This window comes from Rhinopithecus roxellana, chromosome 5, assembly GCF_007565055.1.
Source record: "Rhinopithecus roxellana isolate Shanxi Qingling chromosome 5, ASM756505v1, whole genome shotgun sequence".
Taxonomy (NCBI): domain Eukaryota; kingdom Metazoa; phylum Chordata; class Mammalia; order Primates; family Cercopithecidae; genus Rhinopithecus; species Rhinopithecus roxellana.
Genome location: NC_044553.1, coordinates 148,545,340 through 148,833,697, shown reverse-complemented (window position 1 = coordinate 148,833,697; position 288,358 = coordinate 148,545,340). Strand labels below are relative to the sequence as shown.

Genomic DNA, 288,358 nt, shown 5'->3' with positions numbered 1-288,358 from the left:
AAAAAAGAAATACAAAAAACTAGCTGGGCGAGGTAGCGGGAGCCTGTAGTCCCAGCTACTCGGGAGGCTGAGGCAGGAGAATGGCGTAAACCCGGGAGGCGGAGCTTGCAGTGAGCTGAGATCCGGCCACTGCACTCCCGTCTGGGCCACAGAGTGAGACTCCGTCTCAAAAAAAAAAAAAAAAAAAAAAAGAAAGTGTCATTGTGCCCCTCTTGATTGCTTTTTTCACACCTCATTCCCCACTCATGCTCCAGTGAAATGGCTGTTCGTCATCACCAATGTCTGTCTTAGCTCCTGGTGGACAAGCTACAACTTAAAATCCTATGGTTGGCAGGGTACAGTAGCTCATACCTGTAATGCCAGCACTTTGAGAGGCAGAGGTGGGTGGATCGCTTGAGGTCAGGAGTTTCAGACCAGCCTGGCCAACATGGTGAAACCTCCTCTCTACTTAAAATACAAAAATTAGCTGGGCATGGTGGTGGGTTTCTGTAATCCCAGCTATTTGGGAGACTGAGGGAGGAGTATCACTTAAACCCGGAAAGCAGAGGTGGCAGTGAGCTGAGATCATACCACTGCACTCCAGCCTGGGTGACAGAGCAAGACTCCATCTCAAAAAATAAAATAAAATAAAATCCTATGGTTGACAATCCTGACCAGCCAGTTCACAGTTTGGAGAACTCATAGGTAACACTGATGAGATGACATAAGAGGTAAGGTTTGCTAAATACCTAGCTACAGGGAGTCATTAAGTATATTGTAATTCCATCCATTGAATGAAATATTATGCATCCTTTCAATGCCATTCCTCATTGAAAGGAATGGCAAAAACTACACGAAGGAATGGCAAAAACCACACTTACTTTTGCACCAATCTAATAATCATGTTTATGAGGTTCGTAATAAAACAGAAATGCTTTTGTATAACATAAAGAGAAACAGCAATCACAACTATGATGAAAAAAATTATCCATAATCTAAGATACAGGAAAAATGTAACAGAAAGAAAGACCTGTAATCCCAGCTACTCAGGAGGCTGAAGCAGGAGGATTGCTTGAACCCATGGATTGGAGGCTGCAATGCACTATGATCGTACCATGGCACTCCAGCTTGGGCAACAGACCAAGACTCCATCCATCTCTAAGAAAACAAAACAAAGCCTGGGCAACAAAATGAGACCCCATCTCTACAAAAAATTTAAAAATTATCTGATAGGATGATGTGCGCCTGTGGTCCCAGCTACACAGGAGGCTGAGGCAGGAAGATCCCTTGAACCTAGGAGGCTGAGGCTGCAGCGAGCTGTGATCTCACCATTGCTTTCCAGCCTGGGAGACAGAGGGAGACCTGTCTGAATAATTTAAAAAATAAAATATAAAACAAAACAAACTCCAAAATAATATTTGTCTTTGGGTAATGGAAACGTGGGTGATCATTCCCATCTTTTTTATACTTTTCTGTATTGAAAACTTTTCATGCATCATGCTTAAAATGGGAGGAGAGAATAGTTCCTCTCTGTATTCCTAAATAAATAGGCAAAAGGTGAAAACAAATTTCATATGGATACTTTCCCCTGTAACTGGAAATTTACAGGTGAAAAAATTCACACTTTCACTCTTTTTGGCAATGAGAAGAGGCAATGAAAAGAGGTGCAGATGTTAATACAGGGGGAAGACAGGAACCAGCCAACACCTCTGACCACACTTTAAAAATGGGCACCCACAAGCCGGGAGAATTGCCAGAGAGACAAACGTCAACAAGATTAAGGAAATTTTAAATGGAGACTGGGACCAAACCAGTTCTTAAAATGTCATTTTTCTAGTCAAAGAAAGGCAGCCTGAACAGTGGGGATTTAACTATTTGCCTATTTGTAAATTAGTTTTTAAAAAAGAGGTTTGTGTAGTTTCATTGATCTCTTTCACTGTCAACATAACATAAAACCTATCACTTTCTGGAAGAGCTATAATCGCAACGAAAGCTGAAAATTGTTTCAGAGCATCTTGGGAAGAAGTGCTAGTTTAAGAGTGAGCTACCCAAGAAGATTGATTTAACCTTTTAAAACTCTGGTTAGGGCCAGGTGCAGTGCCGAGGTGGGCAGATCACCTGAGGTCGGGAGTTTGAGACCAGCCTACCTACATGGAGAAACCCCATCTCTACTAAAAATACAAAATTAGCCAGGATTGGTGGCGCATGCCTGTAATCCCAGCTACTTGGGAAGGCTGAGGCAGGAGAATCGCTTGAACCTGGGAGGTGGAGGTTGTGGTGAGCTGAGGTTGTACCATTGCACTCCAGCTTGGGCAACAAGAGCAAAACTGTGTCTCAAAAAAAATAAAATAAATAAATAAATAAATAAATAAATAAATAAATAAATAAATAAAACTCTGGTTAAAGTCACTCTTATCCAAGGCTCTTAAAAATGTACATCAGCCTCCATTTAGGACAGTAAACCCAAGCAGGGTTCTCTTAATGATTATTCTAGACTACGGTATAGTTATTAAGTGTTATTGGTGTCACTCTTCTCTTTTTTTTTTTTTTTTTTTTTTTTTTTGAGACGGAGTCTCGCTCTGTCACCCAAGCTGGAGTGCACTGGCCAGATCTCAGCTCACTGCAAGCTCCGCCTCCCGGGTTCACGCCATTCTCCTGCCTCAGCCTCCCGAGTAGCTGGGACTACAGGTGCCCGCCACCTCGCCCAGCTAGTTTTTTGTATTTTTTAGTAGAGACGGGGTTTCACTGTGTTAGCCAGGATGGTCTCGATCTCCTGACCTTGTGATCCGCCCGCCTTGGCCTCCCAAAGTGCTAGGATTACAGGCTTGAGCCACCGCGCCCGGCCCTCTTCTCTATTTTCTGCATAACTTTACATATTTTAGCAGGTTCTGGAGTGCGTGAATTGTGAGTTAGGCATAAATAGGCTGGTTAACTATGACTGAAGATCTGTTATTTGCGATTGTGTCCACATATTGAGACATTTCCAACCTGAGACCCCCATCACCCCAAAACAAAACAAAATAAATAAAACAGAAAAAAGATCACACCAGTGAAGCGGCTCAGGCTGTTTGATTTCCTTGCTGATATTTCTGATTTCCAAAGGGCACATTTTCTTTCGTTTGACTTCATAGAAACTACCAGAAAATTCCTTAAGACTGATGGAGTTGATAGACCCGTTTCTCCGGTTTTCTTGATCAGTGAGTGAGGATTCTTTCCCTCTTCAGATGAATGGAGTTTGTTTATACATGTTCTGAGTAGACCATTTTAAAAGTGTCATTTGTCATTCAAACTATTAACAATTGGAGTATCCTCAGGTTCTGAGATTGTGACTTTGAGTGTGGAAATGGTATCATTTATTCATTCACTCATTAATTCTGTATCATTTAGGACTCTTGGTAGCAAGTGACAGAATTTGTTTACTGAAATGTGAAATGTATTATAAGGATATTGGGCTGTTTCCTAGAACCCAAGCCTAGGAATGAGGCTGAGCTCCAGGGAGAATTAGAATTTGAGTTCCAAAACCCCGGGCCCGTCCTGTCCAGCTCACTCCTGGTTTTATCTTCTCTCCACAGGCAGTTTACTCTGCATCTCTACTCCTGGACTATTATATCTTGCAGTCTAGACAAAAAGAGATAACTTTTTCCTTTTCAGTTCTAGTTTCAAAATTCATGGAAAAGAACTTTGCTTGGCCTGGCTTGGGTCAGAGCTGGGTTGAGCACCTATCAACTAAGGACATGACCAAGCTGGGTCACACACTTATCCTAACCTGTCAGATGGGGCTGGGACAGCCAGATCACATTGTACTGACAGGACTTCTTGTGGATTCAGAAAGGAGCCCACCAACTAAACAAAACAAACATGTTCACTACCTATTCCTTTTTCTTTTTTTAGTTTTATTTAAAAAATGATAGAAGCCGGGCACTGTGGCTCACGCCTGTAATCCCAGCACTTTGGGAGGTGAGGCGGGCGGATCACTAGGTCAGGAGATCGAGACCATCCTGGCTAACACAGTGAAACCCCATCTCTACTAAAAATACAAAAAATTAGCCAGGTGTGGTGGTGGGCTCCTGTAGTCCCAGCTACTCGGAGGCTGAGGCAGGAGAATGGCGTGAACCCGGGAGGCGGAGCTTGCAGTGAGCCGAGATTGCGCCACTGCACTCCAGCCTGGGCGACAAAACGAGACTCCGTCACACACACACAAAAAAGATAGAGTTTCACTATATTGCCCAGGCTGGTCTCGAACTTCTTGACTCAAGCAATCCACCCGCCTCGGTCTCCCAAAGTGCTAGGATTATAGGCATGAGACAACATGGCTGGCCCCCTATTCCTTTTTCTATAATATCCTCTTCCAAAAGTGAGTGGGAATTACGTATGCAGTATTTTGCCAACAAACAAGTACTGACTACCTACCTATTTTGTATCTAGCTGCCTCTTGCCAATCCTTTTGTTCATATCATGTCTTCCGGAATGACCTAAAGGCTGTTTTCTATAGTTTTTAGCTCTCACTCATACCCATCTCTGTTCCATTCCTTTTTTTTTTCTTTTCTTTTTTTTTGAGACAGGGTCTCGCTTTGTTGTCCAGGCTGGAGTGCAGTGGTGCGATCATGGCTCACTGCAGCCTTGATCTCCTGGGCTCAAGCAATTCTCCTGCTTCAGCCTCCCGAGTAGCTGGGACCACAGGTATGCACCACCATGCCTGGCTAATTTTTAAATAGAAACGGTATCTCACTTTGTTGCCCAGGCTGGTCTCAAACACCTTAGCCTCCCACCGTGGCCTCCCAAAGTGTTGGCATTATAGGCATGAGCCACTGCACCCAGCCTCTTGTTTGTTTTTCTTCTGGACAGACTAGCTGCCTGCTTTACTAAGATCAAAACTCTTATCCAACTCCTCTGCAACTAAAACAAAGCCTCTTTTCACATTTCTCTCCTGCACAGTTTTTGTTTGTTTGTTTGTTTGTTTTTTCCTTTTCCTTTCTGCCAGCTTCAGGGAAAAGATTCACTTACGTCAGGGTCCAGAGGCGATCAAGATCCGTGACAAATACAGGCTAATGAGAATACCCCAGAGAATGAGACAGATGCAAAACAGCAACTTAACAGTCTAGAGTGAGTTATCTCTGCCACAAAGAAGAGAGATACTTAAAAGTGGTTGAGCAGTTCAGTCCCTTCCTTTAGTCAAGGTACGTACAAAGCCAAATCATTACCTGAAAACATCTTTGTTTATTCTGAGAAATCCCTGCCAAATGCACTGGAAATACCCAAAGCCTGTAGATTGAAATAGTAATAATAATAATAATAAAGTGTGTTGTTTTTATTCTTTCTGGGATTGTTTTTCAATGCAGAGAAGACTACTCAAAAGTTTACTTTTAGTTGACTCTAATAATAAAAAGTTTGCATAGGTCTAGAAAATTATGGCAGTGGATCAGCTCAGCCCACTGCCAGTTGATATGACCTATCTGTTAAGAATGATTTTTACATATACAGATGTTGAAAAAATAGGCAAATAACATTTTACGACATGTGAAAATTGTATAAAATTCAAATTTCAGTGTGGTTGTGGCCATATGTCTTTTTTTTTTTTTTTTTTTTTTTTTTTTTTAGGTGGAGTCATGCTCTGTTGCCCAAGCTAGAGTGCAGTGGCACAATCTTGGCTCACTGCAACCTCTGCCTCCCAAGTTCAAGCAATTCTCCTGCCTCAGCCTCCTGAGTAGCTGGGACTACAGGCGCCCGCCACCACTCCAGGCTAATTTTTATACTTTTAGTAGAGATAGGGGTTTCACCATGTTGGCCAGGCTGGTCTCAAACGGACCTCAAGTGATCCACCTGCCTCAGCCTCCTAAAGTGCTGGGATTACAGGTGTGAGCCACTGCACCCAGCCAATACCATATGTTTTATGTGACTCTTTCCAGAAAAAAATTTGCAGACACAGTGTTTAAAAGACTGGCATCCAATGTATTAAAAAACAAATTCAAAACCCTTGTTTGTTCTTAAGCTTTTAAGAACTCGGTCAGTTACACACTTGTGATACCCCCACCATAAACAAGATTCAGAATATTTCCATCAATCCCAAAACATTCTCCGCACCCCTCTGTGGAATATCCCTCTCTTCGCTGCCAGAGCAAGGCAGATACCGATCCACTCTCTTGTCACTACATATTAATTTGTATTTTCTAGGATTTCGTATAAATAGAATCATACAGTAAACACTCTTTGTGTCTGGCTTTTTATACCCATCATACCAATTTTGAGATTCATTCATGTTATATGTATCAGCAGTTTGTTCCTATTGTTATTATTTTTTATAGGCAGGGTCTTACTTTGTAACCTAGGCTGGATTGCAGTGGTACCATTGTGGCTCACTGCAGCCTCGATCTCCTGGCTTAAGCATGTCTTGAGCCTCTTCCACCTCAGCCACTCAACTAGCTGGGTCTACAGGCGAGTAGCTGGGACTATAGACATGCACCATCATGCTCAGCTAATTTTTTTTCTTTTTTTTTCTTTTTTTTGTAGAGGAGTCTCCCAATGTTGCCCTAGCTGGTCTTGAACTCCTGGGCTCAAGGAATCCTCCTGCCTTGGCCTCCCAAAGCGCTGGGATTACAGGCGTGAGCCATGGCACCTGACCCTGTTATACTTTTTTTTAAAAACAAACTTTTAAAATACTAGTTTAAAAAGTCTATATTAGGGAACATTTAAATATACTTAATAAAAAACAGACAAAATAGTGTATGAATCCTCATGTACACATTAATTCAGCTTCAATAATTATCAACCCAGGCCAATCTTGTTTCCTCCATACTGCCACCCATGAACTCCCTCCTAGTATTAATTTGAAGTCTACGTGTTATACCATTTCACTTGTAAGTACTTCAGCATGTACTTCTAAAAGACAGACACCCTTTAAAAAATATATATGCACCACAATGCCATTATCATGCCTTTAAGATTTTAACAATAATTCCTTAATGTTATCAAATATCCAGACAGTGTCCAAATTTTCAACTATTTCATAAATGTCATCATTTTACTTACGTGTTTTGTTTGAATCAGAATCTAGATTAGATCTGTACAATACTATGCAGGGTCAATGTGTCTCTCAAGTCTCTGAACTTATAAGTCCCCTTAGTCTGTTTGTGCTGGTATAACAAAATACCTGAGACTGGGAAATTTATAAATTACAGAAATTTATTTCTCACAGTTCTGGAAGCTGGGAAGTCCAAGATGAAGGTGCAGACAGGTTTGGCATCTGGTGATGGGTGTTCTGAGCTTTTAAGATGACACCTTGTTGCCATGTCCTCACATGGAAGAAGGTGGAAGGGCGAAAAGGGAACAACACTAGCTACCTCCAGCTCTTTTATAAGGTTGCTAATCTCATTTATGAGAGTTCTGTCCTCATGACTTAATCACTTCCTAAAGGTTCTGGTTTTATTAATTAATTAATTAATTTATTTATTTAGAGACCGAGTCTCACTCTGTTGCCCAGGCTGGAGTGCAGTGGCAAGATCTTGGTTCACTGCAACCTCCACCTCCCTGGTTCAAAGGATTCTCCTGCCTCCGCCTCCTGGGTCCCACTTCTTAATACCATCACATTGGTGATTAGGTTTCACCATGAATTTTGGAGGGGACAAATCTTCAAACCATAGCATCCCCCTTTGGCTCCCTTGCATTATTTTTTTCCCTTGTATTTTATTTGTTGAAGAAACCTGGAAGATTGATCAACACAGTTTCCCACTATCAGTGTTTTGTTGATTGTATCCCCTGGTGGTGTTCAACCTGTTCCTCTGTCCTGTTCATCTCCTGAAAAGTTGTTCGATATAAATGAATAAATGTTTTAATTGAAGAGTAATATTCTTGAATGTTCAAGTTTAGCTTACAAATGTTATTTCATTTATAAGTCTAATAAGTTTTAGCAATAATTTTTAAGGGATCTTGAGTAATGTATGTTTCAATTTATAAAGGTAGTTAATTAAACACTGTCCAATATATTATATGCTCTTTGGGGTTGACCTGTGGACCCACCACCTTTTTCTATAGATAAAGTTAATTGGAACACAGCCATGCCCATTCACTTATATAGTTTTTGTCTATGGCTGCTTTCCAATACAATGGCAGAACTGAGTAGTTGTGACAGGTAACTTCTGGTTCAGTAAACCCTAAAATATTTACCACTTGGCCCTTTAAGAGAAAGTTTGCTGACCTCTGCTCAGCATTTATACATTTCATATAAATTTACAAATTTAATACAACTTATTTCCTTTTCAGGTACTTCAGTTATCCAGCAATATGTTAATCTTCTTCAAGTATTAATTATTTTTTGACTATTATAAAAGTTTAACAAAAAGTTAAACATGAAAATGCATGACCGGCTGGGTGCGGTGGCTTACGACTGTAATCCTAGCACTTTGGGATGCCAAGGCAGGCAGATCCCTGAGGTCAGGAGTTCAAGTCCAGCCTGGCCAACATGGTGAAACCCAGTCTCTACTAAAAATACAAAAATTAGCTGGGCGTGGTGGTGGGCACCTGTAATCCCAGCTACTGGGGAGGCTGAGGCACAAGAATCGCTTGAAGCCGGGAGGCAGAGGTTGCAGTGAACCGAGGTTGCACCACTGCACTCCAGCCTGGACAACAGAGTGAAACTCTGTCTCAAAAAAAAAAAAAAAAGAAGAAGAAGAAGAAAAAAGAAAGAAAGTATGTGACCTGATTCTTATATCACAGTAGAAACAGGCCCTCTAGAGAGGGGACATGGATTTCTCTGATGAACAGTCATTATTTATACTCATTCTAAGGCTTCTAACTTCTTGTCCGTAAGCTTTTTTCAGCTAGGGAGGGTGAGCTTTGCTCATGGTGTCTATTCCGTGAGCTCAGCGCTGCCTCGAAATGGAATCTGCAGCCTCCCTCATGCTCCTGCAACAGGTCCCCATTATTCTTATAAAGCTAATCAATTACACTTATAAATATGGCGAACTTTAGATTCTCTTAGATATCCTGAAGCTTAAACCTCATTAAGATTTCAATTTACCACCGGCCATCGTGGCTCACACCTGTAATCCCAGCACTTTGGGATGCTGAGGCAGATGGTTGAGACTGGAGTGAGCCATCATCGCACCACTGCACTTTAGCCTGGGTGAAAGAGGAGACCTTGTCTCAAAAGCAAAACGCACACAAAAAGATTTTAACTTAAAACCAGGAGTCTATATCAGTTACTTGCTTACACTTTCAGTTGTTCTTATGAGAAGGGTCTCCTGAGCAACATTCTCTTATACATTTGTAAGTACACAATATACTAAATACCCAGATTCCTTCATATTACAGAAACATTATTATGGTTTTAATTTCTTAAAACTTCCATATTAATTCTTACTTTTCTGGGGTGGAAAGATAGGAGGCATTGGGATAGACTATTTCCATCCCAGTTACCTGAAGTGATCTGCCGAGAAAGACAAATGCTGCCCTAATTAATTGAGGTAACTTAGAGTCAAAGATTTTGGCAGAACCTGAGATTTAAAGTTGAAGACATACAGGAATTACTGCCCCTATTGTCATACTAAGCTCCTTTTTGTAAGTACTCTGCCAGGGACTTCAAAGCTTTAAGGGTGTCTATTTTGGACTCATAGAACCTAATTCTTATGCAGGTCTGCAGCCTTCATTAGAGTCCATCCATTCCTTGATTAGATGATTACATTTGCATCTCTGGTTTCTAATGTATTTCCTATCTAATAAAGATCTTTAACTCCCTGGGATCCTAATAAATATATCTTCATTTACCTACCTATTTTCTCTTGCAAATACTTCAGTATATATCTCTAATATATAAAAACTTTAAAAAGTCATCTCAGGCTGGGTGCGGTGGCTCAGGCACAGGCACCCAGCACTTTGGGAGGCCGAGGGGGGCAGATCGCTTGAGCCCAGGAGTTCGAGACCAGCCTGGGCAACATGGTGAAACCCTGCCTCTATCTAAAAAAAAAAAAAAAAATTGCCAGACATGGTGGTGTAGCCTGTGGTCCCAGCCACTTGGGAGGCTGAGGTGAGAGGATTGCTTGAATCAAGGAGTCTGAGGCTGTAATGAACAGAGATCACACCACTGCGCTCCAGCCTGGGCGACAGAGGGAGACCTTGTCTCAAAATAAATACATAAAGGTCACCTCAGTGACATCAGTACCTTAGTACATCTAACAGAATTCACAAGAATTACGAATTGCTTGTACTCTGCCTACCTTCTTATTTCTCCATTTATCTTAAAAAGGTCTTTTTACAGTTTGTCCAATTAGAATCATAATGAGGTGAGGCCATAAATACATTGCATTTGCTTGATGTGTCTGTAAGATCTTCGTATCTATTACAATCTCCTGCGCTCTTAAAGCCATTGATACGTGAAGGAAGCACGGTTGTTTTCTATAATTTCCCACATTCTAAATTTGGCTAATTGTTTCTTGGTGGTACAGTCTTCTAAGTTGTTCCTTTATTCACTATATTTCTGGTAGCAGGTGTGATTAGATTTTCGGTGGGGGGAACCAGGGTCAAGAATGTTTCATAGACAGGTATTTTATAACTATCAAAGACCCTTGAACTTGATGGGACTTTCCATTTTTCCTTGTTGTGGGGTATTTAATATGATAACCTGATTGAAGTTTGGATATCTCACATATTTTGAGCCGAACTTACAATCATAATTCACATAATAGCTAACACATATTAAGTGCTTTTCATGGGCCGGACTCAATGCTAGGCCCTTTATAAACATGTTCATTTAATCTTCTCAACATTTTGCAGATAAGGAAACTAATGCTTAGAGCGTTTAAGTTGACCCGGTTAGCAAGGATGGTGTGAATTTAGGGGTCGAATTGGAATCCCAATTTCCTTAGTCCCTTTCCGCCGTGAACAATTCCCTCCCCCGGTTTTCGCAGTTCCGGTTCTCACAGGGTCCCAACCACTAGGAACCCGTCACTTCTCGCCCCGCCCCCCTTGGCCCCGCCCTACCCTGATTTGTCCTGCTTCGCCCTGCCCCGCCGCGTCCCCGTCCCTTGGCCATCCTCCCCTCTGGGCCCCGCCCCTCCCGCTTCGGGGTCAAGCCCCAGAGAGCGCCGCGAAAACCACATTTCCCAGAGTGTACCGCGACGGCCGGGGTCCTCAGACCGGCGCTCGCTCGCCGACGCCATCTCTGTAGAGAGGAACTGCGGTACGGCCTGTGGTCATGGCGCTGTTCCCGGCCTTCGCGGGGATTAGTGAGGCACCCGATAGCGGGAGCTCCAGGAAAGGTAAGCACACAAACGAGCCGAAGAAGGCACTTGGGGGGATTAAGAGGCCGTTTTTCGGGCCCAGATCTAGCCTTTTGCCTTGGATTTTTGTATCCCAGAGTTCTTCGCGGCGCTGCAAAGCCTTCTGGGAAAGGCTCAAGACCTCCTCCGAGGTCTGGGGCCCAAAGGCCTGTTCTGGGCCGAGGTTGTAGAGTTATGGAGGGGTGGAGAGAGACCAGCAGATGCCCTGGAGCTGGGACTTCTCTACGGTGTTGTTAAGTCCTGTTCTTTTTTCGAGCCTCAGTTACTTCATCTTTAAATTGGGAATAGTGATACTCGACATCTCAAGGAAACCCTTGATGCAAATGCAGAATGTTTTTATTATGTATTCCTTCCTTTCCTGTTATACTTATTTGTGAAATGCTTATTAGGTTGATATTACTTAGCAGCCTAGAACTAGGGGATTAGTATTCAAAATCTAATCAGTTTCTCTCTGGACGGGCCCAGCACCCAGTGAAAAGAACTAACTTTTATTCTTGAGGGCCTACTGTATATCAGGTTATGGCTTTACACATTTTACTTAAGTCCCAGACATTTCCAGCAGAGCTGCATTGTTCAGAATTGGGGTACATAGTTCATTTAAGAAGTAATTAATCCTGGCCAGGAGCAGTGGCCCACACCTGTAGGTGGAAGGATAGTTTGAGCCCAGGAGTTCATGACCATCATGGTCAACATAGCGAGATTCCTGTCTCTTAAAAAAAAGCCGGGCATGGTGGTACACACCTGTAGTACCAGCTGCTCAAGAGGCCGAGGTGAGAGGATTGCTTGAGCCCAGAAGTTTGAGGCTGCAGTGAGCCATGATCTTGCCGCTGCGTCCTTGTCTCTTAAAAAAAAAAAAAAAAAAAAAAGTAATTCTAAATTATGTGTCATATGTGACAGAGCCCAATTGAGTCTTACACGTCTGTTACTTCCTCTCATATAGTTCCTACACTTTTTGTAACGTTTCTCCTAAATTTTTTTTTTTTTTTTTGAGACAGGGTTTCACTCTGTTGCCCAGGCTGGAGTGCAGTGGCGCTGTCATAACTCACTGCCGCCTCAGACTCCTGGGCTCAGCTTCCTGCCTCAGCCTCATGAATAGCTGGAACTACAGGTGTGCACCACCAGGCTTGGATAATTTTTTTAAATATTTAGTAGAGACGGAGTCTCACTGTGTTGACCAGGCTGGTCTCGAACTCGTGAGCTCAAGCGATCCTCTGCCTTGGTGCTCCCAAAGTGCTAGGATTACAGGCATGAGCCGCTGCGCTCGTCCTGTTTCTCATAATTGTGAGTAATTTCTTGTGTAAAATTGTAGTCTTCCCTTACTAGACTGTAATCTCTATCAGGTTGTGCAGTGTTTGTCTGTTCATTGGAGCATAGTTAGCCCCAGCAGAGGTCCAAAATATAGTAGGTGTTCAATAAATATTTTCTAGATGTACAGATAGATAGTAGTTACTTAATAATTATGTGTTGCACGAAAGCATGAGTGCACCTAAAAAAAGTGTATAGTACAAGATAGGATGTTATAGGTATCATAGGTTAACTACAGGATTAATTACTTCTTCTTTTTATTTATTTATTTATTTCTTTTTTTGAGACCAAGTCTTGCTCTGTCGCCCAAGCTGGAGTGTAGTTGTACGATCTTGGCTCACTGCAGCCTTCACCTCCCGGGTTCAAGTGATTCTCCTGCCTCAGCCTCCCAAGTAGCTGGGACTACAGGCACTCGCCACCATGCCCGGCTAATTTTTGTGTTTTTAGTAGAGACGGGGTTTCACCGTTTTGGCCAGGCTGGTCTCAAACTCCTGACTTTAAAGTGATTCACCTGCCGCAGCTTCCCAAAGTGCTGGGATTACACTTGTGAGCTACCACACCCAGCCCAGTAATAATTACTTCTAATAGAAGGTTCAAAGAAGGCTTTATGTAGGAACTAATTTTTTTCTTTTACTTTTTTTTTTTTTTTTTGAGGCAGTCTCACTCTGTCACCCAGGCTGGAGTGCAATGGTGCAATTTCAGCTCACTGCAACCTCTGCCTCCCCGCTTCAAGTGATTCGTGTGCCTCAGTCTCCTGAGTAGCTTGGATTACAGGCATGCGCCACCACACCCGGCTAATTTTTTGTATTTTTAGTAGAAATGGGGTTTCATCATGTTGGCCAGGCTGATCTGGAACTCCTGAGCTTTGATGATCTGCCCACCTTGGCCTCCCAAAGTTCTGGGATTATAGGTGTGAGCCAATGTGCCCAGCCTACTTCTCTCTTTTTTTTTTTCTTTCTTAAGTAGAGACAGGGTCTTGCTATGTTGCCCAGGCTGATCTCAGGCTGCTGGGCTCAAGTGATCCTCCTGCCTCAGCCTGCCAAAGTTCTGGGATTACAGGCATGAGCCACTGTGCCTAGCCAGGAGCTAAGTTTTGGATGGATCTTCAGGAGGGTAGGATTTGGACAAATAAAGATGGTGGAAGGGTATACCAGGGCCTTCAAGTCCTGCAGAAGAAAAGCGTGAGAACTGCAAATCATCTAGTTTGTCTGGAGATATAGTGGCATAAAGAGGAACCTTGGGAAATATGGTTGGGCTGGTGGTGATGGAGGGTAGTGATCTTTAATAACAGGTCAAAGCTTTATCCTTTTATTTTGAGAGGGGGAAATCGAAGTTTTGCAGAGGAGTCTTACTCTTAAATAATATTTGTTTGACATCCTCTGGATATCTACGATCAGGAAAATGTGTGTAAAAGTATGTTTTATAAAGTATTGTCTTTTGAAAAAATGTAAACACAACATTATCTCCTGTAATGAAAACAAGCCATAATTCTTTTCTGGTCATTTTCACTTACCAGTCAGTGTTCACATTTCACAAGATGTTTCAAAAATGGGATTTTACAGTTGGATTGTTCAAGTCAATTTCCAAAATAAAGCCAACATTGCATTTTGTGGATGTGGCCTTAGGTCTCTTTCAATGTGGGTCAGTTTTTCCCTTTCCTTCATTCCATGTGATCGATTTTTTGAGGAAACCATGTTATTTGTCCTGTAAACGTTTACCACCAAATCTTCATAGTGTCACTTAACATGCTTCTGTATCCCAGTATTTCCTATAAACTGGTATTTAGCTCTAGTCAATTAATTATTCAGATTTAATCTTTTTGTTGAAAGTACCTCATTGGGGGAGCAGTGCACTTGCTATGGAATCATATCAGAAGGATGCCCTGTCTGATGTTTTCTGTTTTAGTGATGTGAAGATTGACCAGTGGATTCATGTGTTTGCAACCTGTTTCATCCCGTATGAAGCAGCCCGTGAACCTTACAGCTAATGATTTTTGCAGCCATTTATGATTGTTGTTTAGATTCATTATTATTTCATTGAGGTTGCAAAATGGTTATTTTCTAATTGTATCATTCCTCCTGTATTTATTAACATCAGTTATTCTATGAAGAACTATTGGGATACCCTGAACACAGTTTAGTTAGGAAGGAAATATAGGATAAATACTTTTTTCTTTTTTTCTTTTTCTGAGACAGAGTCTAGCTGTCGCCCAGGCTGGAGTGCAGTGGTGAGATCTGGCTCACTGCAACCTCTACCTGTGGTTCAAGTGATTCTCCTGCCTCATCTTCCCAAGTGACTGGGACTACAGGCATGTGCCACCACTCCTGGCTGATTTTTGTATTTTTAGTAGAGACAGAGTTTCACCATGTTGGCCAGGCTGGTCTCAAACTCCTGACCTCAAGCGATCCACCTGCCTTGGCCTCCCAAAGTGCGTGAGCCACCTCGCCTGGCCTAGGATAATTACTTGATTCATTCCTTTCGTTAGTTTCAGAATAATGAGCTGGGGTCCCAGTAACTTCTAGAGGTGACCAGTGAGGTATGAAATCTTTTGTTTTCATTATGAAGTCGTGAAATTTTAACATTTATATTTCAATCCATTGCAGGTAGGCTTTTTTTTTTTTTTTTTTTTTTAAGAGATGAGGTTTCACCCTGTCGCCCAGGTTGGAGTGTAGTGGCGCGATCATAGCTCACTGCAATCTCCAATTCCTGGGCTCAAGCAGTCCTCCTGTCTCAGCCTCCTGAGTAGCTAGGACTACTAGTGTGCACCACCACACTCAGCTGATTTATTTATTTTTTTAGAGATAGGGTCTTGCTACATTGGTCAGGCTGATCTTGAACTCCTGGCCTCAAACAGTGCTCCCGCCACAGCCTCCCAGAATGCTGGGATTACAGGCATGAGCCATCATGCCGGGCCTGACCCAATCATCTTTATTTAATAGCTTTCTTGCTTTCTGTCCAAAGAGATGTCCAGGAACCATCACTTACATTTTCTGTTGTGGCCTGGAGTTGGCCATTTCTCCAGGAAATCCTGGTTTCTTTTAGTGGAAAGTGGTATGGATATATGAAAACCACACACTGGGTTGTTAGGGGTATCATCACCACTGTGTTGTCATTGCTTCTAGACTTTTTCAGTGGATGGAACCAGGAAGAGAAAAATACATCAGGAATTCATATTAGTATTTCCACTCCAAATGTAAGATTATGAAACTTTTACTTCTTTGATTTAATTTTAAAATTTCTTTATATGTTCAAAATAACAGTGTTAATGTGACTAATACTAAAAGTTTCAGATTTTTTTATGAGTGCAATGGCTGGATCTCAGCTCACTGCAACCTCCACCTCCCAGGTTCAAGTGATTCTCCTGCCTCAGCCTCCTGAGTAGCTGGGACTACAGGCGCCCGCCACCTCGCCCGGCTAGTTTTTTTGTAATTTTTGATAGAGACGGGGTTTCACCGTGTTAGCCAGGATGGTCTTGATCTCCTGACCTCGTGATCCGCCCGTCTCGGCCTCCCAAAGTGCTGAGATTACAGGCTTGAGCCACCGCGCCTGGCCGGTTCTTTTTGTTTTAAGGACGTAGCCCACAGTGGATATGCGGTCAATTTACTGAGTTTGAAAATCACTTGAAACAATTCCCTGTGTGATTTTACCACCAGTTTGATATATGGTGATATAAATGTAAATGTTTTCCATTTTTCGGCATTGTTTTTCTTTTTCATTTGATTTTGCTTTATAATGTTATAAAACACTTAGTCTAACATTAAAATTGTAAACCAGGTATATTCAGAGAAGAAAAGCCTTCCCTCTCTGTTTATCCAACCTGTCACTTTCCTTCCCCTGCAGACTAACGTTTTCATTATCCCATGGTATCTTCCCTTTTTTTTTTCTTCCTTTCTATAAGCAACTACATTTCCCCTCTCTTTCTTAAATGCATACTATTCTGCATTTTACCTTGGATCCTGGAGATCGCTCTGCACTCTATAGAGATCTTCCTCATTTCTTTTTACTAGTGCACAGAACTCCATCGTGTGGCTGTCACATGCTTTATTCAACCAGTCCCCTATTAAGGACATTTGGACTCTTTCCAGTCTTTTGCTGTTATAAATAGAAGCAGTGTACTTTTTGCCTTACACTATAAAAATGTTGTAAAAATGTAAAATAGTGTTAGCAAGAAGTGGTTGCAGAGTTTCAATTAAAAAAAAACATTAAACTCCTGGACAGGAAAGACAGCCAATACCAAAATGAGTGAGAGGGGCGCTGTTCTCCTCTTTCTGGCTACCATTAAAAGTTAGGCCAAGGGCCAGGCACGGTGGCTTACACCTGAAATCCCAGCACTTTGGGAGGCCAAGGTGGGCAGATCACTTGAGCTTACGAGTTTGAGACCAGCCTGGGCTCTAATAACAACAACAAAAACTAGCAGGGTGTGGTGGTGTGTTCCTGTGGTCCCAGCTACTCGGGAGGTTGAGGTGGGAGGATTGCTTGAGCCTGGGAATTGGAGGTTGCAGTGAGCTGAGATCTCACCACTGCACTCCAGCCTGGGTGACATAGTGAGAGACTCCATCTTAGAAAAAAAACAAAGAGGCCAGGATTTAAGTAGGTATCACATTCAGTAATGAGCCTGGTGGGGCTATGTTTAGTAAAATTCATTCTTTCAACCAACAGGAATAGGAGCATCCATTGTGTCAAGAGCAGCAGAGAGCGCCCAGTATCTGACCCCTTCAGTTCTGGAGCTTTTCTTCCTACCCTCAAAGATTGTTGACTAGGATTGTGTACCCTAAAACATTGTTGCTTGGGAATCAAATATTTGACAGATTTGGAATGGAAGATGGTGTATTAGTTTATTTAATCTTCATATTATATGAAGCATATTATCCGTATTTGGGGAAGAAACTAAACACATTATCTTTTTCCCCCAAACCTTTTTCTTCTTGTGTCGACACATCAGAAAATGGCACTACCATTCACCCAAACTGAAACTTAGACACACACCCATTCAGTTCTTTAGTCCTTCCAAACAACTCTGAAAGTCCTTAGTTTCTCCATAGTCTCACTACCACTACCTAAGTTTTGCCGTCATTGTCCCCTGGATTACTACAACAGCCTCCTAAAATAGCGTCCCCACCGTTAGTCCTACCATTGCTCCCTGAGCCACTCTCCACACTGTAGCAAGAATTTTAAAATATCTTTATTTAAAAACAACACTATGTGACATTGGCTGGTTTAAATGCCTTACAACTACTAACTTACTGAATTCTCATATCAACTCTGTGAAATTAGTACTCTTCAAATGTACGCACAGAGGGAGCCAGTAAGTAACTTCTGAAGGTCCCATGGTTAGTAAGTCACAGAGTCAGGATTTGAACTCAGGCAATTTAGCTTCAAAGTGTTTGCTCTTTTTTTTTTTTTTTTTTTTTTTTGAGATGGAGTCTCGCTCTGTTGCCCAGGCTGGAGTGTAGTGGCATCTCTGCTCACTGCAATCTCTGCCTCCAGGGCTCGAATGATTCTCCTCCCTCAGCCTCCTGAGTAACTGGGATTATAGGTGTGTGCTACCACACCTGGCTGATTTTTGTATTTCTAGTAGAGACGGGGTTTCACCATGTTGGCCAGGCTAGTCTCGAACTCGTGACCTCAAGTGATCCACCCGCCTCAGCCTCCCAAAATGCTGGGATTGCAGGCACGAGTCACCGCGCCTGGACTAAAATGTGTGCTCTTAAATGCTGTTCTTTGCTGCTGATCTTTCAAACAGTATATCTGATTTTGTCACTCTCATTCAAAACATGACCATCTACCCATTGCTCTTAGGGTAATGCCAAGCTCTCAAACATATTTTTTAAGACCCTACCTCTCCTACTTCATTTTGCCCCCATTTCCCCTCAGTCCCAATGTCCAAGCCACAATCACTTCTCCTATTTCTCAGTGTCTATTTCCCAGACACTTCCTAGGAGCATATTTCCTTCACTCCTCCTCCTTTAGATCTTAGCTGAGATATTTTCTCAGGCAGTTTTCTCTGATTCAGACCTTGTTTGAATTAGGGAGCGTGCTCTCATTATTCCGTCTGTTTTCTCTCTCTCTGCATTTGTCACATTGCATAGAAGTGGCTGCTAGTAGGGTAGCTTCATGAGGGGAGTGCTGGGTTTGTCTTATTCATTGTGCATTGCTAGCACCTAGACCAATACCTGGCTGTCGGTAAAAAATTGCCAAATGAAAAAAAAGAGACTCAGAGAAGTTATTTTGTTCAGAGTTGCACAACCAAGAAACAACCAGTTTGAACATAGGTCCTTCTAACTACAGAACTTGTGTTATAAACCATGCTATAATATTAGAACATTGGGGTTTTGGTCCTTTATATAATACCTTTGGAATTCCTGGGCCTCTTCAAATTGTAGGTTAACTGCCGTGGAAGGGCTGACTTTGCTCGGGTTCTCTGTAATAATCATCTTAAATGCAGTTCTCAGCCATGTTTGCTGGTGCTTTTTGTATAAATAAGTTTGTGCTCCCAGATCCTTTGTTAGGCTTATTCATTTTAAAGGAACAAATCTCTTCCGTAATATATACACTACTTTATTTATACAGTTGGCCCTAGAAATGTGTTTTTGAATTACCGTCTCAGGAGGAGCACTTACCTCTGAGTTCACTCAAACGAACTAGTAATCAGTGCTATTTCGTTATAATAGAAGGGGAATGGATGTAGAACTTGGGTATTTTATCCAATTATAGTTAAAAATCTATTTTAAAGTTCAGATCTTTTCATGGCAATTCCTTCCTCCCTCTATGTGTAATAGAATTAAGGCATTTTTACTAGTGATGGAGAAATAGGGTTATATAATAAATGTTCATAAAAAGTATTTCATCTGAAATTATTCAGTGGTGATTCATTATATTATTTTCTGTTAAATTATGCTGAAAATTTATACATGCTACATTTCTACCAGATACCTGCCTATTTTTGTTAGGCAGTAGTTCTAACGTGATTTTTCTGCCTGATGTTTCCACATTGCTTGGTGTGTATGCATAGTAAAATGTATGGCAGAGTGTTAATTTCCAGGCACATTCCAACTCGTAATTTACTAACCTGCAAGCACAAAAGCCTTGTCAGCCAGTGGGATTCTCTTTCTTAAACTGTAGGCATTTGGTGTGCTGCTGGTCTTCTCTGTAAATGTTACATCTTGCTTAGTATTGGCGAAGTTATCTATGTACACATTTTATATCCATCAAGTATGTAAATTACGTGAGGATGTAACTGTTGACAAGGACTTTGCAACCCGATTAATAAAGCGTCTTTTCATCTCAGATCACTTTCTCCAGAATTCTGTTGAATTAAAATTGAATTTAACAATGCAAGTTTTTATTTGACAGTGAAGATTATAATTATAAGCCCCATGTGAGCAGAACCTTTCTTGTTCCCCACTGTACCCCCAATACCTCGACCTGGGCGTCAAGTTGGTGTTCAGTAACTTATGTCATGATTAAATATACATTTACAGTGAAGAAAGGAAGAATTATACTAGTTGTACTTTATACCTAGATAATGGATTTTTTTTGAAGATTTCAAATTTCTTCAGTTTGTTCATTTGATTAGGTGTTGGGGTATAAACATGCAAAGATGTGGTACATATCCTCTTTCATTTTATTTATTCAACAGATATTTATCGAGTTCAGTTGCTTTGTACCAAGGCACTGTGCTAGGAGTTGGGAATACAGTAGAGAATAGTCATGGCCCTGCCCTCATGGGGCCTATAGTTTGGGAAGTGACAAGTAGGAGGAGGGGAGGGAGCTGGAAACTTGGATATAAGAGTTGTAAGCCAGTGGTGTTTCTTTTTCCTTTTGCCACTTGTATAGTATCACAGTAGTCATTACTAATCTGGTCCCTATAAGGATTTGAGTTGTTGACCCTTGGCTTAGAGTATAGTGGGAAGATAATGAGATTACAATGTGAAGATTGCCATAAGAGCCCCGTGTACTAACTGCAGGGAGACTTTAGGAGAACAAGCCACCTTAGCTGAGGAAGTGAAGAGAAGCTCCCATGGTGTGGGGTGGAGAGAACTGGATGAAGAGTCACAGATTCAGGTTCAGATGCTTGCCCTTGGCCACAACTGGGACTCCAGCTGTTGGTTTATAAGGGAGGGGGTGGTGTCCAGGCTGTGCTCTGAAGAGCCATCTCAGACCCAGCCCCTCCCTCTGAACTCCCAACTAGAGAGCATCCCTGCCTTCTCTGTTCTTCTTGTTGGACTTCTCTGGAAGATTCTCTTTGAAAAGTGAGTTCCTTGGCTAAGAAAAGTTTGAAAGTTCATGGACTAGAGGACTTCCAAAATCTTTCCAAGCCTACCATACAGTGAGTATTACTTCTGATATTCCCTGCATGTCTACTGCTAATATGCTATCAAAAAATAAAATAAAACACAACTTCTTGTCAGGTGAAAATACCTTTTGCTCCACAGAAGGTCATTCGATTGTCATGAACGTCACAGAGGATCCATCATGATTCAGGTTCAAAACCCAAGAGCTTTCTTTTTTTTTTTAATAGAGTTGGAGTCTTCCTTATGTTGCCCAGGCCGGTCTTGAACTCCTGGGCTCAAGTGGTCCTCCCTCCTCAGCTTCCCAAAGTGCTAGTATAATAGATGCACTGGCCAAATTTTCTTCCTTTCTGAATTTTTTTCCCCCACAGTAGTGCCATACAGCAAAGCCTCAATTGCATCCTCAAAAGCATGGCACAGTGATGGCACGCCTGTAGTCCCAGCTTCTTGGGAGGCTGAAGCAGGAGGATCGCTTGAGCGTAGGAGTTTGAGACCAGCTTGGGCAACACAGCAAGACCCCATCTCTCAAATTTAAAAAGCCTTTCTCGTGTCTTCTGAAGGACTTTCTTTGAAGAGTCTCGCACTGTATGTTGTGATGTCTGTATTTCTTTACATTTTGTTCCAGCTGTCATCACTATCTAGAATATTTATGTAGAAATATACTGGAATTGTGTGAGAGTATCTTTTCCTGAATTCTGTTTGTTGCGTCTTTTTCCACATTTCCTTTTTCATGATAGAATCTGATTATTGTGGAAATAATTTTGATCTCAGTGAGCAATAGGAACTAGTTTAATGTATCTTTTGCCAGGAATTAGGCCCAAGTGAAGGGAACCAACCTCAGAAGGGAAAAAACAGTAGAAGGTTGCATGGGCATTTGTTTAGCATTTACTAGGTATGACCTTACTAATTACTTAACCCCTTTGAGTCTTAGTTTTCTCTTCTATAAAATGGTGACCATAATACCTGCCATAGAGCCTTGTTGTGAGGATTAAAAGATGAAAAGGGGCCGGACGCGGTGGCTCAAGCCTGTAATCCCAGCACTTTGGGAGGCCGAGACGGGCGGATCACAAGGTCAGGAGATCGAGACCATCCTGGCTAACACGGTGAAACCCCGTCTCTACTAAAAAATACAAAAAAACTAGCCGGGTGAGGTGGCGGGCGCCTGTAGTCTCAGCTACTTGGGAGGCTGAGGCAGGAGAATGGCGTGAACCCGGGAGGCGGAGCTTGCAGTGAGTTGAGATCCGGCTACTGCACTCCAGCCTGGGTGACAGAGCGAGACTCCATCTCAAAAAAAAAAACACAAAAAAACAAAAAACAAAAAAAGGATTGTAATCCCTATAATCGCCAAGTGTCAAGGGAGGAACCGATGGAAGGTGATTGAATCCTGGAGGCAGTTCGCCCTGTGCTGTTCTTGCAATAGTGAGTTCTCATGAGATCTGATGATTTTATAAGGGGCTCTTCCCCCTTGGTTCTTTACTCTTTTCTCTGCTGCCACCACATCAAGAAGGTCCTTGCTTCCTCTTCGCCTTCCACTATGATTGTGAGTTTCCTGAGGCCTCCCCAGCTATGTGGAACTGCAAGTCAATTAAACCTCTTTCCTTTATGAATTACCCAGTCTTGGGTATTTCTTTATAGCAGTGTGAGAATGGACTAATACAGTTACTGTAAGGAGCTAGTATCCAGAATAAAGAACTTCTTCAGAGAATATCTGTGATTGGCTAATAAACACATGAAAAGATGTTCAGCATCATTAGTCATTAGGGAAATGGAAATCAAAACTACAGCAAGATAACACATCACACCCACTAGGATGACTGTAATAAAAAAGATAATATAACCAAAAAGGATATGGAGAAATTGGAATTCTTGTACATTGTTAGTGAGAATCTAAAATGGTACAGCTACTTTGGAAAACAATCTGGCAGTTGCTCAAAATGTTAAACATGAGTTACCGTGTCATCCAGCAGTTCTGCTCCTAGGTGTCCACTCAAGAGAAATGAAAATGTGTCCATATGAAAACTTGTACAGAAATATTCCGAGTAGTAGTAGTGTTCATAATAGCTAAAAAGAAGAAATAATCCAAGTGTTCATGAACTAACAGGTAAAATGTGGTAAATCCATAAAATGGGATATTATCTGACAATAACAAGGAATGAGGTAGTGATAGACACTACAGCATGGATGAACCTTGAAAACTTTGTGGAAAGTTACAGAAGACCACATATATTATATGAGCTCATTTATATTAAATGTCCAAAATAGGCAAATCTAGAGCGATAGAAAGCAGATTAGTGTTTGGCTAGGCGTGAGGTGGGTGGGGCAGGGAAGCAGGAGGTGGGTGATAGGGATGGATTGCTAATAGGTCTGAGGTTTTGTTTTGGGATGATGAAAATGTTTTAAAGTTCTGGACATGGCTGTACAACTCTGTAAATATACGAGAAATCTGTCAAATTGTACATGAATAATGGCTGAAACTTATGGTATATAAATTATATCTCAATAAAACTGTTCAAAAATGCAGTTTCCCTCTTCTTTTGTATCTTCAACCATTTAATGGGTTCTTCCTCTTCAGGATATGAATATTCTCTGGCCTCCCATCCTAAAACAAAACAGGACAAAATACAAACCCCACTGTGGGCTCCCTTGCTGCTGCCATCCCATGTTTTTTTCTTCCCTTCACAGCTAAGACTCCTAAAAGTTAGAAAGTAAGTAATTTAGAAATAGTTCACTGTAGAAAAGTAAGAAATTATGGATAAGCAGAAAGAAGAAAATCTTTAGACATTTAATATAATCACCTAGAGATAATCACCACAGTATTAACATTTATATAATTTTACATTAAAAGTTGACATCTCGGGTTTTTATTTCCAAAGAAGAATACTATTATAAGGAAAGGTTTGTTAAGTTAGTGTACTAAGGTAGAACATGGAATATTTTAAAAAATAGCTTAATCTTCTGTAATAATATTAAGCATGGTGGGCTTTTATGCATGATTTTGTTTTGTTTTGTTTTGTTTGAGGTAGAGTCTGACTCCGTCATCCATGCTGGAGTGCAGTAGCGCGATACTGGCTCACTGCAACCTCTGCCTCCTGGGTTCAAGCGATCTCCTGCCTGAGCCTCCCCAGTCACTGGGTTTACAGGAGTGAGCTACCACACCCGGCTAATTTTTGTATTTTTACTAGAGACGGTTTTTCACCATGTTGGCCAGGCTGGTGTCAAACTGCCAACCTCAGGTGATCTGCCCTCTCAGCTTCCCAAAGTGCTGGGATTACAGGTGTGAGCCACCACGCCCAGTCAATTTGATTTTTTAACTTTTAGGAATTGTCTGAATCAAATTTGAGGTCATAAAAACCTAATGCTCTGGAAGTATTCATACTCATTAGACAGTGTGGATGGATGGAATGCATAATGCCTTGTTGCCTTTTAGCCCATACTTATTACATGGCTTTTGCTTAAGCTGCAGCTTGATATCATGGAAGGATTTTGGTCTTGAATATTTTCGAGTGTTTTAAAGCCATGCCCTGTGAAATAAAAATTTCATGGATTCTGTTCAGCTTCTATGGACTTTGGACTGACTATTCAAAATTGGCTGACATTGGCTGTGAATTAGGATGTCAGCTGATAAGATGGATAGATCTCCTGCGTTAGAATCATGTTGAACTAATTTCATTGATCTTTTCTCCTTTTGCCTGTGCAGAGTTAGACTGGCTGAGCAACCCAAGCTTTTGTGTTGGATCCCTAACGTCCCTGAGCCAACAGACTGAAGCAGCCCCAGCCCATGTTTCTGAAGGGTCACCGCTGACAAGGTAGTTTTTGTTTGACAGATGTGTTTTCGTTTTTGTCAGTTTACTATCTATAGCTTAGCTGAAATGATGCTCCTTAGAAAAGTCTAATAAAAGAGCTATGCAAAGCTCTTACTTAAAGTAATGAGGTGATCTTTGACTATTTTCCCTTACCCCTTGTGTTAATTTTTTTTTCTTTGCTTTGCAGTGGCAAGTACGTGACACAGTTAGTGCCTGTAATTAGGCCAAGAGGGAAATGGCATCATTGTGATTCTCAAGTAACTTTACTAGCCTCATTAGTAACCTTTAGAATATCATCATTCAGATTTTTTTTTAGTTGCATTTTCAACCCTTTTGTAAAAATAGAGGGAGCTTGTATAATATAAGACTAAAAATGGCATGAAAACATCAGGGAAAGCAAGATGGCACACATCTCTCCTCAACTGTGAAAGAATTTTGTTTTAGATCATTGAACTGAGAAATAAGTTCTCTCACAAATATATACTAGATGATTTCATGAATAGGGTTAATAGGCTTTGAAACCCCATACTCTAAATGTGTAAGAAGCCTCTGGAAATTGAGACTAGTTGATGCGTGAGAGGAAGCTGGTAGATATTTCAGTAATGAGGAAGAAGAGCTCATTGTCATCTCCGAAAACATGGACAACAATTAAATGTTTTGTTTTGTTTTTTTCTATTAACGACATGCTGACATAATATGTGGCACTGAAAATGAACCTTTTATAATGATTTTTTTTTTTGAAATCTGTTTTTATTTTTTTTTTAAATAAAGATGAGGTCTTGCTACGTTGCCCAGGCTTGTCTCAAACTCCCAAGCACCTTCAGCAGTTCTCTTGCCTTGGCATCCCAAAGTGCTAGGATTATAGGAGTGAGTCTCCACACCCAGCCAACCTTTAATAATGTCTTAAAAAATACTATATTTGATAAGTGGTAGATTACTTTCATTTAAAGATGTATAAGTATGGAAGTATAGGTTTAGAAACTATTAAAATTAGAATTTCTTCACCTGTTTTTATTTTAGGTCCAATTCCTGAGTCTTGCTGGTGAGGTGTAATCCAGGAAGTTACTGTATAATATATGGGCAAATAGTAAATCTGTGTGAACATGTATAGAGTTCCCTCGTAACTATTCGTTGACTTATTTACATAGTATTATTTTTCCTATATCTTTTTAGAAAGTAATTCTAATGTTGATTTTCCCAAACAGGAGTCTTCTGAAATCAGAGCCTTCAGATGAAAGTGACACTAACCAAAAGCTCAAACAAATAAGCAGAAAAAAGAAGAAAGAGAAAAAGAAGAAAAGGAAGCATCAGCATCATAAGAAAACAAAGAGGAAGCATGGGCAGTCGAGTAGCAGCAGGTCTGAGACAGACACCGATTCTGAAAAGGACAAACCTTCCAGAGGCATCGTAGGCAGTAAAAGGGAATCTGAGAAACCAAAGTAGGTTGCTGTTCTCAAGCACCTATGATATTTTAAGTCCTGAGTTTTTCTCCCTTCATTGTTGTCACAAATTAGATCCTCGAATAACCATTTAGTCACTCAATCAGAAGAGAGCTCTACCATTATATCAGCTTAAAACAGAGAAGGAAAACAATTAAGGACATGATTTTATTTGAGAAATGTTATTTAGACATAGTGATGATTGTGTGAGTCTGGTTCAGACAACAAGTCCTTGGGATTTTCAGAAGATGGCAGATGTGCCGCGGCGGGTCTGTGAGTCAGTGCACCTCAGAGATGAGGGATCCCCCTCTGAGAGCCGTGGGTCTCCACGCTCACGGTAAGGGAAGCATCTTTCTCTGCCTTCATCTATCTTTCATTCAGTCACTGCTGTCAACTCCTGTGTGTATACGTGATCACACACCCTTTTAAGATTAACATAGCACTTAAATAATTGTTACATTTGTCCTTTTCCTTTTCTCTTTCATATTTGTTTAAGACCACTATGTCGAAGGTGGTGGAAAACAGCTCATGACTATAGTATTTCCATTACTTGGGGGCTTTATTTCTCCCATATGTTACTCTGATTTCTTTTTTTTTTTTTTTTGGTTGGCGGGGGGACAGGGTTTCACTTCTGTTTCCCAGGCTGGAGTGCAGTGACGCGATCTTGGCTCACTGCAACCTCTACCTCCCGGGTTCAAGTGATTCTCTTGCCTCAGCCTCCCGAGTAGCTGGGATTACAGGCATCCGCCACCATGCCTGGCTAATTTTTTGCATTTTTAGTAGAGACAGGATTTCACCATGTTGGTCAGGCTGGTCTTGAACTCCTCACCTGAGGTGATCCACCCACCTCGGCCTCCCAAAGTGCTGGGATTACAGGCATGAGCCACTGAGGCCTACTCTGCTTTCTACCTTGAGCATGTTGTTCAATTCATTCTACAGGATGGACACAGCATAGGTGCTCAATACACCTTTTTCTCTGTGCCTAGTTGAATGTCTTCCTAAGTAGAGGGGTATTTGCCTGTAGTTAGGACAGGTGGTGTATGGTGAAATTACCGAATTATTGCTCATTTAACTTTCTCCTTTTTTTGCTCATATGGTCTAGAAGAGAGAAAACCTAGGTACCTGTCTAGAACATCTCTAAAAAAGAAATAGTGCTGTTGAGATTTTTGCAACTCTTCAGGATTTTTTTTTTCCTTTTTTTAGACAGAGTCTCATTCTGTCACCCAGGCTGGAGTGCAGTGGTGTGATCTTGCCTCACCGCAACCTCTGCCTCCCGGGTTCAAGCGATTCTCGTGCATCACCCTCCCAAGTAGCTGGGACTATGGGCATGCACCACCCCACCCAGCTAATTTTTGTATTTTTCGTAGAGATGGGGTTTTGCCGTGTTGGCCAGGCTGGTCTCGAATTCCTGGCCTCAAGCAGTCCAGCTGCCTCAGCTTCCGAAAGTGCTGGGATTACAGGCATGAGCCACTGCGCCCGGCCTTCAGGAGTTAGTTACTTCCATTGTGTGCTTAGAAGTCCCATTGATGTCAGCGAGGGCTCTGTGTTGGAGCAAGTCTGGAAACTGGCCCTTAATGTTTCCATTCCAAGAGGCAGTCACTGCAGGCTTATGGGATCCCTCTGATAACAGATTAGTGTTGGAGAGCTCTACCTGTAACCCAAGCTTGTTTTGTTTTTTTTTTTTTTTTGAGACAGAGTCTTGCTCTGTCGGCCAGGCTGGAGTGCAGTGGCATGATCTCGACTGACTGCAATCTCCACCTCCCAGGCTCAAGCAGGTCTCCTGCCTCAGCCTCCCAAGTAGCTAGGATTACAGGCATGTGCCACCATGCCTGGCTAGTTTTTGTATTTTTAGTGGAGATGGAGTTTCTCCATGTTGACCAGGCTGGTCCCGAACTCCTGACCTCAGGTAATCCGCCTGCCTCTGCCTCCCAAAGTGCTGGGATTACAGCCATGAGCCACCGCGCCCAGCCCCCAAGCTTGCTCTTTAGTGGAAAAAATAAAGCAGTTGAGCAAAAAGGTTCTGAATTTGACTGAATTTTTGAGGGTAGGAATCAGGCCTGTCTTGCTTACCACTATATTCCCACAGCACTTGGTGCACGGGACCCAATAGAGAGTAAGCACTGAATTCGTTTTTGTTACATGAATGAATGAATATATTGTTGGTGTCCTTACTTTTTACTATGTCTTTAAAGCAAGCTACTTTAATTGTTATGTCTTCCCAAAACTCACCTTTTAGCTACTTGTCCTTTTTTATAGCTGGGGACAATGAGTTTTAAAGGATTTCCCGAAACCATACAGGAACTGTCTTTAGAACTTGAAGGATAGTTAATTTCAGCCTATGCTTAATCATGTCAGGGAATCTTTATAGCCTCTTGATAGTTTTATGATCCAGATAGCATGTTTAAGTTTATTGATATTTTATAGACTATCCTTATTAAGATTGTTCTTGTCCTTCTGTTTTACTGTCTTGTCATTAACTTATGTATTCTCTTCCTCAGAAGGTGACCTGAAAGAATTATTTATTTCCACATAGACAAGGACTACAATATTAGTGAGTTGTGAGAGTCTTTCTGTGATGTCAGGAAAGTGGGTTCATGAGGGTAGCAGATCCTATGAGACTCTGTTTCAGGGTGATGACAAATGATTCCCCAGAGGCCACAGCTACTAACTGACATTGAGTTTCTGGGATGAGCTTTCCCTCACCTTTAGGTGGAGGCAGCCCTTCCTTGCACACAGCCCGGACTACCACATCCTGCTTCCTTAGCTCAGTACCACCAAGGGGAGAGGAAAGGACCTGTTGACTCCTCAGGGGTGGTCTGCAGCTGGCCTCTCCTTTTTTTCTCCCAGTTGGCTTTCCATTTCTTTCTTGAGTGCATCAATCAGTTTGCAGTAGGCTCTCCACCTTTTCATTGCGTCTTACGGCTTTTGTAGACAGAGAGCCCTCTGCAGTTGTTCTGAAGGGAAATGTATTGAAATCTCCATACATTAACCTGAGGCTCATCATTCAACAACTATTTATTGAGTAGCTAGTGTTCCTGAAATGCCATTCCCTTGTATTCCCTGCCAAGAATAACTAAGAAGCCTCCAGCATCTTTATTTGTACCTGGGCAGAGCTGAAAAGCAGAGATGGAGCAACAGTTAATGGCTGTTTTGACTACTTTGGCACCTTCTTGTGTCAGCAGCATTATGAACTGATGTTCTTTAGAGGAAGAAGATGTTAGATGCCAGAAAAACCTTCCCTCCCTCTCACTTAACGCCCCGGGAGTGGTTCCTTTTGTATCTGAGCTGAAAGTCTGCCAGCCTACACATTGGTTCAGAGAGATAGATTAGGGTCTTGTCTTCAGGGGAGCCTCGTGATTCTGCCCTTTATGTACAAGGTCCAGACGTATAAGCAAAACGGCAAACAGAGTCCAGACCGTAAAAATGAGGCTGAGACCAAGCCTAAGTAATGTTGGAGGCTGAACAGTTCGGAGCAATGGCTTTTTTGAGAGGTTTTGAGTTGGAATAAACTATCTAGGCACTTTCAGGTGAGTTAGGTGAAGTTAGGGCAGTGCACTTGAATGTCGGTGCTTGTCACCTTGGGAGGTGTGGGAGTTCCCTCTGCCTAGACCTCTAAGGTGCCTCAGAGCAGGAATACTTTTTAAGAAAAGACTTTGTTTATAAATATATTTGAAATTCAAGGTTACAGTAATCTAAATGAAACATTTTAAGAGAACTCCTGTATACCTGTATTCTTCAGGTTAATTTTTGAGATAGGAAGACTTCTTTTGTTGGTAGAGTGTCATTTAGTGGTGACAGGTTTTGCTTTATTTTTTAAAATTCTTTGCCCAGAGTGAGAGTCCTCTTCCATCTCTGTGGCACATGTACATTTTATGTACTTGGGCGTGTTTGATGCTATGTGGAGTTTGAAGTGTTTAACTCTCATATTGCTAAAAATGCCAACTGTGTCTCTGGAAGATTTTTAAAGTGCTTCTCCCTTCTTCCTTTGTCTCACAGTCAAGGAAATAATGCTTCAGCTGATACTGGACATCGCTTTGTTTGGCTTGAGGACATTCAGGCTGTGACGGGAGAAACCTTCAGAACAGATAAGAAACCAGATCCTGCGAACTGGGAGTACAAGTCTCTCTACCGAGGGGATATAGCAAGGTAGCCACCTTGTTTTGCCCCAATTTTCGCTGTAGGAAAGTAACTTTTTTCTCCTTGGAACTCTCTTGGCACTGTCTGTCTGCCTGTTTCTTTCATCTGTTCTGTTGTGTTTTATTTATTGCATTGTTCAGGCACATGTCTTATCTCATATTCTAAAATGAAAGCTTAATGCTTGAATTCAAGTCAGATTAATCTTATTTATCCTCGGTGCTTGCCATAGTGCCTGGCACAGTAGGCGTTCTATAAGTATTTGTTGAATAAGTGAATCCAAAAGTACCTTGTAATAATAAATTGTGACAGAATGTCTGGTAACCATTTGGTCTAACCTATATGCCATTTTTTAAAGTGGCAAAGCTTTTATTTATCCACCCCCAACTTCTGTCATTTAAAAAATGACATTTAGTGGTAAGGACTTTCTCAAAATGTTTCTAGCATACACCATCAGATAATCATAAAAATCATTAAAAAAATCATAAAAAATAGGTGATACTTGCTTTAGTAATAGAGTTTGAACTTTTCCCCTCTAATCTGGCAATCAAAAATATTTGAGTACTTACTAAACCCTTTAGACCAAACTTGTCCAACCCAAATTTGTAAACTTTCTTAAAACATTATGACCTTTTTTTTTGTGATTTTTTTTTTTTTTAAACTCATCAGCTATTATTAGTGTTAGTATATTTTATGTGTGGCCCAAGACAATTCTTCATCCAATGGGGCCCAGGTAAACCAAAAGATTGGATATGGTATTAGTCCATTTTCGTACTGTTGTGAAGAAATACCCGAGACTGGGTAAATTATAAAGAAAAAGAGTTTTAATGGACTCACAGTTCTACATGGCTGGGGAGACTTCACAATCATGGCAGAAGGTGAAAAAGGAGCAAAGGCACGTCTTACATGGTAGCTGCTCTTTATAAAACCAGGGGAATTGCCCTTTATAAAACCATCAGCTCTCGTGACACTCACTATCACGAGAATGGCACGGGAAAGACCTGCCCCATGATTCAATTACCTCCCACCAGGCCCCTCCCACGATGTGGGGATTATGGGAGTTACAGTTCTAGATGAGATTTGGGTGGGGACACAGTCAAACCGTATCTCATACCCCTGCTTTAGACATTTAGTACTTCATAAGAAACCGTGAGGAACATAAAGAACAGTAACACACAATCTGTTCCCAAACAGTTTACAGATAGTGAGAATTGAAGACAGAGAATCATCAGTTTTAGAATACAAAGACAAGAGGAGATCTTGAAGATTATTATTCTTTATAGACCAATGACTTTGTGAAATAAATTTCCATTTCCATTATTTTGCTGTGTCTCCAAATTTTAATCCTGTTGTCACTTATCCTGACATTATACCTCACCATGTAAGCAATTCCAACTAAAATTTCCTTCCTGATGAGTTGTTTTATTCAGTACATATTTAATCTACCTACTGTCAGTGGAAACTTTATGGTTGAGCATAACCGACTATTATATTTTCAATGTATTCATGTATTTTTGAGTTATCTTAATGCTCCTTGAGGTATTACTTGGTTTTCTGTGCCACCAAAGGCACACCCAGATGTGGTAGATTCCCAAGAAAAGATGGGCAGTTGGGCCAGGCATGGTAGCTCATGCCTGTTATCCCAGCACTTTGGGAGGCTGAGGTGGGTGGATCACTTGAGGTCAGGAGTTCGAGACCAGCCTGGCCAACATGGTGAAACCCCATCTTTACTAAAAATACAAAAATTAGCTGGGCATGTTGTTGCATGCTTGTAATCCCAGCTACTGGGAGGGCTGAGGCAGGACAATCGCTTGAACCTGGGAGATGGAGGTTGCAGTGAGCCGAAATTGTGCTACTGCACTCCAGCCTGGGTGACAGAGTGAGACTCCATCTCAAAAAAAAAAAAAAAAAAAAGATGGGCAGTCAACAAACAAGATTGGACATGAGGTAGTGGCCATGGTGCTGTGTGTGTTGTTTCACTTAAGTCAGCCTGTCTGATCCTCACAGCTGCTTGTGAGGAGGAAGAGGAGAACCCTCTTCATTTTACAAATGAGGAAAAGAAATTGCGGAGAGGTTAAGTAACTGCACAAGATCATGCAGCCAGGCAGCCACAGGGTTGGGATTTGAACCCTCATGTCTCTGACTTCACATTTCAAATGTTCTTTCACTGCCCATGCAGAAAGATGAGACAGGGTGTGTTGGTAGGATGTTTTCTAGATTTGGAAACAGAGGACTCTGGTTCTCATTCTGACTTTGCCATCTACTAGCAATATAGTTCCAGGCAAGTCATCCGACCTGTCTGAGCCTCTGTTCCTTCCTTTGTAAATTGGAAATTGCAACTTCTGCCATGGCTTGTGCTCAAATATCAGAATATTTGATATGGAATTGGAAATTGGTATGCAAACATAAAGGGTTAGTATTTATTAATAGATGAAAAGAGGAGAACGTATTAACAAAGAGTGGCTCTTGAGCTTCTGCTAATGAATGGCACAGACTTAGGAAGTAATTGGAAACAGCCTTATTAATCTAAACCTCAAGGATACCACTGCTAAAGGGCTTAGGGCATTGTGATTTCCTAGCCATTTGGTAAAGTTTACACAAGACACATCTTGCCTGGATTAGTAGCTGGATTAGTAACTGTTGGTGTCCAGCTCTGAGAAGATATTGATACCATGGCCATCTGAGCTGGTCAGAAGACAGTGGGAATACTGTCACTGAGCAATGGGCTTAATGCCTCAAGTGCATAGAAGTCAATACTATGGCACCAGCTTTTGAGAGACGCAGCAGTTTTATTGCAAGGTCAATAGGAGGCATTACTTGAATCTGTCTCCCCCAAATGGGGTCTGTGTTTTAGAGGAAGAGAGTAACTGTGAGGGAGATAGGAAACTGCATCGAGGCGTGATTTGATTGGGTTATAGAGACAGACAGTGTAGGGTTCTTGTCTCTTTTTTTTTTTTTCTATTGAGACGGAGTCTCGCTCTGTCTTGCAGGCTGGAGTGCAGTGACGCGATCTTGACTCACTGCAACCTCCGCCTCCTCTCTGCCTCAGTCTCCTAAGTAACTGGGACTACAGGTGTGTGCTACCATGCCCGACTAATTTTTTTTTTTTTTTCCCGTATGCCACTAAAATTTGCCTGAGTTTATTCAACCTGCATTCATTTTGATTGCCTGGAGCTTTGGGTTTAATTCTTCCATCCCACTTTGTATCTTGCATTTGCTTCACTCTCTCTAGCTTTTATTCTTTCTTTCTCTTTTCCATTGGGCCAGTGCACCTGACCCAACTCACATGCGTGGACTCTGGGAAGGTAAATGCCTGGCTAATTTTTTGTATTTGTGTATTTTTAGTAGAGATGGGCTTTCACCATGTTAGCCAGGATGGTCTCAATCTCCTGACCTCGTGATCTACCCATCTCGGCCTCACTAAGTGCTGAGATTACAGGCATGAGCCACTGTGCCTGGCCTGTGGGTTCTTGGCTCTTAAGTTCATGTGGCAGCAACTCCCCTCACTTCTTAATTTGGTCCGTGCTCCTTGGTTCAGGTACCTTGGTTCCCTATGTGGTTAATTAACATTTTTGTTCCCTGGCTTTGGGGTCACCAATTGGGCACACTTGATTCACCTGCATGAGCTTGTGACTGGCGAGCTGTGGGTCCACTGCAACTGAAAAACAACTCATCGTTCTGTTATTGACAAAGTTGAAGTAGTTTGAACTGGTTCTGCAGTTAACAATTTTGTGTCGGGTACTGAATTTTCACACTTTAGGGGGAACACTGACACACTGAGAGCATTGAAATGAAGGTGAACACTTAAAATTTGACTAGCACTGTCATGTGAGGACTAGGTGGGCATTTGGCCTAGGCAGGGATATGATCATTGTTTTTTTCTTTTTTTCTTTTTTCCCCCCATCCCACCCCCGATCATTGTCTTTTAAGCTTGGTTGGACTGTCCTTTGGAGGCTGGATTGACAATGTTTTGTGTGGCTTGTCAAGTTAGAACCAGTACTAATGAGTGGAAGTTCCAGGAGGTCAGATTTGACTCCATATAGAGTAGCACATTGTCTACGCCTGTGAGCATCCCCCTGTGACTCTGTACAGGAGGATTGTGGTGAGCAGGGGTTAGGTTCTAAAGTTAGTGTATAACTTGAAAATTAGAGTCAAACTATATTTGGAAAATTCCTTAAGACTAATATACTGTCTGATAGTGAAGTTCAGCTCAGGCAGTTTTTTCTCCATTTTTGGAATAGATTGTTATTTCTTTGGCTATATACCAGATAAAATAGTTGGCTTATGTTTAGGAGCCAACTTTGATAAAATAATAGTTTAACCTTATCTAACCCTTACTGTATGGCAGGCATTCTTCTAAGGACTTTACATATATAAAGATTTTTGGCCAAGTGCAGTGACCCATACTTGTAGTGCCAGCACTTTGGAAGGTCAAGACAGGAGGATTGCTTCAGGCCGGGGGTTCAAGACAAGGCTCAACAACATAGTAAGGCTGTGTCTCTACAAAAAATTTAAAAATTAGCTGAGTGTGGTGGCGTATGCCTGTAGTCCAGCTATTCAGGAGGCTGAAGCGGGAGGACTGCTGAAGGAGTTTGAGGCTGCAGTGAGCTATATTGCGTCACTGCACTCCAGCCTGGGCAACAGAGGGAAACCCTACAAATTTTTTTGTAGACCGGTGCAGTGGCTCACTCCTGTAATCCCTGTATTTTTAGTAGAGATGAGGTTTCACCATGTTAGCTGGGATGGTCTCAATCTCCTGACCTCATGATCCGCCTATCTTGACCTCCCAAAGTGCTGAGGTGGGCGGATCGCTTGAGGTCAGGAGTTCAAGACAGCCCGGCTAAATTTTATATTTTTAGTAGAGATGGGGTTTTACCATGTTGGCCTTAATTGATCCACCCACCTCAGCTTCCCAAAGTTCTGGGATTACAGGTGTGAGCTACCATGCCTGGCTGTTAGTTGATTATTTGATAAGGATTTTATAGGAAAAGTGCCTTCATTTGGGGAAACTTTGTGTTAAATTGCAGCCTAGGTCCTGTATAATTATTAAGATCTTATGCTAAGTGATAAATTGGATACAACCTAAATGTCTAACAATTGGGAAATGGTTAAATAAATTATGGCACATTCATACAATGGAACAGTTTGAAGTCAATAAAAATTATATTTTCTAAGATTAATGGTATAGGGAGATGCTTAAAGTAGGAAGGAAGGCCTGAAACTATGTGATATCAACTATTTTTAAAAAGGATGTATGTGCACACATATAAATACATACTGAAACACATAGTGTCTGAAAGTAGATAGTAATATAGGCCAGTAACAGTTTTCCCCTTCCCTTATCATTTCCATCTAATTTGTTATAAAAATACAGCTGTTAGTTTAAAGTCAGGAAACAGTAAACATTTTTCAAGAGATTATACGAATATCTAAAATATTGTATATTTTTTGTGAGACTAATGAGGAATCAATACTATTAAAAGAGGACTAAGGAGAACAAAACTAGCTTTTTAACTTTCTTCCTTAGGGAATAGTAGCCTTGTTTAGAACTACATTAGTGCAATTTTTTTTTTTTTTTTTTTTTTGTTTGAGACCGAGTCTCACTCTGTTGCCCAGGCTGGAGTGCAATGGCTTGATCCCGGCTCACTGCAACCTCCACCTCCTGGGTTCAAGCGATTCGCCTGCCTCAGCCTCCCAAGTAGCTGGGATTATAGTCGTGTGCCACCACGCCCAGCTAATTTTGTATGTTTAGTAGAGATGGGGTTTCATCATGTTAGCCAGACTGATCTCGAACTCCAACTTCTGGTGATCCGCCCACCTCGGCCTCCCAAAGTACCGGGATTACAGACGTGAGCCACCACGCCCGGCCTACATTAGTGCTATTTTATCTCATCACACCTTTGTTAAGGTTCTTTTTGACTCATAAATGGAATGACAAGAGATTATCATGAGATAGTCTAGAAAGTATTGGGAGGGAGGCCAGATAAAAGGTTTGAGAGAGAACGTTTGTGTCTGTGAGAAAATAGTCCCCTGCCATGAAATTTGCTGTGTTTGGTCAGTGAGGAGGGCAAAGGCGCTTAGAGAGGGGACCTGTTGATGGTGGAGAAGCCACAGAGGTGAGGGAGAGACCCCGGCCCTGAACCAAGGTGAAGTGGAGCGGAGTTTCCTGGGAGCTGATAGAAGATAAAGGCAGTTCTCCCCTGCCTTTTTCTCCCCACAGCATTTCCAATTTTATTAGGAAAAAATTTTAATATACAGCAAAAGTTGAAAGATTTTTACAGTGAATGTTCATATAACTGCCCCCCACATCTACCATTAACTTTGTATTGTACTTGCTTTGCCATATCTGTCCATCCATCAGCCCATCCTATTTCTTTGATGCATTTCAAAGTAAACTGCAGATCAATAAACAACCCCCTATATACTTGAGCATGGGTATTATTAACTAGAGGTCAAGAGTCAATATTTATTTAGTTTTATTACTTTAATAAAAAATGTACATGCAATGTAATGCACAAAGCTTCATTCTCTTGAGTTTCGGGAAATGTATACACGCCTGTATAACCCGAACGTTTATTAAAATGTGAAATATTACTATGACCCCCAAAAGTTTCCTCGTGCTCTTTTCTGGTCAGTTTGCACCCCATTCTCCCAGAGGCAATCACTGTTCTCATTTGTTTCCACCATCAATTCATTGTACCTGTTCTAGAATGTCATGTAGGTGGAATTATGCAGTGTGTACTCTTTTGTATCTGGCTGCTTTCACTCAGCGTAATGTTTTTGAGATCATCCGTCCATAAGGCACTTACCAGTAGCTCCTTTTTACTGCTGGTAGTATTCCATTGTATGGCTGTACCTTCGTTTCCTTATCCATCTTCTATTGATGGACACGTGGACTCTTTCAGTGTTTGGCTGTTAGGAATAAAGCTGTCGAGAACATTTGTGCTCACGTCTTTGTGTAGACATATGCTTTCCTTTTTCTTGGGTAAATATGTAGGAATAGAATTGCTGGGTCATAGGTTAGGTCTGTGTTGAGTTTTTTAAGAAACAGCCAGATCTTTTCCCAAAGTGATTATACCAGGTTACATTCCTGCTGACAGCGGATGAGAGTCCTGGTTCCTCCACAGGTTACTCACCAACATTTGGTGTTGTCAGCCTTTTACATATTAATTTAAAACTGTTCTAGTTGGTGTGTGGGGTACCTCATTGTGGTTTTAATTTGCATGTCCTTGTTGACTAATGATGTTGAGTATTTTTTTTTTATATGCTTATTGGTTATTCATGTCTTCTTTTGTGGAATTTCAGTTCAGATCTTTTGCCCATTTTTAAAATTGAATTGTTTGCTAACATACATACAGAAAAATGTACAATTTTCCTTAGCTTTTGCCTGTGGAAATATTCAGTAGTCATGTGTTTGTTAACTCTGGGGACGCCTACACGTTCCATAAAAGCGTTTTAGAACCCAACCTCTTTTCCTCTAGAGTAGAAAATAACTAAATGTAATTTCATTTGACATACTTTGTTTCAGGATTAAAAAAGGAATCTTAGGCCTATATGTTACCTTCGTAAGTAGGGACACAGGAAAATATTGAGAAAACAGGACTGGTCTAGGAGACAGATGATCCAGGTTCCCAGGCCTCAGTGTCCTTATTTAGGAACAGTTAAGAGAGGGGATGATAATTTTTGCCTTGCCTGTCACATATGGCTGTGATGATCAAATGACATAATGTGTGTGACAGTTCTTTACAAGGTTCCAGGAAAATAGAAATTACTAAGATCTAGAAGACAGGCATGATCTGAAATTCATGAGATGTTAGCAAAGAGTTGAAGTGTTATAGGAGGAAGTCAAGCCAGGCAGAAAAAAAGTTAATTGCTAGTCCTTGTGTATCTCCAGATAGAAACAATCTGAAGGTAAGGTGAATTTGGATATATGCAGTGAACCTGCATAACAAGAGTTTAGGTCTAATGCGCCTTCAGTCATTCAGAGGTAGTACACATATTCCCTCAGTGACTTTTTTTCTTTTTCTAATATCAGATACAAGAGGAAAGGAGACTCCTGCCTTGGCATTAACCCTAAGAAGCAGTGCATATCTTGGGAAGGGACTTCCACAGAGAAGAAGCATTCACGCAAGCAGGTTGAACGCTATTTTACGAAGAAGAGTGTGGGATTAATGAACATTGATGGAGCTGCCATCAGCAGTAAAACTGAACCTCCCTCATCTGAGCCCATCTCCTTTATACCAGTGAAGGACTTGGAAGATGCAGCTCCTGTTACAACCTGGTTGAATCCTCTGGGGATTTATGATCAGTCAACCACACAGTGGCTACAAGGACAGGGTCCTCCAGAGCAGGAATCAAAGCAGCCAGACACACAGCCAGACAGCGAGAGTGCGGCTCTCAAGGCCAAGGTGGAGGAGTTTAACAGGAGGGTGCGGGAGAATCCTCGGGATACGCAGCTGTGGATGGCATTCGTTGCTTTTCAGGTATGTGTTGCCATCCCAATTCTCTTACCTTAGAAGGACATTCCTGATTTTGGGCAAACTGATGGACTCTGCAGCAATTTTTGAGCTAATGAGGAAATTTGACACTGTGCATACAAAGATTATTAGAGCCTTTGCCCTGAGCTCGCTCAGAGTCCAGTGAGGAGAATGGACATGTGAAGAATACATGCAACTCTGGGGTAGTAAATGCTGTAATGTGTAACTTGGGAGTGGAGTGAGGGGATGATTTGCATTGAGGGAGGAGAAAGAGCTACCAAGAAGGAGAAGGTAAAGTTCAACGCAATCTTGAAAGAAGAAGGGATGTTCACCAGATAGGGAAGGGCATTCCTGAAGTACAAACAGAAGAGGCAGAGCTCACAGAGTTGTGAAAGAGAGAGGGCTGCTCAGTGTATTACCCAGTTAGAGCTATGCATTCCCTTTCGAAAACTTGTGGGTTTGTCTGAGTCTCTCATTTTGAACCACTCATACAATTACCATATTTTGTGCCACATTTGGCCCTTTTATTGGTAAGATCTGCTCTCAGAAAAGACTTTCAAGGCATTATATGCCAGTCATTGATACAGAAATCAAAGCTTAAAATGGCAGAGAGTGGACAGTTAAGTGAGAAACACAAGATAAGACATACCAGGTGACACAAGCACCTCAGGATCCAAGTGTTCTTTAAAAGAAATTGTGGCGAACCGGTGGTTTAAGAAAGTCCCTAGGGGGTGGTAAGAAAATCACTACGCTTTGTTGAAACTCTTGAGGATCTCCCAGGTCCATTTGCATTTGTCAATTGGTGTTTTTGTTGTTGAGGACGAGGTCATGAAAAGGCCTGGCCTGTATGCCATCGAGGAAGGAGAGCAGGAAAAGCGAAAGAGGTCCCTGAAGCTCATTCTGGAGAAGAAGCTGGCCATTCTGGAGCGGGCCATTGAGAGCAACCAGAGCAGTGTGGATCTGAAACTGGCCAAGCTGAAGCTCTGCACAGAGTTCTGGGAGCCCTCCACTCTGGTCAAAGAGTGGCAGAAACTGATATTTTTGCATCCCAATAATACAGCCCTTTGGCAGAAATACCTTTTATTTTGCCAGAGCCAGTTTAGTACCTTTTCAATATCAAAAATTCACAGTCTTTATGGAAAATGCTTGAGCACTTTGTCTGCTGTTAAGGACGGCAGCATCTTATCTCACCCTGCGTTGCCTGGCACGGAAGAGGCCATGTTTGGTAAGGAGATAACCAGATCCAGTTACGTGGGAGGAGTTAGACTTTCTTTTGGCTTTACTTGAAAATGAAGATCTATTTTTGATTTATTCTAGAAAAAGTCTGAATTGTTTGATAGAACTGATTTTTTAAAAAAAGTATTACAACTCTTTTTGATAACAAATTTGCCCCCAGAGGCCGGGCGCGGTGGCTCAAGCCTGTAATCCCAGCACTTTGGGAGGCCGAGATGGGCGGATCATGAGGTCAGGAGATCGAGACCATCCGGGCTAACACGGTGAAACCCCGTCTCTACTAAAAAATACAAAAAAAAAAACTAGCCGGGCGTGGTGGCGGGCACCTGTAGTCCCAGCTACTCGGGAGGCTGAGGCAGGAGAATGGCGTGGACCCGGGAGGCGGAGCCTGCAGTGAGCCGAGATCCGGCCACCGCACTCCAGCCTGGGCGGCAGAGCGAGACTCCGTCTCAAAAAAAAAAAAAAAAAGACAAATTTGCCCCCAGCTCCCAGGGCAGGTGGGGGCAATAGAGCCAGGAGAGTTAAGATATCACTGGACAAGGTTCTGCTGATTAGCCAAGTAAACAGGCAAATCTCTTAACTGCTTTGGCAGTCGATGGCCTTATCTGTTGAGATGCGTGTACCTGTCTCACCCAATTACAGGGTCCCAGGCAGTAATGTCTGTGAGATGCCCTGACTGGGAACCACTGCATAAAATAGAAGTTTTGGGCATTATTATGCTGTTAACATTTTTGGTCTGTCCTGAAGGAGCCTGGAATATAAATTTTGACAGTATTGAGATGTTGGAGGCTGCATGTTTTGCTGAGCCAGAGCGTATCACTCCTGACCTTGAATCGTGAAGGCTTTGCCCTTCACTGGCTCTGGTGTGTCCTTGGGCAGGTCCTCTTTGAGCCCCAGTTTCTCCATCAGCAACAATACTATAAACCTGCTTTACAGGACTGTGGTGCACAGTAAGCGAGATAATCTGTGGCAAGTCTAGCTCAGTGTCCGGCATTTATTTGATCACAACCCCTGTTACTGAGTATTGATTACTATTGGCATCTAAAGATAGAAATACATTGCTCTCAAAATAATAAGCATTTATCACACTGACACAGAGTCTTGAATTTGTTACTGTTTGTGATCTACTCAAATAGTTTAGTGTTATTTAGTAGCTGGAATTGTACCACAAGTAAGATGAACTGGAATATTCAGACATGGAACTTTAATTTTTTTATAGCCGACTCCGAACATAGGACGAAAGTTGCTGGCGAATAATGCCATCTAGTGATCAATTGAATACAGCTCTTTGCTTCCTGATAAAAATCTGCTACGCCATCCTTTTTCTACAATTTTTCTTGTAATAATGAGCTCTGATTATTTGATAGCATTCAGACCAACCTCTCGATTTATTTCTGTGTACTATATATAGTTTTTAGTGTTAATATTTGTGTTCTGTGGTTTCATACAAAATTTAGAACAAACATACTTGGTTTATAATACTGTGTGAGATGCTTCAAATCAGGATATGTATCATAGCTTTGTAAATTAACGGTGATTGCAGGTAAAAGATGTTCTCAGTGTGTTAATTGCCTGTTTTGAGAAGTACATTCTTTCCCTTTAGTGGTATCAGCCTGGCTTCTTCCCCTTTGCCCTCCTGTTTGCAGCACTCTTTCTTCAGCAGTGCCACTTTCTGCGGCAGGCCGGCCACTCTGAGAAGGCCGTCTCATTGTTCCAGGCCATGGTGGACTTCACCTTCTTCAAACCTGACGGCGTGAAAGATCTGCCTACCAAAGGACAGGTACCCAGCTCTGCTCGCCTCATCTCTTTCTTTCTGGCTCTTCGGAGGGAGGGAGAGGGGGAAGGTGTGGATAATGAGAGGTGGTGTGGATAATGAGAGGTGGTGTGGATAATGAGAGGTGGTGTGGTAGTTTTTAAAATATCATATCCTCCTTTATATCAGTCTGCTGAGGAGGACTTCTTAGAAATAGTCCAGTGATCTGAGGGAAGTTTTGTAATGAAAGTGGTGAGATATGGATAGGTAAAGACACTTCCCCTCCTTCACAACATAAAGGCTGTCTGAGGACCCACCCTCTCATCCTGCCTGCCTTCTTTTTTTCCTTTTCTTTTCCCTCCCTCCTTCCTCTCCCTCCTCTTCTCTCTCCTCCCCTCCCTTCAGTCCTCCCCTCCCCCTCCCCTCCCCCTCCCGTTCCCCTCCTCTCCCCCTCCCCTTCCCCTCCCCTCCCCCTCCCCTCCCCCTCCTCCCCTCCCCCTCCTCCCCCCTCCTCTCCTCCCCCTCCTCTCCTCCCCCTCCTCTCCTCCCCCCTCCTCTCCTCCCCTCCCTCCCTCTCCCCTTCCCGTCCTCTCCCCCTCCTCCCCTTTCCCTTCTCCCCTCTCGTCTCCTCCCCTTCCCCTTCTCCCCCCTCCTCCCCTTCCCCTTCTCCCCTCTCCTCTCCTCCCCCTCCCCTTCCCCTCCTCTCCCCCTCCTCCCATCCTCCCTTCTCCCCTCCTCTCCTCCCCTCCCCCCTCCTCCCCTCTGCTCTCCCCTCCCCTCCCCCCTCCTCCCCTTCCCTCCGTTCCTCCCCTCCTCCCCTCCCCCCTTTCCCCTCTCCACTCCATCGCCTTTCCACCTTTGTTTCAATACTGGTTAACTCCCCCAGTCAGGGAATCAGTTGTCATGCCATTTTAAACTTTGTATTACTGTCTTCCATCCTTATGCATTCTAGTTTGGGTCTTGTGTCACTTCCCCAATGAACCTTCTAATCACCCACAATCTTCGCTAGTGTTGCAAATGAAATTATACAAAGGCACCTTGTCAACAGTGAATCTTATTGGGGAAGGGTTAATCCTTTAGATGACAAGCGAACATTGCCCGTGTTTGAGATAAATGAAGATAAGTGAAGAAATAAAGAATTTTTATAGAGCTACGCATATAAGAAAACATATCTTTTCCCTTTTTGCACTAAAGAAAACTCAGTTTTCTACTCTGTAAAGCTGTCTAGTGGAAGATAAATAGAATACATGAGTTTATGGTGAACATTCAAAAGTGCTTCTTGAGAGACCAAGGTCTCCATCATGTGGGAGTTTCATGAATTGCCAGTAAAGACCGTTTTTATCATGATGCTACCTCTAGAAAAAATGGGATTAAAGAATTACACCAGTTAAATGGCTCTAATCGATCATTAGTAAGCTATGTAACAGAGCGATTTTAAGACATGCTGTGAGATTTTAAGAATAGCCTGTACTACAGAATTCTCAGCTGACTCTAAGGAGGCTTGTAGGTCAGGATCAGAATTTCTCTCACCCCCTCCCCTGCCCCTTTCCTAAGACGCACTGTGATAAGAACAGAGTGAGGGGTGGAGGGTTCTGCCTACGAATGTGACCCATCAAAGATCCACGTGCTTGAGGTTTTAAACACAAACAGCACTTGTAATTCCGAAGTATTTACATGACAACTTTGGAATAAAGTTTCTTACTTAATATTCCATATTGCTTTTATGACTGAGAGACATTGTTACCATAAACACAGTAGCGTGATTTAACACAGGCAGGTCTGATACCATGGGCCTGTGTTTCTGTGGAATAAACAAATAGATTATACTCATTTATCACACTATTTTTTAAAAAAATCCTTTCTTGAGTTAACTTTCTTTCTTCACTTTTACAAGAACCAGACCTCTAAAGAGGGAGCGTCATCTTCCTGGTTCCCCTTCCTGAGGATGACTGACGTGTCAGGACATTTGCCCTGCCCTGACATGACTCTCCTGGACGCCATACTCTTCCAGGCGTGCATGGCACTGCCCAGGGCTCAGGCTGGATAATCCTGTGGCTCCTGGCCCATGCTGTGTCCACTGGAAGCCTGCTTGTCCTCTTCAAAAGGTTTCTTAGGAAAGCTTTCGTTGAGTAGGTTATTGGCTCACTTTTATAGTCCTGTTTCGAGTCAGTAACATGATCACGTTTCTGTTCATTGCTGTGTTCACATTCTGTTCCATGGGGAAAGATTTATTGCCAGGGAGCTGCTTACCACACACTGCAGACCTAATGCCCCAATGAATGAGGGAGGCGCTAAAGGGGCCAGGCTTTAAAATGCAGACCGTTAGGCGGGGTGCAGTGGCTTATGCCTGTAATCCCAGCACTTTGGGAGGCTGAGGTGAGCAGATCACCTGAGGTCGGGAGTTGGAGACTAGCCTGACCAACATGGAGAAACCCTGTCTCTACTAAAAAAATACAAAATTAGCTGGGCATGGTGACTCATGCCTGCAATCTCAGCTACTCGGGAGGCTGAGGTAGGAGAATTGCTTGAGCCCGGGAGGCAGAGGTTGCAGTGAGCCAAGATCACACCACTGCACTCCAGCCTGGGCAACAAGAGTGAAACTTGTCTCAAAAAAAAAAAAAAGGCCGGGCGCGGTGGCTCAAGCCTGTAATCCCAGCACTTTGGGAGGCCGAGACGGGCGGATCACGAGGTCAGGAGATCGAGACCCTCCTGGCTAACACGGTGAAACCCCGTCTCTACTAAAAAAAAATACAGAAAACTAGCCGGGCGAGGTGGTGGGCGCCTGTAGTCCCAGCTACTCGGGAGGCTGAGGCAGGAGAATGGCGTAAACCCGGGGGGCGGAGCTTGCAGTGAGCTGAGATCCGGCCACTGCACTCCAGCCTGGGTGGCAGAGCGAGACTCCGTCTCAAAAAAAAAAAAAAAAAAAAAAAAAAAAAAAAAAAAAAAAAAAATGCAGACGTTTTTACTCCCTGGTTGCCTACCTTGTTCAGATCTGTGCCAACAAGCCTTTACTGAGTCCCTGCTAGGCAGTGAGTATTGTGCCAGGTGTTAGGAATATATAGTTACTTAAGATGTGGTTGTGCTCAAGAGCTCATGATCTTTCTTGTTGGAGCCTTCCTCTCAAAATACCTTGAAAGTGGCATGACTTTAGGAATTAGCTTGGGGGTCCAGTGGCACTAGGTGAACTGGCAGTGCCGCTGTCCCTAGTTAGACTGGCCTGGCAGGATGAGAACTAGGAAACCACTCCCTTCCTACCCAGCTGGAGACCCTTCTTGCTGAACCTCAGCTAGTCTTTTTGTAACCTAATCTTGGGAGTGACCTTCCGTCACTTTTGCCATATTGTGTGTGTTAGAATCACTAGGTCCAGCTCACATGCGAGTGTGAAAACCATGAGGCAGGGGTAGGGTCATGGGGGCTATCTTGGAAGCTGCCTGCCACACTAGATAGTTCTTTTTTCTTTTTTTTTTTTTTTTTTTTTTTTGAGACGGAGTCTCGCTCTGTCGCCCGGGCTGGAGTGCAGTGGCCGGATCTCAGCTCACTGCAAGCTCCGCCTCCTGGATTTACGCCATTCTCCTGCCTCAGCCTCCCGAGTAGCTGGGACTACAGGCGCCCGCCACCTCACCCGGCTAGTTTTTTGTATTTTTTAGTAGAGACGGGGTTTCACCATGTTAGCCAGGATGGTCTCGATCTTCTGACCTCGTGATCCGCCCGTCTCGGCCTCCCAAAGCGCTGGGATTACAGGCTTGAGCCACCGCGCCCGGCCGATAGTTCTTTTTTCTATGTTGGGGTGTGTAGCATGTATCTACTTCAAAGACTGATGGCAAACATGATTTCAAAGATCATAAGCTTCTCTTATGTCCACCAGCACGGATCTCGCCCACTGACTCAGCAGTTTTGTACAAGTGAGGTCTAACATCCATTCTAAAATCTGAACAGGTGGAATTCTTTGAGCCCTTTTGGGATAGTGGAGAGCCCCGGGCTGGGGAGAAAGGAGCCCGAGGCTGGAAGGCATGGATGCACCAGCAGGAACGAGGTGGCTGGGTGGTCATCAACCCAGGTAAGTCACCTCTCAGTGAAGACGTGTACATTTTTTTCTGCTGGAATTTGTTTTTATATCCTCTTGATTATTTGTTTATCTGCTTAAGCTATCAGTAGCTTCAGAACATTGCACAAACATCAAAATGTCAAAAACGTGAAGTAGATGTCATGGGTTCCCCTTAGAAGTTTTAAAGCAGTCGACTTACTCCTTCAGTACATAATGCTTTGAGGATTTGAAAGTTTCTGTAATTTTTCTTTTTCCTTTTATAGGTTGCAACTGAAGAAGGAATCTTGTTAATAACTGCCCCAATCCCCATTCTTTTTTTTTTTTTTTTGAGACAGAGTCTCGCTCTGTCACCCAGGCTGGAGTGCAGTGGCACAATCTTGGCTCACTGCAGCCTTTGCCTCCTGGGTTCAAGCAGTTCTCATGCGTCAGACTCCTGAGTAGCCAGGATTACAGGCTCCTGCCACCACGCCTGGCTAATTTTTGTATTTTTGGTAGAGATAGGATCTCCATGTTGGCCAAGGCTGGTCTCTCTGGTCTCAAACACCTGACCTCCAGTGATCTGCCCACCTCGGCCTCCCAAAGTGCTGAGATTACAGATGTGAGCCACCACACCCAACCCCATTCTTTTTTAGTGTGTATTTCAGACAGTCTTTTTGTTATCCTGTCAATGTACAGACCAACAGATACTTTGAAAAATACCTTTTTAGGACTACTGTAAAGTAATTATTACCTAGCATTTACATAACTGTCATTCTAAATGACCCCAAAATACTTTCCAGATTTATACTGTAACACAGAGCTGCCCAGTATAAATATAATGTGAGCCTCTTGTGTAATTTCAGATTTTCTAGTGACCACATTAAAAGAGTAAAAAGGAACAGATGATGTTAATTTTGATAGTGTATTTTACTTAACCTAGTATATCAAAACATTTCAGCATGTAATCAACATTTTAAAATTATTAACCAGAGATTCAGATGCCAATCACATGCTTTAAAAGGAAAAAAAATTATTAACTAGGTATTTTGCATTCTCTTTTTAGTGCTCTTTGAAATCTGGTGTGCATTTTACACTTTTAGCAAATCTCAGTGCAGACTAGCTACTTTTTTTTTTTTTTTTGAGACAGAGTCTTGGTCTGTCACCCAGGCTGGGGTGTAGTGGGTCGATCTTGGTTCACTGCAACCTCTGCCTCCCGGGTTCAAGGAATTCTTGTGCCTCAGCCTCCCAAGTAGCTGGGATTACAGGCATGCACCATCATGCCCACCTAATTTTGTATTTTTAGTAGAGACAGGGTTTCACTGTGTTGGTCCAGGCTGGTCTTGAACCCCTGACCTCAAGTAATCCACCCATCTCTGCCTCCCAAAGTGCTGAGATTACCGATGTAAGTCACCACACCCAGCCCAGACTAGCTACTTTTCAAGTGCTTGATAACCACATATTAATGGCGATGTATTGGACAGCACAACTCTTAGACATTCAGAAACTGCTTCATTCCCTGAAAGGCAGTTCCAGCATAGAGAGAGATCTGCCAGGCAGACGGTTTCATCGAAAGTTCCATAGGGAAAGAATGATGGACAAGGACTCAGGAGACTGGCTCCCTGCCTAGGCTCAGTGAGCCTCTTTCCACAGGTGTGGCCTTTCTTTATTTATTCATTTGCACCATGAAAACTTTGGATTAGGCATTGTCTTGCATGACAGTTCAGAGCTCTGGGCCAGGGAGCATCTCTATTGCCACCAAGAAGTGAGAGGGGCCCTTCAGGTGTTTTCAGATAACTCTCCTCTGGGCAGTGCTGCCAGGCAGTGATCATGCCTCACTTGGGGCTGTCAGAGTCTCAGCTGTTTAGATTTCCCTGGAGTGTTCTTTTCCAAAAAGAACAGTCATCAGGCTGACCAGTGGTTTTATGTATGAAGAAAAACAGCCTGCATGAAACGGAAGTAGGTATTGCACTCAGCCACTGAGTCTGCAAGACTGCATAAGCAAGGGCCAAAAAATGGAAGTCTGATTAGTAACTCTCCTCTCTGAGTGACTGACTTAGCATAGGTCTGTGTTTTTAGGCTTAGTTTTTTGTTTTTTTGGTTTTGTTTGGTTTTTGTTAGAGAGCGAGCCCATTACAGTGCATAGTATCTGTTACACAGTTTGCTGTGTTCTGCATTTCTGTGACAATAAAGTTTTCATAGCAGTGTCCACAGACTAATTTTACTTCGGTGATAAGTTTCCAGATGTCTAATGGTCACTTAAAATCAGGTGTAAAGTTAGTTTTCTCCAAAAGGGAATGCAAATTAATACCAAAACCTTGACTTTTAGCATCAGGTTAGAGACTTGTGTTGGTATTTACATTCTCTGCAAGCTTCTCACACATTTCCATTGTGGGGAAACTTCTGCTGAATTTATGAATTTCTTTCTAATGAATTTAATGGAAGTCCTCTAAAAAACTAGGAGGGTCAAAAGAAAGGCTGAAAATTTTCTTGATTCCAGCAAACCTAATTGATAACAGTTTTTGTTTTTATTTTATTTTTAACTTCTCTTATTCATCCTGAAAGGTTAGCGTTTAAAGGGTAGTTGATTACATCAGGCAGTTGAGCATTTTTCATAGCGTGTTTCTTCTCTCTTGCTGTCACTCTCTGTTACTATGTAATTGTTACACATGAATGTCTGTCCGAAGCCATGTAATCTTTTGAGTCCTTAATGTAGTAAATTCAGGTATCTAAGTCTGATGTATGACTCACAAAGGTAATATCTCTTATAATTTTTCAGAGTGATTAAAGGATACTTTAAACATAGATCTTTAGAAGAAGGTGATAAATAAATTTAGTTTTCTTCTCTGAGAAACTCAGAAGAGCATTTAGGCAGAATATTGGTGGAATAATAGAATGCTAATATATACATTATGCTAATATATACTATATATAATGCTAATAGATACTATATATATTATACTATATATACACATTATGCATTTACATTTTTAAGAATATTTTATTTTGAAATAGTATAGAGTCACAAGAAGTAGAAAAAATGTACCAAGAGGTTTTGTGCACCCTTCACCCAGTTCCTTCCAGTGGTAGTACCACAGTACAATGTCAGAACCAGGGAATGACATTGGTACAATCTGCAGAGTTTATTCACATTTCACCATTTTACATGCACTCATTTTTGTGTGTGTTTCTATAGTACTAGGCAGTTTCTATCACATGTGTAGCTTTGTGTAATCACTACCACAGTCAAGATACAGAACTGTTTGATCACCACAAGGCTCCCTCGCGCTATCCTTTCTTAGCCACATCTGCCCCTTCCCCTCCCTAACTCCTGGGAACCACTAATCTGTTCTCTCTCTGTTTTCTGTTATCTCATGAAGGTTATATAAATGGAATCATAAGGTATATAACTTATTAACAAAATTGTTTTAGTTGTAAAATATATATGATAAAATTGATCATTTTTAAGTATACAGTTGAGTGACATTAAGTACATTCACACTGCTGTGCAGCCATCACCTCTGTCGACCTCCACAACTTTTTCATCCTCCCCAATTCTGTACCCATTAAAGACAAATTCCTCATTTCTCGCTCCCCTCAGGCCCCAGCAGTCATCATTCTACTTTCTGTCTCTATGAATGTGACTACTTTAGGAACCTGGTAGATGTGGAATCATATAGTAGTTGACCTTCTGTGACTGGCTGATTCCATTTAGCACAGTGTTGTCAGGGTTCATCCATGTCACACCAGGATTTCCTTCCTTTTTAAAGCCGAACACTTCTCCACTGTGTGTATATACCACATTTTGTTTAGCCATTCATTTGTCAGTGAACACTTTGATTGCTTCCACCTCTGGGCCGTTGTGAATAATGCTGCTGTGAACATGGGTGTACAATATCTGTTTGAGTCTCTGCTTTCAGTTCTCCTGAGTAGATACTCAGCAGTGGAATTGCCTCATACGATAATCCTGTGTCTAGTATGCCATGCTGTTTTCCATGCAGCAGACGGCAGCTGCACCATTTTACATTTCCACCAGCAGGGCACCAGGGTTCCGATTTGTCCGCATCCCTGGGAACAGTTGTTTTTTTGTGTAACTTTTTGAGATTGGCTTTTTTAACTTAGCATAATTTCCCTGAGATACATACAAATTGTTGCATATATCAATAGTTTGTTCATGTTTATTGCTGAGTAGTATTCCGTTGTGTAAATAGACCACAGCTTAACTGTTCAACCTACTGAAGGATGTTTGGATTGTTTCCAGGTGTGGGCGATTATGCATAACGCTGTTTCTGAGCATTAGCATATAGGTTTTTGTGTAAACATAGGTTTTCATTTATCTGGGATCAGTGCCCAAGAGTGCAGTTATGCTAAGTGTGTGTTTAGTTTTGTAAGAAACAGCCAAAATGATTTCCTGTGTGGCCGTACCATTTATATACCTTCTTTATTTTTTAACCTTGAACTTTACAGATGACACTGGCTTTCCGCCTCTTCCATTCTGCATGTTCAGAGTTAGGAAACAAAGTGAAATAAATTATTGAAGATCCTGATTTGGCTTTTTTAAAGGCAAGCTCTAGTGAGCATAGGTCATAATTAATTATAAGGTCCCTGGCTAAAAATTCTGATGGCTTAAGAAAATCTAACCTAGTACCATCATTAAATGACATTTAGCATTCTAAAACTATGTTGTCCAATATAGTAACCTCTAGCCACATGTGACTATTTAAAAATAAATAAAATTAAGAATTCAGGCCAGATGTGGTGACTCACACCTGTAATCCCAACACTTTGGGAGGCCAAGGCAGGTGGATCACCTGAGGTCAGGAGTTTGAAACCAGCCTGACCAACATGGTGAAACCCCATCTCTACTAAATACAAAAAATTAGCCAGGCGTGGTGGCACATACCTGTAATCTCAGCTACTCAGGAGGCTGAGGCAGGAGAATTGCTTGAACCTGGGAGGCGGAGGTTGCAGTGATCCGAGATTGCACCACTGCACTCCAGCCTGGGCGACGAGAGCGAGACTCTGTCTAAAAAAAAAGGAATTCAGTTCCTTTACTAGCTACGTCTCACGTGCCCAGTGAGTCACATGTAGCTACCCTGTTAATGCAGATACGTATGGCATTTTCATCATCACAGAGCATTCTGGTAAACAGTACTGTTCTAGAGTCTGTGTCATTTCCATTTTAATCACTATACAATTAAAAATAATTTGATTTTATCACCTTGTCGTCTTTGTTTCCTGAGGACTTGACTGATTACAAGGGAGGTCCTAAATGCCACTGAGTATCCTGGGAGGCTGGCATGGCTCTTACACATCTTGGCATTGCGGGTGTCCAACAGTCCCTGACATAGCAGGCTGATTGAGTGGCGATGGTGGTTTTATTTGCTGATGAGGTGAAGAAGTCTCATTCTTATCTAGATGAGGATGACGATGAACCAGAAGAGGATGACCAGGAAATAAAAGATAAGTCTCTGCCCAAGTGGCAGATCTGGCTTGCTGCTGAGCGTTCCCGAGACCAGAGGCACTGGCAGCCCTGGCGCCCTGATAAGACCAAGAAGCAAACTGAGGAAGACTGTGAGGATCCCGAGAGACAGGCATGTATCCTCCGCCCCAGGCAGGAAGCTGACCAGGGGGCCTCTGCCTGCTTTTCATTCCCATGCGCTTTGGTTATCTGAAAGGAGGCCGCTGGAGCTCTCCTAGCAGTTGGCTAGCTTAGGAGATGCTAACTTCTTCCTGTTCTCATCTGTGAAACTTCCTTTCTGCTGGATATCAGTGTAGAATTTCCTTGCTGCTGGTGATGGGGAAGCATATAGGCTCTTGACCAGAGAGCTCCTGTCCCCTAGTAGGCGGATGGGCCCTTGTGGTCACCCCTCTGGAGATTGTCTTCCAGGTCATTCAGTGAATTTTTCATGTGGAACCCTGTGGGATACATACAGATTATTCAAAAACTCATAATCACCGCCCTAGATTCTTTCCTTGTGTCCACTTTCCCCATCCCACTCTTGGGTCCGTGAAGCTGTAGCAGATATAGACTGAACTCTAGAAGACAAGAGGGACTGGCTGTAGGGTCCTTGTTGGACAGTTGGCATCAGCGTGTCTTGCGGAAGAAACTAGCGTTTATTGAATACCTGTGGCGTGCCAGGCACTTCACCTGTGTTATCTCATTTACTGTTACCATGTGAGTTGCTACATGCTGCCCCGTGTTTAGTGACCAGCAGCTCTGGAGGTTTTAAATTAAAATGAAGAAATGCTATCTTGATACCTGGAATTGATCCAGTTTCACAAGATACCAACTCTGTGTCTTGGAGCTCTGTAACCTTTTCTACAAATGAGGTACCCTGAAGGCAAGGAGTTTATCCCCTTTGTTTACTGCTGTGACGTCAGTGCCTAGAACAGCATTCGTCCTGTGGTGAGCGCTCAGTGAATCCTCTTGGATGCGGAAGGAATATTTGTTTGATGACAGAGTGTCTGCTCTGGGCAGAGGGATCAGCACAGGTGAAGACCCCAGAGTGCCAGGAGCGTTTGAGGAGTGGGGAATGGGGTGGCCAGACTGGAGTGAGGACACAGAGAAGTGGGGATAGAGACAGAAGTGATATCTGGAAGAAGGAGGGGCCGACTTCTAGGGAAGGCTCAACTCACTGGAAGTCTTGGAAAGGGGACTGCCCGTGAGGCCTCTTGCCTCGCTGAAGCTGAGTGTCTGCAGAAGAGTGGAATCTTTGGTGGAGTTCACAGCCACCCTTCTGGAAGTCATTTCTCAAGGCTTGCAGTCCCAGCAGTCTCCTGGAAGCAGATTTCTGGAGCAGACTGCTGCTGCGAGCAGTTTCTTGCCATTTAGCTTTTTCTGTAATCAAAGCCTGGGGGAGAAAAGCTTTCTAATTTATTTTTAACATAAAGAAGCAGCTTTCTGATTAATTGATGGTTTTGATTGAGTCCCACATACTCTAGCTTACTGTGCTTATGTTATGATTTCCTCTTTGCTGAGAGCCACAAACACCAGTCAGATAAGCAGCACCAGGACACAAAGGGTGGCCTCCTTGGTCTTACGTTTTTAAATTATTACATGAACTCAGCTACAGACATTTACAGTTAGTATTAAGCTCTTATAATTGCTTTTAACATGCTCCATTGCTCCCATAGGTTCCTTCTTACCTTGAGTCTGTTTATCTAGTTTTGAGCATATTTTTCATTTCTTGGAGCAATTTTATACGAGGAAACCACAAATAGTAAAGTTCTTATCTTCCATCCTACAATAAAAATTTTTCACCATCATGCATTATCAAAGTACAAAAGCAATTATATATGCGTTCAGAAGGGAGCATGTTTCTAGATTTTCTACAAATCCATCAGGATACTTTGAAAGCTTCTGGCTTAAACCTGTTCATGCCTTCTCTCCTTCCCAGGCTTTCCCATGTGTGGAAATGTTAATGGCACCGCAGGGCTGCCTAACAGTTATTCTCCAGCTTCCAGGTTGCCTTGAGAGGCCTCTGACTTTTGCTGACAGAGAGCTTAGCTCCTGTCTATTTAAAACGGATTTAATTTGAATAATGTTGAACCATTAGTACATGCACATAAAGAGAACTGTGAAAAATGTGCAGGTTTGGTTTTGTGACATGGGTCGCTTTCTTTTGCCTTTGTTGCAGGTGTTGTTTGATGATATTGGGCAGTCTTTGATCAGACTTTCCAGCCACAATCTTCAGTTCCAGCTGGTGGAGGCCTTCCTGCAGTTCTTGGGTGTGCCTTCTGGCCTTACTCCTCCAGCCTCCTGTCTTTATCTGGCTATGGATGAGAACAGCATCTTTGATAATGGACTTTATGATGAAAAGCCCTTGACTTTTTTCAACCCCTCGTTTTCCGGGGCTAGCTGTGTTGGCCGCATGGATCGGTTGGGCTGTCCTCGCTGGACCAGGGGTCAGAACCGAGAGGGTGAGGAGTTCATCCGCAATGTCTTCCACCTTGTCATGCCTTTGTTTTCAGGCAAAGAGAAGTCCCAGCTCTGCTTCTCCTGGTTACAGTATGAGATTGCAAAGGTAATTCCAGACTCATCCTCCTGTGTCTGGGGACTTTTCATTTCATGTCAGTGTTTATAAACAGGATTGTAAGCCTCTGAGTGCTCTCCCTGGAACTATGCCCCAGCACCTCCTCCTCCAGTGACCCTGAAGGCATTTTGTGTGTGTTTGCCCTTCTAGAGGGGCCGCAGCGAAGAGGAGTAAGACAGGAATGAGTCAGGCTACCTCAGTGACTCTCGAGCTGTTTATTGTATTATCTTGCACTACCAGGTCCCCGTCCATATATGAGCAGTGAGTGCTGAGAACAGTTTTAAAGCAGCATCAGAGCACTCAGGGGTTTATTAAAATATATAAGCTTCAGGCGCGATGGCTCACACCTATAATCCCAGCACTCTGGGAGGCCGAGGCGGGCGGATCACCTGAGGTCAGGAGTTCGAGACCATCCTGGCCAACATGGCAAAACCTCGTCTCTACTAAAAGTGCAAAAATTCACTGGGTGTGGTGGTGCATGCCTGTAATCCCAGCTGCTCAGGAGGCTGAGGTAGGAGAATCGCTTGAACCTGGGAGGCAGGGGTTGCTGTGAGCTGAGAGTGAGACTCCATCTCAATAAATAAATAAATAAAAGATAAGCTACTTATAATACTTTCCCTCCTCTTTCTGCTAGAAATGAGTCTGAGTCAGCTGTTCTGTCCTCTGCTGGCCACAGTTAGTATTGGCTCTCTTAGCACCCAAGTTCTGAAGCTTTAACTACAGATTACACACACCAGGTTGTATTGAAATAGTATGTTAAAATGTTGTGGCCACATCTCTTTGGAGAAGAACATTTGTAGGTATCAGCCTTGTTTATAGAGATTTCAGCTGGAACCCTGGATTGTAAATTTGGGCAGTTATGGCCCTGGTAAAAATCCTCATTTCTTTTGTTTTTTTTTGAGACGGAGTCTCGCTCTGTCACCCGGGCTGGAGTGCAGTGGCCGGATCTCAGCTCATTCCAAGCTCCGCCTCCCGTGTTCACGCCATTCTCCTGCCTCAGCCTCCCGAGTAGCTGGGACTACAGGCGCCCACCACCTCGCCCAGCTAGTTTTTTGTATTTTTTAGTAGAGACGGGGTTTCACCATGTTAGCCAGGATGGTCTCGATCTCCTGACCTCGTGATCCGCCCGTCTCGGCCTCCCAAAGTGCTGGGATTACAGGCTTGAGCCACCGCGCCCGGCCAAAATCCTCATTTCTTTTCCAGCTTAGAGAGCCTCAGTGTTTACCAGACCCATGATAAAGGGAAGAAGTACAGACTGTCAGTGCTTTCTACCATTGGCAGCAGAGGACGCCTTAATTACAGAGCACCTGGGGTCATTCTTCTCTTTTTCCCTGTAGGTAATTTGGTGTCTGCACACTAAAAACAAGAAGAGATTAAAGTCACAAGGGAAGAACTGCAAAAAACTAGCCAAGAATCTCCTTAAGGAGCCAGAAAACCGCAACAACTTTTGCCTCTGGAAGCAGTATGCACATCTAGAGTGGTTGCTTGGCAACACGGAGGATGCCAGAAAAGTTTTTGACACAGCACTCGGCATGGCAGGAAGCAGAGAACTGAAAGACGCCGACCTCTGTGAGCTCAGTCTGCTCTATGCTGAGCTGGAGGTGGAGCTGTCGCCGGAAGTGAGAGGGGCTGCCACGGCCCGAGCTGTTCACATATTAACCAAGCTGACTGAGAGCAGCCCCTGTGGGCCCTACACTGGACAGGTGTTGGCTGTTCACATTCTGAAAGCGCGAAAGGCTTACGAGCACGCGCTGCAGGACTGTTTGGGTGACAGCTGTGTCTCCGATCCAGCTCCCACCGATTCCTGTAGCCGCCTAATTAGCTTGGCTAAATGCTTCATGCTCTTCCAGTATTTGACCACAGGGATTGATGCTGCTGTGCGGATATACGAACAGGTATTTGCAAAACTGAACAGTTATGTTTTCCCAGAAGGCTCTGGTGAGGGGGACAGTGCCAGCTCCCAGAGTTGGACCAGTGTTCTCGAAGCCATCACACTGATGCACACGAGCCTGCTGAGATTCCACATGAAAGTGAGTGTTTACCCGCTGGCCCCTCTGCGAGAGGCACTCTCACAGGCTTTAAAGTTGTATCCGGGCAACCAGGTTCTTTGGAGGTCCTATGTACAGATTCAGAATAAGTCCCACAGTGCCAGCAAGACCAGGAGATTTTTTGACACAATCACCAGGTCTGCCAAAGCCTTGGAGCCTTGGTTGTTTGCAATTGAAGCTGAGAAACTGAGGAAGAGACTGGTGGAAACTGTCCAGAGGTAATTCCAGACCGTCCTGTTCGTGTGCCCCGCCAATGTTTATGGAATGCTTGCTGTGTTCCCCCCACCTTGCCGGGTCTCAGGAATACAGGGATGAACACGGCACGGTGCCCGGAACACCTGCTGTGGGGCTGTAGGTGTCGCAGAAAAATGGTGTGAAAGGCGATCGAGACACAAAGTAGCGGCGCCTCTCAGGAGAGGGGTTGGTGGCGGTCGCCTGGGTGTGCTTCTCGGGAGTGTGAATGTTGCTTCTGTGTGCATGGGTGGTGGCCGTCAGACCACGGGAATGCTGAGAAGCCGTCACGGAAGCCTGATGGCTAACAGCACAGGGGCTGGGCGGCAGCTCTGGATTCCAGTGCCAGCTCTTCTCGGCTGGGTGAACTCGAGCAGGCCGCTTCCCCTCTCATAGCTCCCCCTCTGTCAAATGGGCGTGAAGAAGCTACCTCATGGGGTCTCTCTGAGGGGTCAGTGAGGTAAGTGCTTGGCATAAAGTGTAATGACTGGGAGTTTTTGTCAGCATTCCTAGTGACAGCAGTGTCATGTTTAAATACCATCTTCGATACGATATTTTCTTGTTTTTATTTTTTTTTGAGACAGGGTCTCACTCTGTCGCTCAGGCTGGAGTGCAGTGGTGCAGTCTCAGCTCACAGCAGCCTTGACCTCCCGGGCTCAGGTGATCCTCCCACCTCAGCCTCCCCGGTAGCTGGGACTGCAGGCACCACGACGCCTGGCTCCTTTTTTTATTTTTTATTTTTTGTAGAGATGGGGTTTTGCCATGTCGCCCAGGCTGGTCTCCATCTCCTGAGCTTAAGTGATCTTCCCATCTCAGCCTTCCAAAGTGCTGGGATGACAGGAGGGAGGCACGGCATCTGGCCTGATCCAGTATTTTCTCTCTAAAGGTTAAATGTTAATCTGGGGGACACATTAGCTTAGGCATCATTGTTTTCCCAGAATCTTTGCTGTTGCTTCACTCTGACCTAATAAATTAGCCAAAACTATCTGAATAATATTTCACTTGTTTTTTATTCCTTCCATTAGGATTTTGTTCACTCCATGTGAGCCTTGCTTTCTCTACTATAAATCAAAAGGTCTTTTCTTCCTGTAAAGTGGAATTTGCATTCTGCTGATTAAAGGGTAGCTTGCTTTCTTTCTTTTCTTCTTTTTTTTTTTTTTTTTTTCCAGATAGAGTCTCACTCTGTTGCCTGGCTGAAATGCAGTGGCGCGATCTCAGCTCACTGCAACCTCCGCCCCCCGGGTTCAAGCGATTCTCCAGCCTCAGCCTCCTGAGTAGCTGGGACTATAGGCACCTGCTAAATTTTGTATTTTTAGTAGAGATGAGGTTTCACTGTATTGGCCAGGCTGGCCTTGAACTACTGACCTCATGATCTACCCACCTCGGCCTCCCGAAGTGCTGGGATTACAGGCGTGAGCCACCGTGCCTGGCAAAGGGTAGCTTTCTTTAGAAAACAGGGGCGGGGGGGAGGGGTTTGTGTGACTTCAAGACAGATTTGGTGTCGTGTAGAAACCACAGAACTCTTGCCTGTGCCTTCTCCTGGCCTTGGAGAAGCCCCGTGCACAGCGCCCTGTGCCTGAGGGACATCTCTTCCCTGACTCTCTCTGATCCGGTTGTTGCTGACACTTGTCATCACTAAGGCATCTCTTCCTCCTGTGATGTAGGATGAGAGAACTGTGTCAGAGTCACATGAGCCTTTGCCTTGCAGGTTAGACGGTAGAGAGATCCACGCCACAATTCCTGAGACCGGCTTAACACATCGGATCCAAGCCCTGTTTGAAAACGCCATGCGCAGCGACAGTGGCAGCCAGTGCCCCTTGCTGTGGAGGATGTATTTGAACTTTCTGGTAAGAAAATATTGAGGTGTTTTGTGTTCATGCAGAGCTCTACCTCTTCCTTCATAAATGAGAAAGTACGGGTGTCCAGAAGCCCCTGCCTGGGAGAGCTGGGAGGCCATATTTCACTCTCATCTTCTTGGCATTGGTGAATCCCTAAGAAATCCTGATGGGATAATGTCAGATCTTTCAGGACTTGGGAAGAGGTTGCAAGTGGTCCATCTCCTCAAAATATTTGGCAGAACGAAGTTGAAGAGTAGTTACTAGGCTATTCAGTGCAATAGGATTTAATGTGGGTTTCTCTAAGTTGACTTAAGTCGGCAACTTGCAAAATGGTCTAAGAGCTTTCCTTTGAAAGAGACCTATATTATTTTCCATTCTGCTCATAAGAATTTCTAGGTCCTGATTATTTTGTTATTAAAAGAAAAGGTTCAGGCTGGGTGCAATGGTTCAGGCCTGTAGTCCCAGCACTTTCGGAGGCCAAGGCGGGAAAATTGCTTGACCCCAAGAGTTCGAGACCAGCCTAAGCAAGATGGCGATACCACATCTCTACAAACATATATTTTTTCTTTTTTCTTTTTTTTTTTTTGAGACGGAGTCTTGCTCTGTCGCCCGGGCTGGAGTGCAGTGGCCGGATCTCAGCTCACTGCAAGCTCCGCCTCCCGGGTTTACGCCATTCTCCTGCCTCAGCCTCCGGAGTAGCTGGGACTACAGGCGCCTGCCACCTCGCCCGGCTAGTTTTTTTGTATTTTTAGTAGAGACGGGGTTTCACCGTGTTAGCCAGGATGGTCTCGATCTCCTGACCTCGTGATCCGCCCGTCTCGGCCTCCCAAAGTGCTGGGATTACAGGCTTGAGCCACCGCGCCCGGCCTACAAACATATTTAAAAATTAGCTGGGCATTGTGGTGTGAGCCTTTGGTCCCAGCTACACCAGAGGTTGAGGCAAGAGGATTCCTTGAGCCCAGGAGTTTGAAGTAGTAGTGAGTTATGATCACACCACTGCACTCCGGCCTAGGTGACAAAGTGAGACCTTGCCTTTTTAAAAAAAAAAAAAAAAATGCAATCTAGAATGTAATTTTTAAATCAACATTTCCGACTGGGCACGGTGTCTCATGCCTGTCATCTCAGCACTTTGGGAGGCCGAGGTGGGTGGATCACAAGGTCGGGAGATTGAGACCATCCTGCCCAACATGGTGAAACCCCATCTCTACTAAAAGTACAAAAAATTAGCCGGGTGTGGTGGCCGGTGCCTGTAGTCCCAGCTACTTGGGAGGCTGAGGCAGGAGAATCGCTTCAACCCAGGAGGCAGAGGCTGCAAGTGAGCCAAGATTGCACCACTGCACTCCAACCTGGGCCACAGAGCAAGACTCCGTCTCAAAAAAAAAAAAAAAGAAAACTGCAAAAGTTTGTGCATTTCTCTTAACATTTATTCTTCAGACCCAGAAGCTCTGATCTTATGGTTTGACTCGTGTGTGAGCTGGAACTTGCAGGCAGGATGCTGCTGTTGGTAGAGACGGCAGTTTGAGGCAGCAGAGTCAGGAGCCCGGGGTTTTAGTGAAACCTCTACTCCTGTCATCAGGCTGCTCAGCTGAGGGAGCAGGGCAGATGCTCCCTGATATTCCCAGCATGAAGATTCCACCCATCTTTATGTTTAAAATGGTGGAGCTCGCACATTTGCCAGTTTAACTTGCCCAGTCTTTTACAGGTAGAGAGAGGCAGGGTAAGGTGCAAATGTACCATATTTTTACTAAGAATCTGCCATGAGCCTAGTTTGGTTGGATTGTAGACAGAAAGTGCTTGTTGGCTTTGAAAAAAAGATCTGACCCCTTAGGGAATTTCTCTCTTTTTGGAAAGGTAGTATTGGAACTAAGGACCAATTAGAGCAGAGAGTGCCCATAGCAATTCCTGAGGCATCTGGGCAGGCTCCTAGCACTTTGTTAACACAGGGAAAAATTACATTAGGGCCAGCATGCAAGGTGAAGGTAGCAAGTGTCTGAAGAGGCAGGAGAAGAGAGACTTGCAGGCCGGGAGGAAGGCTAAGGCTCCCTGGAGGAGGGCTGTGAGGCTGGTTGTGCGATTGTGCCTTTTTGTGTACATGTGCACATACGTGCATGCTTATACATATGCACATACATACACTCTTGCAACATGCATGCAAGCGTATTTGCTTGTTTGCACTTTTTTCCCTGTAAAAATGTTTGAAGGAGTTCGAGACCAGCCTGACCAAGATGGAGAAACCCCATCTCTACTAAAAATACAAAATTAGCTGGGTGTGGTGGCACATGCCTGTGATCCCAGCTACTCGGGAGGCTGAGGCAGGAGAATCACTCAAACCCGGGAGGCGGAGGTTGTGGTGAACCGAGATCGCGCCACTACACTCCAGCCTGTGCAACAAGAGCGAAACTCCGTCTCAAAAAAAAAAAAAAAAAAGAGTTTGAAGGAATTAAAGCTTATTCTTGGCCATGGAGAATACGGGAGGGAAAGGAATTGGACAAACAGCAGTTAAAATTTTCCACTAATGTTGGAACTGAGCAGGTTAAAACTTCACTTGTAGGAGAGACTTTCAAATGCGCTGTTTTGCATATACATTAACACTCTCCACCAAACTTTTTTCCTTTTTTTTTTTTGAGATAGGGTCTTACTCTATTGCCCAGGCTGCTGGACTGCAGTGGCACTGTCACGACTCACTGCAGCCTCAACCTCCTGGGCTCATGCAATCCTCCCACGTCAGCCTCCTGAGTAGCTGGGACTACAGGCATGCACCACCATGCCTGGCTGTTTTTGTTTATTTTTTTGTAAAGATGGGGTCTCACATGTTGCCCAGGCTAGCCTCGAACTCCTGGGCTCAAGCAGTCCACTCACCTCAGTCTCCCAAAGTGTTCAGATTATGGGCGTGAGCCACTGCGCCTGGCTTGTTTATTGTTTTGTTGTTTTAGCTAAACTTGCAGTTATTTTCAAGATACTTAAAATCCTTTAATTTGGTCATCTACCTACACAATAAAGAAGGAACTATGAGTATATGAGCCAGTTAGCTGATTTCATGGGATTGATGAAAGACGTCTTAAATAAAAAGGGCACCGTGGCATTTCTGAATTGTGAATCATTAGATTTTCTTTTACCCTCTAGTATAACTTCTTCCATCCTGTTGACAGCTGGCAGGAATCGGTATATATTGAAAGGCCATCATTTACAAGATCTGGTGGGAGGGAAAAGAATCCCCCTGAGTTCTATCAGAGATAAACCAATAAACCTCTCAGCAGAGTGGCAGTCTTTTCTGAGGAGCACAAGGAGGGAGCATTATAGAAATGGATCTTTTTTTGTTTGGACAAGGTTGGTTATGTTTTGTTAAATTAGTTACAAAGCTGTATAAGGTAATAGTTGCTCAGATTTGTTTATAAGGAGATAAAAAAAGAGAATCAAAATTTGCAAGAGCCTGAAGACTTTCAGCTTCCTCGTTTTCTTAGAGATGTTGCTTCCCCCACGGGGAGGCAGCACACATCTGCTAAGAAGGTAGACAAATGCCGAAACAAGTGATTACAAGAAACCAGATAGCTTCTCTACACGGACGGCTCAGACACTTGGGATGTTAGTGATGCAGCCGATGGGCAGCTGCCCGCCACTGTCACTCGTCTCCCCCGTGGTCCTACGGGGGAGAATTATTAATGGCCCAGCTCAGGTCTGAGTCGTGAGCATTTTTTGTTTTTTTGAGACAGGGTCTTGCTCTGTCACGCAGGCTGGAATGCAGTGGCGCAATCTCGGCTCACTGCAGCCTCAACCTCCTGAGCTCAAGCAACCCCCACACCTTAGCTGGGACCACAGGTGCGCACCACCGTGCTGGGCTAGTTTTTGTATTTTTGTAGACAGCATTTTGCCATGTTCCCCAGGCTGGTCTTGAACTACTGAGCTCGAGCAGCCCACCTGCCTTAGCCTCCAAAGTGCTGGGATTATAGGCGTGAGCCCCCGTGCCTGGCCAGCATCTTGTTGGCTGAGTTCTTCAGACGGTTTGTATGAGATTCAGTTCTTGGGGCTTCGTGTGAGGGAAAAGGCCTCTGTATGAAGTCTCCATTCCCGCTTCCCTCTGGGAGACTGCCCTTGGCCGAATCACACACTCACTCGGGGACCCATCAGGGCAGTTCTCCTCCATTAGCTGTTTTCTTAGGTTCCCAGCAAAGACCCTGTTGGTTCCCTGAGATGCTCCCAGTCCACCTGAGGAGACATTTACCTGGCCACAATCCCGTGGGGTGGCAGACACAGTACCGTGGGAACTCCAGCAAAGAAGAGGTGCCCCCTCTGTTATGTTTCAGTCCTGACTTAGGAGTTTCATGAGGAGTCTCAGTTGTCAGTTCAGAAGGGAGGAAGGAGGACCAGGAGAGCCAGATAGCGCCCATGAACTCTTCCCTCCCTTGAGACTCTGCACCAGTCAGAAGGCAAAGGTACACACTGGCTGTGTCTCAGAATATGAAATCATGGACGGAAGCCACACACAGTCACAGCAAGCTTTCACTTGGCGTCAAGCCCTTCCATACCTCCATACAGTAAGGGCGTCTCCAGCTGTGTACCTGGATTTGTTGGGTTCCAGGATTAGCTGTGCATGGTTGAGAAAGTACAGTCATAAACTTTTTCTTTTTTCTTTCAAAAACGACAAAAAAAGTCTTAAATTTTGTCAGTATCTTAGGAAAGGACGCTGAAGTATGTTGGCATGGGAAGGAAAGACTCAATGGCTCAATGACTCTTTGGTTATAAATTCAGAGGCCCAGCCTCAGAACTGGAGGCTCCCACCAGGGAGGACACTCAGGAGTCCTCCGAGCCTCACTCACAGTTGGCCCTGTGCGTGGCACTTGCAGAGGCTGGGGAAAGACTGGGCCTTGCCTGAAGCAAGGTTATCACAGTTCTGGTCCCTGTGACTATGGGAGTTAACAGTTGAGAAGGACCAGCCATGGAGTCCTGGCTACTTGGGAGACTGAGGTGGGAGGATTGCTCAAGCCCAGGAGTTCAAGGCCAGCCTGGGCAACATAGACTGTGGGAAAAAAAAAAAAAATGAAAAGGGAATGAGGCCATCCTTGGTAGATGGAGTTCCTGAGATGTAAATTGGAGCCCTGGATGCCACTGGTCAGGTTTCTGGGAGGCCGGTCAGCAGCCCTCACTGGTCCCGGGCTGGATGCTGTGCCCCAGCCGCTTGGCTGGGCAAGGTTGGTGTCCCCTAGAACACTCTTCTAAGGGAGGGGAGCCTGAAGGATGGGGTGGATGGAAACACAGAAACTTCAGCTCCACAAGCCCTGTCTGTGCCCACTCCTGGCTGCACAGCCAGCTCCCTGTGGAGCTGCCCGTGTGGGCTGATTCCTTGGAGGGGCTGGAGAGGGGCTGTTGTCAGCGGAGGTCCCAGGCTGGGTCTCCTTCCACACTGGGCTGGGAAGGAGGCTGTGTGGCTGAGTCGAGATGGAGGGTTTTATATCTAGAGAGAACACGTGCTGAATATCCACACAGGGATGCTGAGATTGCTGATGGAACTTGTACCTTTTGTAAGGTAGTGATCACCGTCCTGGCCGCCTCGTTTCTCTAAAAGATAGTTTTTAGAAAATGGCAAGTATTAAAGCAAGTATCGTTTCTATGTTTTCTAAGATAAGTATCGTAGAAGATTTTCTCTATTTGTATAAGGTCTTCAGCCTCATCGCACCGACACTGCTTGGTTTCAAGCACGGTTACTAACACCCAGACGTGACAGCCCACAGCAGAGGAGGAGATACGAGACTTTAAAAAGTCAGAAGTGTTCAGGATTGACACTCTTGGGCCGTTTGTATGGGAGGAAACAACCCAATACAGCAGTGGCTTCTGAGTGCGCTGCCTGGCACCTGCCCCCATCCCGCGGCCACCGTGACGATGACAGGCTCTCCGCACAGGCAGGCTCATTGAAGCTAAGGGGCTTGTGCCGTCATCCAAGGGCGTTTCTGTAGCCTTAGCCTCTTTGTGTCAACGAATCATGTTTGTATTTTCTCCCCCTCCCCTCAGGTTTCCTTAGGAAATAAAGAAAGAAGCAAAGGTGTATTCTACAAAGCACTTCAGAATTGTCCTTGGGCCAAGGTAAGTGTTAAAGGCCATGGTGTCTTCAGCATCCCAAAGACTTCCCGCCAGGTCTCCGTCCAGCTAGTGTCTTCCTGGCCTGCTCCGCGGCACCGGGGATGCTCAGCTCATGGATGCCATACCCTGCCCCAAGGTACAGCCAGAGCCTTTTCCTGGTGGAGCTGTCCCCTGGGGTTGGAGCTTCATGGAAGTGTTGCTGTGGGTAGCTGGTTTCCCAGCATTTGCTCAGAGTTCAGCCCACATGCCGAAAGAGTTGGGATCATGTCCCAGCCCGGCTGTGAGGGCCCGGTCAGGTGACACTCAGAAGTCAAACTGAGGGTGACGGCCAGCAATTCCTGGACCCCCTTTTGAAAGAGAAGGCCTCGCTTGGCGTTTGCTCGCTTTTGCGAATGTGGTGTCCTTCCTGAACGTGCCCAGTGCTGCCCGAGTTAAGAAAGTCTGAGCCAAGGGGAGCAGGGGCCGTGGGGGGCGACAGGATGGCAGGGTCACCAGGAACCTGGCCCTTGCTTCCTGAGTTCCTCCAGGCTGACAGGAAGTGGAGGCTGAGCGGGGTGGCCTTCCTACCTGCCCCTAGGTGTTATACCTGGACGCCGTGGAGTACTTCCCCGACGAGATGCAGGAGATCCTGGACTTGATGACTGAGAAGGAGCTCCGGGTGCGCCTGCCGCTGGAGGAGCTGGAGCTGCTGCTGGAGGATTAGAGAGCAGCAAGGCCAAGTCGCCCACCCTGCAGAGCTAGGAGGTGTGAGCAGAGAATGTGTGTTAGGAGACCTCAGCTTTTGAGATGTTCTTTCTCGATAGTAATAATGTGGGCTGCCAGCCTCTTCACATCTTGCACACTTTTTGGGAGTGTAAATGACACAAAAGCTATTTACATATTATATATGTGAATATGTGTATATTTGTATACAGCCAGAGTCATGCCAAGGGGTCATTAAACCGATGATGATTGAGGTGTGGCAGCGCCCTTGCTCATTCTCTCCCTGTGCGCAGCCAGCACCAGCCCCTGCATGGTGAATGAGTCCCCTCCGCTGGCGGCGTGGTGGCCCTGCCAGGCCCTCTCTGAGATGAAGGGCTGGTTTTTCAGCACTAGGATGTTTTCCCCAGGCCGGTGAGCAGATTTTACCCTTGTGTTCAGACCCGCAGTTACGGCTTGATGTTCTGGCCTGCACGCAGTGTGTGGAAAGTTCCCTGAGTTTACCCCGGTGATGCCTCCGCCTGGAGCTGGAGGGGCAGCGTGCCCTGGGGCTGCTGAAGAACTCAGGCCTGGCCAACAAGATGTCGAGAGCATCACTGTTGTTTTTTAAAAGCTCGTTTGAGATTGCTGACATGCAGTTCTGAAAGATGACTCAGTGCCTCCCAAGACTAACCGTCAGCTCAGAGGGCTGAGAAGGGGGTTCTGAGCTCGAGTCAAACAGTGGCTCATGCGCTTCCTCAGGAGCGCTCGTTTCCTCAAAGGAGCCACTGATCATATCAGACCACAGTGGTCGGCCCGCCTCGGGTTTGGGACAGTGTTCTTTCCTGGAATGAAGCAGGGGCATTGCCTCTGGCACAGGATTGCTGGGCCTGTGGGAGGCCAGGAGGCACCTCTGTGCTGTGTCCCCAGTAGGAGGAGGCAGCTACTACTTGTAAGGCACACATACTGTTTTGCGTTGGAAAAGTGAAGTTGGGCTTGCTGCAGAGGGAGTGATGGGAGAGTTCACCTTAAATGGTTCTACTGAGGAAGGGCTCCAAAGAGCCGGTGGGTTTTTCGCAGGCAGACAGGGCTCTCCCTGTCCGGCTCACCAGTGTAGGAAGCCAGGGAAGAAATTGCTATGGGAATTCTGTTACTTCACAAGCACTTCATCCCTGCATCCCTACACTTGGCACTGCAGGCCTCAGTGGCCAGCTGCTGAAACAGTAATTTCAGCATTTTGGTCAACAAGCAAACTGGAGAAGCAGCTGGGGTGGGGTTCAGACCGCTACCCTGACACTCTAGGCCCTGGCGTTTGCTTTAGCTGCTTTTGTAGGATTGACATGAGGGAGACTGTCCCTCTAGAGGAAAAGGCTCAGCTATTACCAGTAAGGAAAAGGCAATACTGATGTGCTGGGGGTTTTGTTGTTGTTGTTGTTGTTGTTTTAATTTCAAGCTTCCAGAAAAGGTGCAAGTCCGTTACAAAGAATTTTCTTTCCTGAACCATGTGAGAGGCAGTTACCGATAGTCTGCTTCCCGCTCACGATACAGACACTGAGCAGGAAGTCGGCATGGACACGGTACTCCCAGCGGGTCCTCAGGCCGGTCACGTCCTCTAGGAAAAGGTCCAGTTCAGGAGCAGGAGCTGCATTTGGTTGTCATCTCTTTGGTATTCCGACTGGAAGCTTTTTGACTTCCAAGACGTGGATACTTTTGAAATGTTCTGAATTTGTAGAATATTCCTCAGTTTGTGTTTGCCTGGTGTTTCCTCATCACTGGATTCAGGCTAAGCATCTTTGGCAGGAGTGTGACAGTGGTGGCACGTACTGTCAAAGTGCCCATTACCGATGTGCATTTTGACCACTTGGCGAAGACGGTGTCTTCTGCGCTTCTCCAGTGGGACTTTCCTTTCTAACTGAACGGTGTTTTGTGGGATACTCTCAAACTCTGTAAATACCCCTTCCTCAGCAAACTTTCAGATCATCTAATTCATATGTAGTGGTATGTGTGTGTAGTTCCCTATTTAAAGGGCTGCACTGTATTCCATTAATAGTTAGCTGTTAGGATGCTCAGATTGTCCCAGGTTTGGCCAGTGGAAGCCCCTTCACATAGGCTTCGGTGTCCTTTGGACATGACCCTATCATTCCGTGAGCACTCCCTTGCTTTCCGGCAAAACAGACTTTGGGTTCATCTTGTCCTTTCCCTGCCTAGCCCTGGAATCAGCCCTCACTCCTTTTAATGGAGAATAATACATAGAAGCAAAGGTCTGGGTCTAGGGGTGCTTGCTGCAATTGGGGTGTCACTGTTCCTAGGCGCTCCCAGTGCACAGAGGTCCTTCTCATTTTCTTCTTTCTGTGTCTAACTCCTCAGAGAAACCTGGCTCCCACTGTCCTGTTTACCTACCTGACTGCCTCCATACATAAGCAGCCTCCCTCCCCTGCCACCATTCCGTCCCTGCAGATGCCTTCCTCACCCACTTGGGCTCTTGTACTGCACATCAGGCTGCCCACATTGACTCCCCGTATCGGACCACCCCAGCCCTGCACGTATACCCCACACGGATGCCAGCCTCCCCCTGCCCATGCCGAGTCCCCGTGCTGTGGTGCTTCTCCACACAGACAGCTCCACACCCTGCTTGGGCTGACACCCGCCTTCCCCACGAGCACCCTGTCCTCACCCTGCACTGGGCCACCCCATGTATGAATGTCCTCTGTGGTAGGCAGAGTGGTGCCCCTAAAGATGGCCACACCCTAAGCCCTGGAACCTGTGAATGTTACATGGCAAAAGGAACTTTGCAGATAAAAATTAAGATTGTAAACTTTAAAACAGGGAAATTATCCTGGATTATCTGCGCGGGTCCAATGTAATCACCAGGGTCCATAAGAGTAGAAAAGGCAGGCAGAAAGAAGGGTCAGCTGGAGAGAGGGACTGGGCCTGCTGCTGCAGGCGGAAGATGAAGGGCCGCGAGTCAGGAGGGAGGGTGGCCTTCACAGACTGGCAAAGGCCTCAGCTGGCAGCCAGCAGGGAAATGCTGACCTCGGCCCCACAACTCCAAGAAACAGAATTCTGCCAACAATGCTCAGCAAGGAAATGGATTCTCCCTTAGAGACGCCAGAGAGAACGGTCCTGCCAACAGCATGACTTTAGCCTGGAGACACCATGTTGGACTTCTGACCAACAGAACTGACATTAAATTGTGGTTTTCACTTTTATTTTTTTAAATTTAATTTTAGTTTGAGACGGAGTCTCGCTCTGTCACCCAGGCTGGAGTGCAGCGATGTGATCTTGGCTCACTGCAACCTCTGCCTCCTGGGTTCAAGCGATTCTCCTGCCTCAGCTTCCTGAGTAGCTGGACTACAGGCACCCGTCACCACGCATGGCTAATTTTTGTATTTTTAGTAAAGATGGGGTTTCACCATGTTGGCCAGGCTGGTCTCGAACTACTGACCTTGTGATACGCCTGCCTCAGCTTCCCAAAGTGCTGGGATTACAGGCATGAGCCACCGTGCCTGGCCAAATTGTGCTGTTTACAAAAAACGAATACACCCTCCTCATTCAACATGGGCCCCTACAACCCACACCAGGCCACCTGTCGAGGGAACGCTTACCTTGATCTGCCCCACTTAATAGCTTTAGGCCTGATTTGTTCAGAAAGAGAAATGAAGGAAATAGATGGAGAAAGGGAAGGGGAAGTTCTGACATGTTCTGAACACCTTGAAAGGGATGAGGTTTCTAAGCCCAAGAACAAGGGCTTTCAAGATCTCTCTAGGAATCCTCAGTCTCTTGGGAACACCAGTAGTTATTTTCTGCCCTCAGAGTGCTGAAACACACATGGTCCACAAAACTTCCAAAAAAGGAACACTGTACTTCCTTTAGAAGCAACAGCCACATTAACTCAGCCTTTATTAAACAACGAATATCCCTGGCTCTGTGGTAGTGACCATTTCCCGCCGTAATTACTGTTGAACGCCAGCTCTGGGGGTGTGACGCGGGGAACGCATAGTGAGGTCCACACTCCTTGTGACTGCAGCCTGAGTTCCTGTCCAGAGGCTTCCCTGCAGCTGGGTCCACCCACAGCCTGCTGCTGAGCGGTAGGTGTGTGTGGAGACTGCAGAAACAGGAAGTGTATGTGAAAGAGCACGCTTTATTGGGAAGCAGACTGCTGCAGTGACCAACAGACAGACCACCCAATGGGCACTTACACATAGTACTCCAAAAGACACAGGATGCTTTGCTAATAAAAATCAATGGGAACAGGGATTCTTCTGAGCAACTCCCCCAACCTCATCCCTTTCAGGGATTGAGAAATTTCCCAACCATTTTCCTGATGGCAGCCGTGGTTCACTAGAGATACAGCCCCTCAGGGGTGCCTTCCTGTTTCTTATAAAGAACATTTTCTTTAGATTTTTTGAAGTCTTCATTTGTTACTTTCATTCTACGTTCTCTTAAGGCCATCAGACCAGCTTCTGTACAGATTGCCTGTAAGAAAGAACAGTGTGTTCAAAAGTGAAATATTTATTTTTATTCTAACAAGGAATTCCGAAAAAGCTATTCTGAAGCTGGGCGCGGTGGCTCACATCTGTAATCTCAGCACCAAGGCAGGCGGATCGCCTGAGGTCAGGAGTTCAAGACCAGCCTGGCCAACATGGTGAAACCCCGTTTCTACTAAAAATAGAAAACATTAGCCAGGGAAAGTGGCAGGCACCTATAATCCCAGCTACTCGGGAGGCTGAGGCAGGAGAATTGCTTGAACCAGGGAGGCGGAGGTTGCAGTGAGCCAAGATCATGCCACTGTACTCTAGCCTGGGCAACGAGCGAAACTCCACCTCGAAAAAAAAAAAATCTATTCTGAAATAAAGCATGAGACACCTAGACTAAACACAAATTGCTTATTTGGGAAAGATTTTGATTTTTTAAAAAATGTTTTAAGCATCCTATTTTCTGAAAGGATGTGAAGTGGCTTAAACTGGAAGTTACTGTAACTAAGAAGACTGGCCCAAGGGTCGGGGCTGTGGGTTCTAGTTTTGGCTCCGGTTCTAACAAGCTATGTGGCTTGGCAAGTCAGTAAATTCTTACACCACCACTTTCCTTAAAGAGAATAATATTCCTAGGAAACAAACGAAATTATGCCCTGAAACTTAGAGGCAATTGACAGTATATGTCTATTTCACTTACCTATAGTCATAAGAGAACATGTGTTCTGGTTAGATAGTCTAAGTGGCAGTATCTATACTATGGAATAATACTATAGAGTATAGCATTTATTCCAATCTATTTAATTTCTCAGTAATTACTTGCCCAAAGTAAAAGAAAACAATAACCCATGTTACATGGGTTACTGTTATTGTTTTAGGCCTGATCTGTTTAGAAAGGAAAGAGAAATGAAGGAAACAGATAGAGAGGGACAGCAAATGAACATGTTACATGGGTTATTGTTACTGTTTTTCTTTTGGCCAGTAATTACTGTGGCAAAAACATGATGCGGCAAAAAACACAATCCTGGCACAGAAGTTTGTTTGGTGATGGCCATCAGGTCATTTACCTCAAATGGTTCGGGTGAAAGTTTTGTGTATAGAAAGAGAAGAGGCAAATGGGTAAAATGTTAACTCTTGGTAAATCACTGTGCTATTGTTGCAACTCTTTTGAAGGCTTGAAAATTGTCAAAGTAAGTTTTTATCTTAAAAATAAAATGTTAAGATCTTTCAATTTTTTAAAAAGAAGATAGATTTTACTCACCAACAGAGACACCTAGTTCTCTATGACTAACTAACTGCCAATGATCCGTGGGCTCAGGGCAGGTGCTGACCTGGAAAGGCACTGCTTGTGCTGTCCCTGCCTAACCATGGCACTTATGACTGACGAAAACCCAGCTCTTCCCAGGGAAAGCAAGTTGAACCCATATTCAACACTGCCAGGCCTTGCTGTAAATTCTGATCAGCTGGGAGGAAATGTCCTAACTCATGTACATTTGTCATAAAACCAAGGGTGTAATCTGGTAGAACCTTCCAGAACACAGATTGGGACATGAATGCAGTGGGTGCTTGGTCCCCACTCTGCAGCTCTGGGGAGAGTTCTCCCAGGACATACCCTTCCCTTGACGTGGGACTGAGCAGCTACATTTGACACACCTTGAGAAAGTCACCTGGGTCTGAGGCAGCTTAGTACCAGCAACTCAGCCTTGTGGCTACAGCCTTAGGGCAATTCACTGCATAAAATGATGCATTAAAAATGACTTCAAATAACAAGCACATATACTATTTGGATGTAATCATAAACCAATATGATGATTAAAATACAGACACCCATCTGTCCAGGCCAGCCAGCATCCCAAAAGCACATACAGACTTTTTCCTGATTGACGGCCACATTCCCAGAAATGAGCTGACACGGCTGGGCTCTCACCTTGATGTCAGCACCAGAGAGGTCATCTTTAGCCATGATCAAGTCGTCCAGGGTTACATCATCAGCCAGTGTCATCCTGCTTGTGTGAATCTGAAAGATGCGCTTCTTCGTCTTTTCATCAGGCAGGGGGAACTCAATCTTCCTGTCAATGCGGCCTGCAGGTACGAAAAGTTTTTAAGTCACACCACCATCAAAACCCAGGCTCGCCCATGGCTCAGAGGCCTCACCCCATCTCCTTACATACGAAGTTTCAGTCAGACAGTACTCTGTGGGAAGGATGTCCAAATCTTAAAAAGTAACCATACATTTTTGTCGTTTGTAAATTTCTACATTGGAATTCTCTTCATTTAAAAGAAACTCTGTCTACTTTGGTACCTTCAGAAATAAATGAAAGGAGCAATTCCTGAGTGAAATTGGACAGACCTGTCGTGTTAGAAACATTACAAAAGACAGCAAACAAATCACTGTTTCTTCTGATGCTACCTGAATGTAAAAACAACAAATCCTACCATCACATGAATTATTTCTTCCAGAAAAAGCAGTCAGTTCTTGAGGCAAAAAAGGGAATATTATGGAAAAGAAAAGATCAAGACATAAGACTGGAATTCAAAGGGCCGAGGTGCACAGTACTGTATCATGTTCTGTTTTAACTCTCGCCTCAAGGGGACCTATTTTTGGTAAATTATCCTAAGTTTCACTGCAGTTTTTGCTTTTTTATGTATCATTTGATAGGCCTCCCAAAGCACACTTAAATATATAAACACATTAATCTCCATGGTGAAACAAAAGCAGATTTGACCTGGCCTGATAAGTGCTGGATCCAGAGTTTCTATTCGGTTTGTGGCCATGATAACTTTCACATCTCCCCTAGAATCAAATCCATCCAACTGGTTCAGCAGTTCCAACATTGTTCGCTGAATTTCTCTCTCCCCACCAGAATTGGAGTCATATCTTTGGGGAAAAAAAAAGGGAAGGAATGAAGACCCAACTGATTGCCTGCTCAAGAGGAATTACAGCAAAGACCTCACTTTGACAAAACACCTTAACAAACATTCCTGTTTAACTCACATGGCACTCCCTCAGTTACGCTCAGAAAAAAACAAATTCAGCACTCCTTGCCATGGTCTGAATGTATTTCCCCAAATTTATGTGTTGAAACTTAATCCCTACTGGGTGGTTAAGAGATGAGGCCTTTTGGAGAGGGCTAAAGGCATGAGGCAGAGCCTTATACTGCATGAGTTCCTTATAAAAAAAAAGGCCTTGTACAGCATGTATTCCTTATAAAAATGCTGCAGGGAACTAGCATAGGCGCTTTTTGCTCTTCCGTTTGACTCCTGAACATTTGTCCCCTTTGCAGAACAAGTGCCATCTCAGAAGCAGAGCAGCCCTCACTAGACATCAATGCCAGTGCCTTGATCTTGGGCTTCTCAGCCTCCAGAACTGTGGGAAATACATTTTCTATTCTTTATACAAAATACCAGTCCCAAGGCATTTTGTTACAGCAGCACAAATGGACTAAGACACTCCCCATCAGCTAAGTTACAGATCATATTTTTTCACAGCAGTTTCTGTGCCTGAAACTATCATTTATTTTGTTTCCACTTTTGGTGTCTGATCCCTACAACCTGACTGTGAGCTCCTCCAGGGCAGAGCCTGTTGTGCTCACAGCTGTGTCCCTAGAGTCCAGATGGTCCTGGCTCAGGGTGTGTGCTCAAGACATGGTTATTCACAACTGACCGATCTCCAGGTGTTCACAGCTCCTGGGCAGTTGTGACCTGGCTCCTGGGAGAGCAGAGCCTAAAGCATCCATGGAAGACCACGCACGGCAAGAACTGTGGCCACAGAGAGAGTCCCCCGAGATCGTTCATTCTCAAGAGAAGAACTATGCGGTGTTCCCTCTAAACAAGGCAAAATAAGCATGAGAAAGTCTACCTTTTTGTCCCAATGGCGTCAATTTCATCAATAAACACGATGGACGGTGCATGTTCTTCAGCAACTCGAAACAATTCCCGTACGAGTTTGGGCCCATCACCTAGGTACTTCTGAATGAGTTCAGAGCCAACCACTCTCAAGAAAGTGGCTGAGGTTTGGTTTGCTACAGCTTTGGCTAACAAGGTTTTACCTATTTTAGATGAAAAAAGATTTAAAGAGACACCTCAAGTGCTGTTTTAACTTAAAAACTCGCATCATTACCACCTTAAATGGACACAAAAAACAGGTGGGCCCCCATGCTAAGGCATGTCACCAATTCAGGTGTTGCCACATTCCGTTGTCCTGAGTAGACAAGAGGACATTTAGAAAAATCTACTCACATGTTTGGATTATCCTTAGCTATTTTCCTAAACTTATGATAACGTCAGAAAATACTTTTTACTTGGTTACTTTCCAACCTTGACCCAGTTTCCCCTGAAGAACTGTGAACTATAATTACCCGTATGAAGAATTGCTTTGTACTATTAATGAAATAAATCGCATTTTTTTCTCTGGTTGAGCCTTTCTTGGGCCCCTTCAAAGTTGCATACATTAACCTGACCCACCCAACCCAGGGCTGGAGAGCCAAACTATAGTCCTAGGAAACGATCAGTGCTGGGAAAAAAGGTCTGGGAATCCTAGCTTTGGCCCTAAGGAGACACACACAGTGTTCCTGAGCTCCAGGCATGCAGTGCCCGCTGCTCCAAAAGAGTAGCTACTGGGTGGGCTTGCTGCCAGCTCAGAAAGCTGAGACACGACCAGCTCTCGATGAAGCCCACAATGAGAGCTGCTGTGACATGCCCTTCCAAGGGAGAGGCAGTTCCTCCCACTGATCTCAGGGAAGAGCTCAAACATCATTTCCAATACTGCTCTACTTGCTGATATTTCACTTTCAGGTTAAAAACAAGAGTCAGCCGGCTGGGCGCGGTGGCTCACGCCTGTAATCCCGGCACTTTGGGAGGCTGAGGCGGGAGGATCACCTGAGGCCGGGAGTTCAAGACCAGCCTGATCAACATGGAGAAACCCTGTCTCTACTAAAAAAATTACAATATTAACCGGCACATGCTTGTAATCCTAGCTACTCGGGAGGCTGAGGCAGAAGAATCGCTTGAACCCGGGAGGCGGAGGTTGCGGTGAGCCAAGATCATGCCATTGCACTCCAGCCTGGGCAACAAGAGTGAAACTCCGCCTCAAAAAAAAAAAGAAAGAAAGAAAAGAAAAACAAGAGTCAGCAAAGAGTGCCCAACTTGAGAATTTTTGAATTGGAAGACCTAGGACCCTTTGGTGGTCTGTGAGGACCTGGCAAGAGCTGGGTGGGTGCCTCAGGATACAGAGGCAGTTAGGGGCAGAACTGGCAGCCTCAGGCCGGCACAGGAGGAGTGTGGAGGCGGCTAGCTGGTATGTGACAGGGAAGACTTCCCAGAAATGGGATGGCAGACACAAAGCTCAGCTTTGCAACATGTGGCAATGATGTTCGGCAGAGTAGCAGATGCAAAGGCTGAACTGCTCCCTGAAAGCATCAGTGAGGGAAGGTGAACAGAAAATAAAGAGGACCTTTCCAGTGGATAGGATCTTATAGTGCAGAAGCAGCCAAGTCTAGCCACTGGGCTGCTTCTGTGGTCAGAGGGCTCACTGAACAAGCTGCCTGCTCCTCTGACAGACTTGCCTGTCCAGTCCTGCCTCCCAGCCCTGTACCGCAGCCCCTTTAGTACTAGAGCCCCACAGGGGGCCTGCAGCTGTGGGTCAGGAGGCCTATGTTCCAGCTCCAGCCCTGTTACTAGCTCAACTCCCAGAGGGGCCTTGGGTTAGTCACCGGCCACTCTGAAACATAATTTCCTAAGCTGTAAGTTGAGGGGCTGTAGGAGAGTGATCTCTTCTAGCTCTCGGCCTCTGGGTACAGGCGTCTCCCAGTCTCTCCATTGTGGACATCCCTCAGCATGGATCCTCTTAGGAACACTCAGTTCTCTCAAATGACTGTGCTTAAATGAATCTGATACTATAGAATAGAGCTTTTTTTTTAGGAGACAGTCTCGCTCTGTCACCCAGGCTGGAATGCAGTGGCATGATCTCAGCTCACTGCAGCCTCTGTATCCCAGGTTCAAGCAGTTTTCCTGCCTCAGCCTCCCGAGTAGCTGGACTACAGATGTGCACTACCACACCCAGCCAGTTTTTGTATTTTTAGTAGAGATGGGGTTTCACCACATTGGCCAGGCTGGTCTTGAACTCCTGGCCTCAAGTCATCCACCCACCTTGACCTCCCAAAGTGCTGGGATTACTGGCATGAGCCACTGTGCTCAGAATAGAGCTTTTAAAGTAGCACTTCTCCACTATGGCTCCCAGACTTGGCCATACTCCAGATGAATAGATCAAAATCTTTGGGGATGGGGCCAGGCATCATTTTTTTTTTCATTTTTTTTTTTTTTTGAGACAGGTTTTCACTCTGTTGCCCAGGCTGGAATGCAGTGGTGTGATCATAGCTCACTGTAGCCTCGACCTCCAGGGCTCAAGTGATCCCCCTACCTCAGCCTCTTGGGTAGCTGGGACTACAGGCATGCACCACCACACCCGGCTAATTTTTTATAGAGACGGGGTTTCGCCAAGTAGCTCAGGCTTTTTTTCTCTTTTTTTTTTTTTGCATCAGTATTTTTAAAGCTCTCAAGGTGATTCTAACATGTAGACAAGGTTGAGCAGCCCTGTTTTACACTAAGGAATTGTGGTGTCCTCACTTACTAGTTCAGTAATTATAACTAGCCAATGCTGCTGCTCAAGAGACCAGCTGGGTGCCTGGAAAGTGTCAAAAACAGAGCATACCTGTGCCAGGTGGACCATAGAGAATGACCCCCTTAGGAGGCTTTATACCCATCTCTTCATAATATTCAGGATGGGTGAGAGGAAGCTCCACAGATTCCTATGAAAAGTAGTAAAAATGAAAGGCTTTACTGAAATTATTAGCATATTTACTAATTGGCAACATAAGAATATCTTGCTTTCAACAAAAATAAGTAAAAATCTCAATTCCTCTTCTTAGAGACAATGTGCTTGATTTCTATCAGCGGCAAAGACATACTGAAGACACCTGTTCTACTTGAGTTCCCTGCACCGGTTCCATCTCCCTGTCGCACCCAATTCCCCTTTTACTTTCTAGTAGAAGTCAGCCTGGAGCTCTTCTTGAGCAAGAGAGACTTAAGAAAGCTAAAGTTCACCCTTTTCAATTAAACTACAGATAGGACCGGGAAAGACTTCCTGATGGCTGTTCCCATCTAGGGACATTATGGCTATTTCTCAGCTGCCTCAGAGGTCCTTGGCAGAGATCTGTGATGGCTCGGAAGGACTTCCCTATGAAAGAACATGCAGACAGCCCACAGCCATTCTCAATGACCACATCCCCTGCAGCCCCCAGGGCCACTGAAGGCACTGGGATTATGCTCCAACCCCACCACTGTCTAAATGTGTGCAAGTACACATGCTAGCTCCACAAAGCACTGGAGGCTTCCAGATAAACACAACGGAAGTCAACACAGTCAGAAACATTACATATTCACACAGGCAATGCAGTCAACATTACATATAAAAAGAATGAAGCTGCAGCTGCTGCAGGAACCATCACACAACTGATTGTTATTTCTATCACCTAACTCAGTATTAACAAATACAAAAATACCACAACTGGCAAGCTCTGTCTCAGCTACTGGTTTGATTAATAAACAAGCAAACATATCAAACAATTCCAAAGTATCCTAAATGGGACAGCAGAAACCAAAACTCAAAAAAAAACCCAGAGATGGTTACCAATCATACCTTAATTTCCTGAATTTGGTTGTCCAACCCCCCAATATCCGCATAGGTCTCCTGGGGGGCCTTTTCCACCTTCATCACTGTGACCAGGGGATCCGTGTCATCCATCAGTACCCCTATCACAGCATGCACCTAACAGGAAACATCAAGGTTTAACACAGGAACGTGAGGTTCGCTGGATCTGTTTACAGCAAAGCAATGCCAATCACGACATCCGTCTCCTGCCTCAGGAGTGCTTTGGTGATCTACTTCCATGGGACAGGAAGATGGATCTCAGTGAAAAGAGAAAGCACTTCCATGGGCTTTTGAAAAAGATTATCACCTCACCTTGTGATTGAGCAGGACCGAGCAGCCAGGTTCCAGCAGATCCTTGTCTACAAATGAAAGAATGCTGACGTAGTGTTCTGAGCCCACAGATGTAGACACGATGGCATGATTGTCATCAATGATCTCTTCCAAGGTTCCTACTGACATCGGGGTCCCCCTCAGATCATCCACTTTTGATCTTTCCTCCTATATATGAAAATGCCAAGGAAAACAGACTAGACCTAAAAGTAGATGATCCTGATAGTTCGCTAGATTTGCAAAGCAGCTGATGCTTAGTAAAAGGCAACTAATAATACTTCATGAAAGCCTGGACAGGTTCAACTACTCGAATTTCATTTATTTGTTGACAATTTTAGGTTCTAAATAGAATTCAATTTGTAAAAAAGAAAATGAAGTAACTTTTCAACTCACCTCTTGCTTTTCTTCTAATGGTTTCATTTGTTCCTGATTTCTAATGAATTCTTCCTCCATGAGAAGATAGTCTTTAATTCTCTCTAACTTCAGTAATTTTAACCGGCACTGAGTGTGAGGTGTCACTGAAATTAAAATATCAAGTTTCATTATACGTGGACCCTGAAGTTTGCAAGTAAGGAATTAAGATTTTAAAATAAGCTCATTTTTGTTGGAGATAGCTTCAGAAAAATTCAGTTTAGTAACTCTAAGTAAGCAGGTGCCAAAATGGAAAAGGGAGTTTGGCTGTTATATAATCAAGACTTTCAAAATGGGGATGGGGTTTATGACCAAATAGCCCCAAATGACATACCCTGGCTGAATAGTCTGTATAAAGAAGAAAAAAGCTACTGACCCATCAGATACCTGGGTCTGGTTCATTTTTTCCCATAGGTACTAATAAAAAGTTACATAGGTTTCTCAGTCCAGTATATACACTGCTGCATGCTGGCTGTATACATACTCATCTATTTGTAGAATTTTGAAATATCAGGGATATTAACCCCGTTTATCACATATATGGCAAATATGTTTTCCATGTAGTATTGTTTCTTTTGGCTTTGAAGTCTCAAGCCACAAAGGAATTGTGTCTTTTTTTTTTTTTTTCTGAGACAGAGTCTTGCTCTGTCACCAGGCTGGAGTGCAGCGGTGCCATCTCGGCTCATTGCAACCTCTGCCTCCTGGGTTCAAGTGATTCTCCTGCCTCAGCCTCCTGAGTAGTTGGAATTACAGGCGCCGCCACCACGCCCGGCTCACCTTTGGATTTTTAGTAGAGACGGGGTTTCAACGTGTCAGCCTTGGCCTCTCAAAGTGCTGGGAGTTGTATCATTTTTATAGACAAATAGGCCAACCTTTTCTTTTATGGTTTCTGGGTTTTCCCATTTACTTCAAAAACTTTCTTCTTCCCTAAGGTTAATTTTCATTTATTTATTTTCACACATATACCTGTATTCCATTTGGCAAGAGTCAAGAATCTAATTTCATTTCCTTTGGACAAAAATTTTTGAAATGCCTTTTATATATACTTAAAAAAATTTTTTTTATTATACTTTAAGTTCTAGGGTACATGTATGTGCACAACATGCAGGTTTGTTGCATATGTATACATGTGCCATGTTGGTGTGCTGCACCCATTACCTCGTCATTTACATTAGGTATATCTCCTAATGCTATCCCTCCCCCCTCCCCCCACCCTACAACAGGCCCCGGTGTGTGATGTTCCCCACCCTGTGTCCAAGTGTCCTCATTGTTCAATTCCCACCTATGAGTGAGAACATGCGGTGTTTGGTTTTCTGTCCTTGCGATAGTTTGCTTAGAATGACGGTTTCCATCTTCATCCATGTCCCTATAAAGGATGTGAACTCATCCTTTTTTATGGCTACATAGTATTCCATGGTGTATATGTGCCACATTTTCTTAATCTAGTCTATCATTAATGGACATTTGGGTTGGTTCCAAGTCTTTGCTATTGTGAATAGTGACACAATAAACATATGTGTGCATGTGTCTTTATAGCAGCATGATTTATAATTCTTTGGGTATATACCCAGTAATGGGATGGCTGGGTCAAATGATATTTCTAGTTCTAGATCCTTGAGGAATCGCCACACTGTCTTCCACAATGGTTGAACTAGTTTACAGTCCCACCAACCTGTAAAAGTGTTCCCATTTCTTTCTCCACATCGCCATTCTAACTGGTGTGAGATGGTATCTCATTGTGGTTTTGATTTGCATTTCTCTGATGGAAATGCCTTATCCTATTCCCCACAGACCTGAAGTGGCACCTTCAGTGTGTATTAAATATCCATGTAACATGACTGTTTTTGGACTTCCTACTCTGTTCTGGTAGCCTGTCTTTTTCTGTACCAACACCATACCAATTCGTTATGGGAGACTAATGGCTGGTTTTACTGATTTCCTTCAATTAACTGAACAATGTTTTTTAAAGTAGTTTAAGTATTTCTTCTTAGTTTTTTCTTCTAAGCAGGGAGGAGCATATTTAGATGAGGGTTTGGGGAGGTATTTGAGCTGAAGCCTGAGAGATCATGAGAAGCAAGTAGCCATGACAAGAACTGGGGGAAGAAGAAGATTTTAGGCAGAGGACGAGTGAGGGCAAAGGCCCTGATATGTACAAAAGTCAAAAAAAGTAAGGCAGGAAGTGTGTCCAATGAGCAAGGGGGGTGGCAGGGCTGAGATCGGAGAGGTGGGCTGGGTCAGATTGCTTGGTATGAATTGTATTCTATGTTCGGCAGGAAGCCATTGAAAAATTTTATTGTAACTTCAGGTATTGCATGATCTGAATTTCAACACAGTGGCATTTCATTTCAAATATACATGATTCTGAGTTAGTAAAGTTCAACCTGCGTTTTGTAATTTAAAACTATACTTTTATTTATTTATTTATTTTGAGATGGAGTCTTGCTCTGTCATCCAGGCTAGAGTACAGTGCATAATCTTGGCTCACTGCAATCCACCTCCTAGGTTCAAGTGATTCTCCTCCTGCCTTAGCCTCCCAAGTTAACACTATACTTTTAATCCACTAAAGGAGCCTTTAAAGAAAAACGGTGACATTTCTTAAAGTGAGACACAATCATATAATACTGTATTTTAAAACAAAAGATAACTTGTATGCCAACCTAGAGGAACGTCACACTCAAGAGTTAGGTGAAATTGAATCACAAAGCTAGAGCTTCAATTGCCCTTTACTTCCTGTTTCCCCTTTCAGACTCTAAGCTGCATGCACAGAGATGGTTTCTCCTAAGAACTGGAAAGATGGCAAGGAGGAGCCATGTCATTACCCAGTGGCAGTTTGCTGGCAGCGTCTGGTCCCTTCGTTTTCTTCTTCTTTTTCCCCACTCTAGTTGGTACAGGAGGTTCATATTTCTTCTTCTTGTCCTTGAGTTGTTAGAACAGCAGGAAAAAAAAGTCCCATGAAAATCATATTAAAACACAAATTTATTTCTGTACCACCATCATCTATTTTCAGGTGGTACAATTTTCCTTATCTTTTAGGATGTTATTAAAAACCTGACTTGTTTCACATTCCTGCAATTTTAATAAGTAAATATGATGAGTAAATGTAAGCTGGGTGCAGTGGCTCACGTCTGTAATCCCAAAAATTTGGGAGGCTGAGGCAGGCAGATCACTTGAGGTCAGGAGTTTAAGACCAGCTTGGCCAACGTGGCGAAACCCCATCTCTACTAAAAATACAAAAATGAGCCGGGTGTGGTGGTGGGCACCTGTCATCCCAGCTACTCGGGAGGCTGAGACAGGAGAATTGCTCGAACCTGGGAGGCAGAGGTTGCAGTGAGCCAAGATCGCGCCATTGCACTCCAGCCTGGGTGACAGAGCAAGATTCCATCTCAAATAATAATAATAAATGAAAATAAATGTAATCTTTTAACCATACACGTAAGTGACAATGAGTCGTATTATTCCAATAAGGTATAGAGGGGTAAGAATCAACTTATATGCCAAAAGTTTAGGTAACTTGAGGCAATCTTCATACCTCAGGATATTAGACACCAAAATTATAGGCAATTTACTTCAATACTTCTGTAAGGTCATTGCTTTTACACACTTAAATACCTATTTGATGGTTAGGTCAATAACCTTTTCTAAAGCATGAAAAGCATACTTATTCTATCTGTAGGACAGGCTAGTTTAAAAACTACTGGATCACTCTACTTTTTAAAACTCATGAATCCCCATAGAACTTCTCAGCCGAGACCACATTTTCTACAATTTGCTCGTATCACAGGACAAATCTGGCATATTTACCTTATCATCCTTCTTGCCACCTCCAGGACCATGACCACCACTCTGACTTTGACCCTGCGGGAGAAAAATCAGACACAGATGTAAATTCAGAATATGATCACTTGAAAAGAACGCCTTCATACTGTCCTGTGAGTCTGTAACGTGTCCTGTGAGTCTGTAACATTTCTCCCTCATTTCAACATTTTTGAACACAAGATGTAATACTTGCAGTCAATGTGTGCATTTAGTGTGGCAGAATTTCTTTTTCCCTGAAAAGATATTTGATAGATTACTGGTACACCTCGCAATTGATTGCATCTTAGAATCAAGAACAACTCTATTGAGAAGTAGATACAACCAAAGAGGCTGAGAGTCTTAAGATCACCCCCTCTTGAGGGGAAAATATGGAGCTTCACAGCTTTTGATAGGAAACTACCAGACTGAAGCTATCAAGAATATATTCCATAAAATTAGGCTATGAAAGCTAAGTCATTTTACATGCTTGAAAAATGTTTACCAATCATTTACCCCTTACTTAGATCACACCAAGATCCAGAAGACTTTCCTTCCAATAGCACCTTATCTAATTCCTACCCCTAAAGTCAGGGGGTTTCCGGGCAGGTCTTTCTTCTCAATCTGAAAAGCTCTATCACTTTAAGGTGTTAAGAACTTAGTGTATTAATAAACTCATTGGGATTCTGGATTTTAAAAGGCCCTTCAGTTATAGGACAATGCTTAACACTGAACAATGTCTCAGAAATGGTGGCATTTTAAATATGAAGATGAGTGAACTTCCTGATTAGAAGGGTCCACTCAGCTCCCTCAGATCAGCCCCACGCAGGCACTTCTAAATGAATACACCAACACTTCTTCACCTCTTGGGCATTTTACATGTTTCTCAGTCTCAAATAACAAGTTCACCAATTACTGAACCCCTGCTATATGCCAAGCAGTGTCCTAAACATTCTCCAAGTATTATCCCACTTCTTACAAACACTATCATATTGGTACTATCATTACCCCCCCCCCCCCCCCCATTTGCAGATAAGAAAACTAAGTCCCAGAGAGCTCAAATGACTTGCCTGTTGTCACAAAGCCTGTCAGAGATGGAGCCAGAAATCACACTCAGGTTTGCTGAATGCCAAAACCTAGGTGTTTCTCTACTGTTCTACAAAAAACCGATGGGGTTTGTGTTCCAGTACAGCCACTTACTGTGTTTCCATTTCTTCCTTATCAAAATAAATTACCTCGAGGAAACTGTTGTAATAAATGAGAAAATGCTGGAAAAGTACTTGGCACATGCTTAGAATACTACACAGAAATCCGTAAAAGACCTCTATGAGGCCGGGTGCGGTGGCTCACGCCTGTAATCCCACTTTGGGAGGCCGAGGCGGGCGGATCACAAGGTCAGGAGTTCAGAACCAGCCTGGCCAACATAGTGAAACGCCATCTCTACAAAAATACAAAAATTAGCCGGGTGTAGTGGCGGGCGCCTGTAGTCGCAGCTACTTGGGAGGCTGAGGCAGGAGAATCGCTTGAACCCGGGAGGTGGAGATCGCGCCACTACACTCTAGCCTGGATGACAGACCAAGACTCTGTCTCAAAACAAAACAAAACAAAACAACCTCTATGAGATCTGGCTTTCTTGGTGTTCACGATACAGGTTAAACATTCCCATCTCAGGTTCTTTGCATTTGCTGTATCTTCTGCCTGGACCACATTTCCCTCAGACATCTGCAGGGCTTACTCCCTCAATTTCGGTCCGCGCAAATTTCACCTCCTCAGAGCGACTTTCGCTGACTCTATAAAAAGCAGCCACCCCTCCATGTTTTCCCTTTCTATACAATAACCATACAACAATGACCACCCCACCCCTGACATCATATTTCTGATTATTGTCTGCCTTCTGCTCTAGAATGTACGCACTATGAAGGCAGGGACTTCATCAATCCTGCTCACCCCCTGTATCCTCAGTGTCTGGAACAGAAGCTAGCCAAAAGTTTAACAACAACAACAACAACAACAACAACAACAACAAAACACCAAGTGCTCAGTAAATACTTGTTTAGTGAATTGATGAATAAATGCTAGCTGTTTTTATTATTACTACTGCACCACGGGCCCTTTCCGTTTGAGCTCCGCCTGTCATAATAGTGTCTTTAAGGCCTCCTTCAAACGCCCCCAGCTCCGAAAGGCCTTCCACGACTCCGCTCTCCCCTCCTCAGGTGGAACGTATCCCACCCTCTTCTCCAGCACCCTTCGGCTGCCCGACTCAAAAAGCATTTTTCCCGGTGACTCGAAGAGGCGCCCCCGAAACTCCCAGCGCCGATGAGCAAAGCCCTGGTCGGCGGAGCAGCAAAGCCAGGGACCTGATCCGTTCTGCCGCCCCACAAGCCCACGCAGAAGACCTCTCTGCGCTGAGCCCCGGCCCCAGGACCCCCGGGTAAGGCCCGCTAGTCGGCCCCGGCCCGCGGTGGACCTGAGCGCGGTCTCTGGGAGCCTCCACTCGCCGAGAAGATCAGGCCGGCAGGAGGAGAAGAGGGCAGTCCCAGTTCCTCGGGCAGCCGCCTCTGTCTCTCGCCTCAGGCCGCGGCGACCCCATCGCACCGCGACCACCAGCGGAAAGAAACCCTTAGTCACTCACCATCTTGCCTTTGCCACTTGAGCTGCCGCTGCCGGAAGTTCCTCCACCACGGCGGCCCGCCAGAGGCGGAAGTCGTTAGGGACGCTACGGAAGCCGATAGCAACCAAATTCTGCCCAGACCAAGTTGTGCTCTAAGGGCTTGTGCGGGCGAGCTAGGGCAACGCAGTAATATATAAGCATAACGTGAACTTTATAAATATTTTACTTGAAAGAAATTTTGAATACCCGTTATGAGGCGCTAGTCAACAACTTAAGACAATGACCCCAACTGTCAAAGAGCTAGGACAATCGTGAAAATATAAAATATTTATGCAAAATTTATAACTGATAAGAACTTTATTGTTCTAAAAATTGGAATGCATTTGGAACTGGGAAGTTGACATATACATTTGCACAAATATTTCAGTTATTATTCAGCTTCTGGAATTAACGTGCACATCTGGGAGTATGTGTGTGTGTAATGAGTCATTTAAACCTGTCTTTTCCTGATGACCTGTGAGTTGTGATGATACCAGATGTCTTAAATTCCTCTTCTTGAAGCTGATTGGTAAAGTTCATCATTTGTTACACCCTCCAGGACATCAGAAAAATGGCAAGAATCCCTTCTATTTCTGGAAATTCCATTAACAAATGCTCAAAATGCTGCATCTTTCCGGAGAGATGGATTTTTTTTTCTGCTCCGGATTAATTTAGGGATTTTAGTTGTGAAACACTAAAAATATTTCCCTTATGAACACACAACAGGTACACTTCTTCCTTTTTATCATTACTGGAACGCAGTAATAGTCTTAGCACTATCGACCTCTGTTAACAAATTTGGCACCTAGTATACATGACGCATGAAATCACATGATAGGATGGGGCAAGATGATTATCCCTTCACACATGCTGAAAGCAATGCCAGTGTGGTATGGAAGGTCTAGGCAATCTGTGTATAACCTGGAAAAGTATGGGGTTCCTGAGATGGTGAAACATGCAAAGAAATATAGGCTGACGACTAAAACTGAAGACCTTACTTCTGGAGGACATGTTGATGGAGGAAGTGCCCTCTTAATGCACAGCAACCCTACTTCTCTCTCTCTCTCTCTCTCTCTCTCTCTCTCTCTCTCTCTCTCTCTCTCTCTCTGTGTGTGTGTGTGTGTGTGTGTGTGTGTGTGTGTGTGTGTGTGTGTGTCTTTTAAGAGAGTCTCATTGCCCAGGCTGGAGTGCAGTGGCGTGATCTCAGCTCACTGCAACCTCCGCCTCCTAGGTTCAAGCGATTCTCCTGCCTCAGCCTTCCAAGTAGCTGGGAATACAGGCACCAGCCACCACACCCGGCTAATTTTTTGCATTTTTAGTAGAGATGAGGTTTCACCATGTTGGCCAGGCTGGTTTTGAACTCCTGACCTCAAGTGATTTGCATACCTCGGCCTCCGAAAGTGCTGGGATTACAGGCATGAGCCACTGCGCCTGGCCCCGTTCATCAATTTTGCCTTATGGCTCACTCTCTCAATCCTCCCCACCTGGTTAACAGCCATCACTGCAACTCTCCCTCTTTTCCACTTGCAATTTCCAACCTCCCATCCTGGCGGGGCCAGGGTGGACAGAGGGGGCGGGGCCGAGGTGGACAGAGGGCAGGTGCCAGAGGCAAGTGTGCATCCTGTTCAGCAGCCCTCCTGCAACCTCAAGCACATCAGAACCAGCCCAGATGCTGACAAAATGCAGACTCTGGTGCCATCCCCCAGAGACTGTGATTCTATAGACCCATGGCAGGGCCCAGACACCTACATTTTAACGGATACCTCAAGGGATTCTGAGGCTGGGTGGCTCATACACCACATTTTTAGAGCTGGAACTCCAGAACAGTGGTCTACAAAGCAGGGCAGCCACACCCTGGTGGCCCACGGGCCCATTCGTGTGTTGGGGGAAGCCATCAGAATGACTTTTTATTTAAAAAATAAGAATAATTACTAGGCAAACAGCCAAGGGGTTAACAATGTGGGCCCCACGCCAGGTCTTCTTTCCAGCCTTGTCACCAGTGAGCTGTGTTGTTGTGTCTCAGTTCTGTCGTCTGTGAAATGGGGACCTTTATAGTTCCTCCCTCATGGTGCCATTGTTTAAGGACTAAAGTAAAATGCTGAGAATTGCACCTGGCATAGGACAATTGCTCTAGGTATCAGCTACTCTGATTATTATTATTATTTTGAGACAAGATCTCATGCTGTTACCCATGCTGGAGTGCAGTGACACAATTTTGGCTCAACTCCACCTCCCGGGTTCAAGCAATTCTCCTGCCTCAGCCTCCCAGGTAGCTGGGATTACAGGCACTCATCCCCATGCCTGGCTAATTTTTGTATTTTTAGTAGAGATGGGGTTTCACCATGCTGGCCAGGCTGGTCTCCAATTCCTGACCTCAAGTGATAAACCCACCTCGGCCTCCCAAAGTGCTGGGATGACAGGTGTGAGCCTCCGCACCTGGTCTTATTAGTATTTTTTTTTTTTTAATATACAAATTGCCATTGGCGCCCTCATTCAGGGCATATATTAGATGGTCCCGTACCTCACTCAAAATTTATAATCTCTTGGTAGAGTGGTACAGTAATCTTCAAACACATTTCTTCATGCATTCTCAAAAGTAATTTGCAAAATGTATTTCTTGACACATTTCTAGGTTAGCATCTAAATTTCATATAAGTTTAAATAGCTGCAAATGATCCACTTGCCAGAAAGTTTTAAGTATTGACACTTTAATGTATATACACAAAGGAATCTAACTATCGTGATAGTTTGATATTTCATTCATTTCAAACTTATGTACGCAGGCTTTTTTCTAGCATTGAAAATATTTGCTTTTATCTCTTCCCTTTGAAGTGAACATTTCCATTCCATTTATCATGCATACTTTTATCCTAATGTCATGTATGTTGATGCTGAAAAACATTTTATTGATTGACCTCTCGCACATTTTTGCAAAAGTTTTATAAGTCAGAATTTTTTCATGTATTTTATTTTCTGTGTCTTTTGGGTCCTACATGCTAAAAATGTTTTCTGGATTTTGAGTTATTATCAGTTACCACTAGTACGCACTTGATCAAGATGATATATAGTCTGGTAAGTTAGTGTTCATTTCACCTATCCATGGATGGATATGACAATGTCAGAATGAGGCAGGGTTCAGCATCAATTCTAGTCTTGTTAGTTATTGTTTATAGATGTTTGGGCTGAGAATTCTCATTCACATGAATGGGAAAGGAAATAATTTTGTAATGAAAATGTCACGCAATTCTTTCCAATCCTATATCCTAAACAAAAAAATCACACAGTGATTGATCCACAAAATCTATTACTGGCCGGGCGCGGTGGCTCAAGCCTGTAATCCCAGCACTTTGGGAGGCCGAGACGGGCGGATCACAAGGTCAGGAGATCAAGACCATCCTGGCTAACACGGTGAAACCCCGTCTCTACTAAAAAATACAAAAAAAAAAAAAAAAAACCAGCCGGGCGAGGTGGCGGGCGCCTGTAGTCGCAGCTAATGTAGTCCCAGCTACTCGGGAGGCTGAGGCAGGAGAATGGCGTAAACCCGGGAGGCGGAGCTTGCAGTGAGCTGAGAACCGGCCACTGCACTCCAGCCTGGGCGACAGAGCGAGACTCCGTCTCAAAAAAAAAAAAAAAAAAAAAAATCTATTACTAGTGATAACTTGAAATAAGTCTTTCTTCAATGTGGTTGCAAGGGACTAGAAAACACTGTAGGTGCAAAACAATTCGTTCACCAGTGATTAGGGTCATTCAGTTTCTCAGTTTCTGGGAAATGCACCCAAGAGGCTTTCCCATGACTTATCAAATACTATCCATGAAGACATGTTACTCCTTCACTCAGAGCTTAAACTGATAGCCTGAAAAAGAACTGGAAATTTTTTAATATCATTAATCTTATTATACCCCTGGAAATACTTTTTTTTTTTTTTTTTTTTGAGGCAGGGTCTTGCTGTGTTGCCCAAGCTGGAGTGCAGTGGCACGATCTGGGCTTATTGCAACCTCCACCTCCCAGGTTCAAGCCGTTCTCCTGCCTCAGCCTCCTGAGTAGCTGGGACTACAGGCACTTGCCACCATGCCTGCATAATTTTTGTAATTTTTGTAGAGAGGAGGTTTCACCATCTTGGTCAGTCTGGTCTCAAACTCCTGACCTCAAGTGATCTACCCACCTCGGCCTCCCAAAGTGCTGGGTTTACAGGCGTGAGCCACCGCACCTGGCCTGGAAATACAATATTTTTCATAATATTTTAAGATCATAGGAATTTAAAAGTTAACTGTCTTTAAATATATTTTTGTCAAAGCCATGGAGCAGCAGAGTTTTAGAGCATTCTATTTCTGAAAAATGTCCAATTGACAATTAGTGCTCTACTTCAACCCATTTAGCCAAATCAGATTTATTACTTGGGAGGGAAAAAAAAACCCCTCAACTTTTATTTTTCAGTTACACAAACCTCTTCATATGTAAATCAAGAAATATTATTTTTAGAATGACAGAGATAAATTATAGAATGCAACTCGGAAGACAAATAATCAGAAACAGTTAAGATAAAATTAAAATAATATATTCACTTTATAAAGTTATATAGTAAGAAAAAATTAATATTTGTTTCTCTTAATTTTTAATAATGCAATTATGTAGCTAAAAATATGAGTTATCTGTGAAGCAAGGATTATAATAAAATGTATGGTATTCTTGGGTAAATATGTGTGTGTGAATTTTTTAATTAACACTTGAAGAAACCCCGTCTCTACTAAAAATACAAAATTAGCCACGCGTGGTGGCACATGCTTGTAATCCCAGCTACTCGCAAGGCTGAGGCAGGAGAATCGCTTGAACCCGGGAGGCAGAGGTTGCAGTGAGCTGAGATCACGCCATTGCACTCCAGCTTGGGCAACAAGAGAGAAACTCCATCTCAGAAAAAAAAAGAATCAAGCATAAAAATCAGAATAATTACCTTAATTTTGTAAGACATTATCAGGATCAAACAGTTTCATTTCAGGGAAGAGAAAATAAATATATAGGATTGTTAAAATTTAATTTTTCTGGCAAATACGTTTCAAAAATAGGAAGTAAAAAACAAAAACATTTTTAAAGATGAAGTAAGATGAGAATGTATTCTGACAATCAGAATAAATATTTCATATGACTGGATAAAAATAACTTTTAGCAACCTCATTGAATCATACATGCTAAATCTGAAAGAAATTAAGTTAGGGTTTAATCAATGGGTTTTTGTTTTATCTAAAGCATCCTGAAATACCGAGTAGCCCCAGCAAACCCTGTAGCTGAAAAGACTATTACAAACCAATATTGCTTCTGCTGTTCTAATTTACATTTTGTCCTAAGGGCAAGTGTTGAGATCAGCTGAAGAAAGTGCTCCTGTTTAAATGCATTTTAAAAAGTCATTTTCAGCCTCAATGTCTGTTACCAATGCTTGTTTGCTTTACTCTCCAAGGAGGCTCTGTCAGGACTGATGCATTTCACGTCAATGCATTTTATGCAAGAGATAGGTCATCAAGGTCGATTGCGGTGGCTCACGCCTGTAATCCCAGCACTTTGAGAGGCCAAGACAGGCAGATCACTTGAGTTCAGGGGTTCAAGACCAGCCTGGCTAACACGGTGAAACTCCGTCTCCACTAAAAATACAAAAAAAGAAAAAATTAGCCGGGCGTGGTGGCAGTTACCTGCAGTTCCTGCTGCAGGAGTCAGGCCTAGGGTTGGTCTAAAAAAAAAGTTCCAAATTATATGTATTTTGTGAGCTATCATGATCTGGGTCTTTAATTGTGCCTTCTTCCTTTTGCTGTATTTGGCATAACATTTACAAGAGATATATAATGCTAATACAGTGACAAATACCATAAAGATAGCAAAGATTAGGCATCCAAGAAGGTTATAGGTAGAGTCAGGGGGCAGTACACAACGTAACCAGCCAAAAAACCACTGCATGCATCATCATATTCTTTGGTCAGACTCACAATGTGTTTACCCTCCTTATCAAGGGTCATTTGAACCTTATCATAAATCTTATTTGAGGAGTGTAGGACCAATACTAAATCAGAGTCCAATAAATTTAATCTCTCTTCCGGCCATTTTATCACTACAGGTATAGCATCCTGAGGAGGGTATAAATCAAATGCAAGGAACGCTTGGTCCTCAATGTCTAAATTGTTGTAGCACTTGTGAACAGTGGACAAATCGATTTTTCCCACCACTTTTGTATTGCCCCAGATACTGGTATTGGGGGGGGGGGGGGTGCGCAGAAAGAGGTTTTGTCACAAGAGAAGTCATATAATTCTACAGTGTTGTTTTGTCACCCCTCCCAACAGACACGGCCCTTCCCCATACACGAGATGCTATGTGCCATGGGGGTGGACATTAGAGGCCAAGTCTGGAAAAAATCAGGCTTCCAAGTGGTTTGAGGGTATAGCCATTCTCATTTTCTGTTTTCACAACCTAAAGGGGAGATGGATGCCCTGTGTTACTAACAGCTGAAATAGCCCGGGGGAGTATTTCCCAGAGGGAGTATTCTTGCATTGTTTACAATAGTCCCAGTGTCTGCAAGTTGGGTGACAGAGTACCTTTGAGCCTCATTTAACTTTGGTGCCTGTGCTCTGAGAATACAATGTTTTGTTGTTGTTGTTGTTTGTTTGCTTGCTTTTCTTTCTTTTTTTGAGATGGAGTTTCGCTTAGTTGCCCAGGCTGGAGTGCAATGGTGCGATGTGATCTCAGCTCACCGTAACCTCCGTCTCCCGGGTTCAAGCGATTCTCCTGCCTCAGCTTCCTGAATAGCAGGGATTACAGGCATGCGCCACCACGCCTGGCTAATTTTGTATTTTTAGTGGAGACAGGGTTTCTCCATGTTGGTCAGGCTGGTCTCAAACTCCCGACTTCAGGTGATCCACCCGCCTCAGCCTCCCAAAGTGCTGGGATTACAGGCATGAGCCACTGTGCCCAGCTGAGAATACGATGTTTAAGGTCACGTTTACTGTGCAAAAATCCCCATAAGTTTGGGGGACCAAATATTTTCCACAGGTGACTGGATTGTGCATCAGTACTGAGGATTGTAGGCCATTGCTTCATAGCCACCCCAGATTCCATATGTAATAAAATAGATATGAGCCCCTGTTGGGTAAGAGTACACGCTCGCTCCCATCTTTGGTTTTGGGAGTATGTTTTCATGGTTTTTCTGGTTTCTTTTATCCATTTCATGAGTGCTGTGTTATCTTTTAAAGCAGCTTCCCATCCTTTTCTTTCTTCCTGGAATAGCATTCCTTCTATGTGGTCTATCTTCAATGGGGAATTTTTTTTCTAAAGAATGTCTTCATTTTTTCTAAAGAATGTCTCTTCATTAGCCATGAACTCAGCTTGCCCCTATATGCCTAGCCCAGCTCCAACTCCTCCACTGAGGTCATGCTTTAGTTTTTTGGGTGGCCAGTTTTGGTGTATCCACCAGGAATGCTGTTGCTGTTGTATACTGATGGCATTTGTACAATTTGGATAAATGGAGTCAATCCAGAACCGCTGGGTATCCCATACAATTGTAGGTGAGTGGAGGTGACACCTCAGTACACCCTTGCCTGGGTATTCCATAGGCTTCCCAGAAGCGCCCTGGTGGAATTTGTCCCATCGGGGTCCTCGGTCCACTAATTAACTCCCATAAATAGTTGCTCAAAGGCAGTGTCAGCACCTTTGGTCCTGGATAGGGGCATCCAGCCATAAGCACAGGACTGGTGGTTATTTGGACAGGCCATCCTACGGCAGTTCACACAGGAGGCAGCTAGATTTTTCCCATTGTAAGCAGGCAATTGCCTCAACTGATTATCCCCAATATCTACTGTTATGCAATGTTATACCTGGTTAGACCCCGTCAGTGATGTCCTGAGGCATTGTTAGGTGAGTATTCCTGCAGGGCATCATGTTTGGTTGCAGCCCTATAATGGAGGTACCCTAAGAAGGGGGAACCTCAGGGAATGTTTAGAATGGTGCTGTTCCATATAACAGTCTTCATTTTGTCCCAGTCTATATCATACCAAATGATGTGGGCTCTGCCTGCAGGAAGATTGCTGAGGTTTGCAGGGGACCAGGAGAAAATTTCAGGTTTGAAAAGAGAAGAAGTGTGGGGTAGACAGACAGAGGAGATTGTGGGAATGAGAATGAACAAGTAAAACATTTTTCTGGCTTTAGCAAGGGAATGTATGGCCACACCCATTTAGAAAGTTATACCAAGGAAGATTGCATAGATTCTTAGGACTAAGCTCTGATTTTTTTATCTTGCCCAAACTCCTATCTAAGGGGTCTGAGGAGTCATGCCCCACAAACCATAAATTCTCAGATGGGTTTTATTTGACCCTGTATATTATGACTTACTTTCCAATCTGACTCTGGCATAACAAGGAAGAAAATCAAAATGTTTTGCCCCAAAATTATATTTCCTTGCCATACCTTGAAATTGCCCTGCAAAATCTCTTGTGGGAGAAATCAACAACGTTCTATAGGAATCCCCTTTCACCTTTGTTTTCCTTCCTTCCTTTCCAGATCCAGGAGATAATCAACCAAGAACCAGGCACCACCCCCACTCCTTTTTTTTTTTTGAGATGGAGTCTCGCTCTGTTGCCTAGGCTGGAGTGCAGTGGCACAATCTCGGCTCACTGCAACCTCCACCTCCGGGGTTCAAGCAATTCTCTGCCTCAGCCTCCCAAGTAGCTGAGATTACAGATGCCCGTCATCACGCCCAGCTAATTTTTTTGTATTTTTAGTAGAAACGAGGTTCCACCATCTTGGACAGTCTGTTCTTGAATTCTTGAGATCCACCCGCCTGGGCCTCCCAAAGTGCCAGGATTACATGCGTGAGCCACCACGCCTAGCCTGAGCCACGCACCTTTTTAAGTCTGATAAGAAACATTTCACAACCTGCTGTCTCTGAAGTCTACTATCTGAAAGCTTCCTCTGCACAATAAAACTTGATCTCCACAACCTTAACCTGAACATTCCTTTCCATTAATCCCAGGTCTTTAGATAAACTCAACCAATTGTCAACCAGAAAATGTTAAAATTTACCGATAGCCTGGAAGCCCCCGCTTCGAGTTATCCTGCCTTTCCGAACCAAACCAATGTATTTCTTAAATGAATTTGATTGATGTCTCATGCTTCCCTAAAATATATAAAGCCAAGCTGCACTCCGACCACCTTGGACACATGTTCTCAGGACCTCCTGAGGGCTGTGTCATGGGCCATGCCCATGGGAGTGCAATGGCGCAATCTTAGCTCACTGCAACCTCTGCCTTCCCAGGTTCAAGCGATTCTCCTGCCTCAGGGTCCTGAGTAGCTGGGATTACAAGCATGTGCCACCACACCCGGCTAATTTTGTATTTTTAGTAGAGACAGGGTTTCTCCATGTTGGTCAGGCTGGTCTCGAACTCCCAACCTCAGGTCGTCTGCCCGCCTCGGCCTCCCAAAGTGCTGGGATTACAGGCGTGAGCCACCGTGCCTGGCTGCCAGGTCTGTTTCTCTTGAGGGGTAGATGCTTGTTGACATTGTAAAAGAATGTTAGTGAGGGTGTTTGTAGGATGAAAGGTACATTTCCGTACAGGACAGGCCTTCTTTCCTAGGTCAGCATTCTTTGCTGCAGCATTAGCTAGATTGTTTCCTTTTCTTTCTTCAGTGTTATCCTATGAGTGCCCAGGAATTTGTATGATTGCAAGTTGCTTTGGCATCTGAATTGCTTCTAGTAACTCTGAGACTTGGTGTCCATTTCATATGGGCTGTCCTGATGAGGTCAGAAATCCTCTCTGTTTCCATAGCATGCCAAAATCATAGGCTACTCCGAAAGTGTATCAGCTATCAGTATGTATATTTGCCACTTTTCCTTTAGTTAATTTACAAGCTCTAGTTAATGCTGTTAATTCAGCCATCTGGGCTGAATTGACTCCTTGGAGTTGGGCACTTTCAATTATGTTTGCTATGGAAGTGATGGCATATCCTGCCCTGTAATGCCCCTGGTTTTCCCTTAAACAAGAACCCGCCATGAACCACATTAATTCGGCATATTATCAATGGGAGTTTCCTGTAAAACTTCTCTAGGGGAGAGTAAGATGTTAGTAGATTGCAGTCATGTTCCTCTTCCTCTTCTTGTTCTCCTGGAAGGAGGAGGAGCAGGGTAGTAGGGTTAAGAGTGTTATGGCACTTCGACTGCGTGCGGTGGCTCACGCCTGTAATCCCAGAACTTTGGGAGGCTGAGGCAGGTGGATCACCTGAGGTTAGGAGTTCGAGACCAGCCTGACCAATATGGTGAAGCCCCATCTCTACTAAAAATACAAAAATTAGCCAGGCGTGGTGGCAGGTGCCTGTAATTGCAGCTACTCAGGAGGCTGAGGCAGGAGAATTGCTTGAACTCAGGAGGCGGAGGTTGCAGTGACCCCAGATTGTGCCACTGTACTCCAGCCTGGGCAACAGAGCGAGACTCTGTCTAAAAAAAAAAAAAAAGTGTTACAGAGCTTCAAAGTGATGTTGGGGGCAGAAAGCAGGAGTACCTCATAAGAGACAAGGTGGCTAACAGAATAGTGTTGAGTGTGGTGAGAGCTTAGAAGAGATTTCACCCAGGCACAGTGACTCACGCCTGTAATCCCAGCACTTTTGGGAGGCTGAGGCAAGCGGATGACCTGAGATCGGGAGTTTGAGACCAGCCTGGCCAACATGGTGAAACCTCGTCTCTACTAAAAATATAAAAATTAGCCAGGTGTGGTGGTGCATGCCTGTAATCCCAGCTACTCCAGAGGCTGAAGCAGGAGAATTGCTTGAACCTGGGAGGCGGAGGTTGCAGTGAACCAAGATTATACCATTGCACTCCAACCCTGGGTGACAGAGTGAAACTCTGTCTCAAAATAAAAGAAGAAGACATTTCACAGAGTGAAGGGCATAGATGGTCAGAGGGTACCCTAGGACAAATTCTTCCCTGTTTTGCATAGGGTGGCTGCAGCTGATACAGTCCTCATACAAGGAGGGTGCCCCCTTGCAACTGGATCTAACTGTTGACTGAAATAACGAATGGGTCTGTGATTGTCACCATGTTTTTGAGTTAATACTCCTAGAGCATTCCCGTTTATTTCATGTGCAAAGAGGGAAAACGGAAGGCTGTGAATGGGGTGGTCTAGAGCAAGTGCTTGGGTGAGAGCTTGTTTTAGATCTTCTCGTGTCGGGTTTCCCCCTCTTCCCAGTGGATTGGTTCTGCCTGGGTCTGTTTTAGTTTCTTCTGTAGGGGTTGGGTCATGAAGGAGTGGTTTGGAATCCAACTCCTGCAATAGCCTGTTAACCCTAAGCATCCTCTTAATTGCTTTTCAGTTTGGGGCATGGGAAAGATAATAACAGCAGAGATTCTCTCAGGGTTTATTAATAGCCACCTTGAGGAAATCATATGTCCCAAATATTTAACTTGGAGAAGGCAAAATTGTAATTTATCTTTTGACACTTGGTGTCCCTTAAAAGCAAGCTGTTGTAATAGGTGGACAGTACCTTCTCTGCATTTTGGTAGTGAGGATGAACACAATGATAAATCATTCACATACTGAATTAGAGTAGATTCATTTGAAAATTCAGTGTCATCTAAATCTGCCTTAGTATTCAAGAAAAATAAGTAGGACTTTAAGGAGAGCATTAGAAAAAACACCAAATGCATGTAGGGCTTAAAACCTAGATGACAGGTTGATGGGTGCAGCAGAACACCATGGCGCATGTATACCTACATAACACACCTGCACGTTCTGCACATCTATCCCAGAACTTAAAGTAAAAAAAAAATAAGTAAAAAATAAAAAATAAAAGAGGCTAGATGTGGTGGCTCACGCCTGTAATCCCAGCACTTCAGGAGGCCAAGGCAGGTGGATCACCTGAGCTCAGGAGTTTGAGACCAGCTTGGCCAACACAGCTAAACCCCGTCTCTACTAAAAATACAAAAATTAGCCAGGCGTGGTGGCAGGCACCTGTAATCCCAGCTACTTGGGAGGATGAGGCAGGAGAACCACTTGAACCCGGGAGGCAGAGGTTGCAGTGAGCAGAGATCACGCCACTGTACTCCAGCCTGGGTGACAGAGCAAGACAAAAAAAAATAAATAAATAAATAAATATGTAGGACTTTCAGAGTAGCCCTGGGGTAAGACTATCCATGTGTACTGGCGATTTTCCAAAGTGAAAGCAATATACTGGCTATTTTGCTCTACAGGTATGCTGAAAAATGCACCACCTTATTACAGAGAAGTGGCTGGGAGTGATAGGAATATTGGACAATAAGGTGTGGGAGTTGGGAACAACAGGGTGTCTGGGAATTATTATTTTGTTTATAACTCTTAGGTCTTGAACAAATCTCCAGCATTTCCCATTTGGCTTTTCTTTCTTTCTTTCTTTTTTTGAGACAGAGTCTTGCTCTGTCGGCCAGGCTGCCGTGCAGTGGCATGATCTCAGCTCATTGCAACCTCTGCCTCCCGGGGTCAAGCAATTCTCCTGCCTCAGCCTCCCAAGTAGCTGGGATTACAGGTGCCTGCCACCATGTCCAGCTAATTTTTGTGTTTTCAGTAAAGACAGGGCTTCGTCATATTGGCTAGGCTGGTCTGGAACTCCTGACCTCAGGTGATCCACCCACCTCAGCCTCCCAAAGTGCTGGGATTACAGGTGTGAGCCACCGCGCCTGGCCCCCATTTGGCTTGTTAACTGGGAGGATGGGTGTATGGCAAGGGCTGGTGCAGGCTATTGTGAGTCCTTTGCATAAATAGTCCTGAATGATTGGTTTGATTCCTAGCAAGGCTTCCGGTCTAAGGGGATATCGCCTTACATTTGGCAGGGGTTTGGGTAGATTTATGTTTATCTCTATAGGGACTGCTGAGTTAATTCACCCAGTATCTGTGGAAGAGTTTGCCCATAAGGAGCCTGGAACCTTAGATAAGAAAGGTTCTAATTTTTCCTGTCCAGAATCTTGATTAATTTTCCCAAGCGTAATGTTACTTGTGGGCTTTTCTAAGTCTTCTATGTCTCCCAAGTTGAGTATCATTTCTCCCTCTGTGAAAATGAGATGTGAGCATTATGGGTCTCTAGGAAATCCCATCCCAGCAGGTGTATGGGGGCACTATCTACTAGAAGAAAAACGTGATGCCCCATTAGTTTTCCTGATTGAAATTGAAGGGGATTTGATTTAAAGGCTCCAATAGGAGAGTTTGAAACCCCTACCATTTAGACCTTTTCTTTACTCCAAGGGAAAGGGTTTTTTGTTTTTTTTTTTTTTTTGAGACAGAGTCTCGCTCTGCTGCCCAGGCTGGAGTGCAGTGGCCGGATCTCAGCTCACTGCAAGCTCCGCCTCCTGGATTTAGGCCATTCTCCTGCCTCAGCCTCCCGAGTAGCTGGGACTACAGGCGCCCGCTACGTCGCCCGGCTAGTTTTTTGTATTTCTTAGTAGAGACGGGGTTTCACCGTGTTAGCCAGGATGGTCTCGATCTCCTGACCTCGTGATCCGCCCGTCTCGGCCTCCCAAAGTGCTGGGATTACAGGCTTGAGCCACCGTGCCCGGCCGGGAAAGGGTTTTTAATCAAGGTAGGGTTAAAATCCGACAGCGTAGCACCGGTGTTGACAAGGACTTTGGTATCTTCCCCGTTTATGGGTAGTTCTACTTCTCCTAAAGCATTAGTTAGAAGTAGGGGGAAAGCCGTCTCTATTCCCTTGGAGCATCCCTCTTCTGACTTTTGAATTGTTTGGGTGCCTTCCTCTGGGGTCCTTTGCCCCCTTCGTGCAAGCGCCCATTTAAGTTTTTTGCATTCTTTTTTAAATTGTCCTTCCTTGGCTGGGCACGGTGGCTCACGCCTGTAATCCTAGCACTTTGGGAGGCCGAGGAGGGTGGATTGCCTGAGCTCAGGAGTTTGAGATCAGCCTGGACAACACAGAGAAACCTCGTCTCTATCAAAATACAAAAAATTAGCCAGGTGTGGTGGCGTGCACCTGTAATCCCAGCTACTCGGGAGGCTGAGGCAGGAGAATCGCTTGAACTCAAGAAGTGGAGGTTGCAGTGAGCCCAGACCATGCCATTGCACTCCAGCCTGGGCAACAGAGTGAGACTCTGTCTCAACAACAACAAACAAAAGTCCTTTCTTTTTGCAATAGTGGCAAATTGCTTCCTCTTGGGGTGGCTTAGATCTCTGGGGACCATGGGACCCTTGCAAGCTCCCAACTTGGTTACTAAGTTGTTTTAGTTGTAAACTCATAATTTTAGAGACTGTTTCATTTTCTTTCTTAATGATTGTTTGTGACAATTAGTCATCTAAGGTGACTAGGTGGCTAGTGGTCAAGGAAGCCCAAGCCACATTGTTCTGCTTTATTAGGGTTGCTATCTCCTTATCCAAACCTTGCATAAACCCAGAATTTAGTAAGATGTCACTTCTACCATGTTCAAAATTTTAGGAGGTATTCCTGAAAACTATTCGAGTGTCTTTTCAAACCTGATATAAAAGTCACGCATGGTTTCATTTGGGCATATGTTACATTATTGCAACTTTGCCCAATCTATAACCTTGGGGAATATCCATGGTACAGTTTCACGGAGGTGATTGCAAAGCTTCTCTGCATCTCTCTCTTCCAGTTGCAGATGTCCAATAGACATCTTCCAGATGTCTATTTTATCAACATCTTCTAAAGGCTGTTTCTAATCTGCTACTCTAAACCATTCTGCAGCTTTGTTTTTGGGGACCAGTAACTCCATCAGCTGATACAGGTCAGAGAACCCTGGATCATAAGTCTAAAGCGTTAATTGGAATTCCTTAGCAAATCCAAAGGGATCTACTTCAGATTGGGGAATCCAGATACCAGGGCCTTTAAGTCTGACTTGGTTCAGGGTTTTTATATTATGTTAGGATCCCCTCTGCCAGTGGGTTTTACTCTAAAAGGAACAATTACAGTATTATTTTCTCCAGCTATTTCTGGTCACCCTGTGGCTTGAGGCAAGAGAGTAGGGGAAGGAGGAGGAAAAATGAAATTGCCTAGACAAGGAAGTTCAGAGAGAAGAGGGTCAGGAGGAGCAGAAGGGGAGACCGTTTCTGGAGTCTTCCTGATTTCAGAAGGGACTTCTACTAATTTCTTTAATTCTGAGATAGTTTCAAAAAACTTTTAATTAACTTCCTGGAGTGAGGAAAGCTTATTATTCTCTCTTTTTTATGATTCTAGGTGCCAGCTAAAATACAATTCCCATTGATTTTCTTTGATATTTTAGCCTAATTTTTCTAATCTAGAGTGCAAGAAAATCAATTTAGGGATATCAAAAGTCACCCGTTTTGGAAACTTAGACCTAGGTCATTTTTAGTAAGATCTTCTCATTTACATAAATACTCAGAAGTAAAGAGGCCATGGTTATTAAACCTAAACACAGCTGAGTGCCCATAGGGGGCCACTCTCCTTGCCTTTCCTCTTTTTTTGGAGGGTTTTATTTCTTTCTTTCTTTTTTTTTTTTTTGGAACTTGGCCAGGCCCGGTGGCTCATGCCTTTAATCCCAGCACTTTGGGAGGCTGAGACGGGCAGATCACTTGAAGTCAGGAGTTCCAGGCCAGCCTTGTCAACATGGCAAAACCCTGTCTCTACTAAAAATATAAAAATTAGCGGGGAATGGTGGCATGTGCCTGTAATCTCAGGTACTTGGGAGGCTGAGGAGAATCACTTGAACCCAGAAGGCAGAGGTTGCAGTGAGCTGAGGTCATACCACTGCACTCCAGGCTGGGTGACAGAGTGAGATACTGCCTCAAAAATAAATAAATAACTAACTAACTAAATAAATAAATAAATAAGAACTGACCTGTGGCCTAAGTTTTGTGTGGTGGACTGATACATGCTGCTTGTGGGCAGGACTCCACAGTGTGTCACCACTGAGTCATTTCCACCCTCTTACATGTCTCAGTTTCTCTCTTCAGAGGTCTGTCACCTCTGAGTGGGCTTAAAAGGCTGAGCGATCAGCCCTTACATGTATTTCCTAGATGAGCCTTTTTAAATTAATATTTGTTGGTAGTTTTCTATAGGGCCACTGCAAGTCTTGGGTGGGTCAACCCCCCAGACACTCCCACAAGGCCCCAGTCACCCCGAGGTGGCTTTCAGCTGGGAGGAGCAAAATGTCCTTTGTCTTTGGAGCTGAAGAACTCAGTCTCTCATTTACTTATGAAAAATAACAGTTCAGTTCCATGAGCACAGTACCCACAAGTCAATTGAGATTACTTTTGAGAGAAAAGGCAATGGATAAAGGCTGGCCCTTTTGAATGCACCACTGAACCTAAAATTAAGGTTTTAACCAACTTCTAGGAGAAAAGAGAGAGAGAGAGAGAGAGAGAGAGAAAACCACTCAGGATAAATAAAGGATCAACCAAAATGGGAGGTCCAGGGCTCAGGAGGACTTACCAGTCCCACCAGAGGAGAAGCTCAAACTTAGTGAGGCTTCAGTGAGCTCCTGCTGGTTCCTTAGCTTCAGTTTCAGGCAACTCCTTCAGGGTCCTGAGTCTTCTCAGAGGCCCCATGTTGGGTGCCAGATTATTGTCGATGAAAAGAGTCAAACTGTGTAAAATATTTGAGGAGGTTTATTCTGAGCCAAATATGAGTGACCATGGCTCATGACACAGTCCTCAGGAGATCCTGAGAACATGTGCCCAAGGCAGTCAGAGTAAAGCTTGGTTTTACATATTTTAGGAAGGCATGGGTCATCAATCAAATATATTTAAGAAATACATTGGTTTGGTTCAGAAAGGCAGGACAACTCAAAGCAGGGGCTTCCAGGCTATAGGTAAATTTAAACATTTTCTGGTTGACAATTGGTTGAGTTTATCTGAAGACCTGGGATCAATAGAAAGGAATGTTCAGGTTAACATAAAGGATGTGGAGACCAAATTTGTTGTGCAGAGGAATCTCAGATAGCAGGCTTCAGAGAGAAAGTAGGTTATAAAATGTTTCTTATTAGCCCTAAAAGGGTACCTGGATCTTAGCTGATTATCTCCTAGATCTGGAAAGAAAGGAAGGTAAACAAAGGGGAAAGGGGATTCTCTATAGAATGTGGATTTTTCTCACAAGAGACTTCGCAGGGCAATTTCAAGGTATGGCAAGGAAATATAATTTGGGGGTTAAATATTTTTTTCCTTGTCTCATAATGTTATTCCAAAGTCACACTGGAAAGTAAGTCATGATATATAGGGCCAAATAAAACAGATCTGATAAGAATTTATGGGGTGTAGGGCATGACTCCCTAGACCCCTTAGGTAGGAATTTGGGCAAGATAAAAATCAGAGCTTAGTCCACAGATCAAATTTTAGGAAAGAGAACACAGGGACAGCTGAGGAACATGAAATAGATCCCAAGACCCTAGTGGAGTACATGTCCAAGTGGAAAGACCTCTATGGTGGCATCTGTATATAAATACACATATGGGGATTTGTTTACACAAACAGATAATAAGTACATGCATATGCAAATGAGACTTGGTGCTCAACTTTAAAAAAGACACTGATGAGTGAGTTATCCAAGCATCTTGGAGACCACAGGCAGCCTCCAGGAGCAGCGGCTAAGGCGGTCACCCTTGGCCTCCATACTTTTTTTTTTTTTTTTTTTTTTGAGACGGAGTCTCGCTCTGTCGCCCAGGCTGGAGTGCAGTGGCCGGATCTCAGCTCACTGCAAGCTCCGCCTCCCGGGTTTATGCCATTCTCCTGCCTCAGCCTCCCGAGTAGCTGGGACTACAAGCGCCCGCCACCTCGCCCGGCTAGTTTTTTTTATATTTTTTAGTAGAGACGGGGTTTCACCGGGTTAGCCAGGATGGTCTCGATCTCCTGACCTTGTGATCCGCCCGTCTCGGCCTCCCACAGTGCTGGGATTACAGGCTTGAGCCACCACGCCCGGCCCATACTTTTTTATTTTGTCACCTCTCCTCTCCTCTCTTGGCTCCTTGGACTTCCCCTATATCCTCTCCTGCTTCATTCCTGCCTTTGGTCTTTTTTTTTCCTTCTGAGATAGAGCCTCACTCTGGCCCAGGCTGGAGTGCAGTGCCTCGATCTCTGCTCACTGCAACCTCTGCCTCCCGGGTTCAAGCGATTCTCCTGCCTCAGTCTCCTAAGTAGCTGGGATTACAGGCACCTGCCACCATGCCCAGCTAATTTTCATATTTTTAGTAGAGACGGGATACCACCATGTTGCCCAGGCTGGTCTTGAACTCCTGACCTCAAGTGATTGGCCTGCTTCGGCCTCCCAAATTGCTGGGATTACAGGTGTGAGTCACTGCACCCAGCCTGCCTTTGCTCTTTGTTCATGTTGTTCCCTCATTAGGTGGCGTGGTGGGATAATCACCTCTAAATACTCACCAACGCCTGTTTCTCCAACATCTTCTTTTGCTCTTTGCCATCTCCCCCATTCAGCTGGGCTGTCCTGGACTCATTGCTGCAGGAAGGGATGGGGAGGTTGGCACCAAGCAGAGGACAGGGAGTCTCTGCTCTTGACTTTCTTCTTCTTCTTCTTCTTTTTTCTTTCTTTTTTTTGAGACAGAGTCTTGCTCTGTTGCCCAGGCTGGAGTGTAGTGGCATGATCTCGGTTCACTGCAACCTCTGCCTCCCGAGTTCAAGTGATTCTCCTGCCTCAGCCTCCCAAGTAGCTGAGACTACAGGCACGTGTCACCACACCTGGCTAATTTTTTGCATTTTTAGTAGATATGGGTTTCACCATGTTAGCTAGGATGGTCTCAATCTCCTGACCTCATGATCCACCCACTTCGACGTCCCAAAGTGCTGGAATTACAGGCATGAGCTACCATGCCCGACCTGCTCTTGACTTTCATAAGCTTCAGGGAGACCTCAGGACATAGAAAGCAGATTTGACAGAAACCACCCATAGTAAGCAGGAAGTTTCTCCCTCCCCAGACTGCTGGGGGGTGGAGGTGGGTGGGGAAAGTAGGAAGAGAATCTGGGAACCTTACTTGGTGTTCTTACCTTTAAAAAGAATAACGAGGGGAACAGTCTAGGAGTTTCTCAAAAGGTTAAACATATATTACCATATGAGCCAGAAATTCCACTCCTATGTACATACCTGAGAAAATTGAAAACATATGTCCCCCCAAAACTTGTATATGAAATTTTATAGCAGTATTATTCATAATTGCAAAAGAGTGCAAACAACCCAACTGTTCATCACTTGAGGAATGTGAAACGCAATGTGGTATATCCATACATGGGAATATTATTCAGACACGAAAGGAGTGAGGTATCATGCATACATTACATGAATGAGCCCTGAAAATATTGCGTTACGTGAAAGAAGTCAGTCACAAAACAGCACATACTATTTGCTCCCATTCATATGAAACGTTCAGATTAAGTGAAGTCATAGAGAACAGAAAGTAGGTTGGTGGGCTAGGCATGGTAGCTCATGCCTGTGATCCAAGCACTTTGCGAGGCCAGGGCAGGCAAATCCCTTGAGCCCAAAAGTTTGAGACCAGCCTAGGAAACATGGTGAAATCTTATCTCTACAAAATAAAAAAATTAGCTGTGTGTTCTGGCGTGTGTCTGTGGACACAGCTACTTGGGAGGCTGAGGCGAGAGCAGCACTTGAGCCTGGGAGGTCAAGACTGCAGTGAGCTGTGATTGTACCACTGCACTCCAGCCTGGGCAACAGAGAGAGACTTTGAGGAAGAAAGAAAGAAAAAAGAGAAGAAAGAAAGAAAGAGAGAGAGAAAGAAGGGAGGGAGGGATGAAGGAAGAAAGAAAAGAAAGAAAGAAAGAAAGAAAGAAAAGAAAGAAAGAAAGAAAGAAAAGAAAGAAAGAAAGAAAGAGAGAGAGAGAAAGAAAGAGGAAGGGATGGAGGGAAAGAAGGAAGAAAGAAAGAAAAGAGAAAAGAAAGAAAGATAAAGGAAGAAGAAAGAAAGAAGAAAGAGGAAAGAAAGAAAGAGAGGAAAGAAAGAAAGAAAGAAAAAAGAAGGAAAGAAAGAAGAAAGATTAGTGGTTTTCTGGGGGTAGGAAGGAGGGGACGGAGAGTGAGTGCAAATGGGTAAGGGGCTTTTTTGGGGAGTATTAAAATGCTCTAAAATGTACTCTGGTGATGGCTGCAGACACCTGTGACCACACTAAAAACCGCTGAGTTGTGGGTTTTAAGGGGGGGGGGGCAGGTACTGGAATGAAGTGCAGGCGCCCTGTGGCCGGGTTTCCTGGGTGCCTCCCGGTTGCCACTGGCATGGCATGTCAGCGTGTGAGCCCCGGCACCAGTGTCCTCATCTGTAAAATGAGTATACTAATAGACCCTACTTACATAACTTTGGGTGGCATTCGTAATGTAATTAAAACAGTGCCCGGCAGGCAAGTTTGTAAAAGTTTTTTTTCAACTGAAGCATTTGGGTAACACGACCTGAGGCTTGGTAATCTGCCACCAAAACTAAACTCAGCTTTAGAGCCCAGGCTGCCTGTAACTGTCTTGAGTGCGTCCTGTGAAGAAGGAACGCATTTTTCCGGGTTCTGACAGGTGCATGCAGTTCAGGCATTCACCAGCAGAGGGCGCCAAATACCTCGCAGGGGCCGGTTCCTCCCCGGGTAAGAAGTGCACTGTGGAGCACATGTCTGCCCCTGGAGCCTCCAAACGCCCTGGGCGCTCTAGGACCGGACGCTCCTTGCCCACCCACTCCCGGGGCTGGCCTGCTCTTTCTCACCGTGGCCCTTGAGCTCTTTGGCCGAGAAACCTGGTATTTGGCCTCTATCCTCCTCAAAGCCTGGTCTTCAGGGCTGCTTCTGCAGTCTGCAGGCTCACCCTCCCTCCCTCTGTCCAGGTTGCACCTGGCCACCCGTGCTGGAGAGAGACTGGCACTGCCAGACTGGAGCCAGACCACTCCATGTCTTTGGACCCCAGGCCCCCCGCCCCCAACCCGCCTTGGGCATTTGATACCAAGAGATGGGCTAAAGCCAGACTTCAGATTCCACTTAAACTTGCTGAATGCCTGCTGTCTGCTCTCTTAGACCGGCTCATCCGACCTCACAACGGTGCTTTAAGGTTGGTGTGTCACTCCCATTTTGCAGATGAGAAATTGGGGCTCAGAGACATTAAATGACCTGTCTGGGACCACACAGCTGATGGGCAGTCAGTTCTAACTCAGACATTCTGGCTCCAAGCCTAATGTTGAGCCCCAATTTTAATTCTCATCTCTTTTCTGTCTCAAGGAAATCCAGAGTTTTAGGATTGGAATGTATCTTTTTTTTTTTTTTTTTTTTTTTGAGACAGTTTTGCTCTTGTTGCCCAGGCTGGAGTGCAATCGCGCGATCTTGGCTCACTGCAACCTCCACCTCCCAGGTTCAAGTGATTCTCCTGCCTCAGCCTCCCGAGTAGCTGGGATTACAGGCATGCACCGCCATGCCTGGCTAATTTTGTATTTTTAGTACAGACGGGATTTCTCCATGTTGGTCAGGCTGGTCTTGAACTCGACTTCAGGTGATCTGCCCACCTCGGCCTCCCAAAGTGCTGGGATTATAGGTGTGAGCCACTGTGCCCAGCCAATTGGGATGTATCTTCAACTCCACTTCCCATCCAGGAACTCAATGCCTCAGCCAGCCCTGGGTGGGGAGGTACAACCTTTGCTTGGAGACATTTCTGCCTGGCGTCCTCCTGCTTAACTTTCAGATCTCAGCTTAACCACGGTGGGGACTACTCAGAACCCCAGAATTGATATGAAGATTATTTAAATTTATTACTAAGATTATATGAAGACATTTGAGAGTCAACAGATGCAGAAAGAAGCCCTTTTGGAACTTCCCTTATCTGACTAAAAGCAGCAACTTCTGGGAAACAAAGCTGCCAGAAATTCCTTTCTCATGGGTGGGCCTACTCCCAGGATAGAGACCAAGAGTAAACCTACCAAAAATCCCCACTCTGGGGGAGTTTCATGGGTGTGAAGCAAATGGAAAGACCACTCACTCCTGCATAAACAATCACAGACTTTTCTGTTTCCATTTGTTCTCCTATAAACGGTTTTGTCTTTTCTAAAGAAACCCATTTGTTCTTCCCATAGAAGCTTTTTCTCCCCACTCCCTTTTCCATACTATGTTAGGTATACAGATGCCCCTTGACTTACGATGGGGTTATGTCCCAGTAAGCCCATCTGTATTAGTCAGGGTTCTCTAGAGGGACAGAACTAATAGAATGTGTGTGTGTGTATACATATAAAGACACACACACACACACACACACATAAAGGGGAGTTTATTAAGGAGTATTACACTCACGTGATCACAAGGTCCTACAATAGGCTGTCTGTAAGCTGAGGAGCAAGGAAGCTAGTCAGAGTCCCAAAGCTGAAGAACTTGAAGTCCAATGTTCAAGGGCAGGAAGCATCCAGCACGGGAGAAAGATGTAGGCTGGGAGGCTAAGCCAGTCGGATCTTTTCACATTGTTCTGCCTGCTTTATATCCTGGCCATGTTGGCAGCTGATTAGATGGTGCCCACCCAGATTAAGAGTGGCTCAGCCCTTCCCAGCTCACTGACTCAAATGTTAATCTCCTTTGGCAAAACCCTCACGGACACACCCAATACTTTGCATCCTTGAATCCAATCAAGTTGGCACTCAGTATTAACCATTGCAAGTCCACCCTTTGTCAATTTGAACCCACACACATCCCCTGAGATCATACACAGTCTTCAAATAAAGACAGTAATAAGGTCAGAATTATGCCTAACATAATAGAACTATCCTTCATATGACCAGAAATGCACCAATCCCCAGCCCAAATGCTGTTACATAAAGTTAGCAATGCTTAAATGCTGATATGAAGTCAATAAATCTCACGTCACATGATAAAGGAAAAGGGAGGTTGGGGAAGGTGTCTCATGCCTGTAATCCTAGCACTTGAGAGACTGAGGTCAGGAGGATCTTGGTGGATCACCTGAGGTCGGGAGTTTGAGACAGCTGGGCCAACATGGTGAAACCCTGTCTCCACTAAACATATAAACATTAGCCGAGCATGGTGGCACATGTCTGTAATCCCAGCTACTCAGGGGGCTGAGGCACGAGAATCAGTTGAACTTGGGAGGTGGAGGTTGCAGTGAGCTGAGATCGTGCTACTGCACTCCAGCCCGGGCATCAGAGTGAGACTCAGTCTCAAAAAAAAAAAAAAAAAAAAAAGGAAATAAAATGAAGGTATTTTCTTAGTACAAGTGTATACATGCATAAACATGTTTTTAACACAAAAAGGAGGAAATACTCATGACAACTACAGTCCTCGTTTCTGTAGCTAGTCATGTGGTTATAGCTGGTATTGATGACTGCCTTCTTCTACTACTCATTCTGTATTCCCTTTGCCTTCAGCAAGCACCTCAGCAGGTCACGTTTGTTTGTTTTTGTTTTTTGTTTTTTCCTGGTGGAGTGACCCAAACCTTCATTCTTGAAGGGTCTGGGTCATTTGTAGTCCTGCCTGGATTGGGCTGTTGTAATTTCCCATTGACCTTAATCACAGGGCATAGTAATACTATGAGACACCCTAATGGATCTCCTGTATTCCATGCATACTCTTCCTTACCTCCATTGTGTAACAGTAGACTGATTTCATCTTGATTGTCTAGGTCAATCATCCCAGCCAACACTGTGACTTTCTTCTTAGCCTGTTGACTTAAAAGTAGGAGGAGCCTGAAGTGTCCGTGGCAATCTTAACTTCCAGCTTAATGGAATCGTTGTTGTGTCTCTTGGTGGCACTGTTCCTCCCTCTGGAAGTAAGACCTATAGACAAGCATAACGTAATGTCACTGGATCAGGAAGGAAAAATTTTGCTAGTCGATCACTAGGGGTGATGGGGAGTGGTGCCACTTCCACTTCCACCCCTTGATTCCTGGATGTGTGAATCCTGGCTATGGGAGAAGTAATACCATATATTGGACACAGACTCAGAGCATACATGGCCTTCTGGAGAACTTTGCCCCAGCCCTGCAAAGTATTGTCACCCAGTTGGCATTGTAATTGTGACTTCAAATGGCCATTCTACTGTTCTATCAATCCAGCTGGTTCAGGATGATGGGGAACAGGGTAAGACCAGTGACTTCCATGAGCATGAGCCCACTGCTGCACTTCTTTAGCCATAAAGTGAGTGCTTTGGTCAGAGGCAATTCCGTTGGAATATCATGATGGTTGTGAAGGCATTCCGTGAGTCCACAGATGGTAGCCTTGGAAGAAGCATTGTGTGCAGGATAGACAAACCCGTATGTGGCCATATCTGGAGTAAGCATCTATTCCAGTGAGGATAAACCTCAGCCCTTTCCATGATAGAAGAGGTCCGATATAATCAACCTGCCACCAGGTAGCTGACTGATCATCCCACGGAATGGTGCCATATTGAGGGCTCAGTGTTGCTCTCTGCTGCTGGCAAATTGGGCACTTAGTAGTGGCTGTAGCCAGGTTAGCCTTGGTAAGTGGGAGTCCATGTTGCTGACCCCATGCATAACCTCCATCCCTGCCACAGTAGCCACTTTGTTCACAGGCCCATTGGGTGATGACAGGGGTGGCTGAGGAAAGAGGCTGAGTGGTGTCCACAGAACGGGTCATCCTATCCACTTGATTATTAAAATCTGCCTCTCCTGAGGTCACCCATTGGTGAGCACTCACATGGGATACAAATAGCCTCACAGGTTTTGACCACTCAGAGAGGTCCATCACATACCTCTTCCCCAGATTTCCTTGTCACCAATTTTCCGATCGTGCTTCTTCCAAGTCCCTGACCATCCAGCCAAACCATTGGCTACAGCCCATGAATCAGTATATAATCGCACATCTGGCCATGTCTCCTTCCATGCAGAGTGCACAACCAGTGCACTGCTCGAAGTTCTGCCCACTGGGAAGATTTCCCTTCATTTCACTGCTGTCCTTCAGGGATGTCCTAAGAAAGGAGCTGTAGCACTGCAGCTTTCCGGTGGTGCCTGCATATTAGGCAGAACCATCTGTGAACCAGGCCCTAGTCTTCTCTTCCTCTGTCAGTTGATCATAGGGAAGTCCCATGAGGCCATCGGTGCAGGCTGGGGGAGAGAAGGCAGGTGGCAGGAATGGAGATCATGGGCATTTGAGCCACTTCCTCATGTAACTTAATTGTGCCTTCAGACAGGGCTTGTGCTCAAGCCCAATTACATATATACCACTTCCATTTGATGGTGTTATGCTGCTGTACATGACCCACTTTATGGCTAGATAGGTCAGAAAGCACCTAATTCATGATAGGCAGTTCAGGTCACATGGTGACTTGATGACCCAGAGTCAAACGTTCAGTTTCCAGCAAAGCCCAGTAACAGGCCAAGAGCTGTCTCTGAAAAGGAGAGTAATTATCTGCAGAAGAGGACAGGGCTTTGCTTCAAAGTCCTAGAGGCCTCCACTGATTCACCTAGGGGAGCCTGCCAAAAGCGCCAAACAGCATCTCTCTCTGCCATTGACACCTCAAGCACCATTGCATCTGCTGGGTCATATGGCCCGAGTGGCAGAGCAGCTTTCACAGCATCCTAGGCCTGTTGCAAAGCCTTCTCCTGTTCTGGACCCCACTCAAAACTGGCAGCCTTTCTAGTCACTTGATAAATGGGCCAGAGTAACACACCCAAATGAGGAATATGTTGCCTCCAAAATCCAAATAGGCCCACTAGGCATTGTGCCTCTTTCTTGGTTGTTGGAGGGGCCAAATGCAGCAACTTATCCTTCACCTTAGAAGGAATATCTCGACAGGCCCCACACTACTTGGCCCCTAGAAATTTTGTTGAGGTAGAAAGTCCCTGAATTTTAGTCAGATTTATTTTCCATCCTCTGGCATACAAATGTCTCACCAATAAGTCCAGTGTGTTTGCTACTTCTTGCTCATTGGATCCAAAAAGTGTAATGTCATCAATGACCACTGTGATATCTTGTGGAAATGAGAAACGATCAAGTTCTCTCTGAATAAGATTATGACACAAAGCCAGAGAGCTGATATACCCCTGAGATAGGACAGTAGAGGTATATTGCTGGCCTTGCCAGCTGAAGGCAAATTGTTTCTGTTGGGCCTTATGGACAAGAATGGAGAAAAAAGCATTTGCCAAGTCAATGGCTGCATACAAGGTACCAGGAGATGTGTTAATTTGCTCAAGCAATAAAACCACATCTGGTACAGCAGTACAGCAGCTGCAATTGGAGTCACCACTTGGTTAAGCTTACAATAAATCACTGTCATTCTCCAAGATCCATCTGTCTTCTGCACAGGTCAAACGGGGGCGTTGAAGAGGGATGTGGTAAAAATCACCACCCCTGCATCTTTCAAGTCCTTGATGGTGGCACTAATCTCTGCAGTCCCTCCGAGGATGCAATTTTGTTTTTGATTTACTACTTTTTTTTTTTTTTTTGAGACAGAGTCTCACACTGTCACCCAGGCTGGAGTGCAGTGGCACTATCTCCACTCACTGCAACCTCCACCTCCCGAGTTCAAGTAATTCAACTGCCTCAGCCTCCCGAGTAGCTGGGATTAAAGGCGCCCATCACCACACCTGACTAATTTTTTGTATTTTTAGTAGAGACAGGGTTTCGCTCTGTCGGCCAGGCTGGTCTTGAACGCCTGACCTTGTGAGCTGCCTGCCTCGGCCTCCCAAAGTGCTGGGATTACAGGCGTGAGCCACCGTGCCCAGCCAATTTACTATTTTTTTTAGGTAGAGGCAGCTCTGATGGTTTCCATTTGGCCTTTCCCACCATAATAGCCCTCACCCTCCTAGTCAGGGAGCCAATGTGGGGGTTCTGTCAGCTGCTCAGTATATCGATGCCAATTATGTATTCTGGCACTGGGGAACTGACCATCAGATGAGTCTGGGGACCCACTGGACCCACTGGACCCACTGTAAGTCTGACCTGAGCTAAAACTCTATTAATTACCTGACCTCCATAAGCCCCTACTTTAACTGGAGGACCACAATGACATTTTGGTTCCCCTGGAATCAACGTCAGCTCGGAGTCAGTGTGCGGTAGTCCCTGAAGTGTCTGATCATTCCCCTTTCCCCATTGCACAGTTACCTGGTAAAAGGCTGGAGGTCTCCTTGGGGAAGGATGAAGAAAGATTAACAGCATAAATTGTCAACAATGTAGTGGGGTCCTTCCTCAAGGGGACCCAGCCTCCCCATTCGTTCAAGGGGTTCTGGGTCTGTAAAGTGGCTCAAGTCTGGAAATTGATTGAGGGGCCATGATTCTCTGTTTTTATGATTCAAATTAGTCTTTTGTTCATTTGACCTGGAAGTTTTCTGCTTATATAAATTAAGTAGGAATGCAGTAGGCTTTCTATCAAGTTCACTTCTAGGAACACCATAATTAATTAGCCAGTGCCACATGAGTGAGACTATTCTGGATTGCTGCTTTGTCTCTGCTGTCCATTACGGTAGCTACGCCCACTTTGCTTTTAACAGTTGAGTGCTGCCACTTGGCCCCAGCCACCTCGGCATCCAATTATTCCTATTGCATTTAAATTTTGTAGTTGAGTGCCTGTGATTCCCACTTAGATCTGACATACAGAGAAGAGCAGTTACAGGGATCTTCAAAGATGTAGGTGCTGCCCTCACAAATCTATTTTGCAAAGCATTGGTCAAGGTTATATCTTCTGGACCCTCCCAGTTGAGATGAGTACTCCACCATCCCAATCTCCCTCAGCCTTTGGATCCCTTCCTCTACATCAGACAAAGGGAGATCAGGCATTTCCAGCTCACTCGCAGTGGGCCATCTTTTAATCCATATTTCAGCTAACTAAGCAAATGACCTATTAGAACCTTTTTTTTTTTTTTTTTAACTCCCCAAGCTGCAGCATTAAATGCAGACACCCTACTTAGTGGGCCCAAATCAATAAATTCAGCCTGATTCAACTGTACATTCCTTCCACCATTTTCCCACACCCTTAATATCCATTCCCATGCCTGTCCTCCAGATTTCTGCTTATATAAATCAAAAAACTCAAGCAGTTCTTTTTGAGTTTACACACTTCCTCTTGGGCCACACTCTCAACCTCACCTCTAGGGGCCCAACTGGACTTTAGCCTAATTGTAGGTCTAGAAGCAGACAAGGGTGTTGGAGGTGGCTCCTGAGGAGAATCAATATTATCGTAATCAACCCGGCAACTGCCTCAGGGGAGGCCATCACTGTTGCCTCAGGCAGTACAGGGTTTTTCTCCTCAGACAAAGGTGGAAAGGCTGATGGCAGCATGGCTTGTGGAGGGGATGTTGCCACTACTGGGGATGTGGAAGCTGTTTCTTCTGGTAAAAAAGTTTCATCAGAGTTTATAAACTCAGTGTCCCCAGCTTCATCAGGGTCCTCCCACACATCCCCATTCCAAGTTGCCAGGTCCCATTCTTTTCCAATCAATGCCCTCACTTTAACAATAGACACCTGGCAAGGCTGTGCATGCACCTTTCATTGAAGATCAACCACTCGCATGATAAGAGTGTGTGTGTGTCTGTTTTTCCACAGTTTCAGCTCTTTCTCAAAGAAAAAAAAAACCCACAATATTTTATTATGTAGGCTAACGAATATTTTTTGAAAGTCTACTGTGTGCCAAGCACTGTTCTAAGCATTGAGGAAAAAGCCAGACAAAGTCCCTATCCTCACAAATCTGACCTTCCAGTGGGAAAGAATATATGATAAAGCAATACTTTGGCTGTTGGATATACCATAATTTATACTAAGCTTATGTTTTTTGACATTTATACTGCTTCCACATTTGAGAGCAGAGACTCTGTGTCAGAAAGATCAGAGCTAAAATCCAAACTTTCCCACATACGGTGTGTCTTTAATGAGTTACTCAACCCCCTTATGCCTCAGTTTCCTCATTTTAAACATAGGTATAAAATCAGCATTGATCTAACTGAGGTTTTCTGATGATAAAAATGAGATAATATCTGCAAAACGCTCAGCACATATTATCTGTTATTATTATTGCAGTCCATGTACAGAAAGCTTTGTGCCCACATTTAGTAATTTCTGTAGGAAAAATTCCTAGAAGTAGAATGAGTGAGTCAAAGTTAGCATTTTTTTTTTCTTTTCTTTGAGACAGAGTCTGGCTCTTGTTGCCCAGGCTGGAGTGCAGTGGCACAATCTTGGCTCACTGCAACCTCTGCCTCCCAGGTTCAAGCGATTCTCCTGCCTCAGCCTCCTGAGTAGCTGGGATTGCAGGCACCCACGACCACTCTTGGCTAATTTTTTGTATTTTTAGTAGAAGCGGGGTTTCGCCATGTTGGTCAGGCTAATCTCGAACTCCTGACCTCAAGTGATCCACTCGCCTTGGCCCCGCAAAATGCTGGGATTACAGGCATGAGCCATTGCACCTAGCCCTTTTTTTTTTTTTTTTTTTTTTTTTTTTAAGCATTGATATATTCCAAATTGCCCTTGAGGAAGGCAGGACCAGGCTACCTCCCACCAGGGGAATATGAAGGTGTTGGTGGAAGGCACCTCAGAGATTCTCACAGGACAGTATCTGAGATATTGACGTTTGCCCTTATCCTTCTAGACCACTGCGTTGCATTCAACACCACTAACCTGCTTGAAAAGTCTCCCTGTCTATTGCTTCCCTGGCATACACTCTATCTGGACTTTCCTCTCATCCAACTGGCTGCCCCTCCTCATGCCTGGCTCCCTTCTCTCCAATAACAGCTATTTTGGAGAGTCAGTCGTGGACCTCGCTGGCTACTTTCTCCATCTCCCTTGGAGAGGCTTGTGACTTGAGCCAGCATCTCAGTGAAGACAGCTCCCACTACTTCTTCCACTTTCTCTCCTAGCTTTAGCCATTTCTAAAAATTGGACTTTTAAAATTGAGGTGGTCAATGAAGTATAAAAATAAATAAGTAAAAATAAATTGCACAGCATGACAAATTGTATATGTATACATTCATATGTCTATATCTACATACTGCCACTACCATGCAGACCAAGATATAAAACACTTCCAGTACCCCAGAGGTTTTCTTCATGCTTTTTATTTATTTATTTATTTTTTGGAGATAGGATCCCACTATGTTGCCCAAGCTGATCTTGAACTCCTGGGCTCAAGTGATCCTCCTGGGCTCAAGCAATCTCCCTGCGTCGGCCCCCGAAAATGCTGGAATTCATGCATCGTTTTAGTCTATACATACACTATCCAGAAACAAACACTGATCTGATTTTTAACACCATCACTTAGTCTTACTTGTTCTAGAACTTCATATAAATGACCCAAATGGCACATACATTTTGGTGTTTGGCTTCTTTCATTCAATATACTTTTTGAGATTTATCTATATTGTTGCATGTATGAACAATTCATTCCCTTTTTATTGTTGTTTAGTATTCCTTTGAATAGTTATGCCCCAACACATTCATCTGTCTATCTGTTGATGGACACATGGGCTATTTCTGACCATTGGCTATTACCAATAAGATCTCTATGCACATTCTATACATATATTTTGGTAGATACATGCACTCACGTTTCTTGGGTGGAAGTGCTGGGTCACAGCTTTAAGAGATACTATTTTCCATAGTTGTTGTACAATTTTACATTCTCATTAGTAGTGTACAAAAGTTCCAGTTTCTCCTCATCTTCTCCATCACTTAATATTACCTGTCCTTTTGCTTTTAGCCAATCTGGTGGGAATGTAGTTATAATTTGTGGTTATAATTTGTATTTCCCTGATGATGAATGATGTTGATCATTTTTTCATGGGCTCACTGGCTATTTATATGGGCTCTTCTATGAAGTGCCATATCTGTTTAAGTATTTTGTCTTTAAAAAAGCACCTTTTTAGTGCTATAATATATATACCATAAAATTGACCCATATTAAGTATATAGTTGAATGAGTTTTGGTAAAGTATATACTTATGAAACTACCACTACGATCAAGTTCTAGAACACTTTATAGAGTCTAAAGTTCCCCCATGCCCTTTGCAGTCAATCTCTGACTCCATTTCCCTTTCTTTTCTCTCTGAGAATCAGTTTATCGATAAATTAAACAACATAGCAAGAACTTGTCTCTGTAAAAAAAAATAGCTGGGTGTAATGGCACATGCTTGTAGTCCCAGCTACTTGAGAGGCTGAGGCAGGAGGATTATTTGAGCCCAGGAGTTTATGACTGTGGCGAGCCATGATATATCACTGCACTGAAGCCTGGGCAACAGAGCGAGACCCTGCCTCAAAAAAAATTTCTCCCTATTCCTCCTGTCTTGCTGAAACTTTGTACCATTTGACCAACATATCCCCATTCCCTCCATCCCTAGCTTCTGGTAACAACCATTCTATTCTCTGCTTCTGTGAGTTTGATTGTTTTAGTTTCCTCATATAAGTGAAATCATGTGGAATTTGTCTTTCTGTGCCTGGCCTATTTCACTTAGAATAATGTCCTCCAAGTTCATCCATGTTGCAAATGAAAGAGTTCCCTTCTTCCAGAAGGTTGAATAGTATTCCATTGTGTATATATGCCACATTTTCTTTATCTAATCATCTGTTGGACAATTAGGTGGGTTCCATCTCCCGGCTATTGTGGAAAATGCTGCAATGAACATGGGAGTGAAGCTATCTCTTTGACATACTGATTTCAAATCCTTTGGATATATACCCAGAAGTGGAATTGCTAGATCATATTGTAGTTCTATTTTTAGTTCTTGAGGAACCACCATACAGTTTTCCATAATAGCTGTAGTAATTTACATTCCCACAACAAGTGTACAAGAGTTCCCTTTTCTCTGCATCTTCACCAGCATTTGTTATCTTTCTTTTTTTTGATATTAGCCGTTATCGCAGGTGTGAGGTGATATCTCATTGTGATTTTAATTTACATTTCCCTGATGATTAATAATGTTGAATATTTTTTCAGGTATTTGTTGGCCATATGTATGTCTTCTTTCGAGAAATGTATGTTCAGGTCCTTTGATCATTTTTTAATCTGAGTATCTTTTTCTTTGCTATTGAACTGTTTGAGCTCCTTATGTATTTTGGATATTAACCCTTTATCAGATACATGGTTTGCAAATATTTTCTCCCAGTCTGTAGTTTGTTTCTTCACTCTGTTCATCATTTTCTTTGCTTTGAAGAAGCTTTTTAGTTTGATGCAATCCCATGCTATTTTTGCTTTTGTTGCCCATGCTTTTGGGGTCAAATCCAAAAAGTCACTTCTCAGACCAATGTCACATAGCTTTTCTCCTTTTTATTCTAGCAGTTGTACAGTTTTATGTCTTACATTTAAGTCTTTAACCCTTTTTGACTTGATTTTTTTATATGGTATGAGATAAGAGTCAAATTTTACTCTTCTGCAGAGGATATTCAATTTTCTCAACACTCTTTATTGAAGAAACTATTCATTTCTCATCATGTGTTTTTGGCACCTTTGTTGAAAATAAATTGACCATAAAGGCATAGGTTTATTTCTGTATCCTCTATTCTGTTCCACTGGGTAATGTTTCTCTTCTTATGCCAGTACATGTTGTTTTGATTACTATAGCTTTGTAATATAGTTTGAAATCAGGCAGTGTGATGCTTCCAGATGTGTTGTTTTTGCTCAAGATTGCTGATATGGCTTGGCTCTGTGTCGCCACCCAAATCCCATGTTGAATTGTAATCCCCACATGTTAGAAGAGGGATCTGGTAGGAGGTGATTGGATCATGGGGACAGGTTTTTCCCTTTGCTATTCTTGTGATAGTGAGTGAGTTCTCACAAGATCTGATTGCTTAAAAGTGTGTTGCACTTCCCCCTTTTCTCTCTTTCTACTCCTGCTATGTGAAGATGTGCTTGCTTCCCCTTCTCCCTTCCACTAGGATTGTAAGTTTCCTGAGGCCTCCCCAGCCATTGGAACTGTGAGCCAATTAAACCTCTTTTCTTTATAAATTACACAGTCTTAGGTAGTGCTTTATAGCAATGTGAGAATGGACTAATATAATTGCCTTTTGTGGTCTTTTGTGGTTTCATATGAATTTTAGGATTTTTTTTTTCTATTTCTGTAAAAAATGACATTGGAATTTTGATAGGGATTGCACTGAATCTGCATATCACTTTGGGTAGTATGGACATTTAAAAAATATTAATTCTTTTTTTTTTTTTTTTGAGAAAGAGTCTCACTCTGTTACCTAGGCTGGAGTGCAGTGGTGCAGTCTTGGCTTACTGCAACCTCCACCTCCTGGGTTCAAGCAATTCTCCTGCCTCAGCCTCCCGAGTCACTGGGATTACAGGTGCCTGCCACCAGGCTTGGCTAATTTTTTTTTTCTTTTTTTTTTTTTTTTAGTAGAAACGGGGTTTTGCCATGTTGGCCAGGCTGGTCTCGAACACCTGACCTCAGGTGATCTGCCCACCTTGGCCTTCCAAAGTGCTGGGATTACAGGTGTGAGCCACTGTATCTGGCCTAACAATATTAATTATTCTAATCCATGAACACAGTACATTTTTCCATTTGTTTGTGTCTTCTTCAATTTCTTTCTCCTTTTTTTTTTCTTTTTTTTCTTTTTGTGGAGAACAGGGTCTCACTATATTTCCCAGGCAGATCTCCAACTCCTGGGCTCAAACTATCCTCCCGCCTCTGCCTCCCTAAGAACTGGGATTACAGGCATGAGCCACTGCACTTGGCTCTTCAATTTCTTTCATCAATGTTTTATAGTTTTTAATGCACAGATCTTTTACCTCATTTAAATTTATTCTTAAGTATTTAACATTTTTATAGCTATTGTGACTGGTATTGTTTTCTTGATTTTTTGATAGTTTTTTTATGTATAAAAACTACTAATTTTCGTGTGTTGATATTTGTATGCTACAACTTTACTATATTTCTTTCTTCCTTTTTTTTTTTTTTTGAGACGGAGTCTTGCTCTGTCACCCAGGCTGGGGTGTAGTGGCTGGATCTCAGCTCACTGCAAGCTCCGCCTCCCGGGTTTACACCATTCTCCTGCCTCAGCCTCCCGAGTAGCTGGGACTACAGGCGCCCGCCACCTCGCCTGACTAGTTTTTTGTATTTTTTAGTAGAGATGGGGTTTCATCGTGTTAGCCAGGATGGTCTCGATCTCCTGACCTTGTGATCCGCCCGTCTCGGCCTCCCAAAGTGCTGGGATTACAGGCTTGAGCCACCGCGCCCGGCCTACTATATTTCTTTATTAGTTCTAACAGTTTTTTTTTTTTTTTTTTTTGGTCTGTGGAGTCATTAGGGTTTTCTGTGTATAAATCATGTCAACAGCAAACAGACAATTTTATGTCTCCCTTTCCTATTTGGATGCCTTTTATTTTTTTCTCTTGCCTAAGTGCTCTGGCAAGGACTTCCGGTATACATTGAATAAATGTGATGGAAATAAACATCCTTGTCTTGCCCTTGGTCATAGAGGAAAAGCTTTCAACATTTCACCTTTGAGTATGACGTTAGCTGTGGGTTTGTCTTTTTTTTTTTTTTTTTTTTTTTTTTTTTTTTTTTTTTTGAGATGCAGTTTTGCCCTTGTTGCTCAGGCTGGAGTGCAAAGGCAGGGTCTTGGCTCACTGCAACCTCTGCCTCCCGGGTTCAAGCGATCCTCCTGCCTCAGGATGGATCCTTGAGTAGCTGGGATGACAGGTGCATGTCACCACGCCCGGCTAATTTTTGTATTTTTGGTAGAGACAGGGTTTCTCCCACCGGTCTCAAACTCCTGACCTCAGGCGATCTGCCTGCCTCGGCCTCCCAAAGTGCTGGGATTACAGATGTGAGCCACCGTGCCCGGCCTCATGTATGGTTTTTGTTGTATCGAGGCTTAGTCCTTCTATACCTAAATTGTTGAGAGTTTTTATCATGAAGCGATGTTGAATTTTGCCAAATGCTTTTCCTGCATCTAATGAGATGATTTTATGGCTTTTGCTCCTCATTCTGTTAATGTGATGTATCACATTTATTGATTTGCATCTTGTATTAGGGCATTCTTGCATTGCTATAAAGAATACCTGAGACTGGGTAATTTATAAGAAAAGAGAACTAATTGGCTCATGATTCTGCAGGCTCTACAGGAAGCATAGTGGCATTTGCTTCTGAGGAGGCATTAGGAAACTTCTCATCATGGAGGAAGGCAAAGAGTAAACAGGCACATCACACGGTGAGAATGATAGCAACAGAATGTGGACAAGGAGGGGCGTGTCATATACTTTTAAATGACCAGATCTCATGTGAAGTCAGAGCGAGAGCTCACTTATCACCAAGGGGAAGCCCAAATCATTCATGAGGGATCTGTTCCCACAATCCAGATACCTTCCACCAGGCCCCAACTCCAATATTGAGGATTACTTTTCAACATGAGATTTGGAGAGGGGAAAATATCTAAACTATATCATATATGTTGAACAGTCTTTGCATCCCAGAGATAAATCCCACTTGATCATGGTGAATGATTCTTTTAATGTGCTGTTGAACTTGGTTTGCTAGTATTTTGTGAAGAATTTTGGCATCTTTGGAGTTTTTTTTTTTTTTTTTTTTTTTTTTTTTTTTTTTTAAATGAGACATAGTCTCACTCTGTCACCCAGGCTGGAGTGCAGTGGTGCGATCATGGGTCACTTCAGTCTCCGTGTCCTGGGCCCAAGCAATCCTCCTGCCTCAGCTTCCAAGTAGCTGAGACTATAGGAATGTGCCACCATGCCCAGCTAATTAAAAAAAAAAAAAAAAAAACTGTAGCGGCAGGGTCTCACTATGTTGCCCACACTGGTCTTGAACTCCTGGGCTCAAGCAATTCTCCCAAAGTGCTGGAGTTACAGGCGTGAGCCTGGTTTCTACATCTTGGTTTATTAGATATATAGCCCTAACATTTTCTTTACTTGTAATGCCTTTGTCTGGCTTTGGCATCAGGGTAATGCTGGCCTTGTAAAATGAGTTTGGAAGTATTTCTTCTTTGATATTTTTGGAAGAGTTTGCAAAAGCTTGGTACTGGTTCTTCTTTAAACATTTGAAAGAATTCACTCATGAAGGCACTAGGTCCTGGTCCTGGGTCTTTCTTTGGTAGGAGACTTTTTATTACTGATTCAATCTTTATACTCATTATTGATCTGTTTAGATTTTCTATTTCTTCAGGTCCTTTATTAATTTTCTGTCTGGATTGTTGAAAGTGGGATATTAAAGTCCCTTACTATTATTGTATTGAGATCTATGTCTCCTTTCCGTTTCTCTCCCTTCCTTCCTTCCTTCCTTCCTGCCTTCCTTTCTTCCTCTCTTCCTTCCTTCCCACCCTCCTTTCTTCCTTCCTTCCTCTCTTCCTTCCTTCCCTCCCTCCCTCCTTCCTTCCTTCCTTCCCTCCCTCCCTCCCTCCCTCCCCTCCTCTCCCCCCTCCCTCCCTCCCTCCCTCCCTCCCTCCCTCCCTCCCTTCCTTCCTTCCTTCCTTCCTTCCTTCCTTCCTTCCTTCCTTCCTTCCTTCCTTCCTTCCTTCCTTCTTTTGAGATGGAGTCTTGCTCTGTCACCCAGGCTGGAGTGCAATGGCGCAATCTCAACACACTGCAACTTCCACCTTCTGGGTTCAAGCAATTCTCCTATCTCAGCCTCCCCAGTAGCTGAGATTACAGGCATATACCACCATGCCCAGCTAATTTTTTGGTGTTTTTTTTGTATTTTTTAGTAGAGACAGGGTTTCACCATGTTGGTCAGGCTGATCTCAAACTCCTGACCTCAAATGATCCACCTGCCTTGGCCTCCCAAAATGATAGGATTACAGGTGTGAGCCACTGTGCCTGGCCTCCCTTCAGTTTCTTAAACATTTTCTTTATATATGCATCCCTAAGTCAGGTGCAAATATATTCAAAATTGTTATATCCTTTTGATAACTGACCTTTTGATAAACTGACTGCTTTATCATCACGTGATACCCTTCTTTGCCTCTTTTTTTTTTATAGTTTTGTTGCTTACTTTTTTCTGACATAAACATGGGATATCCCTGCTCTCTTTTGGTTTCCATTTGCATGGAATATCTTTCTTCATCTTTTCACTTTTAATCTGTGTAGCCTTAAAAAGTGAGGTGAGTCTCTTGTAGGCAGCATAGAGTTGGTGCTTTTAAAAAAAATCAGTTTGGCCACTCTATGTCTTTTGACTAGAGAATTTAATCCATTTAATTTCAAAGTAATTCTTGATAAGTAAGAATTTACTACTGCCATTTTGTAATTTGTTTTCTGGTTGTTTTGTAGATAATTTGTTTCTTTCTTCCTATCTTGTCTTCCTTTCTGGTTTGACCATTTTTTGTAGTGGTATGCCTTGAATTCTTTCTATTTATGTTTTGTGCATAAATAGGAAGCTCTTGTCTCTTCTTCATTCAGCATATGCATTAGTTTGCTGGGACTTCTGTAAAAACATACCGCAAACTAAGTGTCTTAAAACAACAGGAATGTATTGTCTCACAATTTCAAAGACTAGAAGTCCAAAATCAAGGATCTGGAAGGGCAATGCTCTCCCTTGAAGGCTCCAGGACAGAATCTGTTCTATGCCTCTCTGTTAGTTTCTGCTGTTGCTGGCACTCCTTGGTGCTCCATGACTTGCAGCTGCACACCTTCAGTCTCTGCCTCCATCATCACATGGTGATCTCCCTGTGTGTCTCTGCCTTCACACAAATCTCTTCTTTAAAGGGCACCAGTCATATTAGCTAGGCAAGGTGGCTGATGCCTGTAATCGCAGCATTTTGGGAGGCTGAGGTGGCTAGATTGGTTAAGCCCAGGAGTTTGAGACCAGCCTGGCCAAAATGGCAAAACCCCGTCTCTACTAAAAATACAAAAATTAGCTGAGCATGGTGGTGCATGCTGATCGCACCACTGCACTCCAGCCTGGGAAACAGAGTGAGACTCTGCCTCAAAAAATAAAAAAATAAAAATAAAAATGAAGGACACCAGTCATATCGGAGTAGGGGCCCACCCACTTCAATATAACCTCATTTTAAATAATGACCTTGTTTCCAAATAAGGCCACATTCTGAGGCACTCGAGGTCAAGATATGTCTTTTGGAGAGGGACACAATTCAACCCCTAACAACAGAATTCCCTAGACATTGACTATTAGCTTTCTTCCTTTCTAATCACATTATAAAGTAATGATTGGCGGGGTGCGGTGGCTCATGCCTGTAAATCCCAGCCCATTGGGAGGCTGGAGTGGGCAGATTGCTTCAGGCTAGGAGTTTGAGACTAGCCTGGCCAACATGGTGAAACCCTATCTCTACTAAAAAGTACAAAAAATTAGCCAGGTGTGGTGACATGTGCCTGTAGTCCCAACTACTTGGGAGGATGAGGCAGGAGAATAGCTTGAACCTGAGAGGCAGAGGTTGCAGTGAGTCAAGATTGTGCCACTGCACTCCAGCCTGGGCAACAGAGCAAGACTCCTTCTCAAAAAAAAAAAAAAAAAAAAAGAAAGAAAGAAAGAAAAGTAATGCCCTATTTGTGTATCTCCTTCTCCTAATAGATTATGAGGTGTAAGGTCTTTTTCATTTCTGAGTTCCCAGTGCCACTCCTGGCATACGGTAGGCACTCAATGAATATATGTGGATAAAGAAATGGCTGAAGCCTCCCCAGACCTGGTAGAGTCATGCCATGTCCACCAAGTTTTGGTAACACCCCTCACGAGCTGCCATTCCCACCTTTACTGCTTCTGTCATGGCACAGGTAAAGTATGAAAGCTTTGACTCTTTTGTGTCTCTCTAACCTCAATCTTTTCTCTCCTTTCTAATCCTATTAGTCTTTTAAAGCAAGGACTGAAATGAAATAGAAGGTGGAAGTAGAGAAAAAAATATGACTGGGACTCAATTTTGAAAAACAGTAATTATGAAACTAACACATAATAAAATTTTAGGGTGTAATGACCTCTCTGCATGAATTCTAAAAGTGAAGAAAGAATAAATCAGATATTGATTATTTGGAGATGGTGTCTTAGAGTAATTACTCTGACAAGTTTATATGAGAGTTTGATACTAAATTTTTCACTCCCTCTTGATTGTCACAACACACACAGAAAAGTCACTTTAGCAAAAAACTTAATACTGGATGGCCTTTCTACATTCTCACAGTACAATCTTTGTCTTTTGGTGTCTCTACTCCCAGACCCTCTGTTAAAGTCCTCATCTTGTTGCATTAACTAATCTGTCTCCACCAGATCCTCACTGGGCCAGACTGTTGCTTGTGATGGGAGCAGTTCCCGACATGACTGTTATGGGTTTCACAAAGTCCTGCATCACTGGAAAGATTCTCAGTTTTACTCTGCATTTGATTTGCATTTGACAACATTTGACAATCAGACATCAGCAAGAGACTTAGGACAGAGATATTGACCCCATGTGTAGGGAGAGGATGTGTGGGGGAAGAATGGCTTAGTGGGACTCGTTTTATAAGGGAGTAGTTTGTTATTAAACTGGCAGTATTGCTTCCTGCAGGCTGAGAATGACAGTTGTTGGTATAATAGACACTCAGGTAACTAAGCCTCTGGTTTTTTGGCTGAGCCTCTCCATGGGTGTTTGTGGTCCCAGCTATAGTCAAGTGCGATAGATCTTCCTAGAGCCTGACTTTAATCAGAGCAGGAGTTCAGAATAAGGCTGTCCCCAGACCATCCTGGTTCATAGCCCAGCTCTTTACCACCTCATTGGGATGACTTTGGGTAAGTCACTTGACCTCTTTGGGTCTTAGTTTCTTTCTCTGTAAAATTAGATTTTAAATGAGATAATTAATAGGGAGCCCACAGTGCAGAGCTGAGCACATAATAAACAGTACACGCATTTTGGAATTCCAGCTGACCCATTCACTCTTTTCTCTATATGCAACTTGACTTCTAGGTACAAGAAACTTCTTACAGTTCCCCAAACACATCGTGTATATTCACTCATTTTTAAGAGGAGATGGAAGGAGACATTCACAGCTGTTTCAGAAATTGGGTCAAAACCCGTTTTTCCATGTGCCAAGATAGGTGCCAGATATGCTCTGCACCTGCAGGGCTTAGTCCTATCAACTCCCACCAGCTGCCATAACAACCTCTGTAACAGATGACTAGACGTTGTAGAGAGGAGAGTACATATGGAGGTAGGTAGTGCTTGGATTTTCCCTTCTCCTTCCCAAGCTAAGTGAGTGAGGCTCAAGGAGAATCACTTTTGAGGTGGGGATTCCTGTAAGAAAGGGGGACTGGCATCTGGTTCCCTGGCTACAGGTTTGCTAAGTTTCAGACATGTGTGAGCACCGGGTTGCACATTTGGTGGAACTCGACACATATGAGTGGAGTTGGGGTACCCACAGTGATATGGTTTGGCTATGTCCCCACCCAAGTCTCACCTTGAATTGTAATAATCTCCATGTGTCAAGAGTGGGGGCAGGTGGAGATAATTGAATCTTGGAGGCTGTTTCCCTCATACTGTTGTTCTTGTGGTAGTGAATAAGTCTCAAGAGATCTGACGGTTTTATAAATGGGAGTTCCCCTGCCCAAATTATCTTGCCTGCCACCATGTAAGATGTGCCTTTGCTCCTCCTTTGCCTTCCACCATGATTATGAGCTCTCTCCAGCCATGTGGAACTGTAAGTCCATTAAACCTCTTTCCTTTAGAAGCTACTCAGTCTTAGGCATGTCTTTATTAGCAGTATGAGAACAGACTAATACAGTAAATTGGTACTAGGTAGTGGGAATGCTGCAGTAAAGATACCCAAAAATGTGGAAGTGACTCTGGAGCTAGGTAACAGGCTGAGATTGGAACAGTTTGGAGGGCTCAGATGGGGACAGAAAGATGTGAGGAAGTTTGGAACTTCCTAGAGACTTCTTGAATGACTTTGGCCAAAATGCCAATAAGGTCCAGGCTGAGGTGGTCTCAGATGGAGATTAGGAACTTGTTGGAAACTGGAGTAAAGGTCACTCTTGCTATGCAAAAAGACTAGTGACATTTTGCCCCTGCCCTAGAGATCTGTTAAACTTTGAACTTGAGAGAGATGACTTAGGATATCTGGCAGAAAAAATTTCTAAGCAACAAAGCATTCAAGAGGTGACATAGGATAAAAGTTTGAAAAATTTGCAGCCTGATGATGTGATAGAAAAGAAAAACCCATTTTCTGGGGAGAAATTCAAATCAGCCTCATAAATTTGCATAAGTAACAAGGAACCAAACGCTAATTGACAAGACAATGGGGGAAATGTCTTCAGGGCATGTCACAGACCTTCATGGCAGCCCCTTCCATCACATGCCTGGAGGTCTCGGAGGGAAAAATGTTTTCCTGGGCTGAATCCAGGGCCTCCCTGCTGTGTGCAACTTTGGGACTTGGTGCCCTGCATCCCTGCTGCTCCAGCTGTGGCTAAAAGGGGCCAAGGTACAGCTCAGGCTGTGGCTTCAGAGAGCACAAGTCCCAAGTCTTGGCAGTTTCCATGTGATGTTGGTCCTGCAGGTGCACAGAAGACAAAAATTGAGGTTTGAGAACCTCCGCCTAGATTTCAGAGGATGTATGGAAGTGCCTGGATGGCCAGGCAAAAGTTTGCTGCAGGGATGGGGCCCTCACAGAGAACCTCTGCTACTGCAGTGTGGAAGGGAATTATGGGGTCAGAGTCCCCACACAGAGTTCCCACTGGGGCACTGCCTACTGGAGCTGTGAGAAGAGGGCCACCATCTTCCGGATCCTAGAACTGTAGATCCACTGACAGTTTGCACTATGAGCCTGGAAAAACCATAAACACTTAATGCCAGCCCATGAAAGGAGCCAGGAGGGGGCTGTACCCTGCCAAGCCACAGGGGTGGAGCTGCCCAAGACTATGGGGATCCACCTCTTGCATCAGTGTGACCTGAATGTGAGACATGGAGTCAACAGAGATCATTTTGGAGCTTAAAGTTGGACTGCCCGGCTGGATTTCGGACTTGCATGGGGCCTGTAGTCCCTTCATTTTGGCCAATTTTTCCCATTTGGAGTGAGTGTATTTACCCAATGCCTGTACCCCCATTGTATCTAGGAAGTAACTAACTTGCTTTTGATTTTACAGACTCATAAGTGGAAGGGACTTGCCTTGTCTCAGATGAAACTTTGGAACATGGACTTTTGGGTTAATGCTGAAATGAGTTAAGACTTTGGGGGACCATTGGGAATACATGATTGGTTTTGAAATGTGAGGATATGAGATTTGGGAGGGGCCAGGGGCAGAATGATATGGTTTGGCTCTGTGTCCCCAACTAAATCTCACCTTGAATTGTAATAATCCCCATGTATCAAGGGCAGGGGCAGGTGGAGATAATTGAATCATGGGTGTGGTTTCCCCCATACTGTTCTCATGGTAGTGAACAAGTCTCAGGAGATCTGGTGGTTTTATAAATGGGAGTTCCCCTGTACAAGCTCTCTTGCCTGCTGCCATGTAAGACATGCCTTTGCCCCTCCTTCACCTTCTGTCATGATTGTGAGGCCTCCCCAGCCATGTGGAACTGTGAGTCCTTTAGACTTCTTTCCTGTATAAATTACCCAGTCTCAGGTGTGTCTTTATTACAGCATGAGAATGGACAGTACCCACAGGGACAGAGACTGATGTCTGTCCCTCACTGGCAGAGAGATGACGATGAAGTCAGCTTGCTGTGGCTGCTGAAAAGACAGGGCAGCCACAGGGCAGCCGGCACATCTGTGACTCCTCCTGGGACAAGTGAATGCCACAGAAATTAGCTGACTCCAACCTTTGATGGATCCCGACCAAGACGCTGTCTGCCGGTGTGAGGGAAACCCAGCAGGGAGACGATCTGTATCCCCAGGCAGGAACTGAGGATCATGAGAAGTCATCTGGATAATGCAAGGCCAAACTCAGGGGGCCGGGCTTGTAAAGGTCCTCACAGGGAGCCTCTATAGAACCCCAATGTGCTTCAAGAAAGAGCTAGCATTTTTACCAGGTGGGGGCAGCCAGGAGAGCTTGGCAAATACCTCTGCTGTGACTCTGTTCTCAGAGTCAGGTATCACTCCCTTGGGAGCATTTGTCAGCATGAGGGGATGTTTGTGTTTTCTGCTGTCCCGGTGATTGGGAGGTTGCTCTTGGTATTTAGTGAGCAGGGGTGCTGGACATCTCGTGATGTATGCAACAGTTCAGGACAATGAAGAATGGCCCTTCCAAAATGTAATGCAGGCTAGGTGTGCTTGCTTATACCTGTAATCCCAGCACTTTGGGAGTCCAAGATGGGCAGACTGCTAGAGCCCAGGAGTTCAAGACCAGCCTCGGCAATGTGGTGAAACTCCATCTCTACAAAATATACAAAAAATTAGCTGGGGGTAGTGGTGCATGCCTGTAATCCCAGCTACTTGGGAGGTTGAGGTGAGAAGATCACCTGAGCCCAGGAGTTCTGCAGTGAGTTGTAATCATGCCACTATGCTTCGGCCTGGGAAACAGAGCAAGACCCTGTCTCGAAAAACAAACAAACGAACAAACAAGCAAAACAAAATGCAGTGTGGCTCGTTGCAGACAGCTGATTCAATGAAAGACTGCAACTTTTCCTTGGATCCCTCCTCCCCATGCCATGATACTGCGACACCAGAAGCAGCAGAGTAGGAAGAGGAGGGGAATAAGGAAAGGCTCTACCCCTTCCCCACTGTGAGGTCTTGAGCCATGAATTGGGTCTGAGCTGGGGATGGGGGATGCTTTGGACTAGAGTGAACTTCTTAATAGAGTGAGTCTTCCGAAAACGCGACTGTTTTTAATATTAGAAGGGACAGACACGCTGGGATCTGCCTAACGGGTGGAAAGGAGGATTCCTCAAGACATGGGTGAAAGCACAAGTGGGAAAAGATTAAAACAATTTGTGGTTTGAACTCTTCCTGAAAGTTAATAAAATTCAGTTGTTGATACATTTATTCATTCATGTATTCAATATTCATTGAGCACCTATTATGGCCAGGGACTGGACATATTGATGAAGACAAAGCTCTTGTTCTCACAGAACTTATATTCTAGTCAATTTGTGTTTCGTGTCTCTGTGCCTTTGCACAGGCTGTTCCCTCCACCTATAATTCCTGGCTCTGTCCATCTTTCTGCACAGGATGAGAGTCTTTCAGATTTCAGTCAGGCTTCACCTTCCATGGAAGACATCCTTGAGCTCCATGGCAGCATTGGGAATCCCTCCTTCCATTCCCTAGGTAATGGCAACACTGTGTTACTCTAATCATTGGCTCTGTGTCAGTTCCCTTCCTAGCCTGGGGTCACCCTATTATCCCCAGCACCTCAATGAACACATGCATTGAATTATTAAAGAAAACTCTGAAAAGACTATAATGTAAGTTAATTGGAAAAATCTGCCTCCTTTATTCACCACTTTTTTTTTTTTTTTTTTTTTTTTTTTAGCACTTCACACTACAAGACCTTGAACGTGTTGTTGCCCACCTCAAAATCCTGGGCCTCACTTTCCCCATCTGTAGAGTGGGCATATAATCTTACCTCCTCAGGTGTTATGAGGATGAAATGAAATGGGATGAATGGAGGGGAGTCCCAGGGGCTGGGCTGTGGGTGGAAGTGTGTTTTAGCCGCAGCCTTGGGGACACCTTTGCTGAGTGCTTACTAATAGCTTCTGGATCACCCATCACATTAAGAAACTGGGACTCTGATGAGCTTGTAGACATTTTCTAGTGCTTGTTGATTTACAGATTGACTTCTCAGAGGGGACTGTTATTATTATTTGTTATTACCTCTCCAGTTGCTTCTAATTCCCTGTTTTTCAGCCAAATTGGCTGAAATCAATGTTTCTCATGTATGCCCTGGGATTCCCACCTCCCTGCTTTTTCTCATGCTTGTAACTCTGCCAGCAGCCGTTGAATTCCCGTTCAACCTTCTAGATCCACTCAGATGCCACCTGTCAATAAAACATTTTATGATCCTCTCAGCAGATTGCATTCCTGCCTTCTTTTCTGAAGGTCTTTTCATTCATTGACTTAATTAGGGAGGTTATGTTTGCCTTATCCCCTGTCTGAGCCAAGATTTCAGTGGCCATGTCTGTTTTGTGCCTGTTTCCTGAGACCTTAGTCTGATCCAGTGGCTTGTGTATGGGGGAAATGACAGAGAAGAGAACTGAGGCCATGGTGGGAGGGTGGTACAGATGGGTGTTGGGACAAGAGCCAAACAGCCCCATCTGAGCTGACCTCTGAGCTGACCTCTATCTCTACCACAACCTGCCTGGGCCCAGCTCTGCCCAAACGTGCCCACATTATGCCAGCAGACCTCACCCCCGCTTCCAGTGCATACATACATATTCCCACAAGCTTCCTGAACTCCCAGGAGGAATCAGCTAGTGAAGCCCACATGGAGATAAGATTAGGTGCAATTCATTAATAGGAGTTTTGGCTTTCTCTGTTTTGGCAAAGCCTTCTTGACAGAGCAAACTCCCTGGGAAAATGTATCAAGCAACAAGTCCCTGTAGCATTTTAACAGCCAAAAAGCCAGCTGCTGAAAGAATTCCAGCCAGGCAGCTGCCAGCAACAGGCTGATTAATTAATGGAATCCCATTTGCAAAATTAGTGGCAAACATTATTATCCAGGTGTGTCAGCCCTAACCCCCAGCAGAGAGCAGTGGAATAAAAAGCTGGTTTTAAAGGCAAAGAAGAGCCAGGGAGCAGGAGTAGAGGTGGAAAGCTCTCATAGTCAGAGGGCTTGCGTTCTAAGCCTCTAGGTTCCAACTCTGAGTGATCACAGGGCCCCATGCCCACTGGATTTCAGATTGTTGCTGTAAACCAAAAAGTATGTAAGACAGGTCTCAATCATCTTAGAAGTTTATTTTGCCAGGGTTAAGGACATGCCCATGACACAGCCTCAGGAGGTCCTGATGAAACTGCCATTGCAAAATTGTCACTGAGACAGTGAATGAAATTTGACATAGCCAACTCCATCTTGCTTCCAGCCTCCACGCTGTCCTTGCTCATTCCTGGGCGTAGGCTGAACTAACTTTAGGAGGGATTTATCATGGTTTATAGTTTAAAACAAAGACGATGGCAGCCCTTTCCCAAAACAAACTTCCTCATTGCCTGGGGATTAGATTGCCTTTGTAGGACTAGCAAATTAGCCTCAAGATTAGAAATTATGGTTTAAGAGTCATGCAGCTGAAGGCTACAAGATTCTGACATTCCCAAAACTGCTCCTAAGATCAGTACTTGAGATATTTTGCAGACCCTGCACTTGGTGGATCAGCTGGCACCACCGGATCGATTAACTGGCTCATCTCATCTTGTGGTCCCCACTCATGAGCTGACTCAGTGCAAGAGGACAGCTTCAATTCCCTATGATTTTATCTCCTACCTAACCAATCAGCACTCCTGGCTAGTTGACTTACCCCAACCCACCAAGTTATCCTTAAAAACTCTGATCCCAGAATACTTGTGGAGACTGATTTAAGTAACAATAAAACTCCGGTCTCCCACACAGCCAGCTCTGCAAGAATTACTCTTTCTCTGTTGCAATTCCCCTGTATTGAGAAATTGGCTCTGTCTAGGCAGCAGGCAAGGTGAACCCACTGGGTGGTCAAACTGAGAATATGTGCCCAAGGTGGTCAGGCTACAGCTTGATTTTATGTTTTAGGAAGACATAAGTCATCAGTCAATACATGTAAGATTTACATTGATTCTGTCCAGAAAGTGGGGACAACTTGAAGTGGAGATAGGGGTGGCAAGGGCAGTAGGGGGTGCTTCCAGGCCATAGGTGAATTTGAAGATTTCCTGATTGGCAATTGGTTGAAAGAGTTTATCTAAAAACCTGGAATCAATGGAAGAAAGTGTCAGGGATAGGATAAGGGATTGTGAAGACCAAGGTTTTTATTAGGCAGATGACGCCTCCAGGCTGCAGGCTTCAGAGAGACTAAACTGTAAATGTTTCTAGGCCGGGCACGGTGGCTCACGCGTGCAATCCCAGCACTTTGGGAGGCTGAGGCACGGTGGCTCACACCTGCAATCCCAGCACTTTGGGAGGCCGAGACGGGCGGATCACGAGGTCAGGAGATCAAGACCATCCTGGCTAACACAGTGAAACCCCGTCTCTACTAAAAACACACAAAAAAAATTAGCCGGGCATGGTGGCGGGCACCTGTAGTCCCAGCTACTCGGGAGGCTAAGGCAGGAGAATGGCGTGAACCCAGGAGGCGGAGCTTGTAGTGAGCAGAGATCGCGCCACTGCACTCCAGCCTGGGCGACAAAGTGAGACTCCACCTCAAAAAAAAAAAAAAAAGTTTCTTATTAGACTTTAAAAAGTGGCAGAATCTTAGTTAATTCTCTCCTCGATGAGGAAAATTCCTAGAAAGGGAGGGTTTTCCCCACAAGAGACAGCTTTGCAAGGCCATTTCAAAATATGTCAAAGAAATACATTTTGGGGCAAAATGCTTTGATTTCTTCTAAGGCCTGCTATCTGTCATGTTGGTATCTCATTGCTTCCAAGAGTCTGCTTTATCGGCCTTAAGGTCTCTGTTTTAATGTCTTTAAAAGCTGGTCTGCTGTGCCTGAATTCCCAAAGGAGGAGGGTGTAATGAGGCACATCCAACCCCACTTCCCATCAGGATAGTTTAGGGATGCCTTAGCTGAGAGGAGAGGTCCATTCCATTGGTTGAGGGGCTTCAAATATTAATTTTGGTTTACATTGTCATGGAACATTTATTAAGCATCTACTGTATGCATGCCATACTGGCTCAGGAATTAGAAGACTTGGCTCCATCACACAGAGGAGCACAACCAACTTTCCGTCTCTGGATCTGGTTTCTTCAACTATGAAGTGGAGATGATGTTGACAGTGATTATGACAGCTTCTATATGATGAGGACTTTCAGTGTGGCAGACTCTGAACCAAGAGCTGTCCAGCCATTTCTTACCCAATCCTTGTATCAATCCTCTAACATAGAACCTATTAACAGCACCATTTCATAGATGGAAAAGGAAAGAAACAAGTTTTTGAGAGTGTACTGAGTTGGCTAGTGTCCTCCCAAAACCCATGAACCTTAAAACGAGACCTTATTTGAAATTGGGTCATTGTAGACATAATTAGTTAAGTTGGGTGGATTAATACCAACATAGAGTGGACCCTTACTCCAGTATGACTGGTGTTCTTATAAAGAGAGGACTTCTATGTCATAGGTAGTGACTAGCTGGGCCCAGTGGCATGAGTGGTAAAGGAATTTACCAAGAGAGTTGTGGGTGAAGAAAAGCAGATTGATTAGAGACAGTATAAAAATACATTACAAGAAAGCAATGGGGCTGGGTGCGGTGGCTCATGCCTGCAATCCCAGCACTTTGGGGGGCTGAGGCAGGTGGATCACTTGAGGTCAGGAGTTCAAGACCACCCTGGCCAACATGGTGAAACTCCATCTCTGATAAAAATACAAAAATTAGCTAGGTGTGGTGGTGGGCGTCCGTAATCCAAGCTACTCAGGAGGCTGAGGAACGAGAATCACTTGAAACAGGGAGGCAGAGGTTATAGTGAGCTAAGATCATGCCACTGCACTCCAGCCTGGGTTCAGTCTCAAAAAAAAAAACGGGAAAGAAAGAAGAAAGAAAAAGAAAGAGAGAAAGAAAAGGAAGAAAGAAGAAAGAAAGAAAGAGAAAGAAAGAAGAAAGAGAAAGAAAGACACAAAGACAGAAAGAAAGAAAGAAAGAAAGAAAGAAAGAAAAGAAAAGAAAAGAAAAGAAAAGAAAAGAAATAAAAGAAAAGAAAAGAAAAGAAAAGAAAAATCAAGCAAGCAATGGGCAGCACAGCAGAGAAGGGATGGTCCACAAAGAGGCAGGAGAAAGAAAGAAAGGAGAAAGAAAGAAGAAAGAAAGACACAAAGAAAGACAGAAAGACAGAAAGAAAGAAAGAAAGAGAAAGAAAGAAAGAAAGAAAGAAAGAAAGAAAGAAAGAAAGAAAGAAAGAAAGAAAGAAAGAAAGAAAAGAAAAGAAAAGAAAAGACAGACCAAGCAAGCAATGGGCAGCACAGCAGAGAAGGGATGGTCTGCAAAGAGGCAGGGGCTGGAGGGAAGTTTTATGGGGTTGTGCCAGAAGGGCTACCTGCAGAACGAAGTTGTGGTGCCTGCAGTTTATTTGTGATTAGCTGGTCTCTCAGAACAATTTTTCATTGTTCTTCCCCTCTGGGGCCCTCCCCTACCTGGGGGCCCTTCCTCCTTGTTGCTTACTTATCATGAGGTCTCTACATTCTAACCTTCAGAACTGTGGGAGAGAATAAATTTCTGTTGTTTTAAGCCACCAAGTTGGTGGTGATTTGTTGCAGCAGCTTTAGGAAATGAATACAGAAAGGTTAAGTAAGTTGCCCCAGTCCACACAGCTGTAAAGTAGACCCCCTGAGGTTCCTAGGCAGATTCTGATTCCAGAGCCCCAGTGGTGAGCAATTACTCTGTCTTAAATGAGTCCGTTTTGTTCATCAGTGCCTGGAACAAAGCAAGAGCTGATGAAGCGCCAGCTGCTATTGTTGCTGTTGTTATTAATTATATACCATCTTGGGCTCAGTCCCCCCTCTGCATGCTTTGCAGGGTAATATGAGGAACAGTAAGACAGTAAATGCCTTGTAGTCTTTCAAGACCCAGACAACAGTGAATTATATTATCATTAATATTATCATGAGATACAGCGAAGTAAAGAAAAAGTACAGTGAATATTTTTTCACAACACATTGAAGTGTGACTAGTCAAAGCAACACCAGTTCATCCCAGTGAGGGGGAGGTGAGAAGTCAGCAAATCGTTGTCCTCTGGACCCTCCCATATCTCATTTGTATCCCCAAATGCTGCCAGGTACAAAGGAAGAGAGAGAGAGAATGACCACAAATCTCCCCTTTTCCCTGAATCCACACCTTTTGCCATGTTGTCAGAGGCATTTGAATCATAGCAACTCCATCTCGAATAGGGGTTGGATAAAATGAGGCTGAGACCTACTGGCTGCCTTCCCAGGACGTTAGGTGTTCTAAGTCACAGGATGAGATAGGACGTCAGCACAAGATACAGGTCATAAAGACCATGCTGATAAAACAGGTTGCAGTAAATAAGCCAGCTGAAACCCACCAAAGCCAAGAAGGCAACAAGAGTGACCTCCAGCCATCCTCACTGCTCATTATATACTAACCATAATGCATTAGCAGGCTAAAAGACACTCCTGCCAGCACCATGACAGTTTACAAATGCCACAGCAACATCAGGAAGTTACCCTATATGGTCTAAAAATGGGAGGAACCCTCAGTTCCAGCAATTGCACACCTTTTTCCCAGAAAACTCATGAATAATCCACCCCTTGTTTAGCATATAATCAAGAACTATCCATAAAAATGGGCAGCCAGCAGCCCTCAGGGCTGCTCTTCCTATGGAGTAGGTATTCTTTATTCCTTTATTTTCCTAATAAACTTGCTTTTCACATTATGCACTGGCCTTGTCTTTCTTGTGTTGAAAGAACACATTCCTCCATATATCACAGCCTTGAGCCCGACACATCACATCCCCCCATATGCCTCCACTTCCTGGGCCCGACACAAACACATTCCTCCATATTTCACAGCCTTGAGACATACCCCCATATGCCTCCACTTCCTGGGCCCGACACAAACACATTCCTCCATATATCTCAAAGAAAAACAACACCTGGAGAATCTCCGATAAGGTTACAACCGTTTGTAAAAGCGCAGGAACCAATAAGAAAGCTGCTAAAAGTATAACTTAATACGTTAACCAATTGTAATGCTGTAACCAAGAAGAATTCCCTTGTAACCTTACATATCCTGTTTTCATCAGGCTATAAAAAGCGAGCACACGCATTGTTCGGGGCCCTCTTGTATGTTGTGGAACGGAGGGACCAAGTTCGAACTTGCATTAAAGATCCTTGCCGCTTGGCTTTGACTCTGGACTCTGGTGGTCTTCTTTGGGGAATAAACGGTCTGGGCATAACAGTGTGAGATCCTAGAACCCTCTCTTGGGGTCTGGATTGGGACCCGTTTCTGGTAACAATGTGACTTTGTGGCCCCCTCATTTCCATGGGTGGTGTATGTTTTCCTGCCCTTGACTTTGGGTTGGCCATGTGACTGGTGTTGGTTAATGCAGTCAGATGGAAGTGATGTTTAATCATTTATGCTTGATCTTTTGCGTCTCTACCGGCCCTCTTGTGCCTCTGCCATCACCATGAGAAGAATGCTCCAGGCAGCTTGCAGACTCATTAGGAGGATTAGAGACACCTGGCCAAGAGCGGGGCCACGTGAGCTGAGCCAATGCTCATTGTTGTATGCCACTGAGGTTTTGAGACTTTTTTGTTATGCAGGATTACTGTAGCAAAAGCAAACTGATACAGACCCCCAAGGGGTTCCATCCAGGTTTGCAAATGACACTGGTTACTTGAAGCTATGACACACAGTGAGATTCAAATAGCAGTGAAGGTGTTCCCTTAACCCTCCACAGAAACCTGGGGGTTGAGAGGATGGTCACATGAATGACATCTAATGACTGCATAACCTTAGACATAATTAATTAAGTTGGGTGGGTTAATATTAATGTAGGGTGGGCCCTTACTCCAGTGTGACTGGTGTTCTTATAAAGAGAGGACTCGTAGCCTTCAAAACTATGGGAGAGAATACATTTCTATTGCTTTGGACCACCTAGTTTGTCTCAGTTTTTCGTCTGTCTAATGGGAATAAAAAACATTCCCTTTAGGATTACTTTGAGCATTAAGCGAAATAAAATACACAAAAGGGTTTAGCATAGTACTGTTAGTGGTGGTGAATCCATATGGGTCTGCAGCAACCTCAGTTCTTGCCTCCTCAGAAGAAAGAATTTGACTGAGGGGCATAAGGTGGAAGGAGAGACAATGCTTACACATCACTTCATTTACATAGATTCAGTGCACTCAGTGCATAGCAAATGCAAATTTTGCTTTTTGGAACTTCGTAGAATTGTTTTTCGGAATATTTTCTTTTGAGATATGGTCTCATTCTGTCAGCCATGCTGGAGTGCAGTGGTGTGATCACAGCTCGGCTCACTGCAGTCTCAACTTCCTGGGCTTGGGTGATCCTCCCACCTCAGCCTCTCCAGTAGCTGGGACTACATGCATGCACCACCACGCCTGGCTAATTTTTTTTTTTTTTTTTTTTTTGCATATTTTTGTACGGACAGAGTTTTACTGTGTTGCCCAGGCTGGTCTTGAGCTCCTGGACTCAAGTTGGTTGCCTGTCTTGGCCTCCCAAAGTGCTGTGAGCCTGTTTGGATGAACGGAGGCAAGATGGTGCACTTCAGGGTTCTTCATCCCCCAACTTTTCCCGTGCCCGAAAATGCAGCGGACGACCCGGGAAGGTGCAGACCAACTAGGCATGTGCCAGGTGATGTCAATCTGAAGATACCAAGATTTACCTGGTCGCACCTGTGGAACGCCCCGCGACACGCCCGTGCCCCACCTATTGCCCTCCCACTCCTAGAAAAGCCGCTCCGGAGGGACGCCACGCGCGGCCTTCCTCAGTCCTCCACTCCTGTCAGGATGTCAGGACTGCGGGAACTCCGTCCGAGAGCCCCACCGGGGGACTCTGTAGGCCTTCTTTGCTGGAGGCCGACAGACCTCTTCCCCACACCTTAGGTGACCAAAATAAACTTGCAGTTTTGCTCCTACACTTGCCTACTTGCTGGTTCTTTTGTGCCCGCTCTGGTGGTCTTAGAAAAACAAATCAGAGCCATCACGCCAGACCCTGGATATTTTCTTTTTTTTTTTTTTTTTTTTTTTTGAGACGGAGTCTGGCTCTTTCGCCCAGGCTGGAGTGCAGTGGCCGGATCTCAGCTCACTGCAAGCTCCGCCTCCCGGGTTTACGCCATTCTCCTGCCTCAGCCTCCCAAGTAGCTGGGACTACAAGCGCCCGCCACCTCGCCCGGCTAGTTTTTTGTATTTTTTAGTAGAGATGGGGTTTCACCGTGTTAGCCAGGATGGTCTCGATCTCCTGACCTCGTGATCCGCCCGTCTTGGCCTCCCAAAGTGCTGGGATTACAGGCTTGAGCCACCGCGCCTGGCCGACCCTGGATATTTTCAATCAGAGGATGGTTGAATCCATGGATGCAGAATCCACGGATAGGGAGGGCCAACTGTCCTATGTGTCAGGTGCTCTGCTAGATACTGGGCATAGAGCAGTGAACAAGACAACAAGCCCATCTCATTGGAGGTTATATTCTAATAGGGAGAGACAATGAAGGGATGATAAACCAATCAATATAGCATATCAAGATCGGTGGAGGGTCAGATATGATCTGTTCATTCTCAGCCCCATTCCCTCATTCCTCTTCCCAATGATGACAAAAAAGCAATGGTGATGATGAAACAGCAGTAAGAGCTGCCATTTGCTGTTGGCTCACTCTGCACTGGGCATTTTACTTGTACTAACTCATTGTATCATCACAATAGCTCTCCAAGGCTGTGCCGTCATTACCCCATTTTACAGTTGCAGAGAAGTTAATAACTCACCCAGGGCCACACAGCTGATACGTCAAGGACCGCAAGAGATTCAGACCCAGGTTCTCTGGAATCCCACGCTTCCGGCCCACCCTCTCCCCAATTTTGTGTGACTCATGCTTGCAACACACCTTTGTACAAACCCTCAGTTTCCAACACATCTCCTTTTAGTAGCTACTATTTACAAAAAGCCTATCAAGTGCCAGGGATTGTATGTATGTTACTGTCTTTAATCCTCTAAGGAACTCCTAATTGTAGGTATCTTATGGATAAGGACACAATCTCAGAGAGGTGAAATAACTTGTCTCTGGTCACATCAATAGAAAAGAACAAGGCTGGGATTGAAGCGTTGGCCTGCTTGAGTCCAAATGTCATGTTCCTTCATCATCTCACATTGATTCTTCATCTGGCAAATTCCTAGACATCCATCAGGACCCACTGTAAATGCAGCCTCTTAGTGAAATCATCCCTGACTCTTTGAGGCATAACTTTTTCCTCTTCTGTATTCCTGCTGTCCCTTTAGTGTAATATTAGTTTGTGATTATTTGTTTCCTTCTGCATCTTTCTCTCTAGGCACTGAGCCCCCTGAAGCTGGGGATGCCTGGTCGTACTCCACTGATTACAATCTTGCCTCTTTCTCCAGAGATGAGGGCTCTGTGCATTTAATTTCATTTATGATTTCAAACTAACCTGTTAGCCTATTTGTCCATGTATTTATGCTATTTACTATTAATCCAATTAGCATGGAGTGAGGGCAGTTCCAGTGGAGCCAATAGAAAAAGTGTGCTTAAGGTCAAGTCCAACCCTTAGCAACATCGTGGACTCTACCTTCAGCCACTCCTTACCGCTATCAACACTGCCCCCTAGAGGTCGCCCAGGCTGGAATGCAGTGGAGCCATCTCTGCTCACCACAACCTCCCCCTCCTGGGTTCAAGGGAGTCTCCCGCCTCAGCTTCCCGAGTAGCTGGGACAGGCACGTGCCACCACATCCCGCTAATTTTTGTATTTTCAGTAGAGATGGGTTTCATGTTGGCCAGGCTGGTCTCGAACTCCTGATCTTATGTGATCTGTCAGCCTCAGCCTCCCAAAGTGCTGGGATTACAGACGTGAGCCACCATGCCCTGCCATCTCTGGCTGTTTCTTTCCACTGTTATTAGGAGCACTGGCTGACAAACATTTACCCCGAGGGAGCCTGGAAGCCCCAGGTCCTCAGGGACCTGCATTTAATGCAGAAATCACTAAGAGTGAAATTTCAATTACCTGCACTTCAAGCAGAGCTGTGGTATGATTTTTGTGGTCTCTTTTCTCTATAAAACATATTAAAATTATATTTTATGATTGTATTGGTAGAAAGAGAAATATTATCAAGGGCAGGTCATATTCTTGTGTTCTTCTGATTTATTTAATTTTAAATTTTTAAATTTTTGAGACAAGTTCTGGCTCTATCACCCAGGCTGGAATGCAGTGGTGCCACCTCGGCTCACTGAAACCTCTGCCTCCCGGGCTCAAACCATTCTCCCACCTTAGCCTTCTGAGTAGCTGGGACTACAGGTATGCACCACCACATCCAGCTAATTTGTGTATCTTTTGTAGAGATAGGGTTTCACCATGTTGCCCAGGCTGGTCTCAAACTCATGAACTCAAGCGATTTGCCCACCTGGGCCTCCCAAAGTGCTGGAATTACAGGCATGGGCCACTGCATCCAGCCTGCTCTTCTGATTTAAAAAAGGTTAAAGCATTTTTGCAGGCCCCTGCTGGTATTGTGGGCCCAGGGCATAGTGCTAGCTGTGCTTGGTAGACAAGTTGCCCTGATTTGCAGAGTCATGTGTCAGCCCTTGCAACCATCAGGATACTTGGGGTGGAGAGTCAGTCCATGCATGAGGGGTTCCCAGCAGGCTTCCTGTGGAATGCATCTTTTTTTGTTTTGTTTTGTTTGAGACAAGGTCTCGCTCTGTTGCCAAGGCTGGAGTGCAGTGGTATGATCACAGCTCACTGCAGCCTTGACCTCCCGGGCTCAGGTGAGCCTCCCACCTCAGCCTCCTGGGCAGCTGGGACTACAGTTGCCACCATCACACTCGACTAATTTTTGCATTTTTTGTAGAGATGGGATTGTGCCATGTTGCCCAGGCTGGTCTTGAACTCCTGGGCTCAAGTGATTTGCCCACCTTGACCTCCCGAAGTGTTGGGATTCCAGACATGAGACAGCTTGCCCGGCTGGAGTGCATCTTTCTGGTTAGAACGGGTGCATCTTTCTTGGGTCTTTCTTTTCTCATGGGACGTCTCATGAATGTGTGTGTCATCCTTGTGCAGTTCCATTTTCATAGATGGTGAAACTGAAGCTCAGAGAGCAGTGGCCACTTTTCCAAGCCCTCCCAGCAGGAACCAGGAGTCTAATTTGGATCTGCCTGTCCTAGCTGTCCAAAGCCTGTCCTACCCCTGTTCTCGGCCTGAAGGATTTTTTTTCAGGATGACCCGAGCCTTTTGTCCCATGGTATAGTGTGAATATTTGTCCCCTCCAAATCTCCAGCTGAAAGTTGATTCCCAGTGCTGGAGGTGGAGCCTAATGGGAGTGTCTGGGTCATGGGGGTGGGTCCGTCATGAATGTCTTGGTGCAATCCTCATCCTCACAGTAATGAGTGAGATCTCACTCTGTTAGTTCACAGGAGATCTGGGACCTCCTGCCCTCCCCCACCCCTCCCCTTGCTCCTTCTCTCACCACGTGACATGCCTGCTCCCCTTTCTCTTCCATGATGAATGAAAGTTTCCTGAAGCCTCATCAGAAGCAGATGCTGGTGCCATGCTTCTTGTACAGTCTGCAGAACAGTAAAGCCACGTCAACCTTTTTTTCTTATAAGTTACCCAGTCCCCGGTATTCCTTTATAGCAATGCAAAATGGACAAATACACCCAGTGCCTTGGTTGGGGAGGTTTCAAGGCCAGGGTTCTCAGGTGGCCCAGCTGGGAATCCGGTCCAGCCCATGAAGACCCCAGTGACGCCCATCACTCCTTTAATCTAGTGATGGGCCTAGATTAAGGCCCCCTAGATTATGTTTGTCCCTTGGGCTTCTGACCAGCTCAGCAGAAACCGTGCCTCTTCCCTGATGCCAGAGGCCTGAGCTGGCTTCCACGTCCTTTTTGTTCCCAGCACTGGTTAGGGGCAGAAGTTCCATATTCATTTACATGGTCCCTTGCTGCCCTCTCTCACAACACTTCAGGCTGCTGAGGACAGGATTGCTCCTGGGTCTGTTTCACTCACCACTATCCCAGTGCCTGGCAAACAGAGGCACTAAGAATGACAAACGACTGACCAAGGCTGTCTGTTGGCTCCAGACCCCTCTCCTTGCTCCTGCAAGGAGGGACAGCTACGCTGAAGGTGTTGGAATTTGTAACGCAGCAGACCGGAACAGGAGGCGTGGGCCCCAGACTAGGCAGCCCTTAGAGGTGGGGCAGGTCCTCGGAGACAGTGGCATGATCTCTGATACTGGGAGGCTGGCAAAGTGTTTACCCAGAGAGCACAGGGCAGGCCTAGGTGATCGTCCAGGAGCCAGGGGCTTAAGAAAGTGGCAAAGGGTGTTTTGTTAGGTGGACATAATAGAAGCAGGGTGCACCCAGTGGCCCGATAAGTTGGCATCGCCCCACCTGGTATGGCTCCTGTGGTTGGTCCTACTTGCCCTGTGTGTCAGGGCTGCCTGCCATAGGCCAGCAGGAAAACTGGAAGTCGTGGGGACCGAAACTTTCCCTGAGTCTGCCCCTTCCTCCTCTACCCTGAGCCCTAGACTTCGCACTGCCCCCACTCGCCTCCATCCTCTCCTCTTCTGCAGATTAGCTGTGCCACTCCATTAACATCATGCTTCCGTCAGAGTCCAGTCTGCTTTCCTCAGCTCAGCCCATCCATATATCTTGGCTCTGGCTAGCTCCAGGGACCCTTTCTCATTTAGCATTGACGACATAAGCAGCTTCCAGCCTGAACTCTGAGCAAAATTAGATGATGCTTGGGTCGACAGGGGAGGGGACAGTGTTTGAGAATTGGGCACTGGTGGAACAGGCTCCTGCACAGATGCTAAACGGAGGAGAGTTAGGCCAAAGGTTGGAATTTGTAACACAGAGGCTATACGAGGACGAGCAGGCCTCAAAATAGGCAGCCTGTAGGGATGGGGCAAGTGCGTGGAGACGGTGACCAGATCTCTCAACACAACTCAGGCAACTCAGTCAGAAGGACCCAGACTGAAACCTTTGCCAGTGGGGAGAACGGGCCAGACTCAAAAGCAGGGCCCAGATCCAGGCTGATGATGCTGAATGAGGCAGGCCAGCAGCTCCCTCTCAGATCACCTCTGAAGTTCTCTAGAAATGCAGAGTTCCAGGCCCACCTATAGAGCTTCTCATTCAGAGGGACTTCGATGGAGCCCCAGGTTCCGAAGACTTTGCATCGAGAAGCCCCCTAAGCACTGACCTCAAATGCCTCCAATCAAGGACACGAGGTGCCCCACAGCTGGAGCTGGGCATGTAGGAGATTTGGGAAAGCCAGAGGAGAATCTTCCAGAAGGCTCTTGTGGTGGAGAAGGAAAAGGAGAAGGAAAGGAAATGTGATTCAGATGTTCTGTGACCTTTAACTTAGACTTGGAGGCAGGTGTTACTTTTCTCCAGTAACATGACTTTAAAAAAATCATTTTCTTTCCCCAAAAAGAAAGGGAGAGTTAAAATAACTATCTCCATTCTCCTTCTCACCAACCCCCTACCCGTGGTATGGGGTTTGTGTGCCAGCAAATGGTAAGTGATGCCCTTCATGTAACCTGTTATCAGTTGATGGGTTGGCGGTACATTTCTGGGGGAGTGTTTGGTAGACTATCCAATTATGGGTCCTATAGAAATGGGTTCTGAGCTCCAGGATAGAGTGTAATCAGGGAGCTGCTGAGCCTGTCATCATTTCAGTCAGATGTTTTGGCCTTGTAAAAGCTCCCAGAGGAAAACAGAGGGCCTGTAATGCATCCTGCTTCTTGGGTTCTAGAAAATTAACCTGCTGGGATTACACACCCTTTGGGCAGGCTGTAAACCTGAGATGTGGCCAACCACCACAAGATTTCTGCTTCCTCACTCTCTCCAGGTAGTAGATGTCCTCTATGTCCCCAGACTCCTGTGATGGCAGCAAAGGAGCTACTCCTGAAATCCTCCAAGCAATTTCTGCTGACAGCAAGCATGTCAGATAGTCTCAGATGGGCTTGCCTCTCTCAGGGGGTGACTGCAGTCATTGGGATAGGAATGGCCTTGGATGAAGGACACTTTCTTCTTGAATGAAGAAGAGGGCTTCATGGAAAATAAACCCAGAACTGTGTGGAAAGAGGCCTGACCTCCTCCCAAACCCCAGCTTGGCTCACCCCTGACAGAATTGTGTTTGGTTAGTGGCAAAAGATGTGTTTTAAGGCAGTGAAAAAGGTGAGCCAGAAGTTTGGATAATTACAGTCATCAGGTGGATTTTCTTTGCAACGTGCAAGTTCTCTGTATTGGGACTGAATCACAGACAGTGTGCTTAGGAAATGAGTCAATGAACTGTTGGATTCCATTTAAAAAATCCAGATGGAATATGCTGATGGTTAAGGCCCGTGGTGCCCCTGCCTCATTTATCAGGCCTCCTCAGTCTCCTCCAATCCACAACAGTTCATCAGGCTTTACTTCTATTTCCTATCTTGAGATTTTTGAAGAGTATTGATTAGTTACTTCGTAGAACACCCCTCGATTCGGGGTTTGTCAGGTGTTTTCTCGTGATTAGGTTGAAGTTCTTGTGAAGAACTCCGCAGAGATGCTGTGCCTTCTCAATGCGTCAGTCAGGTGGCACCTGATGTTGGTAGGTGCTAATGGCGAGGTTAACTCGGGTCACTTGATTAATTTGGTATCTGCCAGAATTCTCCACTGTAAAGTTACTATTTTTCTCTTTGTAATTACCAAATATTTTGGTGGAGATCCTTTGAGACTGCAAATATCCCTTGTGGCTTAAACTTCTACACCCTTACTTTTAGCATCCATCGGTGGATCTTGCTTGTGGCAATTATTACTTTGGTTTTATCACACACACACACACACACACACACACACACACACAGACCACACGCATCTAGACATATTATATTCAAACTGCAGAAAACAAAAGACAAAATCTTGAAGGCAGCCAGAGAAGAAAGGAACATTACATTTATAGGAACAAGAAAGGAGCTACAGCAGACTTCTCATATGAAACCATACAAGTCAGAAGGCAATGGTGTGACATCGTTAAAGTGCTGATTTTTACAAAATACCTGTCAATACAAAATTCTATATCCATCAAAAACACCTTTCAAAAACAGAGAAGAAACAAAGGTTTCCTCAGACCAACAAAAATGGAGGGAACTCACTGCCAGAAAACCTACTCTACGAGAAATGTTAAAGTTAAGTTCTTTAACGTTTTAAAACAATGGGGGAGAAGGAAAATCTCTTCCACAAAGAAGAATTCCAATTCATACATGTAGAAGAAATCAGGGGAATAGAAAATTACCACTAGAACACCAAAGGATTTCTAAGCTTACTCTAGAACGACTGTCAATCTGAACCCCAGTCAACTCATACATAAAATAATTATTTATCCCTCTTATTCTGGAAAAAGTCAAGGGCAGTTTGAAGATAATTGCCCTGCCTACTTCTAGCCTAGAAATCTACAATGTGGTTATGAAGGTCAAAATATCAGAATTATGAACAGGTAAGGCTTAAAAACCGTAAAAATGCTAGCAAGATACAGGGTATTACTACAGCTTTTCTAAAACATTTGACTATGTCAAATGGTTCAATAGCCTCAGCTGATATTGAAATAAAAAGACTCAGTGGAAGAGAAAAAAATACTTTGGGGTCTGTGATTTGGTATAACTATCATCAGGAGTGGCACCATTTAATAATCAAGAGCCATCTTGAAACCATGTGGCACGGGTTGGGTACCAGGTGCAAGAACAAAACAAAGTCTTTCACTGAGGGATGCAGCATCCCCCCTTTATCCCAGCATGTGGCCCATCAGTGCCCACTGTCTGTGCCTTTCCTGGGGGTTCACAAAGCCTCCTCTGAGGCTCATCTCATGTGACCCTCTCCACAGCTTCGCGAGGTAGCCAGTGTTGTTGCCATTTCCACGTGGTGCACAATGAGGTCGACACACTTGGCCAACCTCTCCCACACTGGAACGATCGGGACTGGTGTTCAAACCCAAGTATGTTGACGCCAACAAGTGTTCTTCACTATGTGGTTGGCCAGACCTCAGAAACTGTGCTTTTTCGGGGGTATTTTGTGATTTGAATATTGTTGCCCCAGATGTGGGATGTGTACCAATGATTTGGGTAGAACATGAGATGATTTTAGGGGCCCTCAGGTGTAGAATTAATTACACAGAGAGAAAGTTACTGCCTTTGCAAGACTCTTTCTGTCCTTTTGGTTACATCACAGGGAAAGTCTCTGCGTGGTGCTAGCGTGTCTTTAACACCTCCTTACACTAAACAATTTGCTTATACCACCTGGGAGGCTGAGGTGGGAGGAGTGCTGGAGCCCAGGAGGCGAAGGTTGCAGTGAGCCAAGATTGCTCCACTGCACTCCAGCCAGGGCAATAGAGCGAGACCCTGTTCCCCTGCCCCCATCCCCCAAAAGTTTATGCCCGTTTTGGATCTTATTTAAAGAAAGTCATGTGTTTTGATATAACATCGCTCTGCAAAAATTGCTTAGTACAGCTGACCCTCTAGGAAGATGAGCCTTGGGTATACTGATGTTCCTTGGCCTCCCAGCACACCATCAGAGTCCCCAGGAACCTGTGTTGGAGATGCAACCACTTGCTTTACTCCAACCCATGTACTAGAAATATGGAGATCAAGGAATCCCATAGGTGCTCCTCTTCCCATCCCCACAGCACCTGGTACAGTACAGAGCCCATGAGAAGCTGTGTTTGGGGTCACAGGTTCCTAACAAGCATTTTGCAGTAGCTCCAGGATGCCTTCCCTTTAAGAGTGATATAGAGAATACTTTAAGATCTCTGACTTTGGAGCTGTGCAGCACTAAGTTCAAAGCCCACTGTTGCTGCTTGTTGAACTTCTATCAGGTACTTCTGGTATTGTAAAGAAAGCATCTGGGTTTGCGAGCTGGAAGGAAAGGCAACTGAGCCTGAAGAGGGACCTGTTGAGGAAGGGGGCAAGGTTGTGTGGAGTAGGGGCCAAGAGCCTGGACTGCACCATCAGGAGCCCTAGGTTCCTTCCCCAGCTGTACACTATCCACCCCTAAGGCCTCAGACAAGGGACAACCCCTGTGCCTGTTTCTTGGTGTCAAAAACCAGGAGGCTGGATGAGATGGTTTCTAAGGGGGTGCCACCAGCTCTGATGTTCTCTGCTCTACATTTCAGTTTCATGAGGCATAGGTTTTCAGCTTTGTCTTCTTTATGGTGGCTGTCTTTCTTTCATTTCTTGAGACAGAGTCTTGCTCTGTTGCCCAGACTAGAATGCAATGGCATGATCTTGGCTCACTGCAGCCTCCACCTTCCAGATTCGAGTGATTCTCTTGCCTCAGCCTCCCAAGTAGCTGGGATTGCAGGTGTGCGCCACCATACCTGGCTAATTTCTGTATTTTTAGTAGAGACGGGGTTTCACCATGTTGGCCAGGCTGGTCTCGAACTCCTGACCTCAGGTGATCCACCTGCCTCGGCCTCCCAAAGTACTGGGATTAAAGGTGTGAGCCACCGCGCCCGGCCTTTCCTCATCATTTCTGAAAGCGCTGTGTGTACACCACTCCTACCTTAGAAAAACAACAGCAATCATTTTTGAACGCTGCTGTCATCACCCCAAATGCATTCTCCTGTGTATATGAAGGTCGACAGCCTTTGTTCCTAGTGTGGATGATGGAGGTTATAAAACTAGACTCGTTACAGTCTCAGAAGGCACAAAGGAAATGCATCAAACCAAAAAAAGCCAGATTTCATTATCTGGCCTAGAATGATTCTCCAGTCAAGACACCAAAATGATGCTCACATCCGTGAAGGTCAATTTCCCATTTCCTTTTTCAGTGATTCCAATAAATGCCTGTTTAATTAGGTGCTTGTCCTCCACTGACCACAATGAGCACTCATGGAATCTTAGTTAATGAAATGAGGATTTATTACATTTTCCATTTTAATAAATAGTCATCTTTGCATTGGGCCCCCAAGCCCTGGTAAAAATGAAATGGTCTATATGACCATTCAAAGGGAAAATGTTAAGCTATGTTCTTTAGTTACAAAAGTGAGTCTCTCCCCCTCCCACGCCCCTACACCACCATCTTGCTGCAGTTTAAAGGCCCAAAGCTGAATTTAATTTTCTTATTACATTGAGGTCTCACAGATGCCACAGCCAGACATTAAGGCCTTAAAAATAAAAAGAAAGGGACAACAAAAAACAGAAACAAGTATAAAGAGTACAACAGGCCGGGCGCGGTGGCTCAAGCCTGTTAATCCCAGCACTTTGGGAGGCCGAGGCTGGCGGCTCACGAGGTCAGGAGATCGAGACCATCCTGGCTAACACGGTGAAACACTCTCTACTAAAAATACAAAAAACTGGCCGGATGTGGTGGCGGGCACCTGTAGTCCCAGCTACTCGGGAGGCTGAGGCAGGAGAATGGCGTGAACCTGGGAGGTGGAGCTTGCAGTGAGCTGAGATCCGGCCACTGCACTCCAGCCTGGGCGACAGAGCGAGACTCTGTCTCAAAAAAAAAAAAAAAAGTACAGCCGACATTTTCCCTATGCAGACATCACTGGCAGGTCTGCTCTGAAGGAAGCCTGGCAAAAAGAAAGCCCAGACACATCCCCAAACATTCTCCCCCCTTTTACAAATTCATTCATTCAGAGTTCTAGGGAAAGATGAGTTGTCACAATTTTTGTTCCCAAATAAGGAACAGAGAGCGCCTCAGGAAATCAAGGCTTAAGTAAAATCTATCTCCCCAGGCAGCTAAAGCTCTGAAACAAGATTAAAGGAACAAGGCAATGTCTAATGCTGCTTTTGTGATTTATTTTGAAAAGACTGAATTTAGACTTAAAGAATAAGGATCAGGAGACAAGCACTGAGGCTTCAGGCCCCCCATCCCTGGAAGGTGGCTGTTGGTTAGAACCCAGATCAGATTTCTAAAGATGGACTTGCAGAAGCTCCCAGGAACAGCTCCCAGAAGGAACAGAGCCAAGGCGTGGGGCTGAGCTCGTCCCCTGGGCGGCAGTCATCCTCCATTCTACTCTGGCCTCTGCCCAGCATCCACTCCTGGCTTCTATCTGTCCCCGCTGGTCTCTGCTAACCTGTTGTTCATGATTGCAAAGGCGCCCACGCCCCCTGAGAATTCATTGTCCCGGGCCAGCGTGCTGGTCTGGTGGGGGCAGCCATTGGCCATCTCAGACAGTTGCTTCTGCAGGATGGCCAGTGAGGCCTTGTTGGCTGCCAGCAAGTCCTTCATGGAGATCATCTCTCCCGAGAGCCGGCGCCCATCTGTGTCACTGTCTGCTACCCCGTCTGTCTCTATGGAGATGTTGCAGCGGTTCCGGATGCTGCCTGGCATCACCACATTCCTGCGTGATCGCAAGAGTCCTCTCTGGCATTGCGGGCAGCACCCGCTGTCCATTTTCCTCAGGATCCAGTTCAAGGACTGTTTGATGAGGATAGAGATGACATTGAACAAGGAGTAGATGCAGCAGACACCCATGAGGATGAAGACGAAGTTGGCAAAGCGATAGAGGCTTTGGCTCTCATAGTGGGCATTCTGGCTGCTGACCAGGTCCCCAAAGCCGATGGTGCTGAAAGCCACGAAACAGAAGTAGAGTGAGTCAAAGTAGCTCCAGCCTTCAATGGGGGTGTACATGGCCGAGGCGCAGCAGGAGATGAGGACGGAGGCCATGCATAGGATCAGCATGACGTAGTACACGGAGGGCTTCCAGCCGGCCAGGCTGTCCACCTCGCACTGCCCCGCATCCTTCAGGCTCTCCTGGGGCAGGGCCCCTCGTCTCCGGAGCTGCCGCTGGTGGCACGACTTCATGATGTAGGCAATGACGGTGATCAGGCGCTCCAGGAAGAGGTTAAAGAACAAGATGGTGCTGGAACACCCAACAAGGCCGTAAAAGATAAGAAAGATTTTTCCACCTACTGTTGCCGGAGTTGTCATCCCAAACCCTGTAGGAGAGAAAAATGAGAGAAGAGTAAGAGAAATCTTTGCTGTGAATGGGGTTTGGGTCTTGGCTTTGATGGCTGGCAAAGGACTTAAAGAGAGAGTTTCATAAAATTACTCAGCCCTAGTCTTTTAGGATGAGCAAGAGAATTCTCACCTGCTTTTGAACATACTAAGTGTTGTTCAGAGCTAGGCTGCTGAAAGCTGGTGTGGTGCTATTGTGCAAATCAGGAGAATAGCACCTCATCCTCGTGGTGGACACAGCTAGCAAAAAATGGCTTGGTGATGAGAATGTGGGCTGGATTTCAGCCTCCCTTCCCTTCTCTGCTAGATGTCCTTGTACAGTCCACAACCTGAACAACCATGTTTAGAGAGAGAAGCAAAGGCTCATACAAAGAAAAGGCTTATACAGACTCATCAGAATTCATTTATTCTACAAACACTTATTGACCTGGGGATAGAACTGTGGAAAAGACAGGTCTGGTCCCTGCCCTCATGGAGCCCTAGTCCAGTAAGATGATTGTGATATTGTATGGTAAGTGTGGTGCTAGACGGAGTACAGCGTTCTATGGGAGCTCCTAAGAGGGGAACCCATCTAAGAAGTGGGTTTTAGGAAAGATGAAGCAGGGAGACCTGAAAGCTAAAGAGGAGTTAGGCAGGCAAGAAGGGTGTATGTGTGTGGTGGTGGGATGGGGAAGTGGGGATGTTTCAGGCAGAGAAACAGCAGCCTCCCAAAACACTGGGATTATGGGCGTTTCTAGCATACATAGAAATGAGAAATTTGCTCAAGATCTACCCATCTTTTAAACCAAATTCTTCAAACACACACTTCATGCTTTTGGCATGACAACGGAAGTACTGGATGTTATACTTTTATAATCTATAAAATGTCTGTTTTGCCTTTGCCTCTAACTGTTCACAATTTCCACCCTCCTGACCTTTTACCTGTGCACACAGGCATACTGCTAAGAATGCATATTGTAGAACAATGAATGTTACTAAGAAAAACAGAAATAGAAAAGAAAGCGGTGATCCACTCAGGATTTCTCATGAAGGGGCAATGAGGGTCAGCCCACTCTCATCAGAAGAATGAGGGTTCCTTCCAAGCAAATGATTCAGTGAACATGAGAAGGCTGATGGTTGTGGGGGTTGGCATCAGAGTTACTCTGACTACAAACACCATTAAAAAATAAAAAGAATACTGAGCATGCCTCCCTGAGTCAGTTTCTTATTAAAATCAAACCATCAAACCTCTCTCTCTCTCTCTTTTTTTAAAGAGATTGGATCTTGCTCTGTCCCACAGGCTGGAGTGCTGTGGTGTGATCACACCTCAATGCAGCCTCAAACTACCAGGTTCAGGTGATCCTCCCGTCTCAGCCTCCCAAGTAGCTGGGACTGCAGCTGTGCACACCATGCCTGGCTAATTTTTAAATTTTTATAGAGAGGGGGGTCTTGTCTTATTTCCAGGACTGGCCTTGAACTCCTGGTCTTAAGTGATCCACCCTCCTCAGCCTCCCAAAGCACTGGGATTACGGCCATAAGCCACCATATCCAGTCCAGTTTTTCCTTATTTTCAAGTTCAAATTTCTGACTTGGGTCCCATCATTTGGATCACAAGAGCTCTCTCATGATCCTCCCTCCTGATAATACCCTACTTGTCACCAAGCTGATACAGTTCCTTGTTGCTACAGCTCAGTCAATGGCTGCCTCCCAGTGCATCCTGGAAGTATTCAGACCAGACCTTGAAATGTGTGTGCTTTTGGGGTTATGACCTGCTGGTCTGCTCAAGTCAAGCCAAGGGGCCACTTTATGTATTACCATTTAGAACTAAATACAATTTTCCTTTCTCAGCACACAAGGATCCGCATTTGGGTAAGAAATTAACAGCATGTAACCAGGAAACTAGAGGAAGATACCGAGTGTAGCTTTTGAGCTAGATGGGATGGAATGGAATTGCCAGGATGATTTGGGAAGGGAGGATGGACGGACAGGGAATAGTTCCATTGAGAATTACTTAGGGCCCTTCATGGTAGAGAGAAAATCAGACCATCATCTCTTCTCTGGGAACTCTTCAAAATCAAAGTCCCTCAGCAATTCTTGGCAGTGGAGGTTCAATGTAGACCCCAAAGCTGCAAGACCAGAGAGTACTGCTGCTATAGTTACTAAACACAGGGATCTGAATGCAGTAAACATGCAGAAAAAGGGGGAAACATTTATCTGGGGCCATTTATTCTAGAAACTTCATGGATGAAGTCCATGAAAATAGGGAAGGTTCAGAAACACGAAGAGAGGTGTGTGGGCTGGGGGAGGGTCCTTTCAGACAATTAGAAGAGAACATTCTCAGGTAGTCCTCGCCTGTTTTAGAGGTGATTTAGTCATTCTACTCTCAGAAAGCTGAGCAACAGGAGTTGCTATGGATTTGCTTCCAGCCACAGTGATAGCAATAATTTACGGAGCACCTGTTAAGTTCAAGGCCCTGCATTACATGTCTGGGCCTCTGCCATGGTTTGAGTGTTTATGTGTCCCCCAAATTCATATGATGAGATCCATCACCCATAAGGTGGTGGTATTAGGAGGTGGAGTCTTTGGGAGAGGTGAGTATGTCGTAAGTGTGGTGCTCTCATGAATGGGATTAGTGCTCTTATAAAGAGGTGATTCATTCATTCCTTCCTCCATCGGGGGACACAAGAAGGTGCTACGTATGAGGAAGCAGGGCTCTCGCAAGATACTCAACCTGCTTATGCCTTGATCTTGGACTTTCCAGTCTCCAGAATCATGAAAAATAAACCTCTATTGTTGATAAACCTCCCATTCTTTGGTATTTTGTTACAGCAGCCCATGTGGACTAAGACAGCCAAAGAAGATGACACAGACAAAGTCCTTGATCCCAGCATCCAAGGCTGAGACAAAGTAACTACTGTGCCCACCGTGGGCTGGGCATGGTGGCTCACGCCTGTAATCCCAGCACTTTGGGAGGCCGAGGTGGGCGGATCATGAGGTCAGGAGATCGAGACCATCCTGGCCGACGTAGCGAAACCCTGTCTCTACTAAAAATACAAAAATTAGCTGGGCGTGGTGGCACGTGCCTGTAGTCCCAGCTACTCAGGAGGCTGTGGCAGGAGAATCGCTTGAACCTGGGAAGTGGAGGTTGCAGTGAGCCGAGATTGTGCCACTGCGCTCCAGCCTGGTGACTGAGTGAGACCCTGTCTGAAAAAATTAAAAAAAAAAAAAAAAAAATTAAGCTGCTCTGAGTCAAGGGCCAACACAGAAGCACCATGCAGTTATCTGGGCTTCAGGGTCCCACATGCAGCCTCGCTTTGGGATGAGTGACATAGGCAGAGACAGTGAAGTGCTGATGCCAGCAGACACACTTGATGAGCTGATTTTTCCAGTGAATGAGGTTTCTAGTGACATGTTCCAGAGATTTAACATTTCTAGATTCTCTTATTTATTTGGTTTTAACATACTCAATTTTGTTAAAGGAGGGATAATCATGACTTTTGGTTATTTACTGTTTGATAGATGACTGCCATCTCTCCAATCAGCAAAAGTAACAGAAAACTGTACAAAAGGTGGTATTGACGGAAGCAAAGGGAGACAGCTTCCTCATGTCTGCAGTTGGAGATGTGAGAAGTGGTTTTACTACTCTCAGTGCTAAAAAGTGTGGAATTAAGCTAATAACGTAGGCTTTTCCATAGAAAGCCTCCCCTTTTTTGAGCCCCATAATGCTGAGAGTTGAAGATGGCTCAGATGGTGAATAATAACCCTCAGGGTCCTTTTCTGGTAGAGGAAAAGGGCTCAGGGATTATTATCAAAGGCCTTCCCTCTGCCAGGCTGTGTGCTTGTCAGCAACTCCTCACACCCACACTGGTGAGCTGGGCATTATTAGTCTACTAGTTGCATTTGACAAATGAGAAAACAACTACAGAAGCTGAGTGGTTTGCCTAAAGTCATAAAACCAGAATCAGAACCTAGATCAGCTTGTCTCCCAGGCCTGTGCTTTTCTCCACCTGACTAGGCTGAGTGTAGCTCACTGTCATCACTGTCAAGGGTACAAGCCACGAGCAGAATGGAGGAAAGGAAATTAGCCAAGTGTCCATAGTTCAATGCTTTATACAGACACCCAGACTGCAGTGGCTGCCAAACCTGGTACCAAAATCAGGGGGCGTTTGGCTGGCATCAGAAGCTAAAACCTTAAAATTTTTATGTACTAAAACATATAAAACATATATTTCTGAATGTATATATGTCTCTTCCAACAAATGATATAATTACATCAGTTTAAAAACCTGTTATGCCCCATGCATTTCAGTCTCCCCATATTTTGTAGGCATACAAATGAAACTGACAGTCACAGGTGGTACTTTTCAATACCTAATATATTCCCTGTGCTTCGAGCCTGAAGTCATCTGATTGGTGTTCAGCCCCTGAGTCTGGGAGCAGATGAGCGGGTAGAGAAACAATGGCTCATGAGGTTGGCTTGGAGGCCAATGAAACTCACAGCTGATTTGGTCTAGTTCCCTTAAATCATTTCAGACCTCTGTTAATGTGCTTGTAATTTCTAGGGCAGATTCTGGGACCGATCCCAGGCTCTCTGCTGTCCTTGGGGCTAGGAATAAAGCTGCCAGGACTGCCAAGGTCCCAGTCAACCCCCACAGAACACTTCACTGAGCCCATGAAGAGCGGGCCCATAGTCTCCCAGCCTTTTATGTATATGCTGTCAACTACATATTTTTTTTTCAAAAATCAATTAAGGTAAAAAAAAAAAAGTAAAAGCTTTTTATTATGATATTTTTCAAACAGGCACAAAAGTAGAGCAAAAAGTGTAATAAACTCCTATTTTCCAAATTATCAACATTCTGTCAAAACCATGCTTCTCCCATCCCACCCCACCCCATCCCCTTTATTTGCTGGTGTATTGTAAAGTTAATCCCAGATAACATACCATTTCTTTGATGAACAAAGACACATCTTTAACTGCCAAGGGCTTTATTTTTCCAACATAACCACTGTGCCATTACCACACCTAATAATATTAATACTAATTCCTTAATATCAAATAATACCCAGTCCATATTCACATTTCTCAAAATTATCTTTTTACGGATGATTTGTATGAATCAGCATCCAACAGGCTGCACCCACATTTAGCATAGCTCTTCAGCCTCTTTCATTCATTAACAATCTCCCCTCTCATTTGGTATGCCCTTGATTTCTTGTGTCCTGTAGACTTTAATCAGATTTTTTTTTTTCTGGAAATACTTGAGGGTAGAAAAAAGCATTTTGTATTTCAAGAGTGTTCTTATATGCAGAGGCAACTCTCAAATGCTACACAAGGACGTAAAAATTGGTATAAACTGTCTGGAAAGCAATTTGGGAATATGTGTCAGACATTTTTTTTCTGTTTTTATTTATATATTTTTTATTTTTCATTTTTATGGGTACAGAGTAGGCGTATCATGAGATATTCTGAGACAGTCATATAATGCATAATAATCACATCAGGGTATCCTTTTTATTCTGCTTTGTTTTTGTTTTGCTTTTAGGAATATATCTCCCAAATTACGACTAATGTGACCAATTATGCACATGGATGTTCACCATGTCTTTACTTTTAATAATGAAAATCCTCAGCAACCTAAATATCAGATAATGGGGAAATGACTAAATAAACTAGCCATTAAAATTGTATATCTAACCAGTTCTCAATGACTGGTGAAAATGTTAAGTGGAAAAAAGCAGAGCAACTTTGTGTGTCTGCAGCATGAGTCACGCCTGACATATGGGGCATCCTCATTAAATATTTGTTGGATGAAGGAATAAACTTTGTAAAATATATTTATGTAGCTATATACTGCAGCAATTAAAATGCTTTTGGCTGCCAGGAACAGCAAATCATAAATAAAGGTGGCTTAAATATACAGGGGCTAGCTCCTAGAACATGAAATTGAGAGAGAGGGCAGCTCCAGGGATGGTTAATACAGTGGCTTTAGAATATGATGCATGAATCAAGACTGACTTCTTCCCAGCTCTGGTCCCACCACCATGTCAGCTGGCTCCCTTCACACCAACAGCTACAGGAACCGCTCCCTCACACACCAGTGTCCAGAGTCAGAAAAATGGTTTCCTACTTTGTGTATCCTTTCCAGAAATCCTCAAGCAAAATTGCCATTATATACCACTGACCAGACCAAGTTACAAGCCCACTCAGAAAACCAATTATCTATAAGACGAAGGATTCCTCTGCTCAGGATTCATCAGATTCCCTTGGGGGAAGAGACAGACCCCAGAAGTGACAAGGTCTGCCACGGACATACATGGAAAAAGGGAAAGAAAAGAGAAAAATACACAAAATTATCAATCAGGTTATTTCAAGGTGATGACAACACAAGTGATTTAATTATTTTCTAATGTTTTATCTTTCATTACTTTTTTTAAAAACTAGCCAAGTGCAGTAGTGAGAATGGGGGAAGGAGTAGAACAAAAAGTGCTATCTGTAACTGTGAACAATCAATTGAAATAACTCACTACCTTCAGACCAGCCTCTTTCATTACTGCTTTTTGCTTTTTTTTTTTTTTTTTTTTTTGAGACAGGATCTCACTCTGCTACTCAGGCTGGAGTGCAGTTGTGTGATCTCAGCTCATGGCAACCTCCGCCTCCCAGGTTCAGGAGATTCTCCTGCCTCAGCCTCCCAAGTAGCTGGGATTACAGGTGTGCATCACCACGCCCAGTTAATTTATATATATATATGTGTGTGTATATATATACGTGTGTGTGTATATATATATATTTTGAGACGGAGTCTCACTCTGTCACCCAGGCTGGAGTGCAGTGGCATGATCTCGGCTCACTGCAACCTCCGCCTCCTGGGTTCAAGTGATTCTCCTGCCTCATCCTCCCAAGTAGCTGCGACTACAGGCACACGCCACTATGCCTGGCTAATTTTTGTATCGTTAGTAGAGATGGGGTTTCGCCATGTTGGCCAGGATGGTCTTGATCTCTTGACCTCGTGATCCACCTGCCTCGGCCTCCCAAAGTGCTGGGATTACAGGTGTGAGCCACTGAGCCAGGCCTCTTTCATTATTTTTAAACTGAGAAAAATCTGTTTCTCAGCAGGTTTTCTCAAGTTGCAGTCAAACACCTGTGCAGACACCTGCAGCGTACCTCTTGATTCATTCTTCTCAATACTCCGAGGAACCAAAGCTTGACTTGCATATACTTTCCCACAACCTTTTTGATGCTAACAGTTTAAACCTTCTCATGTGGGATAAAACTACAAAAGAATTGGAAGACCATTTTTTCGGTAAAAAGCCCCTCCAATTTCAACTGGGATGAAGAAAGGAGGCAAGAACAGACTCCTGTGGATTATTCTTAAGGGTGAGGTGGGGGATGGGAAGTGGTTCAATGATGGAAGATGTAGAGGATCAACAGGAAGCCCTGAGTTCTCACTGGGCCCATTGTATTTAGGTGGATTAAGGAACCACAACTCTCAAAGCTGGACAGACTTCATGACCTTCTAGTTCAAGCTTTTCAAGTTACTGCTGGGGAAACTGAGGCATCCATAAGCCAGACAATCTTCATAAGTTGTGGAGGCTTGGCTGAATTCAGATTCCATGTCTGCAGTGCAGATGTCTCTCCTCTCCTCTTCTCGCTCGTGGTACATAGTTTCCAAAGATTATTTCAAACAAATTGCTCCCATCCTTGTAAGCACTTGTGGTTCTTCCCATTAAGAGAGGAAGCTTATTTCCTCTCTCCTTGAATCTTGCATGGCCCTGAGACTTGCTCTGGCCAGCAGAATATGGTGGGAGTGATGCTGTGCTAGTTCCAGGCTTACGCTGTCAGAAGCTTAGGAACTTTAGCTTCCTCTCTCTGGATCCCCTAGATACCACGTAAGAAGGGTGACCGCTCAGCTGGAGAGACAAGCCCAGCCATTCCTAGATGAAGTGCCAGGCACTAAGTAAAGCCCAGCCAAGGCCACAGCTGGATGCAGTCACAAGAGTCAGCAGTTGACACTGAGTTGAGCCAAAGAACTGCCAGCTGAGCCCAGGAAATTCACAGAATTGTGAGATACATCCATGGTTGGTCAAACCACTCATTTGAGGAGGTTTGCCACATAGCGATGGATAATGAAATATCTTCTGTCTAGGACTTTCAGTGTTTTCAACAGGCACCTCTTTCCCTCTATCTTCCTCCTCTTCTTCAGCTCCCTGCTCCATTCTCCATGGAAAATTAGGTGTGAGGGACTTCAAGGAGCTTCAAGAGGAGGCCTGCAAGGGATGTGGAATTTAATGGAGGTTCAACTTGTAAATCAAGCAAGCTGTTGAACCTGTTTGATTTTAAGGACCAGCCTCCAATTGAAGGCAGGGGTAGGAGGAAGAGAGCATTCTATTGTTGATAAATATTTGGCTGCTTCCCAAATTGGGCTATAAGAATAGTGTTTCCACAAACTTTTTTGTACATGTCTTTTTGAGATGAAGTAGAGACCCCTCTTAGGAGCCTGCTGGCCCACTCCCAAATCCACAAGCATGGACATAAAAGAAAATCTTGAGTTCCTTTAGGGGAAATTCCAGTTACCTAGGTACCCCTGAGAAGGAAATGAGCAACTTGATGACCAAGAAGGTAGTAGTAGCTTAAAACAATAGCTAAGGAAGCTAAAGTCACAAGATTTTTGGTTCCCTATAGAAACTAAAGATAACATCTTAATATATGTCTCCAAGTTGTTTTTCAGAAACCTGGATCCCCACCAAATGGATCCACTGGCATGTACATCTCAGATAAGGGGGAATTGAGGACTGAACTCTGAATGCTATTCTTTGTTCTAAAGTTCTTCCTGAGCATCCTGGAGGAGGTCATGATCATTAGCCAGAGCTAACATTCTTTTCTGCTGACCCCACATTTTTATTTTATTTTATTATTTATTTATTTAATTTTTTTGAGACAGGGTCTTGCTCTGTCACCCAGGCTGGAGTGCAATGGCATGATCATGGCTCGCTGTAGCCTCAACCTCTGAGGCAAGAGGTTGCCTCAGCCTCCTACGTAGCTAGGGTGTACAAGACCAAACAAAACCAATTTTTGGATTTGAGGTCTAATGTTGCCCAGACTGGTCTCAAACTTCTGGGCTCAAGCAATCTGCCAGTCTTGGCCTCCCAAACTGTTGGGATTACGGGTGTGAGCCACCATGCCTGGCCTGACACCCAATTTTTAAACAAAGCTTCTTTTCCTTAACTAATTATAAATCGGAAAATCTTTGAATCTACCTGATATGGTTTGGCTCTGTGTCCCCACTCAAATCTCACCTTGTATTATAATCCCCACATGTCAAAGGAGGGACCCAGGGGGAAGCAGTTTCCTCCATGCTGTTCTCATGATAGTGAGGGAGTTCTCATGAGATCTGGTTTTATTTATTTATTTATTTATTTATTTTTGAGATGGAGTCTCGCTCTGTCTCCCAATCTGAAGTACAGTGGTGCGATCTAAGCTCACTGCAAGCTCTGCCTCCCAGGTTCACACCATTCTCCTGCCTCAGCCTCCTGAGTAGCTGGTACTACAGGTGCCCGCCACCACGCCCGGCTAATTTTTTTTGTATTTTTTTTTAGTAGAGACGGGGTTTCACTGTGTTAGCCAGGATGATCTTGATCTCCTGACCTCGTGATCCACCCGCCTCGGCCTCCCAAAGTGCTGGGATTACAGGTGTGAGCCACCACACCAGGCCGAGATCTGATGGTTTTATAAGGGGCTCTTCCCTCTTTGTGCTTTCTCTTGCCTGCTGCCATGTAAGACATGCCTGCTTCCCCTTCTGCCATGATGGTAAGTTTCCTGAGGCCTCCTCAGTCATGCAGAACTGTGAGTCAATTAAACCTCTTTTCTTTATAAATTACCCAATCTCCGGTGTTTCTTTATAGCAGTGTGAAAATGGACTAATACACTACCCATGATCTGTAAGCCCTGCTTCAAGATATCCTGCCCTTTTAGGCCAAACCTATGTATAATCTTCATGTATTGACTCACAATTCTGCTTGTAACTTCCACTTTCCTGAAATTTTCCCTTGCTTGCAAGTCATTGGGAAGTTTGCGTCTTAAACGTGAGCTGCCTGATTCTCCTTGTTTAGTGCCCTGCAAATAAACACGCTCTTTTCTCCCCATTTCAAACCCTGGTGTGGATGTCTGGCCTTACTACACCAGGCAAATGGACCCCAGTTCAGTTCAATAACATTTTGGTGACCATATGTACACATTTCTCTTGGATACATATACTTATGAATGTAATTGATGACTCACATGATATGAATATGTTCAGCGAAGTGGATGTACAAATTTACCCTCCCCTCATCAATGTTTGAGCTTCAGTTCATATTCTTCATATTCTTTTTGAATTTTTAGAGGTGGAGTCTCACTCCATCACCCAGGCTGGAGTGCAGTGGTGCAATCGTAGCTCACTGCAGCCTCAAACTCCTGGACTCAGATGATCCTACTGCCTCAGCCTCCCAAGTAGCTGGGCTACATGCATGAGCCACCATGCCCAGTATATTCTTCATATTCTCGCTGATATTCATTGTAACCATTCTGGTGGATACATAGTGGTTTTCATACGCATTTCCTTCATGTCTAATTAAGTTGAACATCTTTTCATAGGTTTCACAGTCATTTGGATATTCTCTTTAGCACCTGCTCACTTATTTTGGCCATTTCTCTTGTTTATTATTGATTTCTAGGTGACATAGAAACATTGAAGCTCTAGGCCTTGAGTGAGGCTTGGAAGGGGGCAGGTTTGCTGGGTGAATTTACTGCCTCATTCTTGCAAGGGCAGTGGGTTTCACACAATCAGCTTGGCCAGCCTTTTATCTTTCACAAAACTCATTTCTCTGATTGAAAATTATTTCTAGCTTTTTTATCCTAGCCAATTCACTCTGTGGTGCAGATTCTGATGACAATGTTGATCGTGCTTAATATTTGGCTGCTAGTAACCTCTTTAGAATGGATTCCAAAATAGACACTTGCATGCCAACTGCCTCTCAGGTATAAATTGAAGTGAACTTATGCAAAACCACATACGTATAACACTTTATGCTGAAGTGTTTTACGGTAAGTGACCACTCAGATAATATGATAACATCAAAACAATACAATAACATTAGTGTAACACTTTACACTGAAGTGTTTTATGGTTAAGTTACCACTCAGACAATACGATAACACCAGAACATGCTCATGTTAACACTGTATCAGGATTTAAATTTGACAAGCCAGGGTTTGGATCCTATAATTGAAAGCTATAGTTCCTGTAATCCCAGCACTTTGGGAGGCCGAGACGGGCGGATCACGAGGTCAGGAGATCGAGACCATCCTGGCTAACACGGTGAAACCCCGTCTCTACTAAAAAATGCAAAAAACTAGCCGGGCGAGGTGGCGGACGCCTGTAGTCCCAGCTACTCCGGAAGCTGAGGCAGGAGAATGGTGGGAACCCGGGAGGCGGAGCTTGCAGTGAGCTGAGTTCCGGCCACTGCACTCCAGCCTGGGCGACAGAGCAAGACTCCGCCTCAAAAAAAAAAAAAAAAAGCTATAGTTGTGCACCAAAGGCTTACACGCTCTGTAGGAAATTAACAATTTCCGGTCACCTCATACTCGAGGAACCCCTGTACACCTATAAATCTAAGGCAAGGGTACAAGCTGGTGACTCAAAATCCTTTTCCAAGCCCTTCTATAACTCTTTCTTTTTTTTTTTTTTTTTTTTGAGATAGAGTCTGGCTCCGTCACCCAGGATAGAGTGCAGAGGCACTATCTTGGCTCCCTGCAACCTCCACCTCCCAGGTTCAAGCAATTCTCCTGCCTCAACCTCCCATGTAGCTTGGATTACAGGCACCTGCCACCACACCTGGCTAATTTTTGTCTTTTTAGTAGAGATGGGGTTTCACCATATTGACCAGGGTGGTCTGGAACTCCTGACCTCAGGTGATCTGCCCACGTTGGCCTCCCAAAGCAGAGGGATTACACGTGTGAGCCACCACACCCGGCTCCTTCCATAACTTTGTAAAGTCAAACTTTTCCCATCAAGAACACTGCCCACTGAGTTCTGCAAGACAGAGTGATGCCAGTAGACAGAACTTAGTTTTGTCTCTGTGAAATTTCACATTTCTCCGTTTGTGTTCATCATGTGAAAGGAAAATAAATCTTGGGGCTCCCAAATCACTAAACTAAAGGGAAAAGTCAAGCTGGGAACTGCTCAGGGCAAACCTCCCTCCCATTCTATTCAAAGTCAGCCTTCTGCTCACTGAGATAGATGCATATCTGATTGCTTCCCTGTGGAAAGGCTAATCAGAAACTCAAAAGAATATAACCATTTGTCTCTCACCTACCTGTGACCTGGAAACTCCCTCCCCACTTCCATTCTTCCTGCCTTTGCTTAAGTTGTCCCACTTTTCCATACATGTATTAATTGATGTCTCATGTCTCCCTAAAATTTATGAAACCAACCACCCTGGGCACATGCCATCAGGACTTCCTGAGGCTGCGTCACAGGTGCGTGTCCTCGACCTTGGCAAAATAAACTTTCTAAATTAACTTAGACATGTCTCAAATGTTCAGCGTTCACTATCATAATCTGTCTTAAACCAATCAAAAAGAGCAGTCTTTATGAATTATGAAAATCAAGGTAAAGATGTCTCTCCTTTAGCATCATCCCTTCTTCACAAACACCACCGGAAAATCACCAAGAAGGAACAATGGGATGTGAAACTGGCCTTCTCTGGCCTCTATGAGTTTTCCTTCATAGTCTACCCATGTGCCTTGGGGCTCCTGTGTGCAGAATAAATCTGTTGCTTAGCACAGTCTCAGCCCTACAGAGAAGAGCCTCCCCAAGGAGGGGCTGAGCAGGTCTGTGTCCTCTCTCACCTAGCTGGAAATGCGCTGGAGGGATTGGTGACACCATTAGGCAAGTGAACTGGTATTGACCAGGAGATCATGTGAAAGGAAATTAAATTTTGGGACCCCCCAAACGCATTTAGCCAAGGGGAAAAGTCAAGCTGGGAACTGGGTCAGGCAAACCTGCCTCTGCCTTTTGGTTCCTAAACAAGATGGCTACAAGATGAAAAGCTACACGCCTCCCCCATATTTTGCCCACAAGGAAATTCCTAGTGAGCTGTTAAAATTTCACCATGGCAATGCAAATTGATAGTTTATCTTTACAGGTGCAGTCAACCCTGCCCACCAGACACAAATGCATATCTGATTGTTCCCCTACCCCATTGTGTCTCTGTTATCTGACATAAAATGCAGATTCCCTGCATTTTTCCTCTGCCCCATTTGTTTATATCATCTTATATAAAACATGCAGATTCACTGTGCCAGACAAAGGCATGAATGTCTATTTTTCCCTACCCCACTCTTAAAGGAAAATTGTATACTTCTCACTATTGTGCCCTTCCCCTTCGATTTGGAGCCCTCAAAATAATCTTCAGAGAAAGGCATAGACCTGTCTCCCTGGCACGCGTCCTTTACTTTGGCAAATAAATCTCCTAAAATGAGGCTGGATGTGGTGGCTCACACCTGTAATCCCAGCACTTTGGGAGGCTGAGATGGGTGAATCACCTGAGGTCAGGAGTTGGGGACCAGCCTGGCCAACATGGAGAAACCGTGTCTCCACTAAAAATACAAAAATTAGCTGGGTGTGGTGGTGGGCACCTGTAATCCCAGCTACTTGGGAGGCTGAGGCAGGAGAATCACTTGAACCTGGGAGGTGGAGGTTGCAGTGAGCTGGGATTGCACCACTGCACTCCGGCCTGGGCAACAGAGCAAGACTCTGTCTCAAAATAAATAAATAATAAATAATAAAATGGTCGGGGCTCGTAATTTTTTTTTGATTGACAATCATATGGGTAAAACCTTCTCTTAGTTAAATGCTTGGATGATTTACTTCTCAGGGGTACCTAGGTACCTGGAATTTCCCCTGAAGGAACTCAATTATTTTCTTTTATTTCCATGCTTGTGGATTTGGGAGTGGGCCAGCAGGCTCCTAAGAGGGATCCCTGCTTCATCTCAAAAAGACATGTGCAAAAAAGTTTGTGGAAACACTATTCTTATAGCCCAATTTGGGAAGCAGCCAAATATTTATCAACAATAGAATGCTCTCTTCCTCCTACCCCTGCCCTCAGTTGGAGGCTGTTCCTTAAAATCATCTCCATCCCCGGCAGAAAAATAAAGTATAGAATGTTAGAAATTTTAAGAAACCTAACTTTTGGGAGAGCCAGAGTGGTGATGAGAGTGCCTTAAAGAAACTTAAGGTAAGGAGAGACTGGGACAAGTAAGTACCTTGAGATATGTGTGCTAGGAGCTGTGTGGAGTGGGAGGAGGCCCATGGAGAGGTCCAGAGGGCATATGTACTTCACTGGCTACCAAGAGCCCGTCTGCAGATAAAGTTTATGAGTATCCTAAAGAAAATGCTTACAGATAAAGGTTTACCACATGAGGGGCAGGGGTCCCCCATCAATGCTGACTTCCTCTGGGACATCCTCGTTTCTCATGTTGAGAGAGGCATGGAAGGAAAGTGCTGCCGTGACAATCAAATAAGGCAGCATTGAGTATTCCGTAGGTTGCAAACACTGTGTTGAGAGCAAGGCGAGGAGGTAGTAGTGAGATGATAGTTTCTGCCCTCCAGGAGTTTCAAACCTGATCCAGGAAATAAAGTACTAGAAATAACACACAAGAAGGCGACCTGCACAAGGCAGTGTACAAAATCAAGTCAACTCCTTTTCTGAGTCACCTGCAGATGACATCAAAGATATCTGCTCAACCTAAAACTTCTTTAAACTTCATAAAAACTTCTGCCAAGCTTCACAGAGGATGGAAGATCTGATTACATCTTTATTTGCAGTATTTAAAAATCAACTTTTTAGTTTATAAAAGTTAAGTTTTATACTGCAAATAAAAGGTGAATGTACTGGTCAGTTCTCATGCTGCTAATAAACACATACCTGAGACTGGGTAATTTATAAAGGAAAGAAATTTAATAGACTCACAGTTCCACATGGCTGGGGAGGCCTCACAATCATGGTGGAAGGTGAATGAGAAGCAAAGTCACGTCTTACATGGAGGCAGGCAAGAGGTTACAAAGCCATCAGATCTCATGAGACTTATTTACTGCTGTGAGGATAGTATGGGGGAAACTGTTCCCCCCATGATTCAATTATCTCCACCTGGCCCCACCCTTAACACATGGGGATTATTACAATTCAAGATGAGATTTGGGTGGTGACACAGACAAACCATGTCAGTGAATAGGGTAGAAGGAAACTTAGATCATCTGGGACAAAGGTCCTAAACTTTAGTATGCCAGGAAATCCCCTGAGGAGCTTGTTAAAAACTGGGATTTCTAGGCCTTATCACCAGATACTCTGATTCAGGAGGTTGAGTGGGACCAGAAAACCTGCACTTTAAACCAGTGCCTAATAGTGATCTGACGCAATGACCACAGACCCCACTCAGGGAAATACCTATGAGCTAGAGTCACGGCACTGGGGTAGACAGGGTTGGTTTGTGGAAGGCAACAAAAGTCAAGTCTGCCTGGGGAAGAGTCTAAAGAATGGTGTCCCTATTCCCCAACAAAACCCAGTGAAGGATACAATATCTCTGAGGTCCTGGAAGCAAAAGCAACCCTTTTTTTTTTTTTTTTTGAGACAGGTCTCACTCTGTCGCCCAGGCTGGAGTGCAGTGGTGTGATCTTGGCTTACTGCAGCCTCAACCTCCTGGGCACAAGCAATCCTCCCACCTCAGCCTCCTCAGTAGCTGGGACTACAGGCACACACCACCATGCCTGACTAATTTTTGTATCTTTTATTGAGATGGGGTCTTGCCATGTTGTCCAGGCTGGCGTCGACTTCATGGCTTCAAGCAATCTGCCCGCCTCAGACTCCCAAAGTGCTGGGATTACAGGTGTGAGCCACCACACCCAGCTCCTCACTTTTTTTGTATGTTAGTATGTGATGCAGAAAACATTTCAGATGGTACAGTATGTAAAATGAGCTATCTTCAGAGGTTCTGGGTTAACCGTGGAGCCTTGTGGCCGACAGGAAAATAGTTGCTCCCTTCTCTTCCTTTGGATGGAACTGACTTCCAAAGTATTCAAGGACCTTCTACTTCCTACACGTTGATAAAGGAAGTGAACAGAGGCAAGTGCTACTTCCCAGGCAATACACCTTCTGCCATATGAGCCAGGCAGGTGCTAGTCCCAGTTAGTCCCAGTTTATTTTTGTAAAGTGAAGTTTGGGATTATAGGCAGGGGGTGAGGGTAGGAAGAGGAAGCGGGAGATGCAGAAACGTGATAGAGGACTGAGGTGGTCACTTGCGAACCGGCTTTCGGCAGGGGTGTTGGCTAGCTCGGTGGACTGCCTCGGTCAATGAGCAGGCCTGGGTCCCCAGTGTTCTAGGCAGTGTTTTCTAGAGTGGCACCTTAACCATTGGTATCAAAACCATCTGAAGAGCTTGTTTAAATGCAGATTCCTGAGCCTTACCTACAAATCAGCATGTCTGGGATTGAGTCCAGTTTCCCGCATGTAGAACCATGATTACCCTATAGCTGGAGAATCACTGTTCTGGAGTTTTCCATTCAAGACAGGGTTGCTCCATGATTTAATAGACTGGCAATTAAGTAATTCAATAAATGTTATGCTTCCAGGATAACTGTACTCTTTTTTTTTTTTTTTTTTTTGAGACGGAGTCTCGCTCTGTCGCCCAGGCTGGAGTGCAGTGGCGCAATCTCGGCTCACTGCAAGCTCTGCCCCCCGGGTTCATGCCATTCTCCTGCCTCAGCCTCCCGTGTAGCTGGGACTACAGGCGCCTGCCACCACGCCTGGCTAATTTTTTTTTTTTTTTTTTTTGTATTTTTTGTAGAGACGGGGTTTCACCGTGTTAGCCAGGATGGTCTTGATCTCCTGACCTCGTGATCTGCCCGTCTCGGCCTCCTAAAGTGCTGGGATTACAGGCGTGAGCCACCGCGCCCAGCCATCTGTACTCTTTATATCTGTGTTACCTAGCAGTGAGAAAAGCAATGAAAATAGATCACCTTTGGGAAGTTCTTCCTTTGCTCCTGGCCTGTTGGTTCATGACTGCGGTACGAGGGTTAAACCTCTCTAGGTCCCTGGGCACGAAGCTGTTTGACTGTCAGAATTGTGCCATAATGAGGAGGACAGTCATGATGACAGTCTGTGCACACAGAGTGCTTTTCAGAGGCAGGCACTGAGTTTGGTGCTTCCCACAATCTTCATGCCAACCTTGAGAGGTGGGAACCCTTCATCCCCCTTTCACACTTGAGAAATCTGAAGTACACACAGGTTAAGTAAATTGCTCAAAGTCATGTAGCTAGCTAGTTAGGGCCTGGGTCCTAGTGCAGACCCAGTTAATGACCCAACTGTGTCATGCCCACAACTTATTCTGGTTGTCCCTTTGGTAAAATGAGGACAGGGTGTCCCAGATGAGTTCTAAGGACCTTCCAATGTCAATATTCTAGTGATTCTAGTGATTTGGGTGTGTGTGTGCAGGGCACGAATCAGAGCTCATTCTGCTCATGCCATCATCCCAGGATTCTGGGGAGGACTCACCCTGCCTCTGCAGCTCTCCTTCCACAGGCCAGGCAGGTAGACCCACAGTCTACCCAGATAAATAAGAAAATTTCTTTTTTTTTTTTTTTTTTGAGATAGAGTCTTGCTCTGTCGCCCAGACTAGAGTACAGTGGTATGATCTTGGCTCACTGGAACCACCACCTCCAGGGTTGAGGTGATTCTCCTGCCTCAGCCTCCCAGGTAGCTGGGATTATAGGTGCCTGCCACCACATCTGGCTAATTTTTGTATTTTTAGTATGGACGGGATTTCTCCATGTTGGCCAGGTTGGTCTTGAACTCCTGACCTCAGGTGATCTGCCCGGCTCAGCACCCCAAAGTGCTGGGATTATAGGTATGAGCCACTGTGCCCGGCAACCCAAAGAAAATTTGTATCTGTAACTCTTCTCGACAAAAAATATGTTACAGGCTGATGTAAAGCATATTAAAAGTTGCCAGGTAAGCCAAAGCGAACGTATTTCCACTCTGCCTGAGCTATCATTTTGCAGCAGTTACCGCTATCAATACAGATGTTACCAGTTCTTCCCAAAGTTAAGGATATTCTTGGAATTTGATATTTTTAGGCTTATGACTCCTCTCTCATTTCCATAAGAGTAAAGCATCTCTGATAAAAGATTATGAACGTAGCACAGATTAAACTGCTTTCCAGGTAACTTCTGAACTATGGGTATGTTTCTAGACTATTCAGCAACAAGTAATTTATAAGTGAAAAATAAATTATGGCTATTCTAACTGTATAAGCTAAAAGCTAGGGTATGACAAATAGAGATGCTTTAAATCATCTACATTACTACAAATCACAGTAGTTCTTGCACTCAGAAGTAACAAAAATCGGCTGCATGGGAATCAGAGTGCATCAGCTTGTGAAGAGGAATTTAAAACATTTCATTTCCCTGAGAGAGTCACTGCATCTCAGGGGCATTTAGTGCTGCGTTTTCTGCTTTCACAAGCTTTCCCTCCTCATAGTCAGCCAGGATGATGGTTGGAATGAATGCCAGAAGCAGTAAATGCTGCCATTATTTCTGATTTTACCCTCATTTAAGGTGAAAAACAATGTGATTTACTTATCTCAAGGAGGTGTCCCAATTCCAGTGCTTCTTAACTTCTAAAATTGTGAAACTACTCCTTAAAAGCAAGCAGATATAATTATGTTATCTCGAACTAAATTGCCCTCCCTCAGACTAAGCAGAAATGGCTCAATTAAGTAGAATGTTACCAACGCAGGGCATGTAACTGATAAAAGGTGCCTTTGTGCCTTTTCTTCAACGTGAGTGAGAAAATCTGGCTCTGAGACATTTTGAGGAACGATGACTATATCTTTATTTTGGTGGACTTCTGAGCCAAGTATACGTGAATCTGCCTGCCTTTTTGAATTTCTTGCTGCAAAGGACAGGTACGCAAGGCCCCTCTGGAAGGCTGGCAGTCGGTGTAAAAAGCAGAAGATGAGCTATACTTCTTGGCCTAGGGTGGATCCCAGCCCCACCCTGATCAGCACTCTCCCCCTCCCCATGGCAGCCTCTTGGGTCCTGATATGGGTTGGCTATGTCCCCACCCAAATCTCATCTTGAATTCCCATGTGCTTTGGGAGGGACCTGGTGGGAGGTAACTGAATCATGGGAGTGGGTCTTTCCTGTGCTGTTCTTGTGGTAGTGAATACGTCTCACAAGATCTGATGGTTTTAAAAACGGGAGTTTCCCTGCACAAGCTCTCTTGCCTGCCACCATGTAAGACGTGTCTTGCTTCCCCTTCACCTTCCACCATGATTGTGAGGCCTCCCCATCCACGCGGAACAGTAAGTCCATTAAATCCTTTTTCATGTATAAATTACCCATGGGTAAGGGGTATGCGAAATGAACAGTGTGAAATGAATGAATACAGTGTGAAATGAACGAGCAGTGTAAAAACAAACTAATACAGGCCCCTTTGTGGGACCCTCATGCTTCTAGAAATCCCATTTGAAAGTCAAAGACCTACAAAGGATTAGTGGCTCTCTCACCTTTTATGGTTTTACTTAAGTGTCAAGAATAAAGCACGGCCCAGGGATACAAAATGACAGAATCATTAAGCCTTGAAATAAATGTGTTATTTACAGTATGTGTTCCTTCAGTCTGTAGCTCTTTCCTACAAAATCATGAAATTTCCTATAGTACTAGTGAACCACTAGGTATACTGCATTACCTACAATCTCCAAGAAATGTTTGGCAAACACCTCACATTTGCTGTGACAGTAGCTCTAGGGAACCAACCCTGGTAGAAAATTAAGTTTTTCTTCTCTCTTCTCCATTCTCTCCTTCTTTTCTAGTCTCTCTCTTCCCTTCTTCCTTCCTTCCATTTCTTTAAAAGAGTCTTTAATGAGTTACAACTCAAACCACATTCTTTTTAGAGGCGCCTTCTGGGCATAGCTAAATGAATCACTGTTCTGTAAGAAACAGTTCTTTGAGGGGTTTCTTTTGGGGCCTTTCCTTAAAAATGTTAATTTTAGTATTATTAGTGTCAGAAAGAAGTTGCAACTTTCCTTTGGCCAAAGCCAGTATAGATCCATTCTTTAAAAGCATTGTGACATTTGTGGGACACATGGGATGGGTATAGTAAATCAGCTGGTGGAGGAAAAGCTAAAAAATATTGTAATGCAATGGCATTTTAGTTAGTCCTGGGGAAAGGAGGGGCTGATTCATTATGATTTATTTTTCCACAAAGGGAACAGGACTGAAGACAGACACCTCCCATGAACTCCAGGCTGCTACCCCAAATGCCAGGGTCTTTGGTAAGTGACTTTTAAAAGTAGAAATGTGGGCCAAGCACAGCGGCTGATGCCTGTAATCCCAGCACTTTGGGAGGCTGAAGCAAGAGGATCACTTGAGGTCAGCAGTTTGAGACCAGCCTGGCCAACATGGTGAAACCCCATCTCTACCAAAAAAACACAAAAATTAGCTGGGGGTGGTGGCAAATGCCTGTACTCCCAGCTACTTGGGAGGCTGAGGCAGGAGAATGACTTGAACCCAGGAGGCGGAGGCTGCAGTGAGCCAAGATTGCACCACTGCACTCCAGCCTGGGCTACAGAGCGAGACTCCATCTCTAAATAAATAAATAAATAAAGTAGAAACGTGAAGTCAGATGGAACTGCCAACTCAGTTAGCAAGTGTGAAGCACCCAGTGCAAGCCACAGTTCAAGTTCATCCTGCACCTGATGTGCTTTGTGTCAGTCACACCGTTATGCTCAGTGTGGTCTGACTTGGTGGCTCAAGCATGTGGCTAGGAAAGGGTGAAGTCATTTTTATCCTTTGGGCAACAGAAAGAGGAATGAGCAGCTGCAGATGCGGAGAGAAGGCACTGAAGAGAATGATTTAAACCCTGAACCATATCTCAGAGGCTCTCCTGTCTGAGTGTCTTTTCACCACAGGCTTCTGGGAGTTGAGACAAAGGGATTTTCTTCTGATGACATAATTTCTAGTTTTACTGGCAAAAACAGGCTCTACAATGAGTTCACCTAACTTGCGTTTCTCTTCCTTAATAATTGCTTTGTGACTCTACTTTTTTCTCCTACCTGCATCTGGAATGCTCCTTCTCCTTGACAAGCCATTCGTGTTCTTCATTTCCACTTATTCATTCAACAAACATTAATAAAGCATCTACTACATGCCAGATACGGAGTTCATTGTTATCAGTAAATAAGACATTACCTCTCAGCTTCCTTAAACTATATTTCTTCCAGAATTTTCACATTGTTTCTCCAGCAGTTTCTGCTTCATTGCCTACATTTTTCATGTGTTTACTGGCCTTTTGTATTTCTTCTTCTGTGACTTGCCTACTAATGTTTTTAGCCCACTTTCCTATTAGGGTATTTATGGTTTTTCTTATTGGTTGGTAAGAGCTCTTTATATATTTTTAAGAAAGTTAACCCTTTGTCTTCTATATATGTTGCAAATATTTTCCCCAATTTGTGTTGTCTTTTATTTGTGCACAAACGTTTTGTTGCTACGCTAAAGTTTAATTTTTGTTTAGGTAAATCAATTTCTTTTATTGTGGCTCTTGGCTTTTGGGGTCACAGAGAGTAAAGTCCTTCCTTCCTTACCCTAGCAACATGCCAGTATTCACTTATGGCTGTGCTTTTCAAAAACAATATAATATTTAATTCCTTGTTAATTGCAGGCACATAACATTTAAAAAACAGTTTATTTTTCTTATCACTATTTTAAATTGAAATTTCTACTGAGATAATTACAGACTGACAGCAGTTGTAAGAAATAATACAGAAAGATTCTGTTTATACTTTACCCAGTTTTCCCCAATGGCAACATTTTGCAAAACAGCAGCATAATATCACTACCAGGATACTGACATTGATACAATCCAAAGATCTTTCTCCTTTTCCCCTGTTTGACTTGTGCTAGTGTGCTTTAGTTCTCATAAGTAGGCTCTTCAGCACCATCTTTGAATGGTCCATTCTTTCTCCACCCTCCTGAAATGTCACTTACCAGAGACAAAATTCTTCTGTTTCTGGATTTTATATTTTGTTTAATTGATCCATTGTCTATGCTGAGGCTGGTACCAAAAACGTAGACAGTTCTCCTTTTTTTTTTTTTCTGAGACAGGGTCTCACTCTGCTGCCCAGGGTGGAGTGCAGTGGTCACTGCAGCCTTGCCCTCCCAGGCTCAAGTGATTCTCCCCCTTGGCCTCCCAAGTACCTGGGACCACAGGTGCGCACTGCCACGCCTGGCTAAGTTTTTTGATGTTTTGTAGAGACTGGGCCTTCTTACATTGTCCAGGCTGGTCTCGAACTCCCGGGCTCACACGATCCTCCTTCCTGGGCCTCCTGAAGTGTTGAGATTCCAGGTGTGAGCTACCATGTCCAGCCCAGTTCTTTTTTTCTTTTTTTTTTTTTTTGAGACGGAGACTCACTCTGTCACCCAGGCTGGAGTGCAGTGGCCGGATCTCAGCTTACTGCAAGCTCCGCCTCCTGGGTTTACGCCATTCTCCTGGCGCAGCCTCCTGAGTAGCTGGGACTGCAGGTGCCTGCCACCTTGCCCGGCTAGTTTTTTGTATTTTTTAGTAGAGACGGGGTTTCACCGTGTAAGCCAGGATGGTCTCGATCTCCTGACTTCGTGATCCGCCCGTCTCGGCCTCCCAAAGTGCTGGGATTACAGGCTTGAGCCACCGTGCCCGGCCCCAGTTCTCCTTTTCTTAATGCTTGTGAGGGCTCTTCCCTCACCTCTCTTCTCTTCCTCCTCCTTTTCCCTTTTTCTTTTCAAAGATGCCCTTGCTTATTTCATGTTCAATTTTCCTGATGAGCTTTAGAATCATTTGGTTAAATTCCAGAAAAGATATCTGGATTGTGATTGGGGTTGCCTTATATTTAGAGATTCGTTTGTGGAGAAATGACATCCTTACCAAACCGAGTTTTTCCACCAGGAACACAGTGTCTCTCCATTTATAGAAACCTTTAAAAAATGAGCCTTAGTAGAATGTTGTAATTACTTCATATGAAGTCTGCACAAATCTTGTCACACTGATTCCCATTTCATAGCTTTTGTAGATATTGCAGATGGAATCTTTTCTCCCACCATACATATTTTTTGGTTGTTTTCTTATTACTGATTTTTTTTTTTTTTTTTTTGAGACGGAGTCTCACTCAGTCGCCCAGGCTGGAGTGCAGTGGCGCGATCTCAGCTCACTGCAAACTCCGCCTCCCGGGTTCACGCCATTCTCCTGCCTCAGCCTCCTGAGTGGCTGGGACTACAGGGGCCCATCACCACGCCTGGCTAATTGTTTTGTATTTTTAGTAGAGACGGGGTTTCACCGTGTTAGCCAGGATGGTCTCAATCTCCTGACCTCGTGATCCGCCCGCCTCGGCCTCCCAAAGTGCTGGGATTACAGGCGTGAGCCACTGCGCCTGGCCTATTACTGATTTTTATTGTGGTAAAATAGACATAAAATGTGCCATCTTCACCATTTTAAAATGTACAGTTCAGTAGCAGTAAGTACATGCATGATGTGTACAATCACCACCAGCCAGCTCCAGAACTTTTTTATTATCCCAAACAGAGTCTCTGTGCCTATTAACAGTAACTCCCTGTTCCCTCGCCCCACCGCGGCAGCCTCTATTCTACTGTCTGCCTGTAAATTTGCTTATTCTGTGTACCTCATATAAGTGATAAGTGGGCTCATGTAATATTTGTCCTTCTGTGCCTGGCTTTTTCCATTTAGCATGATGTTTTCAAGGCTGATCCACGATACAGCATGGATCAGAATTTCATTCCTTTTTATGGCTGAATAACATTTTACTGTATGAATAGACCATATTTTGTTTATCCATTTATCCATCCATGGACACTTGGATCGTTTCCTCCTTTTGGCTATTGTGAATAATGCTGTTAGGAACATGGGTGTGAAAATATCTGTTTGAGTCTCTGCTTTTAATTCTTTTGGGTACATATTAAAAAAGAACATTTAATATTTTTTCACAACTGAGATAGCAGGGGAAAGGTATTACATTACCTTTTTTTTTTTTTTTCTGAACCAGAGTCTTGCTCTTGTCACTCAGGCTGGAGTGCGATGGCGTGATCTTGGCTCACTGCAACCTCCACCTGCCAGGTTCAAGCGATTCCCCTGTCTCAGCCTCCAGAGTATCTGGGATTACAGGTGCCCACCACCACGCCTGGCTAATTTTTGTATTTTTAGTAAAGACAGGGTTTCACCAGGTTGACCAGGCTGGTCTTGAACTCCTGACCTCAGGTGATCCGCTCACCTCGGCCTCCCAAAGTACTGGGATCACAGGCATGAGTATTACATTTCTAATCAGAAAAAAAATTAACATTTCCATCTACCCAAACACAAAAATTAAAAATCACTCAAAATATATGTATTCATCTTTCAGGGCCCTTGCTAAATGCCCTTCTGTTTCTACAGGCCCTGACCTCACAGGGACAGTCATTCATGAACTCTTAGTTGTGAGCTCAGCACACACCAGATACCCTAAACTATTACATGCAATTGTTCATGAAAACTCGGTTCCCTCTTTGTGCTTTTGAGTCTTCTACATGAGTTTATTTACAAAGGCAAAAGGGAGTTAGGGCAGGTGCAACAGATAGACTCCATTAACTTTGCAGAAGTGGTTTTGAGGCAACAAAAGCAGGTGAATTTCTCTAAAGTGCCAGGTTGTTCTGTCAATGTCTAGGTATTTACTGTAGGCTGGTAACACACTTGAATATATCTCTCTTCCACTTTCCTCACAAGAAAAGTAATTTTTCTTTCTGAATTGTGCATATTCTTATTTTGCTGCAGCCTGAAGTCCTGAATTGAGTTCCTAATCAATACATCTTTGTATTTTCTGTTAAGTTTTAAGCTCCTCAAAAGCAGAGGCTTGTCCTGCAACCCCCTCCATATGCATGCATGTGCATACACACACACACACAACACATGCATACCTACACACACACAATTATTAAGAATACCAAGTCTGGAGTCAGGTTATCTGGGTTCAGATCTCAGCCCTGTCATTCACCCAAGGACACCCATCTGGAAAGGGATACACGGGGAATTTAAACCCAAGCAGTTTGGGGTCATTATTCTAACTTTAAGCAAATTATTTAACCTCTTTTATGTCTCAATTTCTTCATCTGTAAAATAGGATACTAACAGTACCACCCGCCGGGCGCGGTGGCTCAAGCCTGTAATCCCAGCACTTTGGGAGGCCAAGACGGGCGGATCACGAGGTCAGGAGATCGAGACCATCCTGGCTAACACGGTGAAACCCTGTCTCTACTAAAAAAATACAAAAAACTAGCTGGGCGAGGTGGCGGGCGCCTATAGTCCCAGCTACTCGGGAGGCTGAGGCAGGAGAATGGCGTAAACCCGGGAGGCGGAGCTTGCAGTGAGCAGAGATCCGGCCACTGCACTCCAGCCTGGGTGAAAGAGTGAGACTCCGTCACAAAAAAAACAAAAACAAAAACAAAAACAAAAACAAAAACAAAAACAAAAACAAAACAAAACACAGTACCACCCAAGTAGGGACTTTTATGAGAATTAAATAACCTAATATAGATAAAACACTAGATATGTGCCTTAGAGTTCTAAGAGTCAGCCCTTCTAAGGGGAGGCTGTGATTGACATCTACAGTGCCAAGCCCCGTGTTTGCTGAGTAATGCTGTCTGTGAATTGGGTCTTCCATTGTCCACCTGGAGAAATTTCTCATCTAATCACACCTTCGTCCTCCTATAGCTGGAATAGCATTTCCACTTGTATTTGACAAGAACCAGTTATCAAGGACAGACAGACCCAGGCCATGTGCCTGATTGGTTGTGTTTATGGCCCCGAGGGCAGCAGTCTCCTGGAAAGACAGGACAGTCAGGCCCTGAGTCCTGGCTCCATTTCTGATTTCTAATCAGGGTAGAAAGGTCACAGCTATTGTCATGGCTTGCATAGGTCTCTGGAAAAACGTGTGTTGGAAACTTAGTCTCCAAAGCAACAGTACTGGGAGGTGGGGCCGAATGGGAAGTGTTTAGGTCATCAGCGCTCCACTCTCAGTGGGTTAATGCCGATTATAAAAGGGCCTGAGGTTGTGAGTTCGATCTCTTGCTCTCTCTCACCCTCTCTTTGCTCTTCCAACATGGGATAATGCAACAAGAAGGCCTTTGCCTGATGCCGGCCACTCAACCTTGCACTTCCCAGCTCCAGAACCACAAGCCAATCCATTTCTGTTCATTATAAACTTTCCAGTCTAGGCTATTCTGTTATAGCAACACAAACGGACTAAGGCAGTATGATGGTTGAGGGGTTCTGGAGCTCCCAAGTGTGCACTCTTCCAACTAGGGGCCCACAGACTCCCACAAGCCTGGCTAATCAACACTACTGTCAACTTCTAATGAGGCCTTCTTCTTATGGCCTGTCCCAGGCTGTGGCTACGTTGCCTGTTAGGTCTTGCTACATTTGCATGTCTCCCCTAGGAGGACATACGCAACATGAGGACAGAGACCTTGACTCGAGGACAATGTTTGTCAAATATTTGGAAAGAAGGCAGGCAGGCAGGCAGGAGGAGAGGAAGGGAACCTTCTCTCTCTCCTCTACCCCACCTACTCACTTCTCAAACACTGCACTCCAGGAAGCCTTCTTTGACATATATTTTTTCTCTAATTTTTGGGAGCCAAGAAAAAGAAGCATGAAAACAAGGCTGTAAACTATTCAAAAGTAGGGCTGTGCCCATCCTGGTGTTTTCCCCCTTCCCTTCTGACCCCCAGTGCTTGGCCAAGAGATGGCCACAGTGACAGGTCGAGGCCTGGGTCAAGTCATGAATGCTTCCTTTTAGGAACTTTGACTTAGCCTGCATTTTTTTCTCTCTCTTATCAGAGACAGACAATAAGCGAATAATCTTTGTTCTTCCACCTCTTTCCCTGATGGACACCAGCTGGGAGGGCATGGGTGTGGGGAGATTTCCCACAGTCTATCTGTGGTCCCTGGGGCCATGTCTTGTCAGGGCAGATGGAACACCAGGCCAGCCCTGGTATCTTCACCAGCTTCTCACAGGAGGCCCTGGTGCTCTGGGCAACCATGGCTCTGGGTCATTGACAGGTCTGCTCCTGCTGTGGTCGCCTCCCTTCTAATCTGCAATCAGTCTGAAGGTTTGTTCAGTTCAGTCCAGGGCATGGGACCAAGCACCACCAGCAGGAGTTCCCAAGGTCGGGGGCTCATTGCCATTGCCATCTGATCCTTCCAAAAAAAAAAAAGTGCTAGTCGGGCGCAGTGGCTCACGCCTGTAATCCCAGCACTTTGGGAGGCCGAGGCGGATGGATCACTTGAGATCAGGAGTTTGAGACCAGCCTGGCCAACATGGTGAAACCCCATCTCTACTAAAAATACAAAAATTAGCTGGGTGTGGTGGCACATGCCTGTAGTCCCAGCTACTCTGGAGGCTGAGGCAGGAGAATTGCTTGAACTGGGAGGCAGTGAGCCAAGATCACGGCATTGCACTCTAGCCTGAGCAACAGAGCGAGACTCTGTCTAAAAAAAAAAAAAAAGGAAAGAAAAAAGAAAAGCCAAGCCAGGTATGGTGGCCCACACCTGTAATCCCAGCACTTTGGGAGGCCAAAGTAGGAGGATCGCCTGAGTCTAGGAGTTCGAAACCAGCCTGGACAATATAGCAAGACCCTGTCTCTACAAAAAATTTAAAAAATTAGCCGAGTGTGGTGCCACACGCCTGTAGTCTCAGCTACTCGGGAGGCTGAAGTGAGAGGATTCCTTGAGTCCAGGAGATTAAGGCTGCAGTGAGCTATGACCGCGCCGCTGCACTCCAGCCTTGGTGATGGAGTAAGACCCCATCTCTAAAAGACTAAAAACTAAATAAATGCTGACACTTTTTTTTTTGGTTACAATGTGCTTGACTACTAAGACAGGATGACTCTCATGGGATGAAAAGGGCCTACACAAGTACAGTGGATTGTTTATCCAGAATGAGTTTTGGTTCAATTAATATTCTGGTTAACTGAGGATTACAATAGATAGTAGATACAAATGTGCAATTATCGAAGGATGTCAGAATGTGCTCATCACACAAATTCTACCAGATTATATTTAAAACTATCTTTGATGGTCCAGATGGTATTTCAGATTCTTGCAGTACATCAAAATTATCAAAATAAGCATAAATTATTTTGAAATAGCATTGATGGGAGTGTCTGATTATATCAGATTCCTTGCTGCTTGAATTCCAGTACGTGCACTTTCTATGTTTACTTGTACATAGAATAAACTCTGGTTTATCCAGAATCCAAACCTATGCATTTATGCAACATGAGAAAGTATAACCACTGGACTGGACCCCAATACAGCCAACTGGAAAGATACCCTCACATACATTGTCAGGGCTGGAAGGCTCCAGCTTGGAGCAGGAGGAGAGCAGGTAGCCTCCTGCATGTGAGGCAGAAGAGCACAATGTGAAAGAGCAGGGATTCACATCTTGCTTTTGCCACTCATGCACACGGGGACCTTTGATATGGTATTTAACCTCCCCTGTGCCTCATCTGTGAAATGGGATGATCATAATATCCCACAGGAACGGGGGTCAGATTCAGTGAAATGGAGCATATAATACGCCTGCTGCTCCCCCTTGTTTCGGCCCCCGTTTCTTGAGTATTTCAGTCCCTGGCTCACAGTTGTCCTCTTCAACACTATTCCTGTCACAATTCTGTGTGGCTTCAGTATTCACAGAGAATCAATTGCTCCCTTGCAAAACCCTGGCCTGACCTCTCAATTCTCGAAACTTCTCCTTTGGCATACTACATTATTTTTTTCATTTGGTTTCCAAGACGCAAGTCTCCTCTGGTTTTCTTCCTAAGTCACTGTCTTCTTGTTCTCAGTCTCCTTTGCTAGCTCTTCTTCATATTTCTGTCTTTTAAGTATTGGGGCGCCCCATCCCTCAGTCCGGGGGCCTCTTCTCCACTCTCTCTGTTCATTCCCTTGATGATATCATTTGGTGTCATGATTTTAAATACAATCTCTATGCTGACGTCTTTTAGGTTTTTTTTTTTTTTTTTTTTTTTGGATAGACTCTCACTTTGTCGCCTAGGCTGGAGTGCAGTGGCACGAACGTGGCTCGCTGCAGCCTCGACCTCCCGGGGTCAAGAGATCCTCCCACCTCAAGCCCCCCAAGTAGCTGGGACTACAAGTGTGTGCTACCATACGTGGGTAATTTTCATATTTTTTGTAGAGACGGGGTTTCGCCATGTTGCCCAGGCTCGTCTCGAACTCCTGACCTCAAGTGATCTGCCTGCCTCGGCCTCTCAAAGTGCTGAGATTACAGGTGTGAGCCACCACACCTGGCCTGTCTTCCAGATTTTATCTCTAGTTTGAACTCATTCTGCTGAACTCCATACTCGTGTATCCAGCTGACTGTTTTACTTTTCCACTTGGCTATGTAATACTGATTCTCAAATTAACAGGTCCAAAATGGAATTCCTTTCTTTCCCCTCCAATCTGATCCACCCACAGTCTTTCTTTTTTCAAAAAATAGCAACTTTCCCCTTCCAGTTGTTGAGGCCTAAAATAGTCATCTGGTACTCCTCTCTTTCTCTGACACATCCTATCCATCAAGAATCCCGTTTGTTCTACCTACCAAAATATACTCAGAACTCAGCCACTTCTCATCACCTTTCCTGCTACCTCTCAGGTCCAAAATATTCTGTCTTCTCTGAATTCTTGTAGGAGTCTCCTGAATGGTCCCCCTGCAGCTATCCTTCCCTAGCCTGCAGCAACCAGAGCCATCCTTTGGAAACAAGTCAGATCACACACCCCATAGCCCCAAACTCTCCACTGGCCCCCATTCACCTGGTGTGAAAACCAAAGTCTTTCCAAGAGCCCACAAAGCTGACCCAATCTTCCCCTCCCCAGTTCTACCTCTAACTTCTTCTCCAGCCCCTCCACTGTTCACTCAGTCTCTTTGGCTCCATGGCCTCCTTGCTGCTCCTCCTCCATCCCAGGCCCCCTCTGCAACTCTTGCTTCCTCTGCATTTCCCCCAGATAGCTGCAAGCCTTATCCTTTTACCTCTTCACGTGTTTGCTCAAATGCCACCTTCTCAGTGAAGCCTTCCCCAACCACCCTAAAGAAGACTCAGAACTCCCATCCCTCTTTCCTGCTTTATTGTAATTTTTTGTACAGCACATATCACTGGTATGATACACCATATATTTTATATATTTGTTTATTGTCTCTCCTATTAGAATGTATGTTCCACTAGGACAGAGATTTTTGTCTGTCTTGTTCAATGCTGTATCTTCAGAGTCTAGGATGATGCCTGAAACATAGCAAAGGCTCAGCAAATATTATTTTCATTTGTACATACAGTACATCGTTGGATTAACTTCACCTCTTCCTGCACAGCTTTTGCAATCATTCCCACCTAAGTTTTCCAATGCAATATCTCATATGGGAAGGGCTAGCTAATGAAATTAATAAAATTAATAGGATAAGCAAGTGTCCAAGGGAAAATTACAAAATTACCTAGAGAATAACTGATTTACAAATGTCCTTAACCTAGAAACAACCATTTATGTAAACAAATTGATTAGTTTTTTATAAGCCATTCTTATTGATACCTCTGGTAGTTCTGAGTATGTCTGAATGGTCCTGTTTATCTTCTCATGTTATTGTAACCAATCACACAATGGTAGCTGGACAGGCTGACCAGGAAATAGACTGCAGGATGGGCTAGGCTAGTAGAGCACATGCTTAGTAGAGAGCATAGCATTGTGGGTAAGAGAGTAGGCACGGTGGGTAGGAGAGCAGGCATTGTGGGTAGAAGAGCAGGCATTATGGGTGGAAGACCATGGCACTGTAGGTAGAAAAGCAGGCATTACAGGTAGGAGAGCAGGTATTGTGGGTAGGAGAGCAGGCATTATGGGTAGGAGAGCATGGCATTGTGGGTAGAAGAGCAGGCATTATGGGTAGGAGAGCACAGCATTGTGGGTAGTAGAAGTGGTGTTGTGGTAGGAAAGCCCACATTCAGTGTTGATAGAGATTATTCAGGACTATTGGCAAGGGCAGAATATTCTCATGGTTTCAGAGCAAACCAAATAGAACACATGCTGCCTAATTAGGGTCAGGCAGAAGCAAAGAATAAAATCCTGACCGAAGTCAGAGCATAGGGTCAATCAGAGATGCAGACTAGATAAGAGGCTGAGTCCAATTGGAACTAACCACATCGGGGCAAGATCCATGCCAAGACCCACCCACCACCACCTGGTGACCTCAGGACAGAGGCTGGGTGGCCCACTCTAAGCACATTCTTTGGTGGGTAGACGAGGGCTGCCAGGTATCACTTGCTCTTGGGAGAAAGGCTGGGCACACAGGGTATAGAGCTGTGGCTGCCATGCCTGAAGACAGCTCCCTGCCTCTAAGTCAAGACAGATCTAAGCTGATCTTCACAGCTCAGAGGCCTTCAGACTGCAGCCCATGTTTCTTCTCATGATCCCTTTTCAGTACTCCTGATGACATCAGATTGAGGGCTTTCCATAAATGGAAACTTTATCCATACCACAATATTCACTGCATATCCACTGCATGCCAGGTTATGTGCTATGTACTTAGATCATGACAAAAAAGTAAACATAGTTCCTGCCTGCAAGTGCAATTGTGAAAATAGACTCATAAACAAGGATAAGTAAACTATGGTGATGATAATGACAGCAACAGTTAGTATTTATCCAGCACGTACTAGGCTCCAGGCTCTGTGCTATAAACTTTACATGGATCATTTTATTCAGGAGACTGTGAGGTAGGTAGTACCGGTATTAAGTTTCCATTTTACAGAGACTTACAGAGGTAAAAGAAATTGCTCATGGTCACACAGCTAGGAAGAAGGAGAGCCAGTATGAGAACTACAGTCTTTCTGACTCCAAAGAAAGTGCCTTAATCACTAAGCCCTACTTACTCTTGGGGCTTTAGGGAGTACAGTGGGAGGAATACCTAATTCTGACTAGGGTCTGGGGAGGCCTAGTCCTAGGGGAAGGAGAGTCAGGGAGGTCAGAGAAGGCGTCCCCTGGGAGGTGGGGGATGTCTGAGCTGAGGCCAGAAGAATCAGTACATGTGGTGTAGGTAGAGTTGCAGGAGAAACAATGCAGGCTCAGGGAACTTGTAGTGCATAGGAAGAGCATGGTGTGCTCAGGCAAGTGCCAGCGGGGTGGCAATGGGGATGGGCAGAGTTGAGTGTTGGAGGGGCAAAGCTGGGGAAATGTCAAGGCCCAGACCAGGCCCTTACTACAATGCAGTCCAGCATGACCCTGTGCTACAGATCTCCCAGGCCTCAGAAATCCACGCAATGAAACCTCCTTGATTGGGGAGGCTCTATGTCAAGTAAAATAGGTTACTTAAAAAACAATCCTAAAATTCATATGGAACTACTAAAGACTCCAAATAGTCAAAGCAATCTTGAGCAAAAAGAATAAACTGAAGGCATTATACTACTTGATTTCAAAAGAGACTATGAGGCTACTGTATTAGACCATTCTCACGCTGCTAATAACATACCTGAGACTGGGTAATTTATAAAGAAAAAGAGGTTTAATGGACTCACAGTTCCACATGGCTGGAGAGGCCTCACAATCGTGGCGGAAGGCAAAGGAGGAGAAAAGGCATGTCTTTTTTTTTTTTTTTTTGAGATGGAGTTTTGCTCTTATTGCCCAGGCTGCAGTGTAATGGTGCGATCTTGAGTCACCACAACCTCTGCCTCCCAGGTTCAAGCAATTCTCCTGCCTCAGCCTCCGGAGTAGCTGGGATTACAGGCATGCACCACCACGCCCGGCTAATTTTGTGTTTTTAGTAGAGACCGGGTTTCACCATGTTGGTCAGGCTGGTCTGGAACTCCCGACCTCAGGTGATCCACCTGCCTCAGACTCCCAAAGTGCTGGGATTACAGGCGTGAGCCACGATGCTCGGCTGCAAAGGCATGTCTTACATGGTAGCGGGCAAGAGAATGTATGCAGGGGAACTGCCCTTTATAAAACCATCAGATCTCGTGAGACTCATTCACTATCATGAGAACAGCATGGGAAAAACCTGCCCCCATGATTCAGTTACCTCCCATCTGGTCCCTCCCACAACATGTGAGGATTATGGGAGCTACAATTCAAGATGAAATTTGGGTGGGGACACAGCCAAACCATATCAGCTGCTGTAACCAAAACAGCACAGTATTGACATAAAAACAGATATATAGGCCGATGGAATAGAATAGAGAGCCCAGAAATAAATCCACACATTTACAGTCAATTCATCTTTGACAAAAGTGCCAAGAATGCACAATGGGAAAAGGACAGTCTCTTCAGTAAATGATGTCAGGAAAACTGGATATCCATATGCAGAAGAATGAAACTGGACCCTTATACCATAAAAAAATCAACTCAAAATGGGTTCAAGACTTAAACATAAGACTGGAAACTATAAAACTACTAGAAGAAAACACAGAAGAGTTTCTTGACATTGCTTTTGGCAATGATTTTTTGGATATGACCCCAAAAGCAGAGGCGACAAAAAGCAAAAATAGACAAATGGGATTGCATCAAACTAAAAGCTTCTGCACAGCAAAGAAAATAATCAGAGTAAAAAGATGACCTGTAGAATGAGAGAAAATATTTCTATCCCACACATCTGATATGGGGCCAATATCCAAAATATATAAGGAACTCAAACAACCCAATAGCAAGAAAACAGATAATTTAATAATGGGCAAAGGACCTGAACAGACATTTCTCAAAAGAAGACATAGAAATGGCCAAGAGTTACATGAAAAAATGCTCAACATCACTAATCATCAGGGAAATGCAAATTAAAACAACAGTGAGATATTACCTCACACCTGTTAGGATGGCTATTCCTGCCAAAAGGTAAGTGTTGTTGATGATGTGGTAAAAGAGAACCCTTGTACACTGTTGGTGGGAATGTAAAAAAATAGGTTACTTTTGAGGCTCTGTATATTAGGCTATTCTTGCATTGCTAGAAAGAAAGACCTCAGATTGGGTAATTTACAAAGAAAAGAGGTTTAATTGGTTCGTTGTTCCCAGCTGTACAGGAAGTATGGAGGCATTTGCTCGGCTTCTGGGGAGGCCTCAGGAAACTTACAATCAGGAAGGTGAAGGGGAAGCAGGCACATCTTAAAGTGTGAACAGGAGGAAGAAAGGAGGAGGTGCCACACACTTTTTTTTTTTTTCTTTTTGAGACAAGGTCTTGCTCTATCACCCAGGCTGGAGTATAGTGGTGTGATCTTGGCTCACTGCAACCTCTGCCTCCTGGGCTCAAGTGACCCTCCCGCATCAGTCTCCCCAGTAGCTGGGACTACAGGCATGCACCACCACATCTGGCTCATGCCACACACTTTTAAGCAACCAGATCTCATCTCTATCACAAGAATAGCACCAAAGAGGGAAATCTGCTCCCATGATCCAATCACTTCCCACCAGGCCCCACCTCCAACACTGGGAATTATAATTCGACATGAGATTTGGGCAGAGACACAAATTCAAATTGTATCACTCTGCTAACCCCAGGCTTCCTTGAAGAAGTTCCTGTTAGCATGTACACTTGAAACTGGAAACCTGCCTTCCTGTGCATCAGACAGACCTCTGATGTGGCTGGTTCCAAATATGTTTCTGGACTTTGCAGGTTGGAGTGTTTCATTCATGAAGACCTTTGAGAGACAGATTGAGAATCTTACCTTTATTTCATTTGTTATTTTTATTTTTTGTATAGACAGGGTCTCGCTATGTTGCCCAGCCTTGTGTTGAACTCCTGGTCGCAAACAATCCTTCTGCCTTAGCCTCCCAAAATGCTGGGAAGTGTGAACCAGTACACCTGGCCCAGATATTACCTTTAACATGGGAGCATAGTAGTTAAGCACATGGGCTGTATAACCAGACTTCCCAGGTCCAAAACCAGCCATACTTAACTATCATCCCCAAACAAATCGCATCCTTTTCAGCTTCTGTACCTCAGCCTGGGATGCTCTTACACTTTTCCACTCCCTTCTTTGGCTGGGGAATTTCTATAGTGTATTTCAAGTCGGTTTAAACATTACAAGTCCATGAAATCTCCGAAGACTAGGTTATGGGTCCCTCTTGTGAGCGCTTATGTATCTTTATGTGAGCAACATGTACACACCCCTTTGGTAGCCACAGCTCTGTACTGCAATTGCTGGTTCACTTTCCTGTCTCACCTGCTAGATGCTAAATAGTTGGAAGGCTGTGGATTACTTGATCGCTGTTATGTCTCCGGTGCCTAGCACAACGCCTGGACATAGTAAGTGCTCTATTTGCATTTGTGGAATCAAGTTAGAAACCTCAATCATCTTTTGCCCTCTCTCATGTCTTTGAATTCAGTGTGTACTCAAGTTGCTTCATAAAATGACTCCTGAATTCTTCTTTCCATCACCATGACCCTAAGCACTTTGGTTTAAACCTTCTTCACATCTCACCATGCCTGCTGTGATGACCTCATTGCTTGTCCCCAGCCACAGCAACAGGCAAACCCTGTATACAGTTTGGCTGTGTCCCCACCCAAATTTCATCTTGAATTGTAACTCCCATAATCCCCACGTGTCATGGGAGGGACTTGGTGGGAGGTAATTGAATCATGGGGGCAGGTTTTTCCTGTGCTGTTCTTGTGATAGTGAATCTCACGAGATCTGATGGTTTTATAAAGGGCAGTTCCCCTGCACATGTGCCCTCTTGCCTGCTGCCATGTAAGATGTGCCTTTGCACCTCCTTTGCCTTCTACCATGATTGTGAGGCCTCCCAAGCTTTGTGGAACTGTGAGTCCATTAAACTTCTTTTTCTTTTCTTTTTTTTTTTTGAGACAGAGTCTCGCTCTGTTGCCCAGGTTCAAGTGCAGTGGTGCAATCTTGGTTTACCACAACCTCCACCTCCTGGGTTCAAGCGATTCTCCTGCCTCAGCCTCCCGAGTAGCTAGGACTACAGGCATGCACCACCACGCCTGGCTAATCTTTGTATTTTGGGTAGAGATGGGTTTCACCATATTGGTCAGGCTGGTCTTGAATTCCTGACCTCGTAATCCGCCCCACCTCGGCTTCCCAAAGTGCTGGGATTATAGGCGTGAACCACTGCGCCTGGGCAAACCTCTTTTTCTTTATAAATTACCCAGTCTTGGATATTTCGTCATAGCAGTATGAAAATGGACTAATACACAATGCAATATATAAACCTTTCCTGACCTCATTCATTTTTCAGGGAGGCACAACTGGATTTTACCATCACAATAGCACTTTTACAGTGTATTTGTAATTCAGTGCAAAATATTGACCTCCTGTATTTGACTGGGAGCTGCTGGATAGCAAGAACGGTGTGTTGTTATTCATTTGTATCTGTCCAGCATCTTACAAGTTGAGTGATGATTAGCAGAGCAAATATGATTTATTACCTTCTTTCCTAAAGTTCTCTACTAGCACCCTGTTGCTCATAGGATAAAATATGCGTTCCTTAGCAAGGTCCCAAGGGACTGCCAGAATCTGAACTTTCCCCGCCACCTTCTGATCCCTCCCACCGTGCAGCAGAGCTTCCGCTGTTCCAAAGGCACCTTGTCACTCTGCACCTCAAGAGTGCTGCCACTGTACATCGTTTGCCTACCCTGTCCCTCTTCTTCCCATTCAAGGCCTAGTTCAACAGCCACTTTCTCTGTGAAACCTTGCTCAGCTTCTCCTGGCAGAGTTAATGCTCCTTTCTTGTCTGTGGCAGCATTTGTTATCCATATGAAATGAGCTGTTTACAGGTTATTTTCCCCTTCTGGGCCACAATGGGCCGGTAAGGCCTTGAAGGCAGGGAGAGGATCTCATGTATAACACATATAACTTGGGAGGTGCCCTAGAAAGGACTCCTGACTGAATAATTGTGTTTTATAAGATTTATGTTTTATAGGATTAATGGGGTGACGCTAGGGCAAGAATGGGCAGGCACATTATAAAAGAGAATAAAAGCTCCAAAAGGGACCCCTGTAAACCTAAGACTTGTTATTATTATTATTTTTTGAGATGGAGTCGCATCTGTCACCCCAGCTGTAGTGCAGTTGTGCGCTCTCAGCTTACTGCAACCTCTGCCTCCCGGGCTCAAGCAATCCTCATGCCTCAGCCTTCCAAATAGCTGGGACTACAGGCACGCACCACCAAGCCCGGCTAATTTTTTTTTGTATTTTTAGTAGACAGGGTTTCACCAGGCTGGTCTTGGACTGCTGACCTCAGGTGATCCGTCCACCTCAGCCTCTCAAAGTGCTGGGATTGCAGGCCTGAGCCACCATGCCTGGCCCCCGTAAGCATAAGACTTATGGGTGGTAAAAGCAGCATCGCAAACCAGGAGAGAAAGAAAGACCCATTCAGCCAGTGAGTCCAGGAACATTAGATATTTTTAAAAAGAATTAAGTATAATCTAACCTCACAGCATATAATTAATTAAATCACAGGTATATAAAATCACTAAATGTAAGAATACTGACCTCTAAAAATACTAGAGATAATTAGACATAAATATCTCATTGACAGAGATGAGAGATATAAGCCCTAACACAATAGAAGAAATCTCAGATGGGAGATCTAAGCCCCAATACAATAGAAGAAATCTCAAAGGAAAATACTGTAATAACTTTGACTATGCATCAATTTCAAAATATACATTAAAAAAGGCAAGTAACAATGTAAGAAATCTAAGAAAAGATGTCTACCATAATTAAAATGTTAATATATTTCAAATATTAAGTGTACACAAACTGATAAAAACATCACAAACCAGGAGAGAAAGAAAGAAAGAGATCCCATTCCTGCCAAAAAGAAAAAAAAAAATTAGCCAGGTGTGGTAGCATGTCTGTAGTCCTAGCTACTCAGGAGGCTGAGCGGGGATTGCTTGAGCCCAGGAGTTTAGGGTTGTAATGAGCTATGAATGTGCCACTGCATTCCAGCCTGTGTGACAGAGTGAGACCCTGTCTCTAGAGAAAAAATTAGAAAAATATGCCTGAAAATCTCTTAGGACTTCCACATCTGACTATGATAGAATATCAGGAACTAGATCTACCCTCCTTTCTTAAACAACTAAAACAATGTACAAACGTATGAAACAAGAGTTTGCAGACATGGACAGCAGGCAGACATAGAAATGGAAATACACTATTTTAAGGTGCTTGTATGATATGTGAGGTGGCATAATAATACTCGAAGGTAGACTGTGATCGTCTTTAATGGCTATAACCTTATAAACCTTTAATGGCTACTGAATCACCATTAAAATAACACATTGAAGAATTTTAGCTAATAGGCCAACAAAGAAGATAAAATGGAATTATAAAAATACTCAATTATTTAAAAAGGCAGAAAATGAGGAAAAAGAGAACACATAATAGACAGAAAAAGATAAATTAGAAAATGGTATATTTAAACACAATCATACCAATAAACATACTAAATGTAAATCTTTGAACACCAAATTTGAAGGCACTGATTGTCAGATTGGAAAAAAAAATCAAGATTCAACCATATGCTGCCTATGAGACACCCATTTCTAAGTATAAAGACACAAAGGGTTAGATAGAAAAGGAAGAAAAAAGATATTCCAGGATGGGCACGGTAGCTCATGCCTATAATCCTAGCACTTTGGGAGGCTGAGGTGGGTGGATTACCTGGGGTCAGGAGCTCGAGATCAGCCTGGCCAACATGGTGAAACCCTGTATCTACTAAAAATACAAAAATTATCCAGGCATGGTGGTGCACACCTGTAATCCCAGCTACTTGGGAGGCTGAGGCAGGAAAGTCGCTTGAACCCAGGAGGCAGAGGTTGCAGTGAGCCGAGATTGCACCACTGCACTCCAGCCCGGGTGACAGAGCGAGACTCCATCCCCCGCCCCCGCTCCCCAAATAAAGATACTCCACATTAACCCAAACTAAAACCGGAGTGGTAGTCATACAAGAAGAGCATAGGTCAGGGCAAAGAATATTACCAGGGTAAAGAGGACCAATTCTAAGAGGATCTTCTATAATGAATAAAGAGACAAATTCATCAAGAGAACATAAAAATTCTAAATGTTTATGCACCTAATAACAGAGATTCAAAATACTTGAGGCAAAAATTGCTAGAACTGTATGTAGAAATAGACAAATTCGCAATGATAACTGAAAATTAGGGCCGAAGATTTCAACAACCATCTCTCTCTCTCTTTCATATTCGTTTTTGTTTCTGTTTTGTTTTGTTTTGAGACATAGTCTTTCTCTGTTACCCAGGATGAAGTACAGTGGCGTGAACACGGCTCACTGCAGCCTTGGCCTCCTGAGCTCAAGTGATCCTCCCGCCTCGGCAGCTCCTCATCCCCCAGTGTCTGGGACTACGGGTGTGCGCCACCACACTGGCTAATTTTTAAATGTTTTGTAGAGATGGGGTTTCATCATGTTGTCCAGGCTGGTCTTGGATTTTTGGCTCAAGCAATCCTCCTGCTTTCGCCGCTCAAAGTGCTGGGATTACAGGTGTGAGCCACCACACCTGGCCAACCATCTCTCAATAAATGACATAACAAATAGAAAGAAAATCAGTAAGGATCAGTAAGGAATCAATAATACCAATTCTATTCAAACTTAAAGAAAAAAGAAGAAGAAGAAATGCTTTAAAATTCATTCTATGAGTTCAGCATTACTCCAACATAAAGAAAAAAAAAAAAAAGCAAAGTGCTTACCAGTGTCTCTCATGAAGACAGATGCAATAATTCTTACATAATTTCAGCATGTTTGAATCCAACAATGTATAAAAATGATAATACATCATAATTAAGGAGAATGTCTCCCAGGAATATTCTGGGTTTTGTTTTCTTTTAAAATTTTTTGAGACAGGGTCTTGCTCTGTCACCCAGGCTGGGGTACAGTGAAGTGATCTCAGCTCACTATAGCCTCAACTTCCTGGGCTCATGTGATCCTCCTACCTCAGTCTCCCAGGTAGCTGGGACTACAGGCACGCACCACCACACCTGGCTAATTTTTTGTATTTTTTGGCAGAGACAGGGTTTTGCCATATTGCCCAGGCTGGTCTCAAACTCCTGAACTCCAGAGATCTTTCAGCCTCAGCGTCCCAAAGTGCTGGGATTACAGGCATGAGCCACTGCACCCCACCTGTTCCATTGGTTTAATATCTGAAAATCAATGTAATTTACCATATCAATAGACTAAAAACAAACAAACAAACATGTAATCACTCAGTAAATGCAGAACAATCATTGACAAGATCCAACATCCATTCATGCTAACTCTCAGCAAACTAGGAATGGATAGGAACTTCATCAGTGTCATAAAATACAAAAACCCTACCGCTAACATTAACATTATATTTAATGATGACAGACAATGCCTTTCCCCTGTAATCAGTAACAAGCATAGGATATCCACTCTCACCATTTCTATTCAACATTGTGCCTGAGGTTTTAGTGCAATCAGGCAAGAAAAAGAGTTAAAAAGCAGATTGTAAAGAAAGTAAAACAGAGGCCAGGCACGGTGGTTCAAGCCTGTAATCCCAGCATTTTGTGAGGCTGAGGTGGGTGGATCACTTGAAGTCAGGAGTTTGAGACCGGAAGGCCAACATGGAGAAACCCCATCTCTACTAAAAATACAAAAATTAGCCAGGCATGGTGGTGTGCTCCTGTAATCCCAGCTACTCGGGAGGCTTGAACCCAGGAGGCAGAGGTTGCAATGAGCTAAGATTGTCCTACACTCCAGCCCGGTGACAGAGTGAGACTCCATCTCAAAAAAAAAAAAAAAAAAAAAAAAAAGAAAGTAAAACAGTCTTCATTCACAGTAGACACGATTGGCCATGTAAACAATCCAATGGAATCTAGCAGAGAACCAAGACTAATAAATAAGTTTGGCAAAGTTTCAGGACATAAAATATAACAATTCTATTTCTATATACTAGGGATGGACAATAAAAAATGGAACTAAGATATCATATACAATAGAATAAAAAATATAGAATACTTCGGGAAATTTGACAAAAGATGTACAAGACCAGTACACTGAAAACTACAAAACATAACTGAGAGAAACTTAAAAATACCTAAATAAGTAGAGAGATATGCCATGTTTAGGGCTCAGAAGACAATATTTTGTTAGGATATCAGTTCTCCCCAGATTGATTCAATGCAATTCTAATCAAAATTCCAGCAGCATTTTTGTAGCAACTGACAATTTTAAAATGCACATGGAAATACAAAGAACCTGGAATGCCAAAGCAACTTTGAAACAGAACAATGTTAAGAGACTGTTAAACTAAATTCGGGCTTTAGAAGCCTCCGTCCAAGTCCTACATAGCAAACTGCAACCTAACTTAGTGCATAACAAATTGAAAAGCAGATAGGAATTTGCCTTTGTAAAAAATAGCTGAGTCTCAGTCCAGTGTCAGTCAGTTGCAGGTGGCCAACTGTTCAAATTATGTTCAATAAGGCAAACGCCATGGAGCCAACTGGGCTCTTTTTCTCTGCCTCACTTCTGTTTTCTGTACATCTCTTCCCTTTTTCTGTTAGAAATGTTATCCATGCACGTAGCAGCCCCAGAGTCTCACTGAATTTGTCCTAGTTGTAGGATCTGCTTGATTTATGAATTGTTCTTCGCTCAATTAAACTCTACTAAATTTAATTTGCCTAAAGTTTTTCTTTTAACAAGACTTACTCTACTTGATTTCAAGACTTATTATACAGCTGCAATAATCTAGATAATGTAATTGTGTAAAGACAGACATGTACCTAGGTGGAACGCAATAGAGAGCCTAGAAATAAACCCACACATACATGGTCAACTGATTCTTTACAAAGATGCTGAAGGGTAGCAGAATATGCCACCCCCAAATGTGCTGCTTTGGCATAAGGATTATTCTGAGCTGAAAGCAACTGAGAAGAAGCAGATATTTGAAAAGCTGTGAATCCCAGCACTGTGGGAAGCTGAGGAGGGAGGATGGCATGAGCCCAGGAGGCGGAGGTTGCAGTCAGCCAAGATCATGCCACCGCATTCCAGTCCTCCTGGAGTCAGAGCAAGACCCTGTCAAAAAAAAAAAAAAAAAAAGAAAGGAAGAAAGAGAGAGAGAGAGAAAGAAAGAAAGAAAGAAAGAAGTGTTTGGACGAACGGAGGCAGGATGGCGCACTTCCGGGTTCTTCATCACCAACTTTTCCCGTGCGTGCGAAAATGCAGGCGGCGCCCGGGAAGGTGCAGACCAACCGGGCATGCGCCAGGTGACGTCAATCCGAAGAGACTAAGATTTACCTGGTCGCACCTGCGGAACGCCCCCCGACACGCCCGTGCCCCGCCTATTGCCCTCCCACTCCTAGAAAAGCCGCTCCGGAGGGACGCCACGCGCAGACTTCCCAGCCCCACTCCTGTCGGGATGTCGGGACTGTATCAGGAACCCCCCCGGAGAGCCCAACCGGGGGACTCTGTCGGCCTCCTTTGCCGGAGGCCGACAGACCTCTCCCTACCCAGCTTCTTCCCCTGAAGCTGGGTGACCAAAAATAAATTTGCAGTTTTGCTCCTACCCTTGCCTGCTCGCTGGTTCTTTTGTGCCCGCTCTGGTGGTTTTAGAAAAACAAATCAGTTGGTGCCGAACCTGGGAGGAGACCCCTCCTCAGGCCTCTAAGGGTTGAGGAACCTCCTCCTGCTTCCACGCCGCAGACGGACCAGGACCTGAGACCCGCTTCCCTCACTCTCACGGCCTCTCTGGGGTAAGTGCCCTTGTCTCCTCTTTACCTCCCTCGGCCAAAAATCCTGCGCAGGTCCGAGGCCCACTTTTGAGCCACCAAGTGGCTCGGGAGACCCGTTCAGGACGGAGACGTCCGCCTGAAGGTAATCTCCACCTTGGCTCCAAGAGCCTCCAGTCTGTCTCTGCTGGTTCCAAAGGACGCTTTGAAGCCAGGCAGAGATCCACTTCCATTTCCATTGTGTCCATTATGTAAGGAAAGAGGAAACAAATGGGAAACCCCTAGTCCAAATTTCCAAAGAGCACCCCCTTAGGGTGCCTCCTAGCCAATTTAAAAACCTTACAGCTCGAACAAGACCTGAGGAGGAAGCGGTTAATTTTCCTTTCCGCTGTGGCGTGATCGACCTCAGCAATTTCTGCCAGCAGCTAGGCAAGTGGTCTGAAATTAATTACATACAAGGCTTTTGGGCCTTACGCTCTCGTCCTGACCTGCCCTATACTGCTCCTTCTCTCCCCGCTCTCTCCACCCCCTCCCTTCCTGCCCAGACTCCTCCTCCTTGCTTCTCATCGACTGGTAGCCTGCTCCTAGCAGCGGCTTTACAGCCCAGTCGTAACCCCAGGCCAGAGAGCACACACCCCGCAGACTCCAAGGCTACAAAAGGAGCCTGCTATAAGTGCGGCAAGGCAGGACACTATGCCAACAGGTGTCCGCAAGGTCCCCGAGCCCCAACGCAGCCTTGCTATAAGTGCAAGGCATCAGGACATTGGGCCAGTGAATGTCCTAAGCCTCGTCCACCAGCAACCCCCTGCCCTGCTTGCCAGCAGGGAGGACACTGGAAGTCTGATTGCCCCACCCTGAGAACAGGTGCTGCGTCTCCACGTGACCCCCTTTCCCAGGATCCTGGGAGCTCCTTCCAGCTCCTACATCTGGATGACGACAACTGAAGGTGCCGAGACTCGGGGACCCCCATCACCCTCGCCGAGCCGTGGGTAACTCTCCTGGTAGTGGGTAAGACAATTAATTTTTTAATCAACAGCAAGGCTACCTATTCTGTTTTGCCATCCTTCTCTGGACCTAGGCTTCCATCCAATATCTCTGTAGTAGGAGTAAGCGGAAAGCCATCCACTCCACGAAAAACTCCATTCCTTAATTGCTGCCTAGCCAACAACTACTTTGCGCACTCTTTCCTCATTCCCAACTAAAAAGTGCCCCTACCAAAAGCAATCAGTGGAAATCAGTTTGGCTTTCCCCCACTCGCCTCAAACTTACTGAATTTTCTTAACTATCTCATACTCCCCAACCTTGCCAGGACCTTCCTTCTGGGTTTTGCCCATATTCCAACAAATGCTTCCATTCCTCATTCCTATACTAATACTGTGCCTTATTTTATTCTTCATCTGTACGTCCAAATACCAACCATAGGCCCCGACCTTAACGACGCCCCTTAACAGCAGGAAGTAGCCAGACAGACCACGGCGCCCCTTATCACTATTATCAATAAAAGGTTGGACTGTTTGGATGAACGGAGGCAGGATGGTGCACTTCTGGGTTCTTCATCACCAACTTTTCCCGCGCCCGCGAAAATGCAGCTGGCGCCCGGGAAGGTGCAGACCAGCCCGGCATGCACCAGGTGACATCAATCCGAAGAGACTAAGATTTACCTGGTCGCACCTGCGGAACGCCCCCGACACGCCCGTGCCCCGCCTATTGGCCTCCCACTTCTGTCGGGATGTCGGGACTGTATCAGGAACCCCCCCGGAGAGCCCCACCGGGGGACTCTGTTGGCCTCCTTTGCCAGTGGCCGACAGACCTCTCCCTACCCAGCTTCTTCCCCTGAAGCTAGGTGACCAAAAATAAATTTGCAGTTTTGCTCCTACCCTTGCCTGCTCGCTGGTTCTTTTGTGCCAGCTCTGGTGGTCTTAGAAAAACAAATCAAGAAGGAAGGAAGGAAAGAAGGAAGGAAGGAAGGAAGGAATAAAGGAAGGAGAGAGAAAGAAAGAAGAAGTTTCTGCTCTCCTAAAATAGGGACATAAATTTGTAAAGGTGTCCCTACCTTTTTTCTTCACTAGGAAGGACACACGTTACTCACAAGAGAAAACTCTAGATCTTTATCAGCCCAACAACTGGCACCAGAGGAATCTATGTAACAAACTTATTAACTAGCCCTTATCTTCCACTAGTTCCCCCATACGTTTACCTTCCCACAATTTGCTTCCCTAGAAACTTATAATCCTTTTCCTATGTCTTATCACTTCTTTAAAAATATATTGATCTTTTGTTAAGGTGCTATGTAAGCCAAGTCCTAACCAACCTTGCTGTTACTCACCAGTGGATGCTCCCACACATAAACACATGTTAATAAACTGCTGTTCATTTAATCCATCTTTCGTCAGCTTAATTTACAGGGCCAACTTAAGAACCTAGGAGGGTACAGGGAAAATGTATTTTTCCTCCCTTACAGTGCCCGGGCAATTCATTTGGAAATGAACCATGTTTTTAACAAATGATGCTTAAAGAATTCGGACAGCCAAAGTAAGAAAACACATTACTGATGCATGTAATAATATAAATAAATCTCAAAATGATTATGCTGAGTGAAAGAAGCCAATCAAAAAAGATATATGTTGTGCAATTTCAATTCTGTACAATTCTAGAAAATGCAAAGTAATTCATAGTGACAGAGAACAGATCGCTGGTTACCCGGGGACAGGGAAGGGAGGGGTGAGCTACAAGAGGGCATAAGGCTGGGCATGGTGGCTCACGCCTGTAATCCTAGCACTTCAGGAGGCCGAGGTGTGCGGATCACGAGGTCAGGAGATCAAGACTATCCTGGCTAACATGGTGAAACCCCATCTCTACTAAAAAAATACAAAAAAAAAAAAAAATTACCCGGGCATGGTGGTGGGCACCTGTAGTCCCAGCTACTTGGGAGGCTTAGGCGGGAGAACCATGTGAACCCGGGAGGCGGAGCTTGCAGTGAGCCGAGATTGCATCACTGCACTCCAGCCTGGGCGGCAGAGCGAGGCTCCATCCCCCCTGCCCCAAAAAACAACAAAAAAACCCAAGAGGGCATAAGGCTGGGTGTGGTGGCTCACGCCTGTAATCCCAGCACTTTGGGAGGCCGAACCTGGCAGATCACTTGAAGTTAGGAGTTCGAGACCAGCCTGACCAACATGGTGAAACCCCATCTCTACTAAAAATGCCAAAATTAGGCAGTCATGGTGGCTCACACCTATGATCCCAGCTACTCGGGAGGCTGAGGCAGGAGAATCGCTTGAACCCTGGAGGCAGAGGTTGCAGTGAGCCAAGATCGCACCACTGCACTCCAGCCTGGGCAACGAGAATGAAACTCCATCTCAGAAACAAAACAAAGCAAAACAAAAAAAACCCAAGAGGGCATAAGGATGCTTGGGCATGATGCATCTGTTCCTTACCTAAATCGCTTAGGTGGTTTCAGGAATGCATGTATTTGCATGCATTTGTGTACTCATTAAACTGTCAAATATGTGCAGACTATTGTATGTCAATCATAGTTCAAGAAAGCTGCAAGAAATAAGAACATGGTTTAAAACAGATAGCTCTGGTTACACTATCGACCCTCAAAGTGTGACGCCACTTTCTTGTGTGTGTTTCCATTGAAGACAAACCCTCCTGGGAATGCAGTCAACCTTTGAGTCACTTCCTGGGGGACAGGCAAGGAATGGAGGAGGAGGGGCTGCTAGGAGGATCCAACTCTCTTGGTTTTGACCTGGAGAAGCTAGAGTGTGCAGGAGGACCCCCATTTCCAGGGGATGGGGTGGCAGGTGGCGGAGTGATGCCCTTCCTTCTCATTCGCTATGGGTAGGAGCTTAAATTGGTCAGCTGAGAAATAACACGCCTTCCCCTAATGTGAGAGTGGGTGGCTGAGAGCTGCGGGAGGCTCAAGTCCGCTCTGCCAGATGTTGCCTTTAAGTTGCCATTCACTTCCTTCATCTGAACTCTGCCAAAAGTAGCCAGAGGAATGATCATTAAAACATCACTGCCCCAGGGAGACAATGACCTTTGCTGATTTATTTCTCATCAAGGAACTTAAAACTTACAGAAGTTACAGGCACATTTATCCACACTTCCCATCCAAATCCTTAACCCGCAAACTCTACTGGGCATGATTAATCCTCCTCAGATAATTCAGAGGGTACAGCAGGATCTTACAGGGAATCCTGTGGGATTTTCAAGGGCGCGACATTAAAATGAAATGGGTTTCAATTTATTTCCGTGCTTGTCCAGTTTTAGTACCAGATTTCTCTCTTTAGAGAGAGGGGACTCATCTGGAAGGGAAGATGACTCACAGTCCCCAGCCCTGCACCAATGTTGAACAGTTAATAGCAATATTCCTTTGTTCCCTCTTCCCCCAGCATCAGATTACTGCTTTGTAGTATGGTACATTAAAATGTTCACGTTCATTGCTTTTCAATGGGCCTTCAAGAACCAGAATGTTCTTGATGGGTGGTAGGACTTCAAGAACTGGAAGAAATGAACAAGTCTCTTAACTCTTTTACTCTATAGGTGAGAACAGGCACTGGGAGAATCCACTTCTTGAATTTAAGGAGCCTCGCACGATGGCGCAGAGGCTCTGAGGTGTGGTTTTTCTCCCTGTTCTTATAACCACTCCAACCTTGGACCCCAAAGTCAATGGGCCTGTTTTAACCCTTACATCTCCAGTCTCTTTCATGATAATTTGCCTGGTTCACCCGAGACGGTGAGTCCTGCATCCCAGCATCTCAAATCTGACTACCCGCCATCCCCACAGTCATCCCACAGTCAAAGACCTCACTGCTGGTCTGGACCACTGTACATGTTCCTAGCGGATTTTTCTTTTTTTTTTGAGATGTAGTTTTGCTCTGTCACCCACGCTGGAGGGCAGTGGTGCGATCTTGGGTCACTGCAAACTCCAACTCCCAGGTTCAAGTGATTCTCATGGTTCAGCCTCCCGAGTAGGTGGGACTATAGGTGTGTGCCATCATGCCCAGATAATTTTTGTATTTTTAGTGGAGACGGGGTTTCACCATGTTGCCGAGGCTGGTCTTGAACTCCTGGGCTCAAGCGATCCACCTGCCTTGGCCTCCCGAAGTGCTGGGATTACAGGTGTGAGACACCGCACCCAGCCCCTAGTGAATGCTTCTGCTTCTTTTCTTGCCCACGTACAACACTGTTTCCTCCCAGTGTCAGAGTACGTTGTTCATGTTTCATTATGAGAGCGACTGTTTAAAAATATAAGTTGGATCTCATCACTCCCTTACTTAGAATTCTTCAACGGCACCGCGCTGTACAAAAGGAAAGATCTCCAGCTCCTCACTGCCTTACAGGGCCCTGCGTGCTCACAGTCTTACCTCATCCCCAGCTTCATTTCATCACACTCTTCCCCTTGCTCCCTGTGCCTCAGCTACACTGACCCGCCACAGGGCCTCTGCATCTGCTATTCTCTCCTGCCTCTTCCCTGGTTCCTCATTCACACTGCTGGATGCAGGTCTCAGCTTCAATATCCCTTCCCCAGACCCTTGGCCACCTAAAGAGTAGCCGGCCCCGCTCCCCAGCTGCATTCAATCATCACAGTCCGTGTGTGTTTGTTTTCAATAGCACTTGCTCCATCTCAAATTACCTCTCATGTATTTATGTACTTTATGATAAAGTGAAAGCTCTGTGAGAGCACGGACCTCACCTGCCTCTGCTACATCTCCAGTGCCAACTGGACACCTGAACCATACACATAAGTCCCATGTGATTCCATCCTTCCAGAGCCTTCTGAGCCCCACTGTGCCTGATTAATGGAACCAAACCCTTTGTGCCTTGCTGACCTTGCCGACCTCCCCGGAGCCCCACTGTTGCCTTCTAGACACTGCCTGCCTCTGTGTGTTTCTTTCTGGCCTTACTCTTCCCCTGGCCATTTCTTCTGGGCCATATAACAGAAAATTAACCCCCAAAGCAACCTCTTAACCAGTAGTCAAAAAGATGTCACTAGCGGGTATAGCACCAATCTGTGCAAATTGGAAAGAGACTCCCATCTGAGCCATCTGAGAAGACAAAGCCCCCATGGGTGCAGCTATGGAGAGCAGGCAGGGTGGGCTTACCCCTCAGCTGGGGGCCTTTGTGCAGTGCATGCATCACACAGTCGTACATGGCATCTTTGAGATCTCAGAGATCCCATGTCAAGCCCCATAGAATGGATTTTTACTTCTTTTCTGTAAGTCTCTCTTCTCTGACATTTTATATAAATTCTCAATTATCCATGGTAAATAGGGAATGGTGATTTGAAAGCCAAAGACAACCTCCAAATCTCCCTTGAATAAATCTCACTACTTACTGAGTCCGAACTGTGTGACAGGTGCTGGGCTAAAGACTTTAAGCACACTGTCACATCTTATCAACCATATGACATCAGCACATTGGGAGAAATAAAAGTTCCAGAATTCCATAAGTAATATGATCCCATTAGGAAACCAAAATGGTAGCATATGTTTCAGTCATGGACAGAAAGACCTGGATGGATAGAGAGAAAACTCCTAATAGTAGCTATTTTGGGGGAGTAGAATTTGCAATAGGACTTTATACTTCATATGTTTCTGAATTGCTTACATATATGTATTTTTTACAATGAGCACATATTACTTCTACAAACAGAAAATAATAATAAAGCTATTTACATTTTGAAAAAAAATAGCATGGAATAAAAAGCTGTAAGTAAAAAGTCAAATTAATTGCTTTGACTTTCAGATTCTTGACCCTACATTTTTTCTCTGTTATGGGTAGTGATAAGCAGGGAAATGACCAAAATGACTCAAATCAGAGGATGCCAACGGCTGAATAATCAGCCCTAGAATATCTCTCCACTTCACCATAGATAACAGCAACTCCTCATCAAGAACCGGTCCTGTCTTTACGCTAAAAGCTGGACCACTTGCCAGGCTAACAGTGGAATCAATTTCTAATTATGAGAAGCTACAGGCTTTTTAAACGCACAATCGTGTGTATAAGCAACTTATTACCATTTTGTCAAACCACTGAGTGAGAAAATAAATTCTGACATTTGCAGTTCTAATGTGATGAACACACAGCTGGGAGTCAATTACATTGTTCACAATTTTACGTCTCATTTATTTCCTCCATTTTTAGAAATACTTTACAACTAATAGCCTTCTTTCATTTGTTCTCAACTGAGCAAGAGTGGGGCCGAGTACGGTGGCTCACGCCTGTAATCCTAGCACTTTGGGAGGCCAAAGTGGGTGGATCACCTGAGGTCAGGAGTTCGAGACCAGCCTGGCCAACATGGTAAAGCCCCTTCTCTATGAAAAATACAAAAATTAGCCTGCCGTGGTGGCAGGAGCCTGTAATCCCAGCTACTAGGGAGGCTGAAACGGGAGAATCGTTTGAATCTGGGAGGCAGAAGTTGAAGTGAGCCGAGATCACGCCACTACACTCCAGCCTGGGTGACAGAGGAAGACTCCATCTCAAAATAAATAAATAAAATAAAATAAAATAAAATAAATCAATAATAAAATAAAATAAAACAAGAGTGGAAACATTGGCCAAAGGCAGAAAAAGGCTGCCAAGTTCACTGGGTACCTTGTTACTAGCAGGAAATGCAGTGGGGTGCAGTAGGCAGTGGCCCCTGCCATGGTTAAGAGAAAGGAAACTAAAGGCCATGAAGGCAGAAGGTTTACTACTTTTCTGTGTTGACTTTGGCTGTTTTAAAATGAGCACAAACATGACAGAAGAAACATGAATCAGAACGATTTGGTAAACTGTTCCATGACCTGTGGGTAATTCCTTCTAGAAACTACACTCTCACTGCCTGTTTTGCGATTGAGTAATCCTTGCTTTGTTCTTCCTTTCATTTCTTTCATTATCTGTCTTGGCCAGAGAAATACACATGACGATGCTAATGAACATCACCTTGAGACTTTAAAGACCTTCATGGGGGTAACCTTTTGTCATCCAAAGTGCTATTTTCAAATATTGGGTCTGTATTTGACCCTCTCAGTTTAGCCTGGAATGAGGGGTGGTGGGGGGAATGGAGCACGTTCCCTCTCTCGCCAGGCTTTCTCCATTCACTGGATCTTGGAGCTGCATTCAATGTCTATTCCAGCCAAACAATAGGACAGAGATGAAAGTCTTCTTGCTCTCAAATAGCTCAAAACTCAGTTAGCAAGAAAGCCAGTAAATAACTATTTTACTACACAATGCTGTGTGCTGTCTTTGTGATAATAACTATCATGGGTATTGATTATTTTGCTTTCAATAAAACCTTAGGCAGTTCAGGTTTTCCTAAGATTTTTTTTTTTTTTAATTCCCTCCTCCTTAAATCAATTCACTTGTGTCCCTGCTCTGAGGCAGAGACCTCTGCTCTGCCTTCCTTGGGGTCCTTATTAAAGGAGTCTCCCTTCTCACTTGGACTCAGGATTTATTTGCCGAGAGTCTCCAGATTCCTCATCCCCAGGCACCGGACCTCAGTCAGCAGCCACCTGCTTCCATCTACCTGTTCCTACTTAGAAGGGACCATGATGGGACATGGGAGACCTGCAAAATAGACCAGGAACCATCTACTCCATCCATTTCATCTGCAGGAAATGCAGAAACAGCAGACCAGAGGCATAAATGTGAGCTCAGTGTGCATGAACTTCCTTGACGTTCAGCCTTCTGCTTGTCCCATCTGCTGTCATCCACATTCTGGCCACTTTTCACGACCTCCAGCCCAATCTCCCTCTTGGTGGTACATCTCTGTTTCTGAATGCCATACTGCTGGTTTTGTCCACCATACTGCTGCCCTAGCCAGGGGTGTGTGTGTCTTGCAGACGTTGTGTTGTGATGCGGGGTGTGCCCTGGTGCTCCCAGAACCTGTGAAGTGGGTTTCCTTTATGCCTGAGAAGTGATGACAGCTGAATGCATGTTCTCATCTGTTGAAGGGAAGAAAGCAGCTTATCGACATCCTGGTGTCACCACGAAGGTGGACTCTTCTGATAAATCAAGCCCTTTGGGAAACTTCTTTAACACTCTACAAACATGCCAGATCCCTACACTCAACCAGAAATGAAAAGTTAAACACAGAGCAAAAAAGATACCTTTTCTTGAAGAAGGCAGCAGCCTGGCTTAAAGCCTGAAAGCAGGCTGAAGGCCCTCCAACCTCTCTCCAACAAGGCCAGACACTTGCATGCCCAACCTGACATGGAAACCACATCCTACCAATGACATTACAGGCCATCTTCTCTCTAACGCCTGTCCACAGGCCTATGAAAATCATCTGCCATATGGCGAGGAAGGCAGAAAAGGTCCTCTCGAGACCCGGCGCCGGGCAGTGGCCGTCAAATAGAATGGAACCTCAACATCCTTATGTTTTAGAAATCTGAAAAATCATTTATGCAGCATCCTTCATCAGCCTTGAAACAGTTAGAGATGCCGGTGAACCTCAGCACCTCCCTTCCGTTGGTCCTCAGTGAGATAAATGTTGACCTCATGCCATGGTGCGCTGGCTGGACCCTGAGGCGGCCCAAGGAGACGCTTGACGGCAGCACACTTCCCCTCTTTCCTTTGCCAATAAGTCATCAAGCACACAAAGAATTTTCTTTCATGAAGCCCACTCCATCCTTATCTTTGTTTTCTTTTCCAATGAGTCCCAATTGCAGGATTCAGTAGAGATGTGTGTTTTTATTAGAAGACCTGGGTCAGTGGTGTGGAGGTGTGAGTTCCCCAAGTGGGCCACTGGGCCCAGTTCTCTGCAATTTAACAACGTGCAATGTAAGGTACCTATTGATGATTCTGAAAGTGAGATGAATTGAGTAAACCTTGGAGGCAGGGTAAAAACTCTCAAATCAGTCATGTCTACGATGAGCAGGCTACTGTGAGCTCCACAATTCCCAATTCAGAGGAGCCTTATCATCTAGGAAAGTGTTTTCTTCTCAGCAGTTCCTGTTTCTTATGGTTTGTTTTTAACAACGTTTGATGTTTGTTATTCACCATAATATATCTTCGTTGTAGGAAATTCAGAAAACGCAAAACACCATTCATAATCCCACTGTTCAGAAAAGGGATCAAACATGTCTCTCTGCAGTTCAATTTCTCTGTCAGTAAAGTGGGAGATGAAGAATGGTATGAGGATTAAATGAGATTATAATGTAATCTATTATACTTTTATCCTATACTAATGTAAAGCACTTAGCACATAAGAGTTAAATAATGTGAGCTGCTATTATTGTGAACACCCTGATGTGTTTCCATTCAGTCTTCGTGTATATGTGTCTACAAACATCAACATTTCATAAATGTTGGATCTTTCTTACGGAGAGTTAATTTTTCCTAAAACTCCTACCTATGTCCAATTTCAGTTCAGTTCTGACTAACCTTCTAAGGCTGTGTTCCATAAACTACAACAGGAAGAAAGACAGTCAAACAATAAGGAAAGTTGAGAAGTATTACCTCTATGTACAAGGAAATAGTGTTTATTTCTACCACTTGGACATTAACCTGCAGATGTTTTTCTAGAGGCAAAAATGCATTTCCCCCAAATTCTATACATTCTGACCTAGTCTCACATCTTACAAACTGCACAGGCTACACAAGATAGAGATGGGGTCTCACTCTGTTGCCCAGGCTGGAGTGTAGAGGCACGCACAGCTCACTGTGGCCTCGAACTTGTGGGCTCAAGAGATCCTCCTATTTCAGCCTCCCGAGTAGCTGGGACCACAAGCAGGAGTCTTCTTTGATTCAGGTGCCAAAGGATGCTTGGTAGAAGGGTCTGGCCTATATCCCATGGTTTCAGCCACATTGTCGGGACTTGATACACATAATTGGTGCCCGACACGAGGCAGGCCCTGGGAATACAGATGGGAAGAACCCATTTTCTCTTCTCTAGAAGCACCCATGGAGTTATACTGAGAAAGCAAATGGGTAGACTGCCTCACCATGCACTGTGAAAAGCTCTCTAGATGAGCTGTTTTTTGGACAGCGAGGCCCCAGGAGAGGGATTGTGGAGGCTGCCTGGAAAGCAGGGAAGTCTTGCAGAAGAGTAGAGTTGAGCTGTGTCTCAAAGCAGCAGGAAGAGTTTCTCAGGCAGACAAAGGGAAGAGAGAAAGCCAGAAGTGTGGACTCTGAACTCAACTTGCCTGGTTCAAATCCCAGCTCTGTTACTTGCTAGCTCTGTAACATTGGACAATTTCTTAACTGTTTTTTTGCCTGTTTTGTTTTTGTTCTAAATAAGATTTGAAAACCCAGCTTTACTGAGATATAATTCACACACCATACGGTTTATGTATTTAAAGTGCACAATTCAATGTCTTTTTAGATATTCACAGAGTTGTGCAACCATCTCTACAGTCTCCACAGTGAATGTCTGCATCACTCCCAAAAGAAACCTCATACTCACCAGCAGTCACTCCCCGTTTCCCCTTAAACTCCCATCCCATAGGCAACCACCAATCTAACTTCTGTCTCTAGAGATTTATCTGTTGTGGACATTTCACATAGATGGGATCACACAGTATATGGTCTTTTGTAACTGGCTTCTTTCACTCAACATAATGTTTTTGAGGTCTGTGTCTGATTTGTCATGTACAAAATGAGACTAATAATTGAATCAACCTCAGAGGTAGATTTGTTTGGTGAAGTTTAAACGAGATCAAGCTTGTCAAGCGTCTGGCCCATAGTAAGTTCTCATTAATGTGAGCTCTCTTCCTGCTGACATCTCTTTACGGAGCCAAGGAAGAGAACAGGTCAAATGTCTCCTGTCTACAATGATCCTGTCATCCAAACGTTAGATAAGCTATGAAGCCATGACTCATGCACACAGCTGTTCCAACATGAAAATGGTGTACAGTGGGGAAGACAGAATATCAGTACACATACCAGCAAGGCAAGGCAGGAAAGGAGAAGCGGCAGGAAATGAGGATCATGGAAATAGTGTCTCTCAGGGTGTTATGAGAATTAGACATGGGACAGGGCTTTGTAAACAGTGAACTGAGGTACAAATGGCAATAGTTACTATACTTTTTGCTTTTATTGTGGTAAAATATACATAACATGAAACTTACCATCTTATCTACTTTTAGCTGCAGTGGCATTAAGTACGTTCACATTATACAACCACCACCAGCATCTGCAGAACTCATTTCATCTTGCAAAATGAAAACTATAGGCCCACGAAATAATTCCCTATTCTGTCCTCCTCCCAATCCCAGGTAAACTCCATTCTACTTTCTTTTTTTTTACCTTTTTTTTTTTTTTTTTGAGACGGAGTCTCACTCTGTTGCCCAGGCTGGAGTGCAGTGGCAAGATCTTGGCTCACTGCAACCTCTGCCTCCTAGGTTCAAGTGATTCTCTTGCCTCAGCCTCCCGAATAGCTGGGAGTACAGGCATATGCCACCAAACCTGGCTAATTTTTTGTATTTTTAGTAGAGACAGGGTTTCGCCGTGTGGGCCAGGCTGGTCTCAAACTCCTGACATCAGGTGATCCTCCCGCCTTGGCCTCCCAAAGTGCTGGGATTATAGGCTTGAGCCACTGCGCCCAGCCTCCATTCTACTTTCTCTCTCTATGGATTTGACTCCTCTCTTACATCATATCAGTGGAATTACACACTCTTTGTTCTTTCATGACTGGCTTATTTCACTTAGCATAATGTCCTCAAAGTTCATTCAATGTTGTTAGCATGTACCTGAGTTTCCCTTTTTTTTAAGGCTAAATGATATTCCATTGTATGTAGAAACCACATTTTGTTTTTCCAATTGTCCATCAATGGACGGTTGGGTTGCTTCCTCCTCTCGGCTATTGTGAACAATGCTGCTGTGAACGTGGATGTATAAATATCTCTTCAAGATCCTACTTTCAATTCTTTGAGGTATACCCAGAAGTGGGATTGCTGGATGCTGTGGTAATTGTTTCATTTTGGGGGCACCCACCATACTGTTTTCCATAGCCGTTGCACCATTTTACATTCCCACAGGCAATGCACAAGGGTTCCAGTTTTTCTATCTCCTCATTGACATTTGCTATTTTCCTTTCTGTGGTTGTTGTTGTTTTCAATAATAGCTATCCTCAGCCTGGGCAATACCCCGCCTCTACAAAATCTATAAAACATTTGCCAGGTGTGATGGCTTATGCCTATAGTCCTAGCTACTTGGGAGGCTGAGGTGGGAGGATCATCTAAGCCCAGGAGGTCAAGGCTGTAGTGAGCCACGATCATGCCACTGCATTTCTGCCTGGATGACAGAGTGACACCCTCTCTCAAATAATAACTAATGTGGCCGGGTGTGGTGGCTCATGCCTGTAATCCCAGCACTTTGGGAGGCTGAGGTAGGTAGATCATGAGGTCAAGAGATCGAGACCATCCTGGCCAACATGGTGAAATCCCGTCTCCACTAAAAATACAAAAATTAGCTGAGCATGGTGGCACGTGCCTGTAGTCCCAGCTACTCAGGAGGCTGAGGCAGGAGAATCACTTGAACCCAGGAGGCAGAGGTTGCAGTGAGCCAAGATTGCCCGGGCGACAGAATGAGACTCGTCTCAAATAATGATAATAAATAAATAAATAATAACAATAACAGCCATCCTAATGGGTGTGAAGAGGAATATTTACTGTTCTTATAATAAAACCTGTTTGAATGGAAAAAGAGGAGACATGACACTTACTGAGTGTCCTACTATGTGCCAGGTGCTTTCCATAAGTTCTCATGAAAACTCAGCAGCCCTGCGAGGCACACAGGAGTGATCCAAATTCACAGATGAGGAAACTGAAGCTAAGGAGAGACCAAGCACCTTGTGCTCGTTCTCACACTCGGGCTTTTCTAGAGGAGCTAGAATTGAACCTGGGTCTGGCTGAGGAAAGCTCATACGGTTCCCACCACACTCGACTTTGCTACCTCATGAGCCAAGTAATTGTACCATTTACTGCGCAAAGAAATCTGCATTCTTATTTATTTATTTATTGAGATGGAGTTTCGCTCTTGTTGCCCAGGCTGGAGTGCAGTGGTGCGAGCTCGGCTCCCCGCAACCTCTGTTTCCTGGGTTCAAGTGATTCTCCTGCCTCAGCCTCCCAAGTAGCTGGGGATACAGATGCCTGCCACCACACCCAGCTAATTTTTTGTATTTTTAATAGAGATGGGGTTTTGCCACGTTGGTCAGGCTGGTCTCGAACTCCTGACCTCAGGTGATCCGCCCTGAGCTTCCCAAAGTGCTGAGATTACAGGCATGAGCCACTGTGCACGGCCAACACTCCTATTTATTTAAATGTCCTTCTCTGGCTGGGTGCAGACAAAAGCAGCTTCGTTGATGGTCTCGGCTAACATGTTATGAACCATCTCCACTTTTGTAATGGCTACTGAAAATGGACCTAAATGACTACACCATCGGGCTCTCCCTGACTCTGCTAAAGACAATCTGTTAAAGTTATATGAATTGTTCACTGTTTACTTTCCTTGGAAAACTTGTTAGAGCCCATTCTTCTGCTTGTTAAGCCCAAGGAAAAACACACCCAAATGACATAAAGTCCCCTATCTTCTTTAAAAAAATGTCAAACATACTAGTCTCAGTGTCTAAGTTTCAGTCACATTGAATGCAGAGAAGGAGGATGAATAATACTGAGAGTTGGTGAAAATGTGGTTCAGTGGAACTTTTCATACTGTCACAGGAAAACATAGTGTCACAGCAACCTAGTAAAACAATTGGGCATTATTTTATAATGTGAAGCAGGCACACACCCTACAACCCAACCATCCTCCTCCTAGGTATTTACAGACGGTGGTTCCCAAAGTGGAGCCTGGGGCAGCACCTTCAGCCTCACCTGGAAACTTACAAAAAACGCAACATCTCTGGCCCCTGCCTAGGCCCACTGAATCAGAAGTTCTAGGGTGGGGCGCAGCGATATGTGTTCTCCCCAAGCAATTCTGATGCCACCTCACACTTGAGAACGATTGCACTAGGGAATGCTTGCACATGTGCCTCTAGGAGACATCTGTCAAGAATGTTCACTATGACATTGATCACAATGGCCAAAACCTGGAAAAAAGCCCCAGTGCCCCAAACCAGGAGAATGAATATGTAAACTGTGGAATAGTCATATGATAGCATATTATGTGGAAGCAAAAATAAATAGGTTCTAGTTTAGACACAATGTAGATGAATCTTAGAAACCTAAAATTGAGACTAAAAAGGAAGTTGCAGTTGACTACATGTGGCATGCTGCTTCTTTTGTAATCTCAAAGTCAAAAGGAAGCAATGTATTGCTTAGTTACCTACTTTATGTGATAAAAGTATAAATTTTGAAAAAACAAAAGAATGATAATTACACAGTTCAGGGTAGTGGTCCCTCTTGGAAGGGCGGGGAGGAAGATGCAGAATAGGATAGTACTGATAATGCCTCCGTCCTCAGGTTGGGTGAGGGGGCTCAAGGTGTCCATTTTATTAGCAGGATGCATACCTTACATTTATGTTACACATATTCTTCCATATGTATCAAATATCAAGTTTAAAAAAAGGGGAATGGGGATGAATTCTGCCAAGTATCACACTGTCTCTTGCTCAATTCGGAGAATGATGCTCAGGAAAAGTATTCGGTGAGAGATACAATGTTCGGGACAATTCTCCAGAGTGGAGCCAGCTTGGAAGGGTTTGTGGCCTCACAGGAACAGGTGAGTGATAAAGGAGGCTTAAACACACAGAGGATTCCTTATCTTACCTCTGTGTCCACCTCCATCTCCAGGATGGTAAGGTGCTGAGGGCTGGCCCTTTATTTTCACTGCCATGCTTGTTTGGGATATGCATTCACCTGACACTTGAGAGCCCACACGTGCTGCACAGGGAGAAGTCAGTGCAGGGAATGAGCTGAAGGGAAGTGAGGACAGGAATGCAAGGGAGCAGCTAGCCGAGGGGGTCTCCAGGCCTGGATAAAGAGGCCCCTGAAAAACACCTAAATACATACAAGCATTTTTACTAAAAAATTTTGGTTTGTTTGTTTGTTTGTTTTAACCACCAACTGAATCCTCCCTGGGACTGGAAGTAAATTGCCGCTTAGAAAATTGTAAATCTTTCCCAGAATGAAAGAATACATTTCAATTGATGATGGAGTACATAATTGCTATACAAAGTGCTTAAATGTTTGCACCATTGATCCAGTGTTAAAGACGAGATACACAATTCTTGTTCTTCCTCCATAGGCTGGAGGGTCCATATTTTTTATTTCCATGGGCAGACTGATTTAAAATTGCCTTCAATCCTATTGTGGAAAGCTATTCTAAATGGTCATATTTAACACAGGGGACAAGGATTGGATTCCCATAGGTCTGGGGTCAAGCCAGGTTTGCCTGCAACCTGGGCAACTACCAAAGCTCCATCTGTTTTCTACAGTACATATTCTTCCTTGTTTCTCAAAAGTACACTCAGAATGGTCACAGAATGTACTCTGTTAGATGAAACATACTCTTGGAACATTAAGTAGCTTTTTTTTTTTTTTGATAGCATCTTGCTTTTATCTACCAGGCTGGAGTGCAGTGGCACAATCATGGCTCGCTGCGGCCTCAAACTCCTGGGCTCAAGGGATCCTCCCGCCTCAGCCTTATGAGTATTTGGGACTACAGGTGTACATTACTGCCCCTCGTTAATTTTTTTTTTTTTTTTTTTTTAGAGATGGGGGTCTTGAGATGTTGCCCAGGCTGGTTTCGAACTCCTGGATTCAAGCAATCCTCCTGCCTCAGCCTCCCAAAGTGTGGGGATTAGAGGCATGAGCCATCGCACCTGGCCATAAATAGCTTTAATATACTATGATGAGTGAATTGTATGTGAGGCAGAGAAACCAGTGTATTAAAAAAAATAAAGTATGGTGAGCACTTTTACCTTTAAATTACCCGAAGAACAAATGTCCTGTCCCCAAAACAGGAGTGCTCTGGGGACTGGCTCAGATCTATACACATAGTTTTCATTCCCTGCAGAAAATACAGAAAGGCTGTTTTCATGCTACAAAACATACAGGGTGCCAGGCATGGAGAAAACATTTTAAGGTGCATACTTGTTTTTTCATTTTTTAAAAATAAACTTTTATTTTTAGAATAGTTTCAGATTCATAGAAAAGTTGTGACGATAATACAGAGTTCCCATATCACACCCTGCACTCAGTTTGCCCTGCTATTAACATCTTTCATGAATATGGTACATTCATTGCAACTAATTAACATTGATACATTATTAATTAAATTCCATACTTTAGTCAGACTTCCTTCATTTTTCCCTAATGTCTTTTTTCTGTTCTAGGATCCTACCCAGGATACCACATTACATTTACTAGTTATGTCTTCTTAGGCTCTGCTGATCTGACACCTTATTAGACTTTCCTTGGTTTTGATAACCTTGACAATCTTGAGGTACTGGTTAGGTATTTTGTAGAATGTTCTTCAACTGGAATTTGCCTGATGTTTTCTCATGATTAGACTGGAGGCTGGGTGCCGTGGCTTACACCTGTAATCCTAGCACTTTGGGAGGCTAAGGTGGGCAGATCACTTGAGGTCAAGAGTTCGAGACCAGCCTGGCAAACATGGTGAAACCCAGTCTCTACTAAAACTATAAAATGACCCAGGGATGGTGGCGTGTGCCTGTAGTCCTAGCTACTTTGGAGGCTGAGGCAGGAGAATCGCTTGAACCTGGGAGGCGGAGGTTGCAGTGAACTGAGATTGTACCACTGCACACTAGCCTGGGTGACACAGCGAGACTCCATCTCAGAAAATAACAACAACAAGAATAGAGTCATGGGTTTTGGAGAAGAATGCCAGAGAGGGGAATTGCTATTCACATCACGTCATGTCACATCACATCACGTCACGTCACATCACATCAAGGCGATACACTACCAACATAACTTATCACCAATGAGGCTAAAACCTTGAGCTCCCAGGTGAGACAGTTTTTCCACTGCAAAGTTAGACATTCCTCAGCCCATGCTGTTTCCATATTGTGCTTTCTGGAAGGAAGTCATTATGTACAGCCCACAGTTAGGAGTGGGGAGTTCATGGCCCACTTCCTTGAGGGTGAAATAATTTATAAAAATTATATTAAATTCTTCTTCAGAGGAGATTTGTTTCTGTTCCACCATTTATTTATTGAATCATTTTCTTAAATCAGTGTGGACTTAGGGATATTTACTTTATATTTATTTTCCAATTCCAATTCTACTTTTTTTGTTGTTTGAAATAGGGTCTCACTGTGTTGCCCAGGCTGGAGTGCAGTGGCATGATCATGGCTCACTGCAACCTCAACATCCCCAGGCTCAGGTGATCCTCCCATCTCAGCATTCTGAGTAGCTGGGACTATAGGTGCATTCCACAATGCCCAGCTAATTTTTGTATTTTTCTGTAGAGATGAGGTTTCACTATGTTGCCTAGGATGGTTTTGAACTCCTGGGCTCAAGTCATCCACCTGCCTCAGCCTCCCCAAATGCTGGTGTGAACTTCTGTGCCTGGCCCAACTTTAATGTACTTATTTTGTTGTTCAAATCATTCCAGCTTTGGCCACTGAGCGTGCTTTCAATTGAGTCCCGTGTCTCTTTGACATACTCCATCGTGTGTGTGTGTGTGTGTGTGTGTGTGTGCACGCGCGTGTGTGTGTGGAGTTTAAGCATGTCCTTATTTGGTTCATATGATTTTACCATGAGTTTTCATATTAAAATTAAGTAAATCAGCTGAGCGAGGTGGCGCACGCCTATAATCCCAGCACTTTGGGAGGCCAAGACCATCCTAGATAACACGGTGAAACCCATCTCTACTAAAAATACAAAAAATCAGTGGGGCGTGGTGGCGGGAGCCTGTAGTCCTAGCTACTTGGGAGGCTGAGGCAGGAGAATGGCATGAATCTGGGAGGCGGAAGTTTGCAGTGAGCTGAGATCGCGCCACTGCACTCCAGCCTTGGTGACAGAGAGAGACTCCATCTCAAAAAGAAAAAAAAAATTAAGTAGATCTGGGGGTTGGGGATGGGGAAGAATAAGAACTCCTTTGAAGTCTGAGGAGCTATTATTGCTATTATTTTGACAAAAGCCTATCCTTCTTAAATGATCATTTCTTTCTATATTTGTATTACAAAAACATCCCTTTTCCTTCAATCTATAGTAAAAGATTCTTCGTTCTCCTTTTAGCTGGAACTTCCATCAAAAAGCGTGGAGCTTGGGTCTCACATAGCACCTAACACCCAGGGGCCCTCCATTCAATAACTTCTTCAGCCTAATACTTGAGTTCCTACAAACTTCACTTGTTTCTACTTTTACAGATTTTGCAAATTTGGGTTGCTAAGCTCCGTAACAACAGATTGTCTTCTTATTGTATTTTTCAGAGTTTAGCTGTATTCATTTTCCATTGCCGCTGCAACAAATGACCACAAATTTAGTGGCTTGAAACAACATACATTTATAATCTCACACTCCTGTAGGTCAGAAGTCTGACCTGGGTGTCAGCAAGCTAAAACTTGCTGTCCGCAGGGCTGCCTTCTTCCTGGAAATCTTAGGCGAGAGTCATTTCCTTGCTCATTCTGTTGCCCACAGAATTCAATTCCTTGTGGTTGCAGGACTGAGGTCCCTGTTTCCTTGTGGGCTATCAGCTGAAGTCTGTCGCCAGCTCCAGTTCCTGGCTTATTGAGGCTACCCACATTTCCTGGCTGGGGATCTCCTTTCTCCATCTAAAAGTCAGCAATGGTGGGTGTGATCCATTTCATGCTTTGAATCTCTTCTGCCTTTCTCATATTTCTCTGACCTCTGCTAGGAAAGATTCTCTGCTTTTAAGACCTCATGTGATTAAGTTGAGCATACCTGGAGAATGCAGGATAATCTCCCTATTCGCAGGTTCCAGGGAATGGAACCTGTCTTGGGGCAGGGGCCATTATTTGGCCTATTCCATCAGCACAGTGTATACATATCACAGGCATTCAACAAATGACTAATGACTTTAATGAATGAAAGAGCTAAAGAACCCTGCGAGCTGAGTGCACATTAATTGGAGATGCACAATTCTGCTGCTGTGCTGATACTTTGCTGATTAGAAAGTATCCTATCCATGAAAAACTAATTGTTTCCTGGGCAAAAAGCATGACAGTGTAGGATAATGAAAGCAGCTCAGATTTCTCTTTGGCATTTCAGTGAAGCAAGGTTCTTGGTCCTGGATACACATTAGAATCAGCAAGGAGCTTTTACAAAATATCTATGCCAAGGCCCCTCAGAGACCAATTAAGTCAGAATCTCTGGAGGCATTGCTATCTGTTAAAAACTGCCCAGGTGATTTGAAAGTGCAGTTGGGGTTGAGTCACTGGCTTAAAATTAGCCCTGTCTCCGCCTGGGCAACAGAGTGAGACCCCATCTCTACAGAAATTTTTCTTTTAATTAGTCAGGTGTGGTGGTACATGGCTATAGTCCCAGCTACATTGGAGGCTGAGTCAGGAGGAACACTTGAGCTCAGGAGTTTGAGGCTGCAGTGAGCCATGATCATGGCACTGCACTCCAGTCTGAGCAACAGAATGAGACTCTGTCTCAAAAAATAATAATAATAATAGCCATATCTTATAACCAAGGACTGGCAACTTTTCTCATTCTATTGCCTTTTGTTATGGACTGAATTGTGTCCACCCCAAATTCCTATGTCAAAGTCCTAACCTGTCAATACCTCAGAATGTGACTGTATTTGGCGACAGGGTCTTTAAGGAGGTACTTAAATGAAAACAAGATCTTTAGCATGGGCCCGAATCCAATCTGGCTGGTGTCCTTGTAAGAAAAGGAGATCAGGACCCAGACACACACAGAGGGAAGACCACGTGGAGACACAGGCAGAAGGCAGTCATCTGCAAGCCAAGGAGAGAGGTCTCAGATGAGACCAATCCTGCTGATACCTTGATCTCAAACTTCCAGCCTTCAGAATTGTAAGAAAATAAACTTCTGTTGTTTAAGCCACCCAGTGGCTTGGTTATGGCTGCCCTATCTGACTGATACAGATTCCAAGTACCAGGTGCCTTTGAGCTTCCTCAGTGAGTGCAAGTTCCTGGGGATGGGATTTGCTTTCTCACCTTCGTTTCCCTGACGCTTATCAGGTTGTCTGAATATAGCTATAGTTCAATAAATACAATTAAAGCAGTTGTGACCCTGGGTTTATGTCCCAGCTCTGCCACCAATTGGTCATGTGATCTTGACTAAGTTAACAAGCTTTGGAGTCTTCATCTGAAAAATGCCACTCCATGAGAGTGCTGAGATAGTGTGTAATGGAACTGTGCTGGGAAATCTACCAGATTTTCCCACAGCCTGCCTGATTTTGATTTGGATATGAAGGCTTATTAGGTACGTATTGAATGAATGAACAGTGTCACACAGCAAACCATGCAAACCTTTTCTTCCATCAGCTCAGCTATATTTTAAAAATTAGTTTTATAACACCTTTGGTCTCCTCCAAGTTACTGTTTCTCCCTTTTTTCATGTTCACTGAGTGCCTTGGGCCAGTTTGTGAATATCATGTCGCAAACAAAATCCAACAATTTCACACTCCTTCCTTAAACAATAAGTGAGTACAAACCTTTTGCAAAGCAATGTCAAATTATGGGTGAACTGAGATCAGGAGTTTGAGGCCACCCTGGCCAACATGGTGAAACCCTGTCTCTACTAAAAATACAAAAAAAATTTAGCCAGGTGTGGTGGTGGGCACCTGTATTCCCAGCTACTTGGAAGGCTGAGGCTGAGGCAGGAGAATCACTTGAACCTGGGAGGTGGAGGTTGCAGTGAGCTGAGATTGCGCCACTACACTCCAGCCTGGGTGATAGAGTAAGACTCCGTCTCAAAAAAAAAAAAAAAAAAAATTATGGGTGAAAAGTCTTCAAAATATCCATACCCTGTTATCCAGAAATTTCACTTCTGTTACTCACTTCTGAGGAAAAGTTGCTAAATTCAGAAATAGCTTTATCCATAAGTACATTACTTATAGCATTATATGTAACTGAAAAAATCAGTGAAAATCTAAATGTCCAGTAAGGGGGGACAAATAAAATATAGTACATGCCCATCATAGACTCTGATGAAGCTATTAAAATTGTGGAAAACGTTTATGTGATGGCAGTTCCTTAAAAAAAAGATATAAAATACATAGGTTAAAAATGCATCTGCCAGGCATGGTGGCTCACACCTGTAATCCCAGCACTCTGGGAGGCAGAGGCGGGCAGGGAGGTCAGGGGTTTGAGACCCGTCTAGCCAACATGGTGAAACTCCATCTCTACTAAAAATACAAAAATTAGCTGGGCGTGGTGGTGCATGCCTGTAATCCCAGCTACTCGGGAGGCTGAGGCAGAAAAATCACTTGAACCTGGGAGGCAGAGGTTGCAGTGAGCTGAGATTGCACCACTGCACTCCAGCCTGGGCGACAGAGCAAGACACTGTCTCAAAATAAAATAAAATAAAATAAAATAAAATAAAATAAAATAAAAAGCATAAAGGTAAGGCTGAAAGGAAATCCAAAAAGGTACTAGTAAAGTGGGTGCTTTAACAATGGGCTATGAGTGATTTCCCTCCTGACCTTTGCTGCTCTGGGCTCCTGACTTTTTTCTATAATGAGCATATACTACATTTATCATGGGAGAAAATAGAGTTAATATAAAACAGCCAACAATAAAGAACAGAAACAGGACCCAGGAGGCCTATTTTGCTTAAGGATTCAGCTATCCCATTACAATGCTTGGGAATGATGAAACACCATTTAGCTAATGACACTGTCGCAGCGTAACGACATCCCTCCCCAGAAGGTTTTCCTGATGTGGGTGTAAAACACATCCTAAGGAAGCCACGGTGCTTACAGGGAGGCAAAGAACAGAGGCTGCCAAGTGCTGCTTCAGCAACTTCTCTTCTATCCCTTTTACAAAACATTCTCTTTAATTAATTTAACAGAAACCTGTCGATGAAAGTCAATATTTACACAAACTGCCAATTCTGATAAGGCACATATATTATTCTTTCTTTGTGCAGCATGATCTCCATAGCGGTTCCTACCTCGGTAGTGAGCCAGAAACCTAGACGTCGGCTGGTTGCCTCCCTCACCCTCATTGTCATGTTCAGTCCTTCAAGTCCTAGTGACAATGGACTCCAAATCACCCTCCAGTGAGTCCATTTCTCCTGTGGCCAATGCCACCACCATCTCTCCCTCAACAACTGCAATAACCTCCCAAGCCACAGACTGCAATGGGTGTATTTATCCAATTCTGTAACTCCATTGTATCTAGGAAGTAACTAACTTGCTTTTGATTTTACAGGCTCATAGGCAGAAGTCTCAGATGAAACTTTGGACTTGGACTTTTGGGCTAATGCTGGAATGAATTGAGACTTTGAGGGCCTGTTTGAAGAGCATGATTGTGTTTTGAAATGTGAGGACGTGAGATTTGGGAGGGGCCAGGGGCAGAATGATGTGATTTGGCTTTGTGTCCCCACCCAAATCTCACTGTAAATTTTAATCCCATAATCCCACAGATTGTGAGAAGGACCCAGTGAGAGGTAAATGAATCATGGGGGTCAGTTCCCCCCATGCTGTTCTCATGATAGTGAGTGAGTTCTCACAAGATCTGATGGTTTTATAAACGTCTGACATTTTCCCTGCTGGCACTCACTTTTCTGTCCTGTCGCCATGTGAAGAAGGACGTGTTTGCTTCCCCTTCTGCCATGATTATAAGTTTTCCTGAGGCCTCCCCAGCCATTTAGAACTGTGAGCCAATTAAACCTCTTTCCTTTGTAAGTTACCCAATCTCGGGCAGTTCTTTATAGCAGCGTGAGAATGGACTAATACAGCAGATAAAACTCAAAGTAAACTCTTGTGGGGAGACTTGGTTATCCTCAATGGAATAGTGCACAGATACACACACATCACACATGGAATACTATGCAGTCATAAAAAGAACAAGATCATGTCTTCTGTGGGAACATAGATGGAGCTGGAGGCCATTATCCTTAGCAAACTAACACAGCAACAGAAAACCAAATACTGCATGTTGTCACTTATAAATGGGAGCTAAATGATGAGAACACATGGACACATACAGGGGAACAACAGACACTGGGACCTACCTGAGGGTGGAGAGTGGGAGGAGGGAGAGGAGCAGAAAAAATAACTATTGAGTACCAGTCTTAGTACCTGGGTGATGAAATAATTTGTACAGAAAACTCCTGTGACACATGTTTAATTATATAACAAACCTGAACATGTACCCCTGAACCTAAATTTTTTTTAGTTACAAAATAAACAGAAGGCCAGGTGCAGCGCTCCACACCTATAATTCCAACACTTTGGGATGCCAAGATGGGCGAATCACTTGAGGTCAGGAGTTCGAGACCAGCCTGGCCAACATGGTGAAACCTTGTCTCTACTAAAAATACAAATATTAGCCAGGCATGGTGGTGGGTGCCTGTAATCCTAGCTACTTGGGAGGCTGAGGCAGGAGAACTGTTTGAACCTGTGAGGCAGAGCTTACAGTGAGCCAAGATCATGCCACTGCACTCCAACCTGGGCAACAGAGTGAGACGTGGTCTCTAAATAAATAAATAAGCCAAAAGTGACAGCCATCCTAGTGGGTATGAACTGGTATATCTCTGTGGTTTTAATTTGCATTTTTCTAGTAACTAGTTCTGTTTATGTGATGATTATTTATTGATCTGCATATGTTGAACCAACCTTGCATCCCAGAAATGAAGCCTACTTGATCATGGTGGATTAGTTTTTTATGTACTGCTTGATTCAGTTTACAGGTATTTTATTGAGGATTTTTGCATCAATGTTAATCAAGGATATTAACCTGAAGTTTTCTCTTTTTGTTGCATTTCTGCCAGGTTTTGGTGTCAGAATGACCCTGGCCTCATAGAATGAGTTGGGGAGGAGTCCTTCCTCCTCAATATTTTGGAATAGTTTCAGTAGGAATGCTACCAGCAACTCTTCGTACATCTGGTAGAATTCAGATGTGAATGCATCTGGTCCTGTGCTTTTTTTTGATTGGTAGGCTATTTATTACTGAATCAATTTTGGAGCTTGTTATTGGTCCATACAGGGAATCAGTCTCTTCCTGGTTCAGTCTTAGGAGGGTGTATGTGTCCAGGAAAGTATCCATCTCCTTTAGGTTTTCTAGTTTGTGTGCATACAGGTGTTCAAAGCAGTCTCTGATGGTTATTTTTATCTCTGTGGGGTCAGTGGTAACATCCTCTTTGTCATTTCTAGTTGTGTTTATTTGGATGTTCTCTCTTTTCTTCTTTATTAGTCTAGCTAGCAGACTGTCTATCTTAGTAATTTTTTCAAAAAACAAACTCCTGGATTTGTTGATCTTTTGAATGGTTTTTCATGTCTCTATTTTCCTTCAGTTTGGGTCTGATTTTGGTTATTTTAAAAAATGAAAATAACAAGTGTTGGCCAGGATGCAGGGAAACTGGAACTCTTGTGCATTCCCGTGGGGATGTAAGATGTTGCAGTTGTTGTGGAAAATGGTATGGCAGTTCCTCAAAAAGTTAAACAGAATTATCCTATAACCCAGCAATTCTACTCTTCAACATCCAAAACTATTGAAAACAAGTACTCAAACAAATACCTGTACACGAATGTCCATAGCAGCACTATTCCTAACAGCCCAAAGGTGGAAACCCACATATCCATACCCTATGAAGTACTGAATCATGCTACAATGTGGATAAACCTTGAAAACATCAAGCTAAGTGAAAGTGTAACCCAGAATCCCGGAACTTTGGGTATGCCCTGTGAAAAAGTACGTACTTGTAACTGTTACATCTTAAGTCCTTGATGTTTCAAAAAAGTTCCAGGAAGAAACTTAGCCCTAGAAAACAAACATGGGTTGGATCCAGAGATGCCTGGGTGGGAGATGAACTTTGCCCAACTCCCCTCATTACCATACTAAACTCTTCTCCCAGGGAGGAGCTTGCTTATTCACCATTTCCTACACACATATGTAGAAGCAAGATCGGTGACAGTGCCTTCACTGCATTTACTCTACCTTTACATACAATGACTCAGCTACCAGCCCGATAAAAACCTTGTTTTCACCATTATTTGGGGAGGCACTGCTTTGGGAACTATCCCAGTGTTCTCCTTACTTGCTGCAAGTAATAAAGTCTCTTTGTTAAGTCCTCCTTGGTTGTAGTCATTGAACAGTCACTGGCCAAGCAATCGAACCCACCTGTTGTGTGGCTAAGAAACAGAGCCAGACACAAAAGGTCACATATTGAAGGATTCCATTTAATGAGAACTGTCTAGGATAGGTAAATCCATACAGAGAGAACACAAGCTGGTGGTTGCCAGGGGGCTGAAGGGAAGAGCAAAGGAGGAGTAACTGTTCAAGGGGTATGCGGTTTTCAGTGGGGGCAATGAAAATGCTTTGGAACTGGATAGAGGTAATGGGTTCACAACACTGTGAATGTGCTAAGCACCACTTCATTGTATACAAGTGGTCCCCTCTTACCTAAGGTTTTGCTTTCTGAGGTTTCAGTTACCTATGGTCAACTATGGTCCAGCAATATTAAATGAAAAATTCCAGAAATAAACAATTCCTTTTTTTTTTTCTTGAGATGGCGTCTCACTCTGTTGCCCAGGCTGGAGTGCAGTGGTGCGATCTTGGCTCACTGCAAGCTCCGCCTCCTGGGTTCATGCCATTCTCTTGCCTCGGCCTTCTGAGTAGCTGGGACTACAGGCGTACGCCACCACGCCTGGCTACTTTTTGTATTTTGAGTAGTGACGGGGTTTCACCATGTTGGCCAGGCGGGTCTTAAACTCCTGACCTCAGGTGATCCATCCGCCTCAGCCTCCCAAAGTGCTGGGATTACAGGTATGAGCCACTGCACCCAGCCCAATTCCTAAGTTTTAAATTAGTGCCGTTCTAAGGAGCATGATGAGCTCTCTCACTGTCCTACTTTGTCTCTCTTCAGACATGATCATCCCTTTGTCCAACTGTATACACTGTTGCCCCTGAGTCAATGAGTAACTGTCTAGGCTATCAGATCCACTGATGACAGTGCTTGTATCAAGTCACCCTTCTTTTTCTTAACAATGGCTCAGAAGCATGAGAGTAGTGATGCTGGCTATTGTTATAATTGTTATATTTTATTCTTATTGTTGTTAATCTCTTACTGTGCCTTATAAATTAAACTTTATTATAGATATGTGCAAGAAACACAGTATCATATAGGGTTCAGTAGTATCTGAGACTTAAACCATCCATCTTTGGAATATATTCTCTAAAGATAAGATGTATTTTGACATGGTTAATTTATGTATGTGCATGGGAACAGTGGGAGAAAAGATAAGCACATTTGCTTGCAACCCCTTGTAAGACTGGGGATTTCCTGAGCAGTTGTGACACAGACCCGTGGAGTATGCAGCCTTCAACTGGCCTGCTGCACATGGCCTCCTGGGAACTGGGGGGCAAGGGGAACCTTTGCAAACCCGAAGCTCATGCTGCCTGCTGTGTTGTAATGAGCGGTCTAAATCCACTTGGGCTTGTTTCCTTTCCCAAAGCATCCATGGAGGTTTGGTGAGCGGAGCTAGCCGGGGCCTGCTGCTTACAGGCTGCTTGCTGCTTGACAGCCCTCATTGTCCCCTGATGTACATGAGCCAGCAGGGCACACGGAACTGCCTTTTCAGGGACGCGGTCTGCCATAGCAACTGAAAATTGCTATCACTGTGCAATAGTTTATAACTAAACTGTGCAATAGAAAATCTCAACCACAGCCATGCTTGCTTTTGCCCCCATAATGCTGAGAATATTTATGGGCACATTGCCAAATACTTGGTGACTTAGTGACATCCATTCAGAGAGAAGACAGATTTAAAGGCAGGCTTCAAACATCTTCAGGAGACTATTGCCTCAGAAGGGAGAAAAGGACTCCTTTGAGTATTCTTATGTTTCGATCTGTGTGGTTACATGGCTAAGATATATGTGAAGAAGCATGCACACAATGAATGTCAAAACTCATCAAGCTGTACACTTCAGATTTACACCCTTGACTGTAGATGGGTCATATCTCAATACAATGTTTTTTGGCAGGCAGGCGTAGAAAAATGTGCTCGGAATCATTCCATTTAATGAAAACAAAGCAAGCAAATAACATACAAAGAAACACAGAACCTTCCGGAGCAGTTTAAACACTGTATCAGAGCAAGATGCTGCTCCTCAGAATGAGTAGTGCAATGACCATGCATTACAGCCGTGGTTCTTAATCTTGGCTGATTGAAAATCACCTGAAGAGCTTTTAATAAATAGCAATGCCTGGGCACTACCCACAGAGATTCTGATTTAATTGCCTGGGCATAAAAGAACACTTTATAGCTCCCCAGGGTTTTATCGGGGTGGACAAACCATGGCCCACAATCTAGATCGGCCTGTTGACTTTTTTTTTTAAATAACACGTTATTGGAACCCACCTGTGCATGTTCATCTACGTAAACTCATGGCTGCTTTCAGGCTCCAGTCGTAAAGTTGAGCAGTTGCAACAGAGACCATATGGTCTGCAAGCCTAAAATATTTGCTGGCTGGCTGTTTACAGAAAGGGCCCCTGGGTCAGACATCTGAATTGACTGTGGAGTTTGTAAAACACAAGAAGATGGGGCCGGGCGCGGTGGCTCAAGCCTGTAATCCCAGCACTTTGGGAGGCCGAGACGGGCGGATCACGAGGTCAGGAGATCGAGACCATCCTGGCTAACACGGTGAAACCCCCGTCTCTACTAAAAACTACAAAAAACTAGCCGGGCGAGGTGGCGGCACCTGTAGTCCCAGCTACCCGGGAGGCTGAGGCAGGAGAATGGCGTGAACCCGGGAGGCGGAGCTTGCAGTGAGCTGAGATCCGGCCACAGCACTCCAGCCTGGGTGACAGAGCGAGACTCCGTCTCAAAAAAAAACAAAACAAAACAAAACAAACAAACAAACAAACAAAAAAAACACAAGAAGATGTTCAGCACCACCTGGAACCTCCTGACTCCAACTCTCCAGGATAAGGCTTGGGCATGACTTCTTTGTAAGTTTCACAGGAGATTTTTCTTGAGGATCCCCCGGTTCTGAATCAGGGCCCTTGGTGCTTTGTGGTGATGCAGTTCTCAGTGGAGCCCAGTGACCAGCAGCAGCGGGCTGGCTCTTCCAGAATCATGTGAGGAACGTTTACAACTCAGATCCCCAGTAATACCCTTCAGTGATTCATACTCAGTCACTCCGGGGTAGAGTCCGTCTACTGCTGTTATGAACAAACCAACCAACAAAACCCCAAAACAATGAAACCCCAAAACTCCTCTCTGTGTTTGGGAACACTTACATTCAGGAGCTGAAATGAGACCAGGTCCCAGTCCCAAAATTTTGAAGGTGCAATTCCTCCTGGTTGCCAGAATCTGCACTGGGTTGGTAGAAGTCAAGTGATTTGGATCTGACTTTGGATTTAAGTGCAAACAAGAGAGCTGGTTTTGCCCAGGCCACACTTGGAGGGCACTCCAAAGTCTCTGCTCTGCAGAGAAAGTGAGGTGATCCTGCACCTGCATGTAGAAAGAGGGGCCACCTAGCAGAAGGAGAAACCCGCACTGGGAGGCTGCTACCTGGTGAGCACTGGTGATGCTCAACTAGCAATGAAATCCCTCAGGACAGCCACTGCCATCTGTTTCCAGGAGAGAGACCAACAACCTAGGTCTCACTCTCAAGGATGATGCACAAGAACACCCAGAGAATCAGGAGCGTGCACCTCCTGGTGGTGGAGACACAAAGATGCATGGAATAAAATCCCTGCCGGGAGGCTGTAATTAACATACATGAAAAAAGATAGGGAGAAATAGACAGGTGCAGGCATCTACCTTAGAATGCGGTGACCTCCACGGTCCTGAGAATGAGGAAGGTCTGCTGTAATTAAGGCCAGGCTTAACCGGACTCTCCCAGGACCAGAGGAATTTCTAGTTAGGTTGACAACATTTTCTCAAACTTGGCTGTCCCTTAGAATCACCTGGGGAGGTTTTAAAATCCCGAAGCCCAGGTCATGCCCCAGACCACTCAAATCAGAATCTCTGCGGGTGGCAACCAGATGTCAGTAGTTGTTAAAGCGCCTCAGGTGATTCCAATGTGCAGCCAAGTTTGAACGCCCTGGTCTACACCCAGGGAAGTCCAAGGGGGTCTGGGTGCAGAGAGAAACAACAGGAAGCTGTCTGGAGCCTGAGTATAGATATGTGGGGAGAGGCTGGTGGCTGGAAGTACACACAAGTCCACAAAGGGTGGTGAAGGGAAGGGTGGTAACAACTATGATACTCTGGATAGAAATTGGAAATAAATTGGCACAGCTAAGGGGATCCACTGGGAAGTGAGCCAAGGTACTCAAGGAAGAGCTGCAATGAAAATTCGAGTTTGATTTTTCTTTGGTCTAGGGTATTTTGACCCCACCATATTTTGGGGAATAATTTTAGACTTACAGAAAAGTTGCAAAGATAATACAGAAAGTTCTTGTATATCCCTGTAGGTTTCTTTTTCTTTCGTTCTTTTCTTTCTTTTTTCTTTGGAGACAGTCTCACTCTGTCCTCCGGGCTGGAATGCAGTGGTGCGATCTTGGCTCACTGCAACCTCCTCCTCCTGGGTTCAAGTGATTCTCCTGCCTCAGCCTCCCAAGTAGCTGGGACTACAGGCACATGCCACCATGGTCAGCTAATTTTTGTATTTTTAGTGGACATGGGGTTTCACCATGTTGGTCAGGCTGGTCTGGAATGCCTGACCTCAGATGATCCTCCCGGCTCAGCCTCCCAAAGTGCTGGGATTACAGGCGTGAGCCACTATGCCCGGTCCCTTTTGGTTTCTTCTAATGTTAAGATCTTACATTACCATGGCACATGGATCAAAACTCAAAACACCACCATTAGTATGTTACTACCCAGCAAACTCCAGACTTCATTTGGATTTCTCCTATTTTTCATCAACGTCTTTTTTCTGCTCCAGGATCCAATCGAAGATGGTGCATTGATTTAGTCATCAGGTTTCATTTGTACCCCACCATTTTCAAACACTCTATTTGATTCAATTGGTGCTTTAAACTTAAAAACATTTTTGTTTTGTCTTTATGAATATGAATATATTTTTTCATCTGAATTTTACCACTGAAGAAATTGTATTGAGACAGTATTTTCCTCAGTGAATTCCATTACAAGCTACTTTAATTCTTTGAACAATTTTTCCATGCAGGTAAACCAGTACCATGTTTTTCCATCAAAAAAAAAAAAAAAAAACCTTTTCAACCAGGTGCAATGGCTCATGCCTGTAATCCTAGTGCTTTGGGAGGCTGAGGAGGGAAGATTGCTTGAGCTCAGGAGTTAAAGACTAGCCTAGCCTGGGCAATATGGCAAAACCCTGTCTCTACAAAAAATACAAAAAATTAGGAGGGCATGGTGGCACACATCTGCGGTCCCAGCTACTCAGGAGGTTGGGGCGAAAGGATTGTTTGAGCCCAGAAGGATGAGACTGCAATGAGCTGTGATGGTACCACTGCCCTCCACCCTGGGTGACAGAGCGAGACCCTGTCTTTAAAAAAAAAAAAAAAAAAAAAAAAAAATCTTTTCAAGATTTTTTTACAATAAACTTTACCAAAAATATTTGGTTCGTCAATTACTTTTTGTCTATATGAATGCTGTCCATCATGTTTTTTGACAATCTGAATTTCCTTGGATGATCACATTTCCACCAAGATCGATTTTCCTGAATCAAATTCCACATCTCCAGATTTGCCAAGATGTGATCCTTCTGTTGATTAAAAAAATTTTACCATGTGCATTTTTCCTTCTGTTGCTTTTATTTCATTTGAGTTTTCTATCACATTTAATTTTTTGCAGTTCAATTGTTGTACTTTTCAACTGTACCACGTTTACTTTCTGCAGTTTCTCATTTGCAACAAATTTTTATCACTTGCAATATTAACTATTGTATTTCCTTTTGCGTTTTTTTCTACCAATAATATTTGCAGCGACGACTACAAGATTGATGATTTGCATTGTTTGTAGTTGAGCCGTGGAAGAACTGAATGGCTCTTCTCAGATACTCTAGAGATGCTCCACTGGCCGGGATGAATCAACTGCATTGCTCATCCAGTTCTTCTGGATGTTTGTGTTCACACATGAACCAGCAGAGCAAGAATAGATGATGAGTCAAGTGAGTGAAATGATCTGCTTCATTTTAAAAAACTTTTTAAAAGCTTCACTTGGTGGGTGGGAGTCCCTGCATGTCAGTGGCACTGCCTTACCCATGGAACACAGCGTAAATGGCATTGCTAGAGATATGCAGGATGGTGCAGGAATGTGAGAAAAAGGTAAGAAGGGCCAAGGAGAACAAGCAGGGCAGGATGTTTGGCTGAATTCCAGGCAAAGACACAGGGACCAGACGTGGTGCTGAGGCTGAGCCTTGGTCTAAGAGAAGACGTCCTAGTTCCCAGAATTGGGATATAAGGTCAGGGTGTGGCCAGCCCCAAGGTTGATTTTCTGCTGAACAACTAGCCTAGGATCCTTAGACTCCCCAGGAGGAGTAGATTCTCTCTTAAGAGCCTGGAGGTGGCCCAGTGACCCACCTGTGAGGGATGCGTGGAAGGGGTGGGGCCAGAATTACTAAAGAAGTCGATTCACCTGAAGGAATCAGTCACCTTATTTATTTAGGTAAAAAAATAGTCACAAGAGAAGGTTTAGCTGTAATACTCCATGGTAAACAACTGCCTGCACAGAGGGAAAGTGGCTTTATTATTGTGGCCAAGCCATCTGGGGCAGTGATGTCACAGGGAGGGACAAGAGGGACATTCTACATCTAGAGACGAAAGGGCTCAGCCCCTTCTCCAGATGTCCCAGATAACCTTCTCCAAAGAAGTGCAGGTCAACATCTCTGCTTGGTCTCAGGACAACAAAAGCGAACATTTCACTGTCTTCCATACTGTCCTCTCCCACTGCCCGACTAGAATCAATGAAATTCACTGAATAAGGACACAGCTGGGAAATAATTGGGCTTGAGTAGCAACTAACAATTCCCCTCATTCTTTCCCTGAGCTAATCAACCACATCTCCTAGAGCCAATAAGGAGAGGACCTCTTCTCTGTGTATATGTGAAATGTAATGTACATTCGGGAAGAAAAGTGAATAAATGTATAAATGGCTTGAGCATCTTTGTAACCAATACTCAGTCAAGAAAAAGAAAATTTCCAGAACCTCAGTGAGTGGCCAACTCTCCAACCTCTATCTGACACCTCAGGACAGTTTCTTGACTTGCATAGAATCTGAGATTTGGATGGAGAACTAGAGCTTTGTTTTGCAAAGATCCACAAGATCTGGAGATGCCTAGAAATGAAGTTGGGGTTCTCAGCTTCGTGGCTTTAAGGCAACACTCAGGGAATTAAGTGTTAATAGGCTACTGCAGGGAGTTCCTGATCAGGGATTTCAGAGTGAGACTCAGACTCAGGGATGTGTTTTGTTTTGTTGTGGTTTTTTTTTTTTTTTTTTTTTTTTTTTTTTTTGAGACAAAGTCTTGCTCTTGTCGTACAGGCTGGAGTGCAATGGCGCCATATCAGCTCACTGCAACCTCTGCCTCCAGAATTCAAATGATTCTCCTGCCTCAGCCTCCTGAGTAGCTGGGATTATAGGCACCTGCCACCACATCCAGCTAATTTTTGTAGTTTTAGCAGAGACGGGGTTTCACCATGTTGGCCAGGCTGGTCTCAAATTCCTGACCTCAGGTGATCTGCCCGCCTTGGCTTCCCAAAGTGCTGGGATTACAGGCGCAAGCCACTGCACCTGGCCAGGGATATGCATATTTGTTAAGTACCCCAGGAGATTCAATAGTATGTGGCTCTCAAAGACATGCCGCTTTAGAAAGACATGCCCTGAACCCACAAACAGTTAGCTCAGGGGGCACTGTGTGACTCCTTATGTCCTTGCTACTCAACGTGTGGCCCCAGACTAGCTGCAGTGGCATCACATGGAATGCAAAATCCCAGGTCCTACTCTAGAGCTCCTGAATCAGTTGCTTTTTTTTTTTTCTTTTTTGGAGACAAAGACTCAGTCTGTTCCCCAGGCTGGATTGTTGTGGCACAATGTCAACTCACTGCAACTTCTGCCTCCCGAGTAGCTGAGATTACAGGTGCCTGTCACCATGCCTGGCTAATTTTTGTATTTTTAGTAGAGACAGGGTTTTACCATGTTGGCAAGGCTGGTCTCGAACTCCTGACCTCAAGTGATCTACCTGCCTTGGCTTCCCAAAGTGCTGGGATTACAGGCGTGAGCCACCACACTGGCTCAGGTGCATTTTTATACAGTCTTGCTGGTAATCTGCATGCTTATTAAAGCTGTACTAGCACACCTCTGGGTTCCTTAAAGATAGTCCTCAACAGGGGCAGCGCTGCCCCTACAGGCCATTCAGGAAATTTGAGTTCGGCAGGTGGTTTGGCTGTCACAATGATTGGCATATAGTGTGGAGTGGGTAGGGCTGTTACATGTCCAGCACATTAAATAAATATCCTGGCTAGGTGAGGTGGTTCACGCCTATAATCCCAGCACTTTGGGAGGCTGAGGCAGATGGATCACTTGAGCCTCGGATTTCGAGACCAGCCTGGGCAACAAGGCAAAATCCTGTCTCTACAAAAAATACAAAAATTAGCTTGTTGTGGTAGTGCATACCTGTGGTCTCAGCTGCTCAGGAGGTTGAGGTGGGAGGATCACCTGAACCCAGGAGGCTGAGGCTACAGTGGGCGGTGACTGCACCACTGCACTCCAGCCTGGGTGACAGAGCAAGTCCTTTCTCACAAAAAAAAAAAAAAAAAAAAAAAAAAAAGCGCCGGGTGCGGTGGCTTACACCTGTAATCCCAGCACTTTAGGAGGCCGAGGCAGGTGAATCATGAGGTCAGGAGATCGAGACCATCCTGGCTAACATGATGAAACCCTGTCTCTACTAAAAAATGCAAAAAATTAGCCGGGCGTGGTGGCAGGCGCCTGTAGTCCCAGCTACTCGGGAGGCTGAGGCAGGAGAATGGTGTGAACCCAGGAGGCGGAGCTTGCAGTGAGCCAAGATGGTGCCACTGCACTCCAACCTGGGCAACAGAGTAAGACTCCACCTAAAAAAAAAGAAAAAAAAAAAAAAAAAAGAAAAGGAAGTCCTGCATCCTGTACAACTTCCAAATGTCTCACTGGATATTTATATATACATGTCTGCATTTATCTGAGCTTAGAACCTAATTCTTTTTTTTTTATCTATAGGTATTTTTTTATTAGAAAAGAAATTAAACATTCTTACTAGAGACTGAAGAAGGAAATTAACAATCTTACAATTATAGAACAGGCAAACTTCATGATAGGGGATTCTTAAGTTTTCAAAGCATTGGGGCCTCTTTCCCAGATACACTCTTGGGGTAGGGGGCTGTAAGTTTTCTCAGATGTTTTACATTTTGTGCTTTAATTTTTGCTGGTACTCTAAATCAAATAAATACACAGTGTTCAGGATTATATGGATGGCCATCTTAAATAACAGAGTGTCCCACATGACTATAGCCTCTGCACTTGTGCCTCTGATCCATGTGACAGCAAGACCAACTATGCTTAACTTTTCATATGATTTCTCCAGTTGGGTCCTGAGATCTTTCACAGAATCTTTCACAGAATTGTTGACCATTTCCTATGAGATCTGTGAGAGGACAAGGTGGAGAACACTGGCTCAGAGCAGTGATTCTCAAGGTGGGATGGGATGGTGTGGGGTTGAGTCTCTGGAGAGATGCATGTAGTTTGAAAGAACACATTCAAAATACCCACTGATTTCATAACACCAACTCCATAAAGTCAAGCAGAAAAATGACTTCAGCTAATAGGCAGTAGCAGAAAACCAACCATGGATTCATCATTGTAGAGAAGGAGTCTGTATAAACATAGTTGAAAAACACTGGCTTAGAGGCAGAGGCATGCCGAAACATGGAGAACAGTAAGAAACGCGTGCCAAAGAGAAAGAACAAGTGAGGGTCAGTGGGCGAATCCTAGACCAGAATGTGTCACAGTCTTCTGAAAACCAAGGAGCACATCAAGAAGAAAACCAAGATGGCCTGTCAACCTTCTTGGCCCCGTGGTTAAGAGCAAGTTGATCCACTCTTAAATACTGAGCCAAAAGAAGAAAAAAGCTGTTTGTGCCCCTCAAATTCATCCACCAGGAAGTGCTGTCATCATGTGCAATGCTATCCAGCTCTTGAGGAGGGAAGTCAGCGTGTGGCCTGCTCTGTAGTTACTGCAAAACTCCAATCTGCTTTAGTCGCATCAGCAGTTCCCTACTCTATTGCAATAATGACTAGATCACTGGATCTGCCTATACAATCTTTACCGATAAAGACTCGAGGTCCCGTTCTTGCTCCCGTGAGCTGTTCCAAATAATTTTGAATCTCATTAGTGCAGCTGGTGGCTGTGATATTGACAAATTCCAGAAGCCCTTGTTTGATGGGCAATAGACTGAGGATCTCTCGGGGCCTGCTGCAGAATGGGCAGGTGGGCTTGATGAACACAACCACCTTCCCAGCCTGGATTTTGCAGTTCACAGACTCTTGAGCCATGCCGACAGGCTGCGGTCTCCCGGGGAGGAATCCTCAGTTGCAGGTATTGCATGGGTATTGAGCCAAACCTAATTCTTGTTTTACAAATAAACATACTCTTTGTTTTTTCACAATTTTAATGTTTACTGAAATTTCCAGGAAGGCAACTGCCCTGTAAGTTGAGGGAAGGTTCAACATGTATTTTTAAGAGTAACCAAATGTGCACCATCTCAGGCAATCAAAGTAATGCAGTGGTGTGCAGTACAGAGCACTGGTGTCAGCCTACCTGTAGGTACAAACACCTGAGCACTTCATTATAGTCAGACTCTAGCATTTATATATTGACATACTTTTTTTTTTTTTTGAGATGGAGTCTCACTCTGTCACCCAGGCTGGAGTGCAGTGGCGCAATCTCAGCTCACTGCAACCTCTGCTTCCTGGATTCAAGCGATTCTCCTGCCTCAGCCTCCCAGAGTAGCTGGGACTACAGGCATGCACCACCACGCCCAGCTAATTTTTGTATTTTTAGTAGAGATGGGGTTTCGCCATGTTGGCCAGGCTGGTCTGGAACTCCTGGCCTCAAACAATCCATGCGCCTTGGCCTCCCAAAGTGCTGGGATTACAGGTATGAGCCACTGCATCCGGCCCATATTATTTTACTATAAATGTTTTCTGTTGTTTATTCTTTTATAATTAGGGCAGTTTAATGTCTTTCTAAAATATATGTATAGTTTATCGTATCTATAAAATTTCATTTCAGGATAATAAATATTTACAAAATGTCATGACAGTATCATAATTTTTTTTTTTTTTTTTTTTTTTTTTTGAGACGGAGTCTCGCTCTGTCGCCCAGGCTGGAGTGCAGTGGCCAGATCTCAGCTCACTACAAGCTCCGCCTCCCGGGTTTACGCCATTCTCTCGCCTCAGCCTCCCAAGTAGCTGGGACTACAGGCGCCCGCCATCTCGCCCGGCTAATTTTTTTGTATTTTTTTTTTAGTAGAGACGAGGTTTCACCGTGTTAGCCAGGTTGGTCTCGATCTCCTGACCTCGTGATCCGCCTGTCTTGGCCTCCCAAAGTGCTGGGATTACAGGCTTGAGCCACCGCGCCCGGCCAATTTTTTTTTTTTTTTTGAAGACATAGTCTCACTCTGTCATCCAGGGCGGAGTGCAGTGGCGAGATCTCGGCTCACTGCAAGCTCTGCTTCCTGAGTTCAAATGATTCTCATGTCTCAGCCTCCCGAGTAGCTGGAATTACAGGCATAAGCCACCATACCTGGCTAATTTTTGTATTTTTAGTAGAGATAGGGTTTCACCATGTTGGCCAGGCTGGTCTCGAACTCCTGACCTCAGGTGATCTGCCCGCCTCAGTCTTCCAAAGTGCTGGTATTACAGGTGTGAGCCACTGTGCCCAGTACTTTTCTTATTTTGCATATTAGTATGTGATGTGGAAAACATTTCAGATGGTACAGTATGTCAAAATGAGATCTCTTCAGAAGTTCTGTGTTAACTCTGGGGCCTTGTGGCACCCAGCTCATATATATATATATATATATTTTTTGACATAAAAAGGGAGTTGGCAGGATTTATAGGAGTTGAGCAAAACTATTCTGATTGAATCACCTCTTTTTCCAAAGGCCTTGAAACCCAGGGAGATGGACTGCCCAAGGTCACAGGGGTTAACTAGTGTCAGAAGAACCAGACACCCAAGAAGCTGACCCCAACCAGGACTTGGCCCCCTGCTACCAGCACTGCTGGCTCAGCCTGCCCAGGTCTCTGGAGGGCTCCTTGTCTCCACAGAAAACCTCCTTCTATGCCCCTGCTTTTGCCAAGGCCTGTACAACACTCATCATGCAGTCTTACTAGGAAGCACGAAACCTTTGCTGGACTGTTATTATTTTTAACCCAGGACCTTTTATTTCATATGCAGAAATTACAGCTATAAAATAAATGTGCCTGGCTCTCTTCGGACACAAATTGCTGCCTGTCCTTGTCTGTTTAGAGCTGGATTCAAGGGTCTTCAAGAAAAATGGCCAAAAGGAAAGAAAAAAAAACAAAAAAACTTCCTTGATTTGGGGAGACAATGGATTTTGCAGTTAAAACTCAAAGCTTGGGACTCTAACCCATGAGTACCCTAGTACCCTCAACAACCACAACCCAAGGCCACTGGGTGGGTGGTACTTAGTTTGCATACACAGAACGTCCCCATCAACTGTATAAAAACTTGTGTTGCTCCAGTGTTGGTTGTTCTGTCACTTGATTTGTCCTGTATATTCAAGTCAAGGGACCCCGTTTTTCTCTAACATCTGTAATTTCAGGTAAGGACTCTAGAGGGAATAAGTGAGGTGAGGACCACTTCACCAAGGGGGTGAGAGAAGATCTCACGTCTTCAGGTGAGGCTGAAGATGGGGACCCCGTTTTATAAAAAGCTGAGAGAAGAAAAGGGCCTGAAGAAGAAAGGAGCTTGGACAATCAGGAGACAGGAGACCAGTGTGAATGAGAGACATGGTGCTGCTGAATGCTTTGGATGGATAGGTGGACCCAACCTCACCCTATTTATGTAACCCATTTACCTCACGTAGCAAAACGGAGTTGAAAAGTAGCTGATCCTGGCTGGTGGCTCATGCCTGTAATCCTAGCACTTTGGGAGGTTGAGGCGTGCAGACCACTGGAGGTCAGGAGTTTGAGACCAGCCTGGCCAACATGGTGAAACCCCATCTCTACTGAAAAACAAAAATTAGCCAGGCGTGGTGGTGCATGCCTGTAATCCCAGCTACTTGGGATGCTGAGGCAGGAGAATCGCTTGAACCTGGGAGGTGGAGTTTGCACTGAGCCAAGATCGCGCCACTGCACTCCAGCCTGGGTGACAGTGCGAGACTCTCAAAAAAAAAAAAGAAAGAAAGAAAGAAAAGAAAAGAAAGTAGCTGATCCCAAGTTCAAGACAGTGATACCTCATAAAAAAAGAACTCCCTGAGACTCTTCTACCTTCCTTGCCCAACCTGGATAGGATGGCATCTCCCTTGGGCTTAATCTGACCATCCCAGGAGGACACGTGGCCCGGGAGAGAAACAGAATGCACATCATCCTGTGAGACAATTCTGGCAGGATTCCTCAAGTGATCACGCAATGGCTTCAAAGACATAAAAGAGATACTATTGTCAAGCAAATCCCAAGAGTCCCCAAAGACAGGAATGCATGTGTGACAGGGACAAGGTGTCTTTTTGCCATCTGGGTGCTGCTGTGCCAAGAGAGAAAACTGTCTCCAGAGAACATGTTTTCAGTGAGGTTTCCAGAAACTCATCAAAGAATGGCCTATATGATCATAGATTTCAAAGAATCTCTGTGGAAATAATAAATGTTACTGTTTTAAGAGGGGGAAAGGGGTCTGGAGAGAAAGCCCAGAAACCACTCAGTTCCTGACACCCAACAAGAATGCAGGGAGGGGCCAAAAGGCATACGCAGGAGGAGGAGGCACTCAGGGCCATGCCAGGCTTTTATTCCTAGGTGTCCTTGAGGAAGAACAAGATTAGGAGGCTCGGCTGAGAAGAGAAAAATTCATGTCAAAGGAAAACTGAGTGGAGGAGCGAGATGAGTGAGTTGTCAGAAAAGGGGAAAGATCAGGAGAGAAAAAGAGACAAGAGAAGCTAACTCCTGCCCAACAGGAATGTGAAGAGGCAAAGACGGGGTCTTCAGGAAGCCTAGAGACTGATCTTACACATCTGGGTACCGCCTGTGCCTCATTGAGCTGCTGAGAATGGAAGCCGAAAAGGCAAAGTCTTTTAGGTAGGAGATGCACTTAGAGATCTCTGGTCCAGGAGAGAGAGAAACAACAAAAAACCTGTCTGGGCCTGGTGCAGTGACTCACACCTGTAATCCCAGCACTTTGGGAGGCCAAGGTGGACAGATCACCTGAGGTCAGGGGTTCGAGACCAGCCTGGTCAACATGGTGAAACACCGTCTCTACTAAAAATACAAAAATTAGCCGGGCATGGTGGTGGAAGTCTATAATCCCAGTTACTCAGGAGGCTGAGGCAGGAGAATTGCTTGAACTCGGGAGCCGGAGGTTGCAGTGAGCCGAGATCACGCCATTGCATTCTAGCCGACAAGAGCAAAACTCTGTCCCACAAGAAAAGAAAACCTGTCTGTCTCTCTGGGGTGGACAGGATGCTCTAGTTTTCATGTGTGTTTCAATCCCCAAAAATATCTGCATTATTTTTCATGGGAAAAGATCCTGGATAAAATAACTCAGATTGCCCTTAAAATCCCACAGATGTTGCCGAGGCTGCAGAGAAAAGGGAAAACTTATACACTGTTGGTGGGAATGTAAGTTATTTTGGCCACCGTCGAAAGAAGTTTGGAGATTTCTCAAAGAACTTAGAGTTACCATTTGATCCAGAAATCCTATTCCTAGGTATTACCAAAGGAAAATAGATCATTTTTCAAAAGAGATAAATGCACTTGTATGTTCCTCACTTTGCTAGTCACAATAACAAAGACATGGAATCAACCTAGGTGCCCATCAACAGTGGACTGGATTAAGACAATGTGGCATTATATATACATATACACCATGAAATACTATGCAGCCTTAAAAAAGGACAAAATCATGTCCTTTGCAGCAATGTGAATGGAGCTGGCAGTCATAATCCTAAGTGTATAACACAGGAACAGAAAACCAAATACTGCATGTTCTCACTTATAAGTGGGAGCTAAACATTGAGCATCCACAGACATAAACATGGGAATAACAGAAACTTCAGACTACTAGAGCAGGTCGGGAGGGAGGCATGGGTTGAAAAACTACCTATTGGGTACCACGCTTATTACCTGAGTACAATATACCCATGTAACAAACTTGCACATGTACCTCCTGTATCTAAAATAAAAGTTGGGGGGAAAAAAGTCCCAGAATGTTAACAGAACTAAAATTCCCCCAAATCTAATGTCTAATACCTTAGATGAAAGCTTGGCAACTCAACTGGAAGACAGTAACCCACAGGGAGACAAAAAGTCAGTGTTAATGTCTAAGCACAGCCATACTGACTGAGAAGCTCTGTGGAAAAGCACCACTTCCCAAAGGCTATGAGGAATCATGGGAGGAATTTCACAGTGGGTCGTGGGAGAGACTCTACTGTCAGTGTCATTGACTCCCAATAACCAGGAAGGAGACAGGAGAGAAGACAACATTCTGAAGGTGGCTGTGTAGGGCAGGGGTTGAGATGCTGGGCACTGGAGTCCAATCATCCAGGATCGAATCCTGCCTTTGCCACCCAGCATTGTGGCATAGGCAAGATTCTTACTTGATTCTTCTAAGCTTCCATTTTACATCAATTAATGAAGATACTATAGTTGATGGGAGAGTTATGAGCTGAATCTGCAGCCAGTGAACTTTCTGTATGCTGGCTGGTGTTGTTACCAGCTCTATATCACAGCTGTACATTCTACCTTAAAGGGAATTCCTGGAGCCCCTATAGATCTGGAGGAGTCCATTTCAATGGACGGATTTCTTTTTTAAAATTTTTTATTTCCGGCCAGGTGCAGTGGCTCATGCTTATAATCCCAGCACTTTGGGAGGCCGAGGTGGGTAGATCACCTGAGGTCAGGAGCTTGAGACCAGCCTGGCCAACATGGAGAAACCCCGTCTCTACTAAAAATACAAAATTAGCCGGGTGTGGTAGCACATGCCTGTAATCCCAGCTACTTGGGAGGAGGCAGGAGAATCACTTGAACCTGGGAGGTGGAGGTTGCAGTGAGCCCAGATTATGCCACAGTACTTCAGCCTGAGCAACAAGAGCAAAACTCCGTTTCAAAAAATATATATATTTCCATAGGCTTTCGGGGGAAAGGTGGTATTTGGTTACATGAAAAAGTTCTTTAGCGGTGACTTGTGAGGTTGTTTTTTTTTCTTTTGGAGAAGGAGTCTCACTCTGTCGCCCAGGCTGGAGTGCAGTGGTGCGATCTTGGCTCACTGCAACCTCCACCTCCTGGGTTCAAGTGATTCTCCTGCCTCAGCCTCCCGAGTAGCTGGGATTACAGGAGTGCGCCACCACGCCCAGTTAATTTTTTTGTATTTTAGTAGAGACGGGGTTTCACCATGTTGCCTGGGGTGGTTTCAAACTCCTGAGCTTAGGCAATCCATCTGCCTCGGCCTCCCAAAGTGCTGGGATTACAGGCATGAGCCACCACGCTTGGCCAACTTGTGAGATTTTGGTGCACCCATCACCACAGCAGTATACACTGAACCCAATTTGTAGTCTTGTATCCCTCTCCTACAGTCCCACTCGATGGGAGAATTTCTGAATGTGGTGCCCCTGCCCCCTCGTCTAGGTATTGGTTTTGCCATACGAGGACAACACACAGGTCCGGGACAAGATATGAGTGGAGATGTGCTGGGACTTCAGATCAAGATTTCAGAGAAATCAAATCTCCTGCCCATTTGGTGCCAGAAGTGATTTCAGAGAGAGACTGAACAACAGGGGCAAAAAACGTATTTTGCGCCCACTGTGAAGCAGACGTGGTTCCAAACACCGGGCCTATGTCACCTGGTCTACTCCTCAGCACCACTCTCAGGTGTGACTGTTACCACCCCATGTCACAGACGGAGAAACTGAACAGGCGACTGAAGCACCTCGAATGACATAATTTCATCATCTACTGCAACCTCCTTAGTTGGAAAGCACGTGGAAGCATCTGCCTGATGCAAATATCTAGTAACACCTGTAACCCCAGCACTTTGGGAGGCTGAGGTGGGAGGATTGCTTGAGCCCTAGAGTTTGAGTATTAAAATTAATTTGCATATTCTGTGTTAGGAAGTACCGAGGGGCCAGAATAAAGTTTTCTGGAGTCAATCCCACTTTGGAGTTAATAGCATAGATAATCTACACCTGGATAATTAAGGTTTGGCCACAGAAAAAAATAACTCAATGAAACTAAAAATATCTTCATTTGGGAACCTTGATGTAAACAAGTGAGTTCATGTTTCCACCAAAGAAACTCTATAATAGGTGCTGTGGCTGCATTTTGGTGACCTGTTTATCACTGGCCAAGTCTCAAACCTCAGCAACGCTGGCCCTAATGACATCTAAACTGGAAGCTGATTCTGCGTGAAACTACATTCAACAAGCCACTTTCTGGCTGGTTCTGGTGACCTTGGGGACATGAGGCCTTCTTCTGCTTGCTGGAGAGAACATTGCCTACCTAATAGAAGAGGAAGGTCTAATCAGTCTCAAGGATGTTAGGCAGGCCTCAAAGTGTGAAGCAGTGGATTGAACAAAGGAAAGCAGTAATTTTATCAGATTAGTAGTGGCTATTTTTATAACTTTGATTTGTCCACGTGAAACAGTGGAATGATTCTGAAAAATAGTCTGAAGAGCTGCAACTTTTAAAATTGTATTTGCATCTCAGCACTAGGTTGGTTGGTTGGTTTTTCCTGGGACGGGGCCTTGCTTTGTCGCCCAGGCTGGAGTGCAAGGGCATGATCACATCTTATGCAGCCTGCAACTCTTGGGCTCAAGTGATCCTTCCACCTCAGCCTCTCGAGCAGCTGGGACCACAGGTGTGTGCCACCATGCCCGGCCAATTGTTTTATTTATTTGTAGAGACAGAGTTTCACTATGTTGCCCAGGCTGGTCTCTGGCTTGTGATGGGAAGGGCAGGAGCAAGCTGAGCCTTAGGTGCAAATAGAACAGCAGCTTCAGAAGAATCCAGAGCTGCATGGTTAGTTGGGTTCTTAGTCTTCATCAGGGAAGGAAATGTGAGTTTTGTGTGTATGTCAAAGCCAAATAAGCACAAATTTGGGACGGTCTGCCCTGCTTTTTGCCTGCCCTGGAAGGAAAAATTATGTTGGTTTGGTATGAGAAAGGATGTGGCTTTGGGACCCTCCCCCTCGAGCAGAGGTCCCAGATCCTTGTGAAGAATGCTGTGAACATCTCACCCACCTATTGTTTCTTTATCTGCTGTACGACGGTCAGGTTGTCACGGCTGTTGGCGTGCTGCTTCAAGTTATGCAGGGTTTACTTTGCTGTGCAATCGCAATGACTTTCATCCTCAATATTTGCCTAAACAATCAGCACTTTTCTCCCTAGTTGTCCCAAATGGGAAGCTTGATGCTATATATACAGCCTAATTGTTGAGCCAGAAACACCTTTCTAATAACTCACTCTAGGGATAAATCAATCCTCAATCTCCTGGAGCCAAATCTATGAGCATTCTATTTCTTCCTGGAATTTTTCATATACTCAACTTGTAGGAAAAAGAGATAATTAACAAGAAACAAGATGCGGCAGTTTATTTAGGACACTTACAAAGCCACCAAGGGGTATCTTGAATAAGGGTGAAGAGTTCCACGTCGGACAGCCTCTATATCTGCAGTTGCTCCTAACAATGTCAGAGGCAATGCACAGTCCTGAACTTTCCTCACATGAAAGTTCAACAGCACTGAGAAAACTCTACTTACTGAGAAAGCAGAGTGGACTAACATATTTAAAAATATCATCTCAACTATGTTACAACCATATACACAGTGTTTGGGAAGAATCGCACAAAAACATAAGTGGTCATTCTGAATAGTAGGTGATTTTTGTTCTTTTTTTTTTTTTTAATAGAGACGGAGTCTTGCTCTGCCGCCCAGGCTGGAGTGCAGGCGCGATCTTGGCTCACTGCAAACTCCGCCTCCTGGGTTCAAGCAATTCTCTGCCTCAGCCTCCCAAGTAGCTGGAAATATAAGCAACTGCCAACACGCCTGGCTAATTTTTGTATGTTTAGTAGAGATGGGGTTTCACCATCTTGGCCAGACTGGTCTTGAACTCCTGGTCTCATGATCCGCCTGCCTCGGCCTCCCAAAGTGCTGGGATTATAGGCATGAGCCACCGCGCCCGGCCTTGTTCTTTAATTTCAAAGGTAAATACAAAATTATTTTCTAAAGATTCGCAGTAGAATCCTAGTAGTCCTTGGTAATGAGAGAGAAATCAATTAAGGGGGACAATCCCATCCCCAATGCAATGTAGATGGGGTTTTCTTTTTTTTTTTTTTTGAGACCGTGTCTCACTCAGTTGCCCAGGCTGGAGTGCAGTGGCATGATCTCGGCTCACTGCAACCTCCACCTCCCAGGTTCAAGCGATTCTCTTGCCTCAGCCTCCCAAGTGGCAGGGATTACAGGCGCCTGTCACCATGCCTGGCTAATTTTTGTATTTTTAGTAAAGGTGGAGTTTCACCATGTTGGCCAAGCCAGTCTCGAACTCCTGACCTCAGGTGATCCACCCGCCTCGGCCTCCCAAAGTGCTGGGATTACAGGCGTGAGCCGCCGTGCCCAGCTGCAGGTGGGGTTTTCATGGTCTCCAGAAGGGCTTTCTCTGTGATGTGACCACACTGACCTTCAGCCTGGGTGGTCATGTGCTTAATACTGCTATATAAATTATAGCACTTCAAAAGTTTAACTTAACTTCACCCTAAGCAATGAGAGCCAAGAAATCAGAGTATTTTTGTGTGCCATTTAAATAAACAAAAATTGAAATAAATAATAAATGCCAATGAAATAGCCATTAATAAAATACACTGTCTTCCATGTGTTACCTGAAATGATGTGTGACCCCCGTGGTACTTGGGAACAACCAGGTTTTCTGAATTCACATTTTAAAGTCTATGAACCCGTAGGTGAGTGTGTGACACGTGGAGCATAGAGACAGACACATGAGGCAGATGCATGAGATGCCGGCCCAGAGACAGACAGAGTCATCCCCTCCCCAGGAGGGAAGTTTCTGCCCTGGAACACTGAGAAAGAGAGAAAGAGCTGGATCCTTGTGACGAATTCTCCTTGTTTGCTTATGTTAGTTTGAGTAGGACTGGATTTAAAGAGTCCCATTCTTTCTGGGCGCAGCGGCTGATGCCTGTAATCCCAGCACTTTGGGAGGCTGAGACCTGCAGATCACGAAGTCAGGAGATGGAGACCATCCTGGTTAACACGGTGAAACCCTGTCTTTACCAAAAATACAAAAAATTAGCCAGGTGTGGTGGTGGGCACCTGTAGTCCCAGCTACTCAGGAGGCTGAGGCAGGAGAATGGCATGAACCTGGGAGGTGGAGATTACAGCGCGCCGAGATCACGCCACTGCACTCTAACCTGGCAACAGAGCAAGACTCTCTCTCAAAAAAAAAAAAGAAAAAAGAAAAAAAAGAGTCCCATTTCCCCTTCCTCTGCCCCTCATTATACACTCATTACTAATGGCTAATAACTGGATGAGAGATACATAGGGGTTCCTATACCCTATTCCTTTTTCTAAAGAGGAACGGTTTATTGCGATTGTCTTGTTTTTCTTCCAGTATTGTATACTGGGCGTGTTGTGCATGGTTTAATCTGATTGCTTAGTCCACAAATGGCAGCTGGTGAGCATTCATATCTGGGGAACATGAGCTTCTGTGTGCTGCAGCTCCACAGGACTTTGAATATTCTGCCATCAGGGATGGGGAATACAGCTTGTGGCAGTCAATGAGACGGCTGGTGCTATTGTTTGGCTATGGTTTGAATATGTCCCCACCAAAATTCATGCTGAAATTTGATCTCCAATGTGGTGGCGGTGGAAGGTGGGGCCTAGAGGGAGGTGTTGGGGTCATGGGGGCAGATCCCTCGTGAATGGCTTGGTGTCATTCTTGTGGCATTGAGCAAGTTCTCGCTTTGGTGAGACTGGATTAGTTTCCATGGGAATGGATCAGTTCCCTTGACAGTGGGTTGTTATAAAGCCAGAATGCCCCCGGGTTCATGCCTGTCTGCTTCCCCTTTAACCTTCTCCACCCTGTTAAGGTTCAGCATGGGAAGCCCTTGCCAGAAGCCAGGGTCCCGCTCTTGAACTTCCAGCCTGCAGAACTATGAACTAAAGAAACCTCTTTTCTTTACAAATTACCCAGGCTCAGGTATTCTGTTATAGCAACACAAGACGAACTAAGACAGCTGGTTCTATTGGGCAGAGGCATCTCTGGGTGTATAGGAAGGAGGGTTTATGCTAAGAGGTAGAACAAAATACAGAAAACAAGGTTTGGGTTTCATCTCCTGCTCCCATTCACTGAGGCAGCCATGTTTGTGCTGCTGGATCCAAGTCCCCAATATTCACCTGACTGGACAAGGGATAAACACCTGACCCCCACATTTGGCCAATCAGATTCTCTCAGGAATGTAACTTGGGATTAAGAAACAGTAGGCAGTCATCATTAGTTGTTTCAACTGAGGCGACAAAAACTCAGGGCTGAGGGGTGGCCATCAACAGCCAAGAATGGGAAGAAGCAGAAAGTAGAAGTCAAAAGCAAAAGAAAGAGAGAAGCAAAGAAAAGAACCTGAGAAAATGGCCGCCAATTCTTGCTGATTTTCCACTTTCTGGCCTAGCACTGTTTTAAGTCTCAAATTTGCTTCCTGCCCTGCAGTTCCATGAACTACCCCTGTATGTATCCTTACAATACAATCTACAATTTGTCTTGAGCTGATTCAAGTTAGTTCCTAATATTTGCAAGCAGAATGGTCTTGACTAAGATAATACAGAAAACATGGTCATACATACTGCTAATAAAATTGTTCCTAGTTTTTACAATATAATAATTAATTTTCTCTCGGAGCAAGATGGCCGAATAGGAACAGCTCCAGTCTCCAACTCCCAGCGCGAGCGACACAGAAGACCGGTGATTTCTGCATTTTCAACTGAGGTACTGGGGTCATCTCACTAGGGAGTGCCGGACAATCGGTGCTGGTCAGCTGCTGCAGCCTGACCAGCGAGAGCTGAAGCAGGGCGAGGCATCGCCTCACCTGGAAGCGCAAGGGGGAAGGGGATCCGTTTTCCTAGCCAGGGGAACTGAGACACACAACACCTGGAAAATCGGGTAACTCCCACCCCAATACTGCGCTGTAAGCATACAGGCACACCAGAATATATCCCACACCTGGCCGGGAGGGTCCCACGCCCACGAAGCCTCCCTCACTGCTAACACAGCAGTCTGCCGCGATCTATCCGCAAGGCAGCAGCGAGGCTGGGGGAGGGGCGCCCGCCATTCCTGAGGCTTAAGTAGGTAAACAAAGCCGCTGGGAAGCTCGAACTGGGTGGAGCTCACAGCAGCTCAAGAAAGCCTGCCTGTCTCTGTAGTCTCCACCTCTGGGGACAGCGCACAGCTGAAGACCAACAGGGGAAGTAGCGGGAGCCGGTGCAGACGCGAACGACTCTGTCTGACAGCTTTGGGGAGAGCTGTGGATCTCCCAACGCGGAGGTTGAGATCTGAGAAGGGACAGACTGCCTGCTCAGGTGTGTCCCTGACTCCTGAGTAGCCTAGCTGGGAGAAATCCCCCACTAGGGGCAGTCTGACACCCCACACCTCACAGGGTGGAGTACACCCCTGAGAGGAAACTTCCAAAGGAAGAATCAGACAGGTACACTCGCTGTTCAGCAATATTCTATCTTCGGCAACCTCTGCTGCTGATACCCAGGCAAACAGGGTCTGGAGTGGACTTCAAGCAATCTCCAACAGACCAACAGACAGTCCTTCTGACTGTCAGAAGGAAAACTATCAAACAGGAAGGACACCTATACCAAAACCCCATCAGTACGTCACCACCATCAAAGACCAGAGACAGATAAAACCACAAAGATGGGGAAGAAGCAGGGCAGAAAAGCTGGAAATTCAAAAAATAAGAGCGCATCTCCCCCTGCAAAGGAGCGCAGCCCATCGCCAGCAACGGATCAAAGCTGGTCAGAGAATGACTTGGACGAGAGGAGAGAAGAAGGCTTCAGTCCATCAAACTTCTCAGAGCTAAAGGAGGAATTACGTACCCAGCGCAAAGAAACTAAAAATCTTGAAAAAAGAGTGGAAGAATTGACAGCTAGACTAATTAATGCAGAGAAGATCATAAACGAAATGACAGAGATGAAAACCATGACACGAGGGGGCGGAGCAAGATGGCCGAATAGGAACAACTCCAGTCTCCAACTCCCAGCGCGAGCGACACAGAAGACCGGTGATTTCTGCATTTTCAACTGAGGTACTGGGGTCATCTCACTAGGGAGTGCCGGACAATCGGTGCTGGTCAGCTGCTGCAGCCTGACCAGCGAGAGCTGAAGCAGGGCGAGGCATCGCCTCACCTGGAAGCGCAAGGGGGAAGGGGGATCCGTTTTCCTAGCCAGGGGAACTGAGACACACAACACCTGGAAAATCGGGTAACTCCCACCCCAATACTGCGCTGTAAGCATACAGGCATTCCAGGAGAATATATCCCACACCTGGCCGGGAGGGTCCCACGCCCACGAAGCCTCCCTCACTGCTAACACAGCAGTCTGCCGCGATCTATCCGCAAGGCAGCAGCGAGGCTGGGGGAGGGGCGCCCGCCATTGCTGAGGCTTAAGTAGGTAAACAAAGCCGCTGGGAAGCTCGAACTGGGTGGAGCTCACAGCAGCTCAAGGAAGCCTGCCTGTCTCTGTAGTCTCCACCTCTGGGGACAGCGCACAGCTGAAGACCAACAGGGGAAGTAGCGGGAGCCGGTGCAGACGCGAACGACTCTGTCTGACAGCTTTGGGGAGAGCCGCGGATCTCCCAACGCGGAGGTTGAGATCTGAGAACGGACAGACTGCCTGCTCAGGTGTGTCCCTGACCCCTGAGTAGCCTAGCTGGGAGAAATCCCCCACTAGGGGCAGTCTGACACCCCACACCTCACAGGGTGGAGTACACCCCTGAGAGGACACTTCCAAAGGAAGAATCAGACAGGTACACTCGCTGTTCAGCAATATTCTATCTTCGGCAACCTCTGCTGCTGATACCCAGGCAAACAGGGTCTGGAGTGGACCTCAAGCAATCTCCAACAGACCAACAGAGAGTCCTTCTGACTGTCAGAAGGAAAACTATCAAACAGGAAGGACACCTATACCAAAACCCCATCAGTTCGTCACCACCATCAAAGACCAGAGACAGATAAAACCACAAAGATGGGGAAGAAGCAGGGCAGAAAAGCTGGAAATTCAAAAAATAAGAGCGCATCTCCCCCGGCAAAGGAGCGCAGCCCATCACCAGCAACGGATCAAAGCTGGTCAGAGAATGACTTGGACGAGAGGAGAGAAGAAGGCTTCAGTCCATCAAACTTATCAGAGCTAAAGGAGGAATTACGTACCCAGCGCAAAGAAACTAAAAATCTTGAAAAAAGAGTGGAAGAATTGACAGCTAGACTCATTAATGCAGAGAAGATCATAAACGAAATGACAGAGATGAAAACCATGACACGAGAAATACGTGACAAATGCACAAGCTTCAGTAACCGACTCGATCAACTGGAAGAAAGAGTATCAGCGATTGAAGATCAAATGAATGAAATGAAGCGAGAAGAGAAACCAAAAGAAAAAAGAAGAAAAAGAAATGAGCAAAGCCTGCAAGAAGTATGGGATTACGTAAAAAGACCAAATCTACGTCTGATTGGGGTGCCTGAAAGTGAGGGGGAAAATGGAACCAAGTTGGAAAACACTCTTCAGGATATCATCCAGGAGAACTTCCCCAACCTAGTAGGGCAGGCCAACATTCAAATTCAGGAAATACAGAGAACGCCACAAAGATACTCCTCCAGAAGAGCAACTCCAAGACACATCATTGCCAGATTCACCAAAGTTGAAATGAAGGAAAAAATCTTAAGGGCAGCCAGAGAGAAAGGTCGGGTCACCCACAAAGGGAAGCCCATCAGACTAACAGCAGATCTCTCGGCAGAAACTCTACAAGCCAGAAGAGAGTGGGGGCCAATATTCAACGTTCTTAAAGAAAAGAATTTTCAACCCAGAATTTCATATCCAGCCAAACTAAGTTTCATAAGTGAAGGAGAAATAAAATCCTTTACAGATAAGCAAATGCTTAGAGATTTTGTCACCACCAGGCCTGCCTTACAAGAGACCCTGAAGGAAGCCCTAAACATGGAAAGGAACAACCGGTACCAGCCATCGCAAAAACTTGGCAAAATGTAAAGACCATCGAGGCTAGGAAGAAACTGCATCAACTAACGAGCAAAATAACCAGTTAATATCATAATGGCAGGATCAAGTTCACACATAACAATATTAACCTTAAATGTTAATGGACTAAATGCTCCAATTAAAAGACACAGACTGGCAAACTGGATAAAGAGTCAAGACCCATCAGTCTGCTGTATTCAGGAGACCCATCTCACATGCAGAGACATACATAGGCTCAAAATAAAGGGATGGAGGAAGATCTACCAAGCAAATGGAGAACAAAAAAAAGCAGGGGTTGCAATCCTAGTCTCTGATAAAACAGACTTTAAACCATCAAAGATCAAAAGAGACAAAGAAGGCCATTACATAATGGTAAAGGGATCAATTCAACAGGAAGAGCTAACTCTCCTAAATATATATGCACCCAATACAGGAGCACCCAGATTCATAAAGCAAGTCCTTAGAGACTTACAAAGAGACTTAGACTCCCATACAATAATAATGGGGGACTTCAACACTCTGCTGTCAACATTAGACAGATCAACGAGACAGAAAGTTAACAAGGATATCCAGGAATTGAACTCATCTCTGCACCAAGCGGACCTAATAGACATCTATAGAACTCTCCACCCCAAATCAACAGAATATACATTCTTCTCAGCACCACATCGCACTTATTCCAAAATTGACCACATAATTGGAAGTAAAGCACTCCTCAGCAAATGTAAAAGAACAGAAATTATAACAAACTGTCTCTCAGACCACAGTGCAATCAAACTAGAACTCAGGACTAAGAAACTCAATCAAAACCGCTCAACTACATGGAAACTGAACAACCTGCTCCTGAATGACTATTGGGTACATAACGAAATGAAAGCGGAAATAAAGATGTTCTTTGATACCAATGAGAACAAAGATACAACATACCAGAATCTCTGGGACACATTTAAAGCAGTGTGTAGAGGGAAATTTATAGCACTAAATGCCCACAAGAGAAAGCAGGAAAGATCTAAAATTGACACTCTAACATCACAATTAAAAGAACTAGAGAGGCAAGAGCAATCACATTCAAAAGCTAGCAGAAGGCAAGAAATAACTAAGATCAGAGCAGAACTGAAGGAGATAGAGACACAAAAAACCCTCCAAAAAATCAATGAATCCAGGAGTTGGTTTTTTGAAAAGATCAACAAAATTGACAGACCGCTAGCAAGGCTAATAAAGAAAAAAAGAGAGAGGAATCAAATAGATGCAATAAAAAATGATAAAGGGGATATCACCACTGACCCCACAGAAATACAAACTACCATCAGAGAATACTATAAACACCTCTACGCAAATCAACTAGAAAATCTAGAAGAAATGGATAATTTCCTGGACACTTACACTCTCCCAAGGCTAAACCAGGAAGAAGTTGAATCCCTGAATAGACCAATAGCAGGCTCTGAAATTGAGGCAACAATTAATAGCCTACCCACCAAAAAAAGTCCAGGACCAGATGGATTCACAGCTGAATTCTACCAGAGGTACAAGGAGGAGCTGGTACCATTCCTTCTGAAACTATTCCAATCAATAGAAAAAGAGGGAATCCTCCCTAACTCATTTTATGAGGCCAACATCATCCTGATACCAAAGCCTGGCAGAGACACAACAAAAAAAGAGAATTTTAGACCAATATCCCTGATGAACATTGATGCAAAAATCCTCAATAAAATACTGGCAAACCGGATTCAGCAGCACATCAAAAAGCTTATCCACCATGATCAAGTGGGCTTCATCCCTGGGATGCAAGGCTGGTTCAACATTCGCAAATCAATAAACGTAATCCAGCATATAAACAGAACCAAAGACAAGAACCACATGATTGTCTCAATAGATGCAGAAAAGGCTTTTGACAAAATTCAACAGCCCTTCATGCTAAAAACGCTCAATAAATTCGGTATTGATGGAACGTACCTCAAAATAATAAGAGCTATTTATGACAAACCCACAGCTAATATCATACTGAATGGGCAAAAACTGGAAAAATTCCCTTTGAAAACTGGCACAAGACAGGGATGCCCTCTCTCACCACTCCTATTCAACATAGTGTTGGAAGTTCTGGCTAGGGCAATCAGGCAAGAGAAAGAAATCAAGGGTATCCAGTTAGGAAAAGAAGAAGTCAAATTGTCCCTGTTTGCAGATGACATGATTGTATATTTAGAAAACCCCATCGTCTCAGCCCAAAATCTCCTTAAGCTGATAAGCAACTTCAGCAAAGTCTCAGGATACAAAATTAATGTGCAAAAATCACAAGCATTCTTATACACCAGCAACAGACAAGCAGAGAGCCAAATCAGGAATGAACTTCCATTCACAATTGCTTCAAAGAGAATAAAATACCTAGGAATCCAGCTTACAAGGGATGTAAAGGACCTCTTCAAGGAGAACTACAAACCACTGCTCAGTGAAATCAAAGAGGACACAAACAAATGGAAGAACATACCATGCTCATGGATAGGAAGAATCAATATCGTGAAAATGGCCATACTCCCCAAGGTTATTTATAGATTCAATGCCATCCCCATCAAGCTACCAATGACTTTCTTCACAGAATTGGAAAAAACTGCTTTAAAGTTCATATGGAACCAAAAAAGAGCCCGCATTGCCAAGACAATCCTAAGTCAAAAGGACAAAGCTGGAGGCGTCACGCTACCTGACTTCAAACTATACTACAAGGCTACAGTAACCAAAACAGCATGGTACTGGTACCAAAACAGAGATATAGACCAATGGAACAGAACAGAGTCCTCAGAAATAATACCGCACATCTACAGCCATCTGATCTTTGACAAACCTGAGAGAAACAAGAAATGGGGAAAGGATTCCCTATTTAATAAATGGTGCTGGGAAAATTGGCTAGCCATAAGTAGAAAGCTGAAACTGGATCCTTTCCTTACCCCTTATACGAAGATTAATTCAAGATGGATTAGAGACTTAAATGTTAGACCTAATACCATAAAAACCCTAGAAGAAAATCTAGGTAGTACCATTCAGGACATAGGCATGGGCAAGGACTTCATGTCTAAAACACCAAAAGCAACGGCAGCAAAAGCCATAATTGACAAATGGGATCTAATTAAACTAAAGAGCTTTTGCACAGCAAAAGAAACTACCATCAGAGTGAACAGGCAACCTACAGAATGGGAGAAAATTTTTGCAACCTACTCATCTGACAAAGGGCTAATTTCCAGAATCTACAAAGAACTCAAACAAATATACGAGAAAAAAACAAACAACCCCATCAAAAAGTGGGGAAAGGATATGAACAGACATTTCTCAAAAGAAGATATTCATACAGCCAACAGACACATGAAAAAATGCTCATCATCACTGGCCATCAGAGAAATGCAAATCAAAACCACAATGAGATACCATCTCACACCAGTTAGAATGGCAATCATTAAGAAGTCAGGAAACAACAGGTGTTGGAGAGGATGTGGAGAAATAGGAACACTTTTACACTGTTGGTGGGATTGTAAACTAGTTCAACCATTATGGAAAACAGTATGGCAATTCCTCAAGGATCTAGAACTAGATGTACCATATGACCCAGCCATCCCACTACTGGGTATATACCCAAAGGATTATAAATTAGTCTACTACAAAGACACATGTACACGTATGTTTATTGCGGCACTATTCACAATAGCAAAGACTTGGAATCAACCCAAATGTCCATCTGTGACAGACTGGATTAAGAAAATGTGGCACATATACACCATGGAATACTATGCAGCCATAAAAAAGGATGAGTTTGCGTCCTTTGTAGGGACATGGATGCAGCTGGAAACCATCATTCTTAGCAAACTATCACAAGAAGAGAAAACCAAACACCGCATGTTCTCACTCATAGGTGGGAACTGAACAATGAGATCACTTGGACTCGGGAAGGGGAACATCACACACTGGGGTCTATCATGGGGAGGGGGGAGGGGGGAGGAGGGAGGGATTGCATTGGGGAGTTATACATGATATAAATGATGAATTGATGGGTGCTGACGAGTTGATGGGTGCAGCACACCAACATGGCATAAGTATACATATGTAACAAACCTGCACGTTATGCACATGTACCCTAGAACTTAAAGTATAATAAAAAAAATAAAAAAAATAAAAAATAAAAAAAAAAAAAAAAAGAAAAAAAAAAAAAAAAAGAAAACCATGACACGAGAAATACGTGACAAATGCACAAGCTTCAGTAACCGACTCGATCAACTGGAAGAAAGAGTATCAGCGATTGAAGATCAAATGAATGAAATGAAGCGAGAAGAGAAACCAAAAGAAAAAAGAAGAAAAAGAAATGAGCAAAGCCTGCAAGAAGTATGGGATTACGTAAAAAGACCAAATCTACGCCTGATTGGGGTGCCTGAAAGTGAGGGGGAAAATGGAACCAAGTTGGAAAACACTCTTCAGGAAATCATCCAGGAGAACTTCCCCAACCTAGTAGGGCAGGCCAACATTCAAATTCAGGAAATACAGAGAACGCCACAAAGATACTCCTCCAGAAGAGCAACTCCAAGACACATAATTGCCAGATTCACCAAAGTTGAAATGAAGGAAAAAATCTTAAGGGCAGCCAGAGAGAAAGGTCGGGTTACCCACAAAGGGAAGCCCATCAGACTAACAGCAGATCTCTCGGCAGAAACTCTACAAGCCAGAAGAGAGTGGGGGCCAATATTCAACGTTCTTAAAGAAAAGAATTTTCAACCCAGAATTTCATATCCAGCCAAACTAAGTTTCATAAGTGAAGGAGAAATAAAATCCTTTACAGATAAGCAAATGCTTAGAGATTTTGTCACCACCAGGCCTGCCTTACAAGAGACCCTGAAGGAAGCCCTAAACATGGAAAGGAACAACCGGTACCAGCCATCGCAAAAACATGCCAAAATGTAAAGACCATCGAGGCTAGGAAGAAACTGCATCAACTAACGAGCAAAATAACCAGTTAATATCATAATGGCAGGATCAAGTTCACACATAACAATATTAACCTTAAATGTTAATGGACTAAATGCTCCAATTAAAAGACACAGACTGGCAAACTGGATAAAGAGTCAAGACCCATCAGTCTGCTGTATTCAGGAGACCCATCTCACATGCAGAGACATACATAGGCTCAAAATAAAGGGATGGAGGAAGATCTACCAAGCAAATGGAGAACAAAAAAAAGCAGGGATTGCAATCCTTGTCTCTGATAAAACAGACTTTAAACCATCAAAGATCAAAAGAGACAAAGAAGGCCATTACATAATGGTAAAGGGATCAATTCAACAGGAAGAGCTAACTCTCCTAAATATATATGCACCCAATACAGGAGCACCCAGATTCATAAAGCAAGTCCTTAGGGACTTACAAAGAGACTTAGACTCCCATACAATAATAATGGGAGACTTCAACACTCCGCTGTCAACATTAGACAGATCAACGAGACAGAAAGTTAACAAGGATATCCAGGAATTGAACTCATCTCTGCACCAAGCGGACCTAATAGACATCTATAGAACTCTCCACCCCAAATCAACAGAATATACATTCTTCTCAGCACCACATCGCACTTATTCCAAAATTGACCACATAATTGGAAGTAAAGCACTCCTCAGCAAATGTAAAAGAACAGAAATTATAACAAACTGTCTCTCAGACCACAGTGCAATCAAACTAGAACTCAGGACTAAGAAACTCAATCAAAACCGCTCAACTACATGGAAACTGAACAACCTGCTCCTGAATGACTACTGGGTACATAACGAAATGAAAGCGGAAATAAAGATGTTCTTTGAAACCAATGAGAACAAAGATACAACATACCAGAATCTCTGGGACACATTTAAAGCAGTGTGTAGAGGGAAATTTATAGCACTAAATGCCCACAAGAGAAAGCAGGAAAGATCTAAAATTGACACTCTAACATCACAATTAAAAGAACTAGAGAGGCAAGAGCAAACACATTCAAAAGCTAGCAGAAGGCAAGAAATAACTAAGATCAGAGCAGAACTGAAGGAGATAGAGACACAAAAAACCCTCCAAAAAATCAATGAATCCAGGAGTTGGTTTTTTGAAAAGATCAACAAAATTGACAGACCGCTAGCAAGGCTAATAAAGAAGAAAAGAGAGAGGAATCAAATAGATGCAATAAAAAATGATAAAGGGGATATCACCACTGACCCCACAGAAATACAAACTACCATCAGAGAATACTATAAATGCCTCTACGCAAATCAACTAGAAAATCTAGAAGAAATGGATAATTTCCTGGACACTTACACTCTCCCAAGGCTAAACCAGGAAGAAGTTGAATCCCTGAATAGACCAATAGCAGGCTCTGAAATTGAGGCAACAATTAATAGCCTACCCACCAAAAAAAGTCCAGGACCAGATGGATTCACAGCTGAATTCTACCAGAGGTACAAGGAGGAGCTGGTACCATTCCTTCTGAAACTATTCCAATCAATAGAAAAAGAGGGAATCCTCCCTAACTCATTTTATGAGGCCAACATCATCCTGATACCAAAGCCTGGCAGAGACACAACAAAAAAAGAGAATTTTAGACCAATATCCCTGATGAACATTGATGCAAAAATTCTCAATAAAATACTGGCAAACCGGATTCAGCAGCACATCAAAAAGCTTATCCACCATGATCAAGTGGGCTTCATCCCTGGGATGCAAGGCTGGTTCAACATTCGCAAATCAATAAACGTAATCCAGCATATAAACAGAACCAAAGACAAGAACCACATGATTGTCTCAATAGATGCAGAAAAGGCTTTTGACAAAATTCAACAGCCCTTCATGCTAAAAACGCTCAATAAATTCGGTATTGATGGAACGTACCTCAAAATAATAAGAGCCATTTATGACAAACCCACAGCTAATATCATACTGAATGGGCAAAAACTGGAAAAATTCCCTTTGAAAACTGGCACAAGACAGGGATGCCCTCTCTCACCACTCCTATTCAACATAGTGTTGGAAGTTCTGGCTAGGGCAATCAGGCAAGAGAAAGAAATCAAGGGTATCCAGTTAGGAAAAGAAGAAGTCAAATTGTCCCTGTTTGCAGATGACATGATTGTATATTTAGAAAACCCCATCGTCTCAGCCCAAAATCTCCTTAAGCTGATAAGCAACTTCAGCAAAGTCTCAGGATACAAAATTAATGTGCAAAAATCACAAGCATTCTTATACACCAGTAACAGACAAGCAGAGAGCCAAATCAGGAATGAACTTCCATTCACAATTGCTTCAAAGAGAATAAAATACCTAGGAATCCAACTTACAAGGGATGTAAAGGACCTCTTCAAGGAGAACTACAAACCACTGCTCAGTGAAATCGAAGAGGACACAAACAAATGGAAGAACATACCATGCTCATGGATAGGAAGAATCAATATCGTGAAAATGGCCATACTCCCCAAGGTTATTTATAGATTCAATGCCATCCCCATCAAGCTACCAATGAGTTTCTTCACAGAATTGGAAAAAACTGCTTTAAAGTTCATATGGAACCAAAAAAGAGCCCGCATTGCCAAGACAATCCTAAGTCAAAAGGACAAAGCTGGAGGCGTCACGCTACCTGACTTCAAACTATACTACAAGGCTACAGTAACCAAAACAGCATGGTACTGGTACCAAAACAGAGCTATAGACCAATGGAACAGAACAGAGTCCTCAGAAATAATACCGCACATCTACAGCCATCTGATCTTTGACAAACCTGAGAGAAACAAGAAATGGGGAAAGGATTCCCTATTTAATAAATGGTGCTGGGAAAATTGGCTAGCCATAAGTAGAAAGCTGAAACTGGATCCTTTCCTTACCCCTTATACGAAGATTAATTCAAGATGGATTAGAGACTTAAATGTTAGACCTAATACCATAAAAACCCTAGAAGAAAATCTAGGTAGTACCATTCAGGACATAGGCATGGGCAAGGACTTCATGTCTAAAACACCAAAAGCAATGGCAGCAAAAGCAAAAATTGACAAATGGGATCTAATTAAACTAAAGAGCTTTTGCACAGCAAAAGAAACTACCATCAGAGTGAATAGGCCACCTACAGAATGGGAGAAAATTTTTGCAACCTACTCATCTGACAAAGGGCTAATATCCAGAATCTACAAAGAACTCAAACAAATATACGAGAAAAAAACAAACAACCCCATCAAAAAGTGGGGAAAGGATATGAACAGACATTTCTCAAAAGAAGATATTCGTACAGCCAACAGACACATGAAAAAATGCTCATCGTCACTCGCCATCAGAGAAATGCAAATCAAAACCACAATGAGATACCATCTCACACCAGTTAGAATGGCAATCATTAAGAAGTCAGGAAACAACAGGTGTTGGAGAGGATGTGGAGAAATAGGAACACTTTTACACTGTTGGTGGGATTGTAAACTAGTTCAACCATTATGGAAAACAGTATGGCAATTCCTCAAGGATCTAGAACTAGATGTACCATATGACCCAGCCATCCCACTACTGGGTATATACCCAAAGGATTATAAATTATTCTACTACAAAGACACATGCACACGTATGTTTATTGCGGCACTATTCACAATAGCAAAGACTTGGAATCAACCCAAATGTCCATCTGTGACAGACTGGATTAAGAAAATGTGGCACATATACACCATGGAATACTATGCAGCCATAAAAAAGGATGAGTTTGCGTCCTTTGTAGGGACATGGATGCAGCTGGAAACCATCATTCTTAGCAAACTATCACAAGAACAGAAAACCAAACACCGCATGTTCTCACTCATAGGTGGGAACTGAACAATGAGATCACTTGGACTCGGGAAGGGGAACATCACGCACTGGGGCCTATCATGGGGAGGGGGGAGGGGGGAGGAGGGAGGGATTGCATTGGGGAGTTATACATGATATAAATGATGAATTGATGGGTGCTGACGAGTTGATGGGTGCAGCACACCAACATGGCATAAGTATACATATGTAACAAACCTGCACGTTATGCACATGTACCCTAGAACTTAAAGTATAATAAAAAAAAAAAAAATTAATTTTGTTGTATTTTGCAAAGATGACTAAGAATTCCGGCATCTCACCATCTGTGACATCTGTGATATTGTAAAATACATATTTGGTCTTTATCGCTGGTTCCTGATGTATAGCTCCTAAAATCTGTAGATTCTCTGATGTGATGTCTTTTTGTATATTAATGAGTTGACTGTTGACTGGCAGCCCTTAGGTAGTTTCAGAATGGGGCTGGACACCAGAAAGACCAAGGCATGATTAGAGAGTTGGGACTTATAGCCCCACACTGCAACCTCCAGGGAGGGGAGAGGAGCTGAAGGCTGAGTTGATCACCAATGGCCAATGGTTTAATCAATCATATCTATATAATAAAATCTCTATAAAAACCCAAAGGGATAAGGTTTGGAGAGCTTCCAGATAGCTGAACACATGGACGTTCCTGGAGGGTGGCTCACCCCAGAGAGGGTTTGGAAGCTCCACACCTCTTCCTATAGGTGTTATCCTATGCATCTCTTCATCTGTATCCTTTGTAATATCCTCTATAGTAAACCAGTAAACTGAAGTGTTTCCCTGAGTTCTGTGAGCCACTCTAGTAAAGTAAGCAAACCCAAGGAGGGAGTTGTGGGACCTGATTTACTGCCAGTCAGTCAGAAGCACAGGTCAAATATGGAGCCTGCAACTGACAGCTGAGGGTGGGGGGCAGATTAGGGACTGAGCCTTCGACCTGTGAGATCTGACTCTATCTCCAGATAGATAGTGTCAGAATTGAACTGAATTAGAAGACATCCAGATGGTGTTTGCTGCAGAGGACACCAGCTTGCTTGATATGTAGGATGATACCCTGCCCCTGAAGTGTGGACCGAGTCTTGTCTCCTTCGAGTCGACCGGAGCTAGGACTTGAGTTGACGTGAGCTAGGACTTGATCTGTTTTAGCCCCAGGAAGAGGAAGCAAGTTAAGCAAGTACTCCATTTGGTCACAGAAGCCTTGTGTTGATCGTTGTTGAGTGAGAGAATAGAAAAAAACCAGCCTAAGTTTTTCCACTCTTAGACCATCTGAACAAGTTTGAGAATAATGCTCTAACTTACTGGGAAAAAAGAAAAAAGAGGCCCTTCTGGGGTCTTCACCCAAACACATCTGGAAAAAAAATAAGATAGCTGATTAGAAGCAGCAGAAGATATGTTGACTGTAACACTGAGTTTCAAGGAAGAGCAAAAATCAGAATCACTTTAGGAAGTTTTGGTGTTTGTTTCAAATGGCGCTACCAACCCTCTACCTCAGAACTACTGAATCAAAAGCTGAGTCAAGTAATCGAGGCAGTTATACATTTTTTTTAGTTTCCTAGGAGATCGTGCTGTGCACCCCTGTTAGAGCCACTTGATCTCAGTACAAAGGGACATCTAAGAAAAGAAAGGACTCTAGATATCACAGATTAATGTAGGGACAAATAAAGCTAGCCACAGTGGTTCCTTGATGGTGTTGCCTTTTTTGACAGAAACGCTGTGATTCTCTGCCCATAAAGATGAACTTCAAACATCCAAAAGGGCTTAAATTATATTTGGCACACATTTTCTGAAGAGGCGGGGTAACACGTAATCCATTTATTTTAAATGCGTTCACCAAAATGGTTAAGATAAAAACAATTTGGGACAAACACAATTCTAGACAAAACTTTAATTCTTAGAAAAGTCCCTGGTAGGCCGGACACAGTGGCTCCTGCCTGTAATCCCAGCAGCACTTTGGGAGGCCGAGGCAGGTGGATCATGAGGTCAGGAGATTGAGACCATCCTGACTGACACGGTGAAACCCTGTCTCTACTAAAAATACAAAAAATTAGCCAGGCGTGGTGGCGGGTGCCTGTAGTCCCAGCTACTCGGGAGGCTTAGGCAGGAGAATGGCATGAACCCAGGAGGTGGAGCTTGCAGTGAGCCGAGATTGCGCCACTGCACTCCAGCCTGGGCAACAGAGCGAGACTCTGTCTCGAAAAAAAAGAAAAAAGAAAAAGAAAAGTCCCTGATAATGAAGACCATCATCCTCCAGGTGCCAAATAAACCCAGTGGTGCGGTGCTGCCCCTGAAATGTGGACTGAGTCTTGTCTCCTTCGAGTTGACTGGAGCTAGGACTTGAGTTGACGTGAGCTAGGACTTGATCTGTTTTAGCCACAGGAAGAGGAAGCAAGTTAAGCAAATACTCCATACTCTGATGTTGACTCATAGATTACAAGAAATAGAATCAGTTTCATTATGGAAATCAAGCCCTTTGTATTTGCCTCACTGGTGAAAATTCAGTTGAACAAACACTAGACAAGTGTTATGGCTGGCTCATAGTACTTCTGGCTGTCAGAAGAAACAATTACTTTGGGAGGTCATGTGAATACCTGGTTCCCATTCAGTGGAGACAATGCAAGTACATTACAGTCAAAGCATATGGGATGTAGTTTCCATTGATTCATCTACTCAGGAAATATTTACTGAGGCCTATGGCATGCCAGCCCTGTGCAAGGTGTAGACATGCACAGGGGAATGAGATAGAGACAGACAAGTAGCTCCTGGTTCCATGCAGATAACACGACCTCAGAGATGTCTGTCTCACCATTCTCCATGGAGTGAAAGCTCAAGCAGAAGTTAAGAGATCTGATGTCTTGAGAGAAAGAGGCCAGAGGTGGAAAATGGCACCCCCCCAAATCCCATTAAAACAAATCCCAATACGGCAAGCCAATTATATAATAAATAAGTATTACCAAATGCTAGGCACTTATTCAGTTACAGAATAAGCACATTCAAGGCAATCCAAATATCAAGAAAGACTTAAGACTGTATTCCAGAGTTCCAGGAATGAGGATCTGACATAAATCTCCACCCATGAATAAGGAAACTTTAGAATGCTCGGGAAGGATGGCTGGGAGGGATGCCACCCTATAGAACTGAGACAGCCCATAATGTTCTCCGCAAGTGAATGGAAGACAGAGAATCTCCACAGGAAACCTCAAATAACCCCAACCACCATCTGCTCTCCATGGGGGCCCCTTCAGCCCTTTTGCAACATTTCCACTTCATCTAATTTAGGCTGGGCACGCTGGGGAGGACCAGGGGTGCCTTGGAATATAGCATCAAAAGCATCCATCCTGCTTCCTGACTTGCCCTAGATTTGTTTAAAATCTGGAGGTGGCAAAGAGAAATTAGGGCAATAGTAACAGGCTTTTATTCAGAAAACTATCAAGGAAGAATAAAATCAAGTGGAAATGGGACTGACTCCATCTCCAACAGATATTATTGCAAGTTACTTTTCTTCATCAGTGCTGGGAGAACAATAGCAATTCTACACCATGTGTTTGGGGAACGTTCTGCTCAACTAGTTAATTAGTTCACAATATAATCTGAGGCTTTGAGGGTGACACAGACATCTAGAAGAAGGTGGGCCCTGGAGCCAGGCGGATCTGCCTCTCTTTCTGCTGGCTGTGCAGTGAGGAGCAAATTTCCTGTCTCAGTTTCCTCATCTCGCATGGAGTGTTGTTGTGAGGATCCAATGAGATGATGCACTTACATTAGCACTTAGTACAGTGTCTGGCTCAACACATTTAATTACTGGAATTGGCACCCCTATTTAGAGTGTCTGCCCCACACCCAGAGGAAGCTTAGCATCTACTGCAAATTAAGGGTCTAATAAATGGTGGGTGTCTCCCTTGCCTGTTTCTGAGTATCATGATGCTTTTTTTTTTTTTTTTTAAGACAGGGTCTCACTCTGTCACCCAGGCTAGAGTGCAGTGGTGTGATCATGGCTCACTGCAGCCTCGACCTCCTGGGCTCAAGCAAACCTCCCATTTCAGCCTCCTGAGTAGCTGGGACTACAGGCACGCACCATCACGCCCAGCTAATTGTTTAGTTTTTGCAGAGATGAGGTCTTGCTCTGTTGCCCAGGCTGGTCTCAAACTCCTCCCGCCTTGGCCTCCCAAAGTGTTGGGATTACAGGCATTAGCCACCAAGCCTGGCCTTGTGATGCTTCTTTAAAGGCAGAGAAATAAAAACACTCAATTCTGAAAAGCTGGTCTTCTGTATCTTTTGATCCCACCCACCCTCTTAATCACTAGAGGGCTTTCCTGCTCCTCCAAAATGCTCCCTTTGACCTCTGTCCTCCACGTTTCCTTATCTCTTGCCCGCAAACCTCAGTGTTGTTCCCTCTTTTTAACTGTGCCCTTACTGTATCTGTGTTTCATAACCTACATTTTCCCCATGACAAAGTCTCTCCTCTTTTCATTGAGTATCAATTTTTAGAAAGAAAAAACTGCATGGATGGATGTGTTTTAGCAGTGGGTTTCTCTCTGCCTCCCAATCAACACAGAGTTGTTCACAGAGGAGTCACTAAAAATGTTTTGCAAGGTTAATGTCTGCAAGAAGTGTCTTTAAGAATGAAGCTCCCAGTTGGGTGCAGTGGCTCACACCTGTAATCCCAGCACTTTGGGAGGCCGAAGTGGGCAGATCACGAGGTCAGGAGATTGAGACCATCCTGGCTAACATGGTGAAACCCCGTCTCTACTAAAAATACAAAAAATTAGCCGGGTGTGGTGGCGGGCACCTGTAGTCCCAGCTACTTGAGAGGCTAAGGCAGGAGAATGGCGTGAACCCGGGAGGCGGAGCTTGCAGTGAGCCAAGATCGTGCCACTGCACTCCAGAGTGCAACAGAGTGAGACTCTGTCTCAAAAAAAAAAAAAAAAAAAAAAAGAATAGAGCTCTCTTTCCCAAAATGAAATTGATTTTATTCTTAAATAACAGTATCCTTGCCAATGTTTCGGTAAGTACATGATAACGCAATTCTTAACATACCTACCACTGCTTTTCTGATGGTCTGTTTCTCCCCTGCCAGCCCTGGTAACTCCAGGACTCTCTCCATAGACTCTGTTTCAAACCTCACTTCCTAAATCACCTTCAGGAGCACTCTACCCCACTGAGAACAGGGTATTGACGTGTCTTTTACCCTCCACGCGTCACTGTCTGCATGGAACTCATAAATAATGAGGCCTCTGGCATGCCCAGTGTTCCGCATTCCAGGTTTAAGAGCAGTCTTCCCCCCAGAAACAGGCTTTTGGGCATTATCCAAAATCAACATGGATGGTATCCAACAAGACCTTAGAGATGCTATTTTTCTTTGACTGTGCTGCGTCAACTGCCTACTGTACAGGACTTGATACATTTTTAATGACTGTACTGAGTTTCCTCTGAACTTGTCACTTTTCACCATTTCCAGTTAGTGGGTCTTAATTTCCCATAGGAAAACCTTTAGCCAGCCATAGAGTTCATTCTTTACTGGTTCGATTCTCATTAATTAAATATCCTACGTGGAAAACCTCTTGAGCCTACTGATTTGGGACACCCAGAGGCAAATCAACAAGAATGGAATAAAATCGGCCGGGCGCGGTGGCTCAAGCCTGTAATGCCAGCACTTCAGGAGGCTGAGACGGGCGGATCATGAGGTCAGATCAAGACCATCCTGGTTAACATGGTGAAACTCCGTCTCTACTAAAAATACGAAAAACTAGCTGGGTGTGGTGGCAGGCACCTGTGGTCCCAGCTACTGGGGAGGCTGAGGCAGGAGAATGGCGTAAACTGGGGAGGCGGAGCTTGCAGTGAGCCAAGATCGCGCCCACTGCACTCCAGCCTGGGGGACAGAGCGAGACTCTGTCTCAAAAAAAAAAAAAAAAAAAAAAAAGAATGGAATAAAATCTCCATGTACCCCATCAGGAAAACTTTGACTGCTCCATGATCAAACTGGATACAATTTAAAATAATAATTTAATGTGGGGCCCTCTAACTCTTTCTTGGGATTCTGATTAAAAATCTAGGTGACAAGATCACTTGGTTCATATATCTCAGAGATAAGAGGAACCTCAGCACTTGAGCCAAGGGACAGGAAAGAGGTCAAACACAGAGATGAATGGCAGGTGGCAGTCAGCCTAGGTGGGTGGGACCAGAAGCACTGAGCTCCCTGTTATTAGTCTGCTTTCATGCCGCTGATAAAGACATACCTGAGACTGGAAAAAATGGACTTTAATGGACTTATAGTCCAAAAATGGAGCTTTAATGGACTTATAGTTCCACATGGCTGGGAAGGCCTCACAATCACAGCAGAGGGCAAGGAGGAGCAAGTCATGCCCTACATGGATGGCGGCAGGCAAAGAGAGCTTATGAAGGGAAACTCCTGTTTTTAAAACCACCAGATCTCATGAGACTCATTCACTATCATGAGAACATCATGGGAAAACCCACCCCATGATTCAACTACCTCCCACTGGGTTCCTCCTACGACATGTGGGAATTGTGGGAGTTACAATTCAAGATGAGATTTGGGTGGGGACACAGCCAAACCATATCATTCCACCCTGGCCCCCTCAAATCTCATGTTCTCACATTTTGAAACCAATCATGCCTTGCCAACAGTCCTCCAAAATCTTAACTCATTTCAGCAGTAACCCAAAAGTCTACAGTCCAACGTCTCATCTCAGACAAGGCAAGTCCCTTCTGCCTATAAGCCTGTAAAATCAAAAGCAAGTTAGTTACTTCCTAAATACAATGGGGGTTCAGGCATTGGATAGTCCCACTCCAAATGGGAGAAAGTGGCCAAAACAAAGGGGCTACAGGCTCCAGGCAAGTGTGAAATCCAGCAGGGAAGTCCAATCTTAGAGCTCCAAAATGATCTCCTTTGGCTCCATGTCTTGCATCCAGGTCATGCTGATGCAAGAGGTGGGTTCCCATGATCTTGGGAAGCTCTGTCCCATGGCTTTGCAGGACACAGCCTCCCTCCCGGATGCTTTAATGGCTGGTATTTTCTGTGGCTTCTCCAGGCACATGGTGCAAGCTGTCGATGGATTGACCATTCTGGGGTCTGGAGGACAGTGGCTCTCTTCTCATAGCTCTGCTAGGTGGTGCCCCAGTAGGGACTCTTTGTAGGGGCTCCAACCCCACATTTCCCTTCTGTGCTAACCTAGCAGAGGTTCTCCATGAGAGCCCCACCCCTTCAAGCAAACTTCTGCCTGGACATCCAGGCATTTCCATACATCCTCTGAAATCTAGGCAGAAGTTCTCAAACCTCAATTCTTGACTTCTGTGCACCTGCAGGCTCAACACCACATGGAAGCTACCAAGGCTTGGGGCTTCCACCCTCTGAAGCCACAGCCTGAGCTGTATCTTGGCCCCTTTTAGTCATGGCTGGATTGGCTAAGACACAGGACATCAAATCCTTAGGCTTCACACAGCATGGGGACCCTGGGCCTGGCCCACAAAACCATTATTTTCTTAGGCCTCCAGACCTGTGATGGGAGGGGCTACAGCAAAGACCTCTGACATGCCCTGGAGATATTTTCCCCATTGTCTTGGGGATTAACATTTGGCTCCTTGTTACTTATGCCAATTTCCACAGCCAGCTTGAATTTCTCCTCAGAAGATGGGATTTTCTTTTCTATCGTATTGTCAGGCTGTAAATTTTCCAAACTTTATGCTCTATTTCCCTTATAAAACTGAATGCCTTTAGCAGCACCTTTAATAGTACCTCTTGAATGCCTTGTTGCTTAGAGATTTCTTCTGCCAAATACCCTAAATCATCTCTCTCAAGTTCAAAGTTTCACAAATCTCTAGGCAGGAGCAAAATGCCTTGAGTCTCTTTTCTAAAACATAACCAGAGTCACCTTTGATCCAGTTTCCAACAAGTTCCTCATCTCTGAGACCACCTCAGCCTGGACCTTATTGTTCATATCACTATCAGCATTTTTGTCCAAGCCATTCAACAAGTCTCTAGGAAGTTCCAAACTTTCCCACATTTTCCTATCTTTTTCTGAGCCCTCCAAACTGTTCCAACCTCTGCCTGTTACCCAGTTCCAAGGTCATTTCCACATTTTCAAGTATCTTTTCAGCAACGCCCCACTCTACTGGTACTAATTTACTCTATTAGTCTGTTTTCACATTGCTGATAAAGACATATCCAAGACTGAAAAGAGAAGAAAAAGAGGTTTAATGGACTTACGTTCCACATGGCTGGGGTGGTGGGGGTGGCCTTACAATCATGGCAGAAGACAAGAAGGAGCAAGTCACATCTTACATGGATGCCAGCAGGCAAAGAGAGCTTGTGTAGGGAAACCCTCGTTTTTGAAACCATCAGATCTCATGAGATTCATTCTGTATCATGAGAACAGCGCAGGAAAGACTCAACCCCATAATTCAATCACCTCCCACCAGGTTCCTTCCATGACACGCGGAAACTGTAGGAGTTACAATTCAAGATGAGATTTGGGTGGGGTCAGAGCCAAACCATATCACTCCCCAAAAGGATCATCTGTAGCTCCTCTTCAGTGAATGGCTGGCACAGAGGAACGTGGGCCTGACATTGCCAGATTTTTCATTTTCCCAAGAGAAATCAGAGATCTATATTTCGACTGGGAAATCTGACATTGAAAAGTTGACAGTGAATTCAGGTTTTCTCAAGCACTCTGAGGTCCACAGCAGTGAGGTGGAGGTGGCTGGGAAAGGCGCCTGAGAACTGACTGTGCCCATCTCTTCTTTATTCTGCCTTCTGCCTTCAAGGGACTTCACTTTAGTGGCTTGAAATCAGCCATTGTGGGAATATTTACACCACAGAAATAGGCAAATGCTATGAATCAGAGCTTTTTTTTTTTCTTTTTTTTTTTTTTAAGCTTGTTGTTAAACATTTACCAACTCATCAACATCTGTGGACCTAATAAAGTGTGTTGCCTTTGGTCCAAGGCCAGTGGCAATTTCTAATTTAAACTTAAGCAAGAAGCCAGCCTGGGCAACATGGTGAAACCCTGTCTCTACTAAAAATACAAAAATTAGCCGGGCATGGTGGCAACACACCTGTAATCCCAGTTACCCGGGAGGTTGAGGTGTAAGAACCACTTGAACCCAGGAGATGGAGGTTGCAGTGAGCTGAGATCACACCACTGCACTCCAGCCTGGGTAATAGAGCGAGACTCTGTCTCGAAAAATAAAAAAATAAAAAAATAAATAAGTAAACTTAAGCAAGAAGTAGCATTGAATCACCATGAAGCAATATTATATATTCCAAAATCAGCATTTACAGCCAAGTACACATGGCATGCTGAAACCACGTACACATGGCATGCTGAAACCACAGGGTAGGGGGTGGGCTAAGCACCAGAAGGACATCATCACTAGCTGAGAAGGCAGAGACAAGGGAGCAGGGTGGGAACTCTGAACAAAGTCTCCTACACTGTACAAAAGGTGCTCTATAAATAGGACATTTCCAAATGCTGGCTTCTTCCTTCACTGCTCTAAGGGACTGTGGTAAATTATGCTGCCAATGACGACCCTCAGCACCTGGCAACATCCTGAAATGGTTTCTGAATCATCACAAACAGCTGAGATTATGCACAGTGATTGAGCAACGAGAGTGTTTCAAGTCCGTTTTCAAACAACTGCAAGTGGATGAATGCCCTATCATGAGAAGCAGGGATGGAGGCAGTGGCAGGTTCCCTTTTTCCCTTCATTCAAAACCAGCCTAACCTTGGTCTGGTTCTCAATTCCTGTTTTCTGCTAACCGGAGCCTTCAGCAGTCTGGGGAAGTGTATTGGTCTTAGAATAATTTATTTTTAATGAATGAAATAAAATGTATAAAATTACAAAAGCCGCCATATTAAAACACAGTTACTAAACAATGAAACAAATGTGGGACACATTAAATGTGCTCTCTTATTAAATCATGAAATAATAGCTTGGCTGAGGTGGTTCTTGCCTGTACTCCCAGCGCTTTGAAAGGCTGAGGCAGGCAGATTACTTGAGCCCAGGAGTTTGAGACCAGCCTGGGCAACATAGTGAGACCCAATCTCAGTTTAAAAAATATATATAATATATATATAAAGTGAAATAACAGAATTAAGGCTAATAACCACCATGATTTTAAGGTAGTGGTGAGGGTGAAGGATAAGGGATCTGCCCTCACTGTCAGGTGGAGGGAATGGATCTGTGATTTCACTGGTGCCAAAGCTACAGGCCCTGCTCATCCTGTGTCAGGGTTGTTACCTACATTCATCATTCATCATTGGAAGACATGCTCAAGGTTAATCCGTCAGGGGTTAGTTGGATGTCAGTAAATATAAAGATGGAATTATTTTACCATCTACATTTACAGATGCTCTGAATTCTATCCATGGGCCTGGCTTAAGAACTCCTGCAGTCAGATTGGGCCAATAGTAAGAACTCAATACATTCTGACTGAACCAAACTGAGCTTTACATTTGATATGGGATGAGTGCTGGGTGTGGTTCTAAGGAGAAAAGCAGGGAGGAGAGACACCGTTCAAACCCAGCATGGGACACCCAGACGTCTTCCTTAGTATATAACCTGGCAGCCCTGTTTCTTCAAAACAATACCCTGCAAAATATATTCATCAGTAACATCAAATAAAACACAAAAGCATCCACTGATGGCAAAAAGAAATAGTGAACTGGAGCCATAGGTTTTATTTCAGTTTTCACTAGAATTTTGACTATCTTGGCAGCTACCCACTACTTCTCCCAGTTTAAATCATGGCTGAACAAAGTATGAAACAAAGTTTTACCACCTACTAGCTGTGTGGCTTTGGGCAAGCTATGTAACCTCTGTGCTTCAGTTTCCTCACCTATAGAATGGGGGAAAATAATAGTCCTACCTCATAGGATGAAAGTTTATCTATGTAGAGCTCTTTGTATAGTACCACAGGAGAGGAAAAATATACTCTATGTTAGCAGTGAGAATAAGATTATTGCAAATTAGCTAACAATATTTAAATTTAAAAATTCTCCAAAACTTGGCAGCACCTATAAAATATTTACAATTCAAATATTACAATGAAAATATGGTTTGTAAAGCAGTTGTGCTAACAAATAATTAGGAACAACCTATGTCTTACAATAGGAGGAATGGTTAAATTAATGAACATCCATATCATGGTTAAGTATCCTGGGCAACCTCAGAAGGATATAAGAACTATGAATGAACATGCCCCAACTAATTCTATAGATCTATAGTATTATCCTGAGACCAAAACAAGACAAAGTGCACAAGAAAAGGAAAAAGGTACATATATATATATATATATATATATATATTTTTTTTTTTTTTTTTTTTTTGAGACAGAGTGTCTGTCACCCAGGCTGGAGTACAATGGCATGATCTCAGCTTACTGCAACCTCTGTCTCTTGGGTTCAAGTGATTCTCCTGCTTCAGCCTCCTGAGTAGCTGGGAGTATAGGCATGTGCCACCACGCCTGGCTAATTTTTGTATTTTTAGTAGAGACAGGGTTTCGCCATGTTGGCCAGGTTGGTCTCAAACTCCTGATCTCAGGTGATCCGCCCGCCTCAGCCTCCCAAAGTGCTAGGATTACAGGAGTGAGCCACTATGCCTGGCCTATTTCTTTTGAATATTGAGGCAAAAATCCTAAACAAAATACTAGTAAACCAAATACAGCAACATATTAAAAAATTATATGCCATAATCAAGTGGGACTTATCCTAGGAGTCTAAGGTTGATTTAATACCCAAAAATCAACACCTGTAATCTTAGCACTTTGGGAGGCCAAGGTGGGTGGATTGCTTGAGGCCAGGAGTTCAAGACCAGCCTGGCCAACATGGCGAAACCCCATCTCTACTAAAAATACAAAAAATTAGCGAGGCATCGTGGCACATGCCTGTAATCCCAGGTACTTCAGGAGCTGAGGCACAAGAATTGCTTGAACCTGGGAGGTGGAGTTTGCAATGAGCCAAGATTGCACCACTGCACTTCAGGCTGGGGGACAGAGTGAAACTTCATCTCAAAATAAATAAATAAATAATAATAAAAAATAAAAATCGATGCAAAACATTAATAAATAGCATAAAAAATAAAATCACATGATCATCTCAATAGATGTGGAAAAAGAATTTGGCAAAAATCTAACAGCTCTTTGTGATAAAAACTAGAAATAGAAGAGATCTTTCTCAACCTGGTAAAGGCCATCTACAAAACCAATTTCATACTCAATAGTGAAACACTGAAAATTTCCCTCAAGATCAGGAATAAGATAAGGAGGTCCACTCTTATCATCTCTATTCAACATTGCAGTGGAGGTTCTAAGTCAAGCATGAAATAAAGGAAATAAAAGAAATCCAGATGGGAAAGAAAGAATTAAAACTATCTCTACACATAGGTGACATATTCATGTATATAGAAAATCCTAAGGAACCTACTGAAAATTTTTAGAACTAATACATTAGTGTAGCAAGGCCACAGGATACAAGACGAACATGCAAAAACTAATTCCATTTCCACACACTTGCAATAAACAATTCAAAATAAAATCAGGAAAACCATTTCATTTGCAATAGCATTAAAATAATGAACGACTTAGGAAATTTTTTTAAAAGTCCAAAACTTATGCTCCAAAAAACTATAAAACATCATTTAAATAAATTAAAGGATCAAAATAAATGGAAAGACATCCCATGTTCATAGATTGGAACACTTAGTATTGTTAAGATGGCAAAATTCCCCAAATTAATTCAATGTAAGTCTTCTTTGCAGTAATTCATAAACTGATGTTAAAATTCAAATGAAGTTCAAGGGACTCAGAATAGTCAAAATAATCTTGGGGGGGAAAAAACCAACAACATTGGAGGACTCATACTTCCTGATTTCAAAATTTACTACAAAGCCACAGTAATCAAGGTACTGGAATAAGGACAGACAGGTCAATGGAATAGAATTGAGAGTCCAGACATCAATTTCATGTTTATGGTTAATTGATTTTTGTCAAGCGTGCTAAAACAATTAAATGGGGGTAAGAATAGTCTTTTCAATAAATGATGCTGGAACAATTGAGTAGCCACATGCAAAAGAATTAAGTTGGATCCTGTCTTAGTTCATTCTGTGGTGTTAAAACAAAATACCACAGACTGGGTAACTTACAAAGAACAAAAATTTACTTCTTAGAATTTTGAGGCTTGGAAGTCTAAGATCAAGACGCTGACAGCTTGAAAGGGCCTTCTTGCTGTCGTCACATGAGGGAATACATGACATAGCGGAAGGGCAAGGAGAGAGAGAAGGAGGCCAAGTGTGCCCTTTTATAACACAATTAATCCCATCCATGTGGGCAGAGCCTTCATCACCTAATCACCTCTTAAATGTCAAACCTCTTTATATTGTTAGAATGGCAATTAAATTTCCATGTGAGCTTTGGAGGAAACAAACACTGAAACCACAGCAGACCCATATTTCATACCACGTACAAAAATTAACTCAAAACAGATCAGCAACCTGAATGTAAGAGCAAAAATATAAAACCCTTACAAGAAAACATAAGTGTAAATCTTCATGACCTTAAATTAGGTAATGGTTTCTTATAATACGACACTAAAAGCATGAGCAACAAAAGGAAAAATAGAACTTTATCCAATAAATTGGACTTTATCAAAATTTAAAGCTTTGGTGCTTCAAAGAACATCAAGAAGATAGTGAAAAGACAACCCACAGAAGGGGGGAAATATTTGCAAATCATCTATCAGTTAATGGACTTGAATATAGAATATATAAAGCACTTTCATAACTCAGCAATAAAAGGACAAATAACCCAATTAAAAGATAGGCAAAGAATCTGAACAGACCTTTCTTTTTTTTTTTTTTTTTTTTGAGACGGAGTCTCGCTCTGCCGCCCAGGCTGGAGTGCAGTGGCCGGATCTCAGCTCACTGCAAGCTCCGCCTCCCGGGTTTACGCCATTCTCCTGCCTCAGCCTCCCGAGTAGCTGGGACTACAGGTGCCCGCCACCTCGCCCGGCTAGTTTTTTGTGTTTTTTTTAGTAGAGACGGGGTTTCACCATGTTAGCCAGGATAGTCTGTCTCGATCTACTGACCTCGTGATCTGCCCGTCTCGGCCTCCCAAAGTGCTGGGATTACAGGTTTGAGCCACCGCGCCCGGCCTGGACCTTTCTTTTAAGATAGTATACAGATGGCCAATAAACACACAAAAAGATGCTCAGTATCATTTGTCATTAGAGAAATGCAAATCAAAACCACAATATGATACTATTTCACATCCAAAGAGAGATAGTAAAAGTGCTGGAGAGGATGTGGAGAAATTGGAACGCTTGGACACTGTTGGTGGGAATATACAATGTTACAGCCATTTTGGAGGTTTGTCCAAAGATAAAGAATAGAGTTACTACATGACCTAGCAATTCCAAACCTATATGCTCAAGAGAAATGAAACATATGTCCACACAGAAAACTTGTCCTCTGTGGACAAACGTTTTTATAAACTTATTCGACATTGTATGGTATTATTCATAGTAGCGAAAAAGTGGAAACAATGTAAATGTCCATCAACTGATTAACTGATAAATAAAGTGTGGTACATCCATGTAGCAGAATATTATCTGGCAACAAAAAGGAGAGAAGTACTAATACATGCTACAACATGGCTCACCTGAAAACATGCTAAGTGAAAGAAGTCAGTCACAAAAGACCACATGTTGTATGATTCCATTTATATAAATGTCCAGAATAGGCAGATCTATAGAAATAGAAAGTAGATTGTTGGTTGCCTAAGGCTGGAGGGGAGAGTGTCTTAGTTCACTAGGTGTTGCTATAACACAATACCTGAGACCAGATAATTAATAAAGAAAAGAGGCGGCCAGGTACAGTGGCTCATGCCTGTAATCCTAGCACTTTGGGAGGCCGACATAGGCAGATCATCTGAGGTCAGGAGTTCAAGACCAGCCTGGCCACTATGATAAAACCCTGTCTCTACTTAAAAAAAAAAAAAAAAAGCTGGGTGTAGTGGCACACACCTACAGTTCCAGCTACTGGGGAGGCTGAGGCAGGAGAATCACTTAAACTCAGGAAGCAGAGGTTGCAGTGAGCTGAGATCATGCCACTGCACTTGAGGTCGGGCAATAAAGCGAGATTCTGTCTCAAAAAAGAAAACAGGTTTATTTAGCTCATGGTTTTGCAGGCTGGGAAGTTCAAGATTGAGCAACTGAATCTAGTGGCTTCTGGCGAGAGCTTCACGCTGCATCAAAATACGGTGGGGAAATGGAAAGAAAAGCAGGCAAAATATGAGAGGCAACCTCCCTTTGTAACAATCCACTCTCACTGGAACTAATCCATTCCTGAGAGAACTAACCCAGTCTCGAGAGAAAGACATTAATGGATCTTAATGTCCTAATCATTCCTTCAAGGCACCACCTCCCAACACTGCCACACTGGGGGCCAAGCCTCAACATGAGTTACTGTGTGGATAAACCATATTTAAACCATAACAGGGGGCAAACGCTAAAGGGTATGATGTTTCTTTTTTCAGAACTTGAAATGTCCTAAAGTTGATGGTGGTGATGGTTGCAAAACTCTGTAAATATGCTAAAAACCACGGAATCGTACACCTTAAATAGATGAATTTTATGGTATATGAATTATACATTGATAAAGCTGTTAAAGAACCATCAGCAGGTATAAAAAATGAATTTGCAAAAAATACACAAAGAACCACATATATGTGTGAAGGAACTCGTGTGTGTGTGCTTGGACTTACATGATTGTGGATGAGAAAACAATTCTGGAAAGATCCACATCCAACTCTTGGAGTTGGTTATTTCTTGGAGAGTAGGATGGGGGAGCAAAGGGAGACTGGTTTTTTACTTTAAATACATTGGAATGATTTGAAAATGCATCCAAATGCATACATATTAAGAATTTTTCATGGAAAAAGTATTTTTTAAAAGAAAACCCACCTTGCAGTTAATAATCGAAGTTAAAGTTTGGAGAGAGAGGACCACACACTCAAAATCTTCTGTTTCCAAATTTTGCCTTTGGCCTAGACTTCCCAACTAATGGAAATCACTACATATGTTCAATTTCTGAAACCTGGACTTGGCTTAGTCCTCTCTTTGGTCCCAGTGCTCAGCACTGAGCCCTTCGCAGTGCCTGAAAGGCTTGCAGAAAGTAGAGAACCAGAGGGATTCTTTCTTCTGGCAGATTCTCATCCTTTGGTTCCCTTTAGGGCAGTCATTCTCCCCCAGGGGGCATTTGGAGAGAGTTTTGGTTGTCACAACTAAGGATACACTATCAAGGGTGGTGCTAAGCACCCTACAATTCACAGGACTGCCCCACAACAGAGGACACTCTGGTCCAAAATGCCAGTTGTGTTGAGGTGGAGAAACCCTGCTCCAGGGTCACAGACTTTTTTTAAGGAAATGGACATGGGTGGGTTAGCTATTTAGGGCTTTCTCTTAGCCCTGGGGAATCCAAAACAGGTGATGCCAGACAGTCTGGGGTGAGGAGTATCCTAACCGGGAACCCTGGGACTGAGGATGCAAAGAAGAAAGAGAAAAAACAATACTGAGTTTCATTACTGTTGCTGTTGTTAAAAGGATGATGGCTGCAGATATAAAAGCAAGTCTGAAAACCTGTTATTCCTGATCCCATCCTCCTAAGATACTAACAATAAAAACATTTTTTTTTTTTTGACATCTGGAACCTCCAGTCCTAACCTCTCTCCTGAGCTTCAGTGTTCTTTTTTTCCAATTGTTTGTTTATTTATTTGGGATGGAGTCTCACTCTGTCACCCAGGCTGGAGTGCAATGGTGCGATTTCAGCTCACTGCAACCTGTGCCTTCTGGGTTCAAGCGATCCTCCTGCCTCAGCCTCCCAAGTAGCTGGGATTACAGGTGCCCACCACCATGCCCGGCTAATTTTTTTGTATTTTTTGTAGAAATAGAGTTTCACCATGTTGGTCAGGCTGGTCTCGAACTCCTGACCTCAGGTGATCTGCCTGCCTCAGCCTCCCAAAGTGCTGGGATTACAGGTGTGAGCCACCATACCTGGCCTTCAATTGTTTATTGAATGTCTCCATTCCAAGGTCCCAAAGGCTCCCTAAATTCAATACTTTCAAAACTCAACTCGGGATCCCTCCAGCCGTCCTCACTTTGGTATCCCATTTTGACGACAATAGCATTGTCCACCAAATACTCTCACTAGTGTGTGTCCGGGAACAACCCTTCCTCCTCCTCTCCCTCATCTACGAAGAGTCTTCTGCTTTGGGACCTGTTTCCTTCTCCACTTTCAGTTGTGTGCCTCCCAACACACCTGCTCCCTGCTCACACCGGAGGTGGACGTGTGACCTGGACCTCACTCATTAAGTATTTGTCATGAAAACATGACCCAGGCAGGGCCTGCTCAGCTCTTCTCAGGGGCTCCAGGACCCAGGATCTTTTTCTTTCTGAGTTCCTGGGTACTGCTTTCTGACACATTACTAGCTGGAATAAAGACTTCATTTCTTAGCTATTCTTGCAGCCATGTGACAAAGTTCTGGTCAATGAAATATAAGGGGAAGTAACTGGAATTTCTGGGAAGCCCCTTATAGTGGACACTATTTGTGCCCCATCCAGATTCCTCTAAACCCCTTGAGCCTTGTGAGTGCATCTCCCAGTTGTTGCAGGCTCTGCTGCTAATGGCTCACACCCGTGACTGCACACAGCTGAGACCTGGGTGGTGTAGGCCCCTCTACCCCATGAGCCACAGCCAATGAGTGGCTAGTGTGGGAGTATAAAAACCCAGTTCCTTTGCCTCAAGGTGGGCCAAATTTTAAGGTGTAATTTGTGCTCCATAAAATAACCTCTTGTTAGACTTTTCCCTTTTCTCATCCTCAATTCTAGTGTTTTTCTGGGAGCACTTCCTTGATAAATCATTTCCTCCAAAATCCTTGGCCCAGAGTCTGTTTCTTAGAGAAAATGACCAAAGACAGTGCCTCAAAAGGGAAGGGACACCCCCTCCCTCTCCCTTTCCTCCATCCTACTACCTAGCATGTCCATGTGATGGCCAGCACACCAGCAGCCATGTTGAACCTGAGAACTAGGGTTAGTTACACCACCGAGCTGAAGAGACTTGACTCCTGGTTGACTTTGTGCAGTCCCCACAGCAACTCTGAATTGCCTACGTGCAGTACCTCTAGGGCAGACCTCTTCTACAGGATAGAGTAATACCTTGTGTGCTTCCGCTACTTTTTAGGGCTTTGTAACACTGAAGGCAAACAAAATTCCTAAGCAATATGCTTCCTTAACAGCTGTGTGGACTTGGGAAAGTTACTCGCTCTTTTGAGCCTGACTTTCTCTAACTCATAGGATTGTTGAAAGAATGAGCAGGTCATGATCTCTTCCCAAACAGCCCTTAGGCCCCATGTCCTCCAGGAAAAATGTTCTTACTTAATTGAAGAAGGAGTGATGATTGCTACTTCATCAGTTCCACGAGCTCAGTCTTCATCCATCAGCCTGTGAAATCGACTCACCTGTTGCTGAGTACTCAGCACTACATCCCTGTGTATTCAAAGCATGCCTTGCCCTGCCTGCCCTTCCTCCCTCCCTCCCTCCCTGCCTCCCTCTCTCTCTCTTTCTCTTTTTCTTTCTTTCCTTCCTTCCTTGTTTCCTTTTCTTTCTTTCTCCCTCTCTTCCTCCCTTCCTTCTTTCTACACAACTACATCGCTGTGTATTCAAAGCATGCCTTTTATTCTCTTTTTATTTATTTCCCTTCTTTCTCCTTCCTTCCTTCCTTTTTTTGTTTGTTTGTTTGTTTTGTTTTTTTGAGACTGTGTCTTGCTCTGTCACCCAGGCTGGAGTGCAATGGCATGATCTTGGTTCACTGAAACCTCTGCCTCCTGGGTGGCATGACCTTGGCTCACTGAAACCTCCACCTCCTGGGTTCAAGCTATTCTCCTGTCTCAGCCTCCCGAGTATTTGGGATTACAGGCGTGCGCCATCACGCCTGGCTAATTTTTGTATTTTTAGTGGAGACCAGGTTTCGCCATGTTGGCCAGGCTGTCTCGAACTCCTGACTTTAGGTGATCCGCCCACCTCGGCCTCCCAAAGTGCTGGGATTACAAGCTTGAGCCACTGCGCCCAGCCCTTTTATACATTTCTTTATACAGCTGCTGTTATTGGGTCACAGTCTATTAAAGAAACTAAGTCCTCTCAAAATATGGTAGGTTGAGAAATAGTATAGCATGTCTCTATTCCAAATAAGAAATATATAATATCTGGAGCCAAAAGGATCAGCAGCTAGAAGGAATCAGACAGGCCTTACTGAGGAAAATGATAAATGTAGCCTATGTTCAGATTTTAGATTTTGAGCCCTACAGAAAGGTTTCATGATTCTGTTGGGAATGGGAGTGGCTTATAGTAAACAGGTAGCGAAATTGAAAGGGGAGGAACCCCACAAGTGAGCAAGATTTAATGAAGAAAATCCATGGTAAGAGAGAAGAGAGAGATAACAATAAGGTACTATCAATAACTATCACGTGATAATGAAAAAGATGGCAGCAGAAGAATAGCAAAGAGGAATGCCAGGCCAGTGCCTGACACAGAGTAGGCTGCTGAAATAATATCTGCTGAAAGCACTGTCAGCGGACGGCCATCAGACAATGGAGAAAAGAATTAGTGAGCTGGAAGACACATGGAGAATCAAACCCATAATATCAAAGTAAGCAAATAGGTGAAAACAAAGCAAAAGTACCTAGTAGACTTTTAAAAACATGAATACCCAACTTGAGAATAATAAGTAGGACAAGATAAAAATGCAGGGATTCTCTGAACTATCATTAAGGAAACATTTGAAGAAAAATTCCCAGGATTGGCCAGGCATGGTGGCTCACACCCGTAATCCCAGCACTTTGGGAGGCCGAGGCAGGCGGATCACCTGAGGCCAGGAGTTCGAGACCAGCCTGGCCAACATGGCGAAACCCTGTCTACACTAAAAATACAAAAAATTAGCCGGGTGTGGTGGTGGGTGCCTGTAATCCCAGCTACTTAATAGGCTGAGGCAGGAAAATTGCTTGAACCCGGGAGGTGGAGGCTGCACTGAGCAGAGATTGTGCCATTGCACTCCAGCCTGGGCAACAAGAGAGAAACTTCATCTAAAAAAAAAAAAAAAAAGATCCCCAGAATAGAAAAACAATTGATCAAGACATTAACTGCTCAGAGTACCTTCCAAAACAATTCCAGAAAGAAAGACGCTCAGACAATATTTTCTTTTTCCAGGAGGTACACTGTTAGTTGTCTATACAATATTGTTGCTACACAATATTGACTTCCCTTCTGCCTCAATAAAGAAACCCTAGCTGCATTTGAGATAGCAATGAGCTCATGTGCAGATGGGGATTGGGGGACAATCTGACATAGTTTGCGCCAATGAGTTGTTGGAGTTTTCCCAGAAAGTTCTTTTCAGCTGGCACATACCTTTTACCTCGTTCCTTCCCTCTTCCTGTCTTGATAGTGCTTACAATTTCTGTTTTATGAGCAAAAGAGAGACAGAGCCACCATCTAAGCCTGGCAGAACAGAGAGACAGAAGGTTCTGGGACTCTGGTGGCCTTGTGGGACTACTATATCAGCCCTGGACCACAGACCTCTGAACTTCTTGCTATATGAGAAAAATACATTTCTATCTGTTTAAATCACTGCTGTTTCCTACTACATGCAGCCCAATGCAACCTGCAGTCAATATGCCTGTCAGTTTGAAGAAGCAGTACTACAGGCAACAAAAAGGAACAATACTACCTTGAGACCTAAGTACCAATAAAAGTGGCTGCAGAATTAGGAGTAAGAAGAGCACCAGACAGAAAGCACAGAAGAAATAGGTAACAAATGTGGTTGTAATTTCCTTTCCTCCAACTCCACTAAATGTTAGATGGGGCATCATTTTCAGACCACACAGGAAAAGTCATTCTCTCAAAGGTTAATTATTTTGTCTTTACTTTCTGTCTGAAGGCACAGGCAAAGCTTGAGGAGAGAAAATGGGGTTTAAGTGAATGATGAACCAAAGCCTAAAGGTCCAGAGGCATGAGAAGAACAAAACTAGAGAGAGAGATGGGGAGAACAAAAAAGAGAAGTCTAGGCCTGGCGTAGAGGCTCATGCCTGTAATCCCAGCACTTTGGGAGGCTGAGGTGGATCCCTGAGATCAAGAGTTCAAGACCAGTCTGGGCAACATGGGGAAAAACCATCTCTACAAAAAAAAAAAAAAAAAATTAGCCGGGCCTGGTGGTGTGCACCTGTAATCCCAGCTACTCAGGAGGCTGAGGCAGGAGAATCGCTGGAACCTGGGAGGTGGAGGTTGCAGTGAGCCAAAATTGCGCCACTGCACTCCAGCCTGGGCGAGAGCCAGACTCTGTTTCAAAAAAAGAAAAGTCCATAAATCAGTAGAAAGGTTAAAGAGGTCACAGGCTCTCAGTTAAAAGATGTGATGATACAAGGTAGATTCCAAGATGTAAAAATGTCATTTAAAAAAGCATTTCCAGATACAACAAGGACCTGGGAGGCAAGGAGGTTGTAGGAAATGGGTTGAATCCCAAGCTGAAAGATTCTGTATCACCAATAAACCAAGGTCTCAATTTTATTTATAAACATAAAAAATAGTGGTAGAAATGGTTTTTATCCTGAGATAGTTTAGATGATTTCATTCTGATCACATTTAAATGACAAAAAGAACATCTAAGCCATCATAATAAAAATACAGAATTGAAAACAGACTTAAAAGGATAAGACAAGTATAGGATGAAGGAGGATAATACCAGTGAAACCAAATATTAAGTCCATCAACTTTTCCTACAAAGATAAAATAAAATTTAAAAATATAAAATAAAATAAAAATATAAAAATGTGTTAACAGGTTGATTTAAAACAAAAATTACTAAATATTACAACTAAAGAGATGGTCTAAAATCTGCAAGTGTCTGCTAATATGATGCAGAAATTTAATCATATCTCAGTTTAAAAATAGGTATTAGCATATAAAGCATTGAGGTAAAGGCAATACTATTATAAAGAAATAGTAATAAAAATTATGCAAGTGATAAAAGCAATAGCACTGAATTTATATGCCCAGAAACATACAAGGAAATGTCATTTTGGATGTGTTTTCTGTTTGGAGGGTGGTTGTGGATAATGTTTCCTCCAGGTCCAAAATTTAGTAACATAAGAGAAAAACCAACTGAAATCTATAGAGACCACAGGATATACAGAAACAACAAATAAAAAGGAGAAATCTGCAAAATGCATATTCTCAAATCATCATGGGATAATTTTAGAAATAAGTCAAAGCGTCACTATATAGTCAACCTCACAAAACCTTTTTTCTTTTTTTTTTTGAGATGGAGTCTTGCTCTGTTGCCCGGGCTGGAGTGCAGTGGCACGATCTTGGCTCACTGCAAGCTCCACCTCCCGGGTTCATGCCATTCTCCTGCCTCAGCCTCCCAAGTAGCTGGGACTACAGGCACCCGCCACGACGCCCGACTGATTTTTTTGTATTTTTAGTAGAGAGGGGGTTTCACTGTGTTAGCCAGGATGGTCTTGATCTCCTGACCTCGTGATCTGCTTGCCTCGGCCTCCCAAAGTGCTGGGATTACGGGCATGAGCCACCACGCCCAGCCTCACAAAACCTTTTTAAAAGCAATCATTTAAAATAACATTTGAGATGAGTTAAATAGCTAAACAGAGAATGGATAAGAATCTTGATCTCAACCATGGAGGGGACCTGCATTTATGAAAAGCTATAGAAAAAAATGCTGCTGGTCAAAATGAGTGTATTTGGCTCTATAAAAATCTTTTCTACATACCAAAAAATTTAAGCCAATCAAAAAGTGGCTGAACAGGATAAATATTTTAGACATATAAATATATCAAGTTCTTCTGCTCTGAAACAATCAAATAAAAACTTGAGGCAAGGCGCGGTGGCTCATGCCTGTAATCTCTGCACCTTGGGAGGCCGAGGCGGGCGGATCACGAGGTCAGGAGTTCGAGACCAGCCTGGCCAATATGGTGACACCCCGTTTCTACCAAAAATACAAAACTTAGCCGGGAGTGGTGGTGCGCACCTGTAGTCCCAGCTACTCGGGAGGCTGAGGCGGAAGAATTGCTTGAACCTGGGGAGGCGGAGGTTGTAGTGAGCCAAAATCACACCACTGCACTCCAGCCTGGCCTCCGTCCCCCCTCCAAAAAAAAACCCCAAAAAAACAAAAAAACTTGATCAGGTGCAGTGGCTCACACCTGTAATCCCAGCAGTTTGGGTGGCCGAGGTGGGCCAACATGGTGAAATCCCATCCCTGTTTTGTAATAATAGAAAAATGAGTTGGGCGTGGTGGCGGGCGCCAGTAATCCCAGCTACTCCCGAGGTTGTAATGAGCCGCGATCACGCTACTGTACTCCAGCCTGGGTGACAGAGTGAAACTCTCTCCAGAAAAACAAAACAAAACAAAACAAATAAAAAAACCCACAACAACTTGAGGGGTCCTCTTGGCCCTTGAGGCAGCCCTTAAAATACCATGAACCCCATGGCTCCGTGGACCACAGTTTGAAAACCATAGTCCTGGTTGATCTTCAGGGCCAATGCCTTGTGGTCTTCATCAGCTGCTTAAAAGGAGGGAAAACCCAAGACACAGAGAACCTTGGTGCCAACATGACAAGAGCTAACGGGCAAAGTCAGGAAGTGACTTCTGGGATCAAATATGTCTGAACTGGAGGTGAAAGTCCCGGGGGTGGGCACCCGTCTTCATGGTGATGGGAGAGAGGCTGCAGCTGGGAGACAACTGCCGGTAGGAGGCAGAAGTCTGTGTTTACATGGACTCCTGGGCAGTAGCCAGCATGCTACCCAAACCTCACACCCGTGGTAGCACACACATCATCAGCCTCCGCTGAGATTCCGCTAACCAGACCACTTCTGTCTTTTTAGACTATCCCAGGTCACCTAAGGGCCACCACACTATAAAAGAGACCATACACGGTCACTTTAACTGGCGATTCTTCCCACAACACGGACCCCAAAGGAAGAAAAGGTAAAGAAGTGGTGGTTCAGAGTGTAAGATTTGAAGGGAGATGCCACACTGCTTCCAGCTGGGTGGCTTCAGACGGAGCACAGAAGCTCTTGGAGCCTCGGGATCCTTGTCTGCAACATGAGAATATTAATAGTACCAACCTTATGGGGATGTTGTTAGAACTAAACGTACACAAAGATGTGCATTGTGTTTAACCACAGTGAAATCCAAAATTTCATACCTTTGTTATATGCAATAGTAAAAAAAAAAAAAAAATCACATATAACCCCCAAGTCCAACTATTTGAGGATAGTTAAACCATTCTGCATTCATATAAACACGTGGAATTCTTGAAAAAGTGTATAGGAAATAATGTGAAAAAGCTAATAGTCCACACATACTTACAGATTTCAATAACTATGTGTAGTTGCAGAAATCAGAAGACTTTAAGAGAGTGTAACTGCCCTTAGTTTCTTTTAGAAATAAGTGCATGCGGCCGGGCGCAGTGGCTCAAGCCTGTAATCCCAGCACTTTGGGAGGCCGAGACGGGCGGATCACGAGGTCAGGAGATCGAGACCATCCTGGCTAACACGGTGAAACCCCGTCTCTACTAAAAAAATACAAAAAAACTAGCCGGGCGAGGTGGCAGGCACCTGTAGTCCCAGCTACTTGGGAGGCTGAGGCAGGAGAATGGCGTAAACCCGGGAGGCGGAGCTTGCAGTGAGCTGAGATCCGGCCACTGTACTCCAGCCTGGGCGACAGAGCAAGACTCCGTCTCGAAAAAAAAAAAAAAAAAAAAAAAAGAAATAAGTGCATGCAAGGTTCACTCTTTGTGAAAAAGCATCCTTTAAGTGAATTATAAAAAGCAAGCTCTGCTACACTCAAGAGCGATGCTATGCGCTCCCTGTCCTTCTCCCTCCCAAAGATAAGGAAGCCCAGAGCTGGTGATCATCAAAGCTTCAACTGGGGGACTCAACCCCTCAGACCTGTCTGGCCAGTGCAATGCTGTTTCAAAGTGAGAATCTGAATGCCTGTGTTGGGGCTGCTCTCTCCAGGGTACAAGGCCTTACTGCTCCCTAATGTCCTACCACCTGTTACACTCATTTACATTCACACTCTCTGACCCCTGAGTTCACGGATTACAGTGTTTCCCTTTCAAGGAGAGGCGATCAGTTGAGAGGCACAGGACAGCTGATTAGAGAATGGGAAAAATAAACCCCTGAGCACCTAATTAGGCTTATAAAGATGGCTCTCTGGCCAAAGGAAGATGCAGTAGGTGTGCTGAAGGTCCTGGTAAAATGTCTGGCAATTCACACAAGCTGAACCGAAAGAGGCAGAAGGCTGGAGGATGAAGGGAGGGCCGTGTTATGACAGAGGTGCCTTCTGATGAGGTGATTCTCCCACCGTCCTCAGCAGGACCGTGTGCTTCTGGGTCTGAACACAGAAATGTCCTCCTCAAATGGCTGAGATGTTCCCCAGGTGTAAAGTCATTAATGTACTAGTGATTACCATCTTCCCCTACTCTTCTCTTTTTTTTTTTTTTTTTTTTGAGATGGAGTCTCACTGTCACCCAGGCTGGAGTGTGGTGGTGCGATCTTGGCTCACTGCAACCTTCCAGGTTCAAGTGATTCTCCTGCCTCAGCCTCTCGAGTCGCTGGGACTACAGGTGTGCACCACCATGCCCAGCTAATTTTTTGTATTTTTAGTAGAGACAGGGTTTTACCATGTTGGCCAGGATGGTCTCGATCTCCTGACCTCGTGATCTGCCCACCTTGGCCTCCCAATTCTCTCCTTCCTTCTAAGAGGAAAAGACTGTTACTTGTTGGTCAACTACCAGGACTGTCCTTTACTATGGGGAATCCAGGAAATATGCTGAGAGAAAGCTAAATGATGTTGCAGAAGTGAAGTCAATCCTGATAACAGGGAGCAGGGACAGATGTGGAGAGATGGGACCAGGAGGGACAGAAAGACAGGGCTGATGGTTGGGAGAAACTTGGTGAGGAGTTTAGGCATAAGAGGTTCCAGAACTCCTTTAAGGTATGAGAGACTGGGAGAGGAGAAAAGGAAGAAGTTTCCTTTACGTTATAAATTGGAGACTCTTTAAGGTTCCTTTAAGATACAAGCAGAAATCAAATTTATTTTTCATTACTTTTGGCTAACACACCGTGCTTCTTTCAATAGAAGACAGCTTCTTGGACAGGACCCCAAGGAGCCCAAGGATTATTTGGGTTAACACTCAAACCAAACGCATCTCTCCTTCATAGAGAAAGGGACAGAGGGAAAGAGAGAACTGGATGGAATTTAGGATAAAACAAAGGGAAGCCATTCTATTTTATAATATAAACAAGAATTTCTAATGCAACAGGCTAAGATGAGCATATATGAATACTAAATGCTGGGCAATGGGGAGTGAGGGCTATGTCCTGCAACACAGCTCTAACTTCCAGATACTGAAATGTTCCCAGCAGGAAACAAATAATTGAACAAATCCAGGATTCTCAGAATGGATGGTCTGAGCTTCCCCATGAAATTTTAGAAGCTGGAAGAGGTATGGCCCTCTCACCCTACCTCGAGTGTAGGTAAGCTCTCACCAGCTACCCTTCCTGTTTCCTCATTCCCCACGACCACACATTGCTCCTCAGCTGCAATTCCAAAACGCACCTGCCACTGTTCGCATGAAACAATACATTAAAGTGCTTTAAAAGTCACTGCTGTAACTGGAAACGGAGAGTAGTTGCAAAAATACCAAACAAAAGCTTGCATTCTTATGGAATCTGGATGGACAAAGATTGAAGCACGAAGACAATGGGAGAAAGCACAAGGAAAGGACTGAAATACGAAACTGAGTTGAAATGAAAAACATATCTCTATCTAAGTAATAAATAAGAAATTATAGACATTGAACAGAGGACAAAGGATGAAAATTATGACACATTTAGTCTTTAGACAGGGTCGAAATCCTTAAACCATAAAGCACACAGGTTTAATTAACACGGCATCCCCCTGCTCCCAGCAGAAAAATGAGGGGAGAATTAGTTGATTCAGAGAAGATGAACTATAAGTATTTTTAATAAACATTTTGAATCAACTTTAATAGAAATCAAAGAGATTAATTATAAGGAGATTCATTTTTGCCTAATTACAACAATCTGCTCATGTTATAATGGTTATATAGAAAGCAACGAGATACAAAATACATTTCAGTGATTTTCAGATACACCTTTCCCCCAAATTTTAATATCTCTGAAATCGAGATGCATCCCACAACAGGTAGCATGTCCGAATTTAATTGGCAGTGTTTCTTTCTTGATGGTACGTAAAATAATGATGCATCTTAGATTTTTTAAATAGCACTTTAGGTTCAATATAATATGTATAATGTGATTCCCCAGACTATTTACAATGTTTGTTGTTGGTAGAATTATGCATGATTTCTACTTGTTTTATACTTTCCCATATATTTCCAGTCTTCCAAAACTAATATATATTTATTTCATCACTAGACACTGAACAAAACAAAACTTGGTTCTAATTCTAACTCTGCCACTTTATAGTTGTGTGGTCTTAAGCAAGAGATTTATGCTGTCTGCACCTCAGTTTCCTGACTTGCAAAATGGAATTAGTAATAACTTCCCCACCTATCTCGTAAGGTTTGTGCACAAATGCTTTGTAATGTGTGAAGTGCTCAATGTATGATTTAAATCTGGACTCATGCTTAACATCCATTAATGTATATCCTCAATGCATTTGGGGGATATTTTTATTCTTTCTGAATGCCTCATCTTCTCTGATGTCAGTTTATAACTTTGTACTATAAAATAGTGATTTCCAATATTTCATTGTTTGGACTTGATACACTTAGATTTCAAAAGCTCTTTCCCCAGCCTTGTTCCCATGAGAAAAGAAAAAAGAAAAAAAAAGATTCCCAAAGCAATATTCAGTTCAGCACCACACGGATTTACACACTGACCAGGGCCAACCACACACCTACCAGTTGAGCCCCAGAATGCCATGGGGGCCTTGTAGAGTACAGCCATGCAGAGCCAATCATGGGTCACACCCCTGGCCAGAAAAGGGCACCTGCATAATTATTTCTGTTTAATAAAAATGAATAGGGCTGGGCGCAGTGGCTCACTCCTATAATCCCAGCACTTTGGGGGGTCGAGGTGGGCAGATCACGATGTCAGGAGTTTGAGACCAGCCTGACCAACATGGTGAAACCCCATCTCTACTAGAAATACAAAAATTAGCCGGGTGTGGTGGCAGGCGCCTGTAATCCCAGCTACTCAGGAGGCTGAGGCAGGAGAATCACCTGAGGCAGAGGTTGCAGTGAGCCAAGATCACGCCATTGCACTCCAGCCTGGGTGACACAGAGAAACTCTGTCTCAAAAAAAAAAAAAAAAAACAATAAAAACTGTTAACTAGTCACATATGAGGCAGGGCTGAGCCTCTCCGTCTGAGCATCTCAGGTCCTCATGAACCGGGTCATCTTCTCAGCCTGAGCCCGGCGCATCCCTGCATCTGGATGGTGTGTAATGAACCTGCCCTCAGCGCACTTGACTTCCAGCTGGCGAGGAGGTCATAAGACAGCAAGTGAGCTCACCTCCTCACCATACCTACCTGGCCATCGGTTTGTCTATGTTCTAAAGCATGGGAGGGCTTGTCCTAGTCAGCAACATCACAACATGAACGACCCTCTAGACTCTAGATTTCTCAAACTTCAATGTGCCCAGGACTCACCTGGGTGTCTTATTAAAGCATAGACTTTGATTCTGTTGGTCTGGGGTTGACCTGAGACTCTGCATTTCTTTTCTTTTCTTTTTTTTTTTTTCTGTTTGAGACAGGGTCTTGCCCTATTGCCCAGGCTGGAGTGCAGTGGCACAATCATGGCTCATTGCAGCCTCAACCTCAACCTCCTGGGCTCAAGCGATCCTCCCACCTCAGCCCGCCAAGTAGCTGGGACTACAGGCCTGCACCACCACACCTGGCTAATTTTTTCTATTTTTTTTTTGTAGAGATCGGGTTTCGTCATGTTGGCCAGGCTGGTTTCGAACTCCTGGCCTCAAGCAATCCACCCACCTCTCCCTCCCAAAGTGCTGGGATCACAGGCATGAGCCACCGCGACAGGCCCAACACATCCTTTTTTAGACTGGAAGAAACATTTCTTCTGCAGCTTGCCACGAAGGGACTGGGGTAATGTTTCCCTGACCCCTTGAAGTAGGGTGTGGTGGTTCTGTGACTTGATTTGGCCAATGACATGGGAGTGGAGGGGACCTGTGCTACTTCCAGGTGGTGGCAGCCATTTGATCATTGGTACTCGACTCTTCAGCCCTTTCTTCCCCTTCCAGAGCAATCCTGGAAGCATGTGCTGAGGAAGAGGAGCCAAGAGACAGAAGAGGCCTGAAGCGCTGGGGCAACACACTGACAACCGCCCTGTGGCATCACCAGCGCCCATAGTGAACTTGGTGTGGGTAAGAAGTACACTTTTATTACATTAAGTTACTGAGATTTTGGGAGTAGCTTGTTACTGCAGCAAAACCTAAGCCTCCCCTGACTCTGTCAAATGCAGAGTACCGCAAACCCTTTGGGGACAGAAGCTAGCTATAGATACACCAGCAAATATGAGGACAAATTCCTAACAAAAGCTGGTTTCAGAGAAAAGATATTCACAGAAGATCATTTACCAGACGTATTGTTATTCTACTTCTCTGAGTACTTTAAATTTATTCCTGTTTCATGTATGATCTCTAGCCTTTTTCAGAATCAACATTTCTGAATTGTGTTTTAATACTCTGCCCTGAGGTTTTCTTTACTCCAGTCAAATATACTTAACATATTTGTCATTTTAACCATTTAAAAGTGTACAATTCAATAGCATTAAATATATTTGCAATGCTGTATAACCATCACCACTATCTATACCCAAAATGTTTTCAGCATCCCAAACTGAAAGCACCCATTAAACAATAACTCCCGCTTCTGGCCTTCCCTCAGCCCCAGTAACCTCTATTTTAATTTATCTCTATGAATTTGCCTATTCTAGATACCTCATATAAGTGGAATCATATGATATTTGTCCTTCTGTGTCTGGCTTATTTTACTAAGCATAATTATTTTCAAGGTCCACCTATGTTATAGCATATATCAACATTTCATTCCTTTTTTTTTTTGAGATGGAGTCTTGCTCTGTCACCCAGGCTGGAGTGCAGTGGAGCAATCTCGGCTCATTGCACCCTCCGCCTTCTGGGTTCCAGCGATTCTTCTGCCTCAGCCTCCAGAGTAGCTGGGACTACAGGCGCGGACCACCACACCTGGCTAACTTTTATACTTTTAGTAGAGACAAGGTTTCACCATATTGGCCAGGCTGGTCTCGAACTCCTGACCTTGTGATCCATCTGCCTTGGTCTCCCAAAGTGTTGGGATTACAGGCATGAGCCACTGTGCCTGGCCAGTTTCATTCCTTTTTTTTTTGGCTGAATCATATTCCATTGTATGTAGCCCACATTTGGTTTATTCATTCATCTGTCGATGGACACTTGGGTTGTTTGGATATTGTGAATAATGTTGCTATGAACACTGATACACAAATATCTGTTTGAATCCCTACTTTTGATTTTTTTTGGGGGGGAAATATACCTAGAAATTGAATTGCTGGGTCATAAAGTAGTTCTAGGTTTAACCTTTAGGGAAACTGGCAAACTGTTTTCTACTCTAAGCTTTGACTTTTAAGTCAAAGGTCTCAATTAGGTAACAGCGACATGAAATCCTCAATTGCATTTTCCAGGAAAATATTATTTGTGAATATCATCTGTTATCCTATATAATGTCTCCTATATATAATCCCGAGGAGAAAACACTTTTGAGAATTAGGTACTGGGGCCAGGCGTGGTGGCTCACGCCTGTAATCTCAGCACTTTGGGAGGCTGAGGTGGACGGATCACTTGAGGCCAGGATTTCAAGACCAGCCTGGCCAACATGGTGAAGCCCTATCTCTACTAAAAATACAAAAATTAGCTGGGCATGATGGCTTGTGCCTGTAATCCCAGCTACTTGGGGGCCAAGGCAGGAGAATAGTTTGAACCCGGGAGGCATGGAAGTTGCAGTAAGCCAAGCTCGTGCCACTGCACTCCAGCCTGGGCAACAGAGTGAGACTCCCTCAAAAAAAAAGTGGCTCACACCTGTAATCCCAGCATTTGGGAGGCTGAGGCAGGAGGATCACTTGAGGTCAAGAGTTTGAGGCCAGCCTGGCCAACAGGTCGAAGCCCATCTCTAGTAAAAAAAAAAAAAAAAGAGGTTAGCCGGGTATGGTGGTGCACACCTGTAATCCCAGCGACTTGGGAGGCTGAGGCAGAAGAATCACTTGAACTGAGGGGGCAGGGGTTGCAATGAACCAAGTTTGTGCCACTGCACTCCAGCCTGGGTGACAGCAAGACTCTGTCCCAGAAAAAAGGAGAATTAGGTACTGGGAAAGGTTTATGTTTCCTCCTTTCTGATACTAAGAATTCTAACATGGGTCATGACTGTCTGCCATGAAGCCTGACACCACATCTGAAGCTTGAACAGTCACTGCTGGTTCTCTCCCTTCCATGGGATTCCCCACCATTCCTTGGGATCTTGTTATCATTTCCTGGCATACTGGCCTGATTTCCAACAGCAGAGCCTGTCTTTGCCTGAAGGCTACCCTTGCGCTGTCCACAGAAGAAAATAAGGCCGGAAGTACCTGGGACTTACATCCCTGTGCTTCTTCCTCATCCTCCCCAGACAGCTTTTTAACCAGTTCTTGACAGGTGTGGGTGTGTAAATATCCCAGCATTCTTGCGTGGGATATCTGGGTCAGGAACTTTGCATTGCTTCCAAGCTTCCACTTGGGATTAGGTACCAGTTGCCCACTATGGCGCCTGCCTTACCAGCATACCCTGGATTAACTTACTTTCCTTCCTTGATTCACTTTCTCTTGCACCTGCCTGTATCCCTTGCTCCTCCCAATAAACTGCTGGCACTCAAATTCCTGGCTCAAGGTCTGCTTCTGAGGGCACCCAAACTAAGACAAAGTTCCTCTCTAGCAACTTCATAGCTCCGTTTGCATTCCATATTTCTGTTCTTCTTTTCCCTCGTTCTGAAGTTTTCTTTATATTTTATGATTATTTTACTGTATACTTTGTCTGCTACCTCAAAGTCTTTGCAGAATAAAGCATGGTGGAATTAATTTTTAGAAGAAAAACACCATCATGTAATGTTACAATAAAAATGCAAGATATTAGTGGTTTATAGAATATAATTCGAATTTTTAAAAATGCATATGTATATAAGTATATGCAGAGGAAAAAGGAGACTAGAAGAAAATGGGCCAAAACATTAATAATGGTTAATTTGGATGATATGACTGCATATAACTTGATTTTTTCTTCTTTATATTTTATTTTACAAAAAACCTGAACCTTCAGTTTTTTCATCTATAACGGGGGATTGCTATGTCTACCTCATGGAGTTGTGTTGGCTGAAATGAAGTGTGAATGTAACACAGCAATGAGCTGCATTGCACATTCATGTAATAATCATACAGTATGTGCCTAAAATGGGCCTGATCAAGGTTAGCCAGTGCTGTTATTACAACAATTAGTGAAACAATTTAAAAGGAAATGCTACAAATGAGAAATAAAAATCAGCCCACACTTACATAATGTTTTTTACCTTTTAACACGCATGCACTAACATGAGCTCATTGTCCCTCACAAGAACCCTGTGACGGGGTAGGCTTAGGTGGAGGGAGGGAGCAGGGGCAGGTAGGACTAATATTCACCAAATAGCTGATGTGCCAGATACCAAGGTGGCCACTCTGTAGATGCCTCAGATGAGAAAAGGATGGGGCTCGGAATAGTTAAGAGGCTTGCCCAAGATACAAAGACAGGATGAAAAGCCCCCATTCCAGACTCTTTGTCCAGGTTTCTTTCCACTCCTCCATGCCACATTGTCATATTCGTATCACCAAAGCCCATGTTCCTATATGGCCACCTACCCATGCCACTCTCAGTTCCTGCTACATGGATGCACCTGTCCACACACATGCTCTGCTCCTTCCTGCCTCTGTGCCCACTGGGAGCACAAAGAGATGGTTTTTGATGGTGGTGGGGAAGACTCAGCCCTCAAATCTCCCATCAAAACCATCCCAAGTAACCAATCTAAAAAAATCCTGTACTTGCTATGCAAACACAGTAGAGTCAAGGTCACTTCCAAAATGATACCTCCTAATCAGTTTGTTCATCCCAAGTCTTGCCTATGTGGAGATTCTGGAACTGTCTTCTGAGACGTGGGAGGTGATGTGAGGAGGGGCTTTTGGGCTTTTCTCTGCTTAGAGTCCAGCAGAGAATGCAGGCTCTGGGGGAGAGCCATGGGGATGTTATTCCTCCTCCACCCATCTTGGGCCCGTTCTGGTCTGCTGCGAGTTTTCCTGCCTGACACCTAGTTATGGTGGTGCCATCATGGCCTGCTGATGGGCAGCGCCATCTGGGATGGGATGGGGGCTGGGAACCAGACACTTCAGATACAACCTGTGTGTCCCTAATCATGCTGGTCCTCTGCCTCACCTGCTATGCATCAGGTGAAGCCCTGAATTCCTGGACTAGCCCTGGGAAGTCTTTCTCGATGAATCTAACCTGAAGCCAATCTCTCTTGTCTTTTGTGCTGCTTCTCCTGGCAGAATGTCTATGTAGCACAGCCATGTGTGGGAGCCTCAAGGAGGCTCAACTTGTCTCCCCACCTCACCAACAAGCTCTTCTAGAGCGCACAGGGGCAGTAGCTACAGAGCGCTCAGCACATGCACCCTGGGCTGTTTGCAACTGCCAGCCTTTTTTGCAGCTTGGAGGCCACTTCCTCTCCATCTAACTTTTCCAAGCTCCCTCCCCTGCTCCAGGTCTCTTTTTGCCCCCCTCAGAATTTATTTCTACAGCATCTTCCCCAACCCCCATTAATCACTTGATTATTCTTCAAGGATGAACAATCTTTATGAGTGTGGAGCAAAGACTCCCCCAAATCATTTTCCTTCTGCTGGGAAATAAACACAACTGATTGTAGCTGTGCTACATCTTTGCTAAAAACTTCTCAATGGCTCCCAGGTGCCTCTAGATAAGTTCCAGATCCTCAGTCTGTCAGTGAAGGTCCTACCCCCACTTCCATCCCATTAGCAGACCTTCCTAGTCTTCCTTCCACCACTCCAACCAGCTCATGGGACCCCTGAGTGCGATTCTCTTCTACTCCAGGGTGCAACGCGCTTTCAGTTCCCAAACCCAAGTTATGCCTAACACGAATTGATTCAGGCCAAAGGTCACTTCCCTGGTTCTTCCTGGTGGGAAATTTTCCATCCTTTGAACCGTCATTGGCACTTTTGCTTCCTCACTTCCAGTCTGGTGTTCTGATTTTTTCTCGGTGTGAAGTCGAGGGCACAATGTTTTAAAACCTGCACTTCCCCTCTGACTGACTCAGTAAATGTTCAGTTTCCTGTCCCTATCCGTAAAAGCTTTCCTCCCCGTGAACTCAAGCCCTGTCTCCTTCATGAGACTGAAAATCTCCCAGAGCAGAGCGTCTCCAACTTAAGGATCATTCCAATCCTTTGGGGACTTTGTTAACAGGCAGATTCTGACTCAGCAGGTCTGCAGAGGGGACTGAGACCGCATTTCTATCAAGCTGCCAGGTGACACTGAAGCTGCCGGTGCCTGGACCACATTAGAGCAGCCGGGAGGCAATGCCACCTGTTGATCAGGCTACAGCTCATGTCAGTGCAGTCGGGCTGGGCGCCCAGATGGATGAATGAAAAGCTGAGAGGGTCAGTCCTGCCGTCCCCCCGCCCCGAGGAAGTGGAGGCCGCCCGGAGGTTGTCAGCGAGTCCGGCCAGCACACTCACCTATGGTGGACACGACGGTGCCCACGAAGTAGAAGGCGCCGGTGAAGTCCCAACGCGGGCGGACGTTGTCCACGCGGATGCCGGCCCGAGTGGCCTCCTCGTAGTGGCGGAGGAAGCCGCGCAGCTCGTCGCGGCTCAGGTTGTGGCCGCGGCTGAAGTTGGCCAGGCGCTCCTCCCAGCGCTGCTTGGCCTGGCGCTCGTGCGCCAGCTCCAGCGTGGAGAAGACGGCGGCGCCGCCCAGCAGGTAGAGCACGATGAGCGCGGCCAGCAGCATAAAGCGCGCGTTGTCCTCGTTCAGGTGGCCTGGGCCCCAGCTGAAACCCCGACCGGCCATGGCCGGGCCCCCAGGGGCAGCCCCCAGGCCCACGGCACCCGGCGCCAGCGGAGTCTCGCCCACTCTCCCGGGAAATAAGGGCCCCGGCGCTCAGCCGGCTCCTGGGCGCCCCATCGCCGACTCGCCCATGACCGCCGGGAGCTCCCGCAGGCCGCGAGGCTCCCCCGGCCGCCGCCTCGGTAGCTCCTGCGGCGCCAGCTCCCCACGTCCTCCTTGACTCCTAGTTTCAAATCCGCTTTGTCGCCGCCGTTCCTCTCCACTCCCCCCGCTCTCCTCGGAGTTCTTAACGCTGAAGGTCCCGGGGAGCGGGCGCAGAGTCCACGTCTGCTTGGCGCTGGGTTGCGGACGCCGTTTCCATCCCTGCTCCCTGTCTGGCTTAGATAGGGGAGGGGGCGTGGCGCGTCTTCAGGGCAAGCTCGAGCGAACTCAAATTTCTCCCGAAGAGAAGGTCGAGGCGGTCCGGAGGTCGGCGGGTAAGCAGAGCCCCGGGGTCCTGGTTCCTTTGACTATCGCTTCTCAGGCCACCGACGGCTAAGACGCGGGCGTCAGTCTGCTGGCTTTGTAGGTGCCTCCCCAGGTAGACCGACGGTGGTGCGTCCTAGTTGTGGTCGTGGTGTCGCGCTGAGCCTGTGGCCTCCCGAGTAACCGAATCGGCTGCTGGGGCTTAGGGATGGAGCGGGTCCAGGGTGGGCGCACGGAGAGAGGGGCTGTGCTGAGCGGCGTCCGAGGGCTGCGGCGTCCGCGGGCCCCGACCTCCCGCCGGGCCCCAACGCTGCGCATCCGTTGCGCGGACAGGCTGGAGAGAGGAGACCAGAAAGGGAGGTTGGAACAGGGAGCGAAGGAAGTTAGGGGCATGTCCCCCGGGCAGCCTGCCTCGCCTTGCCCATGCCAGAACACCCTTGGTCTCTGGATCCTGCGCGGGGGCGTCCTCTGCGTCTGCTAGTAGGCTCCGCCCGGACCAAGCGCGCACTGCAGGCCAGCCCCGCTTCCGGAGAGGAGACCAGAGACTGGGGGCTGTAAGGGCCCCGCGGCCAGGAGACCTTGACCTTGGAGAGTTCCATCTCTTCCACCCGGGCTTGGCTGCCTAGTGCGTTCCAGAGTTTTGCCTGGACGCGGGGTCCGCGCAGAAGGCATCCCCCACCTCACGCACACCAGCAGCAATGCTCTCCAGCAAACCGCCAGGGCCCCCTCCCCGAAACCCCGCCTTGTAGGGGGCGCTGGCGCCGCTGCCGCGCTCAGATCTCACCTTCCGGGGAGCGCCCTCTCCGCGCCGCTCCGTCGAGACTGTTCCCGGGCCTCCTGGCAGCCACGGCCCTGCCCTGCTGGCCGGCGCGGGGAGCACAGGTCCGCACCGCGCTCTGCCTTCTCAGGCGGGCGCACTCCGACGCGGCAACAGGTGGAGCCGTGCGGCTGCCAGCTGCGGCGACTCCACCCTGTCGCCCGCCTCCTTGCGCGCGGGCCCACCTCCTGCGCTGGTCTCCGCGGGTAGACGCCCGGCGTTCGGAGGGCCGACCAGGGGCTGCAGTGCTCCCACCAGGGCGCGCAGATCTGGGGAG

At 44.3% G+C, this 288,358-nt stretch overlaps 3 protein-coding genes and 1 pseudogene across 5 annotated transcripts; 1 reads left to right on the top strand and 3 right to left on the bottom strand.

The window, feature by feature from the left end:
* The first annotated feature begins 10,931 nt into the window (after positions 1 to 10,931).
* Positions 10,932 to 64,891, top strand: NRDE2 (NRDE-2, necessary for RNA interference, domain containing). 3 transcript variants are annotated; one of them, XM_010373841.2, is made up of 14 exons: positions 10,932 to 11,228; positions 24,543 to 24,651; positions 25,854 to 26,087; positions 30,084 to 30,233; positions 38,257 to 38,704; positions 39,518 to 39,923; positions 41,578 to 41,711; positions 45,621 to 45,741; positions 51,124 to 51,299; positions 53,346 to 53,732; positions 55,079 to 56,007; positions 57,729 to 57,867; positions 63,862 to 63,933; positions 64,508 to 64,891. In XM_010373841.2, exons 1-14 carry the CDS (start codon positions 11,165 to 11,167, stop codon positions 64,631 to 64,633), a joined length of 3,495 nt encoding a protein of 1,164 aa, XP_010372143.2. In that variant the 5' UTR covers positions 10,932 to 11,164; the 3' UTR covers positions 64,634 to 64,891. The 3 variants fall into 3 exon arrangements, with proteins under 3 accessions (XP_010372143.2, XP_030785942.1, XP_010372144.2); XM_030930082.1 differs by lacking the exon at positions 10,932 to 11,228 and adding an exon at positions 20,865 to 20,883; XM_010373842.2 differs by lacking the exons at positions 10,932 to 11,228; positions 24,543 to 24,651; positions 25,854 to 26,087 and adding an exon at positions 26,101 to 26,424.
* Positions 64,892 to 68,729: 3,838 nt separating this feature from the next.
* PSMC1 (proteasome 26S subunit, ATPase 1) lies at positions 68,730 to 84,059 on the bottom strand. Its single transcript, XM_010373843.2, has 11 exons — positions 83,954 to 84,059; positions 81,331 to 81,384; positions 80,349 to 80,445; positions 77,512 to 77,636; positions 77,101 to 77,286; positions 76,777 to 76,905; positions 75,790 to 75,886; positions 72,940 to 73,129; positions 71,807 to 71,958; positions 71,008 to 71,162; positions 68,730 to 69,084 (listed from the first exon to the last, which is right to left on the bottom strand). Exons 1-11 carry the CDS (start codon positions 83,954 to 83,956, stop codon positions 68,950 to 68,952), a joined length of 1,323 nt encoding a protein of 440 aa, XP_010372145.1. The 5' UTR covers positions 83,957 to 84,059; the 3' UTR covers positions 68,730 to 68,949.
* Positions 84,060 to 147,211: 63,152 nt separating this feature from the next.
* On the bottom strand, positions 147,212 to 288,146 carry KCNK13 (potassium two pore domain channel subfamily K member 13). The gene is made up of 3 exons (XM_030930908.1): positions 288,049 to 288,146; positions 286,469 to 287,598; positions 147,212 to 148,429 (listed from the first exon to the last, which is right to left on the bottom strand). The coding sequence occupies exons 2-3, from the start codon at positions 286,800 to 286,802 to the stop codon at positions 147,537 to 147,539; spliced, it is 1,227 nt and encodes a 408-aa protein (XP_030786768.1). The 5' UTR covers positions 286,803 to 287,598; positions 288,049 to 288,146; the 3' UTR covers positions 147,212 to 147,536.
* On the bottom strand, positions 227,502 to 227,780 carry LOC104670548 (annotated as a pseudogene).
* Positions 288,147 to 288,358: the final 212 nt, after the last annotated feature.

What these genes read in the sequence shown, in the direction of transcription:
- PSMC1 (XM_010373843.2), bottom strand. An exon ending in CATTAGAAGAAAAGCAAGAG is followed by an intron (nt 77,287 to 77,511) that starts GTGAGTTGAAAA and finishes TTTCATATATAG; the next exon opens with GAGGAAAGATCAAAAGTGGA. An exon ending in TCTCTGGTGCTGACATCAAG is followed by an intron (nt 69,085 to 71,007) that starts GTGAGAGCCCAG and finishes TCTTTCTTACAG; the next exon opens with GCAATCTGTACAGAAGCTGG.
- NRDE2 (XM_010373841.2), top strand. Translation starts at nt 11,165, where the DNA reads ATGGCGCTGTTCCCGGCCTTCGCGGGGATTAGTGAGGCACCCGATAGC. An exon ending in TACAGTATGAGATTGCAAAG is followed by an intron (nt 53,733 to 55,078) that starts GTAATTCCAGAC and finishes TTTTCCCTGTAG; the next exon opens with GTAATTTGGTGTCTGCACAC. An exon ending in AGAATTGTCCTTGGGCCAAG is followed by an intron (nt 63,934 to 64,507) that starts GTAAGTGTTAAA and finishes ACCTGCCCCTAG; the next exon opens with GTGTTATACCTGGACGCCGT.
- KCNK13 (XM_030930908.1), bottom strand. Translation starts at nt 286,802, where the DNA reads ATGGCCGGTCGGGGTTTCAGCTGGGGCCCAGGCCACCTGAACGAGGAC. An exon ending in CACCGTCGTGTCCACCATAG is followed by an intron (nt 148,430 to 286,468) that starts GTGAGTGTGCTG and finishes TCTCTCCTACAG; the next exon opens with GGTTTGGGATGACAACTCCG.